At 44.2% G+C, this 288,358-nt stretch overlaps 2 protein-coding genes across 7 annotated transcripts in view; both read right to left on the bottom strand.

The window, feature by feature from the left end:
• SLC15A1 (solute carrier family 15 member 1) overlaps positions 1-37,060 on the bottom strand; it is a 49,549-nt gene extending 12,489 nt beyond the window's left edge. Inside the window, exons 1-18 of the mRNA XM_080798573.1 lie at positions 36,946-37,060; positions 21,384-21,400; positions 20,900-20,981; positions 20,660-20,801; positions 19,625-19,744; positions 15,388-15,487; positions 15,073-15,163; positions 13,146-13,229; positions 12,050-12,132; positions 8,812-8,898; positions 8,170-8,259; positions 6,006-6,050; positions 5,820-5,852; positions 5,645-5,733; positions 5,107-5,188; positions 2,538-2,657; positions 1,436-1,582; positions 348-397 (exon numbers count right to left, since the gene is read on the bottom strand). Coding sequence (XP_080654699.1) covers positions 348-397; positions 1,436-1,582; positions 2,538-2,657; positions 5,107-5,188; positions 5,645-5,733; positions 5,820-5,852; positions 6,006-6,050; positions 8,170-8,259; positions 8,812-8,898; positions 12,050-12,132; positions 13,146-13,229; positions 15,073-15,163; positions 15,388-15,487; positions 19,625-19,744; positions 20,660-20,801; positions 20,900-20,981; positions 21,384-21,400; positions 36,946-36,949 — 1,466 coding nt within the window. The 5' untranslated portion in view covers positions 36,950-37,060. The remainder of the gene's footprint in view (positions 1-347; positions 398-1,435; positions 1,583-2,537; positions 2,658-5,106; positions 5,189-5,644; positions 5,734-5,819; positions 5,853-6,005; positions 6,051-8,169; positions 8,260-8,811; positions 8,899-12,049; positions 12,133-13,145; positions 13,230-15,072; positions 15,164-15,387; positions 15,488-19,624; positions 19,745-20,659; positions 20,802-20,899; positions 20,982-21,383; positions 21,401-36,945) is intronic.
• A 54,187-nt stretch (positions 37,061-91,247) lies between these two features.
• Positions 91,248-265,208, bottom strand: DOCK9 (dedicator of cytokinesis 9). Of its 6 annotated transcripts, XM_080799506.1 has the most exons (55): positions 264,965-265,208; positions 242,940-243,056; positions 222,297-222,386; positions 218,569-218,651; positions 216,475-216,544; positions 214,539-214,634; positions 213,433-213,567; positions 207,803-207,977; positions 206,794-206,861; positions 195,985-196,059; positions 194,981-195,121; positions 194,466-194,669; positions 193,796-193,918; positions 189,953-190,035; positions 189,226-189,348; positions 181,782-181,861; positions 181,515-181,702; positions 181,313-181,378; positions 180,129-180,221; positions 179,000-179,123; positions 178,367-178,488; positions 177,179-177,265; positions 176,693-176,782; positions 174,845-174,960; positions 174,504-174,573; positions 173,541-173,666; positions 172,866-172,937; positions 165,196-165,342; positions 164,896-164,979; positions 164,101-164,212; positions 160,812-160,990; positions 160,241-160,354; positions 158,201-158,315; positions 153,432-153,565; positions 151,236-151,350; positions 147,791-147,857; positions 146,240-146,287; positions 143,556-143,692; positions 135,913-136,028; positions 129,149-129,286; positions 128,852-129,034; positions 126,762-126,875; positions 126,450-126,665; positions 124,880-124,937; positions 123,866-123,943; positions 122,216-122,322; positions 110,607-110,729; positions 109,775-109,888; positions 109,053-109,088; positions 108,036-108,182; positions 103,370-103,580; positions 98,096-98,286; positions 94,811-94,911; positions 94,541-94,679; positions 91,258-92,549 (listed from the first exon to the last, which is right to left on the bottom strand). In XM_080799506.1, the coding sequence occupies exons 1-55, from the start codon at positions 265,088-265,090 to the stop codon at positions 92,427-92,429; spliced, it is 6,390 nt and encodes a 2,129-aa protein (XP_080655632.1). In that variant the 5' UTR covers positions 265,091-265,208; the 3' UTR covers positions 91,258-92,426. The 6 variants fall into 6 exon arrangements, with proteins under 6 accessions (XP_080655635.1, XP_080655637.1, XP_080655633.1 ...); XM_080799507.1 differs by lacking the exon at positions 109,053-109,088 and having other exon boundaries at positions 91,257-92,549; XM_080799508.1 differs by lacking the exon at positions 123,866-123,943.
• Positions 265,209-288,358: the final 23,150 nt, after the last annotated feature.

The following is a 288,358-nucleotide window of genomic DNA, read 5'->3' as shown; positions in this document are numbered from 1 at the left end:
TCATTATAATGGCAGCTTGGGTTTTTTAGACATCCTTTTTCAGAGTCAGGAAGTTCCCTTCAATTACTAGTTTGCTGAGGGCTCTTTTAAAATCATGAATGGACACTGAATTTTATCAAATGCTTTTCCTGCATCCATGGATACGATGATATGGATTTGTCTCTTTAATTTATTAAGATGATAGATGATATTGATAGATATTTTTAAAAATATCGGACCGCCTTACACTGTTGGCGTAAATTCCTATAATCTCATTTTATAGCCTTGCTGCAGTGCGACTTTACTACGGGAAAGCATTACTTCCGTAAGAAGCTGATAAGACTTGAGTTTTCAAGAAATGTACATACCTGATGCCGTTTTCTCCTTTTTCTGGCTTCTGGTTAAGGCCATCCTTTACCTGAGAAAGAAAGCATTTTCAAATCTAATCCATTAGAATAAATTTAGATGACCATTTCAGCGCTTGAGAAGGAGAGTGATGTTGACATTTATCCTAGGAGCTAAGGGCGTATGATAACATTTGCAGAGCTCCATCCTTCAGTCCCGATTCTCCTGGAGGTTAAATGAGTCTCTACAATTTTTGATGTTTGCTTTCTAGTGCTTCCACAGAACACGACTATCCAAGAATTGAGAACAAATCACTCAAGAGCTCCCTAATAAAATACATGACCAAGAAGTCTTAATTCCATACCGCAGTTTTCTAGAAGGTCACAGAAGGTCACCTCACAGAACACCTCCCGCTCCTCCACTCAGTTCAACTCTACTTCCACGGTTTCCTAATATGCTCTGTGGCCCATCTAGATGCTGATATTTTGTCATGAAATATCTCATACGTATTTTTATTGCTTTTGCCTGATATTTTGACTATATCCTTTTCAGAGACTGTTTTAATTTTCCAATTATCCAGTGTGATTTTTTAACCACTACAATTTAAGATGTATGTAAAATTTTATCTCAAGAAGTTGCTAAGAATGCACCTATGTACTCTGTGTCACTTGCATGTGCTCACACACACCCACGACCGTGCCCCCAAATTCTTTTTTTTGGAGGAGGGTGTGGGGGCCAGGCATAGGAAGAATCTTAAGCAGGCTCCACACCCAGCACAGAGTCTGACACGGGGCTCGATCTCACAACCCTGAGATCACGACCTGAGTTGGAATCAAGAGTCGGACACTTTAATTGACTGAGCCACCCAGGCACCTCCCCCACAAAAGTTTTTTTTTAATTTTCAAATTAATTTAATTTTTAAATTAATATTAACCCTTCCCGTCCACCAATGTTTTCTTCAAAGTCAAATGACCTGTATCCTCAAAGAAGGAAAACTTGAGGATTAACTCTCACAATACTACCCGGGCTAAAGTGATGTTATACAACTGAAAGGCTCTGTTGGCGACATCACACCCAGTAAAGAATCAGCTGTAGGTGTCCAATGACTTACCACTTGGAAATGATTGGGCGCCCACACTAGAAGGGTGTGCCGATGGCCCTGCTCAAAGTTATAAGTCACTGCCTTGACTGGTGAACCAGGAGAAGAAATGTTTATACTTGTCAGTTTGTCTCCAGCAAAAGTCATAAAATCATTTGTCTGTATTGGGAGAGAAGGAGTCACAGTTAATACCAAAGAGTCTGGCTCTGCCTCGGTTCACGTTCACACACATCAAAAAATGCCTTGTGGGAGCTGGCATCGGTTTGTCTCAGCACCGCCCCTCCCCCACCATGGACTCCATCATGACGTTGTCTCGTGTTACGCAAGAATTAGACTTTTTGTACAGCACTTTACTTTTTGTTTCTTTTTCTGAAAATACATGTTCTGGAAATCATCTCTACCTTGAGGCAGAGAACAGCATCAGGGATAAAGGACTAACCGGGAGGAAATCAGTCCCGAGCTGCTCCAGGCACAGAAGCCAAATTTTCTTTTTTCTATAAGATCGTCAGTTTCATAAACTCCAAGGGAGCAGCTCTCTACTGTGGCTGAACAGGAAGGAGACCAGGTAAATCCAAACCTCTGGGCTCTCGGAATTCTCAGAGCTCTTCAGGTGATTCTAACGTGGAGTTCAGGTTAAAAACCTCTAATTCAGACCAGTGACCATGCAGATGAGGGCTTTCCAGCCTGGGCTGGGCTGACGTTCGGGACCAGATAAGTCTAGGTTATGGAACTGCGCGTCAGCCTCTCTGGCGCTCTGTTGTGACACTGAAAACTGTCTCCAGAAATTACCAGATGTCCCTGAGGTGGCCAAATGGTAGAGAACCACAGACAGAGCCTTGCTATTTAAAGTGTGGTTTCACGCACCAACCATGGCACCCCTCCCCTGAGAGCATGTTAAAAATGCAAAATTTTACAAATTCCCCAGGCGATTCACATGCCCATTAAAGTCTGAGGCACACCGGTCTAGTGCGAAGCCCAAAGAGACCGAGATACTAAGGCACTTCACTTCCATACTTGTAGGAATTACATAAAGATCGAGAAGATCAGTGTCTCCCAAGCCTATTATAACTCAGGTCAGAAGAGAAAAAAGAAAGTTGCATTTCTTTCTACTTACTTGACTCATCTGGGGAAGTGTCACTTCCATTCCAGGAAAAGATGCCGTCATGCTACTGTTCCCTATATTCAACACTTTCACTTGGACTTCATTTTGCTTGGGGAAGACTGGGAGAGTTCTCTGAGCAAAATAAGAGAAAGCTGGCAGTGATGTCTTCCATGCTTGAAGATCAGCCTGACCCCATCGCCAGCACCTCCACCCTCCAGCCGTGGAAAGTTGTCCTGGCCGAGAGACCGAACACCCCCTCGAGACCTCCCATCGCTTGCCTCACGGCACCCAGAGGAAGATGTTTGTACAGAACAGGGAAGTGATCACAGAGAGGCTGCCCTTGGTCCTAACACCTCCAGGCTGAAGGATGCCAGGAAATGAAGCCTCCTCTCTGAGGCGGTCAGAGCAAACACAACCCGAATGAGTGTGTATCTTGCTGTAGCACGGGAGATCTGCTCTCCTGGGAGGCCAGCGTCATCCCCTCTAATTCTGGGAGCCACGGCCATGGCCTGACAGTGCCCTAAACATCCTTTCACAAGTGATCTATGCGTCCTGCCTCCATACATTTGTTCAGGGCTCCTGCCTTTTCCCGACAGCACTCTTTCTCCAATCCCAGGGTCCCCAAAGCAACCTATTCTATTCTATTCTATTCTAGAAGTCTATCCTAGTTTCACAATGCATTTTTCACAAAGCTAGCCAAGTTCAGGAGCAAACGAGTACACCTGCATGAGCAGGAGCCCTACACATGGTAGCCAACATGTGAAAACAACTCCAATGTCCATCGACAGACAGACCAACTATGATTCCACTGTAAAAAAAAGAAGGAGATTTTGACACCTGCTACGACATGGATGAACCTCGAGGAAATTAGGCTCCGTGAAATCAGCCAATCACAAGGGACGGGTACTCTACAAATCCACTTACAGGAAGTACCAGCAGCAGACAAACTCATGCAGACAGAAGGTAGAATGGTGAGTGCCGGGGGCTGGCAGGGGCGGGGAGGGGAAGTGGGGAGTTGGTTTTTTGTTTTTGTTTTTTTTAATTTTTTATTTCTTTTCAGCGTAACAGTATTCATTGTTTTTTCACCACACCCAGTGCTCCATGCAATCTGTGCCCTCCCTAATACCCACCACCTGGTTCCCCCAACCTCCCACCCCCCGCCCCTTCAAAACCCTCAGGTTGTTTTTCAGAGTCCATAGTCTCTCATGGTTCACCTCCCCTTCCAATTTCCCTCAACTCCCTTCTCTTCTCCATCTACCCATGTCCTCCATGTTATTTGTTATGCTCCACAAATAAGGGAAACCATATGATACTTGACTCTCTCTGCTTGACTTATTTCACTCAGCATAATCTCTTCCAGTCCCGTCCATGTTGCTTCAAAAGTTGGGTATTCATCCTTTCTGATGGAGGCATAATACTCCATAGTGTATATGGACCACAAAATTAGCAAGACAGGAAACAACATGTGTTGGAGAGGATGTGGAGAAAGGGGAACCCTCTTACACTGTTGGTGGGAATGCAAGTTGGTGCAGCCACTTTGGAGAACAGTGTGGAGATTCCTCAAGAAATTAAAAATAGAGCTTCCCTATGACCCTGCAATTGCACTACTGGGTATTTACCCTAAAGATACAGATGTAGTGAAAAGGAGGGCCATCTGTACCCCAATGTTTATAGCAGCAATGGCCACGGTCACCAAACTGTGGAAGGAACCAAGACGCCCTTCAACGGATGAATGGGAGTTGTTTTTCAATGGGCACAGAGTTTTTGTTTTGCAATTTGAAAAGTGTTCTGGAGATGAGTTGCACAATAATGCATTTAACACTACTGAAGTGTACACTGAGACATGGGTAAGATGGTAAATTTTTGTTACCTATATGTTATCACACTTAAAAATTTAGAAGAAAAGTTAGAGAGAGAGAAGGAAGGAGGGAGAAAGACAGAAATAGAGAGAGACATACACAGAGACAGAGGGGAGGAGACAGGGCAGAGAAAGGAGGAGGGGAGAGGTGGGAGGAGAGCGTTTTACCTCCTGTCTCACACACTACACAACACCCGCTTCTATCCTGTTCTCACACTGAGGACACCAGGAATCTGGTTTAGTGCCACCGTGGACCTGGCAGACTGATGACCGGCGTGTGAACTAACATCACTAGGAACATGAGAATACAAAAGGCATCTTCCCGAAGACAGCTGAAACATTTAAAAAGGCTGCCTGTTTGACAGGGATGACCCTCCCCCCAGACTTCCTAGGCGTTCAGATTGTGAAAGAAGTTCTGCAAACTCCGACTCCCATTACAAAAACTGTGTCCACAGAAACTCCCTGTGTAACTGCCATCCCCCTGCCCCTGCCAAAGCACACCCATCCGACCCTCCTCCCGGCTGCCCTGTCGCAGTGCGGAGCACCCACGGTGCATGCTGCCTGGAGGGACCGTTTTGCCCCTGTGGCGTCTCCACGTGGTCCCTAGCTCCAGGACCTCCCTGCCTTAGCCCCTGGCCTCCCTGCGGTCCCAGAGAAAGACGCCTTCTGAACGCCCCACCCGACCCGCAGGAAAGGCCCCTGGGGAATCAGAGGGCAACTTACATCAATTTCCACCTGCACGATTGCCGCCACTACAAAAGCCATGGAAGCCAGGAACATTCCGACTGTCATCTTCTTCAAGGAGCTGGGAGACACGGGGAAGAATGACTCTCTGCCAGCCTCATACCAGCGAGCTAACGATCACACTCCTTTCCCACAACCCACCCGAACAAAACCAGCTTCCCTAAGGAAACACCAAATGAAATTGTCTCATGCTCTCTTATTTATGATCAAGACTAAGAGGGGTAAAGGTAATATAGCCTCTAATTTGCATTTTTACATTTAATTTCTAGAAACTATAGCTCAGGGGATACTTGGGATGATCGTTAACATGTCTATTGTCTACATATATGAAACGCTTTAATTAGAGGATTTTCGGGCTGCCATTAATAGAACTTTCAGTTTGAGGGCAAATTTCCAGAAACATCAGCACACCGGCCTCTAATTCAAATATAGTTCTTTAAAAACCCCATCATCTAGGTGGTGTGGTGGGAGGGGACACATTCTTTCCTCTACCACCCCCAACCTGCCAGTCACCTACGTGAAATTGAGGCCACATTTTGCAATCAGAGGATAGACCACAGCATCCACGATGGGGACCATGACGACGATCAAGATGGCGTTCACGGTCTGCGGCGGGAGCGGAAATGAACCGTTAGCCGTGGTCTCAAAGGTGACTTTGAACTCAGAAGGCAACTTAAGTATTTTCTTCCTACCTGCATCTGATCCGGCTGAATTTCAATAGCTCCCTAAAAAGAGGGGGGACAAGTCTTACTGAGAGGTTCCCACAGAGGATCAGCTGGGAGGGATGAAGAACGTCATGACGGGGAAAGGGGGTGAAAGGATTGGAGCAAAGGAGCAGTGACCAGGGGAGGTAGAGAAGCTTGATACCCCGAACTTACAATTTTCCCACTCATAGCTGTTGCTTGCAGTGTCCACCTGGAGCCCTGAAAAACGAATACGTTCAATGCATCACTTGGGGACGGGGGTTTTAAACATTTTACAAGCCAAGGTTGAGTCTTTTCCAGATCCAGAACGAAGTCTGGAGTGTTATGGGATTTAAATGTTTTTCTAACATCAAGTTTATCTTCCAGCTGCACTGGAACACTGGGTAAAACCAAACCCTTGTGTTTCTGCTGCAGAAAGTAACATGACATCTCGGGTGTCCCCCCCCCCCACACCCCCCAACGAAGAACCTACAAAGCGCTACTCTGAGATGCAGCTATCCTTAGGAAACCCAAAGATGTACATCTGAGACCTGTTGGAAAGCACGACGTCACCTGCAAGGTAGAGGAGGCCTCCGTTCACAGCTTCAAGAACATCATTATTGCCTAAGGGCCATTTCTGACAGTCTAGGCTGTCCTCAGAGGACAGAGGGCGATGGATTTCAACCTGGGCAGCCTAGTTACGTTCAACCTATTTTGTATAAAGGAGACTCAGGACTGTTCACATACACATGATTATTCCCACGGAGGACTGAACACATATGGGTTTCAACATAATCTGTCAACTCCATTTAGAAGGCATCGTGGAAAGTCAGGAAACAGGCCACTGCTTGAATTCTTCTTTATTTTTTTATTTTTTACGTAAGCTCTACACCCAACGTGGGGCTTGAATTCAGGACCCTGAGATCAAGAACTGTGTGCTCTACCCACTGAGCCACCCAGGCGCCCCATGCTTGAGTTCTTAACAGATGCCAGCCATGGATCGCTTTATCCACAGTCTCTCATTTGACCCCCACGGCCTTGTCACAGGTGATTAACCTTCCAGGAGGGTTATGGACTCCCCCTCGGCCCACCACTAAACGGCGATGAGTGTATTTCTAGTGCAGGTCTGATTCCAAGAGCTGGTTTCTACTCGACATGCAAATTTGCCTCCCTGTGCGTAAGATGCTGGTCTAAATCCTATACTTGCAAATAAGGAGATGGGTGTGTTTGCTCAAATTTTTTCCAAGAGATGTTTTGCCCTTATAATAATCCTTCCCGGGGGCACCTGGGTGGCTCAGTTGATTAAGTGACTGCCTTCGGCTCAGGGCCCGAGATGGAGCCCTGAGTCTGGCCCCCTGCTCAGTGGGAAACTTGCTTCCCCCTCTCTCTCTGCTCCTCCCCCCCTGCTCATGCACTTTCTCTCTCTCTCTCATAAATAAATAATCTTTAAAAAAATAATCCTTCCTGCACAATAAAACCTTATAAAATTTTTTAAAGCTCCAGTTTCTAGAAGAAACAGTATCTTATAACTTTAGTTACTGAGTACCATGCATTGAGTTGTTTAACCCAAATCTGAGAAATTCCTACGTCTGCTGGAGCGAGAGCAGGGCGACAAGGCGGTGAGCTGGGGTCCAGTTCCTTGCTCTGGTCAGAATGGCTTGGGCAGTCATTTCCAATCCTGGAAAGCACTGCTTGCTTACGTGTTCCGTTTTAGCGCTAGAGGTACCAAGCCCCTCTCAGCTTAAATACTCTATGGATCCCATAAAAGGCAATATTGTACATCCTCTGAGCACACTGTTTCAGAAAAACTAATTCTTTATTCTTAGTTTGATGGGTAAGAGTCGTACATACCTTGATCAAATCTTTCCCAGCTCTCCTTTACACACCTAATTTTCTTCATTGTTTTGCAACAGAAATGTGGATAGAACCATCTAGAATTTTTTGTTTTGTTTTGTTTTAAAGAAATTCAGTGTGGGGTGCCTGGGGAGCTCAGTTGGTTAAGCATCTGACTCATGATTTTGGCTCAGGGCACAATCTCATGGGTCGAGGGACTGAGCCCCAAGTCAGGCTCCATGCCCAGCAGGGAGTCTGCTTGGAGCTCTCTCTTGCCTTCTAATGCTGCCCTAACTTGCACGGGCACACGTGCACACACACACATACACACTCTGTCTCTCTCAAATAAATCTTAAAAAAAAAAAAAAGGAAACTCAGTGTGATCTAAAAATAAATGAAGTATAAAAAAGAAACCAGAAGAGAACATCTCTAGGAGCTAAATACTAGCTACCGCCCCGTCCGTGGTAGCACCCACAGAACCTCGGCTAAATACAGACATTTGTACAGAAACACCGCGTCACACTACCTGCTGGTCGAACAGGGCCCAGAACATTGGGAGTGGAATGTACAGGAACATCACCCTGGTGACCATCTTAATTTGAGAGATGAGCCGCTCCTGTTGAAGTGGGGAAAGGACAAATCAGCCACGACCTGTGTCATTCATGGCAATCAGCGACGTTGTCTTAGCGTGGACCTACTTGCAACCAGAGCCAAGCTGGGAGGTGACTAATTGTTCCAAGGAATCCTACCCCAGATTTTTTTTTTTTTTTTGAGAAAACCCCATACTCTTCAGCTATTTAACAATTCTTAGAAGGCACTTTACTAGAGGTTAAGTGTACTTCCAAGAAATGAAAACCCCACCCTCCACCGACTCTTCTGTTTTCAAACTAGTTGTGTGATCACAATCACATATAATTAATGACAGATCACACCAAATGAAAAACTATGAAAAGATAACATGGTTTCCAGAGACATTCTACCCATTGTTTATCAAGCTCTGCTCCAAATTAAAAAACACTCTTGCGTCGTCTTATTTAAAACCCTAACCGAGTTTACAAGGCTACAGCTGATAATTTTGTGCACGTGGCCTGAGTCACAGGAATCGCGCCCAGGCTGCTGGCCTCCTGGAGGGGGACCCGGGGCCACCACGGCGGGACGGACCACTTACATCGTATTTCTCTCGAGCCCAGTCCAGCCAGTGCTCCCTCTTGGGAAACTCCTTACTCCGGTGCCTAAACCTATTTTTGAGGGCAAACTGAAGGAAGGAAGAGAAATCAAATTTCAAAACAGAACCAACTTCTTTATCAGGAAGACACATTCCAATGAAATTGTCTTTCAGGGAAAACTGTGTTCCCGAGAAATGAGGGATATAAAATTGTATATGTTAGTGTAACAATGACACAAAAAGACATAACCTGCATTTATTTCTAATCTCTTCCTAACTATGAGACTCTGAGTGGGGTAAACAAAGTCACACCACTTTACTGTCCACGCCCTCTGGAGAGGAGCATTCAATGGAAATATCATGTGTGATTTGTGATTTTAGTTTTCTGGTAGCCATATTAGAAAGATACACAGATACACCTGAAACTGATATAATACAGTGCCTCAACCATACGAGAATTAGGGACACCTGGGTGGCTCAGTTGGTTAAGCATCTGCCTTTGGCTCAGGTCATGATCTCAGGGTCCTAAGATCTCTCTCAAATAAGTAAGTAAGTAAATAAATAAATAAAATCTCTCATTCTCACTGTCTCAAATAAATAAAATCTTTAAAAAAAACTGTACCAGGGGCACCTGGGTGGCTCAGTGGGTTAAAGCCTCTGCCTTCAGCTCAGGTCATGATCCCAGGAGGGTCCTGGGATCAAGCCCTGCATCGGACTCTCTGCTCCTCGGGGAGCCTGCTTCCTCCTCTCTGCCTGCCTCTCTGCCTACTTGTGATTTCTGTCTGTCAAATAAATAAATAAAATCTTAAAAAAAAAAACTGTACCAGAATTAAAATTAAAATAAAAAATATATATGTTAAAAAAGTAACAGGTGAAATTAATTTGAAATATGTTCGGTTATTTAACCCAATAAACCCCAAATATGATCTTAACAGGTAATAAATTAAAAGTAATGGTTAATCAATCATGAAATAATTATGGAAACAATTATTAATCCTACCAAATATTAAAATTAATGAGAATTTCTACATTTTTTTTTCATTTCAAGTCTTCAAAATCCAAGGTATATCTTACACTTTTGGAACATCTCAATGTGGATGCTCAATTTTTATCAGAAATGTTAGATTTGGGTTTACTTTTCATAAAATTTATGTCTTGAAATGTCAATATACCTAAGTTGTTCCAAAGATACTTAATTCCACTCACTGAGTGGAGCACCGGTTTTAAAATTTAAGACTGAGAACCCACTATCCAGAAATACATTTATATGAAGTTATGTAATTTAGATTAATTTGAATGAAATGCAACTTAAAACTCAGTTTCTGGTTGCACTTGCCACATTTCAAACGTGGGACAGCCACACGTGGCTGGTGGCTACCAGGCTGAGGATTTAGGTCCACCATACAGGCAGCAAGAGAAGGCAATGCCCCAGGTGGCTGGAGGGGACACGTGTGACCACCAGGCAGGGACTCAAAGCGACAGGCTGACTCGAGAACACCGGGAAGTACGATTCTTGTGACTCTAAACAGCTTCACGTTGTTCTTTCATTGTTTAAGTTGTCAAGTCTTTGTTAAGGAAGGACTTGGAGAGAGAACTGGTAAGATCTGCTTTTAGCTTAGGAAAAAACATCTGTAGTGGGAACTGATCTCATGTGAGGGGAAAGTGCAGGAGGAATAAACGACAAGAGGAGGGAGGTTTTCTGACCTTGATAGGACACATTTATTTCACAACGTAACGTACATGTGTAAAATTTAATGCAATAAAGCCAAGTAAAGGGCAAATAAAGGGCTAAAATTATTTTAAGGCTGTCTTTTCACCCAAGACTATCCACACATGTGTTTTGTTTTTTTTTTTTTAAATAGATAAGTGATACATTTCCTCTGATTCCACAATGGTCTGTATATTTTAAAAATGGAGACTATAGGGGCGCCTGGGTGGCTCAGTCGTTAAGTGTCTGCCTTCGGCTCAGGTTATGATTCCCAGGGTCCTGGGATCAAGCCCCGCATTGGGCTCTCTGCTCAGCGGGAAGCCTGCTTCCCCCTCTCCTACTCCCCCTGCTTGTGTTCCCTCTCTCACTGTGCCTCTCTCTGTCGAATAAATAACATCTTTTTTAAAAAATGGAGACTATATAGGGAGGAAAGTTATTTGATTCCTTTTTAGAAAGATTCCCTACACTCAACATTTATTTCCTGCCCATATGGACATATACCACATAGATGCAAACAAAAGAAACCATATCCTGCATGTTCCTGTCACCAAACGGTCTGAAAACAAGGCTTCCGACGGCTCCATAAGATGGACAGATGCACTATGAGTTCAGCACTGTTCTTCTGTTTCCAGCAATTTGGTGTTATGAATTTTTGCTGTTAGAAATATTAGAGTGATAATCTTTACATGTGAATCTCTGCTCATTTTGTGTTCTTTTTTTTAAGATGTTACTGATTTATTTGTCAGAGAGAGAGAGCACAAGCAGGGGAGAGGGAAAAGCAGACTCCCCACTGAGCAGGGAGCCTGATGTAGAACTCGATCCCAGGACCCTGGGTTCACGACCTGAGCCAAAGGCAGAGGCTTAAACGACTGAGCCCCCCAGGTGCCCCCATTTAGTGTGTTCATTTAAAAACTTATTTTCTTTGGGGTGCCTGGGTGGCTCAGTGGGTTAAACCTCTGCCTTCGGCTTGGGTCATGATCTCGGGGTCCTGGGATCGAGCCCCTCGTTGGGCTCTCTGCTCAGCGGGGAGCCTGCTTCCCCCTCTCTCTCTGCCTGCCTCTCTGCCTACTTGTGAGCTCTGCCAAATAAATGAATAAAATCTTTAAAAAAAAAAACAAACTTATTTTCTTTGCCTTAATTCCTGAGAGTAGCATGGCTGACACTTTACATACTTCAGATCCATGAAACGCAGCATGAAACCATGACTCCCACCTTCGGCTTCACGCCTTCCCGACCGACATCAGCCAGGGACTGCTGGTTGGATGGCTGAGAGTCGCTCTGCTTTGCCTTTCTTTGACCACCCATCTAACCGAACAGTTCAAAATCCCTTTCTATCCCTCCCTGTTTGAGTTCCATTTGTGTCCTTTTCCATTTGGTGAGTTTTATAAGAAACTTCAGTTTATCACAACAGCTAAGAACAATAATAAAACGTTTAAAGAACAGTCAACGCTCCATTGCATTTTACTTTAAAGGAAGTAGAAGGTTCTGGGGTGATTAAACGTCTTCAAGAGAGAGAGCTACTAAAATACTTACACCAATGCACTTGACAACCTTAGCCATGACATTACCCTGGGGTTGAAACTTCTTGTACATTCCACTGCCAATGACGAACACAACTGGGAAGGAAAAAGACATGTTAACAAGGCATTGGACAGAACTACCTGGGACCTAGAAGATGTGCTTTTATTTGAGTTATAACCTTGTTTTGGATATCCTGAGATTACTCACAGAACGGGCTTGCCTACCTATCTCCCCGATTAGAAAGTGCTTTGGGTTCTAACATTTGCTGGAGTTTCTGAGCGATGTTGTATTTGTGTTCTCATACACAGACACTGAAGCTTATTACTACTAAACCTACTCTTTGATATAAGAATGACTCAGACGGATTAAATGAAAATTTACCTAATGCCAACTGAATACAATGTTTGGCCTAGAACGGTAGTTTTTGAAATCCTCTCTATCTCCTTACGCAGCATCAGAGAGGAGAAGGTGTATATGAGCCTTTTAGGGGAGTGGGGCACTCTTTGGAATTATGGAAGAAAATAGGCACAGGAAAGGGGGAAATATTGAGCTCTGGCACAGGTGTACGGATAAAGTGAGATGGCTACAAGCTGGGCAAACAGGGTTAAAGTGGGCACACCAAGTGCTCTTAAAAACTAAAAAAAATCAGAGAAAAGTACAACCCAACTGACTGAGCCACCCAGGTGTCCCCTCTGGTGGAAACACTTTGAGATGATACTTTATGGAAATCTAGACACTCACTGGAAGTATTTAAGCAGGAATTGGACCAGGTTGCCTGGTCTCGGGCAAGCTGGAGATGAGACATGTGGATGAGAACAAATGTTTTCAGCCACGGGGTCGTCGAGTCTAACGGAGTCCATCACTTCCACCTTAGTCTGCCTAAATAGTATCAGACCTTTCAGTGCCCAGCTCAATCGATCCCTGTTCCTGTAGACCCTTTCCTCACCTTGTTCCCTCTGAAACGATATGCTAGCTCTACTTTGATTCTCAGAGCACGGGAATTCTTAGTACGATTTGTCCCATGACCTTCTACAAATTGGTTGCAATAATTAACGGGTGGGTCTGACCTGATCATAGGATTGTATTAATTCAACTAATTTCTACTTACTCAGAGACACGGCCATGAGAGCCGCAGGAACCCCAAAGGCCAGTGGGTAACATGCTTGTTTACTGTGAATTCCACACTGTTGAACTGAGGAGAAATTATAAGATTAAAATCCATCATGGCATTGGCAATGCTCATATGATTACCTTTTTAAAAATCCCTACCTAGTTATTACATATTGTTTTCACTTAATGTTCTAGACACATTCATCTGCCTCATTGATTTCATTGCCCGCTGAGCCAAACAGCTTTGGAGTAAAAAGAGTGGGAGCTGAACACAGCTTCTAATCTTAGACCCAAAATAGATGCTGGTATTGGCCAAGCCAAAATCAGTGAGAACCCTTAAGTGGATTTTCTTAGTGGGGGAGATAGAAGTGACCTGGATACAGTAACTTATGATAGGGGACTCAGTAAATAAAACCAAAGTATCCTGGGAAATCAAGATTGTGTGTTCCTGAATTCATGCTAATTAGAAAGCAATTAGATGGCCCAGGGTGGGGGTCAATAAACTTTTCTGTGACGAGACAGATAGTAAATATTTTAGACTTTGTGGATGATTTAGTCTTTGTTTCAACTACCCAACCCTGACTTTGTAGGATGAAAGCAGCCATAGACAATAGACAAATGGATGGTCTTGTCCAGATTTCCAGATCTGGGCCTTTGGCCATAGTTTGCTAACACCTGACTGTAGATTTATTTTAGCTCTGAGATGCTAGGGCTGGTAGGAGGAAAATACAGACTTTGGAAGGAGCAACTGAGATTATTGGGAATTCCTTCCACGGAACAGAGCCTCCAGGAATAATCTGATCCAAAAGGGGTTTGACTCTGTCTTTGACTAGCTGTTTCACAGTTCCAGAGAGAAAGAAGTTAACTCATAGAAAATCGAGAGTCATGCAAATGTTTCTCATTCATAGCTGTACAAATGATTCCAGCTCGTGGCAATGCAAAAGGGTTAAGAGTATCAGTCTCTGTCCGGCAAATGCTTATTTGGGCTGATTGTGGAAGTATTCCAGTTTCCTTCTTAATTAATAAGCCATATAAAATCTCAGCACCTGCTTTCATATTTGTATGAGAGCCACGACTTTACCTTTACAATGATCCTTCCACACATTCTGCAATTCAGACATGCATAGTACGTATTCAAGTGGAAAGAGGAGGCAGGGAGGGGTGAGGAGGGGAGGAAACATAATGCAAGAATACAAGCTAGTAAATGTTTATACACAACAAGTTGGAATGGGGTTTGAGTGTCATCTTCAAATTACTACTCCATGCAGAAATACACAAATCCCCATAAAATATTTTCTTTCATCATTTAATCTGTTTTGCATTGTGTCTACCAGGGGGTTGTTTTGGTCCAGTCTGTCCCTGAATATTCCCTTCCATGTGGGAAATTCACAAACTCTCGGTGGCGTGTCAGCCAGCACAAAAATGTGCGAGCTGTTGGTAGCTGCTGTCTCATTCTCTTTCCTGGGCAGTTCTTTTAAAAATAGCTGAGATGAGAGGAACGGAAAGAATAAAACTTTGCCCATTAAATTCTTCCTAGCTCACTGAACGTCACTGGGAGCAAAGCTTGAAAAGCAAAAATGTCAACTATGACCCATCCAGGTGAGGTTTCTAAACTGTACCTCTTGTCTCATCCTTGACTGTGAACAAAGACTTTGCATTAACAATCATTTAGAAAAATTGATTGCTATACTTGGGATGTTTTAGATTCTTCAGTGGTCCTTGGGATCAGGGGCTCAATAAAGATCAGAAAAGACAAGAAGTTCATCTTCTGAATTTCCAAAGTGAACAGCGTGTATCCCACAGCGGAAGTGTAACAGGAGAAGAGGGACACACGGAACAAGGACTTAAGCTTTCCACCTGACTTTCTCTCCATAATTAAAAAGAGAAAAACAGAAATCCTCTTCAGATATATATATATTTTTTACCTCTGAGGATGGGAGTGATGATAGTAGAAAGCAAGCTTCCAGCATTAATGGCCAAATAAAAGATGGAAAAGAATCTGTTTCTTTGTTTTTCCTGTAATAAGAAGGAAAAAAGTTACAATATGACTCTGGTTATGTATCAATGGAGAAAATGTAATTGGTGATCTGTCTTCACTTCTAACTTAGTTTTGGTCAGTATCCTACTTTTAAATGTCCTTGAAAAGAATCAAATGGAGAACAGACTTTGTGTCAGGGGAATGTGATCCCTGGACGTTTGTAACTCATTTATGTAGTTTCTGTGAAGGCGCCTGATCTTACCTGGCCCTCTTCAAACTGATCTCCACCAAATGCAGACACACAGGGCTTTATTCCTCCCGTTCCCAGAGCTATCAGGGCCAGGCCAATCATGGACAGTGCCCTAGGGGAAGGAGAGGGGTTATTGCAGAAATATAAGACTCTTTTTTTTTTTTTTTTTTTAGGTAGTCTCCATACCCAGTGTGGAGCCCAACGTGGGACTCGAACTCACAACCCTGAGAGCAAGACCCTGAGCTGAGATCCAGAGTCAGATGTTTAACTGACTGAGCCACCCAGGTGCCCCAGAAATATGAGATTCTTAAAAGCAAGAGCCTCTCTCTCCTGTAATGTCCCTCAGAAGACCAGGCACAGTGGTTTTTGGGTTCTTGGCCCCAATTTCCAATGTAGGGAGGGAGTTCCCCACACCACCAGCAAGCACTTCTCAGACACCAGCTGGGTGTCCTACAATTCAACTCTACTCCGACACTATCTACCCAGAGATGGCATCAGGCTCCGCAGGTGATGGGCTCAGTCCTGTAAGACTGCCCCCCCCACACCGCCAATAAGACCCATCAGGTACCAGGTGCAAACCTAGGTGGTCACCTGTGCTTCTGGCTGATGGATAAGGCTTGGAGGTTCCAAAGACCCTCTCCTTGAACTTCAGATGCCACTCACAAGTCCAGGTTGTTACTTGTACTTCTCACCTACTGGCTACAAATCGGTGATTCACACGATCTCCTCCTAGCGTCCAAGGAATTTGCTGGAGCTGCTCACAGAGCTCAGGAAATACTTCCTAGATCACTGGTTTATTATGAAAGGATAGAACTTGGGAACACCCAACTGGAAGAGATGCACAGGGCAGGGTAGGTGGGAAGGGGGGCAGGACTGCCATGTCCCCTCCAGGGCACTCCTGTCCTGTACCTGAACTTGCTCACCAATCTGAGAGCTCTCCCTACCTAGTCCTATGGTTTTTATGAAGGCTTCATTACATAGACATGATTGATTAAATCACTGGCCACTGGATAGTAATTCAATGTCCAGCCCCTCTCCTCCATGGAGGTTGGGGGGTGGTATGCGTGTGAATGAAAGCTCCAATCCTCTAATCATGTAATTGGTTCTTTATTTTTTCTAGAATGTAATGCTTTTATTTTATTATTTTTTTAAGTGTTCCAAAATTCATTGTTTATACACCACACCCAGTGATCCAGGCAATACGTGCCTTCCATAATACCCACTACCAGTTGGGTGAGCCTGGTGGTAGGTACAAAATTGGTTCTTTAAAAAGAAAAAACATTTACTTATTTATTTGAGAGAGAGAGCGAGGAGGGATAGAGAGATAGAGAGAGTATCTCAAGCAGACTCCACACTGAGCCCAGAGCCAACGAAAGGCTCAATCCCAGGACCCTGAGATCATGACCTGAATGGAAACCAAGAGCCAGCCTCTTGGGGTGCCTGGTGGCTCAGCTGGTTAAGCAGCTGCCTTTGGCTCAGGTCATGATCTCAGGGTCCTGGGATTGAGCCCTGCATCGGGCTCTCTGCTCAGCAGGGAGCCTGCTTCTCCCTCTCCCTCTGCCTGCCACTCTGCCTGCTTATGCTCTCTCTCTCTCTGTCAAATAAATAAATAAAATCTTTAAAAAAAAAAAAAAAGAGCCAGCCTCTTAACTGACTGAGCCACCCAGGCACCCCTCATGTGATTGGTTCTTTGGGCAGCCAGCCCCCATCCTTAGGTGGGGACCAAAAGCTACCTCATTAACATAACAAGAGACACTTTGTTCCTCTCCTCACTTAGTGAATTCCAAGGGATTTATTTATTTATTTATTTTTAAAGATCTTATTTATTTATTTGACACAAAGAGAGAGAGATCACAAGTAGGCAGAGAGGCAGGCAAAGGGAGAGGGAGAAGCAGGCTCTCCGCTGAGCAGAGAGCCCGATGCGGGGTTCGATCCCAGGACCCTGAGATCATGACCTGAGCCACCCAGGCGCCCCGCCAAGGGTCTTAGGAGGTCTGTGCCCCAAGCAGGGAAGACCCAATATATACTTTTTATGATAAAGCACAATCTCACAGTAGTTAAACAGAAAAGGGGCTCAACCTGTTTGAGAAGATGATTCACAGGATTGTAGTCTTGACAGGTGAATGAAAGTTGAATTCATGGGCCTTCATGTTAATACCATTACCTACTATTTAGGAAATGCAGAGCAATAGTTTGAATACTGAGCAAGTATCTATGTATGGGATTCTTCTGTGGCCTTATCATTCTCACTAAAAGAATGGGTAAGTGAAATATTTAAGCACTGTCTCCAGTACAATCATAATAGACTCATAATAGTCATTAGAAGACATTGGAAAACACGACTTAATTACAAAGCAGAATATCAGGTAATATAGATGAGCTTAATTTGTTTACAGAGTACAGAAGACAGTAAAGAAGTAGAGCATAAGATTTACGACTATAATTTTTACAATAATAAAAGGTATTATTTATAGTAACAGAAGAGATTAAGGGTTAGTTACTTTTTTTTAAAGATTTTATTTACTTATTTGAGAGACAGAGTCAAGCAGGGGGAGTAGCAGAAGGAGAGTGAGAATCAGACTCCCTGCTGAGCAGGGAGCCCGACATGGGGCTCTATCCCAGGACCCCAGGATCATGATCTGAGTCGAAGCCAGACACTTAACCAACTGAACCACTCAGGCACCCGAAGCATTAGTTATTTTAATTCGCATTTTCTAAGCTATCTGTAAGTACCTTACCTCCTGAATTGAAAAAGAAAAAAATCACTCATAGAATTTACCAACCCTCATTTTATCATTTTTGTTGGATTTATAGTACGTGCTACCAATTACAGCTTTTATCAGTATTTATTCCATACCTTCCTGTTTGCAAATATGGCTTTAAAATGCTAAAAAATATTTTATGGAACAGAGAAAGTCAAGAAAGATACTGCACATAGAAAGGACCCCTGAAAATACCATGCTTGTCTACTTGAATTAATTGAAGGATTTCTTTCCTTTGCTTCTTAATAGAATTTGTGCTCCGTGCTGTCACTCCAAGCATTCTTTTTTATTTTGTGTTTTTCTTCTTTTTTGTTTTCTTCACTTTAAGCATTTTAAATGACATCCAAAAACAACCAACTGGATAGGATACTCCCTGCGCTCTTGTGAGAGTTGTAAGCATGCCGTAATTCTAACTCCATGAAATACACCCAGTAGCTAAGCTTTCTTGAACACTTCTCACTTGCCAGGCCACGTGTAGGCGCTCACCTGGACTACAAGAGTCCCACACGAGGTAGGCAGCAGTAAAAACGAGAAGACCTGAGCACAGAGGTTAAGAAATTTGCTCAAGGTCACACAGCTAGTAAAAGGCACAGTCAGCGTTTGAACCCACTTAGCCTGGCTCCAAAGTCCCTATTCTTAATTGATATTATAGAAGAGAAAGCGGAGGCACGAGGAAGATGGGCTGCCCGGAACTTTCGGCTCCTCCTTGGGTAACTGGGCATCAGATGTTGGAAGTCTGAGCTGCCCACCTGGGCCTGGAGCCACTCCCTTCCACTAACACAGTGCCCTGTGGGCACCACGGGTGTCGCCACGAGGGACCTGGTCTAAACAGTAATCTGACTGACTAACAACAAACCAGAAGCGTAGGAATTGCAGAGACTAATTTGAATTTCGGTGACTACTTTCTCAACCCATAAGATGGTTTAGTCATAGATCAAGGAACTGAGGCACAAGAACCGGAAGCAAAATAAATCCTTATATGTTGTCTACTGGGCCAGACTGCAGTGATGGGAAATTAATCTCCCAGAGGAGCATTTGTCAATAGCCCTTTCTATCAAGAATTCAGAACAACAGGGCTGGACCAAATATTTACAAAAGCAAATTGCTGAAAAATAAGTAGAAGTTTGGTACGAGAAGACAACCAAAGGTACAGAGTCTTGAGGAAACCTGGCACAATTAGGGATCCAGGTTCGTGGGAGATATGTCCCTCTAGGGAAGATCAAGTATTCCGTACAGTGACCATGTCTCGCGTTGAGATGGACCCGAGACAGCAAGCCGTCAAGTGAGCCGTGACCCCGGACAACTTTGAGGATGGTGACATTCGAAGACCCAACTCTTAGTCAACTAAACAGCTTTCTCTCTGCTCATGAGGGAGGAAAGACCTCCTTACACTTATGGTGAAGTTCAAGGAAAAAGACCAAACATTCGAGCACCAAGGAAGCCACCAGTGCCCGGGTGGGGTAGGGCAGCAAGTAACGTCAACTCACACATGCACAGAAAGGTTGTCGGGGATTCCATCATGATTGAAGTCCGTGAGGTCATTAATTGAGCTCACTGCGGTGACCGCCTGTCCAATGGTGTAGACAATGGAGAGCGACACAATCGTCCTGTGTTGAAACGGGTTAAGAGAATCCAAGTTAGTTGCACAAGACCCATCCACTTCCTCGTCTCCCACAGAAAGTCCTCCTGCTTCAAAATGCAAGAGCCCAGTCATGTGTATGCTCGTTGCTCAAACCTGAGTCAGACTGGTAACTCTTGGAAAGGCAGGCTGCTGGACGATCCATCGCTCAGCCGGAGAGAGTCTAGCAACATTGGTTGGAGCCAGGGGAAGGGGGAAAGGTCTGTTTCATCTTTGAACTACTTGAAAAACACAATGTTTTCTTCTACCTGACTACTGAAGTGAGAACATCAACGATTAAACAGTAAGAGAGACTTACCTTGTGCCTGGTAACAATATTTGGCCTGGAGTGGGCCATTGGTTATTTTTGTATTGTATTGAATTCTTTTGAGATAGTCCGTGAATTTGGCCCAGAAGAGCCCCCACTGCCTTGCTCATTAAGTCCTAGGGACTTCTCGGTATCTATCTACTGGGTACACTCTTGGAGCTGTTCCTACAGATCTGGGTGAGCGCCCCATGTCCTCTCTGCCCAGTGAGCCATGTGAGACTTCCAGTAGCAGGCATATACATCGGGGAACTTCCGTGTTCTCTAGACCTTAATCCCATGCCTCACACATGATTAATGATGGATAGTATCCCTGCTACTATTTCAAGGGGAGACAAAGATGTTATCATTGTTCGGAGGAGGGAAAAAACTCACCGGCGTTACCTGCATTCTCACTGTTCAATGCCAGGCACTGTACTAGACTCTGGGGATAGGATCTGAGCCAAAACAGGGCCTAGAAGTCTCTCCTAAGAGTTTGATGTGCCTTGATTCTTTGTTCCCAGCATCCATCATTCCAAACCACAAAGCTTATCATTCCTTTTGGGCTTATTTCTTCATAAGGAAGCTATAAACACTCACTTGAACTTTCCCAGCCAGGAGTCAGCGATCAACGCACCCAGAATTGGCGTCAGGTAGCACAGAGCCACAAACGTGTGGTAGATGGCCGTGGACAGATTATCGTCCCATCCGATGAACCGTCTGAAGTACAGAATCAGGAGGGCTTTTGGCAGAGGGCAAGGGGAGTGGGAGGGGAGACAAAGTTAGGAGCTGTGGTAACTCAGGCTCTCCGCTCAAGGGGAGAAGGATGAAAATCATTACCTCGCATTCCATAGTAGGAAAATCTTTCACAGAACTCATTGACCACGATGAAGAAGATGCTCAAGGGATAACCAAAGCAACCCTGACAAAAGGAAACGGTGTAAGATTGAAACGTGCTCCTCACTGGGCCACGGTCACAGACAACGCTAACGGCATGAGTAGTTGATGCGTATTTAGTAACTTAGCACTGCCTGACTAACCAGAAGCGGATCTAGAATTCAGAAATTTCTATGCCCTCACACGCCACACAGAGACAACAGTGAAATAAAGCATCTAGTTTTCTCGTTCGTTCGAGAAGGACTAGACATTAGCATTTCCTCAAGAGAAGAAATTTCACACAGAAACTCAGGACTGTTCCCGCACTGATTCACGCGGATGACAGACATCTGGTAAGCGAAGGGAGCACAGCTGTGAACATCCAGGAGCAGAACGGACTGGAATTTGCCAAGTGAAGCTATGCAGAGAAGAAAAAAAGGATACTCACCCGAGACTTGGACATCCCTGAAAGAAAACCAAAACACCACTATTAGGTAATTAAAATATGTTTTGCTAAGCCCGCGCTCAGACTCTCTGACTTCTCAGGCAGACAGATGTGCTGTCCAGACCCTCCCAGCTCTCTCCGGCGAGTGGGGCCTGGCATCAGATTTTCTTTTCATTAGCTCTGCAGGCCATTCTCATTGTGGTCAGACTTGAAAGTCAGAGACTTCGAGAATGGTGCCAAAGCCATTTCCTCCTTGAAACACTTCAAAGGCTGCTCACTGGCCACAGGATGAAATCCAAACATTTTTGCACGCCTTTCACGATCTCACGAGGGCAGTGGGGTTTGGTGGGGATTCAGTGAGGGAAATATGAAATGCCACAGGGGGCCTAGCACAGCGAGGATTCGACCACCTTTCCTCTTACCTGTGACGGCCTTCCTTCCAGCCCCTTCCGCACGCGGACAGGCCTCCTGCCCTTCCCAGCTATCAGTTTGCTGAGCACGTGGGGCGCCCGCCCACAGTCCTTAATGCACAAGACCGTATGGAATTCCTGGGTCAGCCCCGGCCCCTTCCTACACCCGTCGTCCGCCTGGCCACGGCATGACCTTCACAGAGCCCTGTCTGCCTCCCTGGGCTCCCAGAGCTCAGTGGTTTGCATCTTTGCCTCCCCTCTAGGGGTACCCATCTCCCCACCCCCGGCATGTTTTCCAGTGCTGACCACAGAGCAGGGCCTTATTGTCTGAAGAGGGAATTAGAAGTACAGGAAGAAAAAAATGTGAGCTTCCAAGTGAGCCAATGCAAACCCAGGGTTGTTGACTCGACCTTCTAGATCCTAGGCGTACCCATCATGCCCACTGGCCCAGCCCCTGCTCTGGTCTCGCCTGAATTTTGACGACAGCTGACCCATACCCTGTCTCAAGGCAGTTCCCCGCCCCAACGCAAGGTCCCGTAGCTACCCGTGCCTGTCACAGAGCCCCTCCCCGGATCCTAGAATCCTTTGTTTCGGGGGACCCTTGAGCGCTCCCTGCCTCTATTACGCATCAGTGACCCCACGGAATGGTCCTCACACTTCAGTGTGCCCCAGAATCACCGGGGGGCCTGTGAGAGCAGGTCGCCGAGCCCCACACTCTCAGCGGCTGACTCTGAGGTGGGGGGACGGCCCCTGGAGTCTGCATGTGTCACAAGTCCCACAGGTGATGTCCCCGCTGGTTCAGAGACACCCCCCCCCCCCGCCCCGGAGAACCACCCACAGGCTGCGATGTTGCCTGACTGATCCGCAGAAGTCGGCTTTATTACTTCCCCCCGCCCCGAGCCCCGCAGAGACACCCCGTGCCTGCCGCCCAGAGCAGGAAGCCGATGCAGAAGCTGGCCTGTCGCCTCGCATTCTCGTTACGGGCCCGCCCTGAGCCCCAGCCCCCGTGAAACAAAACCGCAGCTCCGCCTGAGGAACCCTGCGCTTGGCCCAGACCCCGGCGGTGGTCCAGGCCCCCCCGCCACCCCCCTCGTGGGCTGGGGCCTGGTTTCCTGATTCTGGTCACGCCGCGCTGCGGGCACCGGCACTTCCCCAGCTCTGCATGGCCCCTGGCCTCACGCCACAAGGTCTTGCTTTTGCCCTCCCGAGAGCAGTGGTGCTCCTTCAGTCCTTGTCCTAAGGCGGGGAAGAGCTTGTCCTGGGCTCCTGGGGCGCCAGGCCCCACTCCTGCCATCTATAAAGTTCTGGAAGGAGATTCTTCGACACGGATAGCCTGGTTGTCTCCCCAGTCAGACTTCCTTGTGGGCAGGAGCTGCTGGGAGAGGGGGCAGGTGAAGTGTGTGGGCTTGGGGTCGGGGGGGGGGGGGGGGACGTGTGGCTGAATCACACTCGTGTGGCTTTCCAGCTGTGACCGGGGCTGAGCCCAGCTTCCCTCCGGGCAGCCCGCCTGTCAGAGCCAGACAACGCCATGGCGCTCACAGGACCGGTGTAACAGTTCCGAGTGTGAAGCCCCCAGCCCAGGCCTCACTCAGGAAGATGCTGCTACCTCAGAGTCCCCGGCGCCCCACAGCGTGGACATCGAGTGTTTGTTGAATGAGTAAGTATTCCAGAGGATCAGTCACATCCGTCATGGCGTCCCAGGTTCGGATCCCGGCCCCAGCCTCCTTCTGCCTGTGAGGCCGTCCCACGTGCATGTCGTCGCTGCGATCCCCACAGGGTTTGGCCAGTGGGGAGCCGTGGTAGGTGAGCAGAGGGGTCAGGTGTTCCTTTCCCTGTCTCCTCCTCAGAAATCACCTCAGACGGCTGCGCCCTCAAGCCACAGTCGCCGCTCCTCTGAAGAAGGCCTTCCTCACATAAGCCTCTTTCCCGGTTCTGGTCACAGACATGAACCACTTCCTGGGGGTGGTCACTGAGACCACTACTCCGGGCACCTGCACGGACATCGATGGCTCCCTGCACCCCTCCCCCAGCCTTTTCCAAAATGTGTGTGTGTGTGTGTGTGTGTGTGTGTGTGTGTGACTAATCACTCCTATTCTGAGTGTGCCTTCTGTGTCCGGATGGGACCCTGACGGCGGCAGGCCACAAGCCAGCTTTCATCGCCAGGCCAGGGACTGCCGCTCACCAGTGGAATAAAAGACCCGGTCAGGAGCACGCGCTTCTGAACTGCCCTCAGACAAGGCCGGCTTCACCGCGGCGGAGCCCCGTCTTCTAGAGGAAACAGCGGATGCGCCGCCTGCCTGTGCTCCCGATAACGGGCTCTCACTACCGTCTCCCCACAGACCGGACGGAGCGCGCTGAGCACCCCTGCCCCGGGTTCAGACAGGTCCTTGCCCTACGCCTTGACAGAAAAGCAGGAGGGAGGCCCAAAGACCCAAACCCAACAGAGACAGGCCGGAGCTTCCCTGCAACTGTTCCTTCCCTGTGGTTTCTCAGGACATGGCAGCACCTGTCATTTTTTTTTTTTCAAGATTTATCTGTTTATTTTAGAGAGAGTGAGAGATAGTGAGGGGAGGGGCAGAGGGAGAGAATCCTTACGCTGACTCCCCGCAGAGCGTGGAGCCTGATGCGGGGCTCGATCCCACGACCCAGAGATCAGGACGTGAGCCAAAACCAAGTCGGATGCTTAATCAACTGAACCACCCAGGTGCCCCACACCTATCATTTTTTGGGAAAAAATACTGTTTACCATTATTATTTGGCAAACAGTGGGCGCTAAAGGTTTTGTCTACTTCAAACATAACCGGTTACGGAAAAGAGAGCTTTGCTGTTGTTCCAGCAACCATCACGCTCAGAACTACGTAATGGCAGATGAAACCCCTAAGTTCACCCCGGTGAACACCTGAGATTTTAGTACCCAGCCATCACCCAGGAAGTTATTTTCTGAAAGGTGCGCATTCCAAAGAGCAACTCTGATTATTGGGGGTCAGAGGTTACTAACCTCTTCTGCTGCGGAATTCAGGGCGTTTGGTGGATGGACAGTGCAGTCAGCATTTCTTATCTCACATCCGTGTCAACAGGGTCGCTCTCTGAGAAAGCTCAAGGGTGTGGACCCGCAGCCTTATCCGCCGGTATCCTGACAGTACATCTAATCAGGGAGTTTGAGTGGCCCGCGGTTCTGGCATCATCCGTGGGTTACTTGGATGTGAATGCTGATCCGAGTCAATAAAGCAGCTTAGAATCAGGCATGCCAGGACTGGGCACAGAGTCCACTCTGGCTCCTATTGTTATTCAAGGCTTAGCAGTGCTTTTGTCTTTCTTTTGGCTAAAGAATTTAATAAGCTAAGTGTACATTAGACATTTCTGTGGTTACTGGCTTAGAGACAGAGGATGCAAAACCAATAAAGACACTCTACTAATAATTTCCCACTACCTAATGAAATCTCTTCATTTCATTTCTTACTATCTAACAAAGCACGTTCCATATTTTGGACCATTTAGGGATGGAAATTCTAACTGTCATGGCTCATGTTCAGAAATTAAGAATTCTCGGGACGCCTGGGTGGCTCAGTTGGTTAAGCAGCTGCCTTCGGCTCAGGTCATGATCCCAGCATCCTGGGATCGAGTCCCACATCGGGCTCCTTGCTCGGCAGGGAGCCTGCTTCTCCCTCTGCCTGCCACTCTGCTTGTGCTCACTCTCGCTCCTCTCTCTCTCTCTCTCTCTCTCTGACAAATAAATAAATAAATCTTTAAAAAAATATATTTATAAAAAAAAAAAGAAATTAAGAATTCTCTCAGCAACATCATGGGCGTGAAGAGTGCACTTCTAGGACTTGGACTTGGGAGGTTGGAAGGAAAGAAGAAGCTGCCCCTGTCTGAGCAGCTCTTACCTTTGGGCAGAGAGGAAACTCCTCTCCACCACCACCAAGAGTGGAATTGAGGGAGTAAGCTACGTATTGCATTTAGGAATGAAACTCCTGCATGGTGTGGCCGGCAGAAACAGTGGTCCACAAGATGTCCGTGTCCTGACCCTGGAGCTAGCGATGTGTTACCTTCCACGGCCAGGGGACTCTGCAGATGCGACTAAGTTAAAGACTGTGAGGTGGGGAGTTTATCCTGGATTATCTGGTGGCCCCAGTGTAATCCCATGGGTCCTTAAAAGAGTCAAAAGAGGAGATGTGAAGAAGGAAACAGAGGTCGGAGCGATGGTGATTTCTGGAAGGCCAACATGAGGCAAGGAATGTGGCAGCTTCTAGAAGCTGGAAAAGACAAGGAACCAGATTCTCCCCCATAGCCTCCAGAAGAAACACAGCCCTGCTGACACCTAGATTTTAGCTCAGTGAGACCCACGCAGACTTTTGACCTCCAGAACTGCGAGATAAGAAATCCGTGTCCTTTTTACGTCACTAAATTGGTGGTAGTGTGTGACAGCGGCTGATAGGAAATAAGTAAGGATTTGCTGCAAGCTCTGCCCATGGAGGTCTTTATCGCTCAGTCCCTCACTGTTCACATAGAACTAAGACTCAAACCTCCAGCAAGTCTCATTTGCCCGCAAAGTGCTCTTTCTTCAAATAATTCTTTCCCTTAGCCACATTTTCTGTCTGGAGGTTCAGGAGTCCCGTCCCATGCCTGTTCAATGGGATCTGGTAGCATCGTTCCTCGCTCTAACGTCTGCAGGTCTACTCTCCACGAGCCGGCCGTATAGACGATGCCGCCTTCCAGGGCCGCTGCAAAGAAGGAGGTGGTCTGAAAATGGTTTCATAAACCAGGAGGAAAATGAGTTAAGTTAATCAAGCCTGGATTCTTTTAGGTGGAAGGGCATGGGCCATGGGGAGCAGGAGGGAAGCCTCCGCTTGGGGACACCCTTCCTAATCGTGTGGCTTTAAGGATTCAAAGCGGTCAACCTCTGGCCCGCCATTCCTTCGCCGAGAGATGCTGACGCCGTCTTTGCAAGCTGGTTGGTGAGATCAGATCTGCCGCAATGAAATGAACTTTGCTCTTCGCAGCATCCCGGAAAGACAGCTGGGTAGTGCAGACGGGTATGTGGCAGAGGCTGATATAAGATGAAAATATGGGCAAGACCTTGCAATGGGGGACCCCTGGCAGGGCTGAGAAGGGCCCTCAAAGAAAGACGCAGTCCCCTCCAGGGTCACTCACACTAGCCAAAAGAAGAAGGTCCTTATGACACCGTCCTGGGAAACGAGGCCACAGGGATTAGCAGGTTGTGGACAGGGGAAAGCCAGTCTTCTTAAACACAAACCACAGGGACAACCACTGATTTTCAATTAAGCCGCTTTTTTGAACGAGCACCACTACGGTGTGCCATGTGCGTGTGGCTGTAGGGGTTTCGGGATGGTGTTTAATTCCCCGCTGCCGTGGTTCTAAAGTGTGATCTCTGGCCCGGCGGCAGCAGCTCCTGGGAACCCATCAGGAGTACACACTCTCAGGTCCATCCCAGACCTACCCAATGAGAAAATCCCCGGGGAAGCTCCCGGCATCTGCACGGGATCAGGCCCGCCGGAGTCTGGGAGCCCCTCCGGAGTCTGGGAGCCCCTCACTGCTCCAGGGCGATGCTGGGGAAGGGGTCCGGTGTGAAGGTATGTGGCGGCTCGGAGCCAGGCGATTGGCTCCTCTGATGTGATTCTGGCTGTGACGAGCAGATGCCTTGTCCCAACCTTCCCCGTCTCCCTTCCACCCCGGCGGACCTGAGCGTCCCCAGAGGGAGCGACTCAGGACGGCTCTCTGGTGCCTGTAAGGTCAGACCTGCCGCTCGGCACAGCACAACCAGCCCTCCAGCATCCGACTTCCCGCTTCCCCCACCCCGCCCGTCAGGCTGCACGACTTCCATTCTCTCTCCACACCAGGCTCCTTTCAGAGCCTCGGCTGCCATTAGGGCAGTTAGCCCCTCACCCCTCCCCGTGGCCTCCCAGATACTCTGTCTTCCTTTTAGATTTCTCTTTTCTTAAATAAAGATTTTATTTATTTATCTGAGAAAGAGAGAAAGAGTGCAAGCACAAGTAAGAGGGAGGGAAGAGGGAGAGGGAGAAGCCGAGCAGGGAGCCCAACTCGGGGCTCGATCCCAGGACCTGAGCCAAAGGCAGACGCTTAACCTACTGAGCCACCCAGGTACCCCCTTTTCGATTTATTTAGTCTTTTTACAACTGCCCTGACAGAGTGCCATTGTTCTGACTTCTGAACCAACGAAAGTCACAGAGCCTCACATACAAGAGGCTCTCTCCCCACCTTTCCGGTGTGGAAATCAAGTGTGCACCACTTCAAAAAGAGCCCAGCAGGGTGTACGCTCAGTGTCACTGCGGTGGACCTGAAGCAAGGTGACAGGAGGCATGGGGGCTGGGGGCGGGCAGGAAGGGGCCGAGTGCCTTGTGTGGCACACTTGGTTTGTTTTTTTCCAAAAATCGATCAACTTCGATTAAGAAGAAGCACTCTTCTTTTCTGAAATGGGCTAGTCCCGGACCGTGGTCAGGTTAGCTTTAGGACAAGTGTTGTGCCTGTCATCCAGGCCCTGGTTTCTGGAGTGATCCGTCTTGAGGTTGCTTCTTGCCCGACTTGATCAATATTTTTCTTACTTGGCTCTGTCCCCGCATTTCCCGCCCTGAGGGCCCCTGCTGCCCCCTCGGGCATTTGTGTGGCCGTGAGAGGACTGTGATTGTTGAAGCCAGAGGCTGCCCCGGGAGGCAGGGCTGGACTGGAGGACCGTGGCTTGGGTCCAGCAAGAAAAGGTGTCCCTGGGCGGAGCACGGGCCGCAGTCCAGCCCCCACGGGCCCTCACACAGGGTACCGCCTGCACGTCGATGGCCAGGTCCTGCCCATCTTTCTGTTCTGTTCTTCTTCTTCTTGTCGTTTTTAGTAGAAATACTCTTTTCCACCAATACGGTCTTCCCCACTAAAGGACAATCTATCTTTCCTTTGCTCCATCAGCAAACGACTATACCACCAGGACACAGGGATGTCTGGTTTCCGGAATGCCAGTTCCACCAAGTTACCCCCGCGAAAAGCAAATGAGTTATCGGTCCTTTGAGAACTAGGAACGTCAACTAAACCCGAATTATATGAAGCTAAACACAGGGAAACCAGGCTGATGGGAGCATATAGGTCTCATTAAGTGACACTGGCACGGTGCCGCTGCGGGGACCAGCTCGGTCTGGGGACGCTGGTGTCCCTGTTTCCATACAGGCCACATGGGCCAGAGGCATGATGAGCCCAGCGGCTGAGAAGACAGGAGCAGAGTCGAGAACTGCTTAGCTATATGTGGTTCACAACTGTGTCACCCCCTTGTTGCGGGAGCGGGACTGCTAGGACCGGGCTCCCCTGGCGGGTCGGCTTCGGAGGCCTCACCCTTGTGTCACACCACCTCGTCCCTCAGCCTGGGGGTCCTGCGGTTGGGTCAAAGGGAGGCAGCCCTGGGTGTGCGCGTTAGCTTGCCAGGGCTGCCATGACAATGAGCTTCAAACGGACGGGCTCCACGCGCTGCGGGCACCGGCCCCTCCCCAGCTTCTAAGGGTTACTGACCCTCTTAGACGTTCTCTGGCTGGTGATGGCTCTACCCAGACCTCTGTTTCTGTCCTCACACCGTCTTCTCCCTGCACTTGTGCCTGTGTCCAAATGTCCCCTTGGTAGAAGGACACCGGTGGTATTGGATTGGGGGCGCCTGGTACTCCAGGATGACCTCATCTGAACTAATTACCTCTGTGAAGACCCCATCTCCAAATAGGGTCACACCCATTGCTGTAGGTCACAGGCACCCTCTTAGCTTTTAAAGAAGATTTCCACATGGGACTGGCTAAAACCATAGGCTTCAGAGGCCACAGTGGCCGCCTCTGATGGTTTGATATAGAACCCGTGACTTTCAGCCTCTAGTTTCCAGAATTACAGATGTGCATCCCTGAGGGCCATTCCCATTCTCCTTCAGAAAGAAATGACCCCTCCGGGCCCCAGAAGCCTCCTGCCTTTTGACTGGTTAGAAGATTGTTTACTACCCAATTGAAGGAAAAGTTCCCCCAGGCAGGAGGCTGCCACGGGTTAATGTGTAGTAAACTGTTACGCGAAACAGAAAGCGCCCAGGGCCAGGCCCAAGTTCTGCCTCAGGCGTGGGCAGGGGAGGTCACTCAGGTGAGAGTTTTCTCAGTGTCAGGAAGGACACCCTTGCTCCCCTAGTGAAGTCCTTTGTCTACACCTGCTCCTTCTTTTCTTCTGGAAGCTTAGAGCGAGGCTCGCTTTAAGGGCTCTCCCGCTGAGAGTCAGTAAATGGATCTATTTGCAAGCGAGTCATAGGACGACCTACGCCCGCCCGGAGCCCCCCAGGCTCTAGGTGGAAGCAAGAGCGGGGAGCACAGGAAACGGCAGCAAACTGCCCAACAGGTAACAGAAACGAGTCCACAGCATCGGCCCTGAAATACCGTGTGTCGTCACAGGTGAGAACAATGCCAAAGGCATGCAAGTGTCACCAAATCAGAAGGGACCAACTTCCTGGTCTTTTGGGGCGTGTGTTTTGGAGGCCATTCAGTTAGAGACCCTAAATTCCATTACTTATTTATTTGAGGTCCTAAATCTTAGACACAAAGTTTTTGTTGTTGTTGTTTTTTGTTTTTGTTTTTTTCTCTTAGAGGTTAGGTCATGACTGGAAAAAATGCTTATGATCATAGGAAGTGTGAAGTTAGGCTACAAAGTGATCTACAGCACCTCCACTCCCCCCACCCTGCCGGTGATATTTAGGCTGTACATGGCTTCATCCCTATCATGAGAATATCTCTAAGAAATTTCTGGAATAGTAAAATATATGTATTTTAAAGATTTATTCATTTATGAGAAAGAGAGAGAGATGAATGAGGGGAGAGGGAGAGAGAGAGAAGCAAACTTCCCACTGGGTGTGGAGCCCAATGTAGGGCTTGATCTCACAACCCTGAGATCATGGCCCGAGCTGAAATCAAGAGTCAGAAGCTTAACTGACTGAGCCACCCACATGCCCCAATAGATGGCTGTTCAGAACTGACTAGCGCTATACCCCGAAATCCACCTGTCTTGCTAGGGAAGATACTAGTCATTACATGTAGCACCTCAACTGAAGATGGAGACCACAGTGGTGTCCTCTTTACACACGAAGCATACTTCCTGCCTAAAGTCATATATAAGTGACATACATCTTTCAGAAGAACATTTTTTTAAAAGATTTTATTTATTTATTTGACAGACAGAGATCACAAGTAGGCAGAGAAGCAGGCAGACGCGGGGGGGCGGGGGGAAGCAGGCTCCCTGCTCAGTAGAGAGCCCAATGCAGGGCTCAATCCCAGGAAACCTGGGATCATGACTTGAGCCAAAGGCAGAGGCTTTAACCCACTGAGCCACCCAGGCACCCCAGAAGAACATTTTTTATTACCACATATACTGGGTTGAATAGTGTCCCCCAAAACTCATATCCTTCCTCAAATCTCAGATTGTGACCTTCTTTGAAAACGGGAACTTTCCAGATGTAATGAGTTGGGATGAGGTCATGTTGGAAAAGGGTGGGTCCCTAACTCCACATGCCTGGTTTCTTATGAGAAGACAGGCGTGTGAAGACAGAGCTTCACAGAGGGGAGGTGGCGTGAAGACACGTGGGGGGGAAATGGCCACGTGATGACGAAGAGAGAGACTGGAGTGACCCATCTCTAAGCCAAAGAATGTCAAGGACTGCAGACAACACCAAAGCTAAGTGAAAGGCATGGAGTAGATTTTCTATAGCCTTCAGAGAGCACATGGCCTTGCAGACACTTTGAATTTGGATTTCCAGCCTCCAAAACTGTGAAACTACATTTCTGCTATTTTATTATTATTTTTAAAGATTTTATTTATTTATTTGACAGAGAGAGAGAGAGAGTACGCAACTTCCTTCGGCAGGCAGAAGGAAAGGGAGAAGCAGGCTGTCTGCTAAGCAGGGAGCCTGACGCAAGGCTCCATCCCAGGACCCTGGGATCACAACCTGAGCCAAAGGCAGCCGCTTAAGTGACTGAGCCACCCAGGCACCCCACTTCTGCTGTTTTAAACAATCCAGTTTGTGATACTTTTGTTACAGCAGCCACAGGAAACTCGTACACCTTGTGAGCTGACATGTTTTGATAAACTGAGGAAAAACGGTTGCTCTTCCAAGAACATCTCACATGTACTTTCTGATATGTTCTGCTAGAGCTTACAATAAAATCTTGCCCCTTGAAGCAGAATGTAGAGGTTTCAAGAGCTTGGTCTGCGAGCTTTCAATGGGTCTTCTTATGTGAGTACATTCTGTGAATTTTCTAGTTTTAAGTCTGATTCTCGAACCAAGCTTTCCTTGGGGTATGTGCCCAGTTTCACATGTCCCCACACAGCAGCTGGATGACTCTACACTCTCTCCAATGACAGGCTCCTTTCAGGATCCCTGTGGGAGGCCCTGGCTGGTGTCCAGGCTCAGAGGAACTAGGTCTTCCTCCTTCTCCAGAAAGTTTGTGGAAGATGCTATCCCTTCCTTTTGGGGCCACTTTCTAGCTGCTGAGACTGTCCTTTAACTCTGCACCACCTACAGATGGTAGCCGCACTAGCTTTGAGGCTTGGCAGCAAGTGGAGGCTCGGCGGCAAGCAGAGGCATGGGGGTGAGCAGAGGCACAAGGGTGAGCAGAGGCACAGCATGGCCCATCTGACCTGGCCCTCTTCCCGGCAACCCCATGAGATGACCCCACCATCCAGGTGATACATTCCTGAGCTCCGAAACCAAGAGATGAAGTTACAAAACAGAGGTTCCTGGGTTCTTGATGTTGCAACCCAGGATTCTGAGTCAGTGGTTCTCACTCGTTTGCAGATAATACTGCTCTTATTCTTTCACTATCATCACGGAAGAATGTGGAATGTTCCTCAGAGTCCACCCTTGTTTTTATATCCTTCATCAGCTCACCTGGGACACCCACCCACATTTTCTGCTGCCAGGGATAGGATCGAGATGTCGTTTGGTCAGAGAGCAGCCGCAGCACAGAGAGGTGTTAGCAGTGTGAGGGTGACCAGCTGAGTGACCTGTGCCCCACCCCCACCCTGGCCCCACCCTGGCTCCTGCCGTGCACATCTCTACCCTGGAGAACAGAAGATGGTCCCTCTTGCTAGTGAACTAGCCAGCTACGGAATCCCTCATGGGCTCCTTGTTCTTCAGTAACTCAAAGGGCAGCAGGAAAAGTATTAATCAAAAAATTCAAATAAATCAAACATGGAATAATTCTACCCTGGGCATTCCGTAGAGGTGTGAAGGACCGGGTAAAAATTCTGCATGAAGACGGTGCACCCTCCAGCTTTGATAAGACACCATTAGCTGCTGCTTTCACTGACTAGTAAAGCCCCACAGTATGGAAAAGTTTGTTTCTGGGCTCGTGTTCCTGCCCCCGAGGCTATGAGTTTCTTTAAGAAACTCATCAGGCATCAATCAGGGATGCAGGTTCACCATCCGCCTCCTCCCCCAGCAGCCATTGGATTCATCCCTCCTGCTCTTTCCTACCCTACAGTCTTAGCCTGCACAAGCTAATCTTCAAATTCTAGCTACTAATTTACTGCCAAGCCAGGGGCCAGGCTGCACTAGATCTTATTGCCACGATCTCACCTATGGGGCACGGCAACGATGTCTGGGCATGCGTGTGGGCTGAGAAAAACAGAGCCTGTCATATGAGAGTCGTTTAGAGCAGTGGTTCTCCACATGGGATCTTGGGACCAGCAGCAGCAGGACACGGGAACTTGTAGAGATGCCAGTCCTTGAGCGCTGCCCCAGAAGCAGAGACTTGAGGGCTGGGGCCCGGCATCGTGCTGGAATTAGCCCTCACTCTGGTGATCATGATGCACACTAAGGACTGAAGACCACTGACCTACAGACATGTCAGCCTGAAAGAACCCCGGGTCAGAAGTTCTCTCTTCCTGCTGTCTGAGGGGCCCATGATTCCCCCAAGGGTCCAATGCCCAGAGCCCCCTTTGGGAACAGCTCCAGCTTCTAGCTGGACACTTACAGCCCACAGCAGGTTGCCAGCCTCCCTGAGACTTCAGCACCACTCTTTGGTTTACCCAAGACCTTCTAGAAAGAAGCAAGAATGCGGAAGAACTTTTAAGTGACCAGGTTTGCAGCACCTTCAAAACCAGTCCACTGGGGCGCCTGGGTGGCTCAGTGGGTTAAGCCTCTGCCTTCAGCTCAGGTCATGATCTCAGGGTCCTGGGATCGAGCCCCGCATCGGGCTCTCTGCTCGGCAGGGAGCCTGCTTCTCCCTCTCTCTCTGCCTGCCTCTCTGCCTACTTGTGATCTCTGTCAAATAAATAAATAAAATCTTAAACAACAAAAAACCAACAAAAAACCAGCCCACCATTTGATGCCCAGGCAGGAAGCTGACTGGAAAAGCTCATCAGAATCCCACAAGGCCAGCGGGAGGCTGAGAGGTGGGGGGACAGGACTATAACCAACTATTCTTCATTACGTGAATGAATTCCTCAAAACGGCAGGAGCTTGCATCATAGAACCTGAAGCCTCTTCATACTTCATTTTCTCAAAGTCAAATACGGGAAGTAGTTTGTTAAGAGCGGCAACCTCAGTGCAGACTCCTACTCAGCTCTGGGGAAGGGAAGGATATGGGAAATCTTCCGCAGAAGCATCCCTGGCCCCACAAGGCCTCACCTGAGAGGTTCTCCGCCAGCCGGAAGCCTAGCCCCGCCCCACGAGACGGCTCTCGGAAGGCGGCCTCCTCTCCATCCCTGGCTCCGAGAAGCACACCCAGACTTTAAAGCATGAGGAGGCGAACAATGGTTCATGGGCCAAATCCAGCTCGCCACCCGCTTTTCTACGGCTCCCAAGCTCAGAATGGTTTCCGTGTTTTTAAATGACTGAAGAACAATTTTTAAAAACTGTCTCGTGACACACGAAGATTACAGAAAATTCCAATGTTCGTGCCCGTGAGTAAAGTTTTATTGGAACACGGCTCTGCCCGTGTGTTTATATATATATCTCGCACTTCAAGGGTGGAATTGAGTGTTGCCACAGAGACTGGCTACCTCCTAAAGCGGAAAACATTAATAGCTGTCCCTTCGCAGGAAAAGCTTGCCAACCCCTCTTTAAAGCAAACGGTCTGCAGTCCGTGATTCTACCTGGAGACTGAGGCCAGGCTTAGCTCTGCATCGAGAGGCCCAAAACGACTTTTCACCCACTTTATTCTTGTGGATTCTTGCCGCTGGGTTACTGAGTCTAACAAATGGTATAATTCTGACTCTCACTGCACCCCTCACTTTCCTACTTCATCCCAACTTCTGCTCCCCATTCCCGGGGTCAGCCAAAGAGCCTGGTGTGAAAACTAGTTCCAGTTTCACATGGGATAGAATCAGCTGGAAGCAAAAGTGTTTCTAAGCCCCGTTGCCTGGCTTCCCCCCCGCCGCCCCCATCCCCAGCCGCCCGACGGGTTCACCAAGCATCCCAGGTGTTCCCTCTTCAGTCAGGAGGGGCTCTGAAGCCACTTTGGCACGATCTAAGTGCCAAAGATCTATTCTCAAGAGGAGAGGTTACTGCTACTTTTATTTAAAAGTCCTTTGTTCTACTTATCACCTAAACTTAGATATTGAAACCGTAGGACTTGAGTAAACATAAAACTGGTGTGTGGGTATAATGCTACTCACAGGCTACGCCAATCTCAGTTGGAATAACAACAACAAAAAAAGCCACCACTGAAGGACCAATTTGCAAACTGGAAAGAATTCATTTAGGACGACACTTCAGAAGCTAACAGTGTTCTTTCACCAATAACCAGGCTGCCCACAGCTAGCCTGATCAGAAGTATTTTAGCAAAGATCAAACTTAGCACAGACGCTTCTCAGGTATTTGTATCTAAAAATCAAATAACTACTCAGAGCACCTCCCGGAGAAGTCACACGGAGTGACAAGCAAATGACGGGGGAGGTAAGGATCCAGAACTCCAGCCCAGGAGTTTATCAGCTGGCGAAGCACACACCACTGACAGCCTCTCCCTCTCTGAGGGCGGCTGTAGCATCTTTCTGGAAAAGGCACAGGTGGCCACCACTAGAAGCCCCGAGTGTGAACCAGGACACATCGCGGTACAGCGAGACATTTGAGCTTGTCACAGTGGTGCACCCCCTGGTTCCACACTCGTACACAGCCTGACACAACCAGGGAGGTTGCTACCGTTACTTCTAGTGGCTGAGGAAGTCGAAGCCCAAAGAGTTTAATTTACTGACACCAAATCATAGAGGTAGCATGTGGTAGACGGGAACAGAATTGCGAGCTGGTCAAAGCCAGACCTGGTTCTCTCAGCCATGCGGCCACATTGGACCTGCCGGGGCTCATTCAGGGCATGACTTTGGGGGAGCCTCTTGACCTGCTTTCTCCATCTTTAAGGGAGAAGAGGGCTGGGAGGATGGGCTCCGCTCTCTGCTTCTGCATCCTGCCCCGGGGTCTGCTCTGAGGCAGGCAGGATTAAGATCTTTCCTCCAGGTGCTGCGGACCCTCCACCCCTGTGGGGACTAGCTATTCTCCTTGAGGGCCTTCTGCTGAAGCCTCAGGACAGGGGCAAGATGGTTAAGAAGGGCCAGCCAGGGCCCCCAGTTCCCCTGGGGCCAGGCAGGGAGCTGCGGGGTCGCCTGGCCAGCCAAGGGCAAGGGAGGTGCCAAGGTAGCCACTAAGCGCCCGCCGGCTGGTTAGAGGTTCTGGGGTCCTGCCATCACGTGCGCGACCCCGTCGAGTTTCAAGCCCAATCCCAGCCACAGGCTGGGAACACGGGGACCCGGATTCCCAGCAGGAGGCCAGGTCAAGGTGACGGTATGGATTCCTGCCACCTCTGAGTCTGGGCGCCTCGGGCTCTCCCGGCTCCGCGCAGAGACCGAGATCGGGGCCGGCGACTTCCCTGCAGCCCGAGGGACCCGGTTCTCTCCATCTCTGGTCGCTTCCCACCCCCGCGGCGTGCGCCCGGCCACGGCCCCAGGCCTCCCGGCTCCGAGCGCACGTCTGCCAGCCGCCGGCGACAGCGGGGACCAGCGTTGCAGCGGAGCCGAGCCCCGCGGCGCCCCCCTGTGCAGCGGCCCCAGCGCGCAGACCCCGCGCCCCGCGCCCCGCGCCCCCCCCCCGCCCCGCCCCGCTCCCCGGAGACCCCCTGCCTGGCAGCTCGACCTACCCATGGTGGCGGCTCTGAGGGCTCCGGCGACGACTGGAGAGCGCGGAGTCCAGGAGAGAGGACTTTTTTTTTTTTTTTAAGGTGTTGCTCTTATAACTTTGTTTCCAGGCCCTGCCCAGCCACCTGTGCAGCTGGAGGTGTGCAGGCGGGGCGGCCGGGCTCCACCCTCGGAGGCGGGGGCCCATAGGGAGCAGAGGTGAGCGCCCCTTGAGTCCCAGCAGGGGCTTCCCCGTCCCGCCCCAGGCCCTTGGGGGCGGGCACAGCGCCAGTGACAGGAGCAGCGGCCAGGAACCCGGGCTAGAGACGCCCCTACGTGGGTGCCCAGCTGGCCCCCCGGGAGGGCTTGTGACAATGCAGGTTCCCCAGCCTCCCCGCCGATTGGCTGGCTCGGTAGGTCAGGATGCGGCCCGAGAATCTGCATTTCTAACCAGTTCTAAGGAGATGCCCCTGCTGCTCCAGGGACCCCACACTGGAAACCACGAGGCTGGGAAAACACCGCTTCTGTGTGAGGAAGCAAAACTGGGTGCAACCCTGCTCCGTGGTACGTGTGCACGCGCGCGCGTGTGGGGCTTTACCTGGGGTGTGAACCCGCCAAATAGTTTCTGGAAGACGCTACCTCACCTTCCTTTAAGAATAACGAGAACAAAAATGATAATAGGACCATGATCTCCTGATCATTTCTCTGTTTCCTGGTCTGACTCAAGAGAAAGGGGGGTTGTGCTTTGCAAATACCGAGAGGGAACATGACAAGGGGAAATGAAGGGAGTTTCTATTTTTTAAAATCACGGCAAAGTACACGGAAAACGTACATTGTCACTGCCAAGTGCACAGTGAATGGCACCGGGTGCCTTCCCGTCGCCGTGCAGCCGCCACCACCACTCGTCCCCGGGACTTTGTCCTCGCTCCAAACGCAAACTCTGCGCCCACGGAACTCTTCCTCTCTGTCCTCCCTCTCGGGCGCCGGCCACCACCATTCTGCTCTCCCTCCCCACGAATCTGAGCGCGAATCTGAGCGCGCTAGGTGCAATCACGCGGCGCTTTTCTCTTGTTCTAACGTCTGCGGGATCCCTCCCCGTCGGCGCCGATGTCGGACCGTCCTCCCCCCTCGCAGGCGGATCCCTACCGGGCCGTGTGCGCACCGCATCTTGTTCGCCCTTTCCTCTGTCTCTGGGGTCCTCGTCTCACCAGTGCCCCCTCCGCACGCCGGCTGGAAGCCGGGTGTGCGCGGAGAAGCCCCCTGGCCCCGCAGCGCTTCCCCAGCGGCGGCTGGACCCCACGCTTCTCGGGCTTTCTTCCGGGAGCTGGCAGAGGAGAAGTGTCTGCAGGTGATGGCTTAATGGCTACCCACGGGGCAGCCGGTGGTGTTACCTGGAGGCCTGGAGGCTGCAGGTAAAGGGACTGCATCTAGGAGAGCAAGGCCACCTGCACGGAGGGGAGGACGCAGGCTCGGGGGAGTCAGAAGCCTGTTCCTAGCCGTTAGCCTGTCACCAGAGAAGCCACCGGTAGACAGGTGAAGCTGTGACAGTTGGTTTTGATCACAGTTTTCTCTGTGGGGTGGTACTTCTGTTGAGCTGAAGCCTGAAATCCTGAGCCACTGGAAGTCACGGTTGGTCCAGGCTAGTGGTTCTCAAAGTGGGGTTCCTGGACCAGCAGCCTCGGCATCAGCTGGGACTTGTGACAAATGCAAATCCTTGGGCCCCAACCCTGACCTACTGAATCAGGAACTCTGGGCATGGGGTGCAGGTGACTTTGTAGAAGCTGTGAGGCAAATGCTATTCTTCCACCTATGAACTGAATCCTTCATTTGGCCGCTGTTCATCACCTCTAAGTACAATCTGCTAAGGTAGCCACCGGCACCGGGCAAATGGCCCCACGCCCACAGAGCCCGCGTGCTTTCCCTTCTCGAAGGGCGTGAAGGGGCAAGTTAATCAAGATGGAGGAGCATGAATGAAGGACAAACACTGAGGGGGTACCAGAGACAAGCTCTACCGATCCTGAGTAGATCAGCAAATCCCAGTATCCACTAGAATTTCTGGGATGGGCTGGACTTGGAGGCCACGCGTTTCTCACCTGACAGTGGTTGGCATTTGTGTATTTAAGGGAGTAACTGCCTCAGGAGCCTCGTGCACAAGCCTCTCTGTACCTCTCTCTTCCCCTCAGCACTCCGGGGGCTCCTCTCCTGAGGTTGCCATAACACATTAGCACACATCTGATAAATACAGAGTTATCCTCTCACAGTTCTGGAGGCAAAGGGGTCTGAAATCAAGGTGTGGACAGTGCGCTCACTCCGAAGGTTCTCGGGGAGGATCTGGCCTCGCGTCTTGCAGCTTCTGGTGGCTCCAGACGTTCCTTGGGTCATGGAGGTATAGCTCCTGTCTCTGCCTCTGGCTTCACATGGCCTGCTCCTCTGAGTCTCCTCTCCTCTTTTCTTATTAGGGCATCTGTCCCTGGGTTCAAGGCCCACCCGAAAGCAAGATGATCTCATCTCAAGAGACTTTATTCCATCTGCAAAGATCCTTTTTCCAAATAGGGTCCATTCATAGGTTCCAGGTGGACTTATGTTTGGGGGTAAGGGGGCACCATTGAACCCACGACATTCTCCAAAGGGCTCCACATCAAGACTTAGAATATGCAGAATTGGCAAGCTGGTCCCAGAAACAGAACTGTGGTTTGGCCTCAGAGGACAGGCCTTATGAAAAACTTCTGGGGAGAAGTGAATATTAGTGGTCATGATGAGATCAGCACAAGACGGCAGCAGGGACCGTCGTTCACACCTAGACCCTTCCTTATTTTCTACTTACCGAAGCACTTAAATGGTACGAAGTTCCGTAGTACTTTATTCTAGTAAGAACGCTGCCTTCAAAAGGCAGCTTGTGAACTTTACGGAGTAATAAAGTGTCATTTTCTCCAGCTCCACCCCTCAGATTTCTTGGCTGTAAAGACTTTTTAATTAATTCTGTCTCAGAGGAAAATTGAGTAGAAGTTTCCTTACCTATCAAGCATCTAGAGATGCTGATGGTTAAGGGGCAGGCTCTAAAACAAAACAAAGCAAAACAAAAAAACCAACAACAACAACAACGAAAACCCAAAACTGGGTCCCATGGCCATCTACCTGAGAAGAGAGAGTCTGAGAAATGGGAAGAGGCAGGGGAAGAAGGAATCTGAAACATGAACAAGTATGAAAAGCCATTCGGACCACAGGTGCCTGGAGAAGAGAACGAGCAACTGGGCCAAATTCATTCCAAGGTGCTTGTCGGGAGTCCCCGCCCGCGTCACGTCTGCTGGAAAGGAGCGCCCCACACCCGGCTCTGAGCACCTGTTCTGCTGCAATGCCCCTGCTGGGCAGCACGGGGATACATACAAATCTAAGACGATTTCCTCTCCTTTAACATGCCTCTCTTTCGAATGCTCCAAAACAGCTTTAGCTGGACGCATTTAGATCTGGTCAAACTCTTTCCTAAAGTGAGGGAATGATGGACCCCCGATTCGGGGTGTGGGCGCCTTGGATGTGAGGGCATAGCCTGGAGAGCCGGCGGAGAGGGCAATGCAACTCCAAGTTTTCAATGACATCCTAGTGTGAGGTTGGGAGGTGGACTCGTGTTGTAATTAGAAAGGCCTAGACAACAACATAGAATGTTCTCTGAGCATCTTCCGTGGGTCAGGGAGTGGTACACTCCCAGGGTTTCAAGAGCCTCACAACTGATTTGAGAAAGTTGTTGGTTCAGTGGTGTCACCCATATGACCTTGAGCGAGTTGCCTTCCCTTGCTGGGTTTTATTTCCCTCTCTTATCACCCAGAGAGACTTCTCTAAAACTGGGTTCATTTTCTTCACAAAGGTTCTTCCAAAGTAGAGGCTGATTGTGGTATTGGGTTTATTGTGGGAAAGAGAGATTATTGTCACTGTTGGAAGGTAATTATTTATGATCTGAATCATGGTCAGAAATACTCATGCTGCCTTCTTGTCATCTGTGTCCCCCACTACAGGCGCTTAGTAAATTCTCAACAAATATCTGCTATGTGACCGACAGACTCATTCTTACAATGTTGTGGATTCAACCTCTTTCCACATTAAAAAATATATATGTGGATATTAAATATATATGCGTGTAAAATAGAGCTACCCTATGACCCAACAATAGCACTACTGGGTATTTACACCAAAGATACAAATGTAGTGACCCAAAGAGGCACCTGCACCCCAATGTTTATAGCAGCAATGTTCACAATAGCCAAACTATGGAAAGAGCCCAGATGTCCATCAATAGATGGGTAAAGAAGATGTGGTACATATATATAATGGAATATTATGCAGCCATCAAAAATGAAATCTTGCCATTTGCAACAACATGGATGGAACAAGAGGGTAATATACCAGGAGAAATAAGTCAATCAGAGAGAATTATCATATGATCTCACTGACACACAGAATTTAAGAAACAAGGCAGAGGATCATAGGGAAAGAGAGGAAAAAATGAAACAAGACAAAACCAGAGAGGGAGACAAACCATAAAAGACTCTTAATCTTAGGAAACAAACTGAGGGTTGCTGGAGGGGAGTGGGGTGGGGGAATGGGGAGGCTGGGTGATGGACACTAGGGAGGGTATGTGTTGTGAGTGCTGTGTGTTGTTTAAGACTGATGAATCACAGACCTGTACCCCTGAAACAAATAATACATTATATGTTAATAAAAAAGGGCGATATATATGTATATTGAAAAATATGTGTGTATATATGTATATATATAGTTTATAAGATGTATCATCTGTAAATACAAACTTTTCTTTTTAATAAAAACCTTACAAGATGATCTTCAGCAACAGCCCTAACACCAGCGGTCCATGATGTTTGCATCTAAGGGTGGGGGTGGTCACAGGCCCCTGGGCTAGATGCCACCTGGGTTAATGGGATTCCCTAGAATCTTGGGGTACCATGAGGGAGAAGGCAAGAGTGAGGGCCCAGCATCTCTGGGTTGACTGAGTTCCTGAGGGAATTAAAATGGTTTGCAAATTCCCCAACATGGTACATGGAAAGATTCTAGCCTCTGTGGTCATGTTACTCTCTCTCTCTCTCTTTCTTTCTTTCTTTCCTTCTTTTTTTTTTTTTTTGTAACAGTATCATTGAGATTTAAATCACATACCATACAGTTCACATACTTCAAGTGTTTAATTCAACAGCTTTTAATATATTCACAAAGCTGGGCAGCCATCACCACACTACATTTTAGAATATTTTCATCATCCCTGAAAAGAATCCCAGTATGCCATGAACAGTCACCCTCCTCCCCAGGCCTAGACAACTGCTACTCTGCTTTCTCTTTCTACGGATTTGCCTGCTTTGGACATTTCGTATAAATGGAATTATACAACATGTGGTCCTTTGTGTTTTGCTTCTTTCACTCCGCATCTTGTCCTCAAGATTCGTCCACGTTGTAGAGTGTGCTGAATGTATGCCACAGTGTGGATAGACCACATTTTGTTTATCCACTCATCCCTTGATGGGCATTTGGGTTCTTTTTTCTCTTTTTCTTTCCTTTCTTCCTCCATGCTTCCTTGCTTGCTTGCTTCCTTCCTTCCTTTCTTATTTTACATTTGGGTTCTTCCCACTTTTTTGCAATTATGAATTTTTTGCTACTATGAAAATATGTGTATGAATTTTTGTGTGGACATATATTCTTCTTTCTTTTTGGTACATACTTCAGAGTGGGATTGCTGGGTCATATGGGACTCTATATTCAATCATGTAAGGAACTGCCAGACTGTTTTCCAAAACAGCTGCACCATTTTACAACCCACCACCAGTATATTAGGGTTCGAATCTCTCCACATCCTCACCAACACTGGTGATCATCTGTCTTTTGGATTATAGCCATCCTCATGGGTATTAAAAGGATGTTACTTATTTTTAATAGTTTAAAATATCTTTACACATATTTTCCTGTATTTAAACTTTTAAACATATTTAATGTATTTTAATGTTAATGAAAGCATTTGAAAGGTTTCTTCAACCTGTTTTCTTCAGAGCAAGGTGGGCTCCTCCATTTCCCCAAATTGTAGTGCGAGTGTGGACATCTGTGTTGGCGGTTACTGGGTTGTATCCTTTCCTTGGGGGTAGCACGGGGGTTGGGGAATGTGAAGAAGAGGGAGAAAGTGGTCATGGGGGTGGAGAAGGCATCGTTCATATTTACAGATGATGAAGGATAAAGAATGAGCAGATCATTCTACGTGAACAAAAGGTCCATTTTTGGATAATCTATGACATGTTGCTTCTCTAAGAACAGCCTGCTCTTTTTGTTTCCCTCCCACATATGCCTCCTGTTCCTTAGCTGTTGGAGTCTTCATCCTCTCCCTCTCCCTCAAAATCTATTCTCAGGATGGGACCTGGTAACCTATCCCCACGCACTATGAAATAAATGCCTGATAAGCCTTAGTGTTAATTTTCCTTGGAATATCTGCATTTGAACAGAGTGGGGGGAAAGCCACCTATTTAAACAAAAGAAGGAAACTCTTACTGCGAAATCCAGAGAAGGGAAGAAGTCTTTCGAAGCTAGAGTTCCTTCCCCGCATGTAGGAGATGACAGCACCACCGCCACCTCATATGCACAAGACTTGTGGGCCCCATGACATTGGGTGGAGTGGCCAAGGTGTGGCTCAAGGCCTAGTTTCTCCTTGACTTCCGCTTTCATCTTCACTACACAGCCTGCTCTAGAGGAAAGTTAGAGGAAAGTTAGAGCACCTGGGGACACGGGCATAGCCTGAGAAGAGAGGATGTACAATCCCAAACTGGTACACTCAGCCCAGCAAAGAGAGAAAACGTGGGTACTTACCTAGGAATGCTGAGCAGTCTTATCTCTGTCACAACCCAAGGAGTACACAACTGTCTTCCTTCAAATAAGAAGGAAATCAACAACAAAAAAAATCAAATTATTTTTGATATAAAAACGTATCACTTTTTGGGGAAGTGGAATAAAGGCCATCAAATGATTCTTCACCTCCATATGTGATGAGACCAAATGACATAATTAGATAACACATTTGTCATTCTCAAATAGTTTATCTTCCTGAGGCAGTTAGAAAAGAATGGAAAAGCATTCCATGTGCCCAGCAGTAGATGCTGGAAGCTTTTCATTATCTGGAATGTCGCTATTTCAGACAGTGTTCAAAAGATGCATTCTGGCAAATTTTCTTCCAATGAATATAAAATCCCTGGGACATATCAAAATAAAAAGGGAAGCAGAGACTTTCAATTCTTCTTGTACTCTCTTCATTATTTTTTTTAAAAAAGAAACTCATTAGTAGTTGCTTTCAGAAATTACCCCAAACTGCCAAGCGTAAAACTTGTAATGTCTCATGCATTATTGGTTTATGTGCCAATAATGTGACAACTTATTTATCGTCTGGTATCAGAAATATGGACACAACTACCCCATTTATCTACTTCAGGCTTAATTACACAAAACCAGAATTTGTCAAAGTGCCCCTCTTTAGTGATCTGCTTTAGTCAATTACTACACATTTGAAATACTATATATATAGATGGTGGAGTCTGGAAATTCCTTGGGAGTAAATACACACTCTTGACACGTGATTTACTCATACATAATTATTCAATCTTCTTTTCTAGAATTCATAAAAACATATCATCTCTCCAAATGCCACCATGGCACAGATTTTTAAAATTCAGGTATTTCTATAACACATCAGTTAATTTATCTTTCAAACCTTATATCACTCAAATCTATATCACTAGCCAAAAAAGAGAGGACAGATCATTTTTTCTGCTGCAGTGTATTTGTTTCTTATTGCTGCTGTGACAAATTACCACAACTTAATGACTTAAAACAACACAAATTTAGGAGCAACTGGGTGGCTCAGTCAGTTAAGTGACTGACTCTTGATTTCAGCTCAGGTCATGATCTCAGGGTTGTGAGATCCAGCCCCGTGTCAGGCTCTGCGCTCGGCAGGGAGTCTGCTTGAGATTCTCTCCCTCTCCTTCTGCACCCCCCTCTCTCAAATAAATAAATCTTTTAAAAAACCCCACAAATTTACTTTAGTTCCAGAGGTCAGAAATCCAAAAAGGGTCATCATATGGGGCTAAACACCAGGTGCTGGCACAACTGAGTTCTTTCTGAGGCTCTAGAGTAGAATGTTTTCTTGCCCTTTCCCAGCTTCTAGGGGTTAACTGAATTCCTTGTTTGGGGGCCCCTCCTCGATCCTCAAAGCCAGCAGCATGGTACCTTCAACTCTTTTTCTCTTTCACCTCTGCTTCTCTCATCATGTGTCCTTCTCCGATTCTGAACCTCCTGCCTTCATTTTATAAAGACCCTTGTGATTACATTGGACCAACCTGGATAATCCAGGATAATCTCCCCCATCTCAAGATCCTTAACTTAATCACACCTGCGAAGTCCTTTCTGACATTCCTTATAACATATTCCCTGAGATTCTGGGGATTTGGACATGGACATCTTTGTGCTGGTCCAGGGCATTTTGGGGTCCACCATGAGTAGTAAGAAGGCTAGAATATCACCTTATACCATGGTCATGGTGATTGAGAAGTCCAGATCATTTCTTAATATTAGTTAAAGATGGTAACACATTTAACTGAATCCTGCAAGGATGAGCTAATATTTTCTTAGAGGGAATCAGGATGGCAAACAAGATAATGAAACATATTAGGATAGCATCAAATCCACTCTTCACGTTCATAATCAATGCATGAAACAAACAAATGGAAAAAGCAAGGGAATATATAAAAAATCCTGAGCATTGACTGTCCTGGATGTATAAAAGTCCTAAGTGTATATAAGCCTCCAAATGGGGAGGATCATAGCACTTCATTAACTTTCTTTGTGTGGTTAGAAAGAGTATGAAATCTCACTAGGAAAGAAGGTGGAAACTGGAGAATATTTAAATACTATGATACAGATATTTATAAATTAGATCCTTTTTTATTTAGAGTCAATACCTAGCCACCCAACAAACTACTTGGGATGTTAAGAAATTAACAGCCCATAGGGATGAGCAATCAAAGGAAATTGCATCTAACCTTGAAACGTCTCCCCAAGATACTTATTACAAAGGGAAAAATAGTAGCTTCATAGTGGAGAAACCCAACAGATACCACCTTGATCAAGAGATCAAGGTCAAGATCACCAAGAATAAGACATATCAACATCATGTACCCTGGATACAATGCACTGAGAAGGACACAACATCACCTCTGTAGATTTCTTGCCGAACATACATAACTTTATCATGAGAAAACATCAGACAAACCCAAACCGAGCAAAATGCTACACAATAACTGACCTGAATGCTTGAAAAATGTGAAGTTTGTGAAAAAACAAGGAAAATGGAGAGACTGTCACACATTGGAGGAGACTGAAGACATACGACAACTGAAAGCAATGTGGAATTCTGAAAAAGAAAAAAAAGGATATTAGTGGAAAAAAAATCAGTGAAAATCAAATTAGATCAACCAAAGGTCTGTAAATAATTCTCTCTTATAGAAAGAATAATTTTATCATGGATATATAAGTATAAAAGCTTATATGGAATAATTTGTGTGCCATCAACATAAAATTTAACTTGGCATTTGTAAATGACTTCAACAGATGAAATGTATATCCAGATGGTTCATCTGTGTGACTGAAATTTATATTACAAATGTATAGAAAATATAACAGCAAATAATAGGTGAGACTATGATCTCACTGCTTGCTTTGCCATGTAGGATAGATAACCCCCAAGATATGTGGGCTTATTAGCAATGTACTTCAAGATATGAAACCAGCACCCATAGTTGCTACAGACTCAAGAACAATAATTAAAATATTGCAGGAGGTACTTGACAAAATCTATGTCCAACCTCTTTTGGTAATATTATTTGTTAGTTTTAATGAAAAATTAAGTTTCTAAAAAAGATTTTATTGGGGCGCCTGGGTGGCTCAGTGGGTTAAGCCTCTGCCTTCGGCTCAGGTCATGATCTCAGGGTCCTGGGATTGAGCCCCACATCAGGCTCTCTGCTCAGCAGGGAGCCTGCCCCCCCACCCCGCCTGCCTCTCTGCCTACTGGTGATCTCTCTGTCAAATAAATAAATAAAATCTTTTAAAAAAAAGATTTTATTTATTTATTTGACAGAGAGTGCCAGTGAGAGAGGGAACACAAGCAGGGGGAATGGGAGAGGGAGAAGCAGGCTCCCTGCAGAGCAGGGAACACCAATGAGGGTCTCGAACCCAGGACCCTGGGATCATGACCTGAGCCGAATGCAGACACTTAACGACTGAGCTGCCCAGGCACCCCAAAAAATTAAGTTTTAGAGATTAAAAAAAGCAAAACCCACCCAACAGTACAGAACAGGTTACTATGAGAAGACCAAGTCTGCTGCTCCTAATTCCAGTCTAGTTCCCAGACTTTACTCCATTGTGTTAAAAAAATACATAACAAAAAATTTACCATCGTAATAAACTTCAAGTGTACAGTACAATAGTGTTAACTACATGCCCCTTGCGTCACAGATCTTCAGAACTTTTTCATCTCGTAAAACTGAAATGCTACACTCATCGAACGGCTCTCCTTTCCCCCTCCCCAGCCCCTGGTAACCCTCATTCTATTCTGTTACTGTTTCTATGGGTCTGATTATGCTAAGCGCTTCAAATAAGTAGATTCATACGTTAGTTGTTTGTTTGTGACTTGCTTATTTCATTTAACATCATATCCTCAAGTTTCATCCATGTCTTAGCCTATGTCAGGACTCGATTCTTCTTAAGGCTGAATAATCCTCTGGTGCGTGGATACACCACATTTTCTTTCCCATTCGTCCGCCAGTGCACATTCAGATTGCTTCCACCTCTCAGCTATCGCGAATCATACTGGAATGAACATAGGTGTGCAAATACATGGTTTTCGATTCCTCTGGAACTATACCCAGAAGTGGGAATGCTGGATTATATGGCAATTCTATTTTTAACTTTTTGAAGACCCTCCATACTGTTTTCCATGTATCCCAGACTTTTGTTTAATGACAGTTTTACTGAGATGTAATTTACATATCGTATAATTCTAAAGTGCGCACTTTGTTGGTTTTTAGCATATTCAGAGTTGTGTGACTATTACCATAATCAGTCTTAGAACATTTTCATCAGCCCCAAAAGAAATCCTGCACATGCGAGCAGTCATTCTTCGAGTCTCCTATCCTCCCCTCAGTCCTGGGTGACTCCCAGACTGCTTTCTGTCGCTATGAATTTGCTTATTCTGGACATTCCATCTAAATAGAATCATACATGGTGTGGGCCTTTGTAACTGGCTTCTTTCACGGTCGTCATTTGTAGCCATTTATGTTTTCATTTTTTTGGAAATTAACCTCCGTAATTCTAAAGAAAATGATTATATGTCTGTTTCATGATGTATTAACTCTAAATTATAGACTCCCAACTTGAAAAATGAGAATTTGGCTCACTTAGAATACCCCTCTTATCATAGCTCCCTCCTCCACCTCTTCTCAACTTCAGATAGCTTTAAAAACTTTATTTTAGTTCTTTAACTGGTTACCTCAACATCTTTAAGTAAATCAGTAATTAGTTATTTGTCTTAGATAGTATTTCCCTACTTATAGGATAGGATATTAGACCTTTGCACTCCTTTCTCTCTTTTTTTAAAAACAAGACTTTATTTATTTATTTATTTGAGAGAGAGAGCTTGACCCGAGGGGCAGGGTGGGGGGGAGGACAAGAAGGGGAGGGAGAAGCAGACTCACCTCTAAGCATGGAGCCCCACACAGGGCCTCCATCCCAGGACCCTGAGATCATGACCCGAGCCCAAACCAAGAGTCAGGTGGATGCTTTACTGACTGAGCCACCTGGGAGCACCTCCTTTCTTTTTTTTTTTTTTAAATTAATTGATTAATTAATTTTATTATGTTCAGTTAGCCACTGTATAGTATATCATTCGTTTTTGATGTGGTGTTCAATGATTCATTCGTTATGTATAACACCCAGTGCTCATCACAGCACGTGTCCTCCTTAATACCCATCACCCTGTTAACCCTTCCCCAGCAACCCCCCTCCAAACCCTCAGTTTGTTTCCCGGGGTCCACAGTCTGTCATGGTTCATTTCCCTCTCTGACCTCTCCCCCTTCGGATTTCCCTCCCTTCCCCTGTAGTCTTCCGAGCTATTCCTTGTGTTCCACATATGAATGAAACCAAATGATAATTGTCTTTCTCTGCTTGACTTACTTTTTTTTAAACCTGATCTCTCCTCTTTCCTTTTCTAATATCTGACTGCTATAATTTTTCTTTTATGTAGTCCAGCCTGATAACATATATATTCTGTTCTGTAGTAGTCTTCTGTGAATGATCTACAGGTTGATTATATAAATCAAAATCCAATAAACAGCATTACCCTATTAGAATCATATGTTCACTGCAGAGACAAATAATAGAATCTGATTCCATCTTCCTGGTAGGTTTTCTGGTTCCATTTACTCAGCGGTTCCAGGTCAAGGGGAACGTTCCAAATGTCAGTGTCAAGTGGCTTCCTTTTCTGGACACCTGGGTGGCTCCGTCCGTGGTCTGCCTTCAGCTCAACTCATCTCCTTGAATGTCCCTGAGGGTACAAACTGAAATTGAAATCTCAAATAACATTTCCTTCTTATCTCTAAATCATCTCAGTTTCCTATCAGGGTCCCATTTGCTTCTCCAAGGTCTTCTCTTTTAAGTTGATGGATTCTTCCTAAATTGAGTGAGCTTTCTTGTCTGTTCCTTTAAAGAATTTATTTGTTTCTACGTGGCTGGCCGGGGTTTTCCCTACTTGGGGCAAGTAAATCAGTGTCCTCAGTGGACCTTTCCTAGTGGTACTGGGGGTGGGGAGGTATTGCTCATCCTGACTCAAGAGAGCCAAATGTACACATCTCTTCCCAATCCCACCTTCACACTTCAGGTGGGTAGCCTGATGTTGGCAAAGGTGGGAGTCTTTACACCAAGGAAATTGGCCGATGCCACTGATCAGGGCTGTCTCCCTCCAAGAGAGCTAATTGTTTAATATTTGCCAACACATCACTGGTAAAGAGGGTGGATAGATGTGTTTCACTTTAGGAGTTTGTGGGTGGGGTTTAATCTGCATCTTCTCAATGACCAATAATATTGTACATTTTTCTATGAGTCTAATAGCCATTTATATATCTTCTTTGGGGAAATGTCTATTCCAACCTCTGCCCATTTTTAAATTGGATGTTGGTCTTGTTGTTGAGTTGTAAAGATTCTTTATATATTCTGAATACAAGTCCTTTGTTAGAAACATGATTTGCAGGGAGTGGGGGGTTGGGTGAGCCTGGTAGTGGGTATTACGGAGGGCACGAATTGCGTGGAGCACTGGGTATGGTGCATAAACAATGAATGCTGGGACACTGAAAATAAATAAAATAAAATAAAATAAAATAAAATGGAAAAAGAAATATGATTTGCAAACATCGCTCCCCAGTATGTTATTTGTCTTTTATTTTATTTTATCTTTAAGATTTTATTTATTTATTTGACAGACAAAGATCACAAGTAGGCAGAGAGGCAGGCAAAGAGAGAGAGGAGGAAGCAGGCTCCCTGCTGAGCAGAGAGCCAGATGTGGGGCTCGATCCCAGGACCCTGGGATCATGACCTGAGCCGAAGGCAGAGACTTTAACCCACTGAGCCACCCAGGCATCCCTTTGTTGTTTGTCTTTTAATTCTCTTGACGGTGTCTTTTAATATGTGAAAGTTTTAAGTTTTGATAAAATTAATTTATCAATTTTTTATGGATCATACTTTTGTTGTCACAGCTATTCATAGTTATTCTTATACTTTCCTAAGATCACAAAATTTGTTATCGCGTTTTCTTCTATAAGTTTTATGTAGTTTTTATATTTAAGTCCATGATCCATATTTTGCTTAATTTTAGTGTATGGTGTGAGGTAAAGGTCAAAGTTTATTTTTTGCATGTGGCTATTCAGTTGTCCCATCAACATATGTTGAAAAGATTATTCTTTCCTCCACTGAACTGCCTTGGAGCCTTTGTCAAAAAGTGATTGTTCATAAGTATATGAAGTTATTTCTGAACTTTCTCTTCAGTCCCATTGACCTATATTTCTATTCTTTTTTAAAAAATATTTTATTTATTTATTTTTGAGAATGAGAGCACAAGTGGTGGGCGAGGGGCAGAGGGAGAAGCAAACTTCCCACTGAGCAGGGAGCCTGATGTGGGGCTCCATCCCAGGACTCTGGGATCATGACCTGAGCTGAAGGCAGCCACTTAAAGACTGAGCCACCCAGGCGCCCCTATATTTCTGTTCTTAATGCTAATGCCACACTCTCTTGGTTCCTGTAGCTTTACAATAAATTTTGAAATCTGGTAGTGTAAGTCTTCCAACTTTCTTCTTCATTTCTAAGATTATTTTGGCTATCCTAAGCCTCTTGTATTTACATATAAATTTCAGGGTCAGCCAAAACAGAGAGGGGAGGGGGTTAGGGAAGGGAACTAACTGGCAAGCATATCATTATAAATACTAGACACAAATTTTTTACATATCAGATTATCTTAAGACCGTATGGTTTTCTGTATTCTTTTCTGTTTTCTGTTTTAAGTGATATAACATTGATTATCCATATTAAGTTCTATAACTGGTTTCTGGTCCAAGATGGCAACATAGGAAACTCCTGAACTCACCCTTCCACTGACGCATCATCCCTGAAGAAGAACTGAGGGCCGACATATTCAATTCTACACGTATCCGTAAAAACCTACTATGCTCGGTATCGTGCTCTAATACCTGCTCAGACTATACTGTATACATTTACTTCTTGAAAAAGGAAAACACAGGGTGGATGCTATGCACCTAACAAGCCTACGAAGCTGTCACAATTGCAGGATGAACCAGCTTCCCTGAGGTGTCTCTGTACCAGGCAGGGAGAAATCAGCATATGCTTGGAAGAAAACAGGTTGAGCAGAAGTAAGGTTGTAAATGAGTAATGTGATAGGAAGAGTTATTTTGTTACAAGGTTCATGATACACGTTTCTTTCTACTGAGTATATAAGGCACAGAATTAAATGTGTGATTACATAATCACAAAATTATATATGAAACACATTTATGAAACTGTTTCAGTTCTCGTGTTCTGCTACGTGTGGTCCACGGGCTTTGTGGACAGGAAGGGAGGAGACAAGGCCATTGGGAACTGGATTTTTCAGTCTCCTGCAGGATTTTAAATTCCTTTAACTTTTCTGTATGTGAGAAACTGCTGGGAAAGTCTGAATTTTCTACCTTTAAGAGCAAGGTTTTGTTTTCTTTGTTTTTCTCGGTTTTTGTTTTGAAGGAGTAAGTTACTGATTGCAAACTTGGTGACTCAAAACAATAGAAATGTAATCTCTCGCAGATCTGGAGACCAGAAGTCTGAGGTCAAAGTGTCAGCAGATTCCTCCCTCCTAGAGGTTCAAGGGGAGGATCCTCCCTTTTCTCTTCTAGCCCTGGCGGCTGCCAGGGCTCCTTGGCTTGCGAGCACAGCCCTTCAACCCCTGTCTCTGTCTTCACAGAGCCTTCTCTTTTTCTACAGGTCCTAACTCTCCTTCTGCCTCCCTTTTACAAGGATACATGTGATTGCCCTGAGGACTTATCCTGGTAAACCAGGCCCATCTTAACTCAATCACGCCTCCCAAGACCTTGTTTCCATACAATCAGCATTTATAAACTTTAGGGATTAGGACCTACCTTTGGAGAAGCTATTACTCTACCTACCACATCTACATATCCTTTTTTTTTTTTTTTTTAACTCTTACTGGTCAACCCCTAATTCCCGCACTTTCTTGGGGGCAAAGTCATGGTGGAACAGACAGCAACCAGCTGGCACCTCAGTGAAGGTGACAGGGGTTGCCACATTTGGCATGGTAGAGATGGTCTCAGAGTCCAACAGTGGCAAGGAAACATCATGCTAGATGCATGACTGTGTGACCGTGGACTTGAACTGAGCTGATGAGGACTGGGGGGCTGGTGTTTCTCTGAAGCTGGAGAAGAGACTGAAACTTCCAGACCTCAAAATATTTACATGGCAAATGCATCAGAGAGCTGTTCCTCAGAAAACGTATTTACACATCTGTGCATGTGTATAGGTGTGTGTCTGTTATACTCAGGCTGACCACATAGTCTGCAGGGCTTGGTGCAAAATAAAAAGACACAGCCCCTTGTTCAAAAGCGCTGAAGCGCTATAGAAGGTCCTGAGCCATACTGTCTTTTCTTTCTTCCACAGGGTCTCTCCTGACTCCTCATACTGTTCATTTGCTATTTAATGTGATTTTGAGTAAAGAAGAAAAGTAATTATTAGCCTGAATTTTATTGTTCACCTTTATATTATGTGACGTCAGCAAACGCAAGCACATTTAACTCACAGGCCGAGTCATTGAAATCACATAATTTGTATTTCATAGCTGATCAATGTATATCTGTTTTACTCTCACCAGAGCAGTGGAAACACTGGGTGACATTAATGCGACTGTTCACTTCACTTCCTGACACGCTCATTCTGCCAACGCTCTCAGCTTTGGCTTCCGGGTGAAGAAGGAGGTCTGGAAGGATGAGGAACTGTGGGGAGCTCTATCTGCCGTGTAAGCCACTGGCTATCACAGGGAAGGAGCACATGTCTAAGGAAGGATGCGGTAGGTTCTTAGAACACCATTGGCTTCTTTCTGCATTGGAAGTACCTTCTACTTGGGTGGGAAGTGTGGCTTCTTGGGGCTCTCAGCAGCCCTGCTTACCTAGTTCATGGCCTTAACTCCTTACCTTGTGCTCACTGTGGGCCTCACTGGACTCCCACACATCGCGGGTCAGCTGCAATTCTGTGCTCTTGGGGCCTCGTGAACGCTCTGAGCCAAAAGGCAGCAAGGAATGGTGGCAGACGGTGGGCAGGGGTGTACCTCCGCGCTCATGCACGTGCTCCAGCGTCCCAGTGAACTTCACTTAGAAAACACAAGTGCAAAGATAAAATTATTCAGAATCTCAAGATGGTGACAGCAGAGCATTCAACGAAGCACAGGGCCCTTCTGAGCTCGGGGCCCTGGGTGACCGCACAGGTTGTGTGACCGTTAAGCCAGCTCTGGTTTTATTGGCTGTCATGAAGCCAATGTTCAGGGCCGATGGTTCAGTTTAAGTTCTTTCAAGTTCTTTCATGCTCTCCCCGTCCCAACTCCACTAACACCACTGTGAGTTACACACTGAAAACCCTTCAAGCTCTGGAGTCAGACACACCTGATTTGGCATCTCAGTTTTGTTGTTATTGTTGTTGTTTAAAGATTTATTTATTATTTGTGAGAAATGAGAGAGAGCATCGGGGGTTGGGGGGTGTGGAGGAGCTGGCAGAGGGAGAGAGAATCCTGAAGCAGATTCCCTCCCCACTGTGTGGAGCCCAACCTGAGGCTCGATCCCATGACCCTGAGATCATGACCTGAGCTGAAATCAAGAGTCGGACGCTTAACCCCCTGAGCCCCCCAAGTGCCCCAGCATCTGTTTTGGTGCTTAGTGTGTGTGTTGGTGGGCAGCCCCAAGTGAGAAGATGCAGATAATGACACGTAGGTTACAGTGATGTTGTGGGCATGAGAGCATAATATATAAAATGTCTAGTCCTCCAGGAGTCCCACGGAACTAGGAAGTGTTCAAAATATGGGAGTGATTTCTATTACGAAGAGAGAGAAGAGTTTGCATAAGAGTGTTGATGACCTGCTCCCACAGTGTTTAAGAGATGGGACAAGCAGCCCCAGTAACCGAGGTCTGGATCCAGCTTTCTCAAGCAACAGCTGCATGAAGTTGGTGAGTCAAGTATGATTCCTTATCTGTACAACTGCAATATTACCTAGCTCATCAAGTCACAGAGAAGTTTCATTGAGATATTATATATGGAAGCACTAAGGTCATGGAATGTCAGTTGCTACTCAGTAAACTGTTCCATTTGCCAAGTGGCCACAGGTGGGGATCATTAAAAAGAAGCTTCCTTACTCCCCACAACCCTGCCCTCGGTCCCTGATGAGTATTATCAGTTGTGTCCTTCTAGCTTCTCAAGGCTCAAAATGCATACATTCTGATCTGTCACTTTTCCCTCACGTGGGTGCTAGACTTGATTTTATTTTCCAATATATCCAGTGCTCATCACTGGTTCTTCTGCCATATCGGCCCAGATGTCTTTTGGTGAATATACGCCATTCATTTACAGTTCTCGAAAGGTTCATGGGAACAATGTTCCCCCCCACCCCCAAATATTCTTCTGGAAAGAGAATTGTGTCACTTCAGTGGGGACAATATAAAACCATACAACCTACTTTCCCTTCCATTCAAGAGTATGTGACTAGACAAGAAAACAGCTTCTGTTAACTGAATGTGTTCCTGATCTCTGAAAACAAGGTTTTCTAGAACAAACATTAGAGTAGTATATTTACGTTAGGGATTCTACTCTCTGAATATCCTACGCATCAGCCACCAGACCAACACAGTGGGCCAGAAACTCAAAGAATACATTTTACTCTTGGCTTTATTGAACTGGTATGTCCAAAGGAAAACAGCAGTTCTCTGTACGGAAGTTTTCTTATCTGTAAAACAGACCAAATAATTTCTCATCGTCTGGGAGACTGTGTCCTAAGATCGCAGTGTGTTCCTGTCAGTGAGAACGGAGTGGGTCAGCCGAGATTAGATATGCATTAACTCTCCCTGAATCAGCCTATTAGCGAGGCATGTTTGCTCTCCACATTTAAGTGCACTGGGGAATTCTCTTTTGAATCACAGCAACTGTTTCTCTAAACCTAGTAACGGAGAAGAGCTAACATCCTTCCTGAAGATAAGAAAGTGACTTCCACATTATCACCAAAATCAAGTGGGCAATTGTTTTTGATAGCTTTTTTTTTTTTTCTGAATGTAAAAGTAATAAATTTTCACCGTGAATTTTTTGGGGAAAATTCTCAAAAGTATATAGAAAAAAAAACCCTAGAGATAGCTAGTGTTAATATTTCGTGGCACTTCTTCTCAGACTTTTCCTTCACACGTAAGTTAATAAACTTATCGACACTGAACAATATCATACATATTTTATAACCTATTTTCACTCAGCCTGATGAAGATTTTTCCATGTCACTAAGTCATCTTAAAGTGATTTTAATGTCTGCAAGTATTTCGCTGTGAATAGCTACCATAGTGAAGTTATTCCCTTAGGGGGTACGGGCTTTAGGTTGGTTTCTTGTTTGGGGCTATTTTAACAACATGACAATAAACATTCTAGTACAGAAATATCTGTGTGTCTCTCCAGGGATTTCTCCAGTATAGAACTTGGACTTTTTTGGTCAAAGGGTATGAAGGCAATTTTAGGCTCTTCATACACATTGTCAAGTTGCCTTCTGGAAACACTTTTCTCTCCTCAGCAGTGTAAGAAAGTAATGAGCCACGTGTATTGAATATGAAAAAAGAAATCTCATAAACATAAGGAGAATACCTCAATGTCATTACTATCTTAGAGGATCTGTTCCCAAGATTGCTATGAGCCCCTCCTGACAAGAACGGCCCACGCAGCGTTTTACAGGTCGCTGGCCCGCCGTGCGCAGGCGCACATCCACTCCCCTGAGGAGGAACCGCTCTGGAGCCAGGTGGGGCTCATGCTGCCGTCTGCCTGCTTCTTTCTTATCCCGATCCCATCCTCTGATATCCGATCTTGCGCCAATCTACTGCTCTCCCCTTGCACTGAAGACGCAGCCCATATAGTATTTTATAATGATTTATGCAAAGCACGTGCCTTTAGATCCGGCTCTCGGGCTGGTAGCGGGATGGTTGGTGAACTCGTCATTGGACATTGTTTGCTGCAACGATCTGTGAGTCAGATTGAGGAAGGGAGGCCATGGAGGGGAGGGCCTCAGGAGGAATCCATGCGGACACTTCAGGCCCAGGAGCATGTCTTTACATAAGAGAAGGACGGATGGACCACACACTGGGCTGGAAGGGAAGCGAGGAAGCCAGGTCTGGTTACTTGGTATCTCTAACCCTCAGTGTTTCCTGTCCATACACAGAGAAAATTATCTTTCCGGGTTATTGTACAGAGGAGAGGTAGTCTCTGTTCAGTGTGTGGCATACAGGGAGGGCTGTGTAGCTACTTTTCTCTCTGATCTATATTCATAACTATATCTATATAGATTTCCAGGGTATAGTTTTATAACTGGACATCTGTATACACTACAAAGCAATCACCACCACAAGTCTAGTGACCACCTGTCACCATATCATTGACCCTCTTACTCCATTTTGCCCACCCTTCACCCCCTTCCCCTCTGGTAACCATCACTCTGTTCTCTGTATCTCTGAACTTGTTTTATTTGTTTGTTCACTTGTTCTGGATTTTTTTTAGATTCCACATAGGAGTGAGATAATATAATATTTGTCTTTGTCTGTCTGATGTATTTTTCTTCACATAATACCCTCAAGGTCAATCCATGTTGTCACAAATGGCCAAGAATTCATCCTTTTTTGATGGCTAAATAATATTCCATTGTATATATACAATATCTTCTTTATCTCTTCATCTTTCAATGGACTCTCAGGTTTCCATATCTTGGTTACGGGAGGTAATGTTGCAATGAACATCAGGGTGCATACATCTTTTGGAATGTGTTTTCATTTTCTTTGGGTGAATACCCAGAAGTGGAATAGTTGGGTCAGATGGCAGTTCTATTCTGAATTTTTTGAGGATTTTCCATACGGTTTTCCATGGTGGATACACCAATTTATATTCCCACCCACAATGCACAAGGGTTTCCTTTTCTTCACATCCTCTCCAAAATTTGTCATTTCTTGTCTTTTTGATACTAGCCAATTTGAGAGTTGTGAGGTAATATCTCATTGTGGTTCTGATTTGTATTTCTCTAATAATTAGTGATGCTGGCCTTTTCATGTGCCTATTGGCCATGCATATGGAATCTTTGGACCGTAGCTACTGTATTATTTATTTATTTATGTTTTATTTTAATCACCATGTGCTTATCACAAGTGCACCCCTTAACCCCATCACCTATTTCACCCATCCCCCACATCTCCTCTCTGGGTTTGTTCCCTGTGGTTAAGAGACTGTTTCTTGGTTTGTCTCTCTCCCTCTTTTCCCGTTGCTTGTTTGTTTTATGTCTTAAATTCCACATGTAAGTGAAATCATATGGTATTTGTCTTTGGCTGACTTATTTTGTTTAGCGTTATACCTTCTAGCTCCATCCAGGTTGTTGCAAATAGCAAGATTTCATTTGTTTTGATAGCTGGATAATATCCCATTGTATATACACCACATCTTCTTTATCCATTCATCTGTGGATGGACACTTGGGCTGCTTCCATATCTTGTCTATTGTAAATAATGCTGCAATGAACATAGGGGTGCATGTATCCCTTTGAATTCATGTTTTTGTATTCTTTGGGTAAATACCCAGTAATGTGATTGCGGGATCATAAGATAGTTCTATTTTTAACTTTTTGAGGAAACTCCATACTGTTTTCCATAGTGGCTGCACCATTTTGCATTCTCACAGCAGTGCAAGAAGGGCTCCTTCTTCTCTACATCCTTCCTACCACCTGTTGTTTCTTGGGTTATTTTAGCCATTCTGTCAGTTTTGATTTGCATTTCTCTGCTGATAAGTGATGATAAGCATCTTTTCATTTATCTGTTGGCGATCCAGATGTCTTCTTTGGAGAAATGTCTGTTCATGTCTTCCGTCCAGTTTTTAACTGGATTATGTGGGGAGTTTTTTGGTGTTGAGCTGTGTAAGTTGTTTATATATTTTGGATACTAACCCTCTATCAGATATGTCACTTGCAAATATTGTCTCCCATTCAGTAGGTTGCTTTTAGTTTTGTTGAATGTTTCCTTTGCCGTGCATAAGTGTTTTATCTTGATGTGGTCCCAACAGTTTATTTTCTGCTTTTGTTTCCCTTGCTTTGGGAGACATACCTAGAAAAAAGTTGGTACAACTGATATCAAAGAAATTAGTGCTTGTGTTCTCTTCTAGGATTTTTATGGTTTCGGGTCTCACGTTTAGATCTGTAATCCATCTTGAATTTATTTTTGGCTATGATGTAAGAAAGTGATCCAGTTTCATTCTTTTGTATGTTTGCTGTCCAGTTTTCCCAGCATCATTTGTTGAAGAGACTGTCTTTTTCCATTGGACATTCTTTCCTGCTTTGTCAAAGATTAATGACCATATAATTGTGGGTATATTTCTGGATTTTCTATTCTTTTCTATTGGACTATATGTCCATTTTTTTTTTTGTGACAGTACCATATTGCTTTGATTACTACAGCTTTGTAATATAACTTGAAGTCTGGCATTGTGAAGCCTCCTGCTTTGCTTTGCTTTTTCAAGATAGCTTTGACTATTAGGGGTCTTTTGTGGTTCCACACAAATTTTAGGGTTGTTTGTTCTAGTTCTATAAAAAATGCTTCTGGTATTTTGATAGAGACTGCATTAAATGTGTAGACTGCTTTGGGTAGTACTGACATTTTAACAATATTTGTTCTTCCAATCCATGAGCATGGAATTTCTTTCCATTTCTTTGTATCATCTTCTTTCTTTCACCAGTGATTTTCATACAGGTCTTAATCTTTTTGGTTAGGTTTATTCCTAGGTATCTTATTTTTGGTGCAATTGTAAATGAAATTATTTTCTTAATTTCTTTTCCTGCTGCTTCATTATTGGAGTATAGAAATGCAATAAATTTCTGCAGATTGCTATTGTATCCTGTGACTTTACCGAATTCTTCTATCAGTTCTAACAGTTGTCTGGTGGAATCTTTCAGGTTTTCTATCATGTTATTGCAAATAGTTAAAGTTTTACTTCTTACTTACTGATTTCGATGTCTCATGTCTTTCTGTTGTCTGATTGCTGTGGCTAGGACCTCCCATGCAATGTTGAATAAAAGTGGTGGGAGTGGACATCCTTGTTTTGTTCCTGACCCTATGGAAAGGGCTCTCAATTTTCACCCATTGAGGATGATGTTAGCTGTGGGTGTTTCATATATGACCTTTATTATGTTGAGGTGTGTTCCCTCTACACCTACTTTGTTGATGGTTTTTATTATGAATGGATGCTTTACTTCAGCAAATGTTCTTTCTGCATCTATTGAAATGATCATATGGTTCTTATCATTTATCTTATTGCTGTGATGTATCATATTGATTGATTTGCAAATATTGAACCTTTCTTCCATCCCAGGAATCAATCCCACTTGACCATGGTGAATGATTTTTTTAAATGTATTGCTGGATTCAGTTTGCTAGCATTTTGTTGAGGACTTTTGCATTTATGTTTATCAGAAAGATTGTCCTGCAGTTTTCTTTTTTCAAGGGGTCTTTATCTGGTTTTGGTATCAGGGTGATACTGGCCCCATAGAATGAATTTGGAAGTTATCCTTCCTTTTTTAATTTTTGGAATAGTTTGAGAATAGGTATTAACTCTTCTTCAAATGTTTGCTGGAATTCACCTGTGAAGCCATCTCATCCTGGACTTCTTTTGCTGGGAATTTTTTGATAACTGATTCAATTTCTTTGCTGCTAATCCATCTGTTCAAATTTTCTATTTTTTTATTGTTATTTTATTACTTGTTTTATGGTAGTTTCCAAAGATTTTCTCTGATCCTTTCTTATTTCTCTCTCTTTCATGGTTTGCTAACTTTCTTTAATGATATATTTGGATTTCTTTGTCTTTATTCTTTGAAAATCTATTAGTGGTTCTTGATATATGGTTACCATTAGTTTTGTATATAACCTCTCCTGCATATAGCAGTCTATATTAAGTTGATGGTCTTTTAAATTTGAACTTATTCTTTACTCCTCTATTCCCCACATTTTAGGTAAATGTCATATTTTAAATCCTTTTATCTTGTGAGTTCCTTGACTTATCTTTTACAGAAATATTATTTTTACTGCTCTTGTGCTTCCTACCTTTACACTGTCACTTTTGGTCTCTATTCCATTCAAAGAGTTCCCCATAATATTTCTTGCAGGGATGGTTTAGTGGTGAAGAACTCCTTTAGTTTTTGCTTTCTGGGAAACTCCTTATCTCCCTTTCTATTATGAATGATAGCCTTGCTGGAAAGAGTATTCTTGGCTGCAGATTTTTGCCATTCAGTGCTTTGAAAATATCATGCCACTCCCTCCTGGCTTGGAAAGTTTCTGCTGAAAAATACCCTGCTACACTTATGGGTTTTCCCTTATATGTTATTGTCTTCTTTTGTCTTGCTGCTTTTGATATTTTTTCTTTATCACTATATTCTGCACATTTATTTATTTATTTATTTAGAGAGTGCGAGCAGGGGGAGGGACAATGGGGGAGAGGGGGGGGGGGAGAGAATCCTAAGCAGGCTACATGTTCAGCATGGAGCTTGACACGGGGCTTGATCCCAGGACCCTGAGATTATGATCTGAGCCAAAATCAGTGGGGTTTCTCTGTGTCTCCTAGATCTGGATATTTCCTTCTCCAGATTCAGGAAGTTTTCAGCTATTATTTCTTCAAATAAATTTTTGCCCCCTTTTCTTTCTTCCTTTCCTCCCTCCTTTTCTCCCTCCCTCCCTCTCTCTTTCTTCTTCTTCTTCTTCTGGGACTCCTATAATGTGAATATTATTATGTTTAATGGAGTCACTGACTTCTTTAAGTTTATTGTTACTTTGCATAATTATTTTTTATTTTTTTGTTCAGCTTGATTACCTTCCATCACTCTGTCTTCTAGATCATTAATTCATTCCTCTGTTTTTTCCAGCCTGCTGTTCTTTCTGTCAAGTATGTTTCTCATTTCATTTACTGAGCCCTTTATCTCTTCTATGTTATTCCTTAGCTCTTTGTTAGTGGTCTCACTCATGTCCTCCACCCTTTTCTCGGGTCCAGTGAGTATCCTTATGATCACTGCTTTAAATTTTCTATCAGTCATGTTATTTAGATCTCTTTCACTTGGAGCTCTGGCTATAGTCTTGTCTTGTTCATTCATTTGGGACAAATTCCTCTATCTTCTTATTTTCCCTAAGTCTCTGTGCCGGTTTCTCCATCTTAGGAAAGTCAGCAACATCTTCTGGTCTTGAGGGCAATGGATTTATGAAAACAAGGTCCTGCAATGCCCTGCTGTGTAGTCTCCCATTCCCCAGGGCATGGTGCTCAGGAGTGTCTCCAGTGTGTGCTGTTCGTGCTCTGCTGTTGTGTCTTGGCCGCTTTATGCTTCATGCCAGTCATCTGCAGGAGCTTTCTTTGCCTGTTGTGGGCAGTTTGGGTCCTTGGCCTGAAGTTGTGTGTTTTAACTAAATGTGTTCCGGTCTGCTATGAAATGAGACCACTGCTGCCACCACCAGAACCAAGGCCTCTCAAAACTCCCAGGACAGGAAATGCAGTGGTGTCAGGGATTTGGGATGATCTTCTGGGGGAGGGGCTCAATCCTGGAACTGAAACTGGAACTGAAACAACTATAACTGGGAAGGGCAGTTCTTTTGGAGCTCAGTGGAGGATGGAGCTTGGTGTAAGCAAGTCAAGTAATGAGTGTTGATGATGTGCTGGTTCCCACAGGTGGCTCTGTGTTTATGCTGAGGGGCAGGGAAGGGAAATGGTACTGGCCATTTCCTTTGTTCCTGGAGGGGGTCTCTCCATGAACACTACATCTCCAAGGTATGTTCCAAGATGAGCAACTAACCTCCCAGCTGCGTGTCCTAGGCACTTTTCAGATCACTGTTTCTTTGCTGTGTGTCTACAGGCTGTTTACCTTGCATTTTCTCCAAGAGCAGCTGCAATGACCTCTGAGCTCTGCCAGAGCCAAGCACACTGACCTTTAAAACTCCAGGCTGTAAGCCCCACTGGTTGAAAGAACTCATGAAATTCAGACCCTCTCCCTTTCCAAACCAACTGCTCTGAGGATTCCTCTTTCCTGAAAATATCATGATATTGAAAATATCATGATATCCCCTGTGTGTTAGCTTCTTTTTGCCTGTGTCTGTGACCACTACTCCCTCCCCATGGCAGTGGTAATTATCCTTTTCTCTCTCAAGCTGTGCCTCTGTACCTCCAACCTTCTTCCACGTGGCCTCTTTTCTAACTTTAGTTATGGAGTTTGTTCTGCCAGTCTTCAGATCAATTTCTGGGGTATTTGGGATGAAAAGGTAGTTGTCTAGTTGTATTCATGGGATGAAGTGAGCCTAGGGTCCTCCTACTGCACTGCTATATTCCCCTCCTCAATTCTAGCTACTGGGTGGTGGTTGTTGTTATTGTTGTCATTGTACTCATTTAAGTAATCTCTACACCCCACATGGGGCTTGACCTCACAACCCCGAGATCAAGAGTTGCATGCTCTTCTGTCTGAACCAGCCAGGTGCCCTTATAGCTACTGTTTTTAATCATTATTATTAGTCAAGTGACTCTGGAATGTCCAGAAATCCAGTGTAGAATCTAGAATCTATATTGAATTCAGCAACAGCTCTCAGAGGAATTGAACTTCTGCCTGCCCTTTTGCCAACTGCATTTCATCAAATATTAGATACCAACTACTGCAGGAGACAGGCATGGATCAGACAAAGAAATACACTATAGTTAAACTAAGACCTAAGGCTTTCTAATCATTGGCTATATGAGGCAGATATGTGAGCAGATGGAAATCCAACCACATCAATAATCATATTAATGGGATTTGACTAATTAGACCAGAGATTATCAAGTTGAATAAAAAAGCAAGATCCTGCTATATGTTGTTTAGAAGAGACACATTTTGGGGGTGTGTGGGTGGTTTAGTTGGTTAACTGACTCTTGGTCTTAGCTCAGGTCTTAACCTCAGGGTCATGAGTTCAAGCCCCACATTGGCCTCCATGCTAGGCACGGAGCTCACTTAAAAAAAAAAAAAGGTGGGGTGTGGGGGGAGACACATTTCAGATTAAAATCACAAATAGGTTCAAAGGAAAAGAATGGGAAAATATATGACATGGAAAATGAAAAAATATGTAAGAAAGCTGGAGTGGCTATATAAATATCAGACAAAATAAAATATTACTAGAGATAAAAAGGGATATTTTGTTACATAGAAGGATCAATAAATTAGAAACATATAAGTATAAATGTATACACATGTAATAACAGAGTTCTAAATTGTATGAAGGAAAAATAATAAAATAGAATAAAATAGGTAATTCAACAAGTATTGCTGAAAACCTCAATGTCCCACGGTCAATCATTTATAGAAGAAAGTTAGTAAAGATATAGAAGATTGGAACAACACTATCAACCAGCTGGACCTAGTTGATATCTAAATAACACTCCACCCAACAAAATCAGAATACTCAAGAGCCCATGGAAACAATATACTAAATTCCATAGGATGCAGCTAAACCACTTCTTGGGGAGAAATGGATAGCTGTGAATTTCTGTATTAAAAAAGTGAAAATATCTCAAATCAGTAACTTAAACTTCTACCTTAAGAAACTAGAAATAGAAGAGCAAACTGAATCCAAAGCAAGGAATAGGAAGGAATTAATAAAGACTAGAGTTGGGGAGAGCACCTGGGTGGCTCAGTAGGTTAAGCAACTATCTTTGGCTCAGTCATGATCCTGGAGTCTCAGGATGGAGGCCTGCATTTGGCTCCCTGCTCAGCAGGGAGTCTGTTTCTCCCTCTGACTGCCCCTGCCCCCACTCAGGCTCTTTCTCTCTCATTCTCTCTCTCCCCCCCCCAAAAAAAAGAGAGAGAAAGAAAGAAAGAAAGAAAGAAAGAAAGAAAGAAAGAAAAAGAAAAGACAAGAGTGGGAGAAAAATGAAAGAGAATAGAAAAACAATAGTGAAAATCAGTGAAACCAAAAGTTGGTTCTTTGAGAAGAGCAATAAAATGAATGAATCTTTAGCTGATGGAGGGAGAGAGGGAAAGAAGGAGAAAGAGAAATTCAAAGCGCTAACATCAAGAATAAAGGAGAGAACACCACTACTGACCTTGTAGAAATTAACAGGATTACAAGGAAATCATATAAGAATCTAAATTAGTAATAGATAACCTAAATAAAAAGGACAAATTCCTGGAAAACACAAACTACTGAAACTGATTCAGGAAGAAATATAAAGTCTGAATAGACCTATAACAAATAAAGAGATTGAACTAGTAATCAAAAACTTCCTCTGAAGGAAAGCCTATGTCCAGGGGATCTCATGGGTGAATCTGCCAAACGTTTAAAAAAAGAGGGAAAAGATCCCAAACCTTTACAAACTCTTGGGGAAAAACAAACAAACAAACAAAACAGAAGAGGAGGAAGCACTTCCCAACTCATTCTATGAGGCCAGCATTTCCCAAACACCAAAACTAGATAGACACTACAGGAAAAGGCCAATATCCCTTATGGAAATGGAAATGGAAGCAATTTCTTCATAAAGTACTAACTAATGGAATCTTACAACATATGAAAAAGATTATACATCACAACTAAGTGGGATTTATCCCAAGAATGCAAGATTTAACATACCAAAAATCTATGAAATACCTCATATTCATAAAGGACAAAACCACAGTATCATTTCAAGAGACACAGAAAAAGCATTCAACAAAATCCAACACTTTCTCATGCTAAAAACACAAAACAAACCAGGAACAGAAGGGAACTTCTTCAACTTGATCAAGGCAGCTTGCCCCTAAGATCAGAAACAATGGCCACTCTTGCTACTTCTATTCAACATTGTATCCAGCAGTTCCACTACTAGATAAACCACAAGAGAACTGAAAACACAAAAATCTGTATACAAATATTTATAACAGCATTATTGATAATAGCCAACAAGTGAAACAACTCCAGTGTCCACCACCTGATAAATGGAGGAACAAAATGTGATCTATCCATGTGACAGAATATTATTCCAAATATTATTACTCAGAATATTAATATTCTGAATAATATTATCCATGCGATAGAATATTATTCTGAATATTACTTAGCCACAGAAAGGAACGAAGTACTGATCCATGCTACAACATGGATGAGACTTAAAAGCATTATGCTAAGTGAATGAAGTCAGACACAGAAGACCATGTATTGTATGAATCCATTCATAGAAATGTCCAGAAGAGTCAAATCCACAGAGATAGAAAACAGATGAATGGATGCCAGGAGCAGGGAATGGAGGAGTGGGGAGTTACCATTAAGCGCTACAGGTCACAGAAAGTCACAGAAACGTTCTGGAATTATGCAGTGGCAATATTGTACAATGAAGAATTCCCATGGGCACCATGTCTCTGTCCCGTTCTTGGCCTAGCAGATGGAGACCAGGACAGAAAATGTCATACCCCAAACAGACATGGTAAACGCAGAGCAAGGTTTCTAAACGTGCACTGGTCTAAACAGTCTTTGAAAATTTCTTAGGGAGGAAATGTGTCTTCCCCACGTCTTTGTGGGTGGTCGTCAGTTTCCGAGAGTCCACGTGGGCCGGGTGTTGCGGCAGGTGGTTTTATAGACATCCCCCCCCCAGCAACGAGCTGCCCGGGGTGGGGGGCAGGAGTCAGTATCTCTACCCCCCAGGGGCACACAGAGGACAAAAGCTGTTAGAACAGCCAGTCGAGACCCCTCAAAAGACCACACTGTCCTCTCCCACTCCACCTTTATTGAGGCAAAATTTATACCCACGTGTCTATGTGTGTACACACATCTGTGTATATACATATGTGACTATGATCACATACAATAGGCTAGCTTTTAGGGAACTCTGGCCTAGACTTCCAGAATAACCATGCCGAAGAAACATGCACTGCATGAACATCTGTTTTAGTCATTCCTTAGCACAGAGGAGTTGAGCACTTGACTTCTTGAACAAACAGCTGATCTTGGGAGCATAAATGCAATACTCGAAGCCTGAAGTTTTCTTGAGGTGCTCGTAATTCAGAGAGTTGAACGAGAGTCCTCTGGCTTTTCAGACAGACTCCCCTGGTCTAGGAGCCCAGTGAATACTCTGCAATTTGTAGCCTTCAATTCCGTTTTGCTGACTTCCGAAACTTCTGTCCTACTACTTACAGATTTGTTCCATTTGCTGTAGCATTTTTGCTGGCTCGGTTCAAGACCTTCTAATATTCGAGCAACATAAAATATTTCAAATGGAAAGAGGCTTGAGATTTCAATTTATTTTTCTTAAAAGACTTTAAGCAATCTCTACACCCAATGTGGGGCTAGAACCCTCAAGCCTGAGATCAAGAGTCACACATTCCACCAACTAAGCCAGCCAGGCTCCCCTAGATGTCAATTGCAAGCACAAAGCAGGAATATTTCTTCACTGGATATTGAGTTGACTGGGTGAGTGATTTCTAGAAACCTAAAAGGACCACAGAGGGATCGGTGAGTGTGAAAATAACACACACTCGGGAATAGAATGTGTTTTACTTTTTGAATGACCACAGTATCTTTTGGCTATTTATTAAAACAACTAAGCCATTCCTTGAAATGACTCAGGAAAGGTGATTTAAATATCACGATGAATCCAGCTTCTTCTCTAAGGTCCCACCTCTGCTCGATGGTTTGGAGCTGGTCACGTCTCCCTCTTCCCCATGCACCACCCCTAACAAAACCTTCTGGGGCTTCTCCGTGGCCACAGGATAAATTCCAAACTCCAGTGTGGCCCATAAGATCCTTCACTCTCCAGGGCTAGCTTTATGTCCTGCACTGGTCCTTGTCACCTCAGATTCCACACACAACCATGTTTTCTAGATCCTTATAAAGGCATGGGCTGCTCCCTCTGCCTGAAATACCCTCCCCTACTTGGAAATGTCTGTCTCTGTTAAGTTGGCCCGACCGTCCCTGGTGCTGCGGACACAGCTCTGGTTTAAACACTGACAACATGGTATTGCCACGAGAGGGTCCCCAAAACACAGCACAGGGTGCGGCACACGGCAGGTGGCCAGAATGCATTAGGCTAACAAGCAAGAGGACTCGGGTTAATTTCTGATGTAACTGTGTGGTCAGCCTGTGACTGCTCCCCTGTGGGTGCTTTCGTCTCAGGATGACCCTGGTTGTTTGCTTCTACTAGTTTCCTTGTTTCCTTTGTGAGAGGCTGATAAGAAGGAAGACATGCCAGAAGGGACTAGATTGGCTTCAGGAGTGCTTCCTCTGGCCTTGATCAGAGTATCATGCTTTCCCAAATTACCCAAAACGGCGCAAACTTGTCCCATTAGTTACCACGCACTATCCCTAGGGCGCGCAACTCATAGTGGCCCCAGCCACGGTGTCACCGGAATAGAATGACTAAAGGTAAAAAGAGCTCATATCCAGAGCCACAGATTCGATGTCTCTGATGCCCGTCTCCCGCTGAAGTTTGTACTGGGCTCCCAGTAAGGAGGGTGCGGGAGCCCCTGGGGAGATGCACAGTTAAGGAAGAGCTGTCCTCAGGAGTTGGGAGACTCAGACTCTTGGCCCTTAGGCCAGGAGCCAGGTGCTGGGAGGCAGGTGGCAGCCAGATCTGGGGGTGGATTCAGTGACTGAGGTGTACCCCCCCAGAGGAAGCAGCCCTGCAGGGACTGGGGCCCGACCGCGGGCCGATGCTTCGGACACCAGCTCTACCCATGCGCTTTCACCTGCTGCCCCTAGCCCTGATGCACATGGTCCCCAGGAAGCTTGTGGCTGAGACACCATGGTTCAGAGGCCCTAAGGAGACGCTCACGTCCTTCAATGGTTTCAGACCATTTGCGTTTTCCTTCAGCAGCTGTTTGACTCAACGATTGAAAATCGAGTTTCTTTTCCACGAGCAACTAACAAGCAAAGGTGGGCAAACATCTGGGTCTTTGATTACAGATGCTTTTGTCTTGGCCCCTCTCTTGCCCCTAGTTTATGTTCTCCCCCTCTTCCACTTTCGACCTTACGATCTCCTGAAATTATTTACGGGCCCATGAGAAACATAAAGCAGTTGGTTAAACACATTGGAGGCTTAATCTGAAGACGAGAAGTCCTGTCTCTTCCTGCCTTCTCTCTCGGGCCACCCACGAGCCAGTTTGCTGCCCGGCCCGGCTCGGGGAACACTGGAGGGGACTTGGAGTTTGGTCCTGATCTGCCAGCAAATCACCGTACCCTTTGAGCCTCCCTGCCTGTCCTGCCACTCACATCGCTCACATCGAGGTGGGGAAGGACAACAAGATAAGCACGAGGCCCCGGGGCCGGGCCTCACCAGCACCCGGGCTCGGCTTAGTCAGGCAAGCATTGGCTTGCCGAAAGGCCAGCCCTGCATGTTCTGCTCCCCCAAAAGGCCGGGTGCAGTGGCATTTGCACCCTGAAAGGGATGCTGGTGGGTGACATGACTGCAGTGGGGGTGACAGGGAGGGGACGCTGGTTCTCCACGACAAGGATGAGCGTGAGCCAGCCAGGTGGGACAAGCGCCAGAGCCTTCCCCAAGAGGCAAAAGGGTTAAAATTCATCTAAATCAGCAGAATGCATCCCTTTCTTTACAAGGGGACTTTGCTCCCGTTATCTGTGGGTCCTGGGAGTGTGTGAGGGCTTTAAACGGGATTGGATGAGCCGCCGATGAGTCAGTGCACATCGGGACAATGGCAGAAGTCCAATGCTAACCCAAGGGGCCGGCGTTTGAGCCCCTGCCCGGGACGAGGAACCAGTGAGATGGAAAGCCACCGACAGAACAAGCAAAGAGGGCCATCTGCGAAAGGCCACTGCACAATGGGATGCCCATGGATTTGAACATGCACTATTAGCTTTTACTGCTCTGGAAGAAAAACAAGAGGCCACGTCAGCAGTCGGACAAACGACTGTGCTTCACAAGCGACAGAAACAACGCTTGGGTTAGAAAGTCACATATATAACCACTATGGGGAAACCTCCAGAGAGAGGGCTGAGAGAGAGTAGCTCGATGCCATTACCTAAGGAAGTGGAGGAGAGGAAAGCGGGTTCGCGCACGCGCGCACGTGTGTGTGTGAGATACTGAGAAAAACAGAAGGATAGTCCAAAACACTTAAAATTGATTTTTTTTTTTTTTAAAGAAATAGGAAAGAGGGGTGCCTGGGTGGCTCAGTCAGGTAAGCGTCCGCCTTTGGCTCAGGTCATGACCCCAGGGTCTTGGGATCGAGCCCCTCATCAGGCTTCCTGCCAAACAGGGAGCCTGTTTTTCCCTCTGCCCCTCCGCCTGCTTGTGCTCTCTCTCGCTCTCTCTTTCTCAGATAAAGAAATAAAATCTTAAAAAACAAAAAAGAAACAGGAAAGAGTAGAAGGTCCAAGCATAGAAGTTAAACTTCTTTAAAAGGACCTTTTTTCTTAAATATTTGATTCTGGAAACATCTGAACTGAAGAACTAAAAATAGAGTAGTTTTAGGCTCACAGCAAAATGGAGGGGGAAGTACAGAGAGTTCGCACCGCACAGACTTCCTCCCCACCCCCACGCAGGGGCAGCCTCCCCGACTGTGGGTACCCTGTCCTGGAGCAGGACATTTGTCACACTCCATGAACCAACAATGACATGTCATTATCACCCAAAGTCCAGAGGTGACATTAGGGTTCGGTCTTGGTGATGTACATTCTTCGGGCTCTGATCAAGGTATAATGATGTGTACCCACCTTGACAGTATCATCCAGAATGTTTCACTGCCCCCCAAATCCTCTGTGCTCCCCCTCTTTATCCCTCCACCTCTCAGCCCCATGGCAACCACTGATCTCTTTATTATCTGCACAGATTTGCCTTTTCCAGAAGGTCATGGAGTTGGAAGGATACTGTACGCTGACTTTTCAGGCTGGCTTCTTTGCTTCTCACTACACATTTGAGTTCCTTCCATGCCTTTTTGTGCTACGTGAACCTTTTACCAAGTGGTAAACAAAATTAAATTTGAAACGAACAATCTCTACAAACTGAAAACAAAATGATACAAGAATTATTCAGTCCTTTTTTTTTGCAATAGTACTGGTATTGTTATTCAGAGGTTGTCAGATATATAATAATGTGGAATAAAGCAAATAGGTAATTAGTGATATTCTAATTCTACCATGTTTTTTTTTTTAAAGTAAACTGTACCCAATGTGGGGCTTGAACTCATGACCCCGAGATCAAGAGTCCCAGGCTCTACTGACTGAGCCAGCCAGGTGTCCCTGATTCGACCATTCTTGATGTTCCGAAAACCAGGACTGTCAGTGTGGAAGAAAGGGGATAGAAATGGAACAGAAGAGGGTATGTGAGTACCTACAGTTCCCAATATGAGTTGAAAGCAGCATTAGGAGTTCCTGGGGTAGGAAGTATTTCATAGATGTGTACGTCCTAGCTCTTCCACTGTAAAGGACTAAAACCAATGGCCAACCCAGAACAAGGATCATCTCTAGTGTCCAGACTGTGCTTTGCAAATTTCTTTTCTTTTATTGGTTGGTAAATTTCTAACCAAAACCAAAACCAAAACCAAAAACAAAAAAAACCCTGAGGGCTTCCTGGAGAATGGGCTGATCCTGGGATATCCCAGATGAGTCTGGGATATCTGTTGATGACAAACAGCAAGGAAGATATTGAAGACTTGGGAGTCACGATAACAGGGCCCGGGAGCAGCCTGGAGAACCCCCCACTGGCCAAGATGGGCCCGTCTAAAGAGCAAAGAGAATAATTATTGCAATGTGAAACGCCAAATATGTTTAACAGCGGGCATTCATAACAGCCCTGAAAAGAAAAATACACTAGCCATTGTAGGAGGATGCAAGTGAACAAAATCCTTATTTTGAAAGCAAGTAATCAAAGGAAGACAGTTCAGTATCCGCCCTCTTTCCCTACACAAACTGTACTGAGTGCCGCCCAAACGGCAGATGAGGGGAAGTTTTTCTGAGAAGAACCCCAGTTAGTCAATAAAGACAGAACATCACTGTTTTGCAACCTCAAACCAATGAATGGAATTGAGTATCATAACAGCCCCATGAGACGTTAATTACCTGCCTCTGGATAGAGCAATACACGACCTCCCATGAAAGAGACCAGCAAAAAAAAAAATTAAAAAATTCCAGGTGGCAATGTGATCCAAGCCTCTAGATGTCATGACCCATAGACAGGCAGTATGGAGGACAGAAGAACATGTTAACGGGAGGCTTTCAGGCTATATTCTGCAAAATCCAGCAGCAAACTCCATAGGACGAATGGCCCACTTTCACCAGCAACTAGACTTTACGGAACTAAAAGGTGGGGTGGAAACTTATCATTGAAAACGGCTCAAAAGAAGCATCTGCTTCTCAAAATGATGAAGGAAACCAGTTTCTGTAAGGATGACATGAAGGAGACAATTGGAAATAACACCGACGGATATGACTTAGTATCGTATTTGATGATATTAAGGGACACTTCTTAATGCTAAGGTATACTAAGGCATCTTTATCTTTCAGAGATACGTCCTGCCGTGTCCGGAGATGCAGTGAGTCAGTGTCTGGGATGTGCATCTAAATGACACGGAGGCGACGGGCCCCCGGCCGGCTCAGTCAGTAGAGCACAGGACTGTTGATCTCAGGGTCCTGAGTTCAAGCCCCACGCTGGGTGTAGGACCCACTTAATTAAAAAATAAATGACCCAGGTGGGGAAGTGGATGAGAAGGGAAGACCAGCCGTGAGCTGACCATTGCTGATGCTGGGGAGCCGGTTCGTGGCAGGGGCGGAGGGCATTGTACTATTTCGTCTCCTTTGTCTATGCTTGAAATTCTCCATAATAGAAAAGTAACAAATAAACAGACACAAGTCAAGTGTAGGAAAACCAGAGGCTCCAAAGGAGAAGGTGCCTTTGCCCTTCTGCTGAAGTTGTCTTAGGCTTCCTCCCTGTAGCAGCTGCCTGACCAGCAGCGTGGGCCTGGGGCTAGAGCACGGCTCAGGGAGGCTCTGCTTTGGCTGCACAGCAGGATGGAGACGAGCGTGGACTCCAGGGCCACGCGCAGAGCTTCAGACCGAGGCTCTGCCCTTGCCTAGCGATGTGCCCCTGCATCGCCCAGGCCTCCCCTCCTGTTCTCCGCACCTTGTCCATGAAGAGGGGCTGGCGAGAGCCCCAGAGTGGCGGCCACATAAGCACCAGAGACCCATTAGCTTCCCCCCTTTATGTGTCCTCTGACAGCTTCGTCAGTTCCAGCTCGGTGCTAGGTCAGTTGAATGGACGGCTGCCAACCAAGGAGCCCAGACCACCATGTGGTGCTGCCTCTGCTTTGCAGGGCATGGGCCCCGCCGGCTAACAGCACCCTCACTGCGGAAGGCTGGCCCACAGAGGGGGCTGTGGCAGAGCCAGGGCCATCCAAGGCCGATGTCACTTCAAAGGCAAAGGTGCAGAGCCCTGCGAGGTCACCTGAGAGCTCCCCGGGCACATTGGGGACAGAGAAGAACTCCATAGGTTTCCAGCGTGTGTCAGGGCAGTGCAGGGACAGGATGGAAAGGGACCTTTCCCCAGGGCCTACTGTGGGTTCAGGCATCACTGGATCCTTGCAACAGCTCCTGAGGTTGGCAGGGCAGAGAGCGGGGGTCGGTCGCCTGCCCAAAGTTACACCGTCAGGAGGGGAAGAGCTGGTATTTGAACCCACAGACCTGCATGGCTCCAAAGCCCTCTAGAGAGCTGATTAGCTTTTAAGAGACTCTCCCCAGCCCTGGGAAAGCGAAAACATAGGAATGTGTATAAAACCCCATTTTCAGACTCATACCTCGCCTTTCTATGGCGGTGACATCCACTGGGCCAAGGAAAACTTCTGGCCAGGAGCACTCTGACTTGGCACGCACTGAATTTCAGATTCGAATCCATTTCCGAGCGGAGCTGTCAAGCAGACGGGGTGAACAGAGAGCCTGGCGATGGGAGACATAAGCGCTCAAGTCATCATGTCAGCGACGGAAGTCATCACATAGCGAGCACCAAGGAGACCGGTCAAGATCGCCAAGGGGGCAAACGAAGGCAAACCGAAGAAGTGATGTGCTCTGAACAGAAGCTGGGGAGCGGCAAAGGCACCCGAGGAGGAGGGAGCATGAGGCCACAGAGGGATGTATCCTGGAAGCCCAGCGAAGGAGGTGAGTCAAGGAGTGGCCGTTGTATCCAAAGCCGCTGGTGGTCAGGCAAGGTGAGGACTGAGCTTGGCCATAGGATTAGGCAACATGAAAGGAACGGGAGGGCTCGACTAGAGCGGCTTTGGTGGGGCTCTAGTAACCTGTGCCTCGAGCCCAAAACACCCCTCAGTGGCAGCTTTGACCTTGGCGGACGGACAGAGTGGTTAGGAGCATCTCCGAGGAGCTTTGCAAAAGGGCTCATTTCTGCTCAAGGAGAGTAGACCCGAGGTCCCAGAAGCATGGTCAGAAGTGGGGTACCTCCCCGAGAGGGCCCTCAGGACAAGATAGGCCCAGATTCTTGGTGCTATCGCTAGGTCTAAGGGCCTGTTCCCACCACACCCATCACTTCTTTCCTAGATGGGTGCAGCCTCGGTGGTGCTGTGGAAAGTGGAGGGACTGGAGACCTGCACCACGGCCATCCCCACCCTCCACCAGCCAGAGGGGCCTCCTGTCGGTGCCATGGTCTTGAGAGGCCCAGGCAGTGACCCCAGGGGAGGGCATGGGGCCCGGGACAGGCAATTGCATGAGAACAACTCAGGAAGAACAAGTGCCCAGTCCCTCTCTTTCCAGTAGAATCTAAAGGAAGGTGGCACTCAACAGAGACTAGGGGAGGAGGGTGGACCCCTAGGCTCCATAACACCGAGCTGAGACAGGCAGGACCCCTGGCACCACCTCCCCACATCATGTCCCAGGGACTGAGCCCTTGCAGCAGGCTAGGCAGCCATACACAAGTGTCTCCTGGACTCAGTTCTGAAACGACTTCTCTTGCTCCCTGCCCTCTCAGTCCTCCTCCCTTTGCTGAGAATCACATGTGAGGAGCAAAATCACAGGTCAGCCTGTTTCTCACAGAGACTGGCTGATCAGATTGTCTTGGCGTGGGGTTTTCAAATGATGCATGTTAGTTCGTATGCGTTTGGAATTTCAACCAGTAACATAAGGGGCAAATGGGGACAGATGGTAACCTGCCTTCCTGTGGTGACCCTTTCACGATATATACAGATATCGAATCATTGTATTGTGCACCTGACACAGATACAATGTTCTATGCCAATTATACCTCAGTAACATAAACGGGAAGGGTCAAGAAAGTTCAGAATGTTGCAGTGGTGCAGTTTTTGTTTTTTGTTTGTTTGTTTGTTTGTTTGTTTGTTTTAAATGGAGCTGGATAGTGATGAGAAGCCCTTTCTCAAAGTCCACTCTGCCTTTGGGGAAATTTCACCAAGGAAAAAGGAATATTGGGCAAGTAAATGTGTAGTGGCTTAGAACCAGGTTTCCTATTAAGGCTGGGGTTGCTGACAATTTGCAGGACAGAACCACTCTGGAGTGGAAATTGGTCACACCGTGTGCTCATGAGACGTCCATACTTCAGCTCCGTGGGGGCAGCTACTGCCTTGAGGCTCCCCAGGTGGGAAGAAGCAAAGCCGGTACCAGGACCAGGCTGCTCACTTTTCCTTTAAAGGAAACAAGCTCCAAGACCGGGAGAGGTTGATAAGCGGCTAATTCCAGAGGCTCCTACATGGTATTTATCTGGTGCGAAAATTTCTATGGTAAAGGCAAGCCAAAGTTCGAGGGTCAAGAAATAATGAGAGAGTCAAAGACACAGAGAAAATACTGGAATGAAGTCCGTTGAAATGTTGGTGACAGTTATCTAGAAGGGACGGGACAGGAAGGACAATAGAGATTTTAATTCTCATTTATGTTTTTCACTATTGTATACATTTCTACTAGGAGCTATTGGATTCATCTAGAAGATGAGATTAGGAAGAGGCCACAGGGATAAAGGAATCTGCTCTAAGCTCAATGAATCTAAAGAATGTGTAGAATGGTTAGAAATGCAGGGAATTCTGAGTTTAGAACCTGGGTGGTTCCTGTTCATGTTTGGAACCTGCACACTGAAACCGAACAATCATTTTAAATATTGTATAATGTTTACTTTAAATGAGTATAGTAAGAGAAACAGGAGCATCTTACACAGTTTTCTTCTTCCTATTCTTGTAAGTGTTCCACTTTGTCTCTTGGCTGCCAGGATCCTCAGAGCCAAATTTTGGGCTTAGTCCAGATCCCATAGTAGAACAGATTACCATTTCCTCCCTCCATTTCTTAGCTTCGATTACTTTACACTTGCTTAGATGATTCTGTTTTATCTGTCTTTATATCAAGCCCACTCCAATCCTTTTGGGGAGTGGATGGGGGGGTATAATAATAATGAATGATCTTGGGGCACCTGGGGTGCTCAGTCATTAAGCATCTGCCTTTGGCTCAGGTCATGATCCCGGGGTCCTGGGCGGGGGTGGGGGGCGGGGGCTGTTCCTGCTCAGCGGGGAGCCTGCTTCTCCCTCTGCCCCTCCCCCACGCTTGTGAGTGCATGCTGTCTCTCTCGGTCTGAAATAAATAAAATCTTCAAAAAAAATAATGAATGTTCTTATTTGAGAGAAAGCCTCTGTGACATCACGAAGAACAGGAGTTTTTCTCATTTACAGACGATGGGGCTGATTCTCAGAGACAGTGGTGTAATTCCATGCTTGATCCCCTTGAACTAGAACCTTACTTCAGACTCCATATGCAGTGCTTCCTCTACTGCCAAGTTAAGTAGGAGGGCCTGAGGATGACTCTTCATGACCACGCATCAGGGAAGGTGACAGGAAAAGCCTATTGCCTCCCGCACCGGCTCCCTCCCCATCTGGAGGGGGTGGAAGGTGGGTGGCCAGGGCTCACGGCCACGTCAATGTTGATCCGCTCCTAGGAAGCCTGTTGTTAAGAACCAGTCCCACAAGACTGCCAAAGAAAATGGGGTCAATTAATATTTCTCAATCTTGGTTTCAAAGCAAGGGCTAGTTCCTCCAAAGATGGGCTGTCCTCATTTGCCCTGGTTTGGTGACATTTTTGTTCAGACGGTTGTTTTCTCATGTCTCTCCACATGGCTGGGGAGGGCCTCTGCTCTCTTCCCTCATTGCTGGGCTGCTCGCTGGGTTAGTCTCCTTGGACTTGCAGAGGCTGAAGCAACAGAAACTTATTTCCTGGAGGTGGGAAGCCCGAGATCAAGAGGTCTACGGGGGTAGATTCTTCTGAGGCCTCCCTCCTTGGCTCGTAGATGGTGGTCTTCTTCCCCTACCGTCTTCCCTCCATGCATGTCTGTGTCCTAACCTCTTCTTAGAAGGATGCCCCTAATATTGGATCAGGGCTCACCCTAATGACCTTGTTTTGACTTCATCACCTCTGTCTATCTCCAAATAAGGTCCTATGCTGAAGTACTGGAGGTGAGAACTTTAACATATGAATTTGGGGGGTGGGCACCACTTAGCCCCTATGCTTACCCTCCCATCTCCTGGTTTGGGCGATGGCCTCTGCGGAGGGTGGCCCTGGGCATCCCCACCCTTCCTGCGCCAGCAGCTGCCCCTGCCCCCCGGGTCAGACCCATCTCAGCTAGGATCCCAGTGCCACCACTTACCATGTGACCTTTGACAGTTTTCCTCCATCTCTCCAAGGTTGGGGTTTGTCCTATGAAACCACCTCCTACCTCACTGGGTTGTTATGAAGAATAACAATGTCTGGAGAGTGCTGCCCTGTGGGAGGGGCTGAATGAGAGGAGGCTGTGACTGACGACTGAGCAAATCACCAGCTTACGCAAAGAGACCCAGGCCTGTCCCACCCCAGAGCTGATGGGTCGGTCTCCCCAAGAACCAAGTCTGCCCGTGACCATCTCTGGGCCTCCTCACCCAGTGATAAATCCTCCCCCACTGGGCGTCTTTCAGAGCTCAGCTCCGTGTCTAAGGTCCAAAGAAACAAAGTTCTTTCTCAACCTCTCTGGTGCCTGGTGACTTTGACGTCCTAATGGTGGGTTTAGATCTTGATTTGGGGTGATATGGCTCTAATTTTTAAGGTTTAACAATTGAGTCTCTTTTTCTATTTTTTTGTCATGGTTCCCTTTACAAATCACAGGTGTGATGGATGATTTTATGTGTTGACTGGGCCATGGGATGCCCAGATATTTGGCTAGACATTATCCTAGATGTGTCTGTGAGGGTGTTTTTGAATAAGATTAACACTGAAATCAGGGCACCTAGGTGGCTCAGTTGGTTAAGCGTCTGACTCTTGGTTTCAACTCTGGTCATGATCTCAGGGTCGTAAGATCGAGCCCTGTGTCAGGCTCCCTGTTCAGTGGGGAGTCTGCTTGGGATTCTCTCTCCCTCTCCCTCTGCCCTTCCCCCCATTTAATGCTTTGTCTCTCTCTTAAATAACTAATAAAATCTTTTTAAAAAAAACATTTATTTTTTTGTTTCATCCATATTCTTTTTCAATTTGAATTAATATCCTCCCAAATTCACAAAAATGAGTGAGTTTTCAAAATATAAGAAAAAAGTATTCCCCATTCATTCATTTATGTAATGATATGTAACTTTTTTTCATGTATTCAGACCACATTAGTTTATTTAAACTCAATTAGCCAACATATAGTACATCATTAGTTTCAGATGTACTGTTCAATACTTCAACAGTAGCATATAACACCCAGTGCTCATCACATCATGTGCCCTCCTTGATGACCATAACCCAGTTACCCCATCCCCCAATACCTCCCCTTACTAAAGCATTTAAATCAATAGACTCAGTAAAGCAGGTTGTTTTCCCTAATGTGGGTGGGCCTCATCTAAGCAGTCAAAGGCCAACTAGTACAAAATGCTGACCCTCCCCTGAATAAGAGAGAATTCTTCCTGCCTGATAGCCTTTTGAACTGCGACATCAGCCTTTTTCCTGCCTTTGGACTCAAAATGAAACATTTGCCCTTCCTGGGTCTCAAGCCTACTGACCTTTAGAGCAGGACTACACCATCAGCTCTCCCAGATCTCTTGTTTGCCAGATCACTTTGCTGATCTTGGGACTTGCCAGCTTCCATAAGTTGTGCGAGCCAGTTCCTTAAAATAAATCTATATATATATTTATATGTCTAGACCTGTATCTGTATGTATGTATATCTTTATGTACATAACACACACACACACACACACTCTCTCTTATTTTTGTTTCTCCAGAGAACCCTAACACACTAGGTAAATTCCCAGTGATTACCACTAGCATTCCTGTAGGTGCCGCCACCCCATCCCAACCAGTGGGTCCACATTCCAGCAAATTCTAATTGACACTGACTTCAAGGAACTATTGTAACGATTGCTCTTACTGCCTCCAAACACGAGGGAGGTGCTTCTTTTCAGCACAGACGGTCCCCCACAATGTGCATATCACTTTCACCCAGGGCAGGGGTGAGGTGGCTTCACCTCTGGACTGTGCCCCTGCAGAGGGAGGTAGAGAGAGTGAAAAATGAATTTGCTCAAGTCACATGCAGACAAGGACGAGCCAGCTCCAGACTTTGGTGCCAAGCCTCTTGCTCAATGTCTGTGCCACATCACAAGCCTCAAACCCTTGCTGGACACCAGACCCATCTGTGGCAAGTTTCCTCATCCAGCAAGAGCATGGGCTTGGCTGATCTGGGAGGGGCTCCCCTCTCCAGTCACTCACTGTGTGTCCTGCCCTCCACATCCGGCCAAGGGCAGCAGCTGATGGCTGCCCGGGTGAAGGAGGTGACCCCAAGCCTATCAGAGCCGCTCCTCTACATGGACCAGAGAGAAGGCAGGACAAAGGACAGGTCTCGTGTGGTCTAAAGGATCAGTTCCTGGAGTGCGCTCTGTGGGACATTGGTCCTGGGAGTGCCTCAATTCATTTGGAGAAATCCTCCTCAGTCAAGACCTGTTTTGGAAGCAAAGTCCATAAAAGAGGCCCTGAGAAGCAGTGTAATAAGAGTCTGCTTAACTCTAAGAGGGACATTTGCTGAGAGCTTTGGAGGAGCCAGGGGTGGTGAGTGCCAAACTGATGGATCCTCAGGGCCACCCAGAGTGTTGGGAACTATTATGTCCCCATTTTAAGGATGAGGAAAATTGAGGCAAACAAAAGTTAAGTCACTTTTTCAAGGCCAAAGAGCTGAATTTAGACACAATTCACCTCTAGGGGCTTTATTTCCTTGCCTTTTCCTATTTGCTTGAGTACAAAAAAAAACCAAAACCAAAACCAAACCAAACCCATCAAGCTATACCAGGCTGTAAATCCAACGTGAATTGTAATTGGAGCATTTGTCAGAAAACTTTCAAATGCCACCACCCATTCAAGAAAGAGGCTAGGTTGTAAGGGACACAAAATGAGATGGCCCTTCCCTGGCACTGTTTTTTGCACAGCGATCTGATGGTGCCTGAATTTAAGGTGTGCGTTGCCTTTGCCCCAGCGACTTTCCTCAGATTTCATCCTGCAGAGGTAGATACACGTGTGCAAAAATGAAATCACGAACACGTCTTCTCTCTCTAAAACCCTGACGTTTTTCCCTCCTCTCGCTTAGGGGACGGCCCTGAGAAAGCAGAAGCAGCCACAAAAGGACACCGAGGCTCACCTCCACCCCACCAGCCCGGTCGTCCTACTGGTCCTGCCTCTGCCGCCAGCCCCGCCTCCATGCCTGGGCCCCCTCCCTCCTCTCTCCGAGGGCGTCCCTCTTTATCGACATCCCCCCTCTCTACTGGACTATTTTCATGGCACATAAACACGTTGTTCTTGTGCCATGTTCAAGCCCTCGTGGGCCCCACATCTGGTGTTTCTAGCTATTATCCAATTTCTCCGCCTCCTTTCATGCAAAACATGCAGTAAGTGCTCATATTTACTCTCATTTCTCTCCTCTACCCTTTCTCGAATCTACTCCAATCAGCTGGTCTGTACCCCTCCATCAATGCGCAATCACCTCCACTCTGCCAAATCCCACGGCCAGTTCTCGGGCCTCACTTGATGCTCCCGGGACCCCGCCTATCGCACCCTCCTTCTTGGAAGGGGTTGGGACCCCACTCTCTCAGTCCTCCTAGGACCCTGGCGGCCCCGTCACGGTCTGTGCCGTAAGCTCACCCTCAGTTCCGGGACTCTTCACACTGGAGGGTCCCAAGGCTCAGTCCTTGGGCTTCTCTCTCTACACCCACCTGATTGGATGGTCTTATCTGGCCTCCATGGTGTTAACTATTGTCTAGACAGTGATGTCTCCTCCGCCAGGACCCCCCCCCACCCCGAATTCAAATGCCATGGCCCACTGCGTCCTTGCGAACCTCACTTATAAAAACCTCTCACGCGTAGCATGTCCTCAGCAGAACCCCCCAGTCTTCCCACTCGGCCCCTCTGGTCACCCCACAGTTGAGGCCTAACACTCTGGAGTCCCCCATGGTCCCCCTCCTTCTCTCTTGACCCCCATTCAGTCTGTCAGCAAGCGCCGTCAGCTCCCCCGCCCACAAGACCCTCAGAATCCACTTGCCTCTCAACTCCTGTCCTGCTCCCACCCAGTCATGCCCCCGTGAGGCCTCCCTAGGCCGAGGCTCCAGCCTTCTAAGGGTCTGCCTGTTTTCAGCCACCTCTTCACAGAGCAGCCGTAGGGATCTGCAGAAAATGTCTAAGTCTGGTCATCATCGAGTCTCTGTCCAAAGTTTCCCAGCGGCTTCCTATTTTGGCGTGGAATGCAGTCTTCCTGAGGCCGACAGAGCCCCGTAGGACTCAGCTCTTGTCTCCTCCTCTCCTCCTTCCCCTTGGCTCACCCTGCCGCAGCCCCAGGGCCTCTATGCTGCTCCACGAATAGGCCGCACACACTCCTGTCCCTCCTGTCCCCAGCGCCCGGTGACCCTCTGTCCCATCAACGCTGGCCTCTCGCTCAGGTCTCTCAACCAGGCCTTGGTCAGGGAGGCCTCTGCTGGCCGCCACAGGCTGAAGAGTCACCCCCGGCCCCGCACTCCCGTCTCCCTGTCCCCTGCTTCACTGCACACTCACGACCCCAACAAGCCCGGTGAGTGTCTGGTCGTCGTTTGTCTCCCTTCTCTAGAACACAAGCTCTGAGGTGGAACTTCGTTTCCATCATGGCTGAATCCTCAGAGCCTAAAACAGCGCCTGGCGAAGCAGGAGCCCCCCTCCCTCGCCCCCACACACATACAAGCTGAGGAAATGAAGGATTTGTTCCTTCAATATTGCTTATAAACCCAGAAGTTTCAGAGGAGTGGACCGATCAAGAAAATAGTTGTAGGACCTGCTCATTGGAACATTGTTTAGGTGTTTTTGTTTTTGTTTTCCTTAAGATTTAGAATTAGTTTAATTGCTTTGGAGGCTTATTTAAGACGTGGGAGATGAAAACAGGTCAGCAAACGACATGAATGAGCAGGTCTCACTAACACAGCATTACATATGGCGATCCACACGGCCATGCGCAGAGAGAGACGCAGAGAGAAGGCTGCTTTCATCGGGTGAACGGCCGCAGGTTTGTCTTCGTACATTTCTGTGCCGTGTGAGTTTTCTACTGGGCGCAGATGTTCTCCTTGCACTTGGGGATAAAAAGTGTCCTGGGGTCCAGCTGGAGGTTAGAGGGGAGGGCTGCACGGGGGAAGGGCAAATGGCCCCCACCCCAATGAGGTGGTTATGTCCAAACCATGGGGGGCTGCATGGATTCTGCTGTTCAGGCCTGTGCTGCAGTTTCCTAGAACAGATGTCGTCTGTCTACTGGGGTGACATCCCTGGGCAGAGGAGATGGGGTCATTTCCAAGGACTGCAATGGCAGTCTATGCAGATACCAGCAAGGCCTCTCAGAGCAAACTGGGGACCCCAGGAAGAGAAAACGGCTTTCCAGAACATCACTGTCTCTGGAGGTGGGACTCATGTAATTCGCTGGTTAGCTCTGCGTGAGCACTAGTTAGAAAAATGCCAGGTGGACTCGTTTCCCATTGCTGCTGCAACAAGTCACGGCAAACTTAGAGACTTAGAACAACACAGATTTATTCTCATACTTCTGGAGGTCAGACGTCCGAATCTGTTTCACCGGGCTAATGTCAAGGCCTTAGCAGGGTTCCTTCCAGAGTCTCCTTGTCTTTTGCAGTTTCTAGAGGCTCCCGCATTCCTTGGCCCGGGGCCCTTCCTCCATCTCGAAAGGCCATTAACCCCACGTCGGCAGCTGTCACCGTAACACCTTCTCCCCTCTCACTCCCACTGTGCGCCTCTTGTAAGACCCGCTGACTACATCGGCCCACCAGACAAGCCAGGACAGTGTCTCCTCAGGGCTAATACTCCAGCCTCCCACACCAAGTAATGGAGAGGCTGTGGATTCCTATGAACAGTGAGCAGCACGCAGTATTAAAGTACTAACGATCTAGCCTCTGATCCCATCGGTTGCTAAGGTGGAATGGGAAGTGACGGGCACTGTGGCCGGGGGGATCATGTGGCAGACAACAGGGCGGGTTCTCAGGCTCTGTCCTCAGGCCGGCAATACCCAGGAACTTGCTAGGGCAGATGGCACCGACACGGCTGCAAACTGCACGAGTGCCAAGGGAATGACAAACGTGCCCTCCAAACTGTGCCTCCAGACTTGGCGCACGGGGTTACGACAGACACGTGAATCGGGACATGCATGTGGTCCCTGTGCACATAGGAAGACGACCAAAGACTGAGTCAGGAGAAGCTAACGTCATTGTTTTCCTACCACTATGAGGCCCATTTGCTTTGCGCAGGATCAAGCTTCACTGCAACATGTGATGGGCATTTGTGGCCACAACTCTAAGCAGAGCCGGGTCCTGGAGCTCGAGTGCCACATACACATCCTCTGCTGATATCCAGCTGTGCTCTTGGCTCAGACAATCCCGCTACAGGCAACACGGGCCATCCTGGCAGAGGGAGCGCTTGGCCGGCTGGAGACAGGACAGTGCTTTGGGGACTCCCCACACTGCCCTTTAATTCCTGGCAACCACGAACCTGCTTGTTCTCCATTTCTCTAATTTTGTCAATTCCAGAATATCACATAAATGAAATCCTATGGCATGTAACCTTCAGAATTGGCTCTTTGCACTTGGCGTAATTCCTGAGATTCACAGGTTGTCCGTCGTGGGTGTCCAGGTCTCGTTCTGTGTTCTTGCTGGGGAGCCCTCCCTGCCTGGATGCACCACCACCCAGTCCCCTGTCTGCCTGCTGAAGGGCACCCTGGTTGTTCCAAGTGTTGGGCTCTCATACAAAGAAGCTATAAACATTTGTACACGGGTTTTTGTGTAAGTGTAAGGTTTCATTTCTCGGGGGCAAGTGCCCAAGAGCACTTTAGAGCTGAAACTAAAGAGCAATTTATGAGGGAACCAGTTTCTCCATATGCACACCAGCACCTGGTGGTGTCACTGTGCCTGAGTTTAGTCATTCTGACAGGTGCGCTGTAATTTCTCATCGCGACTCTGATCAGAGTTACCCTAATAGCTAATTCTGCTGACCATCTTTTCATGGGCTTATTTGCCCCCTGCACGTCCTCCAGGGAAATATTCAAGTCTCTTCCCCATGTTTTCACTGGATTTTTTTTTTTTTTAAACTTTTGAGTTTTGAGCGTTCTTTGTATGTTCTAGGTGCTGTCCTTTGTCAGATACATTTTGGTTTGCAAGTATTTTCTCCCAGTCTGTATTTTCATCCTCTTAACAGAATTCTCTCAGAGCAAAAGTTTTTACTTTTGATGAGTTTCAATTTATCAGTTTGTCCTTTTATGGATCGTGGCTTTGCTATCAAGTCTAGGCTGCCCACTGGTGCCCCCCGGCACTCCAGGGGTGGGGCAGTCCCTAGGCCAGCCCAGAAGACAGTTCTGGCTCCTTTCAGGCCTTTGCTGACACCAACCCAGCGAGGGTGTTGAGCCTCACTCCCCGTTCAGCCATCGCCGGTGGGGTGTGGGTGGGGCTGCAGTCTTTTCTATGGCGTTGGCTGGTGTAGGGCCGCCATTGCTTGAAAAATGTGTCTTGGTAGGAGCTTGGGTGGCCCAGTCGGTTAAGTGTCCAACTCTTGATTTCGGCTCCAGTCATGATCTCAGGGTCCTCAGATCAAGCCCTGCGTCAGGCTCCACGCTCAGTGCAGAGTCAGCTTCGGATTCTCTCCCTCTTCCTCTGCCCCTCCCCCGACTCCTGTGCATACATACTCTAAATAAAATCTTCAAAACAACTTGTCTTGGTAGGCTGCCCTTTCCTTCTTCCTTTGGCTAGACAGAGCAGGCTTCTATTGTTCTTTTTTTCCTTTTTAAATTGTGGTTAATGATGCATAGTATGGAAGTTACCATTTTAACCGTTTTATATCCTACAGTTCTGTGGCCACCCTCCATCTCGGCAACATCTTCGTCTTACCCAATGGGAACTTGGTACCAGCAACACTACTCCCCCTCGTCCTCCCCCAGCCCGTGGCAACTCCCAGTCTACTTTCTGTCTCCACAGATTTGACCATTCTAGACACCTCATGTAAGTGGGATCCTACAGCATCTGTCCTTTTGTGTCTGGCTTATTTCACTCAACACAATGTCCTCAAGCCTTGTCCCTGATGCTGCATGTGTCATTATTTCCTTCCTTTTTAAGGCTGAATAATGTTGTTGCACATCACATATTGTTTATTCATCCATCCATCTGTGGATAGTTGAGTTGCTTCCACCTGTTGTGAACACTGCTGCTCTGGCCACGGATGGACAAACATCTGTTCAAGTGCCTACTTCCGATTCTTTTGGGCATATCTCAAAGAGTGGGATTGCAGGATATATGTGGTAATTCTATGTTTAATTTTTGAGGAACCACCATACTATTTTCCATAACAGCTGCACAATTTCACATTCCCACCAGCAATGCAAACGGGTTCCAATTTCTTCACATTTTCAACAAAAAAAAAAATTTTTTTTTTTGGTATAATAGCTATGATGATGGGTGCAAATGGTGTTGGTGTTTTTTTTTGTTTTTTGTTTTTTTTTTTTTGTCTCTGCCTGTAGGTGTTTCCACATTGCTGTTTTCTTTGGCTCCAAGTATGAGATGTAGGAGGCAAAACAAAACTGGGGAACTTAACACTGTATTATTCTTTGAGTCCCAAGGTCCGAGCTGGTCTGCTGCTTTCTTCACTGTAACTTTCAGAGTCTTATGGTCTTCCTTTCTTTTCCTTTTTTTTTTTTTAGGATTTTATTTATTTGACAGAGAGAGATCACAAGTAGTGAGAGAGGCAGGCAGAGAGAGTGGGGTAAGCAGGCTCCAGGTTGAGTAGAGAGCCCAATGCGGGGCTTGATCCCAGGACCCCAAGACCACAACCTGAGCCGAAGGCAGAGGCTTAACCCATTGAGCCACCCAGGTGCCTCTGTGGTCTTCTTTTTTTAAATGTATTTAACAACTAAGATTTTTAGTTGTATTTAGAGGAAGGAATAGGAAAAGTCTATGTACTTCAAATAGTAGATATACCATATCAAGAGAACCCTGAATCTTTAAATACACAGGTCTTCTCTCCATCTCTTTTTTTCTTAAAATTTACTGAAGAATAATCTTCGACAAAACAGGAAAAAATATCCAGTGGAAAAAAGACAGTCTCTTCAATAAATGGTGCTGGGAAAACTGGACAGCTATATGTAGAAGAATGAAACTCGACCATTCTCTTACACCGTACACAAAGATAAACTTGAAATGGATAAAAGACCTCAACGTGAGACAGGAATCCATCAGAATCCTTGAGGAGAACATAGGCAGTAACCTCTTTGATATCAGCCACAGCAACTTCTTTCAAGATATGTCTCCAAAGGTGAAGGAAACAAAAGCGAAAATGAAATTTTGGGACTTCATCAAGATCAAAAGCTTCTGCACAGCAAAAGAAACAGTCAACAAAACAGAGGCAACCCATGGAATGGGAGAAGATATTTGCAAATGACAGTACAGACAAAAGGTTGATATCCAGGATCTATAAAGAACTCCTCAAACTCAACACACACAAAACAGACAATCATATTAAAAAATGGGCAGAAGATATGAACAGACACTTCTCCAATGAAGACATACAAATGGCTATCAGACACATGAAAAAATGTTCATCATCACTAGCCATCAGGGAGATTCAAATCAAAACCACATTGAGATACCACCTCACACCAGTTAGAATGGCCAAAATTAGCAAGACAGGAAACAACGTGTGTTGGAGAGGATGTGGAGAAAGGGGAACCCTCTTACATTGTTGGTGGCAATGCAAGTTGGTGCAGCCACTTTGGAGAACAGTGTGGAGATTCCTCAAGAAGTTAAAAATAGAGCTTCCCTATGACCCTGCAATTGCACTACTGGGTATTTACCCCAAAGATGCAGATGTAGTGAAAAGAAGGGCCATCTGTACCCCAATGTTTATAGCAGCAATGGCCACAGTCACCAAACTGTGGAAAGAACCAAGATGCCCTTCAACAGACGAATGGATAAGGAAGATGTGGTCCATATACACTATGGAGTATTATGCCCCCATCAGAAAGGATGAATACCCAACTTTTGTAGCAACATGGACAGGACTGGAAGAGATTATGCTGAGTGAAATAAGTCAAGCAGAGAGAGTCAAGTATCATATGGTTTCACTTATTTGCGGAGCATAACAAATAACACAGAGGACATGGGGAGATGGAGAGGAGAAGGGAGTTGAGGGAAATTGGAAGGGGAGGTGAACCATGAGAGACTATGGACTCTGAAAAACAACCTGAGGGTTTCGAAGGGGCGGGGGGGTGGGAGGTTGGGGGAACCAGGTGGTGGGTATTAGGGAGGGCACGGATTGCATGGAGCACTGGGTATGGTGAAAAAACAATGAATACTGTTACGCTGAAAATAAAAAAAGTATATGTATATAAAAAAAAAAAGAAAAAAATTTACTGAAGAAACCAAGTTATTTGTCCTAAAAGCTTTCCACAGAATTGTATTTTACTGCATTTCCTTTGTTATCACTTAACAAGACTCCATCATGGGGGGTGTGCACGTCTATCACAAGGCACATGATACCTTTTTGTCTTTTTTCGGTGACATTACTCCTTTAGTAGTTACCAGTTTTCCTTTTTAACTTTTTCCTAGTATCGTGATAAGCTCATGAATTTATGTATTTCCAATCCACTGCTATTAGTATTCTTGTTGATGTCCACCACAGGTCTAGCTGCTAGCTTGAAGGAGCTTCTGTATATTCTTTTGATGGAGGCCCAGGTGTTTTTGTCAGTCCTTTGGATGTTTGGTATGAAAAGATGCTCCAGACTCATCTTGGGCTATTTTTGCCCTAAATCTGGAACCAGTCATCCTTTGGGGAGCTCTGGCTCCTTCTTGTAGGAAAGGTATTTAGAGGCCACAATTTGGGCTCTGAGGGGTGCTTACCAGCTACTGGCTTGTTCATTGTTTTTAGACCTTTTCTGTAAACCAAGCTAGGAAATAAGTGTATTATAAGTGTCCATTTAAGATATATATATATAATGAATTCAAGTTGGTATTTTCACATCAAATGCAGAATGAAAGAGTTTTAATTTAACCTCTTTGGTCTTAAAGATGCAACTTGTTTCCTCTTATGCCAAAAGCTTGGTTCCCCATGATATCAGCAAAATTACTCACTTACTTTCTCCAGTAATAAACATACAAGAGTCTCAGAATAACAGTACAATCTCACAAAAACAATATACCACTTCCACAAACACAATAATTACTGAAAATGATTTTTAGTCATTCATTTATTTGTTGCCACTGTTTTTTTTTACTGTTTTTTTTTTACTATTTTTTATTATTATGTTTCATTAGCCAACATTTAGTATTATCATTAGTTTTTGATGTAGTTGCTACTATTTTTAGCCGTTGGGTATTTGCCACCAGGAATGTGCAGTGAAATTCCTGTATCGTAAAGTCATTTGAAATAATTCCTTTGTGTTTATGCCACCAATTTGATATACAGTTATGTTCATTCATTTCATTTTGCTTTTAATTTTTAAAGAATTAAAAATTACTTTAATAATTATGTAAATATTCACACGGTTCTACAGTCAAATCCATAAAGCAAATTATACTTGGATAGGTCTATCTTCTAACCCTATCCCCTATATATCACTCTCTCTCTTCTCCTACAGGTAATAATTGCAAGTTTTTTTTTGTTTGTCTTTCCACCTAAAAAAAACAGAAACAAAATATACTTATGTATATATCCTTTACTTCTTAAATAATGGGGAGCATACAATTCACTTTTCTCTGTGTTGTGGTTTTTACTTATTTTGAAAATCATTCCATGGTAGTGTACGGAGATATTTTTAATTCCTTTTTATAGCTACATAGTACTCTATTGTGTGAATGTATCATAATTTATGCAAGTGATGTCCTGTTGATGGAAATTAAATGCTTTTATCAGTGGAGTTTCTATACTGAGTAACTCTGTCACATTGTTAAGCAAGTCCTTTGCTTACTTGCATAACTCGAAAGGAGGGACCTTTCAAGTTACGTCCCCGTTCTCAGCAGCCTTCTCCATGCAAGGGGCTGGCTCTATGGATGTATAGTTCCTAGAGCAGTTAGGTCCCAGGAAGCAAATACTCCTGATAAGATACTAACTAGAGGTTGTGTGTGTGTGTGTGTGTGTGTGTGTGTTTTCTTTTTTTTTTTTAAGATTTTACTTATTCATTTGGTGGGGGCGGGGACAGAGAGAGATAACGGTGTACACAAGACAGGGGTGGGGCAGAGGAGGAGGGAGAAGTAGACTCCCCGTTGAGCAGGGCCCGATGACAGCAGGGCTCCATCCTCAGACCCTGAGGTCGTGACCTTAACAGACTGAGCCCCCCAGAAGTCACCAAACTACAGTTTTAATTCCGAAGTTACTTCAAAAAATTTTCCTGAGGGAGAATAAGAAGTTACTGTTTACCAGGGACAGAGTTTCTGTTTGGGATGAGGAAGAAGTTCTATGGACGGATGGTGGTGATGGCAACACACATTGTCCGTAATGACACTGTACGTAATGACACTGAACTGTGCACTTAAAATAATTAAAATGTTAAATTTTATGTGTATATTTCACCTCAATGAAAAAAGATCTATGGGAAACAGTAAAAAAGTTCACTAAAAATAGCAATAAAGATTTTTAAATGTCAAAAAAATGTTCCCAGTACTTTACTGTGTAACTTTATACCAAAATAAAACTTTCATACATAAAGTAAATGAGATTTTTAATTGGTACAAATGTGCGTTTTTGCAGGGTCAGTTGTAGATGTCCGCAGTGGGGAGATGGCTCCTTTCCCCACTGCCATTAAGACATGAGGGCCAGTCACCTTCCAAGCTGAGTCGTATCTGACATGGCATCTGTACAAATTGCTCTCCGACTTCAATGAAGAGATAGCAAGTTAGCACTTTCCAGACTTATATTTATCTTGCCACACAGTGATCTGGGAATTTTATGGTTTCTAAATGAGGCATTTATGACCAGGAAATCCAGCTCAGTGACAAAGGAGACAAACTGTTATATCCAATTCCTGCTGATGTTCAAGTCGAGGTTTATTACAGTGTGCTGGGGAGGTCAGAGACTCAGGGCAAACCTACGTAGATAATTTTCTTAAGCCCTAAATTTGGATCCACTAATTGATGGGCTGTCGACTCCGGTGAGTTGCCATCACGCCTCACCCTGTCTTCTTCATGACCTTGTTTCCACCTTTAAAACACGGCCTTTCCACTGACCGAGAATGTTTCTAAGACACCAAAAGATCCTTGGCATCTGGGTGTTCAAGACAGGCATCACCTTTTTTCCCCTCAACTGGTTATGTAAAAAGCAGCCTTTAAAACCCTTCAAGTAGGAAAAGCAGCTATTTTATTTCTTGCGGAAAGACTCCTCCTCCTTTCACCGCCACAAGTATACGGGGCTGGTGACCATGAACTCACCTGCCAGTCGCTGGGTACCCCAGAGGCAGGCCCAGCCCCTGCAGTGAGAGCTGCCACTTGACTTGGTTTTCTTTGGGACAACGTGGGTCACAGAGAGTGTGTGGACACGCGGCTGCCAATGCGTTGCTGGGATGGAAGACCACCTTGTCTCCAAGTTATTCATCTCAAAATAAGCAAGGAAGCTGATGGAACTCTCCACAGAGCTGGAGAGGAAAAGCCAGAGGCAACGGGGTGTCTACGCATATTTAGCAATGACTAGAAGAATTCAGAGCCAGGCTGTGGCGCAACAGTGCATTTAGGCAAATCCCCTGGCAGATCTCATGCCTAGACCTGCCTCTTGAAATCTGCATCGTGGAAACACACACACCGGGGCAGACAAACTGGTGTAATGATTCCCCAGGTACCCAACGTCAGCTTCGACAATTACCAACACTTGTCAATCTTGTTTCATCCACCCTCCCTCCTTCTTTCTTCTCAAGTATTTTAAAGCAAATTTCATAAACCATGTTACTTCACCCCCAAGGACTCCAATATCCTGCCCCTCCTGGGACTGTCAAATAATAAATACCCAATATTCACTACCAGAAAATGAGCAATGTTATTTTTAATACAGATGTGGTACAGAATGTTTAATTACAGCAGGGCAGAGATTCTAGTTAAATAAAATTAAAAACCTTTATTTTTCCAAATATAAAATTACTAAATTAATGTCTCAAAAGAAAATATAACATGGTGAAAGCTTTAAAATTACACCACTATTCACCACAGGATTTATGATTTACCGATGACACACTCCACCACTTTGGCAAAAGGATGACATTTTTTTAAAACAGTTTATAAACCTAACATAGCAAAGACTGTGTACATCTCCATATTGCACTTCTTTATGTACAAGGATAAAACAGGAAGGTCAAGTGTGTTGCATATGCGAAGAGCGGGACAAGTTTGTCACAACTGAACTTAATGCAGAAGCTGATGTGAGGAGATTAAAAATGTAGAAATGTCATTATGTGTATGTACAGAATGTGGAGACTGTATGGACAGAGTATGTACATAACTATATACTGTACTACTTTTAAATTTTTAGCATAGTTTTGTTTATTAATAGAGGCCTTTGGTTCTAAACTGCTTGACTAGTTTTAAGCTCACACAGTTTCCTAAGCTTCCATATTCTTTTAAATGCAAGTAGGTGAGTATAAAAGCACTAACCCTCCTTGGCTCACTGGTACAAAAGTTACAATGGTCCATTCCCTTAGGTCATCAAAAACTAGTCACAAAAATAGTTCTCGTATTCAACCCGAATGTGCCACAGGAAAAAAAAAATATGTTCAAGATTTTCCAGCTTTGCCTAGAGGTGGATGTTACTCCAGCCTCAATTTCAGCGCTACTGTCCCTGCTAAGTACATTCCAGAACACCTGTTTACTCTAGGCCATTTATTTTAATACTACTCTGTAAGGAAGAATAAAATTTCACTCCAGCTTAAGAGAGTCCACCAACACCTCTGTTAAGACAGAATGAAAACTTTGAATATTGCCAGCAAGATTTAAAAAAATATGTGTACCCTCCTATGACTCCTCTAGAAAATCTGCTACGAAATAACACAGTTCTTCATTTCCTTTCTCTCCCATTCCCCTTCACGTCTCCTTGTGCTCGGTCATCCCCATGTCTTGCATGAGCCCAGTGATTAGCTTTGGAGATCATCCTGAGTTTGCAAATGACAAAGCAAGTCCCCACAGGTGACCCATGAGGCAAAGTCACACAACTGAGGACGAGCTGGTCATCCCGTGAACCATGGTGCTTGTTGGAGTCCCACTGATGGCATTGAAGATGTGAAGGGAATTCGGTAAGACGCTCGTCTTCTCCTCCAGCGGGCAAATCTTGAGGCACAGAAACACAACATTACCCAGGTGTCATGCCCCTAACTACATTTCTCAATGACAACGTTTATTCATCCCCTGATGGTCACTGCTCCCCTGAATGATGGCGCTTTGTGGAGGCACTGTGTCAGCTCAACTAGCAAATGGCCTTTGTCAGATCAGGATTACACAGAGAAAGTCAAGCACGACAGGTTTTGTTTCCTTTACAAATCAGTGAATGGAGCCTTCTAGACTCACCTTCTAGACTCACCAGATTATAAGGCGGTGAAGCCTGTCTTACACATACTTGGCAGGGACACGACCTAGTCCTGTCCCTTGGAAAAGTCCTTTTAAAAAATGAATCCTGAGCATCTGTATTTCTACTGGCTCCTTTTCTCAGGGCCTTATGGATTTCCATCCTGGGAAGGAGCGAGCAGCTGCCCGTCTGACCCGGAACAAGTCTCTCTTCATATTCGGTAACGCAGGGGAGAATTCTAAGGGCAAGACTTGACCTACCGCCAGATGGCAACTGAGAAGAACATATATATTCAGAGGTTCCCCTGGAAAATCCCAAATCAAGTCTATTCCAGGTTACAACCCTTTTTTGCTTGAGGGTTCAAAAGAGTTTACTCTTCCCAGTTGTTGAGATAATGCAAAGTTCAAGGTGCAGTTTCTTAGAGCATAGCCCTGTGTTAAATGTCCAAATAACATGGGAGTTTACGTCAACATTATCAGTCCATATGTTTTTCCTACTTTCATCTCTTCTGGTGCCAAATGCTGACACCAACTGATCAAACTGTTACACAGGAATCTGCAAGCTCTGTGGAAAAGACCTCAAGCTTTCTCCAAAAACTTGTTTCCACGAGACCATCCCTTTCTGCTTAATTATTCATACATTTCTTTCTTTCATCATTTCCATTTTTTTTCTACTTTCCTAAAGATCCAGAAGAGGGTGGCTCCTTTTGCACACACAATGTCTTTATGCCAACGCTTACAGTTGTTCAAACACAGTCCTAACTTTATGTGAGGCAGTCTATTGAGGTTCAGGAAAATAGAATTGAAAAATGACATTACCATCCCATCTGATTGTGTCAGCATGGAGGAGGGAAAAAAGCACACAAGTGAGAGCTTAGACATTTAAATTAGTTTCCCATGACAGAAATTTCCCAACTAGACCATCACATGATATGTTAACGGACACAAGTGGGCCTGGCTTCCATTTGCAAGACTGAAAGGCCATTATGGAGGGAACAGACAAAAGTTGTTACATACGATGGAGGTGCTAATGTTGCTTATTAAGATTGGCACCATGACTCGGAGGTCATCACTGTGGTTGATGGAGAATGGACCCCTGAGAAAGCAATGCTGTGGCAGCTGCTCTCTGACATTCAGTCGGCTGCCCAGCCAACTGTTCCCTCTGACTACTGGGCCCACATATGTAATCCTACTAGAAGGAACCCCTACAGGAAGGTGATAGTAACAACGTAACTGGGAAGGATGCCCATCAGGACAGGGAGCAGCCACGAAGAATCCACTGGGGCACCCAGGTCAGCTGTAAATAGCCAAAAACTGAACAACTCTATTTTTTTAAGTGGCAAAAGTCATCTAATGCAACAGAAAATTCCTTAAACTGGGCTGGTAAATCCTGGTCTTTCAAAGGATTGGGTGAATGAAAAAATTTCTAGGAACACTATGGGTATTTCTTACGAGAGTTTTGTTTTGTTTTGAACTAGGTTAGTGTGGGGAGGGACAGAGCTTTGAACCATGGTCAACTCTGAGCGAGACAAAAGGGAGGTGGGCGCTGCCCTCCTCTGGTAGTATTGGCTCGTATCAGGTGGGTGAGTTGTTAGCCGTTCCCCCAAGTAACCTGTGTTCAGAAAGTAGCAGCAGGTAGCATGCTACATTCTTCTCCAAATATCAAAATTCTAGAAGGTTTAGGCCATCACAGGGTATATCCAAGACCCCAACTAATGTGTGCTTGCTCAAAATGAGAACCCTAGCACGGCACCTACCTGCTCATGCATGATTTCAGAAAGCTCTTTTGCCATCTCCCTGTAGTTGGCCTTCATTTCTTCCTGGTACTCTAACTGGTCTTCTTTGATCAGACGCTCATTTACTGCTAAGGCTTGACCACAAGCTTCCACAAATTGCCTAAAACGGTGTGAGGGAAATAAAGATAAGTTGAGGACACAGAGTGAGTCCAACTGGTAGTATCTTTTTCCTGAATGAGCACAGAAATGACTGATATTTGATGAGAGAAAGACATTTCCAGTGTGCTTTACCTGAAAACTTCTTTAAGCAGCTTCACTTTGTTGTCTGGGTATCTTTTTGTGTTTGTGTCATCTAAGAAAGCTCGGGCATACGCTAGTGGGCCTGCATTGACCTAGATAAAGAACAAAGATTTAAAATTATGTTATAATAAAAATGACCATTATCACTGACTTGGTTTCAGTCAGCAGGTTCTAAAAATGCCATTTGAGTTAGTCATGACCTGTGTCCTCCAGGAACGGAGAGCCCAAAGAGGAAACCATGGACAAAGCTTATGTTGTTCTATGTCATTTGATTTTATCAACTCAGACATCATCAGGGCACTTGAGATGATTGCTCATTTTATGAAGGAAGAAGCCAAGTTTGGAAAACGGAACCATCTGTTCAAGGTTGAACATCCGATAAATAAAAGATCAGAGCCCAAGTCTTTCAACTGGTATTTGTGCTACTCTACACTGAACTAAGGTCCATCTGGTGAGTTAAGTGAAAAGTCAAAGAATATAGTATATTGACCAGTTTTTAAAAACCAACCGTTTGCCTCCTTGAACTGTGTAGATGGCCATGAGCAAACTGATTTACTACCTTCAAATGAAGTAACCATGTGAAATGGGCTGAATGCCAAAGATTAGGGGCCTTTAACAACAGGGAGAGTAAACCAGAACCCTGCATCTCTCAATCAGCCACGAAAAGTTCTCTGAAGTTGGGCACATTAGGATACATGAGAATGTAGAGAGCAGGAAGGTCAGACCCACTGGGTGGGAAGAAGAAAGTCCCAGGCCTCTGAGACAGCGTGAGAAACAACCTGACCACGTGATTATTGCATCATTTTTCCTGGGAGGTGTGGTGGGCTCAGAAGGTAAGTTAAGTAGGGCGGGCTGTCTGCTCTGTCACTGTTGGCGAAGGAGCTGGGCTGCGGTTCTGATCCATGGTGGACAGGACTTGTGCAGCAACGGCAGGAGAACCAGAGACAGGGAGACAGAGGGCCACAGTGGTGGGAAGTGGGCCCTCAGAGACAGGAGCAACTAGCTAACCCTTAAAGGCGACTGCAGGCGTCAACACACTGGTGTTGTGTGGGGAACTACATTAATGACCTGGGTATGACCCAAATGACCAATTACCCAAAATGACACAATCTACTCAATTTTAAGGATATGTAAAGAAGAGAGTTGATAAGACTTTCTAAGGTCTAACAAAGCAAGATCTTGGAGAATAGAGTCGCACAAGCCACTTGATAGCTCTGTTTTACAGAAGAGCAACCCCAGCAAGGTTCTTGGTGAAAGAATTACAGAAATACAAAAATAAAATGGTAAAGTTAATTTCCTCCAGCTGCAACTTTGTTGTTATCTTGGTGGGTACACATGTATAAAAATCTCCTCATCATGGAGTGATCATCTTTGCTTTTTAAGATGACTGGGTGTTTATATATATTTTTAAGAATTATTTGTTTGACAGAGAGTGTGCATATGCGCATGTGCGGGGGCGGGGGAGGACAGAGAAAGGAGAGAGAAATTCACACTCCTCATTGAGCACAGAGCCTGCAGTGGGGCTTGATCTCAAGATCCTGAGATCAGACCTGAGCCCAAGCCAAGAGTCAGACGCTCAGTCAGCTGCGCCACCCAGGCGCCCTGATGATTGGGTATTTATAAAGCTCTAAGGCTACTGTCAAATGGCAGGGCACATTTTGCCCTTTAGAAAGCTCAACCTGTCCAGCCACACCCTTTACTGGCGCCCACACCCCTCTGCTGGTGTTCTGATAGAGGCTGGATGTTCCCGGGCTCTGTTACTGAGTGAACGGTTTTGTTTTTGAACTGCAGAAAATTGTGACCTCTGACCCCATTATGTAATCACTCATATTGCTGGAATATTTATCAAATTCACTTGATAACTTGTTTTGGCACTTAAGTCTTTTAGGTCATAAGGGAAGAGATTCAAACATCTGTAATTACTTCTGTGGTGAAGGACATTCAGAAAACGTTAGGCAACAACCCAGTGTGGATTTGATAAAAAGGTGACAAGAACTCATTTCAAAAAATGAACCAAAAAACCCCTAAAACTTAGATATTACAATCCAAATGCAACTTTCATAAATGTACCTTTTCCCCAAAGATTTTATTTATTTACTTGAGAGAGAGCGAGAGAGAGAGCATGAGAGGGGAGAGGGTCAGAGGGAGAAGCAGACTCTCCACTGAGTAGGGAGCCCAATGTGGGACTCAATCCTGGGACTCCAGGATCATGACCTGAGCTGAAAGCAGTCGCTTAACCAACTGAGCCACCCAGGCGCCCAAATGCACCCTTTCTGAAAGATAAAAGAATTAGCTATGAGGATATGTGTATGTGTATATGTGTGTGTGGTGTGTGTGTGTAAAATGTATGCTAGAATTATTTATATATACTTCAAATCAATAAAGCAAGAAGCATACTAATCACTGTAAGGAGGTGATTTAACATTTACCAATTTCCAAGGAAAACACATAGGTAAGATACCCTTTAAAAACCAGTAATTTTAAAGTATGATATACAAACCAAAAGGTATATATGAGAGTATAGCTAGTTAAATTTTCACAGCTGAACATATATGTATAATCAGTACTTAGAACAAAAATGATCTTTTCCATAAATGGTGCACATTGCTGGATAGTTATATGGAAAAAAATGTTTCTTGCCCTTATCATACAAAAATCCATTCTGGATGGATTGCAAATCAATATAGGAATGCCAAACAAAAGAAGGAAATATAGAACATTTTTGAGACAGATTTAAGAACCAAGTTCTCACAGAGGACACAAAAATGCTACTACTTAGGGAAAAGGTAATTAAGTGAGTTATATTTTAAAATAAAGAATTTCTGTAAATCAGAAATTAAGAGAGTGAAACTTTAGGTACTTTTCCAGATTATAAATTTCATAGAAACCAAAAAACAACAGTTTTATAAGGAAACCTACAGCTTCTTTATATTTAGAAGAGTCTTAATGCTTCTGGTTAGGCCACTCGAATTCCCCAAACTGAAAAAACTGAAAAAACTGGAAAAAAAGAAAAAAAAGGTTCATATGGAGAGCTGTCTCAGGCCCCTAGCGGACAGCTCAGGGGGCACTCTCTCTACAAGTGGGGTTAGGTGGGGGTCCTAGTTTACCGCCCCCCTCTGGGTATCAGGAGAAACTACACAGATCCTGGAAGGTAAGTGGGATCACCAGGTAAGCTGAGGAGCTACACTCAACCTGGCTGGACTTGAAATTGACCAAGGTCCAGATGAGCCTTGGCACCTGCTGCCCTGGGTTTGCTCTGTCCAGCGCTCGGCTCACCTGAACGCTCACGCTGCCCTGCAGTTTGAGCTGCAGTTTGATCATGTCCACCTCAGCTGAGGAGCACAGCTGCCGGAGCTCGGCCACCTTCTTGCTCATCTCGTCAATGGCCACTTCGATGGGGTTCAGGTCGGTGTGGTGCTGGTACATGACGGGGATCCGCTTCTTCACGTAAGGGAAGCAGTGTATTGCTGTGGAGGAACAGGTCCCAGAATCATTCCGCAGCTTGCACCATCTTTACAGTTACTGAGGTAGAAATACTCAGTAGTCTCATGTTAGAGGTAAGGAACCCAAAGCTTGCCCGAGGCACAGGCCAGGATTTTGTGGGACCAGAGTACTATCTTCCTTTATCACCGCATATGTTTAATGACAGGCTGTATCTTGTGATGTCAAAAGAGCTGGGTCCTTGTTAAGCTTTAATGTGAGAAGTTTGTGTTTGAAGAAATCACTTTATCATTCCCTGCTCAATTTTCTTAACCATAAATGCTTTCCCTTCCTTGGAAGTTGTGAGATCTGAAAGAGCTAGTATATAAAAGATGGCTTGGAAGATATAAAGAACAGTACACTGTTCTGAGATGTCACAGAACAGATTTTAAGTCCAGAAAATCGCTCTATAAACATATCCTTGAGAACATTCATTTCTCTACAGAACTTTGAAACCCGTGCTTGAGTTTGCACAAATCAGAGAAATCCATGAAAAAGAACAAGTGAGACTGTATTTCCCAGCAAAGAATTTTAGGAACCAGAATCCCACAAACTGTTGAAGTCACACTAATGATAAAGATATTCTGAAACATAAATGAATAAAAAACAGAGATAAAAACATTTACTATTTCTTATAGTTTCAGTAAAAGCCGATCAGTATTGTTTTCATTTATCATAACAAGCTATCTGAACGTATCAACACCAAAGAGTTTAAAAATGAAGAGAAAAACAGCCAGTTTCTAATTTGGGTCTGTTTCAATTTCTAACTTGTTGCTTTACGTGATGTATAAATACCTATAGTATCTTTATTTAATATGTATTTATGAATAGACATGAATATATATGCTTAACAGCTTAGTTTAGTTTTTAATAAGCAAAGGTAAGTTCGTAGCGTTATGTTTGGACCACTGCTCTTTAGTAAGTGGCTGGGAGAGTTTACTTAGAAAGGACAAAATGAGAAAATAGGGCTGGCGCCATGGAGCACACAGTTCAGATGGACCATCTGGAGACTAGAAAAGCTGGAAGTGTTCAGCCTGCTGCAGCATCAATTGTCACACCCTTACAGGCCTGTTCCAGTCCCTAAATGTTTGTGTTTTTTTAAAACCAATTCAAGGCCAAAGGTCTTGTCTCCTATTTCTTTTGTATTCCTTGTAGATAGTTTTGAGTGGCAGCCACTGGGATTGATAAACCCCCCTTGAACCTAACACTTCTCTGGTAGTGTGACAAGAACCGGGTGTTGCCACTTTCCGCCAGGGAGCACGGGGATGTGGACAGAAAGCGCTTAACAGATGAGCGCAACTGGGGTGGGTTTGTACCAAGTCCCATGGAAGTGTTTCAGGAGGCTAACGGCCACGTCAAATCACAGAAATTCTGAGGGCTGTGTTTCGACATACAGCACTGTTTCCGAGAGAAAAACGAATTCCCAGGATATTTGTGAGGTGTCCGTGGACTATATGGATTTCACTCAGCGTGAAAGTCCTGAGTCTTGCGATGGTAACTGGAGATGTAGAGGAGCAAAGCAGAATATGATAACATAGAAAACGCAGCGCCTGTGCCTGAGCCGAGCAGGCCTGTGTAGCTAGGTCGCCCCCTGCCTTCCTTGCTGGCCCCATCTTTCCCACTCCCCCTCAGAGTCATTCAGTTGGTCGTCCCCTGAATGTGCTGCATACAAGCACCTGCACCACTGGCCTTGGCCCTGACAGCTCCTTCTCTCTCCAGGCGTTTGCATGGTCTACCCCCTCACCTCCTCCAAGTCTGGACTGAGTGTCACCTCCCCAGTTTATGCCATTTAAACTGCCACCCTCCCCAGTCAACCTCACATGTCTGATCTCCTTTTGCTTTTGTCTAGAACACACATTCACTTCCAGTACAGGAATGTTTACTGCTTATTGTCTGTCTCCTCCTCCTGGAAGGTAAACTGTGGAGATCTTTGTTTTGTCACTACGGCAGGCTAGAACACTGCCAGCGCCCCGTACATTTGTTGAATTAACGAATGTGTTACTGCCCAAGTGGCTAAATGAAAGAACCAAGTGGACTGGAAGGTGGCAAACTCAAGGACTGACTGGGTGGGAGGATGAGGAAGAGGTGGCTGAGAGGGGTGGGTGCCTGTACAGTCTGGTGAGACTGAGTAGAACATGAAGAGCCGGACAATACCTCTGCCCCTCCTGGGAGTCTTGGCAGGATTTGGAAGACTCTGGAATAGTGAGTGACTGGGAAGAATCTCCACAGCAGGAGTCTGTAGGAGGGGGTCAAGCTGGGAGGCAGGCTCAGCAAGGTACAGCAAAGGGGCCTGCAGGGCGATCTCTAGGTTTTGCAAATGATCCCGCAATTCTAGCAGACTGACCAATCCAGGAAGTGAGCCTTTGCCGGGTTCAGAGGGCAGGGAGGGCCAGGGCTCCCCTACAACTCGGACGGTCAAAGGTCTGGTTTGAAGCAAAGCAATGGAATTAAGAACCTGAAGAAATAATAACATAAGGGAAAACTCTCAAGTTCAAAGTCTTCAGAATATACTGGTGTATCTTTAACTGAAAGTTGATATAGAGCTTACGTGCTTTTAAAGATTTTATTTATATCTTTATTTAGAGAGAGCGAGCTCGAGCAAGCTGGGGGAAAGGCAGAAGGAGAAGGAGATTCCCAAGCGGACTCCCTGCTGGACGTGGAGCCCGATGTAGGGCTCGATCTCATGACCCTGAGATCACGACCTGAGCCACAACCAAGAGTTAGACACTCAACTGACTGAGCCACCCAGGAGCCCCTAGCCTATGTGTTTTTAGTGTTTAGTACCATTTAGTACCATTTTTTCCTAACCCATTCTTTAAATCTTTATGATGCCCGACCATGCTTGTGATATTTTGAGATCTTTCAGGATAAAAACTGTACTTTTTGGGGTGTTTTGTTGTACTGTCATCCCTTCTGGTGCTGCAGCATCCTCAAAAGGCAAGGGGCTCAAGGGTGGCTAAGATCCAGCACAATCCAGCAAAACAGAGTGCATCCTTTCCCCTCCTGGGTATAGTTTACAAAGTTCTTTAACACAAGATGGATAGCGTAACCCTCATTTTACAGATGAGGGAACTAAGGCACAGGGAGCAGGTAAATGACTTGCCCAAGATCCCATAGCTGAGCACTGACCCGGATCTGCAGGCCCCAGGCCCAGGCTCTATTCCGCCCACACGTTCTCATCCTCACAGCTGAGCCGACAACCCGGGGGGCTCCTTCACCTCTCTCTGCAGTGTTCAGACTCTGCGTCTCCTCCGCCCTGGCAGGCAGGGAGCTTGGCTCTTGTTCAGCGACTCAAAAATATTTCAGTGACCAGATGGTCAACTGTAACCCTGAAGGGAATCTGGCCAGGAAACACCCTATGGTAATAACTGTTTATAGATCAGTAACACTACCTAAGCAGACTCATCTGAATAAAAAATCCTCACCCTGACTCATCAGTGAACTTGGCATATCTGAAGCAGCAGCACTCAAACTACGGGACACCAGGATCCCCTAGCAGGGTGGGGGGAGCGGCTTGTTCAACACCGGCCCACACCCAGAGTTTCGGATTCAGTGGGGCTGGGCGGGGCCCGAGAATCTGCATTTCTCAGAAGTTCCTGGGTGATGCTGATGCTGCGGGTCCGGGACCAGTGTGATAAGCGCTGACTTAGTCATGACAGCTGGAGAGATAAACAGCCCAAGCTAGCAAAATGGCTCCCCCTAGAAAGGGAGCTGTCTTATCTAAGAAGAAGAAATCTGCAACTGTGTGCATTAGAAAACATTCACTTCCAGCTGGGGAGGGGTTACCCCTGTCGAGGACCATGCTGTTTGTGTTTTACAGGTTGTCTTTACTGTAAAAGCAGGACTAGGGGCTCTTTAAGAATGGAGGCTTTCTGTTTTTTAATCTCAGTTCCTTCCTAGGAAGGGTAGAAGATTCCCCGATAACGCTGTGCTATTTTACGATGAGTCATCGTCTTTCTATGGTAATAGCTTTACTGAGATACAAATTCACCCACTCCAAGTGTCCAAATCAGTGGACAGAGCAGAGGCCCATGTGAAATGCGGCATCTTAACGGTGCTCTTTGTACTCGGCATCACAGGGTTCTGTCTTAGTGACCCACCAGACCACCCAGCAACACTGACTTCAGGACAAGCGACGGGAACCTTCCTGGTTGAGCTTAATGAAACACTGGGTGTAGACACACCTGGCTTTCTGAGCACGCCTCCTCACTGATTTTTGTTTGTTTGTTTGTTTTAGAGTCAAGAAAGTGTTTTCTTTTAGGTTATCCCTGTCATGCTGCTGACCCTAACCCACAAGTGGGTGGGTCAGGCTCCCTCAAAGAAGGTAAAAATGACGCCCAAGATGATTCTACACCGCCAGGAACTGGGAAATGATGCAAAACACATTTCTGAGGTTGGGTTCTCGATGGCTACACAGTGTCCAGGAATCTATTAAAACTCAGTCACAGCCCAGTGGATAGCCTTGGAAGGCAGTGAGCTTCCTGGCAGTGGAGGTATTCAAGCTGAGGTTGGCCAGCCACTCTCGGAGATGAGGTGGAAGGGCTCCAGACTCATATCCCATTGATTCACTCAGCCTACAATCCCTGAGCAGGTTCGTGCTGGGACCTGTGTGATAAAGATACACAAGGGGTTCCTTCCTGTGAGGGAGACACGGAACTGTGTGCAGTGGCTCTTGGGGCCCTGGGCCTAGAGAGGTCTAGAGAGGGGTCCACATGGGTTTCAGAAGGAGTCTGTAAATCACCTCAAATCGTGCGCATATTCACTCGGAGGAGATAAGGGTCCATTGTTTTCACCAGATTCTAAAAAGGGTCAGTGACTTGACTCTGCATATGAACTTCTGCTCTAGTCAAAGAAGGAAGTGCTAACAGGTAAGTAGAAAAGTGTCAGGAGTCCTCCAAAGTAAGCACGAGATAAATATTAAACTGAAATGGACACGTGGGGAAAGTTAACGAAGCCTGAAGGGCCCTTCATTCTAGAAGCTTCTGGATCCCTTGTGAAGAGCTCTTCATCTTGGTGTCCAGGCTCATGTCTGGACATGACTCTTCAAGGAAGAAGCCAGGGAAACGGTACCTGTCAGGATGGTGCGCCGTTTGCACTGCTCCTCCACCCCGCCCTGCCTCTTCCCCGTCTGAGTGAAGGGCATCTCGAACATGAAGCGGCGAATGTTATGGGACCTCTCAAACTCCGTCTTCCTTTCCTGCAATTCTTTCTCATCGAAGAATGGAATCACATGAGTCACCTGGATGTATGCGTACTTGGAATCCAGATCCTTAGGGTTGACCTTTAAATGAATAAACAAAATGGGAGATTGGTACTATTTGGAAGACTCCTTCCAAGCAACTCAAAGCTTGTCTTTCCATTTTTTATTAATAAAAGATTTGGAGGGGCGCCTGGGTGGCTCAGTCGGTGAAATGTCTGACTTTTGATTTTGGCTCAGGTCATGATCTCAGGGTTGCAGGATTGAGCCCTCCCGCCCCACCCCCCTCACCCCATCCCTTGGCTGGGCTCCACCCCACACTACTCAGCAGGAAATCTGCTTGTCCTGGTCCCTCTGCCCCTTTCTGCACTCACACATGTGCAAGCGTGCTCTCTTTCAAATAAATACATAAATAAAATCTTTTAAAATAAAGAAATAAAAGATCTGGAAAAATTTAGAAAAGTTGGAATAGTACAACAAACAGCCACATACCCACCACTTAGAACAATTGCTAATGCTTTGTTTCAAATACACACATGCATACACACATGCGGACGGATAGTTACATATATACACACAGACATTTTTTTAGCTGAACCATTTCAAAGGAAGTGGTATCCATGATGCCACTTCAGCCAGCATCTCCTAAACATGAGGACATTCTCCCCCATGACCATAATATATTATACCTAGTAAAATTAACTTAACCCATAATATCACTCAGTACGCACTCCATTAAAGTTCCTCAAATGTGGCTCTTTGTGTTTGAACCAGAATCTAGTCAATGATGATATTTAATCTAGAATTCTCCACCTCTTTTTCATGACATTGAAATTTTTTAAGACATCATGCTAGTGAATGACTTCCCTGCATGGATTTTTCTGCTGGGTTCCTGAACTGTATTTTTACGTATGTTTATTTTAGTAATAATGTTTAATACCTAGAACCTCAAATTATAATTAATCTGTAGAGAGATTAGATGTAAACAGATGTGGATGAATTACTTTAATACAGATACAGACTAATCTGAGACTCATCTAACTCTAAGTTTAGCTCCTGATTGACTCTGGACATTAATGCTTTTAGAACTGCATCGCTAACATCTGGGACGCACCAGAACACGAAACACAGGCATTTCCCATACAAGCACAGCAGCTAATTTATTAGGGATACAAATCAATTTTGCACATATGAATCGTATTTAAGCTTGCAGAGCAATAAAAGGGCGTCTGACAGAAATGACTGCAGAGAATTTGGAGACAGCTCTGGAACTGAGGCCAACAAACGAACGAGGCCAAGAAGGTTTTGTGGGTCTCAAGTTAGCAGGCACCACTGTCCTCTCAATGGGGATGTGTGTGAAGAAAAACGAGAAATAGGTGCAAATGTGCCTAAAACTTTGGAATTTAAGAAAATCAAAAAGTCATGAGTTATTACTTCTATTTTAGAAACAGCCATTTGGCCAATCCCTGTAACTATACTCAAACCTAGAAATGTAACTCTTCTCAGCAGAACCAATTTAAAAGCAATGGAAACCTCCTGCTTTCCTATTTTTTCAGGGCTTTTTCCATAGACTTCATTTCCAAAGTTGTAGGTCCATGACAATAACGGCAGGAGCAGAGAATTGGTGTCTGGGGGCAGAAGAACACAGGAGAACCCTGAGATGAGGTTACAATGTTAAAGCCACAGCTTGACCTGGACAAAGGTTTCGGTTTCAGAGAAAAAAAAGGCAATCGGACGTGAGTAATTTGGTCTAAGAAAAAAGGAGGTCTTCATAAGATCGTGTTGAGGTTTCTGGTTAAAAACAGACCAACAGTGTGCGTTTATCCCGTTTTCTTTGTGCAGCTCCGTTCAAATGCAGTACAGAATTAACCGTGAGGAGCACAGAGGAGGAGAGAGGACAGCAGTGGATGAGAGTGTTTACTGAAGTTCTAGAAGGCGCTTGCACGGAGGTGTGCTACCCAACCTGGCAGAGTCCCTGTTTTCCCATGCAGGTGGGACAAAGAAGAATTCTGAGGAAAACAGCACCCAGGCACGACAGAAGTTCTCATCTAAGTTCCCACACAGAGGGGTAACCAGTGAGTCAGAGTCCCTCTCAGAAGCCTGCTGCTATGGACTTCTATCCTCCCACCAAATTCTCAGGGTGAAATCTTAACCTTCAATGTGATGGTACTGACAGGTGGGAGGTGATTAGGTCATGAGGGTGAAGCCCCCAGGAGTGGGATTCATGCCCTTATATTAGGGGCCCCAAAGCGCTTCCTCACCCCTTCTACCATGTGAGGACACAGTGAGAGGAGACGGTTGTCTGTGAACCAGGAAGAAGCAGCTCACCAGACACAGAATCTGCTGGTGCCTTATCTTGGACTTCCCAACCACCGCAACTATGAGCAATTTCTGTTGTTTAAAAGCTGCCCAGTCTCTGGTGTTTGTTACAGCTGCCTGAATGGACTGATGTCTAGAAATACCAGCAATAGGATTAGGGTGACTGGGGGAGGAGTGAGGTGGAAACCAAGACGAGTGGCCAAAGTCTATTTGGAGTGGCCAAACTCCAGGTTCCCTTCCCTTGTCCCCACTCCTCAAGACAGAAGAGGTTGCCCCTTGGAGAAACTGGTCTGGAAAAAGTCTAAGTAGGTTTACCAGTCTCAGCAGAAAGCAGGGGCAAAGGTACAGAGCAGAACACAGGGCGAGCAGGTCAAAGCTTGCAGACCGAACGTGGGACCTTCAACCCTTGCTCAGGTCCTGCATCCAGAATCCAGAATTACCTGTTTCCTTGTCCCCAATCTACCAGTTGGGCAGGAAACTGGAAGATGCTTCCCTGGAGGAGAAAAAGGGCCTCAAGGAAACAGATTTCAGAGACTAGGATTTCCAAAGCAGGGCTCAGGACGGAAAATGAACTAGGGATTCCCCAAAAGGGTGAATTTAGGAGGATGTAGAGCTTATCACTGCTGGAAACTGAGCAGGAAGACATTTTTGTTTGCTTAATATTTAGTATTTATTTATTTACATTATTTTTATTTTATTTCTTTTAAAGATTTATTTATTTTAGAGAGAGGGAATACATGTGTACATGCATGAGCTGGGGGTAAGGGGCAGAGGGAGAAAATCTTCAAGCCGACTCCCCACTGAGCACAAAGGCCCACACAGGGCTTGATCTCATGACCCATGAGATCATCATCGGAACAAAAACCAGGAGTCAGATGTCTAACCAACTGAGCTACCCAGGTGCCCCAATTTTTATCATTTAAAAAAATTTTTTTTTTAATTTTTATCATTTTTAAACTGAAGTGTAACTGACACACAATATTACATTAGTTTCAGGTGTACAACATGGTGATTCAACATTTCTATACGTTAAGCCGTGCTCCCCACAAATGCAGCCACCATCTGTCACGTGACACTATTACAGTAGCACTGACCACTTTCCTGGCGCTGCGCTTCTAACCGGAAGCCCACATCTCCTACTCCCCTTCAGCCATTTTGCCCATCGCTCTGCCCCCTTCCCTCCTGGCAACCACTGGTTTGTTCTCTGTATTTATAGTCGGATTCTGCTTTCTGTTTGTCTATTCATTTGTTTGCCTTTTTATTTAGCAGGAGGACATTTTTAAGGCAAAAACCAGGAGCTCTATCTTGGCCTGAATTTCAGGAAACAAAGGGATACCCAACTTACTGGAGATGTCCCAAAGACAGTGGAACACATAAATACACAGAGAAACGTATAGTTTCAGAAAAGGTCTTCCTAAGAGCAATACAGCAGAGGACACCCGCTTTAAACAGAAATCCTAGATCTCACTCCTACAAACATGCTGGCTAGTTAGTTCCTTCCTTGGTCTGTCCGTCAGTCTGTCCATCTGTCCATCATCATGCTGAACATGGTATATCCTTTCAGATGTTACTTTGTAAAAGGTATCTTTTGGTTTTGTTTTGTTTTGTTTTGTTTTTTAAAAGAGCACAGGCAGACAGAGGCAGAGGGAGAAGCAGGCTCCCTGCTGAGCAAGGAGCCCGACGTGGGACTTGATCCCAGGATGCTGGGATCATGACCTGAGTCGAAGGCAGCCGCTTAACCAACTGAGCCACCCAGGCATCCCGATATCTTTTGTTTTTAAACATTTAATTTATTTATTTGTCAGAGAGGGGGAGAGAGAGAGAGAGTGCGTGAGCACTAGCAGGGGGAGCAGTAGGCAGAGGGAGATGCAGACTCCTCACTGAGCAAGGAGCCTGATGTGGGACTCAATCCTAGCACCCTAGGATCATAATCAGAGCCGAAGGCAGATGCTTGACTGACTGAGACACCTAGGCGTCCTGTAAAAAAATAATCTTTTTAAAATAATGAAATCTTTACTCAATGAAGGACGTCGGAAATCACAGAAAGGTGTCAAGAAGAAAAAAATTACACTTGTTACTCAAGGCCAACCATTCTTAATTTTTCTGTTTCTCCCCCACTATACACATTTATGAATATGTATGATCAATCACACACCATCAATCAATCAATCAATAATACAGTATTATATTGCTATAAAATATTCCCAAACATGGTCATACCTTGCCAGAATCCTGTATCATTTTGACATTTTCAGAACCAAATTTATCTGAGTAAAGTTTAAGGAGTCTCTGGGAAATTTCTGACAGAGGCGTGAGTTTGGGTTCTTTGTAAATATACTCTTTTCCATCTTCATCTTCAAAGAATCCCTGTGACATAAAGCACAATTAGAGCTATTCCCAATTATAAGCCCTAGGTTTACCACCCAGGAAGGATGCTTGTGTTATATGGGTTAAAAAAAAAGAAAAAAAAAAAAAGCAGGGGTGGGGAGGATGAGTCTAAAATAAAATCCTACTTCAACAGGCTTTCTAAAGAGGAAAGGAAAATGATAATAATGTGAAGTCGGGCTGCAGAGATAAAGGAAAACACAGAACTGCAAACTCATTCACGAATGCTGTCATTAAGTGTTGAGTGAAATGGAGGATCAGGGATTCAAGACTGTTCTCTTGAGATCGAATGATGGGATTCAAGCCTGTTTCACATTCCCAAGAAGCAGAGCTCACTAACGAGTGGTTCGGCAGCCTGCTCTGGGTGGGCTTCGGAAACGCACATACTCTCCCCTCACTGGCCTCCCCCACTTACATAGGACTTTTCGGCATAAACAGAAACATTCCGGTCTGGAGCAGGTTCCGCTAAAGTTATCTGAAGGGTGTGTAAGTTCTGTTTTGCTTTATTTATGAGAAAAATATGAAAGGGCTGGAGCACAATAATCAGAAAAGTTTCACGCCCACCGGTTGGCATGTGGATCAGCATCAATCATGTCTGAATACAAAAAGGCTTAGAATTGCATGGGAAGTGAAAAAGGTTGAAAATTTTAAAGTCCAGATTGGGGTTAATACTTGAAAGAAATGAAAAAAAAAGTTTCTCATCTAAAATAAAAGAGAAAATGGTGCAAAATACACGGTATATGAAAAAAAAATGCAGGCTAACATGAGACAAATAACACCCACATCAAACCAGGAGTTTAGATGCAGTAATTTTACTACATTACTTGCTTTTTAAGCATTTACTATAATTACCTCCACATCTGTTTCACTGTCTGTGAACTGGTATTGCTATAAAGTTATAAAAGACAATAACAGGGTAAATCGAAGGTTATATAATGCTCACAGAAAACCACACACCCTAAATAAATGATTATAACTTAATGCCATTTAATCATGTTAGAGACTTGGAGGTTAAACTTGCAGTTAAATTTAAATGAACCCTTTTTCACAGGGTTTCTGAACTATGACAAGGGTAAATAAACTTGTGGAGATATTATACTACAAAGATAGAGATGCACAGGGAACACAGGAAACCGGAAAAGTCTTAATTTTCATTTTAAAACATGCAGTATAGATGTGTAAGGAAACAGGTGATTTATTTCTGTAAATGGAATAAAATGTTAATTTTTTTTTTTTTTGGAGTTTGTAATGACCGGACAGATATACATACAGACTGGAAAAGGCAACTTGCAAACCACACTGAGGTACCAAAGGTGTGCTAAAAATGTCTTATGGAGGGAGAACTTACCGCTGCCTTAAGAAAGTAATAAAGAAAAGACAGGAAGAGAAAAAAAAGCAGAGAGTTTACTGCCAAGGAAGGTAAGAATCATACTAAATATGACAAATTCATCAAATTAGCATTTATAGAAAATAGAAAATTTATAAAATACAACTTCTTAGAATTAAAAAAGCAAAAACAAAAACAAAACAAAAACAAGGACTTAGGAGGGCTGCAGAACAGAGAGGAGGCTTACCTGTCCAAAGAAGGCCACTCGGAAGTATGTCCCCAGGAGCCTGCGGCCCGAGTGCATGACTTCGGTCACTTTGCTGTAGGCCCGGTGTAGTGTGTCATACAGATGGGCCAGCCTCTGAAAAGCAGAACAAAACCCATTTCCTCCCACTTAGAACTAGTAGAATCAGATTTAAAACAATTAAACGAGATCACAAAGGTAAAAATTCCTTGGATTTGAGTAAAAGAAACAAAATGCAAAAAAAAAAAGAGTGTCTCAAGTGCATAATTGGTAATGACCACTTTTCAATTATAATATTTTCTACTCAAAGAGCTATTTTGCATATTGAGGATCCATTAAATCTCCACGTTGCAGGAAGCAACTTCTGTTTTCAAGTCAACATCAAATGTCAGAGATGGTAAATTAGTCCTACAAATGACGTTTTTAGTCTTTGCTTTTCCTACTTTCTTTGATAAGCTACGGAAGCTGGACCACCTCCCCAGCCCAGGAATGGTGGCAGGGACAATAGCTTCCCATGTGGAGGAAGCAAGGAAGAGCTCTGAGGAAGAAGGAACCTGGTGATTGTACAACTCGGTTCTTGGCAACCTTTCAAAACTGGGGTGCCACAATTGCCAATCCTTGTGTTTTGAGATTTGGGGTCTGTACGGAGGCAGGGCCCGTGTGGGCCATGTATAATGGCTCTGCAGGTGGTGACCCCCAGCATCACACGGAGGGTGATGAGACCACAGGTTACCTCTGACCATGGCCTGCTTGCTCTCTTTGCATGTAAGAAGGTCTGGGTGTGTGTGTCACCCCATTGTCCTCTCAAACAGGAAAAAACAAACCACTCTGATACCTCGAAATCTCTTCGTTTCTCGTAAATGGGGATGATGAGTTTATAGATGTCAGCGATGAGCTCATAGCGTTCAGCCTTCCAGAGTCCATCTGCACACTGCTCTAGAAGCTCCATGAGCACATCCTGATCAAGAAAGAAGGCCACGGGCCAGAGAAGAGTGTTACAGGAAACACGACATTGTATTCTTTGCAGAATGCTTAACCAGTTAAGATGATTAGGAGGAAAATTTCAAAATACATTACTTCTAAACACTAACTTCCACACTTGTAATAAATAGCTCATCACTACGTTCTTTTTTAATGAGCCACTTTCCAAGCATTTATAAGCGGAAATGAAGGGTCACATTATATACCTGTGTAATAGTTATATACCATGGGGAACAATGGATACTGATAGCTTCACACAGGCTCTCAATCCCTGTTTGGTTCTCTTCTTATAATTATAATTTAGAGAATTTTTTTTCCCCCTGGGGCACCTGGGTGATTCAGTCAGTTGGGGTATGACTCTTGATTTTGGCTCGGATCATGATCTGCGGGTTGTGGGATTGAGCCCTCCGTTGGGCTCCGTGCTCAGCAGGGAGCCTGCTTGAGAATCTCTCTCTCACTCTCCTCTCCTCTCTTTCTAAAGTAAATAAATAAATCTTTAAAAAAATTTTTTTAAATTTTTTCCTTTCTGAGAAACAATGACAATGCTGAGACATGAAATTACTAAGTGTGACTTCAAGCCAAGTCAAGCATCTCGGAACCATTTAGTGATGGCACATGGAAGGCATGATGCCAGCCTCACCAACAACCTTTCCTTGGAAGTTTCTATCTGCTGAAGTTTTGGTAGTCACCACCTCTTATAAAAGTCCTTGGACTTTGGGAGGAGCTAACACTTCCCATGACTCAGGGGTTAGGGCATGTGGCTCAGGTGTAAACTAATTAGCATGAATCTACTTCCTGGCCTCATCATTTGTGGAATGTGACCTGAACGGGCCCATCAGGGTGAATTTTAGGACCTTGTCCCGGAATGCTGGGAAGGAAGTGTTCTCACTGGCCCAGACTCGACAGGTACCAAGGAGCCTGACTGAGGCCAACAACCATCTCAGAGCCAGTCAGGGGCCCATGTGCCCTACTAAAAGAGTGGAGCTCCCCCTCCTTCCCAAAGCGGCTGCATCATGGATAACTCTGTTAAACATTCACACTGATTGCTGTCTGTCTTTCTGGGACTTCCTAATGGAAGCCAATTTACTCAACCTTTATTGTTGAAGCCCATTTGAGTGGGATTTCATCAATGTCATTGAGTGCATTTTAATGTGCTTCTTTGTCATCTCTATAGCTTTGGTGAAGTGTTTATTCAAATCTTTGGCTCACTTTTCTACTGGGTTGTTTATTGAGTTTTGAGAGTTCTTTACATATTTTGCATAAAAGTCCGTTTTCAGGCACACGGTTTGTAATTTTCTCCCAGTCTGCAGTTTGTGTCTGGATGTTCTTAACAGTGTCTTTTGAAGAGCAGAAGTTTTTGATTCTGATGAAGTTTATCAAGTTTTTATCTTCTGGGTTGTGCTTTACATACTAAGAAAAATATTTACTACAAGTCCATAAAAATTTTCTCCTTATGTTTTCTTCCAGGAGTTTTATAGTTTTACACTTAAGTCTATGATCCATGGAGTAATTTCTGAATATAGTGTAAAGTATGGGTCAATTTTTTTTAAATGAATGTCCAATTGTTCCAATACCATTTGATGAATGCTATCCTTTCTCCACTGAACTGCCTTTGAATCCTTGTCAAAAATCAGCTGAACCTACAATTAATCATAGGAGCGTTCCTGGGGGTTGGGGGGGAGATGGGGTAACTGGGTGATGGACATTAAGGAGGGCATGTGAAGTAATGAGAACTGGGTATTATATAAGACTGATGATCACCCAATCACTGAACTCTACCTCTGAAACTAATAATACACTATGTGTTAATTAATTGAATTTAAAAGAAAAAAAGGAAAAAAGACAAGAGAAGTGTTAAAAAATTATCTTCTCTAGGTCTCAAATATACTATGTATTCTGCTAAAGCAAAGAAAATAAATTGTATAATCTGAATGACTGGGGGAAAAAAATCGACCAAACCATATGTGTGTGGATCTATTTCTGGCTTCTCTATTTTGTTCCACTGATAGAGATGTCTAACCTATGCCAATACCACCCTGTCTGGATTACTACTCCAGCTTTGCAGAAGGGTGTCTCCACAGTGACACTAGTAATATCTAGAGCCACACAACTCTTTGTCCTGGGGTCTGTCCCATGTACTATAGAATACTTAGCAGCACCCTTATCTTCTACGACAAGACACCACCAGCAGGACCTTCTCCTTTCCCCCTTTCCCCAAACTGTGACATTAAAAACCATTTCCAGACATTACCAAAAGTTCCCCAAGGGATGGGGGCAAAATCATCCCAATTGAGAACCAACGCTTTATAATAACCTTAAAAGTCAGATAGTGTGACTCTTCGAACTTTTTCAAAACTGTTTTGGCTAGTCTAGTTCCTTTGCTTTTCCATATAAATTTTAGAATTCATTTTGTCAATTTCTACCAAAACCCCAGATGGGAGTGTGATCAGAAATGCTCTGAATCTGTAAATCAGTTTTAATAATAGAGTGAATTATATTAATTGGTTTTCTAATTTATTTATTTGTTAGAGAGAGAGAGCGAGCGAGCACAGGCAGACAGAGTGGTAGGCAGAGGCAGAGGGAGAAGCAGGCACCCCGCCGAGCAAGGAGCCCGAAGTGGGACTCGATCCCAGGACGCTGGGATCATGACCTGAGCCGAAGGCAGCCGCTTAACCAACTGAGCCACCCAGGCGTCCCTATTAATTGGTTTTCTAATGTTGAACCAACAGTGAGTGCATTCCCAGGGTAAACCTTACTTGGTCGTGGTTTATTTTTCTTGTTTATATTTTGCCTGATTAAATCCAATAATATATCTTTTAAGGCAGTTGCCTTTAAACATGTTTTGTATCCTCTATTATACTGTAAATAAAGGACAAGACCTTTGTTTTTCATTCCTAACCTAATTGTTTCATTCCAGGCCTAATGCTTACAGTTTATAGATCCAAAGAAAGTTTTTTATATATATATATACACACATATATATGTGTGTGTGTGTGTGTGTGTGTATATATATATATATATATATATATTTTTTTTTTTTAAGTAGGCTACACACCCAGCATGGAGCCCAATGTTGGGCTCCAGTTGAAGCGGGGCTTCAACTCATGACCCTGAGATCAAGACCTGAGGTGAGATCAAGAGTCAGATGCTTAACCGATTGAGCCACCCAGGCGCCCCAAAGGTAAACATTTCTAAAGCAGTTGGGAATCAATTTACCAGAAAATACTGTCTGACTTACAAAAAAAAAGGATCTTTAAAGCAAGGCATTTAACTCTTCTGTCATGTTTACAACATACAAATCATAAAATCATCATCAGTATGACTAAACTCTGAGCCAAAGCTTATAAAGAGGTATACCAGTTGTCTCATACTTTTATTGCAGGTCTTTTAAGTGTAAATATTAAACATTACATAGTAACTACCACAACAGCTATAGACAAAGAAGAAATCAGAAAAGGTTCTAATACCATCTCTTCTCCTCATGCATGTGTATTATTATAAAGATGTACATCTTTCTTAGTTGTCTCAAATCTTTTCCAGTGAGAGAATCTGCCCAGGCTAAGCATGACGAATGTTTATGATTATTCTCCCTATCCGCTAATTATAAAAAGTTAGATAAAACCTGTATAGTGTCAGTATCAATTTCCATATCAGTAAAACTGGGGATATAATAAAGGTCTAACCTAATTTGGTGGTCAGGAGGATGAAATAAAATTTTACCCACCAAAATGCTCTGAAAACTACAAATGCTGTGTGGTTAAATTTATAGGCCAGTTAAGCAAATCTCTCCTATTTCAATCTTTGCTTTCTACTTCGTACTGATTTTTTTAAAATGGTATCTTACTTCCACTGGACTATGTAATATTCCACAGTGCTACACACATATTTGGTAGTTGGGAATTTCTTGGAGGAATGAATTAGTCTGCCTATTTTGTAGTAATATAACAGTATTATTCATAGCTGCCCTTTGCTGTTGGGAAGTGAGCTAACAGCCTTGCACCGTTTGCACACCTTAGGTCAAAGACATTGTTACTGGGTAGTTTTTGAGCATCTTCTTTCTCAGTGTTGCTAAGGGACTATGAGTAGAGGTAAAAGACTTCTGGAAGGCTCAATTCCCCATCAGGGATGAGGATATTATACACCCAAGACATTCTTCTGATAATGGAAGTCAAATGGAACTTTACCCATTTTAAAACTATCCTTAGGTTTAATTTACAGACTATTCATTTGGCCCCTTTTCTTGATACTGGGCTTTGTTCAAAGAGAAATGTAAACTTTCTGTAAAAAATTATAACTGGTTCCACTAGTATAGGATAATCCACATTACAGGTGTGAATACATGATGGTGATGCCCTGTTTGTGGATGGGACCACAGAGACCTACAGATTCTTAATTCCATGTTCTAGTAGTTACAGCACAATAAACATCTGGAGTCGTTTTAACGTAATCTCACAGAAAACAGAAAATTCCTCTCAAAGAATTATGAAAGTTGTAGCTAGGAGTAGTCACTACCACATTGTTAACCTGATTCTTTCCTTCATTCACTCACACATTTTACCAAGCATTTACTATGTCCAAGGCACTGTGCTTGATACTGGGGTTATAAAACAAATTTATATAAATAAAATTAAAGTTTCTGTATTTTATAAAAATGGTTCTGTAGATTTTTCTATAAATGTGGAAGGCAGATTTTAGATGGTTTTTATGTGACATAGCCTAATATTAGGCTATGTCACATAAAGCAGATTTGTTTTGAGGAGGAGGCCTTCAAAGACACACCTTCAGACCATCTAGAACTGATGTCCTAGAGACTTATGGCCACCAACTGGAAAACGTAAGGTACATGTCAAGATACCAAGGTCAAGGAAAACAGTGATTTCAAATACATGCCCAAACTGCAAGTCACAAGGGTAGATGCTCTGAACTGAGAGCAGTAGGGGTTTATTTATTTAACAGTAGTCAGTGTGTCTCTGGGTGAATCCTGGGGGAGGCCAATGATCAGTGAATAAAGCACTTCCTGCTCTCAAAGAGTCCAGTATGAAGACTGATCCATAAAAAGATTACAAAAAATGTGGTAAGTGCTGATAAAGAAACATGCAGGCAATCAGGGATACAGACAGGAATGGTACCCATCTAGTGATGTGGGAAAGGAGAGATGCAGATTTTTCTAGAGAGTGGTGACTGAGTCTTACAAATGACCAGGAGTTAGTAAGGTGAAAGGTGGCAGTAGGAAGGAAGAGAGGGGAGACATTCCAGGGAGAGGGAACGACATGGGCAAAAGATACAGCATGGTGGGTGAGAAATTTACAAGTAGACTGAGGGGTTATTCAAGAGTATAAAATCTGAATTAGGGAGTGGCTAGGGATGAGGCTGCGGGGTGGTGGTGTGGAAAGGATTTAAACAGACTAACCGGCTATACTCCAAGTTTTTTATGTCAAAAAGAAATTAATTAAATGTAGATAATTTTGAAATATGAAAATACATATAGACATATGTCAACTACCACAATGATGAAGTATTCTATAAGGAAGATGTTACTTGATTTTGAAATGATCTTCTGTCTATTTATGTAAGGTATCTTTACAGCAGCCTTTCAGGTATATTTTAAGTGGCCCTAGATTTTGGCACTTAATAAATATATATTAAATAGACTTTATGGGCCAAATGCCCCAAACTGGGAGTCTAGGATTTGAATACTATTCTTACTCTTGTTCAGTCAAACCTGAAACGTGTGGAAAGTTTAATAACAATGAAACATGAATTCAAGTAACATATCAATACCATAGGCAACTGAGTTAATTATGGAAAAATCAGTCATATTTGGTTCAGAAAGATGGACTCTGACCAGGGAAACTCCTCCAGAATGGCTGGAAAATGAGAACATTTGATAAAGCCAATAGAGCTTAGTAAATAATTGAAATAAGTATTGCAATTTGATGGCAATCAGGAATTAGGAAATAACACATCATCAACTTTTTTATGCTACTCTACATTATTTTTACCTTTTTCTCTGATTCAGGAGGCAGACCTATAGCTTATCAGTCTGATCATCAGTTATTAATATAAAGAAATGATAATATATACTACAAAAAGCAATGTCTATATAGATTTACTAAAAATCATACTAAGGGGCGCCTGAGTGGCTTAGTCAGTTAAGTGTCCGACTCCTGGTTTTTGCTCAGGTCATGATCCCATCGATGGTGGGATGGAGCCCTGCACTGGGCTCTGTGCTCAGCAGGGAGTCTGCCTTAAGATCCTTTCCCTCTGCCCCCCCCCCACCTCTCAAATATACAAATCTCTGGGGGGAAAAAAATACCCAAACTAAAAATAGCTTCTATAAGAAACCATAAGGCCTTTTATAAAAGTAGAGTATGGATTCCTGAACAGCAAAGTTTAATTTACTAAGGTAAATTATTCAGGTTAATGTCAACTCTATATACACCTAGACATTTAGAGCTGGTGCATCAAGTAATAATTCTTTGAACAGAAATAACCAGTAAAAAAAAAAAAAGAAAGAAAGAAAGAACAAACCAATAATCAAAGAGAGTTCAGCTTGAGAGACCATGTGTGAACACAAAATCATAGAGTCATAGGAACTATGATGTCATAGTAACTAAACTCTGGGGCATATATGAATGATACTGTCAGCAGAAATCCCATGTATTAATTTACTTAGAATTTCCAGCAATCACTGCACCTGAAAACCAGAGCTAATCCAGACAACGGTCAGAGAGTGATGACCTTGAACGGTGGTTATATAGAAAGCTTGATGGTTTTATCACCTTGCTTAAAATTTAAATGCCAAGATACATTTTCTAAATTGCCAATACATGCCAAGAACTGTAAGTAATTACTGGTTGGGGAAGAAAAAAAAAAAAAAACCCTCAATGAACTAATCCACAAAGCTCACATTTTACGTTACTAGATTGATCCTAAAAAGATCTCAGGTGTACCAAGCTCATGAGCCACTGAGACCACTGCTTAAAATGTCAGCAGCCAGTTTAATTTTTAAGTGTGCCCCAGCCATGCGACTGAGGTCACTAAGCACCTGTCTGTGGAAACAGCACACTAATGTTGTATGTGGGGGTGTATGTTCACAAAAATGCCTATGTATGTGCAGGGGATTTAAACATTTTTATTTATATGCCAATTTTTCCATCTAGCATTGATTAATCTAACCTTACTTATGAAGCTAGATGTTGTCCCTATTATCTACCATTTAGAAATAACAGAAACACAGATGCCTGGGTGGCTTAGTTGGTTAAGTGTCTGCCTTCGGCTCAGGTCATAATCCCCGGGTCCTAGAATCGAGTCCCGCATCCGGCTCCTTGCTCAGCAGGGAGCCTGATTCTGCATCTGCTTGCCATTCCCCCTGCTTGTGCTCCCTTTAAATAAATAAATAAGATCTTAAAAAAAATGTAAATGCAAATGCTTGGGCAACGGTATACTTTATGGCTTAATTCACATGTCCACCACACTACTGTTTTTCAAGAGAGAGTCGAGAACCTTTTGCAGCAAAATAATCATTTGAGATGCTTGTTAAAATACAGATTCCCAGGCACCACACTCAACCAACTGAATCTGGGGACTGGCAGAGCGGGAGGACTGGAAATATCTATCTGTAACAGGAATCTAAGTAACTTCTAACTAAGCATATGAAAATTTGAGGATTACTGAACCAGGTGTCACTTTCTGAGGCAGGTCCATCACTTATATATCCCCAAGCTAACACACGGCACACAGCTAATTTAGGAGATGAATCAATATACGTAAATATAGAAATTTCCAGGTCACAAAGTCAGACAACTTCCAATTCAGACTATAAGGGACCATGGTTTTGGTGCTTCTCCTCAATGTGAAGAAAGTACTGGATGCGGTATAGTGTGCCAGGGCAGAGACCATATCACGCTCACATTTCTATCTCTAGCACCTAGTTCAGTGCCAAGAAAGCTCAGTAAATATTTGCAAAATGAAGAGGGCCAGTACGTCCTGGTATGAGCTAAGGGTAGACCATTTCGACTAGTTCCATGGGCAAAGTTCACTAGTCACTATTGCAATGACAACAAGTGTTGTCAACAAGTGTTTATGACACTTGTTCATGACAACAAGTGTTCATGGATGTCGATTTTGGGGTTACAAAGAAATTGTAGCAAGTGGGCAAATAGTGAGGATAAACTGTATTTTCTATTTCCCTTTCCAGAGTCCCTCTTGGCCCATCCTTCCTAGCTCTGTGTGCTGGGAGGTTGATGCATCAGGGCTGCTGGCCTGCAGGCTGGGCTCCCTGTCCTCTGACTCCTGGCTGAGTTCAGCCAGTGGAAGGCCCAGCAGGAACCTGAAGGGCAGGCGGAGAGTGAGGACGGGGTGGCTATGCACATGCCCCTTCCTGCCGGGATACGGGACTGAGCTCTCCCCTACACCGTCAGGTGGCCCCCCCGTGGAGGGGCTCTCTTTCCCCTCCCCTAGCCCACAGGGTGAGAGGTAGTACCCCACCTCCTGCTAACCTCGAGGGTACTGCAATATTACTTGTCAGTTTCCCTACACCCTGCCCAAGCTTTCAAAATAGTCCCTTTATTAGCCTTTCTTCAATGTCCCGAGTGTGCTGCCTGTACACGGGATCCTGAAGGAGGGATCTCAAAACTTCCATTCTGTGTTGAGTTTTGACACCACAAGGGACTCAGAATTCTTGAATTTGCACAGGCTCCAAATTGCGTAACAGAACTGTAAACAGGGATGGGATGTTTCTTTTTATCTAATCAAAAGCAGCCGGGAGGGAGTCTGCTTTTTAGATCAGAGTCAGGGAAGATGAATCGCGATCAATGAAAACCCATCTGAGGTATGCTGCTAGGAGAAGTGTGTGTTCTTATGCAGCTCCACGAAAATCATGTTAGGAGAGCACAAGGCATTTAAGTACATCTAATAATGCAGATTAAAAGGGCAATGATTTTTATCAGGCTATGTGTTATACACCTAGTCCCATCAGCTTTCCCCAGAACTCCTTCTGGGAGAGAGACGTTCAACTCCCTTTTCTCTTGAAACATCCTGACAGCCAAAGCAAAAACGTAGGTGGCAATTTCTGGCTCCTGGCTTCTGGAACACGCTCCTCTTTCAACTCCCTGCTAGCTTCAATCTCGCCAGGCAGGGGTTGCTTAGGACTTGATAACCCTACCATGTCACATCCTAATGGTTACAGGTCATCGCATACTATGGACCTTGTTAAACATTTACCAACTTTATGCTTCAAGGGCAGGGTGGAAAATCCATATTCTAGAAATCACTGATAAAGTTACCCTTCTCACATGTTGAGTTATCCCTCAGGCTGGGTGCCATTCACAAATTTCCTCAATAAAGCCTGACTTGATTTCCTAGGCTGATTCCCCAGGCTGCAGTGATTACTCCAGCCTATTACTTAATCAGATGAGCAAACCTGAGCTTCATCTTCTGAGGAAGGACAGGTTACTGAGAACTGTTTACTTCCAAATCTCCAGTTGTTCTTGGCATCACTGCTTTCCTTATCAAATTCTAAACAAAATGCCCCAGAGGTCCGTCTAGGCGCTGGGTTGGACATGAGTGGTTTCTGCAAGGAGACAATACATTCAAGCCCCTTCTCAGAGAAAAACCCAGTCACACTTGCCTTCAAGGAGGACTTCAAGGTCAAGAGTATGCAAGCCTTATGGTCTCAGTGACAGGTTTTATACTTCAGAGCAAAAATTAAAAATTACTATCTGCCCAGGTGTTTCAAGGTAGAGAGAGAGCTGAACTGTTAATGCCACTTAATAATTAACTGGTCTCCCCCCCCTCCATCTCTGGGACTCCTAGAAATCTTCATCTATCATGGTTAAAATTATTTTAATATTTAAATGTGAAGTGCACTCAATATATTATCCTTCTTTCTCATGTTCACTTTTTAATTTAGGAGGTCATTTGAGACTAGACAATTTATGACAGTGGTTTTTAAACTAGGGCGGCTTGAGAATATATATATGCATATATATATATTTTTTTTTTAATGACTGAAAATTCCCTAAAAACTACTGAGAACTTTTATGTATATGGGTATTATTTCTCAATATTTATAATATTAGGAATGGCAACTGGAAAATGCTACAAAGTTTACTAATTTAATTAAGATAATGATGAACCTATTACATGTTAATGAAAAAATAACATGTTTTAATGAAAAAACATTTTCAAAAAAAATTAGGGAAAAGAGTAGCATTGTTTTACATTTTTGCAACTTTCTTTAATGTCTGACATCATAGGAGAAAATGACATTCTCGTATCTGCTTCTGCACTCAATCTGTTCAACATGCTGTTTTGGATGATATAAACAAAGGAAGTCCAGCCCTCCACAGACATCCGATTGGAAAAGGAGGGACCTCAAAGACTTCCTGACAGGGTCTCGGGGATCCCCAGGCTTCCTGGACCACACTTTGAACTGATTCAGGGACTGGTTAATGTCATGGAGGGTGTGTGCTCTTGGCCCTACTCACTGGCAAGAACGTGATTAAAAGTCACAATATTAATTGTAGGACCTCCACATCATAAAAACAAGTACAACAGAGGCAGAGGTATTTGCTTCTTTCTCTGTTCTTTCTCTCCACACGAAGAAACAGACAATTTTATTTTTATTTAAAAGACAGGCAGGATCGACAAGCTGCCCCTTGACTGTTCCACTTTGCTCTGAGCTGAGGGGACGCAGGCACACATGGAAAGCCCTCCTGACAGTGACCAAAGAGGAAATTCAGGGAACAGAGCCAGCAAGTTGGCATTTGTTCCAACTCCTAGCTTTATTTTAAAACTTCCTCGTTCCAGATAAGTGGCAGCAAGGTGATCCTGTTTCCGCAAGAAAGTAGCAGGAATTGTCACAGTGATCTAACGAGGAACCTTCTGATCTCTGCTGGGGTGGGACCGGGTGTTCCCTTCACCGCCGGTGAGAAAAATCTGGGCTAAGGCACACCAGTGGAGGGAGCCAGGTGGGCCGCTCTGAGCCCCTGGGCCTGGTCTGACCGCTCATGGCTTTGCGTGTCTGCCGACACGGGAGGGAAGTCAGCGTGGGGGACGCCAACTTAAAAGTCTGAGGGGCTGGTTAGTTCAACTGGTTAGAGTGTGATGCTAAAAGATTAAAATAGCAATGAAACCCATGAGCTGGAGAAATTAATGGCTGGAAAGAATGAGAAACCTTATGGTCAAAATGCTGGACCTTTTCCCACACGTGTTTGAGCTCTTGGCCTCACTTCCCTCCTAACGAGCTCCTCAAACTCTCTTTCCAGAGCAAAGGAGGAATTCCTAGAAAGGGGGATGGCGGAGCTTTCGAGGCTGTTTCGGCCGCCTGGAGCATGAGCTTAGTCAGAGCGAAGTGGGCAGCAGCAGCTGCTGAGAGAAAACCATCGTGTGAGGGGCAGGCAGAGCACAGCCGCCTCCGAGACGCTGCGGACTGAAGACCCCCGCAGGCGAGGTGCTCACCTCGTTGAAATGGACATCCTGCATCCCGACGTCTTCCATCATGGAGGCCTCCTCGTCTATGTTTGGGGTGATCACCCTGAACGCTGTGCATCCTTGTCGAAACATGCCTAGAACGGACACAGCAGGGGAGAGAGCCAGTCAGTAACCCGTAAGTGGGATGACCTTGAGGGTTCTTCCAGCCCGCCATGCTTCTGTGTTTGAAGGAGACAAGGGACTCTGAAGTCTCTCATGTCTCAGGCCACCGTTCTCACAGGGACCCACTGTGTGCTTTTCTTCATTTGCCTCCTCGTACCTAGCCTTCTCCTCCCTCAGTTCTTTCCTCATCCTTTTAATTTGTCACCCACCTTTATTAAAATGTATGCAATCTTTAAATAACCTGTAAATAAATTAAAACAGGGACTGGGTCCAAATCAGTAGTTTAAAAATAGCAGCAATAATTTGAGTGCGTACGGTGGCCCGTGCTCAGATACCAAGAAAAATAAAGCCAAAGCCAATCAAAGAGAAACACATGCCTCCAACAGAACTGTTTCCTTCAAGGCGTCACCTCCCCCACTGTGGCTGAGGGTAACCCAGAGCTCAGATGAGAACTCGCTCTTCTCCTTCACGAAGCAGTCTGCCAGGAGGTCACTCAACAGCCGCAGCCACGAGCTGAGAGGCTGTTTTAGCTGGTTCCCTATCTGCTGCCTGAGGGGTAAGGATGGGCCTCCTGTCCTCCCCACCACCAAAAACCAGGAGCATGGGCAGCATGAATACTGCAGCGGTCCAAGCACTCTGCTTCTCTAGGGGAAATGCTGTAAGGCTGGAGCTGAGCTGAGTGGCTCAGTCGGTTAAATGTCTGCCTCTGGCTCAGGTCATGATCCTGGGGTCCTGGGATGGAGTCCCATCAGGCTCCCTGCTCCACAGGGAGTCTGCTTCTCCCTCTGCCTGGCATTCCCCCTCTCTCTATTGTGCTCTCTCTTTCTGTCAAATAAATACATAAAATCTTAAAAAAAAAAAAAAGGATAACCCCCTTAGGCAATAATGGCCCATTTGGGACCTTCACTCATCTTGCAGTCACTGGGGGAAAAGTCCTATGTCAGTCGGACACTGTCAGCTGGGCAAAAATGGTCAAGTACAGAAGGCCTTGAAACATCTTGCTACGGTATTCTGAGACCACTATTTACAATAAAACAAAACAGAACTCAAAACTTGAGACCTCCCATATTTTGGGAAAAAGAAGAACACAGAGTATTTTGAAAGCATGTCTTGAAAGAGTAGATTTGTGAAGGCAGAGATTTTTCTAGCTACCCGATGGTCAAGGTTTCCAGGCCTTGAGACAAAAGACTCCCCCATGACAAGTATTAATCTAGGAGCTTGAGGATACGTTAACATACAAAAAAGCAAAATTACGGAAGCCAACCACCCAGGTTTCTGGCTAGAGAGCACATTTAAAATATACACCTCAGCTCCAGTGGGGTAACTACAAGGGTGGCCCAAGTGCTTCCCCTCTGTGCACAGGGACAGACCGCCATGGAACTGGAGAGGAAAAGAAGGAAGGGAAGGAGAGCCAAGTCTATCCATGCAGAGTTGCAAGGGAAAATCCCCACACCGCTAAGTGTCAGGTCATGGGGCAGCTGGGGCCCTGGGGGCTGGGCCCACCCTCAGGCTCACCTCCCCGGCGCCTCCTCTGACAGGTGCTGTGGCTGGAGGGGAAGAGGGGCAGCTCCGGACGGAGGGCTATGTCTGCTTCTAAACACGAGGAAATGTATTACCTGACAAAAGGTCTCAACAGGAAATCATGCTAGTAGCAAGAGAATATGGAAACCCTCTTTAATTTTTTTTTCTCTGGGGCTCTGATGTAGGACAAGCCTTGGTTCCCTTCAATTTCATCCCAAATAGCCACCTGTACCGGAAATACAGAAATTCCCCGGCTGTGGCATCTGACTTTATACCATTTCTCACTCGGTAAATGTACTTCACAGAAGCCAGATCTGGTACTGCTGTGCTCCGGGACATGGGCACACATGAGCAGCTTTTCTAAAAACCTCGGTGTTCTTGATTTTGAAATGGAAATGAGCAAGTGGTATTTAACCAAAAGAACCCATGAAAGGATTCATGGTCTGCTCAACCAGGAACAAACATATAATCCACAAAACAACAGCACTCACACGCCCCTGCCCTCTCCTTCCCTGGGGAGGCAAGGTTTCTGGCCAGCGAGGCCGCCTACCCATATAATAAAGCCAAGTGGGCTGTGGTTCTGAAAAAAAAAAAAAAAAAAAGGTGTCTGATAATCTCCTGTTAAAACTGTCATTTGACTGATAAAACTGTTACAGGGGAACTAAGGGAAGATAAATCTTCTGTCTGCTCAACACTGGCCATTAAAGGACACCCGGATGCAAAGCTCATTAACTAGTCTTTGCAAGATAGATCCATTAGTTAAAGGTTATACAATAATATGCCATCTAGTTTTGTTTTTTATATTGGCACCTCTGCTATGCCCACCAAGCCAACCCAATGTCTTACCAGTGAATAAAACAACGAACACAGTACACACACACACACACACACACACAAATCCATCCCCCCTCCCCGCAACTTCCAGATCTTTCTGAATGGCTCTCACTCGCCTTTGCTGCTCTGTATAGTTTTATATTCATTTCACAAAACACAGGACTCCTTCCTCACCTTTTCGTGTGAGATACTCTGCCACCAGTGCTGTGACGTGGACATAACACATGGCTGCCTAAAATAAAAGACACACACTTCAGAATCACCATGTACAGAGCACGTCGGTGTGCTCCCAGACAGAGCTCCAGTGAGTGCGTGGACTTGTATTAGATCTCAAGGAAACCAGGGTTCCTGACAGCCGCCGTCTTACCTTTTAGAAAAACCAGAACAATTCACATAAACTGAAATTTTGAAGTAAACTGTAAATGGAGACTAATGGTAATAAGTTTGGTAAGTCTCAGTGCTGTTTAGAATTACAAAATTTTGATATAAGAGATAAAAAAGCATTTTTTTTCTTACTCTAGTGAAGATTTCCACATCACTTCTCTTAAGGTACAAAGAGGACCATTTGAAGAAAAGGCATATGTCTTCCTAGATTCTGAGAGATTTGTTCAAATGTTAGCAGCTAATAGCTTTCTTTCAACTTAAAAATAGATGTAGCAACTGCTTTCCAAACACAGAACTCTAAACCAAAATTATAACTTAATGTCAATTAAATAATATTCTAAACACTTTAAAATGAAAGACAAAATAAAAATAAATTCTTTTTTTTTTTTACAAAGTTGCCACAGTGTTGTGTAAAAAACAGTTGTTGGAAATGAACCTGATTCTGATGCCTGAGCCCCAGATTCTTTGTCACAATGATAGAAAAATTACTACTAGTAGTAAAAGGGAATTAGCTTTTATTATGCTAATACGTAGTTCAGATTAAATATACAGTCAAATAGATTGGACTTTTTAATAATCAATATGTAAAAACGGTCACCTAAAAATTTCAGATGTAGAATATAACTGTACTAACTTAGGCAATTACAGAAGCTTAAAAGTAAAAAATCACGCTTCTTTGGTAATACTGTTGACCATACCTAAATGCTTTAGGCCCAAACTGTAAACACAATTTTCAGAGGAACACAGAGCCTTCCACATAGCCTACTGCTTTCCTTAATAACCTCCCCTTTTACAGGTGATGTCACAAAGCACAGAGGGGTGAAAAATGGGCTCAATGTCACAGACTGATTAAGTGTTGGATTTGGTCTGTGTCCGGGGCCCATACACCCGACCCCCCGCCCACACCCTGCTTCCTTATGGAAACACGCTCTGTATACAGGCAGCACTCTGAGGCTTACCACATTCACAGATGACAACGGACTACCTCCAAAAGGAAAAAGCGATGTCCTATCATTACTTTAATAACAGGAACATTAAATTCCATCATCAAAGAGCTGAATTTTAGAACTAGAGAGGAGTTTTGATGCAGAAAGAAAGTGCACCTAAGTTAGCGCATGTTTATGTGACCGTGGACGGTTTCTAAGGGTTTTCAGGCAATCCTCTCCTGTGACAGAAACATTCCCTTACAGGTTGTAAACGGTTGAGATGCTTAGAGACGTAAAGTAACCCCAAGCCTAACACTGTTGAAGTATCCCCTTCTTTTGATTAGTGGGAAATTTTTCTTAAAATTGGCTTCTTTTACTGAATGAGACATAATCAGTTTTCCCCAAAACCCAGCTGGAGAGGCTTGCTGGGCTACCTCAGACAGATCCCCATTCTTGACATGGATCCTGGCCATGCTGTCCAGCCATGTCTTCCTGAGCTCGGGAGTGCTGGCGTAGGACTTGGCCAGACTGTACTGAAGGTCCACCAGCATCTCAGGGTCATTCTCGTGCTCCTTCATCTGGGCGGTGGCCATCAGAACTGTGCGTATCCTTTTGGTCAAGTCCTTCACGTCCGAGGAGAAGGTAGTGTGCTAAAACAAGAGCAGAAGAAGGACACATGGCTTTCAGCTGTGTTCCGCCTGTCTGCATGCGTCCTAGATGATGAGGCAGGATTGGGGGCCACCCACCTTGATGAGCCTGTCACTGTTGGCACAGTTGTTGATGATGGACAGGGACTGCTGGAATCTGGTTCCCCCGATCCCAACAACATCTGCTATCAGCTGGCTGACGGAAATAATGACCTTAGGGACACACAAATACGAGAAAATTATTTCATCTTCAAATGACTCCCCAGACTTGGCTCCTGCCTTCAGGACAGGGCAAAGTTTTAAGCACAGATCATTCCAGTGTGGGAAACATTGTCTGAGTCATCTTTTCCCCTTCCAAGAATCATTTCAGGTGATTTTGCTATCGTTGAGTATTTTGTCTGCATAGCAAAATGCTCATCGAGAGAGTGTAGAGGCATGAAAATTAGATAAAGCCTCTATCCCTTGGATAGTCACTTACTTTCTCTAATAAACAGGGAGACCTTATCACTTAACCTCCTTGGTTACTGGTCTGAATGTGTATGCACTAAATCTTCAATAAGTGGATGGTACTTTGCATTTTTTATTAAAACATATACACGTTAACTATGCAATGGCGGTGGGGGGGATCTGTCTTTACTGGGGTTTGGGTCGTGCTCTGCGTTTACCCAGTCACTCAAGCCCACACATGGATTCCATCTTTCTTCCCTCCTTTTCCTTCACCAACCCCAGGAGCCATCAATCACTAAGCACTGTCAACTCATTCTCTCCTTCTTCTAACCTCACCATACCTGGTCCAAGACACCATCCTCTCTGACCTGGATTTGACCATGGTTTCCTCAAAGTCTCTCCAGCTAAGGCCTTGATTCCCTTGATCCATTCTCAGCACTAGTTCAGGTGATCCCTCCAGATATGCATGACGTCTTCTCAGTTGTTCTTACCCACATTCTTTTACTTCACTGTAAGGACCTTCTCCAGTTCCCTGACAGGCCCTTCCCCTTGTGCATCCATCGCCTGGAACATGCTCAGCCTCTAGACCTGCTATCTCCTATTCATCTTTCACAGCTTCTAGAAGCCTCCCTGCCCCAGCCAGACCACCCTCCCCTCCTCGGTGCACTCGAGTTCCTCTATTATAGCACTGGGGACAGTGTATGGAGAAAAGCTTCGGGCTCTGTCTGTCTTCCAGCAGACTACATACTCCATTAGGCCAGGAGAGGGTTGTGCTTTGTTCATGGTTGTACCCGTGAATCCTAGCACATAGTTTGCAAACAGTAACTACATGTTTAAAAGAGGAATAGGGCGCCTGGGTGGCTCAGTGGGTTAAAGCCTCTGACTTCGGCTCAGGTCATGATCCCAGGGTTCTGGGATCGAGCCCCGCATCGGGCTCTCTGCTCAGCGGGGAGCCTGCTTCCTCCTCTCTCTCTGCCTGCCTCTCTGCCTACTTGTGATCTCTGTCTGTCAAATAAATAAATAAAATCTTTAAAAAAAATAAAATAAAAGAGGAATAAATACGGAGACGGAGAGGACACTCCTACGTGAATTCACAGAAGAAGAGAGCCTACAAAAATACTAAGACTTTTCCATATCTTGCATGGTTCCCAGCGTAAAGGATTTGGCACATTTTAACCCTGGAGAGATGGCAGGTGTGTCAGTAGATGGAAGACAGAAAAGAACCACTTTAGGGGCCTCTGGGTGGCTCGGGCAGTTAAATGTCTGCTTTCTGCTCAGGTCATGATCTCTAGGGCCTGGGATCGAGCCCCGCTTTGGGCTCCCTGCTCAGTGGGGAGTCTGCTTCTCCCTCTCCCTCTGTGCTCTCTCTCACACACACACTCTCTCTCAAATAAATAAAGAGAATCTTTAAAAAAATTTAAAAAAGAATTACTTTGGACTTTTTGTGTTTTACCTAAGATATTTGCTGTGAGACACGCTCACTCACACAGACTCTAACAGATGATTCAACGGAATTTCAGTCAGTCCAATATTGAGTCAAACAGAAATGCACTTTGGGCCCAAATCTTAGCATGTGGAGAATGAAATAAACCAGACCGGTAAATGTGACTTTCCAGTCCTCCATCTCAAGGCCAGACCTTGCCCGACTTATGCTGAGGTAAACTGGTAAATGTGGCAAAGCCTTGTTGCTAACACAGAATCCCACAGAACACACCAGCGCCGGCGAGTGAACCTGCGCGTACCTGCAAGTGTGTGCGGACGAAGGACTTCTTTCCAGTGTAGTCGAAGTTGTTCCTCATGAGGAAGTACAGCAGCTGGGAGGCCTCCGTTCTGATGGAGCTCAGCTTCGAGTTGCAGCACTTGAGGACCTCGTAGCACAGAGCGGCACACATGTCGGCCCTCCCTTCGTAGAATGTTGAGGGGAACTAGGCAAACACCAGAGAGCACGGGCAGGTGGACATCAGTGCTTCCCCCAACTCCAGGAGCAAAGCACACAAGGATGGTCATCAGCGAGGGCTTCCCCTGAGGAAGGCTCTTACCTTATAGATGAATGACCTTAAGGCAGTGAAGACATTTTTTAAAGCTGTTTCAGACTGATGTTTTTGAAGAAAACACAGGTAGACGTCGAAAACTTTTTTCATGAGAGGATTATGACCGTGATCAGCCAGGAGCTGGTTCTGAAAATACACAAGGACAGCTTGGTTAGTGAGACATGCCAGACATCCCTACTAGGCTGCATACAGTTTTCAGACTCAAAGGTTCAATGTCCCAGGTACTAAGACAACCTGTAATTTAAACAAACTCTACCATGAATCTCCAGGAAGGCAGAGAACCCTCGTGGAGTACAAATAAGCCTATAACTAAATTTCTGCTGTGGAGACTTTGCTTTTTCTTTTTCTTTTCTAAAGAGTTTATTTATTTTATTTATTTAAGAGAGAGAGGAAAGCAAGCATGAGGGAGGGGAGGGGCAGTGGGGGAGGGAGAGACAAGCTGAGCACGGAGCCCAACTCAAGGCTCGATCTCATGACCCAGAGATCATGACCTGAGCCAAAATCGAGAGTTGGATGCTTACCTGACTGAGTCACCCAGGAGAAGCTTGCTTCTTCCTATCAGGGGAGGGACTAATCATGAAACGGCCTAGCAAACCATAGCACGGCTTGAAGGACTAGGGGTCCGAAGTACTGATTTGGCTTCTATGTATTTACTTATTTTTGCTGTATACCGGCAACCAGTATAGAGGCAGTCTTTGTGATAGCTTAATTCCAACAAAGAAGTGCCCTTAGAGGCGTCAGCTGATTAACAAGCTGGAAAAAGTACTGAAGTGAGGTATAGGAAGTGAGATCCTCCAAAAGTAAGTTTGTGGGGCGCCTGGGTGGCTCAGTCGGTCAGTTAAATGTCTGCCTTCAGCTCAGGTCATGGTCCCAGGGTCCTGGGATCGAGCTGCGCATCAGGCTCCCGGCTCAGCAGGAAGTCTGCTTCTCCCTCTGCTCCTCCCCCTGCTCCTGCTCACTCTCTCTCTCAAATAAATGAAATGTTCTAAAAAATAAAAAAACAAAACTAAGTTTGTTTTTTTCAGGCTTCTCAGGCACTCTGTTAAGCAATGAGTAACCAGACAAGCTTGGTAAGGTGGGAAACCCAGAGGCTTTGATCAGGCCCCATTTATCATGTGCACAGATCTGCACAGGTAAACTGAGTCTTATTTTCTCATCTGTAAAATGGCGACCTTGGACCTGACCTTGCACAGCTACTGTGAACACGCGAGTCAAGTACAAAAACCATACGATGCATTCGTGGGTCTGGCTCAGTAAGTGGTGGCTAGCAGGACTTTCACGTCACGGGTTTTACTCGACAAAGCAAACAAGGCTACTTCTCACTGTTCTGCAAGACTTTCTCGCACACGCAGTAAATTCATACTAACTGAACGCCTGTGAACGTGGATGGTTAAAACTCTCACGGACTGCCTAACACACAAGTAGACGTGTTGCTGAGCCAGAGGCCAGCATGTAGCCATTGTGTTTAAACACGCATTGACACTAAAGGGCTACATCATCAAGGACGCACAGAGGTGTGTGTGCCTGGGCGAGGGCGCACGTCTGCGTTCTGCACGAGGCAAACATGATTATAATAAAAAAACATCAGGAGGCCAGTACCCCAAACCAATCTTACCATTGTGCCAAATGACCGGAGATAGCTTATGGCCAAGTAATTCTGTTAAACAGTAGAGTACAGCTAGGGTATTAGTTTTAAGATTTACCTCCTCTTACTTTTGGAGAAAAATTTTACTCAAGGAGTAAGTTTTGTTTTCTTAGGTCCAGTGACTCACAGCTGGTAGGACACCTGGAATTCACAGGGATCTTTATAACATGAAACACCGAGGCACAGTATTGAATTCCATCATGCGAAAGAGAGCCATTTAATGAGCAGAAAATGGGACTTAATTAACGGAATATGATATAATTCTCAACCATGAGCAGCTGTTCACCAACTGGTGGGGAGGTGGGGGAGGCTGTTTCCAGTGTTTTGGAACTGCTTGCATGTGAACATTACTTTTGTTGTCTGTGAACATTACTTCTCCCAGGGGGCACTGTTCTCCCTAATTATGGCCGGATTAAGGTTTGCGCAGATCTGGATGAGCTTTCCTTCTCTCAGCACTATCTGCTGGAGACATCCAGATGCGACGGTGTGTACAAAAATCGCCAGGAGCCTGGTCTTGCTGTTGGAACTGGCCTGTCTCCAAGTTCTTACCCCAGGAGTTAAATTTTCCTGCCTCACTCTCTCTGGTCAAGGCTTCGCTTCCCATTTTCAGGATTTAGTCTTCTTGGGTTCTGATCCCAAAACCCGCTTGCAAGAATGCAGTTAAAAGTCACTCACACTAAGATATAAGTAACCCCTCATTTCAAGGGTTAAAGGATCTCTTACCCCAGACATACCCCCATTGAACCAGCTGCCTTCTGTTATCTTCTAATCAATTTTCTTCTCTCCCCCTCTCTGCTCTCTCTCTTTCACTTATTAGAAAGTTATATACACTAAATATAAAAAATACATAAAAAATAAAATATATTAAAAAAATTCTGAACATTCAGAAAGGTTCATGGCGGGAGAAGGAAGAAGCAAAAACAAAACCACCCTTCACTTCACTCAGAAGTCACCAAGGTAACACCAGAGTGTGTCTCATTTCTACTTTTTTATCCCTGTAGACCTGTAGTGAGGATAGGAAAATTTTATTCGGGGAAGTAAATGAGACATTAAAACAATATGAAAGGCACAGCTTCTCTCTAGCAACAAGGTGGAGAATAGGTTATAAATCTATCTCAGAAGTGTCTGATGTGCAGTCAGGTTTGATTGTTGTAACACATTCTCCTGAGGGAAATGAGCCTTTCAGAGAATGAAGACACAACATCAGTAATTTTTAAAGATCTAGGAATAGGATAACAATGAACTTAAATCCTGGGCACCAAAATGAGATGTCTAGAACTGTGCTATTTAAGACAGATCTACCTCTCCTGGGCAGAAGGCATTTTAGTTTTACTTGGACATCGCTTTAAGAATCCACCTTCGCGAAGGGATGTTTCAGCTGCAAATGCTTACCAGTCACTAAGGTAACCTCATTTCATGTGTCTTTGCAGGCCAGGCTCATGGTCTGCATGAGCACAAACTCCCTAGAAGAACCCAATTATCCAAGTGCTTCTCACCGTCACGTACGGATTCTCACCAAGCAGCTCAATCAAGGAAAGGCACAAGGTGGGATTGCTAAAAATACATTCTCAGGTTAAACATGTAAACGCATTTAAAAAGATGATCGGGGCGCCTGGGTGGCTCAGTGGGTTAAAGCCTCTGCTTTCGGCTCAGGTCATGATCCCCGGGTCCTAGGATCGAGCCCCGAATCGGGCTCTCTGCTCAGCGGGGAGCCTGCTTCCTCCTCTCTCTCTGCCTGCCTCTCTGCCTACTTGTGATCTCTGTCTGTCAAATTAAAAAAAATAATAATAATCTTAAAAAATAAATAAATAAATAAAAAGATAATCAACTATGTAAAGGCCAGAGTTGACTTGGGATTGTGTTAATCACAGACAGTAAAACAGCCAGAGAGGAACCTTATTTTTCTGCATAACTACCTTGGTTTATAAAACACACCCTTTTATACATTAAATGTGAGAACATACGCAAAAGCATCCAGCATGGGACCAGCATCTGGGAAGTGCTTGGTAATATTCTCCTCTTTTTTCTGTATGGGATCATTCAACTACCTTGATGTCCCTTGGCTTATCTCTTCTCTCTGTCCGTCCCCCCCTCCTCTGTCCCACCTCCCCACCACACCTGGCTTAGTGGATGGAGAACAAGGGTTTTGGCAGGCCAGGTGTGCAGTGCTCCTGGGCAAATTTTCTGCCCTGTCTTGGCCTCAGTCTCCTCATCTGTAAAATGGGGTACAAGAACATCCACCAGCCCAGGCTGTTGTGAAGATTAATGCTTGAGGCATGGAAGGCACTCCATAACTAGCAGGGCTGAAATCTTTTCAAACATTTTCTCTCATTAAAAATGTGTTTTCTTGGCTACCTTTGGCAATTTACTAGATGTGGTCAACTCAGAGACTTGATCACGATGGGGCTTTTATCCATGGAAGATGATTTTTCTTGAATTACATCCACTAACTCAATGTAAAAATTTAATTTTTCTGATATGCTCCAAATGATGCCTCAGCTGAGTAAATGATTTGCAGAGGAAGATCCCAGTGGCTGCTGTGCCAGGGCGCCTCATGAACCTGTAATCTAGGCCAGGTAAGCCTGCCTCGGGGCGTGGCATCTGTTCCACTGTAACGCCCGCCCATCTTCCCACTTCTGCATGGGGGCCCAGGGCTTTACGTGCTTTTGCTCACAGGCATATGGACTTTAACAGAGGATCACCTCAGCGCTCAAGCTCTACCTTCCCCCTGGGTCTCAGGACTTAGACCCTTTCTTACAGGACCAGGAAGGCATGAACACAGGGTAGATGTCTTTGGGTACTTCCTATCTGTCCATCATACAGCAGGCATAATCGCCATGTTCTAGAGAAGGGAATCAGGGTTTCCAGATGTCAAGCAGACCCACCTGAGGCTTAGAATCCGGCTCCTGGTGGAGCTGGGAGGTAAAGTCTCACCTACATCCGGAAAGTGGCAGGTCCTTTCAAAGGTCATCTTTAAACTTCTAATAGCCCTGACCAGAGGAGGCAGATCCTATTTTTTCTAATCTTCAAATGAGAAATCTTAGGTCCAGAGACATGAAGCAATCTCCTCAAAGACCTTCAGACAATAAATGTCACAAATCAGGGACCATCAGGTGTTGTTTCTCAAGAGACAGAGCCTGTGGGGTGGCCAGACACTGGGGACCTGGGAACCTTGATGAACAGGTTGCTTCTTTAATACGAAGCAAGCGTTTTTCAGGGGGCTAAGTGAGAACCGTAGGCTGCACAGTAAAGAGACCGTCACTATTATCACAGACCCCACAGACTACATCTGTGGTGCACCTGTCCTCACGCCTGGCCAGTGTGCCAGGCTCCACCTGCGACGTAGCAGCAGGGTCTCAGGGGCACGGGCATGGTGGAGTGAAGCAGAGGGTAGAACCTACAGATTCTATAAGTTTCTGTTCTAAAGTTTCTGTTCTGTTTCTGATCTGAACTTACAGATTCTCAGCTGGCAGCGATAAAGGTACACACGGCAGTCACATATAAAAAGTCATTGCCGAGGGGCACCTGGGTGGCTCAGTGGGTTGAAGCCTCTTCCTTCGGCTCAGGTCATGATCCCAGGGTCCTGGGATGGAGCCCCACATCGGGCTCTCTGCTCAGCGGGGAGCTTGCTTCCTCCTCTCTCTGCCTGCCTCTCTACCTACTTGTGATCTCTGCCTGTCAAATAAGTAAATAAAATCTTTAAAAAAAAGTCATTGCCAAGGGGCGCCTGGGTGGCTGGGTTAAGCCTCTGCCTTCAGCTCAGGTCATGATCTCAGGGTCCTGGGATCGAGCCCCGCCTTGGGCTTTCTGCCCAGCAGGGAGCCTGCTTACCCCACTCCCCCGCCTGCCTCTCTGCCTACTTGTGGTTTCTGTCAAATAAATAAATAAAATCTTAATTAAAAGAAATGTCATTGCCGATTGCAACACATTTTTTAACTAAAAACGCGGAAAAGAAAATGGAAAGAGGTTCCAGACACGGTTCTGGTTCTCCAGCCATGGCGTTCAGGTCACCCCCAGACTTTCTGCGTTAGCCAGTCTGGGTCAGGGCCTAAGAATGTGTAGTTCGAACAAGCTCCCTGGGTCTGCACCCGCTGCCGGCCAGGGGACTGTGCTCTGAGAGCCATGAAAGTGGAGGCTCCGTGGACTAAGACACGGCTGCCCCCACACTCATTCGGTTAGGGTCTGTGTTTCATCTCTTCAATGGGTTCCCAGTAATGACATTTCGTGGGGACGTGAGTAGTCTGGCTGCTGAGAAGAAAGGTAGAGTATACAATCAAGTGACATGATATCAGGGTAACTTATTTTTATCCAAAATTTTAAAAAAAATGGGCCTTATGAGAATCAAAGATAAGTAAAGCAGAAAATGACTTTGGTTATCTTTTCCAAATATCCTTGGAAACAAACAACTGTTTCAATAATCATCATGTATCAACTCTAAATCAATTTCCTTCTTCCATGCTGGAAATGGAAGCAATCAATTAGCAAGCCTGGGAAGTGTTAGGTCCCTAGAATCAAGTGAATGCCTTATGACACCATTTCCACCTACTTGAATATTATCTGCTGAAACCTAAAAATAAGAACGAAACAATTTTTTCTTTTCTATCCTTGAAATACTTCTATCACTGAAGTTACTAACAGATTTTTTTAAAATTGTAAGAGGTGAATGTGTTTATAGTTACTGCTTTTCTACATATAAGTAGCTAATTTTAACTGCTGCTACATTTGGATATCCTCAGATGGTCCGGGCAGAAATGTCTGATGAGGTTCCCATTATTAATCAGCCTCGAGGGCACAGCAAACCATGTTCTCCAGGGGGATGCTTTCCTCTGTCCGAAAGGCAACCACCTCCTGGGACTGTTTCCATCATTTGCAGCACACCCTGACCAGCTGAGCTTTATTTTATTTCAAGGAATTCAAGTCATTAACCATGCAAAGGTTTCACTAAGGGATTTTGAGGATGTGTGGTTTCTTTGCAGGGGCAAAAACAGTTGCTGAAATAAAAAAAATACAACACAGGAAGTTCTTGCTGGTTCAACTAAACAAGCAGAATGAATTTAAATGAATTTAAAGGTAAAGCTCTGATCGGGCCCAGCTGTTCAGTACAAACCTTAAATGCCAGTGTAAACAGAGAGAGTGTGTCCAGAGCCGTGAGGCACACCTCGGTAGCGATGTTGGCTTCCAGCAGCGACTGGTGGAGAACGTCCGCGTCCGAGTGGCCGTAGCCTGCGTGGATTACAACACAAGGTTACTGCCCAGTGACTGTAGATGGAGAGGCCGGCAGCACAGTCAACTTTTGATTATTTATGGAAGGCTTCCTCTGGGGCCTTGTGTCCCTTTTTCAGTGGTTGGGGGATACATAATGAATAATGTGTCTGTTCAATTAGAACTCTTTTTCAATTCTGGAAGGGAAACAAGAGCAGCAAACATTTACTGTGTGCAGGCTATGTGCCAGCCGTAATTCTATGAACTTTCCGTGTTTTCGCTCATTTAATCCTGCAGCAGCCCTGTGAAGTATGTACATTCTTAAACCCTTTTTGCAGAGAAGGAAACTGAGGCACAGAAAGGTTGGACAGCTTGTCTTAGGTCCCACAGGTAGTAAACAGCAGAGCCAGGAAGGCACCTGGATGGGAGCCAATCCATTGAGCCACTGGGCTGAGCTCCTAGGATGGGAGGAGCTGGCGAAGGAAGTGGAGATTTCCCAAGCTTCTTGCAGAGACAGAGGCAGCGGCCCAGCACAGGTTTTTTAAGAAAATGAGTCAGAGTCAGGCTGCCGGGCCCTGAATCCAGCTCAGCTACTTGCTAGTTGTGTGACCTTGGGCAAGTCATTTGACTTCTTTATGCCTTAGTTCCCTGATCTGTAGAATGGGGATAGTAATAGTATCTGCCTCAAAGGGTTGTGGTGAGCATTCAATTGGTTAAGATCTGGGAAGTTCTTAGAATAGCGGCTGGCACGTGGTGGACGGCCGCGTAAGTGGTGAATCGATAACGTAAAGATCTTAACAATCAGCCAGAATAATGAACGATAACCAAGAGTTGACTGCACTGCTAACAGTATTCTACTTGCTTTATCAAAAAGCACGAAAGCCAGTACATGTCTGAAAGGAACGTTTAAGAAAAGGAAAGGACCTGAAGAATCGTAATTTAAATACAAGCTGATATCTTCTATATGTGGCTGTAAAAACCAATTTAGTACGGACATAAATGTAGCTTGACATACAATTTGAGATATTAAATTGTGAAATGATATGCATTAGCAGAAATACATGTAGGGATGCAGAGATGTTACAGTACTGATCTAGAGGACAAAGAAAGATGGCAATATAATGAAACATCATACAATGTCCTACTCCAAGGAGCAAACACAAATCAACACTTACTATGTAGGTAATTTTCTTTATACTCCAAAGAGCAGGACATTTTCTATACAGATCAGGAAAATGAAGTAGAGAAAACCTAGAGGATTTTCTTGAGGCCAGTAATGGGGGGGGGGGGAGACAAAGAAACCCAGAAACTACACTCCAAATTCCTTATCCAGGTCACTGTGTCACAGTACGTATTATTAGGACAAAATAACTAGCATGATGTTATTCTTACTTTGATAAACGTCAGAGTTACAAAGTGATTTTTAGAAGACTATGAAAGAGGTTTTCCAAGCTGCTGCATTGCTCTTAAAATAGGCTAAAAACACCATCACGTGCTTTCACCCAGCATTGCTCTACAAGGGCAGTTCTGAAGGTTTTTGTCTGTGGACTGCATGATTTTCACACTGCAACAGAGTCAGTGTGCCTTGAGAGGGACTCTGTAACACCCGGCGGCATGCTAGTTCTTTCTGTGTTTGCTTCTCTGGTAAGAGGTCTCCCCAAGACAGAGAGATGGATGCACTTTGGTACTAATTTCACTGCACTGCCGTTGTAAGCCAGGGAATCTCCTTGTTTGGCATGGTTTGTTTGGTAAGATCAGAGATGGTGACAGAGGAAAACAGATTGTTAATTATGGCTAAATGATCACAAACTGGGGTGGGGGGCGTGGGGGAATATAGCACCTTTTATTAGACCAACCAAAATTATCGCAGGTCAAAAAGACCCTTTGGGGGCTGCTGAACTTGTTTTGGTGATGATTTTAATGTTTTTCTTGGCAAAGAACTGACGTTTTCTTTTTCTGGAAAGGTAACATATGCAGGTGTGATCATTATAGACACAATTGCCTACACACTGAAGAATTTCCAGACCATTTAATTTCAGCTGAAAGGTCTGGACCCATTCAGGACTGGAACTTGGCAATGTGTTGTTTTAAAACACAGAATCAATGGCCACGCTAATGAAGTTTTTATGTAATTATGTATATATGTATGGAAACATGACAATGACAAAACTTCTCCAAGCTCTTAGACTCTGAGTGTCGACATTGTGTATCTCATTTCCTTAAGGATCACAGTCAGATTCATACAGAAATCTGTCTGCCTGTGTCTGAATCATCGAAGAATCAAAGAAATGATCCAGTTGAGCCACAACTGGTTATAATTTTGCTTCTCCTTAAACTCCTATCTCAAAAAAGCCAGCAATATTCCTGAGCCAGTGTTAGTAAAGTCCCTAAAAATAAAGAGCAGCGTGGAGAGGTTGTCTAAACAGTCCAGACTGCATGGACAGTTCACCGAGGGATACTTCCATGGAAACTGCTTGTCTCAATGCCTAGAACAAAGTTGTGCACGAGGCAAGGCTTTAGTCATTGGTCACCATGTTACAGGCCAACCCAGGAAAATGAAACTGACTTGGTACATCCGAAAAGGAGTCTTAAGAGAAAATGCAATCTCTTATTAAAGTATCCGTCCGCAACTCTTTGAAGCTGATTAAGCAGATTCTCACTGGGGCAAGTAAGGAATGCTGTGTTAACCCTACTGATTTCCCCTACAGAACCATGGTGCCTTGAGGCACAGGGCACTGACTGACTACCTTCAGCCAGGCTGATCAGAGAGAGGAGAAGGATGTCCTCGATGTGCCATCTTTGGCACACACATCATGGATTGCTTTAGAGTCCTTGGGATTCACTGCTCACATTGACACAATTTTCATTCTGTTATAAGTCTGATAAATGATTTATTCTAAAATCCCCAAGTCTTCTAAACACACAGAGGCAAAGGATGAGTTTTCCCCTCTAATGTCATCTGTTACGTCAGTCTTAATGAACCTTACTCCGTTTAATAAACTCCTATTACTAGAACAGCTTGACTGAATAATGCTGACCACATCTGTAAACAGTTTCTCCCGCCCCACTGCCACGCCATCAGAGGGGATATGGCGGGAGGGACAAAAACACTTGCCTTTTCCAAATGTCAGAGGACGTTTGGGCTCGAAGTCAGATACATATTCTAACAGGAGGCACTTTCTTTTCAACAGGTGCCTTTACCCTTATTTTTATTGTTAATTTTTTTCCTCTTGCCCACATAATCTGAATCCAGAAAAAATACATTTTGTGAGAAATGTGAGAAAAAAGTAAATGCTACTGAATGATATGGAATCTTCTTGCTAAAAGAAGGCCCCAAACTCGGAAGACCTAGTCCCCTAGATATATTAGTTCACGGTCTATAGCCTTTACTAACTGCATATACTTTAGCAAACTATCAGACCGATCAACCTCTATGTTATTATCTATTTGTTCATCTCCATCCCACTTTTATTGCTAAAAATATTTTCTTCACAAATGAGCAAAGAGTAGACAGTAGAATAAGGAGTAATATTCCAAGGCAAAAATGATGTGATTTGCTTTCTGTCCTCTGACTCATACAAAAACCCTAATATGCTCAAAAATGATTTGTGGAATGAGTCTGTAATCTCAGAGTTTATACCTGAGGAAATGGTGACGCCATCTGCTTTCTCTTCTCTGAAGAAAACCTCAATCTAATGTTCAGCTGTGTCTGAAAATAGTACCTGGTACGGGATATACAGCCTAGACTGTGGAAACACTTGATTTAAGCATACATTGTAATTTAAAGTCCTTTTTAAGGATATTAAGAATGTAAACATGCCCTGACTTTAAAGAGGCATCGTGCCAGACTTTCTCAGTCCTGTAACCCCATCAATTGCAGGAAGTACCAATGACTGACTGCCATATTGGATGGAATAGGCAAGGCAGACGTGTGAGGTAGGTCAGGTATAACTCCGAGTTATAGCCTAATATCAGAAATGCTAGAAAACATGCAAAAATATATTTCTAAATCAAGGAAACCTGCTTCAGAATAATAAAAAAAAGTGACTTCATAAACATGTCATTTACTATCTTGAGTATATACTTTTAAAGCATCTAAGTCGATTTTTTACCCATTTTAAGAGTTTTATTGTCAAGCTTAAAACCTTCTGCAAAATAGTAATCTTACTTCAAAGAATACAGGTGTTCTCTGCGTTTTTCCTGTTAATTCAGTATTATATACAGTAAGGGAATTTAATGATCACTGATACTCATTGTCTTGTTTGCACTTCATAGATGGCAAAGAATTTCAGAGTTAGATGTGGTCTTATAAACCATTTCATCTAACTCTTCACCTCCCCGTGTGACGTTTAAGAGACCTGGACAATATCCCCCGGGGGTCCTCACCCAGTCTGTTTCCACACCTCCAGCTCCAAGTGCCCACACTAGCTAATGGGCAATTCAGTTACAAAACCATAATAACCTGAAATCACATTCTCTGCAACTTAATCCAGTGAACTCTCTCTTATACCAAATTATACAAAATGCAGGTTTTCTTTAAGTTTTTCTACTTCTTGTCTGGCTTTTCGCCCTACCCTACCGTACCAGCAGGAAATAGGAATTATCATGCAAATGAATTTAATATATTCCTAGAGCAATATATAACAGCAAAGTAAATGCGAAGTGTTATTTTATGTGTTTTGCACATGTATCGCTTACTTACAAACATGTCTGACTTAGCTTCCCTCCCATGGCATGGTTTATGTAAAATATTCTACAGTAGCTCTCACTTTCAATTTTCCATTTGACACAAATAGCTTCTGTTGATACACAACACGATGCACTTTACAATAAAAAGGTCAATGTCTTAATGTTGTAAACATTTACTTTTCACGTACCTGGGTAATGACCCAAACATAATGAACCTCTATCTTCTGAGTGGTTTTGAAATAGCGAAGACTATTTGGACACAGTGGGACTTATCATTTTCATTATTTCCTATCAAAATCCAAGAGTAAAGATAAGACCCCGCCATGGTTATATGTAAGGTACACATGGCGTCTTTTCCCACATCCTACTAATGGGGGCTTGAAACTTGGATGCCACTGGATTAAATTTCTGGCAGTCCTCTGCTGCCCCCAGCTGGTCAAGCTGAGGCCTGACAAAACCTTTCCTCTGAAACTAAGACAAAACAAAAAATGCAGGTGGTATATATGGGGAGGGGGCCCTCTTCCTACTTTTATTCTTTTCTAAAATAAATTCAAAATAAATTCTCAAATAAATTTTAGACTCTGGCACCCTGAAAATCTCTCACGTACTGGATTTACATCATATTGGTTGGTCCAACAGAAGGTACTGTATTCATTGTTAAAGAGGACTTTTTAAAGAAAGACATATATGACTACAAATTTCCCATAAAATACCTCGGTACCAGTGTAAAGAAATCACGTATGTATACATACATATACATGCTCAACACATATACACATGTATACATGCAGTATGTCCTGCCTTCTGTGTGGCTTCTGGGCACACGGACAATCTGGAGCTCAAAAAGGCTGAAGCCACCCAGATACATCATCAGACTTAGAGACATAAATGGAGACCGAGTTCCAGGAGAAGATGCAAGGACTGTGAGACACCAGAACCAATTTGGGATGAGCAGACAGGAGGAGGCTAAAGAAATCAGCTACACACTGTTTCTCAGGAAGGCAGAAGGAGAAACGCTGATTGAGGATGGTGTCACTGAAAACTGACTAGAGCAAAAACTCCAGCATGAAAGAGGCAGGAAGGACGGGCTCTCTGTGGGTAGCCGGAAGAGAGAATGGGAGTCAACCATGTTCACAATATGCTGCTTGGCTGCAAAACACAGCCAGCTGTCTCTCTCCTCCAGTTCAAGCCACCATAGCAAAATCTGTTTGCAGCGGGAGGAGCGGCTGTCTATCTTGGTGGATTAAGGTCATACACTCATGTGTTGATCACTCATTTTACTTTTGTTTATTTTCTGTTTTCTAAATGATTATCTTTGGAGTGGGTGACTCGGTCTACTGATTTTTTTTTTTAAGTGCTTTAAAGTTTAGGTATTTATTCTAACTGACGGAGAGGTAATACCTGTGTTATAAACTGTCTGGGCAGGGGCAGTGTGGCCAGTCCTGCAGAACCATGAGAATTTAATTTCTGTTTGCTTAATAGGAAGTGAAAACTAAAAACAACAAAACTTCTTTTGTTTGTGTCAACCCCTCGCCTGCAGGGCTAGAAAAAGCCCTAACAGACAAGATGTGGAAAAATCTAGTACTGGAGCCCGAGATGTGTCATGAACGTACATTCGTGTGTGGCAGGCAAATGTAACAGTGATCTAAATTAAGCTTAGAATTTTATAAAGAGAGTCTATACCCATTAGGTTGAACTTTGGGGTGGAAGAGTAGGCAGCTACTGCTGTATTTTGATGCCTCAGCCTTCTTACTCTGAACTATTATCATTTTAAAGCATTTGGGAATATTGTCTTTACTCCTAGCCTATATAAAGAAAGAGGTAGGAAGATCACAGTGAGGGGAATTCTTGTGATTAGAAATGATGAGAAGATATTAATAGCTATACATTAAAGGCATTACTTGGCATGAGAACAAGTAATTGTATACATAAAACAGTAACTAGCTATGTTATGCTTGGAGAAAAGATGAAAAAATTCAGAGAACACAACACGAACAGAAATGGTACCTATTATAAATGACGGCATTCGTTTTTAAAATGTTGCATGGCTGGTATCTTTTAGGTTTTCTGCTTTGAGAAAACGTTTGAGATGTAGCACTTAAGTTTCTAGAAACAGTACATGATGTCATGTCTCCTCTGGTGACACGAAAAAAGTAAATTAAAAATATGCTCCCACTTTTTGGTAGAACCTCTACTGTGAAGTTAGAAAGCCCCAAAGTTAGGAAGGCAAGATGAACAAAAAGGTCTCGGTTTGCAAGTGAAGCGGCCTCATAAGCAGACTTCAACCTGATTAAATCTTACCATTGTCTACAGAAATTCCAAGCACACTTGATATCTTTCTCACACTGAAAACACAGAAAAAGTCACTTTGTTATTGGCTTTTCCACACCCTCACAAATTGATTCATGGGCTTTATGTTTTCACAGCAGTTTAAGGAGTAACATACATTCAAAGCTGGAATGTCAGAATGTGGACACTTGATCAATTACACGCATGGCCTCAGAAGAACAAAAGGAACCCGTCCCAGATGTCCCCAGGACTTGCGCACGGAAAACCCAAATATCCAATTACGGATATCAGAGAACGTTTGGCTGTCAAAATGTTTACGTTAAAAATACTGTAGGGAGGGGTTTGGGACAAAGGGTCCAGCATTTTAGGTCTGGTGCCGTAGCTGACCACGTTCCACATTGTGTCACTCTCCTCCAAAGAAGGGAATTTCGCCATGAGCTCTTCATCCCACTTGCTCTGAGCTGGAAGAAAAGTCAGGTTGGTGATGTGGTGTGGTGCGGCCTGGGGCTCTCCCCTCTGAGATGTCACATGAGATGGCTGGCTGTTACGATGGTATGTCATGGGACTTACTGTGGTTAAAAGTGAGAGAGTTATCCAGGCTGCCCAGCTGCTGCAATCTGGCATGCATCATTCCTGTTCTGTTACGGGAAACAGGCAATGTCTGAGATTTTCGATCATGAACTATGGGTCCCAACCCCTCCTGGTTCCTGCAACATGAGTGAAATGGGATAGAAGCAAAAGTTAGACTTGTTACACCGCAGCGAGACAAGGAGGGTTAGTGAGGCCAGGACACAGCACAAGGGGACCGGCCACACGCCGACCAGAGCAGCGTGGCCTGAGACGCACACACAGGCAGCAGCTCTTAACTGAATTCATAGCAAAGCACCTGATGATGAAGAAGCAAAAAGCAAGCTAAAGCAAGGAACTTTTCAGTTTCGGAATGTACTTTAGAGATGCTGCTTTTTAAAAGTCAGAGCATCTGTCCGACGTGGTGCTAAAGGTTAGCGTTCGGACAACTGCCAAACACCATGAATATTTTCAGGTTATACACGTTATTAAAGAACAAAAAAAATTTTTTTAAAGAAAACAATGCATTGGAAGAAACAGAACAAACATGCAATGAGAGGGATTATATGAGGCGGTTTTAACACCTTTATTCTTACCCAGGCGGGAAGGAGAGCCACACACTTTGTTAAACTTGTCAGCAGTCAAGTAAAGAAAATAGAAAAGTGATCTGGGTTAGCAATCAAACAGCTAACTTCCTACTGTGTACCATCACCAGAGCAGATGAAAAATGAGACCCGTGCTGGAATGACACCTGTCCCCCGGCCCGTAGCCAACCGTCTCCCTCATTGTGTTATTGTGTGGAGGAGAACAGGAGTTCTAGAACATGCATGGACTGTCATCGGGCAACATGCTGCTGGGTGATTTCAGAGGGACACAATGAGAAGACGCAGTATTCCTCAGCCGGGACTGCCACGGAGGGCACACACCGACAGCGTTCAGACTCCACTTGGGATCTTTGTCACATGGAGCAGAAACCACACGAATTTTCTATGAAGCAGGGCACATCTTTCCACAACGCACCTAACAAGCAACACCACCTTCCACTCCCGCCTTCCTATGCCCATCCGTTTTTAGGATAGCCCAAGAAAGCACACTTTTACATGCAAATATATACAGGGTGCTTATAAAGTCAGAAGATTTTTTTTAAAAATTAAATTTATAGCCATTAAAAAAAAGTAAGTTCACAGTTAGACAAGACCCAATTCTAAAATATTTTGTTGGGCAGAAACCTTCAACTTCCCACATGCACCATGTTCAGCTCTGCGGCACGTCACCCTAATTTGCACAACGCTCTCCAAATGCCATCTTGTGCTGTGGGTGACAGTTACCGCGAGAAGGCTGGGAAGCTTGCCGGGCACAGTGCCTTCTGGTTACAAATATACTGCATCCCCATGTCCATGGGGTAGAGTCAAAGGGAGTAAAGTCCAGCTGCGAGGTGTTACCGTATAAGGTCACCTTGTATATACTTGCATTTGGTACTCGAAAGTGCAAATGTATAATTGACTGTTAGGATAAAAAATAACAGTTAAAATGAAAGAACTTCAAGTGCCACCACGTTTCAGTTAAAAATAAATACGAATAGGATGAAAGTGTAAAATATACTCTCTAAATTTACTCTTAAAAAAAACCCCACAAACTCTTATTGAACATGAAACATAATTCTGCAAATGTCTCAAATATCCCAAGAAAAGAACAATGTTAACATAAAAAGTAAAAATCTCCACATTCAAATAATCTTAAAAATCTCTCTCCTGTTTCCTTGCTGTAAAACAGAATTACAGAGAAAAAACTCAATCACTACTAAATTTTAAAGTTGTCCTAAAATATAAATATGTTTACTTAAAAATAAACAATAACGGAAAAACAGGATACTTAGACCAACCCTGTAAATACATTATCACGGGACACACAACACGGACAAAACAGATACAGACACGCTGAGCAGCCGCAGAGCAGGAGTGGGAGCGTGGTAAGGACAAGACGTGCTCTGAAGAAATGCCTCCAGGGAGAGGCTTGGGTGCCCCTCGCAATGAGGTTCCGGCTCCGCCTCGAACTCAGCATGGATCTGAGAGTATGGTGTGGGGCAGGGCCGTGAGGATGCATGAAACTCAAGAGTTCCGGTCAGCTAAGAGCAGGGCATAGACAGCTTATCTGGACTGGGGAGAAAAGGCTCCATTGCAGAGACGGTTTTCAAGGAAATTCGAACAAATCTGAGAGGGACTGAAAGCATTCTTTCATGAAGAAGAAAGGAAAAATGGTTATGTGAGAAATTATTATCTTTGTAGCTGGGAGAAGGAATGGTAAAAAGTGATCTTTGAAAGTCAAACAGGGGAAGGAAAACCACTGGAGGAGGAGAGAAAGTGAGAAGACACACCTGGGGGAGCCGGGAGAAGAGAAAGGGGACGGGAAGGAACAGAACACAGGGGCGTATTTGGAAGGAAGCACACCACTGAAGCAGCAGGCCACGGAGGGAAATCCTTCCAAGAGATATGCAAGAGGCAAAATGAGACAGAAGGAGTGTGGGAATGCAGGCGAAAGATGCCACCAGATTTGACAGTAGCAGTCCAAAGACATCGCGGCTGTTTATGAGAACTCCAACTGCCAATCATCACGGATGACAATTTCCACACATTCAGAGCCAAGTAATACAGAGAATGATACACATTCGAGCCAAACCCCCACAGTACCTGGCTATATATCGCTTCCCCATGTACTGGAACTGGTGTAAGCAGACTCTGCAGACAGGATGAAAGGTTATTAGGGAAACAGGAAAATAAAACGGTTTCCAATACATTGCTTTATTTCAACCCATCAGCAACAACACATTCAATAAACTCTTACATCTACCAGTAGCCTCCCACCTCTGGTATTCAGAAATTCTTGGGAGGGTCTTTCTCACCCGGAGAAAATCACTAACCTAGAGGGGAGGCACCATGCTGGGCTGTCAGTACTGTGCTGGGCGGTGAAGCCACTTCGAAGCCTGGAGCAAACAGGACTGCCCCTCGACTCAGTCTGCCTCAGCACAGGCACTGGGGAAAGCAATGGGCTGGGGCACTCTCCCAGCTGCTTATTTGTCCTCATTCAATCTGGGCGAGGAGTTCCCTCTTTTGGCTTTTCTAAATGGACTGGTCCCTTACAGACATCAAGTATCTGATTTTTGGGTTGGTTTTAATATATCCACAATGTTGATTTTTTTAAAAAATCATGTATTTAATAAGAAGTTGTTATAATAATGTCCAGTAAGTTCTTCTGGTGCAGAATCTCATCAATCTCTCCCACTTGTAACTTAGCAGAGAGAACGATCATGACTAGGAACCAAGACCGTAATTCAAAATGCAAAAATCTCTGATCACAGGTTTTCACCTGAGTTTAGGAAAATATATTTGGCAGCAAAATCCTGACCCCAATTACCAGATATAAAGCTATTTACAGTTATAATTTATCCAATTGTTATGAACAATCACAGTACTGTAGAAACAATAATGTGTTTGATTGTGGAGTGTCCAAGACCTTGCTGGGATGTTACAGAATATATTTTCTATGTAAATTTTCTAAAAATCTAAAAAATTTTGGATTTGGAAAATCATTTGGCCCCAGCGATTTTTTTTTAAAGTAGGGTCCGTGCCCAGGGTGGAGCCCAATGCAGGGCTTGAACTCATAACCCTGAGATCAAGACCTGATCTGAGATCAAGAGTTGGATGCTTAACTGACTGAGCCACCCAGGTGCCCCTGGCCCTAGCAAATTTTATGGGGGATTGTGGATTTGTGGTGGGTTTTTTTTTTTTTTTTAAAGCAAAGAGCTTAAAGGAAATCAGAAACTTAGATTGAAGAGATAAAAGGAGGTAATATAGATAAAATGTAAGATTTCACTTACATTTAAAAATTATAGCTATTTTTGTCTCAGTATTTACAACTGCTTAAGCTACATTAGACTCACCTTCGAAACGTAGCATTCACCTAATTCAGCTAATAAATTGTGTCATTTTATTCGGATAGTTTATACACATAAGCAGTTAGCTCTCATCTATAACAACCACATATCTAATAATTTAGGGTTGGTCACTGGCCACTGAGTCATGTGCTCCTGAGAGCAGGTGTTGGGGTCAGGTCCAGGAGAAAGAGCTTAAAAATGGTGGATGTGAATATACTACATTCCTAGTTCAACCCGACAGCATTGTTCACACCTCTTAATTAGCCAAGAAAAATCAAGAGGCAGAGAGCAAAGCAAAACTACTCACTCAGATATTGTAAAAAAATCCATAAGTTCAGACGTTGAAGCCTTGTTCCAATATGTAAACAAAGCATCTAGAAAGTAAACATTAATTTGGTCAGAATCATGATGTGCATTATATACATCAGGGGATGGGGAAAAGATTTTGGAGAATAAACCCTCAAACCCTTTTATAGCTGATCAAAGAACAAATCACAGTGACCAGTCTTTATTGGTAATGGGCACAATGTGCATACTCAATTTCAAGAAGCTGCATTTGAACACCTGAACTTTAATTTCATCATGCATCACCTAACACTAGATAGTACAATTTTAACTTACATATAATGTGCTCTTAAGTGGATCAGAGATTTCAAAGAATACAAGTAGGCAAATAATCTCAAGTTAAGCTCTCTCTCTGCCTCATACAGAATTGTTCTCCAGGAAGGAATCTGTTGAAAATTCTTGCATGTACCTAAGTCCTCTCTCCTTAACACACACATGCAGAAATGGATGCGTATATACTGCACACACTGTTTTTCCTTTGAGTTTTATTTCAGTAATATAGCTTGGATCTCTTCCAGTCTTCTCCAAGATGCCTGATACTCCTCTCCATGAATGCAGTATAACTGAGTTAGCCAGTCCCTTACTGATAGACATTTATCTGTTTTCCCCCCTAGAGCTCTGCTCCATTAAATTGTGCTTTGAAGACTATCCTTTTATATGGATGTTCGCACACTTGTCCAACTACATCTATAGGACAAATATTCTCAGAAGTGAAATAGCCATGTTGAATGTTATGGACAGATGTTGCCAAATAGGCTTCCAAACAGGTAATGTATGCAACTTTCTGTTTCCCAGCGTGATGATGCGGTGCCGTCTCCATGAGGAAGTCACACGTACACCTGCTCTGCGTCAAGATGACTGGCCATATTTTCAGTAAAGGCAAATCCTCCAAGTCCATTTACAGGAATCATTCTGTGTGTGTGACCCTTAACCTTTTAGACTTGCCCAAGAGTGCTACCACCAGATAGTTAAACATTTTTGCGTTCTTGTATTTTATACTGAGGTTGAGAAACCAGTGAGGAGATTTCTCTCAGGGAGAAAATCCACTGAATTCAGGGGCCTAAGGAGAGTGAGAGCGTGTCTGCAGCGATGCCGATGGCTCATGAAGGCACTCGGCCACGGACTTTTCACTCCACGCTTGTCCAGAATGGTGAGGGACAGGGGAAGCCATGAGTTTTATGGAGAATCTGTTTTGAGTGAGCACTGTGCTAGGTGGTCTCATGATTGCACACTTGTCATATCTGAATCGCCACCATAATCAGAGGCAGTGTTCTAATTTCTAGATAAGCTAATAAAGGCTCAGAGAAGTCAAGCAGTTCTCCCCATCATCAGGCTAAATAATCATGGTGGAATGGCGACTTCAATCAAGTACACCTGATTTTAAAAGCCACGTTTAGTTTATTAGACCAGTAACATGGGTGGGTCAGTGGGCTTCCATCTTTCAGGAATTCTGAGTTTAGATTCCAGAGGAACAGACCCGGGTTACTTGAGACTGGCCATCCTCATGGGGTGAGCACCCAAGGAGCCGAGTGAGTATGAGAGGACCTCTCCGGGCCAACTTGCAGACATCTGTGGTCACCCTAGCATGAATCAGACAGAGCCGTCTGGCCAGCCAAGGAGCACCAAGCTGCCTTTCCCTGCTCTTGGCTATTGGCTGAGGCTGAGGCTACTGACCTGCGGGGGAGGAGTAGGGGGAAGACAACTAACCTCTATGAGGGAGGGAGGGGCCCAAGTGTAGAAGGTGCTCCTTGAATGTGGGAAAAGGGAAAGAATAGCTACACAGTTACACAGTTGACTTTGGTTGTCTGTCCGCTAAACTACTCTGAAGGCATTTTCTCTCCCACCCCATACCATACACAAGAATCGAGTCCAGGTAGATACTAAGATTTAAATGTGAAAATTTGAATAATACTATTTTAAAGAGGATAAAGAAGAGTATCTTCATGACTCTGGGGATAGGTGAAGACTTTTTAAACGTGACACACACAAAAATTCAAATTATAAAAGGAAGGAAATTGATACCTTGAAGGTAATTTTTTTTTTTTAAAGAGAAGCTCTAAAACTGTTTTGAAGAGGTCACTGCATTTTTAAATCATGTGCATGGCCTTCCAAAGGGCTGCCTTTAAAGGATAACTTTAACCAGGATGCATAATTTCTGGAATATTGGTCTTTAAAAAAGTAGTTATGTTCTAGTTATAGATCTTATTTATTATTTGAAACTTAAAATATTTTAAGGAAAACTTTCAGCAAAGGAAATACAGAATTACAAAGCTGGCTAAAACTCACCACCATGATATAAAGTTCAGAACTTTTGACATAAAGGGCAGAATTTCAACTTTATAACCCTAATACCTGAATAAGTGCTCAGTGCTTTGCTATTTGGTCATCATTCAAGGAAATTATTTTGTTTGTTATGTTTTTAAAAGGTACTTTAAACTAACAAATCGACAGAATAAAAAAATAACCCAGTCCTGAAGCATTTTAAGGACAGGTACATGGTTCCTACCATCTGGGTACTAAGGTCTGGCTATTAATGCTGCAGAAATGGAAGCTTAATACATTATTCTCAGGCAGAAATGCCTTCCACTAGATGTTTAAGGCCCACACTGACTGCCACTACACATAGGAAGCACGAGAGGCCTTCAGCATTTTGTTTTCAAAAGACTTTGCCTTCACTCGATACACTTCACAGGACACTTTCTGATACGTTGCAGCACAAGTTAGACAAGATTTCTGATCAAGAAAGAAACATGACATTGTACCATGGCATGATTTCAAATGATTGCTTATATCACAAAACTGGAGTTGAAATGTCTTATCATGGATTTTTACAAGCTTTATTCTATTAAAAAATGTGGTTGTCAAACCCTTCATGAGAAACTTAATCTGCTATGATACCACTAACTCCATCAGAAAACTAAAAAATCACATCTCACTTCCAGTTAAAGCCAGGAATGTCACACATACTCTAAATGGAAGAGATGCTCAGATCCCCCACCACTACATATTCCAATTCAAAAGCCTGACTAATAAAATTATGCAAGTTGCCAATAAGTTTGTTTGGACAAGTGAAATTGTTGTTTTTTGTTTTTTTTTTTTTAAATCAAAGGCTACCTCATTTATCTGCTTCTGTCTTCTTGGATTATGATGGTAGGTCTGAGTTTAATAAAAAAAAATTTTTTTTAAATGGCCCATGCACGTTTTAGAACTCGCTTTCTAGAACAATTAGTAAAAACCCTTTTCCTAAATTAAGACTTTTATTTCTGCTACATTTAGTAAATTAACATGTATTTCAAATGAAGAAGAAAAGCTTTTTAAGTCCTTCAATCCTTTCAAGCAATTACAAGTTTTAAAAAAGACACCAAATACTGAAACAAAGTAAAACCAACATCTTCACTCTCACCTACCATCAGACATGCTTTTTAAGATGTAGAGGAAACACATCAGCAGGCTCTTAATCTCGGACTGGTCAAGTTTGTCACAACGAACCACAGAATTTCCCAAAGTGCCACTTTGTTGATGCTAAAAAAAAAGAAATACAGGTGATTTTTTTTTTTTAAATCCATCATTCCAGGTAAAACAAAATTAGGTTCATTTTTCTTCCTTGGAAGAGAAAGATTCTTAGAATTGAGTCAAATCACACGAACTGGAAGGTATAACTCATTGGTCGACAAACCACAGGCACACCTTCACCAAATACACACACAAGCGCCTAGTCCACAGAAGTTCTGACAGCTTCCTTCGCTTGCTATCCTAAGAGACAAGCCAGCAGGTACAGACTTTTCAAACTGGGTAACCACAGCCGGAGCTACCAGCTCAGTTCTAAAATGCCAAGTACGATTACAGTATCATGCAAAAAAGGGATGTGTGCTAGGATCAAACACAGAAATGATGAGTCGGAAGACACTGCAGAACCGACCATATCCTCAGGAGAAAGCCGGTGTCTGAAAGAGGAAATAAAATCCACGCTCCTGTTGGGTACCAGCCACAAAAGCCTGCAGCTGAGTCCCTGTCATTCAGCTGACATCGTGCGGCACCGCTGGGGGGAAAACGACAGGCGGGTACCCAACAGGAACAGAAAAGGACACCTCAGCAGAGCTTGTTCAAAGACCCTAAACCGATGAGACAGACCACTCCCTCAGCAGCTTAGCTCAACACTGCAAACTTCAGAAAGTGCAGGGCACAGGGTGAGAGCAGTTTTGCCACTAGACAGCACGTTTACATGTTCAAGGGGTTCACATTAAAAAAAAAAAAAAAAAAAGAACAAGAATCTCATCTCCTGATTAAAAAAGCCGCAGGAGATTTTGAAATCGTCAAAGTTGTATCGCCAATTGAAAAGCAGGATTTTTAATGTTTTTGGCAAATACCAAAGCAGAAAGATCAATTAAAAAAAAATCTTTCATTCAAGGTATTGGGGGCAGCAACTGAAAAAAACATATGATAAACAGGTTTAATTAATAACATACATGAGTTTTTTATTACAGAAGAAATATAGGTGCAGTTAGTGGCAAAACCACAGGGTGGAATGCATCATTTCGCCCACCCACTTCGCCAGGGCCGCTGGGAGAACCCAGTGCTTCTTGCACTGGGAGGGAAGGTGCAGCATGCAAAGTTTCCTCTGGCAAAGGTGGGATCGTTAGAAGGGAAAAATCCACAGTGACCCGGTTTTTCCTGGCTGACTGGCAGCTCTCTTCCTCCTCTCCAGCACTGCGTATGACGCAAGCAGAATGCCTCCTGAACAGCTTCTCGCTCTACATATGAAGGCAAGTCACGGTCAAGGGGAAGGTCAACACATCATGACACACACCCACACTGAGATGCTCCCACCTCTATCAGAACTGCAAGGAAGGATAATCGTTGTCACTGTCAGCCACAGAAAGGCAGGTACGATGACAAACCTGCCGCTGAAGGACATTCTGCACGTTTCAGAGAACTAGAAATAAATCCCTAACTGGTTCACCTGTTGATTGGTATGTGTGCTTGCCTTGAACTTGAAGTAACTCAGGAAAATAGTGGCCAAGGCAACACTAATCTATCATTGTTCCAGATTTAAATTCAAGCTTTAGCCATTCCCACAAAGCTCCAAATAGTCTGACCTTGATTATTTCAAGAAAAAAATGTTAAACATAAGGAAGATGTGTTGTGTTGGGAGTACCAGTGTGAGCTGGTTTCAAATAAAGTCTCATCCCTGAATCACCTAGATGATCAATTAATTTTTCCGGAGCAAGCTCTGGACCCAACACCCATTTGCATGGATAACTGTATACATGGTATTCTCTGGCATATAGACAATGGGGATTCTAAATGAGAGGCATTTTGATGTCCCTACCTGTCCCACCTGCCAAAACTATTTGCTCAAGGTCCTCCACTGTAAACACTGCCCTGATGTAAAATCTTGAAAACAAGAATGGGGGAGATTTCAGGAAATGGGCCCCATCCTTAGACAATACTCTGATTATAACTCTGATAATAACTCCGGGTTAACTGAGTTATTAAAAAAAAAAAAAGTTACCCTTAAAGAACACCAGAACACAAAGCACGGTTTACTTTAGGCTAAATCCATTAGTTGTAAGAAACGCTTAAGTTGTATGAAAAGAAATTACCTTATCCAGGGAATTGCTTTTCTCACTATTCCTTTCTGGAAGGCTATTCCCCGAATCTGTGCTTATGAGTGATCCTCTTGAATCAGCATTTCTCACACTATTGATGTTTGGAGTTGACGTTGTATATGGAGAAGCTAAACAAATCAAACAAAGACCAAAGACTTGGTGAGATACGACAAAATGAAGATAAGTACTGAACTTTAAGGGAAATCGCTTCTATGGCACTTGTTTTTGTTGTTGTTAAGAAATGGGCTCAAGAGTTTCACTCAACCACCTCGCCTTTAAAGAAGGGCCATACTCTAAAACATTCAGACATAACCATGAATTCACTTATGTGAGGCCACCTTGGATTTCTCAGACTAAAGGAACATACACCGTTTCAGAATGTGATAAAGATGTTAAAAAATTAAAAAGATAAATCTACCTACAACTATCAAATCAAAAAATGAAACCATGCAACGAGCCACAGTATTCAAACTGTATGCTGAGGTGCCCTAGGAAACTCACGGGGCGTCTCAGGACATTTTACATTTTCAGGAAAAACACGATGGTGCTTGACATTTGCCAAAACTGCAGTTTCCATGTGAGATCACGCTACGTTCCTCTCGATGACACTGTATCTTTGTGAGGCTAGGTCTTTGGTGGCTGCTATGATAAAAAGCAGGTACTGGGTGAAAATCACTGTGGAACAGGAAATGAAGGTGGTGGTGAGAAACTGGATTCCAAATGTGAGCTGCTGAGCAGCATCCAACAGGCACACATCCCACTGGTAATGGGTGTGGTTATTAAAAATAATTTTTCTTTAAATTTATGTGTATTTTTCTCGAATGCCTATGAAGTTGTTCGGATAGATGAACCTCCTAGGTTATGTGGTTCCAGGTACCTAAGTTGTTTACTCTAGCCTGGGGACTCAGTGAACAAATTACTGTGACCATAAGCGTGCTGTGAACGGAGAATGCTTGGGAATCTCTGCAACAAACAGTTACGAGCAGAAACGAAACTTAAAAATAAAATGTGTGGCATCTGTGAAAAAGCAGCACTGTAAGTCAGGAATCAGCCCCCACCACAGAACTATGGAATTTTTTTTTTTTTTAAATAAGGTTTATTTACTTATTTATTTATTTGACAGACAGAAATCAAACATAGGAGAGAGGCAGGCGGGGAGAGAGCGGGGGAAGCAGGCTCCCCACCGAGAAGAGAGCCCGATGCGGGGCTCGATCCCAGGACCCTAAGATCATGACCTGAGCTGAAGGCAGAGGCTCAACCCACTGAGCCACCCAGGCGCCCCAGAACTATGGAATTTTTTAAAGTAAAAGTATTAGACTGACTTCCTGCTTCAGTAAGATTTCAGGATATTGCATGATTTAAAACGACCGTCAAACTTGTACCTTCCATGCAGAACCACAAGGCTTGCCTCCAGCTGAAAGGCCGGGCTGGCTGTGCACACTCGCTGTCTGAGGAGCCTTTGGTGCTGGGCTCCAGCAAGCTGGAAGCACGGTCTCCCACACCCACACGGAAGACACCATTCCCCAACACCTCAGAATAGGCCGCCATTTTCATATATTAGGATGCAAATCAGCTGCCATGGACTGAGACATTTCTTTTCTTTTTTTAAGATTATTTATTTATTTACTTACTTATTCATTAGTGTGTTGGGGGGAGGGGCAGAGGGAGACAAAGAATCCCAAGCAGAAGCCCCCCTTGCTGAGCACAGACCCCAGTGATCTTGATCTCAACACCCCGAGATCACGTCCTGACCCAAAATCAAGAGCTGGATGATCAACCCACTGAGCCACCCAGGCGCCCCTGAAACACTTCTAAGTTAATCCCTCCCTCTACCTAACACTCAGGTTTATCCACCACCAACGTCCCTGAAACTGAATCAGCATATTAAAATTAAGAAAAGAAGCGTGAGGAGAATTTGAAAATGGAAGTGATGGATGGAACACGCAAACCACTGGCCCCAGGATGCCTCATTCCAGAAGAGAAACTGTGTGATGGATTGTCACGGGGAACAGGTAAAAACCTATGAAAAAACTATGAGCCTCTTTCTATACTTAGAGATAAAACACACTTTATGACCAAAGTATAATTATAGTTCTCCTAATATAACCAGACTTCATATTTAATGTAAAACATAATGATCATGAGAAAGAGGTCCTCAGTGAAGTAAAATTAGACCTTAAATTGACAGGGTTTTAGGCTCAGTTCCAGAAATAGAATCCTAATCTAAGGCAAACAGATGGAAATGCAGTATATCAAAATCAACATGTTTAGCAGAACTGGGTTCCCATTGTGTGTGTGTGTGTGTGTGTGTGTGTGTGTGTGTGTGTGTGTTTGTACTTAATATCTCAGGCCAGTGCATTTTAAAAATCTTAAACAACATGTAAGTAAAATGAAAAGAGGCTCCGTAGCTCAGGGGTTAGAGCACTGGTCTCGTAAAATGAAAAGACGTTCAGTTCACCTCTGTCTTCTTTGTACAGACAGCCCAATGCAAAACACTGAGCAGGTGAAAAGAAAATCCTGGGCTTAAGAATGTGTGCTTTTTAAAAACAAACATAATCTTGGAGTAGATTTATCCAGGCAGCGAATCAGTTCTAGAAATCTTCACGCACCATGTTCCAAAGGCATTTAAAAACGATGCCGAAAACAAAACAAAACAAAACAAACAAACAAACAAAAGAAAACGATGCCAAAGGTACGTTCTGAGGAAATGAGATTTCTACTAAATAGAGATGAAAGGAGAAAGTCCGCTCTTGAAGGATAAGCACCAGGACTCAAGTTAACTGGAAACTCCTCAGTGAATCAAAGAAGAGTTGTTCAAGCTACCAGAAAACTAGCAAACCCAGCTCAAAGGTGGGGGCTTTTCTGGAAGGTGTTCCTAAAAGGGAACAAGGATTTAAGTCTTTCAATGGGGGTAGGAGAGACAAAGCCGGAGGACAGACAAGGTCTGTTAGGGTGAATTCCTATGGAAAGTGGATTCAGATCTTGAAATTTAAGAGAGTGAAAAGGGATTAAATCAGTCTCAGATACTTTTCATAACTTCATCACGAACACAGAGCAACTAAAGGTCATTAATGCTGTTCGAGTCTTGGTAATGATACCCAACGGCTCATCTTTACATTCTCAAGGCAACCCACACCCTGACAAGGTGATGTAGAATTGGAAAATAAAGTCAGAGTCAAAGTACCCGCCTCATTCCAGTTTGAACATTTCCAGAGTCTTGAATCCTACAGAGTACTGGTGAAGGAGTTAAGATTTCAACACATTCCTGGGCCCCAAGAGTCATGAAACTGGCTACTGAGAGTACATCACGGGGCATACACAACACTGAAGAATCGTGCTTGTTATAATGGCAGCCAGATACTGTCACCACGCTGAGCACTATGCACATTGTATGAGCTTTCCACTCCTTGCCCTGATTCTGTTTTGGAGATGTGGATGCTGAGGGTGATGAGGAGAGACATGTTGCTCAGGGAAGTCAGTAACTGATGGAGTCTGGATCCCAAACCACCTCTGTCTGACCTTAAAGCCACGGCTGTGAGCTCTGCAGACAAAATCTTCCCATAAGAGTCCCTTTCCCACCCCTGGAGCAGTGGCTGGGTGTGTGGGCAGAGCAGGGCAAAGAGGACAGGACGAGGGCCCCAGGAGAAAGGCAAGTACAAACACCACGAGCCAGTCTCTGCTCTGAGCATTTTGCACACATTAACTCACTTAACCTTTACGATATCTAATGAGACCACTACGGCTATGAAAAATATACATAAGCACAAGTAAGATTAAAGACTGGTACTGTAGGATAAATCTGGACACTGGTGTGGGGTTTCTGATTTTACATTCTGCTCACTTTCATCACCTTCGTGAAACAGCACCTTGACATCAAGAACAACAAGAAGGTAAGGACACAAATTCAGAATAAACAATATTCCTGCAAATTAAAGGACTAAGAGGACTGCCCTTTATTCTGCCCTGTGAACTAAGTCCACCCACTGGGTGTCCCAAGCACTTGGCATAGCCAGATGCTTCATTTATCCGAAATGTAGTAAAAGACAGAAATAAAGACAGAATAAATCTGTGAGTGTTTGTGACAATTCTGTGAAGACACATCTACTTTCTTTCTGTACCACTATCTTTTTGAAGCAGTTGGCACAGGTGCTCAATTAGTCAGAATATTAATAAGTACATTTCTCAGGCATTTTCTTCCGAGCATTACTCAATCTGAATCTTGATTTTTGCCATCTGTTTTCTTCCCCACGGGGGTTGCTCTTACATTATGTCAGAGAGAAAAATATTCTAGGGAAGAAGATTTTAGAAAACCGATTTTAGAACTGCACTCCTGCCACAGACCACCATCTCCTCAGCAATTACTCGATCACATTTCATCAAAATCACTATCACTACAAGTAAATCCTACCCACATCCCCCCACACACTCCTGCAAAGACATTCCTTTTCTAAAAACTCCTTTCCTGAAAATCCAATTTGGACGTTTAAAATGAAAAATTAATGTGAGCATAACAAAGAGCAAACAGCACAAATGCGTGATTAGGCATATGGAATCTTCAATGCATGAGAATTTGGGGGGGGGTCTGTATTTCAGGGTCGAGTCGAGGGTTTCCATCATTAAATATGAAAACCAGGAAAAGACCACGCAAGGCAGAAGCTCAGGCTCCGAGGGCCTCCTGTGAGAGTCGGCACGGCTCCCACGCTGCGAGAGGCAGGCAGCGCAGAATCGGAGCAGAGGGAGGCGAGCGGAGTGCGGAGCCTTACCGATGCCGGAGATGGCTCCGAAGAGGTCTTTGTGCAGGCTGTTGTCTAGCACGAGGCCAGGCTTCTGCGGCGTCACCAGCGGGTTCGCAGCTGTCAGCGAGTCCTCCTTCATGGTCTGTCCAAGGGGAGAGAGAGACGAGATAACCGAAGATGACTTTCAAAGAGTCATCAGCTGTCCTTGGAAGGGTCGGGGACGTGCGGGCACAGGACCCAAGAGCCAGTCAGATGTGCTGCGTGGGGGATGCAGGCGCTCAGCGAGCAGGACAGAGGGCCTGGGTGGGGGAGCGGACAGGGTGCAAGTGTGTGGGCAGAGCACCCTGGGTCCATAAAGTCACTGTCTGTTGCTCCAGAAGGTCTAGCATGTTCCCCTTCCAGAGTGCAGATGTCCAACATTTCCTCAGACTGTTTTTTCCCTCAGACAAAGCCTTCCATGCTCTTTCTAACTGGAACACTGCTTTTTCTCTCACATCAGAAATCCTCCCAAATGAGCAGGAGTGACTTACAACAGCAGCATGGAAAAGCTGTCCAAGCTCGCAGCTTCGTGTGCACTCTCAGGCAGTGGAGAAATTGTTAATTTTGAAGTTCTGTCATAAAAGGGGTTTTTTCTTTGGTGATTTTCTCAGGATTGAAGATGTACAAAGAGGTAGCATTATACCCTGAATTCTTTAGTCAGATCAGAAAAGCAGACAGGTTCAGAGAGTACACTTGTGAAATACAGTGTTGTATGGGGTGAGATGAGTGCCCTTCAGAACTACAAAACACATTCTACACATATGGCGCTTCTCGGTGCGACATTATTTAGGACATGTATTCAGAGGTGGAGAGATAGCATTAAAAAATGGGACAATGCATCCCTGTGGGGCCAAAGGGACAGAAACACAACATGAAAATTCCCCAGGTGTATGCAACAATCACAGTGTGGAAACACTAACAGCCAAGCTTGTGCATGGGTCCAGAACAAAAGGGAAAAGAAAACTACTGCACTGGTAGCACATGTGCAAATGAATGGCAGATGGTCTCCACCCCAAACATAGTGAGATCATTTCTGGGATCATCCCTTAGCAACTTAATTTCCAATACCTCTTCCAGTGACTACCTGAAGATGATATAAATTATAGTGGTCAGTTTCTGAAGGTGGGGCCGTATGTCACTCCTGTTGGCCTCCCCGACATCAAGTCTGACTTTCTAATTTTACAGACACAGAGAAACTTTAGCCCAAAGATGTGGATCTTCCAAGGCTGCGTAGCACGTTACCATGAGAACGAGCTAGCACTGAGCTCTCAGAGTCCACAGGTTAGAACTGCGTTTTCCTTTTTAACCTCCTCTCCCTGTAAATCTTTGCTGAATTCAGAGATGTTCTTTATGTCTTACAAGGTATGGTCCATCCGAAAAGCATGGTTTTAATGATTTTTATCCTAAGAGTTGAAGGTTTACTGATTGGCCCCATCTTAGCCAGAAATGTGATTAATCAAGAGTACTACGGATTATTATGGTTTTAGTGGCAAAACAAACAAACAAAAAAGGATGGGTGTGTCCTGGGTTAAATAGTATTTCCCCCCCCCCCCAAATTCATGTCCACTGAGAACCTCAAAATGTGACCTTATTTGGAAGTGGGATCTTTGGAGATGTGAGTAAGACAGAAGGCAAAATGAAGTCCTCCTGGATTAGGAGCCCTACATCTAATCACTGGTGTTCTTCTAAGAAAAGGAGACGACTTCAGAGATGATACAGACACACACGAGGAAGAAGGCCGAGTAAAGACAGAGGCCAAGACTGTAATGATGCAGCCACAAGCCAAAGAATGCAAGGATCTGGGAAAAGCACTGGAAGCCAGGAGAGAGGCACAAACTGAGGAACAAACTGTGCACACAGAGCCTCCAGAAGGAACCAACCCTGTGGATACCTTGACTGTGGACTTCTGTCCTCCCGACTACGAGAGAATGAACATCTGTTGGTTTTGGCCACCCCGTTTGTGTTGCTCGGTGCCAGCAGCCGCAGGAAACACATGCAGGCTGCGGCCAGGTGTGTATGCTTACGTACACTGCCGGGGTTCACGGGGAAGGGCGACACATCCCTCACGTTGATCCGCTGGACATTCTCAATTAGCAGACCGAACAGAGGCAGGTAGAGGGTGGCTATCCTTGCTTGATGGCTCTGAAACAAACGCACATGGCCAAGTTTATCCCATGGCTCTGAGCCTTTAATGATGGACTGAGTGGGCACTGGGCCAACTCCTGTATTTGGATCCTTCCTATAAAGATGGCTATTAGCGGGCACCTGGGTGGCTCTCAGTTGAGGGTCTGCTTTCAGCTCAGGTCATGATCCCAGGGTCCTGGGATCGAGCCCCACGTCGGGCTTAGTGGGGCGCCTGCTTCTCCCTCTCCCTCTACTGCTCCCCTGCTTGTCTCTCTCTCTTTCTGACAGAAAAATAAATAAAATCTTTAAAAATAAATAAATAAATAAATAAATACCGCTACTAGATTTTAGTGTGTAAACAGAGAAGATTCTCAGTGCTGCTACCACTAAATTTCCTGATGGGTTACTTTCTTTATATTACTTAAAATAAAGGACATTTATCAATCCATATTTCCTTCCATTGGAGTCCACTCACCCTTGAAGCGTATCTGTCATCAAAAGAATGCTTTATCAGCAGGTTCTTGAGCACGCTGATGGCAATCAGCCGGACCTCCCTAAACTCCTGGAGGGCGGTCCCCACCTCCCTCAGTAACAGTCCCACCAAGAAGTGGTTTCTGCAGAACTCGTCTGTTAATGAATAGTCAAGCTGGAGATCTGAAATGAGGATAGAAACTGCTTTAGTTACAGAGGCCATCACGCACTTTGAATAAAACAAAAGCCAAAACCACCCTCTGCATTCAGCCCACCCTGTGTGTCAAGAGATGATTAGATTTAGTTTCAAGTGTAATTCAAAGGTCAATTATCTAAAATATTGCTCCACATCTTATCACATCAGACTCTTAAATTTAAATACAGATAACTGCACCAGATTTTGATTTTAGAAGACACGACATCTTGCATAAATATTAAGTTAGTGAATAGTTTTAGTACCAATTTTTAGAATATACAACATGCTACATTACAAATGAAATTATGTTATTGACAAGAAGGTAAAAAATAAAGTTACTAAAAAAATAAAGTTACTGTCTGACACTCTAGAGAAGTAATCTGTACATAGCAAGCATGTAATTAACAAAGAATAAATATACATGGTCTATTGAAATTTTCTTTACTGCTTGAGTTCATTAATCCCCTTCCTGGTCATGAAAGCCTATACATTCCCATTAAAACCCAACGTGCCTAAAATGAACAAGTTAGCATATAACCTCTATTCTGCTGTCCCTGAATGAAGAACTTACTTAACACAATTAAAAAAATACACTCAATACTTCTGCACCTCTAAAAGCAAGTTAAAAAAATGAACATAAACTAATACTGAAATACTGAAAGCACCACACTAAACCACTAAACCATCAGCAAGCTAAACGATCAAATGGAAAGCTCTTCCAGAGAACAGCTTGAAGGAAACACAAAATCTACTGAAGGAGGGAAAGTAAAAGTGGCTAAGCATCCCTCCAAAGCTGAAATACGCCTGTCAGTAAGCTGTAGCTGGGATCTGAGGTCATACTGAATCTATTACTAGAGGAAAATCTACAGACGCCTTCTTTGACTTTGATTTCCTATTAGTTACTTCCCAACCTACCCAAAATACTGCCCCAAGTCCTATGCAGAAGCAAGGGAAAATATCCATCCTTCCAGAATAATCATGTCCACTGAATGGTTTTTAAACTTTGTTTATCCTAAGGACAGCGCACATCTTGAATTCACATAAAACCCTTAGGAAGATACCGTAGGTTTAACCGTGCACGTGCGTGCATGCAGAGAAGGGCGAACAGGGGAGAAGGGAGAGGAGGGGAATGCTACAAACACTGACTCCTATCGGTGCCGTAAGGACATTATCTGTAGGTCACCCACAGCCACCTTCCAAGGGCAGCCCCCCTTGGCACCAAATACCCCGACGGTCTACTGAGAGCGTGTATGAGTCTCCCGGGCACCTGAGTGATTTCACGTCTCTCCGTTCTGCAGGACACTAACAGGGCCCTACAGAGTGTAGGGGAAGGCAGGCATCAGCTCACATTCGCTGCCCAGCCATGGGGTATAAAGGACGACCCCCGGTACCCTGACAAGAGGAAGAAGAGGGTCACGGTCTCCAAGCACGGGTGAGTAACTGCTTGCAAGGGGAGTGAGACAAGTTTGGAGCGCCGCTGGGGTCCTGGGAGGAGGCAAGAGGAGACGCGGCAGGCTCCACGGAAGAGGTGCTGACTCTGGGGAGGAAGGGGACGATTCCCCTAGAGGGGTGGCTGTGTGAGGCGGAGGAGAGTCAGGGGTGGGCACGCCATGACAGAGATGCTGGGAGCTGGCAGGGATGTCTGAAGTGTGGGCAACAGTGGGAAGTAAGACGAGACAGGTGGGCAGGTGGGATTCGGTATGCCAAATACCCAGTCATTCCCTCGACCCAGGACGCTCAATCCCTGGCTTTCTTCTCATTATCACCCCCAAGTCACCTTGGCAGTGAAGCTTTTCCTGGCTACCCTCTCCCACGTGCCCCACTACTCCTATCATCCCCCCTACCCCCCACCAGCCCTCATCGCTAACACTGCACAGACTTCACTCAGGGAAAACAGCCTGGGATTTTCATTCCTGTCGTCCACAACTGCCTCCCAAAGTCCCGTGCAGCCCAGACTCTGTTGGTGCCAGGTAAATAGGTGTTGAACACACGAATGCCAACTCCAGGGCCCCAATCCCTCTTCTGACTCCTTAAAAGGCAGTCCGAGTCGCTCCTGGAGAAAGACATTTGTGTCTCTGAACCATGTCTCTGTACACACAAGCTTCTGTGTGTTTCTCTCTGAGTTTCAGAGGCCGTTGATTTAGGGTGTCATTAATAGTTTGGTGGTATCCTTCTGATTTTTCTATCAGTATAAATAATCAATCTCTAGGTACACACACGGCACTAAACTTGGGTATTACTTGACAGACCCGACAGACTAATTTGATTCGTATGACTTAGTGAAGACAAGGAAATCTCTACGCGTTTACTCTCTTCAAACTTTAAGAAGATACAGAACAGTTAAAGACTCAACATGCAAACATAAAACGCACGTGAAAAGCCGTGTTGCTTGTGATTAGGTTACTGCCACCACTATAGACAAGGACCATGAAAATGGTGGAATAATACATTTTTGGAGTAAAGGAGGGCATTCTGTTTGTCATGCCTCTTAAAGGGATAACCTAGAGGACCTAGAGACCCCAGGAGCAAAACCCAGCTCCCTCCCAGGGGTGTTAACAGCAGTATCTTAGCTACAGTAAGAATAAATTCACTGGTTTATCGTGAATTTAAAAACGGATCTGAGTATATGGGAAATGCCTAAATGAAGAGCATATGTAAGCATTTCAGCAATGACTTGCATTCTTTTTCTTTTAAAGGAGGAAAATGCAAGAAAGCAAGCATCACACCCCACACCTACCTACAGGAGTGTCATTTGACTCCACAGTTGGTGAAAGAAAAGCTAATTCATAAGAAAAAAGGAAAAGTGAAACAAATAAAAATAAACTACAGTAAGTAAAATGGATTTCTATTTAAGCAAAGGAATTTTTCAATGAAAAAGAGTCACACTGACATGACTTGTAGTCTAATAAGTTTGCTGAGAAGTTAAGTTCCTATACCACATTTCAGCAGTAGTTTTTTACATGGAAATTTAACAAGAAAAAATTCATCAACAAAAAAAATCAGAAACTTCTAATGTCATATCTCAATCAATTCTTTTATTAAAAACGAATGGCATTTTGTGAAAAGACCCAAATTGACGTATGTGAAGATAGATTACCTTGGTATCTCTGAATTCTGCCTTTTCCAAATGGCATCGGTAAATTCAAAGGTATATAATGTTCGTGATTGCACACCACACGGAGAAATTCAAACTTGTATTCAAAGAGGGTCTGCAGGAAACGACAGTTAGTGAAAGTTAAATGCCTCACTGACTATTTTATACAGCATCCTAAAAACCTATTAGAAATCACACAACCAGTTGTTAGCGTCTTGACCCTCTTATAACTGCATGTTCTGTACTACGCCAGATTTTCAGAATGGCTATAGGCACTTGTTTGAAAACTGTAAACACGTTTCATCAAACAAGGTCCTCTACTGACTCTTAGAACATTTATTATTTATGCTCCTACTACTCCAAAAAGAATTTCAGGCAGCTTGTAATTATAGACACAGGCTTAATACAATAAAAAAAAAAAAAAAACACGAGTAAGGCAGAGCTTTAAAACAGACACGCTAGGGAGGAGATAGATAATTCTATCAGAGAAAGCCTACATGGTTACTTCTATCTCCATGTTAAATAAACCATGATTCGCAACACATATACTTTTAATTTTGTAGTTGAGAAGTCTTCTCAGTTATTTATGAGAAAATCAGTAAGTATGCTTATTTTACATTCAGAACTACTGCATCCCTAATGTCTTACACATTAATGCAAGTACTAGTGAGTATCTCCAAAAGAGGGGACAAGAATGCCTCTGGGATAGAAAGAGACCGTGATGTGAGCGCGGAGAACCAGCCGGGTTTCTGGATGTCAATCAGGAAGACAAAAACCAGTGTGCAACACACACGCTACCTTCGGGTCTCCAGGAGCAAAGCAGCTGATGTAGTTGTTGATCTGCTTAAAGACAAATCCCCTGTCCATGAAGGTGAAACATCTCTGCAGAGAAACAAGCCACAAAGGGGAATATTTAGGCCCCAGTCTTTTTTTTTTTTTTTTTAGGTTGGGTTGAAATCAGCACTTACTGTTCATAAGTTTATCCTATAGCGTAAAGATGCACTATTGGCATTGACTGGGCACCAACTGTATACTAGTCGCTGCTACAATGAACATTTCGCCACTTGACTTACACCCTCCGTGCCCTGAGGTCCCTACCTTGATGAACACAGCAAGGCTGTGATTTGCATTTTTAGACGCCTCCGGATTATCTCGAAATTTCTGAGTTATGTGCGGCATCAGCATATTCACAACGGTTTCCACAGCATGATGATAGGACGCGGGAAATCTCTGGTTTCGTAATAACTAAAAAGAATTTAGAACAAACCTGTGTTATTTTTAAAGTGGTGACCCTCTGGGGAGTGGGGAGGGAAATTTCATCCCTGAAGTCCATTTTTGAAAAACCCAGAGCTCCAATCTTATTTATCTAAAATGAGACAAGAGAAATGATTTTTTCTTCTCTCAAAATACTGTACAAGTATTCTGATACCTGATGTAAGTGGTGTGCATTAGACCTGAGACTCCAAACTTGAGCCCGAGAAAGATGTTCTCAGAGGTACTTGTAAGAATGTGGAGATGTCCCTCTTCCCCCAGAGATTCTCATCAGAGCTGCATTTTTACTGGATACTTCTGGTGGCCTCAATGCCTGTACCTCTCAGAGAACTCTTTAGAAAACAGTGGCTCAGGTTTAAGCTTCAAGAATTCAAACAGAAAGTAAAAAGATCTGAGACTGTATGTCACTAGCTCAAAGTGCTTAGAAACAGTCCTCTTCAGGGGCGCCCAGGTGGCTCAATCGGTTAAGCTCAGGTCATGATCCTGGGGTCCTGGGATCGAGCCCTGCACTGGGCTCCCTGCTCTGCAGAGAGTCTGCTTGTCCCTCTCCCTCTGTTCCTCCCTCTGCTCTCTCTCAAATAAATAAGTAAATAAAATATTTAAAAAGGAAACAGTCAAATTAACTTTATATAATAATTTCTCCCCATCAGGAATGCTTACCTACTAAATTATATAGATCTCAAAGTTAGCTATCGTGGACGGTGTATCTTCCACACATCAGGCACTGCACTGGTACATGTTTTTATGTGCTTTTCCATTAAATTCTTATAAGGTTTGATCCTCATTTCACAAGGGGTTGGAGAGCTCAGGTAAACGTGTCTTCAATCAAGAACTAACAAGTAACAAAGATTCAAAGCCAGATCCACCCCGAGTCTAAGGCCTGTGTTCTTTCTACTCTTGGACACTTCGCTTCCCCACCCATGTACCCAATAAATGAGAAGAATGACTGACTCCTGAAACGTGAAGCGGTCTGAATTATATGCTCCATGACATTTATCCACTCATGCATGTGATTCTAACAGCCACAACAGGGAGCTATCTTCACCCCCATTTTACAAATGAGAATACTGAAGCTTAGAGAGATTCACTAAGTACCGACTGATTTTCCTTCCCCAGGTTTCACAGGTGCACACTGTTGCCCAGCTAGAGACTACATTTCCCAGCCTAACCTGAGGCCAGAGAAAGGGCATGTGACTGAGTTCTGGCCAATGGGCTATAAGAGGAAGACCGTGCTTTTCCCAGCCCTGTCCATGGGATGATTGCCTTCCTAGTCTTCTTCACCACCGCCTGGAATGTGGGACGGGGGTGCTGAACCAGCTTTTCAACCATGTGGATGAGGGTGACACCCGGGCTGGATAACTGGAGAGGAGCTTGAGTCCTCGAATGACCCTGGGGAACAAGCCCCCCACTCTCAGAGCTACCTACTGGCTTATAATTTTCCAAAAGAGAGAAATGAACCTTTTGTCTTATTTAAACCATTATTTTGGTCTGTTTTGCAATAGCCAAACCCATATCCCAATATCAAAGAAACAGTATTTTCTAAAACTAGAACTGAAATCTAGTGATTTCTACATGCATTATTTCATGCATCAAATACCAGAACCTATTGTGAATTCTGAAATGTCAGCTTTACAATAATCTCAATTCTCAAACCAATAATAAAACAATCTTTGCAAACTTACAAAATCAAGAACCCAGTGAAGGAAGGATCAAGTAATAATAATGTACCTGAAGTTTGCCCACTTTCAAAAACAGAACTGTGAAATTAGAAATGCCAAAGGGATTTTGTCCTATATATGCAACCCATAACTCTATATCCTGAGGGGTCAGCCTCAACAGATGATCAACTTCCTGGACCCCAGGTAAGGCCACCCCTCAGACCACCAGGCATACCTGCCTGCTACCCAAGCTAGGTACCCCTGAAAAAAGGTCTCTTCAGAAATACCTGGCGCTTTCAGAATTAGTTGATGGCTGCTTAAACCATAAAAAGTGGATGGTTGGGGTTGGTACCACTTAACCTATTAGTCACTATTATCAAAACTAAAAGTGGGACAACCAGACACTTTAAGACTCCCGATGTGATGCAATAGTACCAGTTATGAAGTATTCTTGCCCAAAAGCAAACCAAACCTAAATCAAACTGAGCTTCGACATCATACAAGTTTATGGGAACCATGGGGGACAGAGGACCATGCCACGTAACACTGTGAGGTTACGATGTGGGAAATTCCGCAGGACAAATGGTCCCCCATTTCAACAAATACACTGCATTAAAAAACAAACAAATGGAGAAGGAACGGTTTGAAAATCCAGGAAACTTCAGAGTCATAAACCACATGCAATGTGCAGACTGTGTTTAGGTCCTGATTCGGACCAGGCGATGGTAAAAGAGCATTTCTGAAACAGCTGGGGAAAACCGAATACAGACAGGGTGTCCGATGATAATGAAGAAATGCCGCTGACTTTGTTGAGGGTTATAATGGTACGGTACTTCCATCTCTTTCAAAGGCTTTATCTGTTAGAGAGGACAGGCTCAAGTTTTTACAGATGAAATGATAAAATCTTTGGTGATTGCTTTTAAAATGCTCTAAAAAAAGTGTGATGGTGGACATAAGAAGTCGCAAGGGCAGCATGTCAGTAACTGCGGAAGGTGAGTGACAGAGCTTCAAACATGGGGTTCATTAAACTTTTCTCCTTCCTTTTATGTTTATTTAAAAAATTCTATAGTAAAAAGTTTTTATTAGAAAGAAAGAAAACGTCATGAAGAACAGTGGATAATTAACACACCAACTGAGCAACGAAGCTGCTCTGTGATCAGACGTCAGCTCAGTGCCTTGAAGACTGAAATGAAGCTCTCTGTGCAGTGACAAACATGTTGTCCGGAGCCCTAATCTGGCAACAAAACAGTGAGGTAAGATGCCTCTAAAGGTGATAATGACCACAATAATTAGATGTTGTTATGGAGACTACTATCCACTGAATCGGAAGAAAATGATCCAGGATAATGGGCAGCTGTCCAGGGTGGTGAGTACAGACGCGCCAGCTCGAAGGAAAGGACACTGAGACTATGTTACAGCTCCCTAAGATACAATAAATAAGCCTATTAGCTAATAAACTTTATTTTCCTGGCCTTACCTAGGTTATGAGCCCTTTCTCCTGTTTCATGCTCATTGTCTTCTCCCCAAATGTGGAAGCTCCCTCCCAACCTCCCCCTCGACCCCCCAAGCTCACACAGACCCCTTCTGCTCTGTTCTCTAACTGTGCCCAGCTGAATGTCTTCTTCCCACCCAGGATGGCGTCAGCTTCGGGGCTGGCGATGCACCATCTATGCCATTTGCATCGCTTCTCCGTGCTCTGTGCACTGCCTGTGACTGTTCCAAACAGGTGCTCGGGGATAGAAGTATGGATGCTCCCATTCTGCCATCACACATTTATAGTAGGGGGGGAAGCACGGGCAGTCCGTTTAAAACATGAACCATACCATCCTTTCCCTACTTTTCATTTGAACACTCTTTCCTTGCTCAATTAAGTCAGGAAATGGTTGACAGCTAAACACCTAACTAAGGTTATATATTCATCCCATCCTAGGCCACATTTTCTAGCTTGCGAGATGTACACCTGTGCAATGCTAGCAATTTGGCTTGACTCAAGGTGGGAGGAGAGGAAATTCCAGAAGAGTCTGCTGAAATTATAGCTGCTAAATATAAGTGATAGAAAAGGAACACCGAAAATGTGTTGAGCATAGAGGCTGAGTGGGGTTCAGAGTTGGGAACTCCTTAGTAGGCCTTGATGAGGTCGGTTTTATATTTTCCTCGAAAACTGCTTATTGTAAATTCCAAGCACATGTCACCTATGGAACACTTGGGTCTGGCACGGTCACATGTAATCAATCCAAACTTCCAGGTCCACCTGCAGTAGTAAGGAAATTGCTTATTTTAGATGCTAGTTCAAAGGGATGCTGTGATTTACAGTCTTCCTCGGCAAATGGTACAAAGTGTAGTTTGACTGGTTGTGATGGGGAGGTGGACACATGTGGCCATGTTCAAGAGTATAGCATTAGAAACGGACCTACCAGCATGCACCTGCTTCAGGGGCATCTCCTTCTACATAAATATGCAGTAGATGGAATGACCCCATTACCAGCAAGAGTGTTCACCCAAGGCCTCAGCTCTACATAAACTGGCCTCCAAATGCTGGTCTATGCTAAAAATTCTTGGAAAGGGCACTTTCAGCTGCACTAAAAGCATTATCTGGCTCTTACATGAGTCTGTGGCCCAGGTGCCCCTACTAGACAGACATGTGCCTGGCCATGGCATTTTAAGAAAGACTCACCAATGAGGAAAAAAATCAAGGTCAGGATTATAAACACATTGCATGTACTAATAATCCTCAGTCTCAAAGTATAAAAACTCTCAGGGAATTTGATCATGATTTTGGAAATCACAAATGGCACAGGAATGGTTGATATGAACTTGTTCTCTCAATTCGGAACCCTGGGATCAGGGACGAGGACATATACTTCCTAAGATGTAAATAAAGACAGACCTAAAAATAACTAACTCCAACATGTAAAACTCATTACTCCTAAGATATGAGGTAAAATGAGTAAAACCTTCAAAATATGTGAGAAGATAAGTAATGTGTGATTCAGGGAAGGCACGGCATGGTGTCGGGTGACACGGAAGAAGTCAGAGGGGAGCCCTCTAGAACTGAAATGTTAAACTCTCCAAAGTGGTAAGTAGGTATTTTGAATCTCTTTTTATAGTAAATTATCTTATGGCTAAGTTTTCTCCATTTGGATGCTAGAGTGTTTCTTTTTATGCTGGATAACAATTTTTAAATAAACCACTTCCAAAAACTCTCTGAATATTCTTTCAGGACCAAGATGTAATTAACGTACAGAAAAGGTTGTGCAGGGTAGCATTTGAGCAGTCTGTTCTAAAAAGTTCAAAAAACAAAGTGTTAGAAGGCCCAGAAGTGCTGGAGAGTTAAGTTATAAGGCTGAAAAGGGCGGATCACCTGGGAGCAGCCGATTGTGACTCTAGCATGACTTCGAGGTTCTGCTCTGCTATGTGACCCCAGGCAGGGCACCTCACGGGTCTGTACCCATCTCGACCTCGGTGGCATAGGGGCGGAGCTGGACCAGAAGGGAGCTTTCAGGTCCCTACCATCCCTAAATTTCTATGGTTTAATTTAGCATCTTGAGAAAAAAACACAAGCAGTTAAATTACTCTATTTAAATTTTCTATCATGATTCCCGGAAAGAGATGCTATTGATACTTATACTTTCTTTCTTTTTTTTTTTTTTTTTAAGATTTTATTTATTTTGGCAGACTGAGAGAGAGAGCAAGTGCACAAGTAAGGGGAGTGGCAGGCAGAGGGAGAAGCAGACTCCCAGCTGAGCAGAGAGCCTAATGGGGGACTTGATCCCAGGACCCTGTGATCATGACCGGAGCTGAAAGTAGACACTTAACTGACTGAGCCACCAAGGAGCCCGACACTTAGACTTCTGTGGGTGTTTCGAAAGTGTTCATTACCTCTGACCATTGCTCCTGTGGTCTAATCATGCACTTTCCCACCTAAACTCTGTGAGGGCCAAACCACGCCTCACTTAATTTTGTAACCCTTGAGCCTGCATATAAATAAAAGGCTCTCCATGAATACTTTCTGAACAAACAGTTACATTTTTAAATATATTCAATTCACCAATCTTTCTGGAGTGATTACATTTATTTAGAGCCAAAAACAATGAAAAACCCATTGGGGCCTTGTTACGGACTGAATTGTGTCTCCTTAAATTTGTATGTTGAAGTCCTAACCCACAGTCTCGGAATATGAATGTATTTGGAGAAAAATCTTTAAAGAGTTAATTAAGTTAAAACGAGACCATGAAGGTAAGCCTCAATCCAACAAGACTGGTGTCCTTACAAGAGGAGAAGATTTGGACACAGACAGGCACGGAGGGAAGATAATGCACAGAACTGGGGAGAAGACAGCCATCTACAAGCCAAGAAGAGAGGCCTCGAAACCAACCCTAAAGACACCTTGATCTCAGACTTCTAGCCTCCAGAATTATGTGGAAATAAATCACAATCGTTAAGGCCAAACAGGCGGTGGTACTTGCTGTGGTAGCCTAAGCGAACCAAGGCAAGCCCACAGCCTATCTTGTGTATGACATTTGTAACATGAAAGTACTACATTCAAGTGACCTGCATGTGTGCACGTGTGTGTGTGTGTGTGTGTGTGTGTGTGTGTGTGCGTGCGCCCGCACACTTAGCTGCATACTGCCAAGCAGATAATCTGCTAGGTTTCTCACTTGGCAGGCTATTCGGGCATGATTTAGATGGCGTGTTACTCTGTGGAAAGCAGGGCCCACCTCCATCTGGCATCTGCCTATGCACTAAAACAAGAACTAAAAGCAGAAAAAAAAGAAAAGAAAAAGGAAACCACCTGGTCAGGCACCCGCTCGACTAGAGGAAGTGTGGCTTTCAGTTCTGAGCTGCCAACCTTCTAACCTTCTGCCCGACAAAACCCAGCAGACCCTCCCAAGGCTTTCTCCCAGAGTCTGATCCCCGGTGCAGGGAGCCTGGACCTTCACCCTCTCTCCCCGTGGCTCCCCTGTCCTCCCTTGATTCACTGTGGAGGACTGCTGGGTACGTGACCTGCTCCCTGCACTCGGGCCTCCTGCTCTCCACGAGACTCAAGACCCTGCACAATGCAATGCAGAGAGATTCAGGGTCATGATGGCAACTCCAAGAGTATGCATATCTCAAAAGGGACTTTGTCACTTGAACGCTGTGTTTGCCTCATTAGAATCTTACAAAAATGTATCTACACTGAGCCTCAGACGGCCAGCAGTAGCCAGTTACACCCAGATAGGCATGGGTCTAGAGAGGACTGAAGGGACAGGCTACAGGTATCCCTAGGATGCCTTCAGCATGGGGATCCACAGTGTCACACACACCCAGGCCCCTCAGCAAGGAGCTATCTCAGAGTCCCTTCACTGCTTCCAGAGGACGTGAAGTAACATCAGACACTCTTGTCTAAGGCCCTGAGAAAGGTCTACAATGTTCAAGACTCAGTAATTACATTTAAATTAAATGCTTAAACTGTTACTCTCATTTCAACAGACTTGAAGACTTCCAAGCTATACAAAGGAGAAAACAGAGTTTTCTTTGGACTTAGTAACACATGCTTCGGGACAGTGGGCTTTGGAGCCAGACTGTTCTCAACACCCGGCCCCCTCCATTCACAAGCAGCGTGGCCTCGGCAAGGAACTCGCTCTGGGCTCAGTTTCTTCCTCTATAAAATGCGGGGTAGTACTTTATGACAGTCCTGTGGCTTTAGTACTTGGAAAAAAATGCTTTCGTACTTGGAAAGCACCTAGAACTGTGCTGGAACTGTCAACAGAAAGCATTCATGAATGTGAGCGACAAAGTACCGAAAAGACTTTCCCCTAAGAGCCACCACCCCAGCCCTGATAGGAAGCAACATACCTTAACTTTGGAGTTCTCTATCAAATGCTGAGCCATGGATTTTATCAAAACGTCAAAGAAAAACCATGAATACTGAAAGGAATAAAAAAAAGGATCCAGGTGAGAAACACAATAATCAAGAGGTGAGATGTTTACTCTCTTAGGCTGACAATGTTACAGGCATGAAATAGGGGTGACCCCAAAGCAGAGCTCGACCACTGGGCAAAATATCATCAGACCAGAGGTGCATGCAAGGCAGCTGTTCTCCTGCTTTCGCACGCCCCACAACAAGTGAATGTCTCCCACTTAGAAGCTGGGCGCACACGCCCGGCAGGGCACAAGCCAACAAGTGGCACCGCTGGATTACATCTGGGATTTTCCTCTTGACTGAGCCTCCCCTGCCGATGCTGCTTTTACAATCGCCACCTTGGTGTCCTCCACTCATTTACATGTGATGACTTCTTAAAACTTAAGAGCCTGTGATATTTTAAATACAGTAATATTCTGCAGGTCTGATGGAAGCACAAGTATAAGCAGCAAAGTTGGTCCCAAAGAACTAACTCTTTACCCCTTTTCTGGAGGTGGTGGCTGTCTGTATACGCACACAGAAGGGTGAGCGGATCGGGCTACGGCATTCAGATTTTCTCCCACCGATTTCCATGCCGGAAAGCTGCACAGCTCAGCCCCACGACATACCTTGAGTAGTTTGTTGCTGGTGAGGAAGTCAGCAGAAGGCTTGAGAATCGTAGTCATGGCTTTTGTCAGCTCTTCGTGCACTGTCTTGTATTCGGAGGCAATGTACGGCTCAGCCTTGTAAGCATACTTTGAAGAAAAGGGAAAGATATTTTAATGTCCCATTTACCTAGGATGGGCTGAAAGCAGGAGAGGCTCCAAGGGATGGCGGTGAGGGACTGAGGTACAAGTGCAAGGTGGGAGAGGAAAGTGTAGAAACAGAAGGGGAGAAGGGGGACACAAAGAGGAGCCCAGGATACTTTCAGGGAGCCCATCACAATACGGGAACCACCTGGCTCAGGTCAGTGGTCCTCCAGCCTACAACTCCACCTCCCAAGGACTTCAAGGAATGTGTCACCTGACACTGGGTGACTTGATTCATAGCTATAATTTACAGAGGTGTCTAAGACTAAACACCACGTGTATAATTTTCACAATGGTAACCGCCACTCTGTCTATGGAATAGTGTTACATAAATGAAGAACCCGTTGATATTCCTCCTAGTGACATCTTTTGCTGTCCCACATAGTTCTCTAATTTATCGTGGCCAGTGCTAACCTTCTTGTCTCAGGAGAAACAGTTCTACTGCAAATTTTAGTTGTGAAAAAGAAAAATGAAAATAACAGGGCTGTACCAAAGGCCTACCAAGAGCGACTTAAAAGTCTTCTTTAAAATTTCATGTCATTATTATTTGCAAAACCCATTATAAGAAATACGTTGAAAAACAAAATTAAGTAAAAAATGAATGGCTGCCTCTCTTTGGATTTCCTCTCGTTCAGGTATAAGGCACTGGCTACAGGTATAGAAGAGAAAGCAGAGGTATTAAGTTTCATCCCAAAATAACTAGATTTTTTAAAAAAGTGAGTCCTTAGAAGGAAAATTGGAGAGCCACAGATTTACATGACTGGGACCGTTTATTTTACATACCTTAACATATGACCTCAAGTGGCTCTCCAATCCTTCCTCATGGCACTGGGCAACCACATGAATAATGACCCTACACACCACAGAAATGAACAAAGCAATGAATAGTAATGTGGGAATGAGAACATTTCATTATTACACAGTAGCTGCAGAACAATGATGATGCTACTGGCACCACAGGCAACAAGGATACAAGGAATTAGATGGGGGTCCCTACACATGGGATCAAAAGAAATTTCTTAAATATAATGGTCAACACATACTAGCATCCCAGATATGTATGACCGTGCTCCAGATGTGGACAGACTGAAAGGGAAGGAGGCATCTGCCTACCCGCCTCTTACCGTGTCACGTTGACGGCGACTTCCTCCTGGGTGGCTCTGGTGAGGACGCGGAACAGCTGGTTTAGGATGGTGGGCAAGAAGGCGATCATCACGTGACCTTCCATCGCATGCAGGCTCTGCGGACATGCAATGGCCCTTGTGTGACCTTAAGAGACCAACCCTGCACACGCTCACTCGCTCTTTCTCTCAAATAAAGGAAAAAACTTTTTTTTTTTTAAAAGAGCCTAACCCCAAGCAATTTGCAATCAGTTCCAAACAAGGACTGAAGAAGTCTATCTAAACAGTGGAAGGCAGTGGCGGGCAGAACAGGGGAAAAAGATGTCCACATCCTAATCCTAGAACCTGTGAATATGTTACATGGCAAAAGGGAATGAAGGCTGGCCTTAAGGTAGGGGGACTGTCCTGGATTATTCAGGTGGACCCAATGTTATCACAAGGGTCCTTAAAGTCAGAAGAGGGAGGCAGAAGGGGAGAGCCTGGGGAGACGTGCCAAAGGAAAGAATGGTCAGAGATGGAATGCTGTTGGCTTTGAGATGGAGGAAGAGGTCACTAGCTATGAAATGAGGGCAACCTTCAGAAGCTGGGAAAGGACAAGGAAACAGATTCACTCCCAGAGTTTCCAGAAAGGAACTCAGCCATGTTAAAAACACCTTGATTTGAGCCCAGTGAGGCCTGTGTCAGACTTCGGACCTATGGAAGTGTAAGAAAATAAATTCATGTTGTTTGGAGCCCCCGAGTTTGTGGTAATTTGTTATAGCAGCAACAGAAAACTAATTCAAAGATTCTTCTTAAACTCCTAAGGCTCTCTGTGAGATACTTGAAAAGAAACTTGGCCAAGCCGTGATTTCAGAACTCTTCATTCCACGTTCCTTGCTGAAGTCAAACAAACTCCTATTCCATTTCTCACATTTTTTTTTTTAAAGATTTATTTATTTGAGAGAGAGCGCAAGCGTGCGGGGGGAGGGGCAGAGGGAGAGGGAGCATCTCAAGCCCACTCCCCGCTGAGCATGGGGGCTGATGTAGGGCCCAATCCCAGGGCCCCGAGATTGTGACCTGACCTGAAATCAAGAGCTGGCCGCTTAACCAACTGAGCCACCCAGGCACCCCCATTTCTCACATTTCTTAGGTTTCGTCCTCATGCCTAGGACACTCTTTTAGCTACTCTCCTTTTAAAAAAATATTCCCATGGAACCACATTCTGGATAAAGCTCCCCTAGATAAGCTGTACCTCGCTCTAGCTGTTCCATGATGCTGGGAGCCCCCGACCCCTGCACAACACTGGGGCCGGGTATGTGCATTCTTTCAGTTCTTCTGGTTGGGTATTTTTTTGGGGGGGGCTTCCCCACCTACCACACATTCTCCAAGGTTACCTTATCTCCTACAGTGAACTAGAAATTACTTAACAGTGGGACTGAAGCCACTGCTTCTTATGTGCCTGTTACTGTGCTCTGCACCGGGGAGCACTGAACTGATAGCCTGTGCTAGTGAGTGATTTTCTATGCAGAGAACAACGTGTTTTGGGTTGGGCCTAAAAACAGTATATGTGGGATGAGGATGAAGGCAGGAGTTGTCCTATTTCTTTGCTTTCTCTTCTTCTTTTTTTTTTTTAAATTAAGTTTTTTATTTTAATTCCAGTAGAGTTAACATACAGTGTTCTGGAGTTGTCCTATTTCTGAGTCCACTTCTTGCCGCCATGTAAAACCACACAGACTATCAATGTGAGAATATCTAGCTGAGAGCATCCTTCCAAGGTTCTCAAGTGGTTAAGAACAATATTCGCCACCAAAAAGAAAACCCAACCTACCCCAAACTCATTAAGAAGGGATTACTAAGAAAGCGACCTGATACCTTAAGGTATTTTACAAGTTCACTCCCTAAGGCTTGGGCTCCAGATTCAGTTTTCTGGCAGTACTGGAAAAAATTATGTAAATGCTGATCCTGGGGGGGAAAAAAAAGAAGAGAAAGAAAGCAAGCCTGTTAGCATAATGCTGTGGAAACAGGAGTATCTGCTTCTTGCAGCATGCATGTTTTATTTAAACTATGAAACTGATCATATAAAAATGAAAATATCAAAGAAATAAAAATAAAAATAAATTTTAAAAAAGATTTCAAAGATCCTCCAACAAAAAAAGAAAACTGTTGAGAAATGTTACTTATATTATTCATTTATATCAGTACATAAGAGCACCTTATAATGCACTTTCCTCGATGAAGGACCTCTAGAGTAAAAATATATCCATTATGACATTATCAATTAGGATTTGGTTTTACCAAAAAATAGTGCAAACTCATTCATTCAGCCATCACTGCCAATGCTACTGGCATAACCCGTACCTGAGTATACACTGTGGAAACCAGATGAGTTGAAACTTTCAGCAGTGGCTTGCTTCCATCTACCCATTTAATTTCTGGACCATAATGCTGAAAAGATAGGGAAGGGGAAAAAAAAAACCATCCCAACAGATCAGCGACCTTGGCTTCAAACACCATGTTCACGGACAGGGCTGAAGAGGAGTCACAGGCCCAAACAGCATCAGTGACTCAAGAGTTACGGCTGGCTAACTGCAGGGATGCAAGTGGTACTCATTTCCGCCCACTTTCTTCCCCCAAGGACAGGGCTCTCCTTCCTGGATTTTCCAAGTTATCGTCTGCTTAGTTGTGGCTGTGGAATTACTGTCCATTTGAGAGGGAAAGAATCCTATTTCACCAATCACTCAGCCAACCCAGAGCTCAGGACCGTGAAAAGGATGGCAGAAGATGCTGCATCCAGCAAATAGGACAGCAGAAGTCCTAACATGGGTAAAGGGCCAATCATCTATGTGTGCTTATTTCGATTTCTGAAACTTCCATTTTTTTCTTGTTCAGACTAGCAATTTTAACCAAATGTTTATATGATTTCCCCTGATTTGGGAATACTTTGATGATTTGTCCATAACATGGACCCAAATTTGGCACTACTTAAATGCAGAGAAACATTAAAAGCCATTTAAAATGAAATGAAAACTTACCAAAGCTTTTTATAAAACTGAAGTCTATAAAACTTCAGGTGGCTTAAAAAAATGCAAAATCAACTAACCAATTAGAGAAATCTAAGAAAATCAAGGCTTTCTGAATCAGAAAATGTATCAGAACGGGCTACCCTGACTTCCTCTAAGCTGGAAGACAATCCTCTAAGCTAGAAGACAATTCCTAATACTCTGCGTGACTCTAAGAACACATCCCTGTTTGAGCATGGCTAGTTTGCAGTGAAAAACTCCTACGTCATCCAGCGTCTCCACATCTCCATTGCCCCGCTGAGATGCTGCTAGTTCAGGGCTTCTACAGTGCCCAAAACCGTAATTCTAAATTGTGCTGTCAGGAGCACTGCCTTCCACTGGCCTATGTTTACTTGAAAAAGAATAACTAAAACCAAAATGTTGGGACCAGCAAAAATATTGTGTGCTTTTTCGTGTTACTCTTGCTTTAGTTGATTTTTCATGTTTTCTGAAAGTAGTGGGATAAATGAATCTTAAAGTCCTATACCCGGCCCATCCCAAGCTCCTGGTAGCCAAGGTAGCCAGACGGGAGATTGGCTGAGACGGGAACCTGCTGTTCACTTGTTACCACCCTTCCATCCTTCAGGAGGGGAAGCCAGGAATATCCAACTGTTGAAACAAAGCACAAAAAACTTTACTGTAGGTATTTGAAAACGTACGAAGGAAAGTCAGTGCTACTCATCTGCCGGATCTTTAAGGCCCTGAACTAGTCTCTGTAGAACGCTGTCTACAATGTACTTTGGCCTCTTTAGGATTACAATTCTAAAATGATCTTTTAAAAAAATATTTACATACGCTACCTTCACAAACTTCATCAAAAACTCCACAAAGGGGCGCCTCTGGGTGACTCAGTAAGCGTCTGACATCTGCTCAGGTCAAGATCTACGTGTCTTGGGGTGGAGTCCTGCACTGGGCTCTGTGCTCAGTGGGGAGCCTGCTTGTCCCTCCTCCTGCCCCTCCCCTGACTCACGCTCTCCCCTCTGTCTCTCAAATTAATACAATCTTTAAAAAAATAAATAAATAAAAATTCCTCAAGAGGATGAGGGCTCAGAATCAAAATAAAACTTGAGAACCTAATACATAAGTTATGAACGATCAAGGTAATGATGAAATCCCAAACCTTGTGTTTCGACAACATCCCTCTTCTTTGTGCTCCCTTTACTTGAATTATCACAGCTGACATGGAAGAATGTGAACAGCAAGTGGTGCTTTTCGTGCAGCTGGGTGGGCAGTTCTATTTTAATCTGCAAGGAAGACAAAATAACCACCTTTTTAATATCTTAAAACAAAAATTCTCGATGAAAGCAGCCACACATGGCACCCAAAGCACAAGCGTCCGTTTGATCTCTGAACTGATACTAACATTTGCAGTTAAAGTGAGAGAACAGAAAAAGTGCTAAAGAAATGGATCCATAATACACTGTTATGGGCTGAATGTGTGGGTCCCCATCCCCGAATTCATATGTTGAAATCCTAACCCCCCACCAAGGTGATGGTATTTGGAGGTGGGGTCTTTGGGGTGATTAGGCCATGAATGAGATGAATGCTCTTACATGAGATCCAACAGAGGATCCACCCCCCGACTGCCCACCAGTTGAGAAGTCTGTGACCGGGAGGGAGATGGCCCTCGCCCGGCCATGCTCGCACCCTGACCTACAACTTCAGCCTCCAGGACCATGAGCGCAAACGTCCGCTGTTTACCATGCACCCAGTCTGTTGTATTTCGTTACAGTAGCCCGAGTAGACCAAGACATTCACCAACCAGAAACAGGAAAGAACTGGAAACCACGACATCAACCACTACATTAGCTTAACACAGCAACAGCACAATGAAAAACCAGGATAGAACATTTCAAAGAAAGATTCATAGGGTAGTTTTAATGAGCTACCCTATCATTCTACATAAAGAAACCCAATAATGAGAAAGAAAGAGTCTCAGGTCCGACAAACATAACCACACTTAAGTATGAATCTGTAAGAAAATACGTCAGAATATTAATTGTGGTAGTAACAAAGCAGAGATTATGACTTTTTCTTTTCTATTATCTGCATTTTCCAAGTTTCTGGAATAATGTTACATTTGCAATTGGAAAAAATGATGTAAAATAAATGCTCCAATCTTTAGTTCTAGCACTGTAATTCCAGTATAGTATGCACTTTCTCTTATTTCTTACTTTACTAAGCAAAGAATTTAGAGTTTTTCTTAAGACTGATTAACTGGGTTTTCCCTTGAAAACCTCCTGGCTTACCTCATCATAAAATTCGGGGTTTTGGTGATGGTGTAAAACCGCAGCAAAAGCACTTCTTGTGAACACAGGCCCACCAGGTCTGCCATAAATGCACTAAAGTAAGAGTTAGTGAAGAAAGACACCAGTATTTAATCAACAGAGTCAGAAATTAAACTCTGGCGTGTCGTGGATTTCTTCCACCTAGGAGACTCCAGAGCCTTCAGCCCCCTTTCTCCTGGGTCCAACCCACCCTCCATCCAGTCCATCCGCCAGTACCACCTCCCCCCCAGCACACACACCTGTCCTTGCAGTGCCTTGCCCACAGGTCCCTTTCACACCTCCACACCCGAACTCCTACAATCCCTCTGTCTGAATGACCATCCCCTCCGCGGGCAACGAACTCCCATGTGTCCATCAAGAAACGATTAACTCCTTCCTCTGTGTCCCCTCAGCACTTTCTGTACTAATTATTCAATTTGGACAACAAACCATTTCTATGTGCCAGGAGCTTTTTCTCCATGACTACCTTTCCCACTAAGCCGTGAATTTCTTGAGGGCAAAAACTATTATTATATTCTTCTTTGCATCTTTGTCTCTTTCCCTTCTTGGAAAGTCATTTCCACATAGTTATAGTAAAGAATGTGGAGCCAGACTACCTGGGTTTGCACAGTGGTTCCACTAATGGATCGCCAAAAGCAACTTATTTAAATTCTGTGCATTAGTCTCATCTAAAAAATACTGTTAGGAGAATTAAAAGAGTTTAATACCTATAAGGCTCTAAGCTCAGAGACTGCACTGTAATAAGCATTCAGTAAACATCACCAATGATTTATTACTATTATTATCACTATACTATAATAATAAATATCGATCTATTTTTATTATTATTTCTGTTACCAATCTTATTCATACAATTCTTAGCACCCACACAAAGCCTGGCTCATAGTAAGACATGATATGTTTACTGAACTGAACATACATAAGAAACCTTCATCCCTAAAGAGTATATAAACAGAAACAGTCAATGAGGAGCAAGAACGCAATTACTCCACAGTCTGTAAAGTTCAGCCAGTGTGGTTAAATATTGTGAAGTCACAATATTTTTGTGTCTGTTGGTTGTAATGTGCTAAATTCCTTTAGTTGTGCAATACCACACAGGTCCATTTTTAAAATGGAAAAATGCAAACATACATAAAAAAACAAACCTTCAGAGGCTGAGAGTCTTCATCATCTGAATCTTTGAATTCAATGCAAATAGCAATATTTCTGGCCTGCAGCAATATTTGAAGAAAAAAGGAAAAAGAAAATGAAACAAAAAGCCAGAATATGTATTTATAAGAGAACACAAGAAGCCAAAACCCGGGAGAGTCTGATACCAAAAACGGAAACCTCGACCTTTGCACTCACCTTGGCGAAAGACTTTTGACTGTCATATTTCAAGTACTTCGGATAAACATAAAGGTGATTGTTGTAGATGGTGTAAGGCTGAGTGTGTTTGGGTATGCAGGGCACAAACTCCTCTACTTCAAATGTCACTGGAGTTTTACCACAGGTTTCAAATTGCTTCATGGGGATATACGATGAATTGACATAATCTGGAAAATTAAAAACAAACAAATTGAAGTAAAAGTCAAGCAACATTTTCTCTGGTTGTTACAGAGAACTTACACTTACTAGGAAAGTCTGAGGAAACATTATCAATCGTAATGTCTAGATTGCCCAAAATCACTGGGAGCTTCGCCATCTTCTCAGGTCTAGGAGCAAAAGAAGAGAAAAACCACATGTTTATATGTTAGGTTAGCTCTAAAACCTAAATCCCAGGGCAGCACTTCCCAGAGAAATATAACGTGAGCCACAAAAGTACTTTTAAACCTTCTAGAAGCCACATCTTAAAAGGTAAAAAGAAACAGGTAAAATTAGTATTAAGAAAAACAATGAATTCTGGTACACTGAAAAGAAATTTTAAAAATTTAAAAATAAATAAATAAAATTTTTAAAAAAGAATATATTTTATGTGACCCAATTTATTCCAAGTGTTACTATTTCAATAGATAATCAGTATAAGACATTATTCTAATTCTCTGAATCCAGATGTTTTATACTCATAGCTCATCTCGGTTTGGAGCTGCTGTATTTCTCGTGTTCAGTAGTCCCCTGTGGCCAGTGGCTCCCATGTTAGGCTGCACATATCTAGGTAAGAATATGGGCAAGATAAGATAGCTGCCGTCTTTGGGAACCACCCCATCCTCACCCCCATTCTTGGCTCAAGTTGCGAAAATACAGAGCTAGAAGCCGTCTTAGGCTCCTGTGTCTAGTGAAACGCTGGACACAAAGTAGGCGCACAGGGAAATGGCTGGTGTTTGTATCTGGTCTAACAGTCTAGTCCCAGAAAGCTCTCTGTGACGCTCCTGACAAGAACTGCTACCGCATCAACCCTTCCTAGCCGAAGAAGACTTTAACACAGCCATTTTGACACCCAGGCTGCTCTTCCTCACTTTGCCTCTCTGACACTTCCCCTCTCCAAGGGACCTGGTTACACTTCACTGTGTTAACACCATTTAACCATCCACGAACAGCAACCACACCTTGCTGACGTCCAGCTCTTTTGGGCCTTCCTCCAATGCCATTTCCCCCTAGAAGAATGTTCCATTTATATCAAGGTGCCCAAACTGCATACAGCAGGCCTAGGAAGGTCTGACCAGGTGGGGACTGAGCAGCTCTCTGGTTTTGAACAATACATGCTTCTACTCATGTAGCCAAATACTATTATTTTGTGGTAGTCACACCACCCTGGTGATGTACATTACATTTAAATTACCTAAAATCCCTAAATCTTTTTCCATATGCTTTACTATCATGCTATCTTTCTCCATCCTGTATTCATACAATTATGTTTTTGGAACTCAGAACAGGATTTGATTTTTTGCCTTGAGGAAATCGTACTTTTTTCCATTTGAGCCATTTCTAGTTGATCAAACCCTCCTAAGTCCAGATTCTAACATTTCATGTATTAGGTATTCCTAATAGCTCGATGTCGCGAAGGCATTTCATCAGCATGTTATATTCTCAAAAAATTCACTGAGGATGACACTGCACAGAATACGGCCAAGAACAGGTTCCTTCTCAAGCCTCTAGAAGCTCACCCCTAGCCCACTCATCACTCGTCCTGGCATCCGACTACTCTAGCAGTTGAACTGTCCACTCATGCATGCTATGCTTCTCTGACTCGTTCCCAGGACGTTAGCATAATACGTACTTGTCAGAGGCTTTGCATTCCTCTGTGGTACCAGTTCAGCAAACCAATTAGAAAGAGAAAAGCAGAAATGTGGTTAGGATGACTAGTTCGACATGACATGGCTTATTCCTAGAAAACAGAATGCTGCCTCGTGGTTCTTTGTAAGCCACCTGTTTAATAATGTCTTTTAAAATGCTGCCAGAAAACATCAAAGCCCACTGGCCTACAGATTCTGCATTTCGTTTTCCTATTTTTGAAAAGTTCCTATCCTAGCTCCTGTTACCGGTAAGCAGCCTCACAGGTAATGTGTCTTATCTATCCTGGGATATTGTTCACCTGCACCAGGACTTCCTAACAGTCCTAAATTCTTTTCTTTCTTTTTTTTTATGATTTATTTATCTTAGAGAGCAGAGAGCATGCACATGAGAAGAGGGGCAGAGAGAGAGGGAGAGAGAATCTCAAGCAGACTCTTTGCTGAGTACAGAGCCTGATGCAGGGCTCGATCTCACAGCCCTGAGGTCATGACCGGAGCCCAAACCAAGAGCTGAATGCTTAACTGACTGCACCATCCAGGCGCCCCCCACAGTTGTAAATTCTTGTCCTTATGGCCACAGACCATGCTGAGCCCATTCATCTTTGCCCACTGCCAGCTCCAACTTCCAAAATCACTTTCTCCTAGCGTTTCTCTCCTTTCCACTTGTCTTTTGTTTATATCTGAGTTTAAATGAGCAATTCCTTGAAATCCTGAGAGTGATGACGATCAGGAAGGCAAGTCAACAATCTTCCACACATTCCGCCTTCAGCTAAAACAATTTCTGACCAAAAGATGTCCAGGGATAGCCCAGCATCACCCCTACAGCTTGTCCCTGTGCCCACTGTGTGATTTTTTCAAAAACACAATATTCTTTGCTACTCGCAGGAAGACTGTGCCTTTGACCATCCACTTCCTGGGAGCTGTCGCTGGCCTCCCACCCACTGCCATGCTCCCCAGATGATACACTGCCAGAGCGCCTCTCAGCTTCACACAAAGCTCCTCAAGGGACACCAACCCCGAGACCCACGGGTTTCTGTGCAGCATTACATTTTCCTGACACGTACCGCCTTGCTCCACCTCTTCCTCCGAACAACTCAACGCTGCCCGCGTACCACAAAACACGGCGTCCCACAAATCTCAGAGATACCAATGAAGTTGTACCTGTGTCCTCGAGTCACAAGTACTCTGTTAATATTACAAAGAATATTCCAAATATGAGATTTCAGGGACATCGTCTTTCTCACCCCTTCCCAGTTACTTCCGCCCATAAATGGGTCGGTCCCTTCTTCACCACTCTTTCTATCCCTCTGACATCATCCTCATATGAACTTCTGATAACTGGACTGCTAAGCAACAAATTTCAATTCAACAATCTTTGCTGGAACTCTCTGTATAATGTGTTATTTCCTTCTCTGTCTGACTATACTTATTCCCCATTTGGTTTCTCCCCTCTGCCGAGAGCTTCTGCTTCTGGCTGCTAGTTCCACAGAGGCATTATGTCCATGCATTTCCAAGAAAGCACAGATCTGAGCTTAGTTCTACACCACACGGCACATGGGCTTTGTGGAAGCTTAGTTTTTTAAATATAATGTTCAACTTACTTCAGAAGTTTAAGGGTTTTACTGAACTTGGCTTATCAGACATCAAAACCTACAAACAACAGAAATTCTACTGCCTTTTTTATATGCATTTGCAAAGTGGTGGTGGTGGGTGTGTGGGTGTGTGTGTGTTAACAAAGCGGATTCTCTTATGACTGGGATTAGGTTTTGTTTAAATCTGTAAAGTATATATATTCCACACAAAATTTAAAATACTTGAGCATGAAAACCCATCCTAAAACTTCATTTAAAAAATGTATACAGTAGACACATGTAGGGTATCTGGAATTTGGGAACTACTTTTGCATACATATGAACTTCGGAATGAGGCTCACTTTTGCTCTTAGGAAAAGGTTTTTTCTCTTCCCATTGCCCATACAACTGCTTGACAATCCCCAGAGGCAGGGAGGGTATTACAAACCAGCAGTCATCCCATGCCAACAGGCTGGGAGTCCTCACCTCTGTGTTTCCGCTGCCCAGTTCCCCCTTCTCTACTGTCTGTCCTGACCCATTAAAGTGACGGACCGGCAATACAGGCGTGCTTGGGTCTCCTGTAGTCCCTAAAAGCTCTGGAGTCACTTAAAAAAATGTATATGCAATTGAAAGAAATTTGAGATGTTTTTGTTGAAACAAAATCACTGAACTGATGTCTATGAGATAGTTCAATAACCATTTACCAAGTGCTTACGGTGGTACAACACATGCTCAACTGAGCACCACAGACAGAACACAAACACGGTATGATGATTCCCATCTTCAACAAGACATGCTAAGAAGCACTTCCATCCAGTGTGGGCAGACCTCCACGGGAAGGCCAGTGTCTACTGTATTGAGAAGGAAAGGGTCGAGATGAGTCTTCTCGGTGAGGGAAATCACCCTGCCATCCGTTTTCCTTTATTCCCCCCATAGCTGTAGGATTATAAGGGCTATGAGGGTTCCCCCTTAAAAAGAAGAGAAGATTCAAGCTGAGAAGGCATATGACCTGCCCCAGGTCCCCCAACATGGACCTGAGTTACAGACTGGACCCCGAAAGAGGAGTAGGGGTCCCTCGGAGAGCCCAGGTGGAAGAGAACATGATGCAGGGAGAGGCAGAGAGTGGTGGGGTGAAAGTACCCAGTCGCTTAAGAGAAAGACAAGTAGCACCACCTGGCTTGAGCACAGTGTAACCAGAGGGAAATGGAGGTAAGAATGTTAAATTTGGACACGAAGCACACAAAGGTACAGATGAGTACATATACGAAGTCTCATGCACAAACCCTAATAACATTATTAACTAAACTACCCAATATGGTAGCATTAACAAAGGTTTATACTTAGGCAGCTCTTCTTGCCCACAGCCCTGTCTCTGTGCTTTAATAAAAACACCTTTTCGCACCAGAAAAAAAAAAAAAAAAAAAGGTTTACATTTAAAAGGGAACGTTCTATTTTTATACTTTACCTTCATGTCTTCAGATTTCCTGCAGAAGTTAGAAAAGGCACCACCATGAGCAAGTCAATTATAAAATACCAAGTGTTTCTTCTTAGACAAATATTTCTGGAAGCATATATGTCAGCAATACCATTTATCTGACAGAATTGTTTTCTTACTAGATCTTGGAACACAGCCCTTGGTAATTACTGGGTGGGGAAGGGAGAAGTGGCTTACGAGATTTGGCAGCTGTTTTCAAAGACTGGGGCAGCTTGAGAAAATTTTTCCCATCCATTATTAAATGACACTTTGAGACAATCATGGGAACAGAAACAATAGCTTTGCACCCAAGCTAGTGCCCAGGCCAGTGACACAGGATTATTCTTTGTAAAAATAAATAAATAAATAGGAAAGGAAAAATGCTAAGGTTAAAAAAAAAAAAAAAGGAGGAAAAAGAAAAAGGAAACCTCCGGTTCCCTAATTCCACTGTGGAAAGCAGAGGGAGTGGACATAGGCATTTCTCCGGATTCTTGCTGTGAAGGAAAGACAAAGCCACCCCTCCCCTATGATAGCTGCACCTTCTGATGCTGATAGCATCACACCCCTATTTGCCAGTTTCTGAGTCTCTCCCTGGCCATGCTCCTCCCACAAGATCCTTCCTCATGAGCATGCCCGTGAAGGCCCGGAGTGCCAGGGAGAACACTGCTGGGCTCTGAACCAGGGAAGGCCTGTGCTGTTTGCTGCCTGGCCATGGCCTCTTGGCTCAGATTATTCTTTCATTAAAGACCCCATAGGGTCCTACCCCTCGGCCTCCACTGAGGACCAGAACTGTGAGCTGGGACTACCACCAAAGCACCACCACCGGCCAGGGCTGTCTCAAGCTAGTCAGTGTAGGACGTAACTTCTGATAGGGCTTCTAACCTCCATCACAGATAAAGAACTTCATTGTTTGTTTGTCAGAATATGAAAATAAAAGTTAAAAAAAAAAAAGTCCACATAAAATCACGGAAAGCCATAAGGTAGAAGAGAAAAGCCACCTACACAGCCATCCCTCAAAGACAACCATGACCACCATTTTGGTGTATATCCCTCTCTTTCCATCTGGCTAGCTATTTGCCTACCCATTTCTTCATTTAGACACAAAAAGAAATATATAAAATATTTTCTTCTCAAAAATGAGGTCACATAGATACACTTTCACTTCCTTAACAATATAGTGTGTACACCTTCCTAAGTGATTACATTTGGACCAATGTCGTGATTATTAAGAACTGCATGATAGTCCAGTGCAAGAAAACTGTAACCTATTTAACTAAAGGTGACTGGAGTTTTCAAAAAATGAAACAAAGTAAAATGACTTTTTATTCTACAAGCAAGGGAGAAACGTGACAATAATTACCGTGTGATGACATGTTGCATATAACACTCACTATTAGTAAGTAATCATTTTTAAGAGATGCTAATTATGACTCTATTTAGAGTTTTGAAAAATCAGAAGGAAGAGAAGTAAGAATAGGCAAAAATGAACTTCTAACAGCCAGTCCTGAGTTCTAAACAGAGTGACATTTTTACTTTGACATGTGGGGTTTTTCCCCCCAAATTAAAAACTAAGACCGTAAAGGTCCTATGGTACAGAATAACTAGAGGCTGGCTCTTGGCCATTCTTTTCATTTCATTATTTTTTAATACCCTCAGTTCTTTCTCATTCGTAGAATTTTCCCAGAAAACGTCTGAAGTTTTTATGTCCCTAGCAAAGGAAATCAGTTTTGTAAGTTTCAAAGTGAACCCATTATGACGGAACACCAAACAGCGCAGTGATAGAAGATTCTCAGCCGGGCTGCCCCAGCCACTGCTTGGCCTCTCTTCTCTACCTTGCTGTGGGCTGAACGGCATCCCCAAACACATCTGCCAAAGCCCTAACCCCTGGTACCTATGGATGCAGGGTCTTTCCAGATGTAATCAAGAGAAGATGAAGTCGCTGGGGTTGGCCCTAATCCAGCATGACACGTTCCTTTAGAAGAAGGACACCGCACCAGAAACACACAGGAAGGCGGCCACGGGAAGCCTGAGGCAGTCACTAGACGGATGCCGTCACAAGCCGAGGAATGCCTGGGGTCATCGCAGCTGAAGGAACCAAGGAAGGATCCTCCCCCCACAGATTTTGGAGCAAGTGCGGCCCTGCCAATGTCTTGGTTTTGGAGTTCTAGCCTCCAGAACTGCGAGGGAAGACATTTCGTGGGTTTAAGCCACCCAATCTGTGGCAGTTTGTTTTGGCAGCTCTAGGAAACTCATTCGCTCATGGGTGTAGGTAAAGCATTGAAACGATGCTTGTAATCAGGAAGCACTATCCTTCCCTTCCATCGCCCACTCAGGTAATGGTACCTGAGTCGCTCTGTTGTGCAAATCGGAAACCTGGGGGTTATTTATCTGAGACCGCTACCTATCCACTGCTCTCTCCTTCCACCCTTCACCCAATCAGGAACCCCAGACAGAGGAACGGTGGGTCCCCTGATGTGACCCCAATTAGTCCCCTTCTCCCACTGCCACTTGTCCTAGCTTTGCCGAGTCCTTTCCCATCTCTTGCCAGAGGTCCCTCCACTGTCTCCTTCCTCCGAAGGCTCACGACACCCTCCACAGCACCACCAAAAACATCATTTGAAGAATTCAAATTAACCAGGATACCCTTCAATTTTAAATCTCTTCTTCCTTCCCAAGGACACGAGGTAAAGTTCCACGCTACCCCAACAGGCCCTATGACGTTCAAGCGGAGCCCATGCCCCCTCCCCACCAAACACCTTCTGTCTCTCAGGTGTGCAAATAACAAGAAAGGCTTTGAGACTCACTTCCGGAAGTCTGCCAGTAACTTGAGCATGTCATCATTGGAGAGCTTATTGCTATCTTGCCTGTAAAGAGCAGAGAATCTGGCATTTTTGTCAAGGTTTCCAGATGCATCCTTAAACAACGTCCTGAAATAGCCAAACAACATTTCTAAAGTGAGTTTCCAAAAGACCAAAAGAGATCCACAACGTATCTTTGGTTTCCCCGTGAAGACCAATTATTATTCCATTGGCTGTATGTAGCTAACAGAAATTTCATTATCTAAAAACATGGAAGACATTAATGAGGATGAACACAACTAACTCAATTTACATAGAAAACATTTCCAGCATATGGCTCATGCTTAGGAAACAACATACACAGTGAAATGCTTCAGAAGCAGAGCTCACTATTAAGGATGATCTGCAGGGACCCCCTCCCCCACCGCCCCCCCCCCACACACAACAGCCCACTCCCTCCCCCCTGCCCGGGCTGCTGCCCAAGCTGAGCTCAAGACATGTGGAGGGAGCCCAGGATGCCGGTCCCCACACAGCTCTCCTCCAGCCAGCACCTTCCCTCTCTGCGACTCCACTAAGGGATTATTCAGGTAGGGAGGGGGTTTTCTTATTTTTCAATTTTACACATTTAAGTCCTCTTCGTCTCTGGGCAATAAACAAAATAGACCTATCTACCTATATACCTCTCTTCATATATCCGTATCTATATCAAACGTATAGAAGATGTCGTCCTTACCTTGCTGCCCACGCAAATGGCATTCTGTACTGTCCTAGTCTTTGGCATGCCTGCTTGGCATTCTTCAGCACTTTCTGAGCAACCTTGAAGACATCAGAATCAAGCCATGAGATGCTGCATCCCACTGCCAGGACTGTGGTCTAAAGAGCCATCACCCCATGTTCATTAAACAAGCTCTTATCAGAGTACCAGATGCTTGGAAAAGCACAGCTACGGCTAATGAATATGGCTCGATTTATACGAGGTACAGAGCATTCTGTTTAAAGCAGTCGTTAGCAGTGATTTTCAAAGAATGAGGACTGTTTCTAAAATGTTATGTCTTTTCTAAAATGTTTTTATGGGCCACAAGCATACCATTTCATAGGCTTTCACAGTTCTTTATGAAGAACTTATGACTACTTATAAGTCCACTGGGTTATTAACAATTGCTAATACTTGGTATTCACACAAAAATATACCACGTTAACTAAAGTTGAAATGAGAGCTCCAATGATAAAACTAAGTGTGCATAGCTCCTAATGTGCACCGGCCTGCGCAAATTCCCACAATTTGGGGGGACAGATACTCATTATATAAGACATTACAGGTGCTGACTTAAGTAAGGCCAGAGTTTTTCGTTGCTAGAGTCTCAGTTTCTAAGTATAAATTACTGCTATTTTCACTTCGTAAGGATCAATTTCCATTTGTTGTGGGCTGACTTATTAACTCTACGGTGCACGGTGAAGCAGATTCGCTCTGGCCTAAGACGTATGCGTGGCAGGCCAACGAATCAACGCCACCCCTGCTGCTCAAGCACATGACCTTCCCCTAAGTCTGCTCGTCTTGGACACTGCACGGCCACCGACGCCAAGTCTGACTCGGTCACAGTGGCACGTTCGAGGGCCTTTGATGCACACCACAGTCAAAGTAGTCGTGGGAGTCGAGATCTAGAGCCTGTGAACCAAGGTGTGCACTGCGGAGCTGCAGCCTCGGCATCACCGGGGAGCTTGCCAGGAACGCAGAGTCTCGGGCCCCACCGCAGACCTGCCAGGTCAGAACCTGCATTCTGAGCAGACCCCCGGGATCTGTGTGCACCAGCTCTGAGGAGTGCTCATCTTCTAGATGAGAAGGAGAAAAGAGCGGTTTGTCTTGAAGTCAAACTGAAACCCGCTGTGGGACTCCAGGCCATTAAACCTCTGGGCTCCACTTTCCCCACCGCAAGACAGAAGGGCCTGAGCCATAATACTTTTCATTACCCCTTCCAATTACCAGACATCATGATTCCACCACAACTGTGTGGTGGGAATCACCGCCCTCACGAGTGAATTAGAAACGTGTCTTGATTGAAACATGCCCGTAGCTCACCCAGCTCCTCCCCTTCTTCCAGCTGGGCATGTTCTTGTGGGCATCTGGGGTACACAGCCATAGGTAAAACGGCCTACCTTCCCAGGGGGGTAATTTTACTCAAACATTTTCGGATAGGAACTATCATTTTTAGGTCCTAATAATACGGACTACGTTGTGAAGTAAAATGTAATATTTGCATAAAATTCAAAGCTAAAACATAGGCTTCAAACAAGTTTCACTGTTCCCTGCAGAGAACAGGGTCTGAGTTCACAGACTTACTGGGGGTGCAAATGGAACATAAGGTATGCAAAAGACTGAAAAACTCATTTCTGCCCTCTAGGGTTTTCTTCCTCCCTCCCTCCTTTCCTTTCCTTCCCTCCCTCCCTCTCCTCCTTTCTTTCTTTCTTTTTCTTCCTTCTTCTTTTTTAATCTATTCATGGCGGACACCTACGGAGACTTTCCATAAAAGTTTCCTCCTCCAAGACAAAATTTAATCTAAATGATGTTCCAGACCATCTTGGAAAACAGGAAGAAGTAATTTTGATACACATTAGAAAGTCATCCCTCAGTAATATCTCTGCCAAAACTTTTACTCTGATAGAAAATGGCTGATATAAAATAGATATAAAATGGATATAAAATCTATTCTGATATAAAATGTTAATCTCTGCCTTAATACTTCGGAGGTGTGAATGCGTAGAATAATGCACACATGGCTGAGCTTTCCGTTTCATAAGTAAAGAAGGAAGAGCAGACTTGCACAGATGCTCAATGGACACTGGGAAGCGTGGAGTAGAGCATAAAGTTTAGCCCAAAGGGAAATGTGATTCTGCAGCAGCATGAGCTGCCAAATTTCAAACTGTGCACGTGGCAGGCAGAAGAGCAAAGATGGCGCATGTAGGCCCTGGAAATGAGTTACATACACGGGGCGTAGACCTTACTTGGGCCTTCACTGGTTATTAACCAAAACACAGCATGGAGGACATTAGGGGAAGGAAGGGAAAAATGAAATGGGGGATGTCAGAGGGGGAGACGAACCACGAGAGACCGTGGACTCCGGGAAACAAACTGAGGGTTTCAGAAGGTATGGGGGTGAGGGGATGGGTGAGCCCGGTGGTGGGTATCAAGGAGGGCACGTATTGCATGGAGCGCTGGGTGTTCTACGCAAACACTGAATCATGGAACAAGACATCAAAAATTAATGATGTACTGTATGGTGACTAACATAACATAATAAAAAAAAAATACAGGAGCTAAAAGAGCTTCTCATGCAAGGTTTTACAAACTTGATTTAAAAAATAAAATAGCTTCTTTCCAGGGACTAAACTTTACTCAGCGTTCATCAGCCAGAAAGGCATACTGTTGGAAGCAGTGCACCTGGGAAGCTGGGCTTTCCCTGAGGGTGACAAGTGATAATGGTGTCCAGCACGTGTCATTGATCTGCAGCCTCGCCAGCGATGTCTCATATGTTATCTGCGCAGTCCCAGAACCGTTCCTGAGAGGGACCTGGGCGGGGAGCAGTATCATCCTTCAAGTACAGATGGGTCACCAGAGCCCAGAGAGGTGACACAACTTCTCCAAAGCAGCCAGGCTTTGAGTTAGCACTCAGCACCCAGGTCTCTGACTCCTAGAACCTGCTCTTCAACAACCGCCCTCCATCCTAGGGACATCCCTGTGCTGTGTGGGGGGCCACAGACAGGAAGAGGGGAAGCTCTGAAGCTTTGTCCTGCAGAGCCAGGGGAGTGTCCCCTCCTGCTGTGGACCAGTCCTTGTCAACAGAGCAGGGTCATCTCTCAGACGGACCACTTGTAAAAATTACTGTCAGACCAGCACAGACGGCACTCAAACGCTCACTCTACCAGGTAGCTCAATGTGCTAGAAGGTGACAGGCAAGGGCCTTTGGTCACAAGAGCTGTGGGACACTGAGCATGTAACTAAACCTTGGTAAACCCCAGTTTTCTGATGCCTGAAAGGAGATCTGGGACTAGATAACCTCTGAGATTCAAGTCTGCGTATGTCCACAGCGAGGCACTCCCCAACTAAGAAGCATACACCAAAGAAAGGAAAAACACATCTCGCATGTTTCCCTTCCCTCTTCTATGGGAGTCACACCACCTCTGCCACCATAACCTGTCCCATGGGACCATACAGGGGACTGAAGCACTGACCTTACTGGCCAGACCACCTGCGCCAGACCCTTCCCATCTGCAGCCTCAGTGTACATTTCAGCATAAACGGACCCAAAGGGAATTCCAGAATCCAAGAGACACATCAACAGCTTTGGCAATTATTTTAGGATGTCTGGGCAACTGAAGCATTTTATATACATACGGGACTACTTTTCACTGAAAACTGGACATACCAGGTTAAGTGGAACAGTAAATCTATGTAAGTAGTGTACATCTTCCACAATATAAGTATGGCCTAACTCTGATTTCTTTAAGCATTTCCGTTTTGACAGACAGACCTTTTTTCTAATTGCTCTTCATGGTCACAAAGCGTGAAAGTCAGTCGTACCTTGGAAGAGTCTGAACTTTTCATGTACGGCTCGGCACCGTGTGTGATGCTGCCCTGGAGCACTTTCTCAATTCTAGCCACGAGGAATATGTCAGGGTGAGGACAGGTGACTGAGAATATCCCCTAGGGAACAAACGATTTTCTTTAGTGGGTCAAAGTCACAGCCACGTTAAACAAAGCCCCTGAACGGTAAACCTGCTAAAGCAGCAAAGAGTGCGGACACAGTACAGCCTCTCAGGGGCACCCGGTGCTTGTCACTAGGTCATTGTCCGACCAAAGAGGAGATTTGGCAGGACGCCTAAGGGGCTTGGTTGGTGAAGTGTCTGTCTTGGGCTCAGGTCATGATCCCGGGGTCCTGGGACGGAGCCCTGCATTAGGCCCCCTGCTGCGAGAGGAGGCCTGCTGCTCCCCTTCTTGTGCTCCCTCCCATAAAAAAAAATTAAAAAAAAAAAAGGCAATATGGCGGTGGGGAGCAACTAGCAGAAAGTTTAGAAAAAAAGAAATGACAAGTCAAATGCCATTTCTTGTCCTCTCAGCTAATCACGTATGCAGTCAATAAACTCCACAGTCTTGTTCGACCCAGCTGTGCACTGCAGAGTCTCGTCACGCATTCACACAGCACGTGCGAGGTAAGTTGTGGCAGGACCACTACTGGGCGCGTGTCCCCCACCTGCTTCGGATACTGCATGGAGGCTTCATGAAGGATGTCCTGAAGGGTAGGCGAGCTCTGCCTGCCACCGTTCATCACAGCCGGGCACGTCGGGGCCAGCATCTGCCTCACGGAGAAATGGTTCAGGTCCACGTGGAAATCGGCAGAAATCTTTCGGTTGTATTTTATATCGAACAGGGACAGAGTAACAAAGAAGGGCTCTACCTGAATGAAACAAAACCATCCAGACCATCACTATGGCTCCAACTGTCGGGGGAAAAGAGCATTGCTATCAAAGAAGAAATTATTCAACCTATTTGTAAGGGTTGCTATAAATCACTGTCAAAGAGAAAGTCTCCGTCTCTATCTTTTGTCACAAACATCCCGTCCCTGAGGCTGAACAACCCCCGTCATCCTGACCTAAACACTGCCTTTCTCCATCAGGAACTAGGATTTTCAGTCCAGACCGCACTGCAATCGGCACATTGGTGACCTCTCAACAGTTTTGTAAATTATTTTTTAAAAGGGAAAATTACATTTGTGGTGGGTCCTTCTTCATTTTCTGCAACACAGCATTGTAAATTGAAAGATAAATCATTGCACTTGACAAGAATTCTCTTCCCAAACTTCTCTTCAAATGGCTTCACTTCGGGTTCAGATGATGTGAAGTCAAGCTTCTTTAAAAGAAAATGTACAAAAATACATCATGCTCACGTTAAAAAAAAACTCCTAATAAACACATCCTAAGGAAATGCTGTAAAATATAGAAAAGATATATATATATACTCATTTAATCACAACAGTGTCACTGTTTTGTTAAGTTTATACAGCTTATAATAATGATCAGATAAATGATGGTATGCCTACTCAACGGGTTATTATACAGAGCTTAGAAATTATGGTTATGAACAACTTAGGTGTCCATCAACAAATAAATAAACAAAATCTGGTATATTGCCCATACTGTGGAGTATTAGTCAGCCCTAAAAAGGAAGGAAATTCTGACACACGCTACAATACGGATGGACCTTGAAAAACATCATGCTCAATAATCCAGACACGAAGATTGCAAACGAAAGGGGGAAAATACAGCAGAACTGTCACGCCCTGGGGCAGCTCTGGAGGTCCTTACCACGCCGGGTTCGGACTTTTGGGGGCACAGATGTGACTCGTATGTGCCTTGGATGAGTCAGGAAACACCACTGCCTGCAGGGAATCTGCAATGATGCTTATTATTTTCTGACGGTCATTTTATGGGGTAAATTATATGTTCTTTGTGGACTCGAGGACATCCTGGATAGATCGCTCAGTTTTCAACAATCTACTAAATATGAAACACTCACAGCTGTCATGGTATGGTCGTGAGATTATGGTTCTTTTTTATTTTTCCTTTTCCCCTGAATTTTCTATACTGTTGTTACGTTGCTTATAAATCCAAAGTAAACAAACAAGCAAACACACAAATAAATGAAACATATCATCTGTCAAACATTTTCTTTCCCTTAGTTTTCAAATGTAAACATTAAAAAATAGTTCGTACCTGGGCATCTGGGTCCAAGTAAAAAAGTTTAACTCTGCTTTCACTTTTCAGTTTGATTTCTGCTTCTCTGGTACTCTGACAACAAGAGAAACAAAAAATAAAAATCACATTTTAAAAAACCCTCTTCTTACAGAGGTGTTCAAACATATCTGTCCCATCGGGAAGAGCGAGGCCACCAGACAACTCCACTCTATTCTGGAGAGTCAACGGCACATCAGGGAATAGGGACAGACTATCAAGTGGGCAGCACATGAGAAGACCTGATCCTAGAGGGTCAAAAACAATCAAAGAAAGCAGAAGAGAATAATTAAGCATTACTAACAAGAAAGGCTTCATAAAGCAACGGAAGAGGGGATAGTCCCTGAATAAAGGGGTGGCTTTGAAGCCCAAAAAGTAGGAAAACATGAGCATTTGGGGCTGAATGAAAAGGCTGCACAGCACAAATAGACAAAGAATGGATATGAGCCCAGACAGCAGAAAGAATTTGGGGTCCACTGAAGACTAAGGTATAAGCCCAGAAGGGAAGGGAGTATGTTTTGAATGGTGGGATAGAGAAACTGGCAGATCTTGAATGACTGCCATCGGTGTCTCCGGCAGGCAGGAGGGGGCACTGCTGATCCATTCAATAAAGACTTACTGAGACCCTCTTATGTGTCAGGCACTAGGGACACAAACATGAATGCAACACAGCACCTATCCCCAAGGAATACTAGCGAAGAAGACAGATTATAAACAGGCGATAAGAATGGCAGAGATAGCGTAAGGCACAGTGAGTGCTAACCTGGCCCAGGGGATGGCAGTGAGGGAAGAGTTTCCAGAAGGCCCACCTTGAAATCCAAGAACATCTGGCAGGAAAGAAGGGAGTTGTGGGAGGAGGTCCTACAGGACAAAGCTACAGTCCCCCCTGAGCAATGGTTAAGTCGTTTATTATGACTGAATGCTGGGGCATGATGGGAAAAGTAAAGAGAAATGAATCTGGGATTTGTAGGTTAGGGACTGTAGATCTTCTTCAGAAACCAGAAAATCCAAATGCACTATTTTTAAGCAAAGGAATAAAATAACCAAATTCTGCATTTTAAAAGAACCCCTTGGGCAGGACTGAGGCAATGGGGTATAAGGGTTAAGGCCAAGAGGCCCACACGGGCTCTTTATCACAGCTGCCTCCCCACATCCCACAGCAGAGCCCACCTATAACAAAGCCTAGTCCTCACGTGGGTAGCCATTAACTGAGATCGGTAAGTCAGAGGAAGGAGTTTGTGGAGGTGACAGAGCACGGAAATGCCTGTGGACAGAGAAATGGCACATAAGCACGAGGCAGGGAGGAAGGCTAAAATTACAGACTCAGAGAACATCAGTCTAGAAGTGGGGACAGAGAAGCCTCGAGAGTGGCTGAGATTCCCTGGGGGAGAATATGAAGGGGTTTGCAGACAGAAGCCCCAGGGCCCCGACACTGAAGGGATGGCGAGAAGAGAAGGCACAGAGGAAGTGGCACAAAGGAACGCAGAGATGGGAGCTGGAGAAGTGGAATTTGGGAACAGAAAGTCGTTTCGAAGACATTCACAAGATGGAAGTCATTGCCAACCACATTATTTTTCACGCTCGGTGCCTCTAAATCTGTATCCTGTTCCTATTACCCTCAATTTCCATGGTTAAGTGCACAGATTTGGAATAGGATGCCCTCACCTACCTGTCCTATCCCCACAGATCAACCCACATCTCAGCATGTGATGGGGCAGTGACAGCCACAGTGGGGAGGGTGTCCTGAACTCTCTGCCGGTGGCTGAACTTCATCTATTAATTATGTTGCTGGATCTCAGCTCATGAGAAACTGAGCAGCTTCCTAAAATTCTCAGTCATGAAGCTATCACAAGAGGTTGGTTCTCAGCAATGACCCAAACTCTACCACGACCAGATCTGAAAACCAGCTGTCTCTGTCTGGCAAAATGAAAGGACCACCAGAATACCAACTAAGAAACTGTGTCCTAGTTCTAGCTCACTTGTCACCTAGCTACGTGAACGTGAGCAAGCCGCTTAGCCTCTCTGAACTCCACTTCCATTTCTAAGTAAAAATGTTGAATAAGATGACGGATAGAGTCTCTTCGCACAGCAAAGTTTATCTTGATCTTCTCAGCGGGAGCTTTAAGGCTTCTAGAGGTGAGCATTCCTACATTCCCACAGATCGTTCAATATGAGCTGATGCAGGCTCTCTCCACACACAGGACAGGACAACTTTTTGACTCCATCTTGCCAATCACTGCTCCTAACTTTTCACATCAAAAGAGCCGAACATGTGCATGCAGAATATACTTAGCTGAACCCAAAGAATTTGCTCTACTTTGTATACAACCCATGATGTTTCCTACCAAAAACGTCAGTACTAGGTGCTGCAAGCCACCACCACCAGTCACGCATTCTACTTCTGAATTCCTGCCGAGTCTTCAACAAAGGCAGATCCTGTGATCTCAGACACTGCAACAGAGCGATGGATTCTTAACGCAGATACAGTTCCTAGAGGGCTTCTCAAAGACACTTGTTGTCGCAAGCTGACTGTATCCAAGATCAGAAATGAACACAACACAGATGACTGCTATGAGGTCCGTACAATAGAGGACAACCAGGGATGCAGACATATTAAAAGGAAAAAAAAAAAAAACCTAGCCAAAATAGACTCAAAGCATCCCGATGTTGCCAATAATATCCAAGGGACAGATTCTTCACTAGAGAAGCCATTTAATGGAAAAGAAGGGACAACGTCAGAAGTAGAAATGACCTAAAAGCCTATCATCTACCTTAGATACATTGACAGCTCCACTACGTCACTGATTAAAAGCAAACTCAAAGCTCCTTAAAAGTTCCTCCCATTCCTCCCAAGGCTTACAACAAATGCATTAAACAGAGGGGATGCCTGATAAATAAGTGTTTGAAGGAATTACCAAGTAAAACATAGGCAGAAAGAAAATGTGGCTCAGGAAAGGCAGGGCTTTGCCCCAGAGCCAGGGAATAACAATTATCTGGAAGGGTCACAATGATAAAAAGCAAATATGTATTGACAAGAGCCAGTATCTCCATGCTAACATTATCCCAAATGCACATGTAGAACTTGTACAACCTTGGGGGGTGGGTCCTAGCATGATCCTTGTTTAGAAAAGGAGACACTGATGGGGTGCCTGGGTGGCTCAGTGGGTTGAGCCTCTGCCTTTGGCTCCGGTCGTGGTCTCAGGGTCCTGGGATCGAGCCCCGCATCAGGCTCTCTGCTCAGGGGAGCCTGCTTCCCCCTCTTTCTCTGCCTGCCTCTCTGCCTACTTGTGATCTCTGTCAAATAAATAAATAAAATCTTTAAAAAAAAAGAAAAAAGAAAAGGAGAAACTGAGCCACAAGGGATAAATACTTTGCTCAAGAATTCAACACAATACGGGCACCTGGGTGGCTCAGTGGGTTAAGGCCTCTGCCTCCAGCTCAGGTCATGATCCCAGGGTCCTGGGATCGAGCCCCGCATTGGGCTCTCTGCTCGGCAGGGAGCTTGCTTCCACTCCTCTCTCTCTGCCTGCCTTTCTGCCTACTTGTGATCTCTGTCTGTCAAATAAAGAAATAAAATCTTAAATTAAAAAAAAAAGAATTCAACACAATTTAAAACAATTTTTAAAAAAAGGTGGAGGAAGAGATCTACAAGCCAATAAAACACCCAATACTGCCTGCAAATCACAAGAAGATCTTTTATCTTTGACAGATTTGACAGGGACAAATCTGAGAGGGACAAACAGCCACAACTTGATCCTGTACTTCTAGCTTCCAGAACTGTGGGACAATAAATTTTTGTTGTATGAGCAAAAAAAAAAAAAATAAATAAATTCAACACAACAAATGGAAGCCTGACTTCTGAGTCTGTGTGGCGTCAACGCAGATTCTTCAACTATTAGACAAGGAAAAAGAATAGATAAAGTATATGAACAGGCAAGTCAGAGAGGAAGAAACACAAACATCTGAAAATTTAAAAATCTCACTATTAAGCAGCAAAACACAAATGAAAGCAGTGAAATACCATTTTCACTCTCCTGGGGAGGACCTAGAAAAATGGGAATGTGAACTGTTATAACATTCTGGGAAGCAACCTGACAATATTTAAAGCATTAAAAACACAATGACCTCTGACCTAGAGATCCCATTTCATGGACCATCCCTATTGAAATAAGAAAACAAATATTTAAGCTTATGAAATGCCATGTTGTGGGGAGCCTGGCCGGCTCAGTCGCTTAAGTGTCTGACTTCAGCTTAGGTCATGATCTCAGGGTCCTGGGATGGAGTCCCTTGTCAGGCTCACTGCTCAGTGGGGAATCTGCTGGTCTCCCTCCCCTAACCCTGCCCCCTGCTCATGCTCTCTCTCTCAAATAAACACGTAAATTCTTTTAAAAAAATGTGTCATGTTGTTTATTATGTACTGTTTATAGAGGCTTAAAAAGGAAAATAACCCAAAATGTTCATGAATATGAAGGAGGTAAATAAAGTTCAAAATATCCACATTTAGAATATTATACAGCTATGAACAGTGAGTAAACTGGACCTTTATGGCCCCCAAGGGGCATCTTTACAAGATTTTTAAGTGACAGAACAAGTTTCAGAGTAACGTATATACCATGAGCATATTTAAAAAAAAAAAAACTAAAACCACCATATATGTGTGTGTATTTCCATGAGCAATCAGTTTGATGCAACAGGAATTACTACAGATTAGTAACACTCGTGTTCTCCAGGATGTGGCGATGGACCATGAAGGGAAAGAGTAACTCTATACAACTCTGGATATTTTTACTTATCATAGCAAACATCTTTATTTTTACTTAAATTTTAGTAAAGATAATAAAATAAACTCCTGTAATGAGTACTTTCACAATCTAAGGGCCCACAAAATGGAGCCATAAAAAAACATTATCCCACAGTCTACTTGTTCAGCGCTTCTTGAAGTGACAGAAACCAGCTCTGCTCTTAAAATAATCCGTGGTCAGTCCATGCTGTGGAGGTAGGAAGAATGGGGCTGGCTTTTCCCCAGACCCTATTGCTGCTGTCCTGCTCAAAACCCATCTAATTACTATGGGTTCAGAAGAAAGGAAAACATGAAGAAAATGGACAACGACAGAGCCGTTTTCTGTGAAAACTGGTACTTGCTCAGAAGTCAAAGAGAATGACTCATCTAAAACAAAGGCTATTCCCCTCACTCCTGTGAACCCTAAGTTTAACCACTAACAGCCCACCCTGACAATGTTTTCTTCCTTGTCTAAGAAGCAGTTATGGGGGCACCTGGGTGGCTTAGTTGGTTAAGCGTCCAACTCTTGATCTCAGCTCAGGTCATGATCTCAGGATCATGAGATCGAGCCCCTTGTCAGACTCCATACTCAGCATGGAGTCTGCTTATCCCTCTCCCTCTGCTCCCTGCCCTCACTCACACCTCTCTCTTCTTTTCTCTCAAATAAATAAATACATAAATAAAATCTTTTTTAAAAAGCAGCAGCAGCAGCAATTATGGACCATGCATTCAAGGGGTTTCCAGAAGGACTGCTGTAGGCTTGCATACTCTGTCTTAAATTTATCTCTGAGCAAACAAAACAATTAAAACCCAATGACCATGGCCAGTAGCATCTTATTTTGAAGAGGAGTTATCAGAAAAACACTGTGTTAACTGTTGGTTCAGTTAAACAGAATGGGTTGGAACAAGAAGACTTAGCAAATTCCTGGGAGGCCAGAATCTATATTTAAAGAGCTGTCAGGATTTGTTTCTACTACTTCCCAAGATATCTAACTCCCCACGGCCATTACCTCTTCCTCTGCCTCACAAAGCAATAATAAAGCATCTAGAATAAGGAGGCCCTGGGTGCCTGGGTGGCTCAGTCAGTTAAGCATCTGACCCTTGGTTTCAGCTCAGGTCATGGTCTCAGGGTTGTGAGATGGAGCCCCATGTCGGGCTGCACGCTCAGTACAGAACCGGCTTGGAGATTCTCTCCCTCCGGCCCTCCCCTCCAACTGCACTTGCTCTTTCTCTCTCTCTCTCTCTCTAAATAAACTTTTTAAAAAATTAGAAAGAAAAAAAAAAGGAATAAGGAGGCCCAAGAGATGGAATGCCTACTGACCTCACAAGCACAACCCCAGCCAACAGCTTTGTGTCATAATACAATGACATCGTTGCCTGGATTAGGATACAGGGAAGGAAGCGCCTATTCCAGACGTGGCTTGAAAAAGTCAGAGAAGATATCTGCGAAACTGGCTGGCTGCCTCACCCTCACGCAACCTCAGCGAGACTATGAAGGTGGAGAACGAGGACTCCATCCTGTGTTCAGCTGTGGACGACTGACCTCGAAAAAGAAGTTCACTCACTAAAAAGAAGTTATCAGCTAACTGAACACGAGCAATTTTGCATTAACAGTAAACAGCGCTTTTCTTTCAGAGCCACATGGGGAGGCCAAGGTAAGGTGAGTTGCTGTTCTCTGAGCAGCAAACAGCACAAAAAGAGAAAAGCTGTGAAGGAAAATAGACAGTGGGAGCACGAGGGTTTTCTTCCTACTTTCCTTAGGAGGTGATATATACGTGCCGAAGACAGGTATAAAGATATAAAGATAAAGATAACCACAGAAAGAAATTACTAGGTAAGTAGCCACTGGGTTTACAACATGATTATATTACCCTTGACTTTATAGGGAAGAAACCAATTAGCTAACTTTACAGTTTGTGTATTTAATAAAAATGTTGATAAGACTATGTGCTCTGAGGTGTGCCTGGGTGGCTCAGTTGGTTAAGCAGCTGCCTTCGGCCCAGGTCACAATCCCAGGGTTCCGAGCTCCTTGCTCAGCAGGAGCCTGCTTCTCCTTCTCCCTCTGCCTGCCAGTACCCCTGCTTGTTCTCTGTCAGATGAATAAATAAAACCTTTAAAAAAAAAAAAAAAGACTACATGCTCTGATACTACAAATGCTGCTACATTTACAACAAACATGTATTTGGTTCCATATCAGACAATAGGAGGAAAAGAACAGGTTTCAGGGCAGATACACTGTGTCTTCAATAAGAAAACAATAAAGATGTTCAGTACCAAATGTACAAGCCACATAAGGGCCAAGAATACACAACATATTCTCAAAACCTAAGCCCATATCGTCCTTGCCATATGTCAAGGGCCCCTCCATTATATTCCAAAATGAGACCTCAGTTATTTTTGTACTAAAACAACTTCCTGTCACTCATATCCTGTTTGTTCTGTCTGGGTCACCGTGGAAGACAAAAGCTGGGGCAACAGGATGAATGAAGCAGAAAGAAGAGCTGGGCAGAGAGGCCGCCGCCATTCACTCCCACCGCCAACACGCCCTGCCTGCCTCCACGGCTCGAGTCCTTTCTCCGCAGCTTATTTCTCATCTCCCGCTGGACCCTTCCCCACCCCTCCATTCCCAGTGCTGACCTCTTTGCCTCTTCATCCCCTGATTAAACTGCCCTCTCTTGCACAGGTGTGCACACAGGCTCTCCTTCCCCTCCCTTCCCCCTCTATGTAACTTCAGATTCTGCAACTATGGAACGGTTCTTCCTAAGATCAAGAGGACCCGTTATTAGCCAACTCCCTGCTTCCTTAACAGGCACAAACGGCCCCCACCCTGAAACACTGGAGAGGGTTATAAACTAGGCTACAATCATCCCTATGCTGGGGGCCCTGGGATGTGAAGGGCTGAGAGCCCAGCACAGTCAGGCCGGGGCTCCCCCAGTTGCCCCCCAACACCACTACCACACGCACACGAGCATCACGAGTGGGACAGCAGCATGTGGACTGCGTGATGGCATGTCCTCAGTGTCTTTATTCTTTTAATTTCTCCCTTTGAAAAGTTAGTTGCTGCCCTTTATCTACCTTCTTAAATAAAAGTATTTTTTTAAAACACTTAAGAGCTAAGGGGAAAATAACAACAGTGAAGCCCCTTATAATACTTCTTTTTTCGGGATTTGACCATGACCACAGTGAGAAATACGTTTATATCACAACCCAATACATATACACATACCACATATGTACACTTAAAAAAATCTTATCTATCTTTGGGCTCCCTGGCTGCTTAGCTGGTAGAGCATTTGACCCTTGATCTTGGGGTTATGCATCTGAGGCCCCACTGGGCACAGAGATTACTTGATAAAAAAAAATATTTTTAATAGTACCTGTCATTATTGAGGGCAGCGTAGTTAATGTTTTAAATTCAGTTCTATTCCATTCGTATTTTTAAAATATCCGGCGCACATAATGTTGAGCTAAAGAAGCCTGACGCGTACTGTACAATCCACTAATAAGAACTAGAACAGTCACAACTAATCCACAGTGACAGAGGTGAAAGCAATGGGGTAGCAGCTGGGACAGGTGGGCAAGACCGTCGGCTGAGGTGCCAGAAATGTGCTATGTGTGGGTCTGGGTGGTGGTTATGCAGGTGCAAAAATGTGAAATCCACTGAGCGATACTACTAGTACTCCTTGTAAGTTCTACTTCAATAAAAAAGAAGAAGAAAACGAAATAAAGAGACAGGAGCTGAAACCAATTAAACTGATTTAACCAACTGATTCTGTTTTATGGTTATGCACAGTCTGAAAATAGCCCCAAATACATATGTAGGTATGTTATCTCTATATTCTCTCATATATACTTTAAAAACTTTCCTAGGTCCTAGGACTGAGAAATACTGAATTATTATGCTGACCAGGCCCAGGGAGGCAGTGAGAGAAGAAAGGAGGGCACAACTCCTGTATGTCTTCACGGGGAAAAGAAAAGTATAGATTTTTAATCAACATTAGTCTTCTCCTAGCTGTCCGCTGTGTTCAACCAGTAAGTGCAGGAAGTTACTTCTCGAATTCTGGATTGCAGTGCATATGTGGGCTGCTTCATAAAACAAGTTCAAACACTTTGAGAAATTATGAGCCCCCAAATATCCAGAAACAAAAAAGCAAATCTCCATGCAAAATATGACACACTTAAGCTCACAGCACAAAAACACACACACACAGGCCAAAACCCTTCCCAGCTGAGTAGGAGGTTACAATGGTGGCGCTAAAATTAGCTTTAATAGGCAGGTGCTAAAAAGATACTGCGGTAACAGTCAAGTCTCAAAGAAAAACAATACTCTCAAGTCCTAGCCAGGGAGGGAGATTTTATATTTTAGAATAGCCATGTTGTCTTAAAGTAAAGGTCAATGCTGAATGCGAGTCTATTTATAATCGTATATAGATAAACCATGTTTTCTATTACAGTGTTTAAGATGTGGGTGTGTAGGGTCTCTGTTACACTGTAGTCGCAAAGAAAAAGAATAGAATGGCAGTAACAGAGCAAGAATATAAATGGCCAGAGAAAACAAAGATATTTCTCTCACTTAAAAGAGAATCATTCATAGATGCGTATCAGGAGACAAATACAAGGATATTCATTGTAGCATTGTTCGTAATAGAAAAAACTGGAAGAGAACAGCTAAAATGAAATGCTTACATGGCACAAGAAAAGGGATGAACTAGTCTATAACCAGTTTCGATGGATCTCAAACACAAGGCTGAATTAGAAAGCATGTGCAGAATCATATGTTAGCATTCATATGACATTTTTAAACACATGAAAAACAACCATATATATCATTATGATAGGTAACATTAGTAAAGATAAAGCAATAAAACAGAAGTAATCCCAGAAAACTCATAATAGTGGCTGTCAACAGTTGAAGTCGCGGGGGAGAAAGAATGGTGTTTAAAAACAACTTCAACCACAACTGGTGTTTTATTTCTTTAAAAAATATGAAAGCTAAAAGGACAATAGAGTAACAGCGTTGAATCTGGGTCGTGGGAATACAGACGGTTGTTTTGATCTTCTTTGTGCTTTTCGGTCACTTTTACATTTCTCAAAATTATTAAAAACAGATATAACTTTTTTTTTTTTCATTCAGAGTGACCCAGGAGCAATTTATAAAACTCAAACTCAGGCAACTCCTCTTTGGTTTAGTGGCAAGACTGCCACAGACCATCCTCTTTGGAAGTGTGTCTACTGACTTGAAAAAGGGGAGCACATGTGTGAACCCAGTTGAGTACCATGTTAACACGGGAACCTTTGGGGTGGCTCAGTCGGTTAAGCGTCCGACTCTTAGTTTCAGCTCAGACCATGATCTCAGAGTCGTGGGATCAAGCCCGGCGTCAGGCTCCTTGCTCAGTGCGGAGTCTACTTGAGAAAAACAGACTCCCCCTCACCCTCTGCCTCCCCACCCCTCCCTACTTTCTCTCTATATATATAATAAATAAATAGGGGAACCTGGGTGGCTTAGTTGGTTAAGTGTCTGACTCTTGATTTGGCTCAGGTCATCATCTCAGCATCATGAGACTGAGCCCGACATCAGGTTCCTTGCTCAGCACAGAGTCTGCTTGAGATCCTCTCCCCCTGCCCCTCCCCACGCCCTCCCCACACTCTCTAAAATAAATAAATGAATAAAATCTTTAAAAAACAAAACACAGGAACCTTTATCCATGCATTTTTGTTATTTCTTCAATACTTGTGATTTGGTATTAAATATTATGGAGGGACAGGGACAAGGAATAATAAAAAGAATAATTTATAAGGCACATTACGGAAAACAGACTAAAATTTGACTCAGGTCAGTATTTAACCTTACTTCATATTCAGCTCAGAAAACAGAAAGCACAACACCTTTTTAATGATTTACTACAATGTAACTGTTGATCATTTCAACAGATTCTGTCCTGGGCAGACTCAGGAAATGAGAAATATTTCAATACCAATCTACAAAGAGCAGAAGAAGCAGATGATATTACCTTGGCAAGTTCAGGCAGGTAGCTATCTAAACCAGAACCAGAACCTTCCAATTTGCTTTGTTCATCATCTGAAATTGCAAAACAAATTATTTGAGTCACTTGTAATTGAATGTATTTTATTTAAAGCAGGAAGTCAAAGGCCACTTCTTTGTACCCTTGAACACAGCAGTTTTCAACTCTGGATGCCCATTAAAAACACCTCAGAGCTTTTTAAAAAAATACTGATGCCCAGGGTTGAGAGTCAAACATTTAATAACTGATACAGTATGGACACTGTCTAAAAAGAACCAATATTAGCTATGAGCACCAGCCCACATGGCCACATCCATCACAGCCACTAAAAGTCAGCCCTGCCAAGCAAGGTCCCACCCCAGGCCAACTGAATCAGAGACTCTGGTGGGACAAAGGAAACAATTTTTTTGAAGTTCCCAGGAACTTCTAAGGTACAGCCAGGGTTGAGAATCACGTGTCTAAGGGCTTGAAAAAAAACACAAATTGTCAAGAACATAGCCAGGTTTTTCCCACCAAATTGTCCATCTTAACTCTGTCTTTAAAATTCTAAAGGATTAAGATTAACGGTAATAGAAATAACTATACTTAGTATTTTAAGTGCTGACTCTATGCCAGGCACTCAAGATACATAATCTTATTAAATCCTTCCATCAACCAGCAAGTTCCATTTTATTCCCATTTCACAGATGGGTAAACCAAGGCTCAGAATATGGAAGTAGCTTGCCCAAGGTCTCAGAGCCGAAAAATGGTATTGCTGAGATTTGAACTCCCGTCTTCCTTTCTGCCCCCAAAGGTGTGGTTCTTCCTATTACATGATTTCCTGATAAAAATGTTGTCAGGGTTGTAAATTCCAATGTGATAAAACCCTCGCTGACAAGCTCTCTGCAGAGCTCCCATCTGTCCCACTGCTCACGTACCTGTGCAATATGTCTACTTCTGTGCCCTCTGACAAAATTAAAGACACCAACTTTGCTGGTGAGAAAGCGGATCTACGTACCTTCATGAAAGTCTCCATTTCGCTTTTCTTGCATTGCAGCTTCAAAGTTGAGCTGGAGAATCTTGTTTAGAATTGTGATCCATTCCTCCATTTCTGCTTCACTGTCTGCTGCCAAAAGGTAACTGCTTTTGTCCTGCATCTTGAGCTCAAAAGCAAACCGCCTGACTTTGTTGTTCTGAAATTGAAAAGGAGTAAAAGAGACACATTTTAAGAGAATGGGAATGGCCTTAAATTTTTTTCTCTTTCTTATTCGCTGGTGGGTGCTGCCTCATTGGCATGTGGGGCAAGCCCTTTCCCTGCAGACCCCATCACCATCTATACCTTCCCTACTTTTACTGTCTCCATAATTTTATTTTCCCATTTGACACATTATGCATTTTACATATTTATCTTATTTGTTGTTTGTCTCCTCAAATGGAACGAGAGCTCCGTAGGATGGAGATTTCTTTTGTTCAAGGCTACAGCTGTATTTCTGGAACACTGTCTGGCACACAACAGGCTCTTGAAAAAATATTTATTGAATGAGTGAAATTTCACTGAAAATTTTCAACTCCTCCAGCTTCCTTTTTAAAAAAAATTTGATGAAATAGTGTGTGGTATCATATTTTTAAAAGCGAACCACAATTTAAAAAAAAAAACAAACCATCATCTATCGATATACTTGACTTCCTTTTCTGGAACTTTCCCATCATTTTGGAGTCACCAAAGGTATCTGGATACCATATTTACAGCCTTCCCTCTTGCCTCCAGTTTTTATATGTATGAAAGAATGCCCAGTTCCAAGTACAAAAACAGAAGTCACATGCTTTAAATGATGAGAATGCATGTGCCTAACGTCAGGGTTTTTCAACCTTGGCACTACTGACATTCGGGGCCGATAATTCTTTGCTGTGGGAGCTGTCCTATGCACTGCAGGATGTTTAGCAGCACCCCTGGCCTTACCCACTACATGCCAGGAGCATAATCCCAGTTGTGAAGATCAAAACATGTCTCCAGATAGTAACAAACCTCCCATGGTGAGCAAAATCACACACACAAACACACCACCAAGGGACAGTACTAGAAAGCAGCTCAGCCCAGGACTGTGATTAGGTCCTTGCATGCACAAACTGAGGACAACCTGTAGGGGGCAGAGCAGCCCAGGCCCACTAGAAGCTCGCAGGTTAGGAACAGTCCCCCTAGGGCTGCTCAGCATAGGTGGCAGGGATGGGCTGACCTTCCCCAAGGCAGCTGTGTTCTTTGGAAGCGTGCTTCTCAGACACACAGCTACCACGCCAGGCAAGGTCAAACTCCCTCGCACAGCCTACCCACTGCGGGCACCTCCCTTCATGTCAGGGCCAGAATCAGACAGGCGTCAAACGCCTGGCTGTGAAATGGGTTTTCTGTTCCACTCCGGCCATGAAAATAAGTTAAAAGCGGGGGAGACGTCAGGCCTTGGTCTGCGTTGTTTCTCTTTATCAGCCTCAGCATCCTGATCTGAAAATAAGTCTAATCAACTTCAAGGTTTGAAAATGCTTTTGAGGCCTTAAGATTCTACACTGGGATTTCGTTCAGGAAAATTCCAGTTTATGCATTTCTTTGAAACCACAGCTTTCATCAGCTACTTTTTTAAAATTACAGTGTCCAAAAACAATTTAAACACGCACACACGAACTGTTGGCACTTAGTTTACAAACAAATCTGGATTAAAAACAAATTACTTAACATTTCTGAAGCCTTGGTTACAATTCATGAAACGCTGAACACCACTGGCCACGTGGACAAAGAGCATATGAAGAAAGCTACGTCCCCTGAAGTCAGAAGCTAAGGTTACGAAGGCCATGGCAGGACAGAGTGACAGCCCAGGGAAGCGGGACGTGTCGCCTAAACACTGTGACACAGGTGACCAAACTCTTCATAGATGTAGTTTTGTTCTGAACTTCTTTTAAAAGTCAATGCCAGAAGATTTAACTGAAAAGTAACTTAAAAGGTCTCTCAACTCAAGAATACAAATGAAACTCCTACTTGAAAATCCCACGCAAGTTAATTCATCATCATTGACAATTCACTCTGGTACCACCTACTTTACACTGTGAATAAACTATTTTGATACAATCTGGTTCCTACCAAAGCTGCTTTCAGCTGGGGGTGGGGGGGTAGTTCCTGGCCGAGACTCATCCACGTGCCAGTGAGCGGTTGACGCAAAGATAATTTTCAGTGAACGTTGTTATCTGGTGCGATGTCCTTGATCTAAGGCCCCCAATACACCTTCGTGGATTCCATCATTTTGAGGGGGGTAGCTCCTGAGTAGTGTTTTGGGTTTTTTGTTTTTAAATTGGTTTCCAATAATTAAAAATACCAAGATTTAAGTAAAATTTTATATTTCTGGATTTCTTGGGGCAAAAAACCCCAGAGCATTTGGCAACCTTGAGCTGGTAGTTCTGTCTAGCAGCATCAGCAACAGCTGAGAGGCACTGGCCCCACAAGACAGGGCCATTTGGGGTCCTGTTTGTCATGGTTCTCAGCATTCCCTCTTACTCTACACTCAGGCCTCTCCTTTCACTTAATTTTCCTGCTTGGCTCCTACAGACATCTGAGTCTGGACCCCTAACTTCTGTTGCTGGCCTGATGACATAACAGGGTCTGGATTTATTCTCCCATCATTAACTACTAGAAAACAGAGCAAAATCGATGAAAACAACTGTCTTTAGATATCTGACAACAGGTAGGGCAGGCGGGGGATCCCTGATGGACGGGAAGTAAATAAGGTAAGCCTGGGCTGCACCTCAGTGTTCCACAGGAGGCGGTATCCGCATTGCGGCCCAGGAAGGGGAACCCGGAAGAGGCCTGCAATCTCCCCGAGTTAATGAGACTGACCAGAGTTCAAGGAGACCAAGATACAGGACACAGTTCTAGAAGACCAAAATATAGGACACAGTTTCCAGAATGAGAGCTCTCCCACAGTTCGCAATACATAAGACAAAAAGAAATCCCAATTTAGTAGTAAACAGAGGCACACATATATCACGTGTACATTTTCTATTTGTATGTTATGCCTTAACAAAAAAAATTTACCAAAAAAATAAAAAAGAAACAAACTAACCTCAATTTCAGGTCCCTAGAGGTAAAGAGAAGATGGAGAAGAACGGGGATTAAGAATAGCATCGGACCCTCAAAGGAACATGAGCACCCAAAAGATAATGGAGTGTCTTCAAATTCTAAGGTGAATTTCACCTTGGATTTCCACCTTTCAATCAAATATGAACGCAAAACCAAAAATATTTGCAGGTAAGTTAACGCTCAAGATATCAGCAACTCAGACGTGATTTCTCCGGAGCTACTTGGAGGATGTGTGCCTCCAAAACAAGAAAGTCAAAAAAGACTGAAGAGGACACGAGATCTCGAAAACAGGGAATCCAATGCAGGGACGAAGGCAGAGAGTGTTCAGAATGACGGCTCTCCAGAGGCTGAGAAAGCAATCAGTCTAGATTAGAGCAGGAGGGAGGGCTACAGGAGCTAAAATGCCACTTTCCATCACAAAATGTCCACAACTGTAGAATAAAAACCAGCAGACGTGCCTTATCCCGCATTAAGGAGGCACAGCCCCAGGAAGAAGAGCAAAAAAGGTGAAAGTGATCATTTCAGGGGAGTGAGGAGTGGGTGGGGTGGAGGTGTGGTAGGCAGGAACGTGCCTATCCATATTGCCTTTGCGCACTGTTTGACTGACCCAGAGGAATGTATTACTGCTCTAAAAATGCAATTTAATCTTACACATGAGTACATACACAAGCACACACACCAGAGAGTCAAACGAGACAGCTGTGTCTCCAACCTCAATCACACTGGCCCCACAAAACCACCTTTCTTATAGAAGCAAGCTCTGGGCCAATGTCATCTGCCAACATTGAGTCATTTTTAGGAAGAATTCTCTGATAATGGTGACTGCTTCTATTGTGAGGAGTTGTCAAGGAGATTGTTCATTAATCGCACAGTGCCCTCTGTCTGAGGGTCCCCATGAGAAATGCCTGAATGATCTTCATTCTGGGATGGCTCGGACAGCTTCTGACTAATTGGACTGTTTGCAACCGTGTGCACTGGGCTGAGTGGGTCTCCCAGCGAGAAAACACAGAGGCCAGTTTGCCACCCACCCACAGCAGGTGTCAGGTCCCTTTAACACCTTTGCTTTTTTTTCTTAGCTAATTCCTCTCATCTCCTCCCTACCCGGACTCCTTGTTCACCTTCCTGCTTTCAAACCCACTTCAAATTCACAGGATCCTGTGTTTCATGGATCCTTGTACGTTACTGCCTTAGATCTTCCTGGAAAGTGGCCGGGGAGCAGGTGGAGGGGTGGGCAGATTGGGAAACTGGCAGCTTGCTTTCAAAGACAATTCAGTTAGGTGTGGAAGGACCTACACCAAACCGGTAACAGCAGCTCTGCAAGAAACGGAGAGACTGGGATGGAGAGGGACCTTCAGTTTATCTGCACAGTCTGATATTTTTTATGAGTACATTATAATAGGAGTGCATTATGCATGATCACAAATAATTTTAAGAATGACTCTACAATTGGGGCACCTGAGTGGCTCCATTGGTTAAGTGTCTGCCTTTGGCTCAGGTAGTGATCTCAGGGTCCTGGGATCCAGCCCTGCGTCGGGCTCCCTGCTCATGCTCATTCTCTCTCTCTCATAAATAAATAAATAAATAAATAAAAAAGAATAAGCCTGCAACTGTGATAGCACTGTAATAACAAAAATATCTAATACTGGCTGAATTCTTACCATGTGCCAGCACTGTTCTAAGCTTTTATATATATACATATATATATATTTTTTTTTTTTTAAAGATTTTTATTTATTTGTCAGAGAGAGAGAGAGCGAGCGAGCACAAGTGCACAAGCAGGCAGAGGCAGAGACAGAAGCAGGCTCCCCGCCAAGCAAGGAGCCCAATGCAGGACTCGACCCCAGAACCCTGGGATCATGACCCAAGCCAAAGGCAGTGGCTTAACCGACTGAGCCACCCAGACGCCCTTTTTTTTTTAAGCTCTTTATGTACATTAATTAATCCTCTCAGTAACCGTATTTGACAATTATCCGTGTTTAACAAATGAGGAAACTGAGGCATAGAGAGGATCAATGATGTCTCTGAGATTACACAGCCGGTAAGTGGTAGAGCAGGGATCTGACCGCAGTCTCATCTGAAAGCCAGTCTTTTGTGACCACCCGCTATCGGTACTATGACCGTAGTGGTAAAAGTCACCACTGAGAAGCTAAGAACTGATCTGGCTATTTCCGAATTAATTCATCCCGACCTCTCAACGTACCCTATTAAGGAAACACAATCATTATGCACATTTTACATATGAAGAAACTTTTGGTAACAGCCTGTCCCGGGTCACATAGCTGCAAAGCGGCTGAGCCATGTCTGAAACACAGGAACTCGCACGCCAGGGCGCTAGGCCCACTACAACAGAACTCGGCCGGCCTTCTGTGCCAGCTTCCAGCATGATGAAAAACAAGTCTCTACTCACCTGACAGTGCGCTATTTTATTCCCACCCCAAACACTGCCACTCTTGGAAGCGTGCTCTGCGCATTCACAGATGGCACTCTTAACAGATAAGAAAACTCCAGGACGGAACCCTAATCACAGTTACCTGAATCACGCCCATACAGGAATCCAGAAATATCGATCCTTTGGGTTCTTTGGAGATCTTTTCATCTTTATAAAAATTCAAATTGTAGGATCCGTCACCAAGTTGAAGCAGGTGGAAAAACCGTCTTTTAAATGACTGAGAGAAGAACACACACACACGGCTATTGTTCCAAAATGAAAAGAATCCCAATGTCTATCGATAACTCACAGCTGTATACATACGTAAAAAAGCACTTCTGTTCTCTCCAAAACAAACCCAATTCTGGCCAGCGCCCCAGGTAACGGTGAGTTAAGACTCTCCATCACATTTAATAATTTCAGTACATCGAAATTCTGAGGCGGTGGTTCACTTAACATGCATGGGTCATTTTTCTCACCCACAGAATTTGATATTTTTACATAACCACCCAAAAGCAGTGCAGTGAGTTCCAATTTGGGATGCAGCACAGAAGGATGGAAACTTTCTCAACTCCCCAGGGTCTCTTGCTCACACAGAACAGGAACTTTTCTCTGCCTCGTGACACTGAATGCTTTTCCAGCCTCAGGATCACCACGGTCAGCAGTTCCCGTGAACTCTTTTTCATCTCCCTGTCCATCCTCCCTTCCATTATTTCTCTCCTCTTTATTATTTATCCTGGTTTTTTCTGGTCCTACTTCTCTCCTGAGTGGCTTTTTATACCACTTTTGTGCTTCTCTTTGCAAACCCCTTCAAATCTAACGGTTTTCCCTTCCTCAAGTTTTGCCTTTCTGACTTTGTCACAGTAGACCTCTCCAAAGGGCTTAGGTTTAGCCCCTGGGTGACGGGCTTGGAGGAGCCGTGCAACACCCTTGTTATGCACCCGTGGAAGAAAGCCCATGTTGGTGACTGCACCCTCCCACCAGCCCAATCATGGTCTTATCACGCGGGTGGGCGGAGGGGGCAGCAGAGAGGTGGGGGGGATGGGACGGTACCAATGGGGGTTGAGCACCAGGGAGGCACCTCACTAACCAGCCAGTGTCACTATTGTCAGGAAGCACAGCATACCCATTCATGTTGAGCTTTACGCCCAAGACCTATAGCAGAAAGGGCTTAATGAGCGGGGAGTGCAGGGTGACGGGCCTCCTTACCCTCATGGTCACGCTTATCGCACTGTTCATGTTGCCTTTGTACAACCAGCCGTGCTTAGTGATCCCACCCTTCTGAGAGCCAAGAGAGGCAGCATCCTAGGAGAGAAGGCAAACCACGGTCAAGCTCCTACTACTACTAATCCTACTTGCTGTGAGTTTGGTCAACAGGAAAATCATTCCATCCGTGCCAGGCTGCCCCACCCTGCCCCTTCCCTGGAGTCACCACCTGCCACAAGTCACCTTAGAGTCCACTTGGCAGTCAGAGAGAGGGAAAAGCCTAAATTCCTGAAAAAGCTGTAGCCCATTAAAAGGCAAAGCTAGCTCCAATCCAAATTTTTAAGTATTTAATGAGCCACGGAAAGTACATACCATACTTGACCGCTCAGGTTGTAAGGTCTCGCCTGGTTTCAGGAAAAATGTTTTCAAATTATACTCCCCTATAATTGGAGGACGAAAGCAAATTCCTGGAAAACTTCCCAGAGGCTCAGTTCAGGGGAAGGTGAATGAAGAAAGAAAGGAAACAGGAGGCAACAGAGAGAAAGAAGGGATGAAAGAAAGGGATGGGACAACAGCACGGAAGGAAAGACAGACAAGAGGACACAGAGACAACGGGGAGGAGGGGTCAGAAAAGGGACACAGCTAGAAAAACAAAGAGACTCTCTGCTACAGGTTGACTTGAGCTGTGCGCTCTGGTGTAGGGAGGTGAGCGTGGGGCCTCCAGGTGCTGCTGAAAATACGTAAGGCATTCACGCGTACATCAGTACATCAGACAGACAGACAGATGACATGTGTACACACACACACAGTGTGACCAATCTGCTGCACGCTGACTCAGGGCCCTCCACACTCTCCCTCATGTGGCTCCCTTGCGGTCCCCTCGCCCCTCAAAGGCAGAGGCCGCTGGACACTTCTGTGCAGTCAGTGGGAAGAGAGGGCCACACAGAGTCACGTTACCTGGCTCACACCTCCGAAGACTAGTCTCTAAGAATCATCTTTATTGCTGTAATCAAGTAGACAATTGCAGAAAGACCCATTTTAGGTTTTGTTTTAGACCATCTCAAATTAATATTGGTGGTTTAATGCTCTTATTATTAGCAATAAGAGAAATAACTTACCTGTCCAGGATTTTACTGTTTGTTGTGTGCCCTTACATGCATTATTTCAATTATTTCAAGTTTTTTTTTAACTACTAATCAGCATCAAGCTGGTTTTTTTTTTTAATATCTTTTCATTTTGGATGACTACTTAGTCTTCCCAGAATTATTTTATGAGTGGTTTCTAAAATAATTTGCTACCATGGATGTTTTAATGGCTGGTGTTATGGTTTAGCTGATAATCAATGAATCAATCAATCAATAAGGACACCCCCCTACCCAACTCACAATGAGGCATCTAATGGGGAGAATGAGAAATGGAGAAACAGGTTGAACTGACTTTTTAGTAGGTCCCTTGTTCAGTCATCTTAATGCCCCGTTCTCTTTATGCACTTTTCCAAGAGCAGGGGTAGTGGGCTTGTTTAAAGAAAAGACAGAAAAAAAAAAGCTTCTTGGTACCATACACTTCACTCAAAGCCATTACTGAAGAAAGAGCCATTTAAAGTCTACTGGTTTGTTTCAAGATATCCTGTTGAAAAACAAGCTAAACTTAAGGTCTAAGTAATCTTGATATTTTTTAACAATGTAGCCAAATCTTATCCAGGCCTTTGAAAATGATCTCAGAACAAATAAACAAGACAGGAAGAACTTGTACCACTAAGCAGTCAGGTTGAAAGGGAGACTTTATTTCAATCAATCCAACAATACATTTAAAAAAAAAATTCTTCCCCTGTTTCAAGAAACATTCCAACTCCTCTTTTGGCTAAATGCTGGTAATTTTCCAACCAATCTTGCAAACCTATAAACGAAATCAAGTTTTAAATCTGCAAGCGATCACCTACCTCGTCTTTGTCAACCTCCTCATCAACTTCATAGACATGAACTGGAAGTTTATCCAACTTGGCCACTTTGCTTTAAAGAGAAGAAATAAATTTGTTTTATAATCCATGCACTTCTTCCCCCATCAGAGGAACCATCATTTAACAAATCCAAAGCTGGCCCACTCAGTTGAAGAACAGAAAGAATCAGCACTACTGCTTTGCAAAGTGGGTGATCCCAGAGTTAAAAAGCCCCCAAAAGCCATGGAGAAAAGCTGGCACAAATATACTGACAATGGGAAAGTGTAGGGGCATCTGGGTGTTTCCATTGGTTGAGTGTGTAACTCTTGATTTCAGCTCAGGTCTTAATCTTGGGGTCATGATCAAGCCCCACGTTGGGCTCCATGGAGCCTACTTTAAAAAAAAAAAAAAGTTAAAGTCTATTAATAAATAAGACTTGGTAGAATAACTTTTTTTAAAAAAGATTCATTTTAGTTATTTGAGAGAGAGAGAGAGAGACACCACGAGCGGGGGAAGGGGGAGAGGGAGAATCTCAAGCAGATTCCATGCTGACCTCAGGGCCCAACTTGGGGCTTGATCTCACAACCCTGAGATCATGGCCTGAGCCAAAAATCAAGAGTCAGACACTTAAATTATTGAGCCAGCCAGGCAGCCCCATAGAATTACTTTCAAAATGAAGTTTACAAGAGAAAATGGAAAATGGGGCCATGGCCTTCAGAGTGGGAGGCCCTGTCTTGATGATGACAGTGTTAACAAAAGCACAGTAACGGCGGCCAGCATTTATTCAACCGTATGATTTAAGCACTGGGCTTCACATGTACTATCTCCTTCAGTCCTTTACATGATGGGGGCTGGTGTCGTGACAATTTAATAGACAAAAAGACTGAGATTCACAGAGGGCGGAGTGAGCAGAAAATGCAGACAGAGTACAGAATCTATGTTCTTAATCACTGTTAGAATCCTCCCTCTCTTTCTTACCACACAACTGGAAAATTATTAATGCCAAAGATGAAATCGACCAGTGGTGAAAGGGTCCCTTCCAGGAAGTTCACTACATCTCATAGTCTGTTCTACGATAGCCAGAATAGTGTGAACCAGACTAGCAGTGAAGACAGGTTATCCAATCAAATGGAAAGAACTTAAAAAGCCCCAAGTAAGTACTGGTTAAGTATAGAACTAAGGAGCATACCCATCTGGAGAAGATAATGCGGGAAGGGAGGATTTGAGCTGAGGTTCAAAAAGAGTCAGTCGGGAAGTTGGCTGAGCACTCTTAAGGAGTGGCTGAACCACACAAATAGGAAAAACAAACAGCGGGGTCCACTGGGAATAGTTTCAATGGTTCAAACTCATAGATGCCACAAAACACAGAGGAGAACTATATTAATAGGGTCTCCATTATAAGTAAAATTTTCATTGGCGATGGTTACTTTTGAAATACAAGCCATCGCTATTTGATTTTGATTTCGGGTTTCATAATCAGCTCTACCTAAATTTAACGAATGCATCATTTCACGATTTCCCATTCGGTAACATAACCTCTCAAGGCAAGACCAACCTACCCATGGTTCACCTTAATGACCCCTAATCAATACAGACACCCTTGTTTTTGGTGTATTCCAGAATGCATTAACACTTTAAAGAATGTGAAAAAAATAGTCTGGGGAAATGTTCGCTCTTTGATTTACTTTTTTTTTTTTAACATAAAACTTATTCACTATAAAGTGCTTATGTCTCTTCAAAATATTCTTTCAAAGATAAAACACACTGTAGCATTTATGTTTTCTTGGTCTTCTATTTCTCACTGACAGCACATTACCTGCTGTGCTTTGTCAGCCACATCCTAAAAAGAACCACTGGACACAAGTAAACCATGTGTTTTTTTACCATTTACCAATCCCAGAGTGTGAGGTTTGAGTCCTACTATTGAAGACCCTGAAAATCACAGCTATTCTTTATACATATAAACCATCTAGAAATATTTTCTCCAATTACTCTGACTGCAGATGAAGTTGCATATTATATACCTCTCTAAGCATTTCAAGTGCAAAAAATTGTTGCCCACGTGTATAACCCCACCTTGTGCGACCATTTACTCACTTTGGAAGCTGTCGAAACTCTCCCGAGTAATCTTCAAACTTATAGTTCACAAGATGCCAGTCAGAGTTATAGGTTTTGATGCACTACGAGGGGGCGGATTAAAAAAAAAAAAAAAAGAGCATAAGAGGAAATGAAAAAAGATATGCGATGGCTTTTGGAGGACATTTGGGAAGGTTTATGAATGCACACCCACACAAACATCAAAAAGAATCCTTTCACCTCCACCCTCCTGTGCCTGAAATTCCACAGTCAGAGGATCCTGTAAAGCTTAAAAATCACTAAAACACTACCCTTGGAACAGGGTCACTTTAAGTGACCATCATTCATGATCAGAGAGCGGATTTTACAAGGGGACAAACCTCACCTCAGTTGCTGCATTTACATAACAAACTATGTGCGGCTTCTGACTTCAAAGCCCTGGGTTCTTCAGAAGTCATGTGCCCTCTACGAGAACGTGAAAGTGGATGGAAAGTGTGACCCTAAAGACCCTTTCGGGGTGTTTGCTAACGTCACAGCTAGCTCTGTGATTAAGTATAATATAAATCTGCCCTCAGTTCTTCCTTCTATTTATAAGGGCCAGAGTGAGGTTATTAGGAGAAAAGATTCAGGTTCCAGTTCACAATGGCGCCACGACATCAATGGTGATGGCGCACATGCACGAACCAAGATGGGGAGCTTTACCTCTACCTTGACATTAGCCTACACACTGGTGTGGCGCCCAGGGTGGGCTGTCCCCAAACGTACAATAGCATATGGCTTATTAGGAACTGAAGCTACTTGGGAGTCAACCTGCTCAAAGGATACTGAGACCCTCCACTGTCCCTGTGAAAACTGGAAAAAATTTCCCCTATGAAAATGACTCTCCTGTACTAAGAAGTAAAAAAAAAAAAAAAAAAAAAATCCTTATTATCAGAGGTAGGGACCTGGAAGTTGAAAAAGCTACAGAAATAAGCCTCCTCATTTTTTTTTCTCACCTACTACTTCAGCCTAAATTCTGCTTAGAATTCCTTACTAATTAAAACTCCCAAATACCTCTCTTCTTTATCCTGTCAATGCCTCCCAAATGTACTCTTTTTGTCTAAAGTGTGTAAAAACTGCCTGCCTTGGTCATCTCTTGGGGTTTTAGTTTCATCACTGGACCTCCATGTCCACATAATAAAATTTTGGGTTTTTTTCTCCCTGTTTATGTTTCTTATATCAATTTAATTCCTATACCAACTAGAAGAAACCCCGGAGTGGGGGGAGAAAAGTAAGTTTCTACATCCCCTACATTGCATTAAACTACCTCACTACCCAACAGACTCAACGGACCAGCATGGTGTCTTTCACTCATCTATCCAGGATGACCCACTGAGTGGTACGTAGACTCAAGATTGTCAAGTCCTGCCAGACTCTATGCGAAGCCCTCTACAGGCAAGGTCGTGAAGGGCAGGCAGTGTAAGATTTTTATGTTACATTCTGAAAGCAGAGAAGGGTTAGGAACAGAGGCAGATGGGGTTGCTGAACAACGTTTCAATCTCTTTGCCAGGTAGTGACGAATGATACTCTTTTATTCTTGTAAATGCTTCTCAGAAATACTTCCAAAGCATTTTCACATTGAGAACATCTGAGATCCACACTCTAAGTTACATTCCAAAGCAAGTGTGATTTCAGAATTACCTATAGGTTTGGGTTCTCCCACTATTCTCTCTAGGTCCATTAGCACAGCCAAGTCAGTTCTGACCAGGTGTGACACAGGCTTGTGCATGGGCTCCTATTCTCTGTTCTGCTTTTTGAACAAGCACAGCAACTAAAAGCCTATCACCAAAGTCTCCGGCAAGACATTAAACCTACTCAAGTATGACATGTATCTGCCCAGCTAAAAAATAAATAAATAAGCACACACTTGTACATAAGCAGTGAATTTATGAATGTAACACCTGAGTGCCCAGATTTTTAGTATCTTAGGTAAAACAGGTAAGAAAGATAATTATTGTGTTTAAATATTTTGCATTATAAGAAACTATAAAAAAGAACAGCTAAGCAGTTAAATAGCCAGAAAGTCATTCATTTAATAAGCCCTCATTGACAGTGCACACAGCAGACACCAGCTAAATTCAAAGGCTGAGAGCACAGAACCCCTGAGAGCAAGCAACCCCACCCCTCTGGAGATGTAGAAAGCCTAGGAGATGAGGGTTACATCAGAAATCAACATCCAGAGAACTGTAACTCCAGAAAGACAGGGATCTGACTGGCTGATTCCGTGACTGCCCTTTCAAACTCATGAAATTCAATAATATTTTGGAGTTAATACTGGAAGGTTTTTGAAGTTGTTTTAAAAAGAAAGTCATGAGGTCATTCTCGGTTGGAGCAGAGGATGGAGAGGAAGTGCTGTTTCACTCCACCCTAGTGCCAGGGTCCCCAGAGGCCTTTGTTCTGTTGGCTCCGGCAGGAGAGCTCGGAGCTGTTACTGCTCAACCTGCAGTGACTGCAGAACTGGAGAGTCGTCCCTCCAACAACGTATTTTTTAAGTAACTGGGAGAACTGAATTAGTAATCAGCAAGTTGCTCCATGTCTTAAAATAGGGGGTCAACAAAACTCTTTCTGCGAAAGGCCAGATAGTATTTTCAGCTTTGAGGGTCACATGGTCGCTGCTGCAAACGCTCAGCTCTGAGTTCTAATGTGAGAGTGGTCATGTTAACGGAGGGGTGTGGCTGTGTTACAATAAAACTTTATTTACAAAAACAGGCTGCAGGCCAGATGTTGCCTACGGGTCCGTCCCAGTTTGTTTACATCCTGCTTTAAAATAAACATTTAAGACTATATAAACATATCTGGCTCTATTTGTCTGGAATTAATCTTCCTAATATAGTAGCAAAGGAAGTAAGATAGGACGTTCTTTTCAGAAGGATGAGAGATCATTACTTTTACAATTTTAAATACACATTTAATTTTTTGAAAATCTCAATGGAAACTAAATATTGTGACTATGATCTTGTTATTTTAATTGGTCTTCACTTTTAAAAGCCTAACTTCCTTGTGGTGGGCAAAACTATTGATGGGCCTACGTATCATCGAAATTCAATCAGAAAAATAGGGATAAAAATTCATTATTTTTAAATGAATGAGCACTTTGAAAAACAAAATTAAAAGACTTAATGAGTTCATATTACCTAAAAGTACCTGGGGAAAAAAAAACAAACACCCCAAGGGGGGGAAGAAAAAGCAATTCTAAATGCAGTACTTTCTTTTCCCTCTTTAACAAGATAATCATGATGTGCATGTTCAAACAAGAGTGACAATAATCGTACGCTGACCAGAGGTAGTCAGGGTCTGCTCATGACCGTCTGGCACTTCATGAACACTGAACTAGTCTGGAAAATAAGTTACAAGTGTAAATATGTAAATGAAGTAAACGAATACATAAACGTGTGTGCTGAGTCTCCCTGAAAATAATCTCAGCAACAAAGCCTCTGCCAAAGATTTCCAGTGAGTTCCTAAGAGTGACCCCTTTTTCTACACCAGTAAGTTCTGTAGAATTCATGTTTTAAACAGCCATCAGAAATGACCCGTGCTGACATTTCTGTCCAAGCTTCGGGCTCCAAAAACCCCATATTAGTCTCCTATTTTAACTTCCACTAAACAGATGGAGTTACGTCTCTGACACTTTCTTGAAAATATCATTGAAATTTAAAGAACAGGGAGTGTTAGCAAAAAGTGGCTTTACGGTGACGTGTGCAGCGCATTACCTCGGTAACAAACAGGCTCTGAGCTTCCTCTTGTGCATCTGCGGGAACCGTGGAGCACATATACCGCCCCTGTCTTCTCAGAGTGGCCGTCTGCAGGGGAAAGCGCAGGCAGAGGGTTTGGTTACTCTAAGATGGAAAGGCACCAGCCAGCCTCGGGGTGCAGAGGGGCCCCACAGGGACACAGTCACTCCGGTCTCTGCCAGCCCTGTGATTCCTCTTCCTTGGGTCACACACAACAGATCCCTTTGGGCACCAGAAAGTTCAGAGTCGCATGCAGAGCAATGGCCCCCACTTCTTTCTCAGTCGGGGACCCTGTGACCCCTCCAGGGAGCCCTTCTGTTCCTCCCCACCAGGAAGGGTAAGGGTCCCTTTCAGAATCCTTAACACTCCGCAACCCCAAGTGCTTGATCTAGTCCCACTACATTGCCTTTTAGTTGTCTTAACTGTCTTTTTCTAGTGTAAAACAGACATACCATAAAATTTACAATTTTAACCTTTTTCTTAAGATTTTTTTTTTAAGTAAACTCTACACCCAATATGGGCTCGAACTCATGACCCTGAGATCAAGAGTCTCGAGCTCCATGGACTACGCCAGCCAAGCACCCTGTTTTAACCATGTTCAGTGTAGAGTTCAGTGGCATTAAGTACATTCACACTGCTGTGCAACTCTCATCACATCTACATCTTCTTTTCCAGTTTTATTGAGAACAATTGACAGACATCACTGTGTAAGTTTAAGGCATACAGCACGATGGTTTGCTTTACATCTCTTGTGAAGTGAGGACCATGACAGGTTCAGCTAACATCCACTTTTCTCACATAAATACAATAAAAGGAAAAGGGAAAGGGATAAAGAACTTTCTCCTTGTGATCCTTGAAATCTCCTAGGATCTACTCTCGCAAGAACTTTCCCATCTATCATTCAGCCATATTCACAGTGGTCATGTGTCGTACACCACACCCCTAGTTGTTATCTTATAACTGAAAGTTTGGACCTTCTGACCCCCTTTCTCCAATTCCTCCTCCCCCTACCCTCCACCTCTGGTAACACAAGTCTGATCTCTTTTTCTATGACTTACGTCTTGTTTTACTTTATTCCACATATAAGTGAAATCACACAGTATTTGTTTTTCTCTGTCCAACTCATTTACTTAGCAAAATGCCGGCAAGGTCCATCATGTTGCTGCAAGTGGTAGGATTTCCTAATTTCTTATGGCTTAATATTATTCCGTTGTAAATATATGCCACAACTTCTTTATCCATTCATCTATCAATGGATACTCAAGTTGTTTCCATGTCTTGGTTACTGTAAATAATGCTGCTATAAACATTTTTGAATTAATGTTTTAATTTCCTTTGGATATATTCCCAGAAGGGGGATTATTGGGGGCCATATGGTAGTTCTACTTTTAATTTTTTGAGGCTCTTCCGTACGGTTTTCCATACTGACTGCACTAAATTACAATTCTACCAACAATGCACAAGGGTTCCCTTTTCTCCACATCCATACCAGCATCTATTATCTCTTTTTTCTTTCTTAACATGTTACACAAATAGCTTTATTCATTTCTGTTATTGCTTATCTTTTGGATGACAGCCATTCTAGGAGACACGAGAGATATCTTTTTTTTTTAAGGTTTTATTTATTTATTTGACACAGACAGAGAAAGATCACAAGTAGGCAGAGATACAGGCAGAGAGAGAGGGGGAAGCAGGCTCCCTGCTGAGCAGAGAGCCCGATGCAGGGCTCCATCCCAGGACCCTGAGATCATGACCTGAGCTAAAGATAGAGGCTTTAACCTACTGAGCCACCCAGGTGCCCCAAGAGATATCTTATTGTGATCCTAATTTGCATTTCCCTAATGATTAGTGCTATTGAACATATTTTCAAGTACTTGTTGGCTTTTTGTATACCTTCTTTGGAAAAATGTCTACTTGGGTCCTTTGTCCTTCTCAATGTGGGTTATTTGTTTTTTTGTTACTGAGTACCATGAGTTCTTCATATATTTTGGGTATGAACCCCTGGATATATGATTTGCAAATTTTTTTTCCCACTCAATAGGCTGTCTCGTCACTGTACTGATGTTTTGTTTTATTGTGCAGAAGCTTTGGAGTTTGGTGTGGTCACCTGTTTACTTTTTATTTTGTTGCTTTTTAAGATATCAGAACCCCCCCCAAAAAGTCATTACCAAGACCCATGTTAAGGAGCTTTATTCCAGTGTTTTTGTCTAGGAATTCCATGATTTCAGGTCTTACGTTTAAGTCTTTCATCCTTTTTGAGTTCATCTTCATGAGTAGTGTAAGACATGGGGCCAGTTTCATTCTTTCCCATGGGAACAGCCCATTATCCCAGCACCATATACTATCTCTTCTACATTCAGTGTTCTTGGCTCCCTTGTCAAGTATTAGTTGACTGCATATGCTTGGGTTTATTTTGGGCTCTAGGTTCTGTTCCATTGGCCTACGTGTCTGTTTTTACCTGGTACCACACCATTTTGATGACTACAGTTTTGTAAGTAGAGCTTGAAACAGGGTGTGTGATGCCTTCTGCTTTGTTCTTTCTCAGGATCTCTTTGGCTACTTGGGGTCTTTTGTGATTCCACTGAAGGCCTTCATGGGTGAATTACTAATCCATTCAGTCTCCAAAAGGGCTTTGCAGGCCCTTGCTCTTGGTTTCTTTACAAATATCACAAATGGTAACCCTTATTTTCCACCTGTTTCCATGAAATTCCACAGAGATATGTGACAATAAGCACTGAAGAGGCAAATATATTCAAAAAGTTTCTAAGTATCAAGTGATTCTAAGAGGTTGTCAAAACTATTAAAAATCAAGAATAATATAAGAAAAGGGGACTTGTTCAAGAAACTGTGTATGTTTCAAGGAAGGATTCACTCTACAGCCCTACTTATCTTGATGTATTTGGGTTTATCAAGATTTTTGAAACTAATTATTATAATTTCAAAATGTTCAGGAAATGCTCAGGTCTAGAAATGGGACTATTAGAGGCATTTCCAGCCCATTTCCTATCACAGCACAGTCAAAAGAGAAAATTTATTACATTTTCCCAGTAGAATTACTAATCAAGAAACTTTAATTATGTGACACTTTTCCAAACTCCTCTAAGGTGAGAGAAACAGGATACGGATCTTTTTGATTCTTGTAGATCAGAGTGAGTGCTGTTATGCTCTCACTTTAAGAAAGCAACTTTAATCATTAAAGAGAGACATGACCCTTAACAGATAAGACAGCACTGGCATAATTAAACCAACCATCTGTGTGGTTATTTACTACCCACAAGGACCAGAGTACTAGGTTTGAGTCCATTAACTGATCAAGTCCTAGCTCCAATGTTGACAAAGCATAGTTTTCCAACAAGAGCCCTTCGCTCCCCTGGAGATGTCATCCAAAGAAACTTAATGCATTTCTTAAAAACCATTCACTTAAATGAGACATACTTCTGTAGTACATATCTAGCTGCAATGCTGTTTTTAGGTCTATTTCTTATTGTATATAAAACTGGATGTTTTAGATATCTCTTTAAGCTAGATGGCTGCTATCCTTCCCTATGTATGCACATTGTTCCTCATACCAAGAGATGGAGACAATTTCCCTGTCCTTGAATCCAAGCTGGCTTTGACCAATCCAAAGAGGTGGAAGTGGCATTCTGCCACTTTCGAACTTAGCAAACTAGCAGCTCTGTTCTTCCTTCTTGGAAGACAATGACACATAAAAAGTTCTACTACCGGAGACCCCTATGCTGTAAGTCCAAACTAGCCATCTGGAAAGGCCAGATACAGAAAGTGCCCCCACCAGCCCACAGCTGGTTCTCGCCAACCTGGTAAAGGCGCCCCAGTGTAAATGGGGAAGCATTCCAGCCCCTGCACATAGCAAGTCAGGCAGAACTACCTAGCCGAGCCTTCATCAGATTTCAGATCTGGGAGAATGATATATTATTGCCCTAAATTACTAGGCTTTGGAGTGGTTTGTTACTCAGCAATAAATAACTGTAACAAGACTATAAGAGATTAGGAGCATGTCCTAATTAACGTGTATTGAGGAATACTGCTGTTTTCATGAGCATGTTTTCAAATACTAATCACAATATAGAGTTAGGACAGAAGCATCAAAGAGACACACTAAGCTGCAATCTGATTTCCATATTCACCTTTCCTAGGACATCTGTCAGTGTCCTACAAGTGGACAAGTAAGATAGAGAAAAATGTCTGTTGGACCTTAAGAATAGATATCAATAGCTTCTCTTCCCCCAGATCACTGTACTGATCATTTTAGGGCTCAGCATAAATATCATTTCACATGTCTATCCAGCCATCCGTTCACTGAGTCACTACTTTCTACCACCAGACACAGAACTAGCAGCTGGAGACACCAAGTTTAATAACGTGTACCTGCTGTTCCTGTAAAGCTTATAGTCTGATGACAGAAGAAGAGGAGGAAATAAATTATCAGAGTGCTACAGGTACTACAGAAGAGTATGAGAGAAAGGGGCACAGAAGCACAGGCTGACATGAGAGGAAAGAAGAGAGGAATCTAAATCCAACTGGGAGGGAAAAAGGACATCAAGAAGATGTGCACCAAGGCAAAGACACTTAAGCTAAATTGTACAGGTTGGGCACGAGTTGTATTCAGTACAAAGGAAGCAGAAACTCGAGTTAAAAAGAGCAAAATCAAAACGTAATGAATTAGATTAGCTCTTTGCACACACAAAAGAGACCAATTAAATCCTAGAACTACAAATATAATCTACGCCAAAGGAAAAACTGCCCAGAACTCTAATTACACTTGAATTAAAAAACACTGAGGAATGAAAAACCCCACCAACCTACAGCCTTATCAACGGTTTTTCATCTGGGAAAGAATGAGCCAACAGAAAAAACACGTCTTGCATAAGCAGAGCAATTTTGTCAGTGCCTTTATCCTCATTTAAAAGGAAAGGCTGGGGGGTGCCTGGGTGGCTCAGTGGGTTAAGCCTCTGTCTTCGGCTCAGGTCATGATCTCAGGGTCCTGGGATGGAGCCCCGGCATTGGGCTCTCTGCTCAGCAGGGAGCCTGCTTCCCTCTCTCTCTGTCTGCCTCTCTGCCTACTTGTGATCTCTGTCTGTCAAATAAATAAATAAAATCTTTAAAAAAAAAAAAAAAAAAAGGAAAAGCTGGGGCACCTGGGTGGCTCAGTGGGTTAAGCCCCTGCCTTTGGCTCAGGTCATGGTCTTAGGGTCCTGGGATCGAGCCCCGGCATTGGGCTCTCTGCTCAGCAGGGAGCCTGCTTCCCTCTCTCTCTGTCTGCCTGCCTCTCTGTCTACTTGTGATCTCTTTCTCTGTCAAATAAATAAACAAAATCTTTAAAAAAAAATAAAAGAAAAGGCTGGAATCTACTGGCTGGGCCACTGGGGCACCATTAACGTTGGTCTTGGCACCAGTGAGGAGTCCTCACTTGATGTCCTCAGTTCCCAAGGTCTTCCCACCCACTGCTGAGTCCAGCCTCACCAATTCACTCATTTAAAATGTGATTCCCACTTAGACTTTCCTAATGAGAGAGAGCTGACACAGCCAATGAACGTATTCTGATCTGCTTATCAATTCTAGCTCTCAATGCCCATTATTAAATGGCATTTGGTTTGTTCTCTCGTGGGATTGCCTACTGCAAGTCAGTTCTCTGAGCCCAAATAACTCTGGTCACACCGAACAAACTCAGTTTCTGGACTTGCAAAGCTAAGATCTGATCCCAGACCTTGGTGACTTATAAATCACAGCCCATGAGGCCCCATCTGATAGCAGCTTGTCACTCTGTGACTCCATTATCCAAAACACATCCCACTTTCTCCTATCGGACTGTGGATTCCTCTGAGAGCAGGAGACATATCTCCCTATCTGTATCTCTGTGCTAAGTACCCAATAAATGTTTCAAAAATGAATGAATGAAATAGCCAATGGACACAGAAACAGGACTCCACCAATAATCATCCATTACTTGTATATAATTTCTTTTCGGTTATTACAAAGAGTTCCCTGGTCCATTATAAAAACTGAAGTCTTCCCTTGAAGACTACAGCATGAGTGAATGCTCTACTTTAATTTCTCCATAGATTTTGTTTATTAAAAGTCATATTTGGGTGATAGTCTACTGTGTATGCCAAATCGATTCGCATTAAATTTCTGCAGTTTTATTTATCTGGCTTGTAACAGAGCCCCAATCAATACCTGGAGATTTATACTCAATGAACACGAAAGCGCTCCTCAAAAGCGAGCTTAATTTTCTTTTTCACGGTTGTGGTATTCTTTTCTACTTTTCTATCAGTTAAAATCATATTCCTGCTAAAAAATGGGTCTGTATCCACTTTATATAAATCAACATCAAGATGGACATTCAAAGAATGTCTGTCCCATTCCTGTGTTTGGAAATAAATTATTTCCATTCTACTAAGAAAGCTTAGCAGCAGAGTCTCTAAGTAGCTTTCCGCACTTGCAAGGGGGAGGGAAGAAACATTTCACACTGTGAAGTGTGATAAGATCTGCAAATTAAATATAAATGCAGCTAGCATGACAACCACTGCGGATAGAAATCTCATAGCACAAAGCACAGCTTAAAAATAAAAGCCTTAGGGGCACCTGGGTGGCTCAGTCGGCTGAGTCTTGATTTTGGCTCAGGTCATGATCTCGGGGTTGTGAGGTTGAGCCCCACATTGGGCTCTGCACTCAGCGCAGAGTCTGCTTGTCCCTCTCCCTCCGTTCCTCTCCTTACCCCCTCGTTCTCTTTGTCTCTCTTGCTCTCGAATAAATAAATAAAAATCTTTTAAAAAAATATTAAAAGCCCTCTTCTAGCTACTACAACAGTCTAAATTATTTTCAGTCAGTTACTGTTATTTAGGTTAAACGCTGGTAGTCTTTGACACAAAGAGATCCTTAATTACCAACTATGGACAGGAGTCTTACAAGGAATTCCAAAAAATGTCAGGAGTTCCTGAAAAGAAAAATTTAGAACTGCTACAGGAAGAGAAAGGGGTGAAGTCCTCGCCCAAAGGACTCAGAAGATGATCCAAGGACACATGAGAGCCCACGTCAATCTTCAGACTTTTTTTTTTTTTTTTAGTGGAATGAGTTGAAGGAGTTCAGATCACCTCAGACCTGAACAGAAACAGCAGAACTTAGAACTATCTCCAAGTCTAATCTGGAAGGACACATTTCAAATCGATGCTCTCTTATTTTAAAAACTTTTTTCTCTCTTGGCTGAAATGATTCCCCCCAAAGACAGGGGTCACTTCAGCACCTTGAGCCATAGCCCAGGGCGGTTGGCCCAGGGAGGCAGGGCTGTGGGTCACCCGAAGGGACAGACAGACATACCATAGAGCAGGTCCCCCCATACGGGCCAGCCCCGGGGCTTCTTGGCATTTCCTGGCCCTCCTCTTCATCACTCACAGCTGTTCCTCTGATGGTCTTCACCTTCAGCTTGGAATCTCTCTCTACGACTGGAATTCCTGACCCCAATCTGGCTCTGACTTCTCTCCATCAGCGCCGGCCAACCCGCCACCCTGACCCCACTGAAGCTGGGAAACCAAGAAGCTCGTGTTTCAAACCGCAAGAAATGTGAGGTGAATAATTTAATTCAACTTCCTATGGAAGAATCTGAGGACTGATATTGGAAAGGGGTTTGAACGCAGAGCCAGGAAACCTGAGTTCTCATGTGAGCGTGGCCTCTAATGAGCTGTGTGATCTTGAAGGAAAGCTTTAACTTTCCACATCTATAAAACAGAGAGTTTTCTAAGGATCTTCAGGCTTCCTGTGTAATTTAAAAATTCCACAGTTCTGTGAACATGGAATTCTAAGTCTATCTCTCTCAAATGGCTTATTATCTGAGTACTATGAGGTGCTTTGAGAGAGACTAAAGGACATCGAAAAAAAAGAAGACGAATACTAGGTCTGCTTTGATTGATTACCCCATTTGTTTTTTTAGGAAAGGAATCTTTGGATTTGAGGGAGGGAAGAGTCGCTTTGTAGACTTCAATAAATGTAGAGTGAGTGGTAACAGACGTGCTTTCGTGTCATTGTTTCTTTACTGTTCTAACCCTCTCAACCCATACGGTATGGGACTTTTTATTAATCACTTTACAGTGGGCATGAAAACTGTAACAAAACAACCCTCTTAATTCCTGGAGGGAAGCATGCATAGCCACTGCTGTTTAAAATACCCTATTTTATAAGATTTTAATTAAAAGACTGAGACAAAAGGCCCACCCTTCCCCCGGGGGCCGTATGAACAATGAGGGAGAGACAGGATCCCAGAGAGGTGGGTGGGCTGCCTGGGAGCCAGCTGAACGCAGCCGCCACAGAAGGTCTCCCCATCTCTCCTGTTCAAAGGAGCACAGGGCTGGGAGTGTCCTCCCTAAGACGGAAAAACAAACATCACAGGCAGCCCAGAAGGGAGTGCAGGCCTTGAAAGAGGAAGAGACGGCTCGGCTGGCGTTCTACACGGAGCAGCTCTGAAGACAGGGGAGGCCACCGTGCAGCGGCTGCGACACTGAGTTACAACAGGTGAAGAAGGTCTTCTGCAGGCGGTAACCGCTCAGTTAGGCACGTGGCTGCAGAATGTGGAAGAGTGAGGGAAATGTCCCCGGTGCCACCAGACCTCTAAGATGGGCTCTGAGGGCTGCGGACGGCCTGAGGTCGGAGAAGAGGGCCCAAGATGCCCACAGCCGGCTGGACAGGGATGCCCACCAGGTCTCAGGGCAGGGATCAGCTCCCATCTACCCTGAGGCAAAAGTGTGGACACCCTCTGCTTAGCAGTCAACCCCCACCCCTGTCTGTAATTCCATATGGAGCATCCTGCACTTGGGTTCATTTTTGTGTTTGTTTTAATTCACGTAGTAGAACTGCCTTCAGACTTTTGAGGGCTCGGCGCACTTGCAGAGAAAGAGTACTTTGATCTTCCAGGAGAAGGACAACCTTGGGGTGTGGTAGAAGGGGGGCCGCATTCAGTGAGCGGGGGGAAGTAGATGCTGCCAGAAATCAAAGCCCAGGCGGTTGAGGGAAGACAGCTCTTGGGGCTGGCGTCCCTCGGCCTGGCCCACCTCCATTACTAAGCAAGCAAACCCTGGGCTGAATTTATATTGTGCTCCGCTGGGCCAGATGGACGGAGTCCACTCCAGTGTTCTAAAGTTATCTTGGATTTTCAACTACTCCCTGTTGGGCAGCTCTCAACACCTCCTTCCTTTTGTCTCTAGGCCTGAGCCAAGCTGCAGGGAACCTCACGTGTCTGTAGAGTTAGGTCCCCTTATAGCATGTGCCGGACCCTGGCCTTGGTTGCCTTTGTCTGTGCCCGAAACATTACTACAAGAAACTCTGGGGACTCGACTGTGACTTCTCGAGTACAGCGTAGTGGAACCTTTCCAAACGTCTGGCAGTGGCATTCATTCCAGAACAGCTGACTTGCTTTGGGAGGATTCAGTCCCAAGCCAGGCTGGAAACTGGCTGTTTCCCACATCTCCTTGCGGAGATCATGTCTTGGCGACATGACCCACAGGGTTCTATTAACGTCAGAAGGTCCCATTCTCAGTGTCCTGAGAGCTCTCCATGTCAAATTCACTAATAATTACAAAAATGGACAAGGCATGGGACAGGATATGGGTCTAGAGAAGGAATCCCGTTTAGGTTTCTGGAGGGGTCTTACAAAAAATAACTCTCAAGGAACCTGTTGAAGCCATGCTGGCAGCCACCTGTCCCGCACAGCTCCTCTTCCTCAGCCCCTAGGAGCCCCCCCAGGCTTCCATTCCCAGGCTCCCCTCCCGCACCATCCTCTTCTGTTTGCTCAGAGTGCCGCCCTGTGTGACATCACTGACTTTCCTTGCTGGGCGTCCCCACGTTCCTGCGTGCGGCCCAGAGTGGCACCCACGCCGGTATGCCCAGCTCCCCTCTTTCGTCCCTCTTACCTCTTCTCTGCCAGTCATCTCTAAAAGTTTCATCTGCTAGCATCAGGCCTCAGCTGAAATCCTTTCCATGACTCCTCATTTCCACCAGAACACAGTCCAAGCTCCTCAGCACAACCAAAGACCTTGGCTAAGCAGCGCTAATGACTTTCCTGGACTCCCTTGGCCGTCTTCAGCCCCCCAGCACACGGGGACTTGTGACTCCCTCATGCACCAGGCCATCCACCTGACTGCCGGGCCGCTCCCACCACCCACGTCCCCAACCAGCCTCGAGACCCGCCGACTCTCCTGCTCGTCTTTGCTTTTCCTACACCCAGCAGAACATGCGGCACAACATAAATGTTTGTTGAATGAATGGGCGGTTGAGATTTTAAAATGTGGATTCTTTCACTCGACTGTAATATGACTCAGGGTTCCAGATGAGACAGTGTCTCAGAACTGGTGAGCCTTCAGGTAGCCTCTGTCACCACATCATGTCCTGCTTCCTAAAATGTCACATGCATTTATAGGTGTCAATAGACCTTTGAGAGTCATAACGATTTCATTCTGCTGACACCCCAAATCATACATTACATAGCTTTCCAAATGCAGTAAACTATAAATAAGTTCATGTTCACAACCGTTCATAACCAGACTCATCGATTAAGTTCAGTTTTTAGAGATTTTGTTTGGTTTATGTTGGGTTTGGTGTTACAACGAAGCTTGGTTTTAGTCACTCTTAAATACCACTTCACAAGAGAAAACAGCATGGGGGGGGGATCCAGAAAACGAGGAGTAGCCTTTGGTCATTTGGGGGACAAGTGGCAGGTCCAGCTTCCCCACAAGTTGCTCCACATCACACGACTTTGCAAATCTTCAGAAATGAACAGATGTTCCCTCAAGAGGAAAGAGGCTGCTTCCTAGGCCCTCAGCTCCCTCCCTGCCAACTGAGGGACATCAGCTAGGGCTACAAAGAGCTTTCCTGCATGGAGTGTGGCTTTGGTTCCTTACACATCTAGGAGAACCCAAATTTTAGGGCAAATGTTCTCTCTGAACTATATATTAAGAAAAGTGAGTTTTAAGAAGGCTTCTCACTTACCCCAACACCCAGATTAGTAACAGAGAGACCGGGGCCTAAACTTCCCGCCACGTGACTAAATCTTGGGTCTAGAGCGCCTATCTTCCCTCTGATTGATTTATGTTCCATCTGGTAACAAAACCTTGAGGAAGATAAAAGCAAGTACAGTTTCTTTTGTTTTCTACTCATCTGCATGTGGCTCCACATGTCTTTCTCTAGAATGTAATTTCAGTTGCCGAAAAGACCATACCTTTGCGTGAACACCTAGCATGGTGAATACGCTCCGTGTTAGACCAGGGCCATTATTTACATATTCCAACATCCTGCTGAGCTTTCCTCCCAGGAAGGCTCACTCCCCCAGGTTCTCCTCATCACTCAGGAGCAGTTTCAGTCACACACCAAGGGCGGCTGCCCTCAAATCCCTCCATGCGTTTGCCGGCATCACCACCACCACACTGGTCTTCCCAGACCATCGGCCTCAGCATATCAGTTCCTGGGAGGCCATCCAAAGTCTTATTTTAAACACGGCAGAGCTGAGACTCTGCTCCGCTGACAAAACACTAAGCAGATGGGGAAGTCCTGACTTGAGGACCTCTGGTGTCAGGGAACTTCACTGAATCTCCTTCCTCTGTCCTCTCTGGATCTCACACACACACAGCACACACACTTGGGTCGCAGTGAGACACTCCGAGCAGGACACACTCTGCCAGGTGACCCTGGCAGGAAGAGGCAGAGCAGTGGATACAGCAGGACCCTTTCAGGTTGCCGCAACCACAGAGACTTTGAACTTACTAATACGTTCAATGACATCTGGTGATTCTGAGGCCAAAACCTAGATTTTCTCTTTAAGGACTCTGTGTTCTTGTTTTTGCATGCAATCCTACGGTGTCTCCTTTCTTCTACTCCCCTGGTCTGCCACCTTGAGACAGTTTTATAGTTATGAACAATTATAAAGACTGATTGGATAGTCAATGAATATAGAGATACAGTATAAATAAGTCTCCATGTGCTTACATGGTCTTAAGATATTACCTTTGCTTAGAACTTCGTCTATGCATGTCTGTTATTCACACTTAATAACCTAAGACAAATACATTAATCGCATACAAAAAACTGTCCTCCTACCCCTCAGTGCTTACAAGGATGGTCTGTGCTTATACCTTTTTACCAACTGTGGGACATTTACCATTCTCTCTGACCTATTTAAAATGTGAACTAAACACTATTTTTTCTTAAAAAGGAAAGAAAAAGACCTGAGGAAGGGAGGGAGGAAGGGAGGGAGTGTGGCCTGAGGCGGGGAGCACATGCATACAGTGCTGGACTATGAGATTTATCCAGTATCTTTTACTTGACATAAGAGAATCAAATCTTAGATCCATCGGTGCAGGTGATAGTGTGTGTGTGTGTGTGTGTGTACTATTTCATCTAGTTATTTATGTAGTTAATCTCAACTCCCTACTTGATCATAAGTTTTCCTCAGCAGCGTGCAGTATTTCTTTCTTTTTTAAGATTTTATTTATCTATTTGAGAGACAGAGCAAGTCCAAGGTGCGGGGGGGCAGGGGCAGAGGGAGAGGGAGAAGCAGACTCCCCACTGAGCAGGAAGCCCAACATGGGGCGTGATCCCAGGACCCCATGATCATGACCTGAACGAAAAGCAGACACTTAACCGACTGAGTGACCCAGATGTCCCACTGTGCAGTATTCCTTATAAAAATCGTGTAATAATACAGATCTGCCTCAGTGAAAAAAGGCTACTTCCCTTCCCTACCCTTCCCCGTGATCCATGCTGCCTAGCAAATGTCCCCCTGTGTGATGCAAACATGAAAACGCCCCTTCTCCAAGGGCTACTTTATATCCCTCCAACTTTATGTTCACACCAAGCATTTCCGCTCTTTCACCCACCAGGTCCTCAGCCCAACATCCACCTCCAGGGCCTCCACAGTCTGTGGCAGGCCATTTCAGGACCTCAAGCGCCTCAGTCTGGGGCCCTGCCGCTACTCCCCACCCCCACACACCATCTTGCCACTACAACCCCCATCCCCTGTTTTCTCTTCTCAGTTCTCCAATACCGACATTCCCAAAAAGGCTGTTTTCACCAAAATGTTAGGTGGAAGGGCCCACTCTTGGTTGGTGATTCATACTTTCTCATTCTCTCTCTCCCTCTCACTCATTCATCCCACTCAGCAAGCATTACTGAATTCCTGCCCTGCGCCATGTGTTTCCAGGTGCTTGGAAACATCAGTGCCCAAGACCAAGACCACTGCCCCCACAGAGCTCAGGATTAAACCGGTAAGTATGCTGGAAGTGGATAAGCAATGTGGTGAGAGAAAAATGAAACGTAAACGGGACCAGGAAGGCCAGAGGAGGTCGGGCAGCACGGCAGTGGGCAAGGACCTCACTAAGAAGGTAAGATTTGGCAAAAGGCTTGCAGGAGGTGGGAGACAGCTGGGTAAAGAATTCACCGGCACAGGGGAAAGCCTGAGAAAGGGCCCTAAGGCAGGAGATGGCCCAGAGGGAAGGAGGAGCCCTGCGGAGGCCGGTGTGGCTGCCGCTGAGAGTAGGAAGACAGGGAGGTCACGATAAGGTCTTCACCGAAGGGCTCTGAACACAGGGGTGATACCATCTGACCTACCTTTTAAACTTATTTTTAAACATACCCTGGCTACTCTGTTAGAATAAACTGAAAGGCGTCCAGAATAGTATCCAGAAGACTTGCTAGGAGGCTCCTGCATTAACCACAGCAGGACACGAAAGGGTGAGGGCTGGGGCCACGGTTACAGCAGTGGAGGAATTAATCAATCAATGACTCTTACTGTCACCCCCTCTTCATCCTATTCTCTAGGTTTCCAAACCCTTCTCACACACCCCCCCCCCCCGCCAATGAGCTGCACTCCCCTGAGGCAGCCAGTCACTAGTCCCTCAGCCCAATCCACTCTAAATTTCTCAATAGCCAATCCTCTCACTGTTCAGAGATGGAACTCTCTCTCCTCCTTCTTTCCCCAAAGACTGTCAGTTCCATCCCCAAGATCCCCAAAGAGCCCTTTTACTTTTTTCATTTCTTTTTTTAAATCTTATTTATGGGGCACCTGCGTGGCTCAGTGGGTTAAGCGTCTGCCTTCAGCTCAGGCCATGATCCAGGGTCGTGGGATCAAGCCCTCCATCAGGCTCCTGCTCAACAGGGAGCCTGTTTCTCCCTCTCCCTCTGCTGCTCCCCCTGCTTGTGCTCTCTTGTTCTATCCAATAAATGAATAAAATCTACTTTTAAAAAATTAGTTATTAATTTATGAGAGGGAGCCTGGGGAGGGGGATGCAGAGGAGGAGGGAGAGGAAAAGACTCTCCAGCAGACCTCCCACTGAGCATGGAGCCTGATGCAGGGCTCCATCTCACGACCCTGGGATCCTGACGTGAGCTGAAACCAAGAATCAGATGCTTAACTGAGCCACCCAGGTGCCCCCGAGAAGAGCCCTGTTTCAAACCACATCCCTATTATAACACTGGTATCTTTCATGTCTTCCCCATTCCTGGATTTCCCTTCTTAGCTCATTCTCTCGTTTTCCCAATCCTGTTAAAGCCTCTTATTCTTACTCTGAGCCACGATGATGCCTTCTCTCTGCTACCGCGTAACACTAACCGCTGTACCCACCTGCTCACTGCAGCCCTGGCCAGAAACTATCTTCACTGGTCAAGACATCCTCAGTATCAACTCCCCCACCCCATCAGGAGGAGTTCGAGACTGTCTGCCCTTTCTGCCTATCGTCTTCAAAGTCCTCTCACTGTCTTCCAGGACCCTGCAGTTTCCTGGTTCTTTCCCAGCTTTCTGTCTTTGTTTCCTACCTCCCTCCTTCCTCAGTGAAGGCACACCCAAGATCCAGTCCCCATGGAGGTACCCCCATGCTCTTGGCCTCCGGGCCACGGGCTCACATTGCTATGGGTGAGCCCAGTTCAATAACCTCTGCCCCTCTCTCAGACTGAACTTCTGCATTTCCAACCATTTCAAAAATTCTCAGCACCTGGATGTCCCACTATCTCCAACTTAATAGTATAAACTCCCATAGGACTCAATCTCTCTCATGCTAATAGTCACATTCTCCTTCTTATTAGAAACCTTAGGTCATTATCTCTTCTAAATTTTGAGCAACTTGAAAGCAAGAACCGGGTCTCCTGTTCTAAGCATCACACAAGGCTGCACCCCATTGCACAAGGATTAAAACTATCAATTACAAGCTAAACAAATACACTTTTCAATTCAACTGATCAGTTACATCCAAAATATAAGCTTTTAAGACATATTCAATCATAAAAATATGATCTATCCCTGTTTTCTGTAAAAGTCATTACTTAGTTTAAACTAGAATTAAAATTCTCATGTCCTGAAGGTCTGGCCAATTTCAATTTTGAAATATTATTTATCCAGATTTTATTCAGGTAGGTTCAATCCTAGACATGAACTAATATCCCAGAAACCACAATGTTCACAGAAAGTTATACTGTTGGCCACTGAATTCCCTCTGATAAAAATTTCGAGGAATTTATCAAAAGAACATTTTTCAATAAAAAGCTCAAAACAAAGTACTGAGGTTATTTTTTTGGCAGCATATAATAAAAAGTGAGGACAAAACAGTGTGGAAAGAATTTTTTCTTTTCAAAAGGACAGATGGGAAATGAGATCAGGGACTTCCAGGCCCTTTGTAAGCAGCAGGGCCTGGCTTCCTTTTCAGGTCACTGGTTTGTAGATCACTATCAGTCTCATGTTAAGTAGAAGAGGAAAAGAAACAGGGGAAAAATAAAAATCAGGATGTTATTTAAAGGGAAATGGATTAACCACATTTTTCTATACAATGCTGAGAACACTCTAGGATTCTCCTGTATCTAAACACTGCCAAAAATGAAAATTTCTAGGACTGCCCATTCCTAATCATCTTTCCTTGGTACTCCTGTCTTTCCTTTTAAATTCACTTACTAGGGAACATGATGTTGATACTAAACCATGAAATGTGCAGGAAGAACACTGGAGAAATTACTCCTCACCCTGACTTGGAACAACTTTAAGGATACAGCAATTTCACATCCATGGAGCACAGAAATCCCGCAACCATGTGTTTTTTTTGTTTGTTTGTTTGTTTCCCAACTGTGGTAAAATCTCCGTAACATACCATTTAAACCATTTTTAAGTGTACAGATTGGGAGCCTTAAGAACACTCTCACTGTGCTGCAGCCATCACGACCATCTACCCACAGAACTCTTATCATCCTGCAAAACCGAAACTCTGTACCTATCAAACAGTAACGCCCCATCCTGTCTCTATGAATGTGACTATTCTAAGTACCTCTTGTAAGTGGAATCATACAAAATTTGTCCTTTCTGATTGTCGCATTTCACTTAGCATAATATGCTCAAGGCTCACCCACGTTGTGGTCCGTGGCAGAATTTCCTTCCCTTTGAAGGCTGAAAAACATCCCATTATATTTGGAGACTACACCTGGTTTACCCATTCATCCACTGGTGCATACTGGGGTTGCTTCCATCTTTTGGCTGTTGTGACTAACACTGCCATGAATATGGGGGCACACGTGTCTCTAAGTCTCTGCTTTCGATTCCTTTAGGGACATCTCTGGGAGTGAATCATGATACGCTCTTTTCTGTTCTTCCATATAAATTCTATCCTTGTTAGTTTATATCACACACCAAACATTAGTTTTTGTGATATATACATGGTATCCATAAACTGCCACCAGCATCGTTTCTTTTTTTTTTTTTTTAAAGATTTTATTTATTTGACAGGCAGAGATTCCAAGTAGGCAGAGAGGCAGGCAGAGAGAGAGAGAGGAGGAAGCAGGCTCCCTGCTGAGCAGAGAGCCCGATGCGGGGCTCGATCCCAGGACCCCGGGATCATGACCTGAGCCGAAGGCAGAGGCTTTAACCCACTGAGCCACCCAGGCGCCCTCTAACAGTAAAGACATTAGGTGGGTGTGAGGACAGAGATTCACACACACACAAGGCCTGGGCCTTCATCCTGGCCACAGCGCAGGTGGTGACCCGGGACCACAAAAGGTGTAAGAAGCCGTTAGGGAAAATCCCAAGACAATGTACTAAGATGTAAATACATACAGTATGAACAGTAAGTATTAAAGGGATGAAGAGAATGGGGAAAAAAAATCACTGTGGACTTGAACATCTTTAGAGGGCATGGGATGTGAAGTGGCCTCAGAAGGGTGAGAAGATTCTAGAAGGATGGAAGAGAAAAGAAGGTATCGCCAACAAGAAGAACCATGAAGCCAACACAGAGACAGAAGAGAACAGACCCCAAAGCATGAGGCTGATTCTGAAAAAGGAGTGCAGTCAGCCAGTGAGGGATGCATGAGCCTCACAACCCTGGCTCTCGACCCGGGGCAGATAAAATTCAACTTCATAAATATTCTGAGGGCTGAGAACTGTCCTTTTGCCTTCTTAAAATCCACAGTGACTCCATGTCTCTCAGGTTATTTTGTCTGTTTATTTTTTTTTCTATTTTATTTATTTATGTGACACGGGAGCGTGCACTCAAGCAGGGGGAGCAGCAGACAGAGGGAGAAGCAGGCTCCCAGCTGATGCAAAACCCCATCCCAGGACCCCAGGACCGTGATCTGAGCCAAAAGCAGACGCTTAACCGACTGAGCCACCCAGGTGCCCATCTATTTCTTTTAAACACTCTTCTCCCACCCCTCAGCGAACACATTTGACCAAAAAAAAAAAAAAAAAAATTGTACATAAGACTCATGTCCAGAGAACACAGGTGTGTCCTTGAAAGCTATCAGGGCGCCACGATGGCGTAGTCGGTTAAGCATCCAGCTCTTGGTTTGGGCTGGTTGTGATCTCAGGGTTGTGAGATCGAACCAGGCATCAGGCACCACACTTGCAGGAGTCTGCTTCAGACTCTCATCCCCCTAAAATAAATGAATAAATCTTAAGGAAAAGAAAAAATAAAACCCTGACCAAGATTAACGTATGTCCTGCTCTAAAACTGTACAATTGTTTCATCACTATCCATACTTATATTTTAGTCAATTATCACTGCAAATACATTTGACAGAGCTTTGCACAAAGTTCTATTATTTTAACAGTTAACTAATACCGTTTAACTAGTAAGCATGATCTTGCAAATTAACCCCCAGCATGCATTTTGCTCACAATTTGACCCACTTCCTAACCATCTTGCTGGTTTTTTTCCACATGAAATACTTTTCCCTGATCTAATTCTTCCCTCTGCCTCTAATAATAGAAGGAATTCTATTCTGCCTAAAAATAGAGGGACAGAGGGAATCTGTGACACTTCTAAGACATTTTGCTCATTCAGCTAAGTAGACAGTTATTAAAATCACCAAGACAATCTAACAAGAAAGCACAGCGTAAATGGCCTTACCTAGAATATAGGAATCTCCAGGAAAATACTAACAGCCTCCAAATTTAAATGGAGCCCATCATAATTGCTGTGATGGGGATCAAAGCTGAAATTCAAGCTCCTTTTAATCTTTCAGAAAAACTTCCCGAAAACAGAAAATAACTTCCTTATTCAATCTTGGCCAGCAAAATGTCAGTGAGTTCTTTGCCTTTCCTAGAAAATTTATGCCTGGTATCTCCACAGAAATCATTACAAGCAAAAGGGACAAAGGAGTTTTTCTCAGAGTTTCAATCATCTGGTTCTACAACTGCTTAAACACTCAGGTTCCTTGTCCCTGGGGTAAAAGATGATACTAAATTAACTGTATCTTGTTTCTTTGGTTTGTTTGCATCTTGAGTAAATTTATCTCGGGCTGCAAACACAACTTTGCATTCTAGGTTGCAAACACTGGGATAACTTTATTACTCATACCAAGAAGAATACATACACTTCATGCTCAGAGAAACTTGAGATAACCTTTAGTTTCCTCGGAGCACACTACAGGAAACGTGTGTCAACGTGAAGCCTAATTTGTAATCATCTGATTTAACTTCTCATGCTGATAAACTTATTGCTAAAATCACAGGCAAAAGAAATCATTCTGAGGCTTCCACTTATGTTTTAGGTGAGTAGTCTATTATGCAATGATTTTTCAAAGCATCGTATTTTGAGGCATGATCTGAAAGCACTTATCAGTGGAAGGTACTTGGGCAGCAGAATCACACTCGGGGCCAATGCCACTTCCATAGCATTCCTTATTTTTCAGGAAGGAATTAAAGAATAATCATTTTCTTCACATGTACCTCTAACAAGTTTTTAAAAAGTGAACATTTGTAAGAATTCCCAGCTTTGTTGTAAACTGGTAGAAATTTGGGAGGGAAAAAAAAACTTCAAAGAATATAGTTTAACAGTGGTTATAACATGGAAGTTTCTAAAGACAATGCAGTAGGCACAGAACTGTATGTGGTACGTTATGTTTAAGGCAGTGGGATTAAAAGAAAGTGGTGGGGGGAGGCTGTTCACATCAAGTATTTAAACAGCGTATATTCTGTTTTGTTTTACAAGTAGGTAGTCCTTTTTATTTTACTTTTTATTCACTTTCATTTTTATTTTTAAGTAGGTTCCACACCCAGTGTGGAGCCCAAACCAGGGCTTGAACTCATGACCCTGAGATCAGGACCTGAGCTAGATCAACAGTTGGGAGGCTCAACCAACTGCACCACCCTGGTGCTCCCATAGCACTTTTCAAATTAACCCACAAAGAATGAAGCTTTAAAAAAAAAAAAAAGGCAGCTCAATTCACAGAAAACAGGGCATTGGATGATAATAGCACCAGGTAAAGAAGCTTCGAGGCAGAAAAGGAGCACACGATGAGGCAGGTCCCAGAGAGCAAGGGCAGTAACCCGAACCTGCACAGCCCGCAGTGACCGCAGGCGGACAGGCCTCTAACAACACTGGGGTCCTCCTCTCACTCCTCACTGGCCTCACAGCTCTTGTGGGTGGCTCGGCCACAGGGCTCTCGCAACCTGAGACCTGAAGCAACAATCTAGGGAGCAGCTCCCAGCAGGAGGCAGGCCGGGCCGTCTGCTGGCAGCCCCCGAGAGCCAAGGAACAGCACGTGTCGCTCACCAGAGAGGCAGACGTCAGAACATTCCTGGTTACCCCAAGCCCTTCCCTGGGAGCCCGCACACAGTTCAGGGGTTCTCTCATGGAGGCTTCCCAAGATGCGACCCTGAAAGGACACACAGTGCTCCCCAGAAAATGCTCTCCTTAGCACCAAGGCACGGGCAGAAACCATAAATCTCTCTTCAAACAAAGCTCATAAGACATAGGAGGTGCCTGTGTCCATTAAATCTGCCCAGAGTATAGCACTTTTATTAAAAGTATACCACACACAAAACATACCTATGTCCTATGTGTAATACATGTATGTGTGTATGCATGCATAGGCATGCGTTTGCCTATATGCATATATAAACATATATAACACGTATTCATATCTGTATGTATTTATATGCAAAAATAATACCATTTTTAAAAATCAACCCATAAAAAAAAAATCAACCCATAAAGGAATGCATGGAAAACATAACGATATAACTTCTCTCTCTTAAATAACATCTTCATCTTTTAAAAATCCTAAAATTAAATAATCAAACAATAAATCATTAGACTAAAAACAATTATATGTAAAAGACCAACCACATGGCTCTATTTAAAAGTTAACTACCTGAAAGTCATCATAAGGGAAGAGCAGCATCTCCCTTAAACAATCATTCAGGATCTGTGTCTTCTTCTGGACGATGACATTTTCATAGTCCAGTGGTTCAATCAGCTTTGGCTTCGCCTAAAAGGTAAAAAAAAAAAAAGTAACTGAAACATTCTTAAAGATAAATGATTAAAGAACTTTGTACTATTTCTGCATTTTCCAACTTTTCTTCAGTGACATTATGTCAATTTTGCTACAAGGAGAATCAGAAACAAGACAGAAAAGTTATTTTCAAAGGAACAGAAGATGCTTCCTGTACTCTGTCTACAATTCTTTTTTAGTTACATAAGCACAAAGAAAGCTATGAAGTATGGTAGAACGTCCATTCATGTCCTGGGTCACCCCTGGCTAGGTCAGTCCCCATCCAAGCCTCGGGTTCTTCCAGAACTGCCCTGTGTAGAGGTCCAACTGTGGGCTAGTAGTGAGGGCTGGATGCCAAGAGAGGCAGCCTTCTTGGCCCAGGATTAAAGCATCTACAGGGCTCACTATTTCATATAAGACTCCCCAGAACTCTTCTCAGAGTATCAAAATATCTCCCTGTCTCCTGAAATGTCTACATACTTATTATATAATACTGAAACACACAAAAATGTGAGCTATGAGGGGTGAGAGGATGGTATCACCTAAACCAGGGCTTGTGTGTGAACCTCAGCAGGTAGGAATGACCATTCCTACCATGCACTGAGCAGAAGTAAGAGGCAACAAGCAAGCAGGGAAAGAAATGAGAGAATATGCTTTGTTTGACTATTTCCAAAGTTAGTCTTCTCAGTAAAAATCTCTTCTATCTTTTGCCAGGCATTGCCATGGTGTTTACTGATCACTACCCACACGGGAGGCACTACGTGGGCTAGGTCAAGGAGAAAGATACCTATTCAGCTATATCGCAGTATGCCAAGTAATAAAACGGACACACATGCATGTGAGTGTGCACATGCATGCACACACACACACACACACACACACACGTTCTCAGAGGTAGCTAAGTCCATAATATCAATAGTTCCTACAAGATTATTTTTGAAACTATTAATAAAAATCATCTGTTACACAATCTAAACATTTTATGTCTATTCAAATGACAATACAAATGAAACATTAAAGACATCCGGTACGTGGCATCACATTGGGAATTGTGGCTGAGGCTGCTACGTGTTCCCCAAACCTCACTTCTCCTTCTAGGTACAGCGGGACCACCTCTCCCAGCCTCCCCGGGGTTAGGCGTGGCCCTGTGTCTTGAGGCCAATGGCAGGTGAGGGGAAGGAGTATGGCCACTGCCAAGCCTGGAATGTAAAACTCTCTGCCAGAGACTGAATGATGTATTCCTTCCAAAATTCACATGTTGAAACCTAATCCCTAGTGTGATGGTTTTAGTAAGTGGGGGCTTTGGGAGGCAATTAAGTCATGAAGGTAGAGGCTTTATGAATTGATAGTAATCTTATAAAACAGACCCCTGGGAACTCCCTTCTGCTGTGTGAGGACACAGTGAGGAGAAAGCCATCTATGAACCAGGAAGTGGGCTCTCTCCAGACCCCAAGTGGGCTGGTGCCTTGATCTTGACCTCCCAGCCTCTAGAACTGTGAGAAATAAATATGTTGTTTAAGCAACCCCCCCCCCCATATTCTGTGCCAGCTGCCCTAAGTGACTGAGATAGCCTCCCTCCCTTCTCCCCTCTGCCAGCATCATGTACAGGACTCAGGAGGCCTGAGGAGAGGATAAAGCCCCAAGAGAGAAGGAATCTGGACCCTGAACCACCGAACAGAAGGCTGCCTCCTGAAAACAGGTGCCGAAATATCCGTGAGCAGGAGCAAAAGCACCTACTGTGTTAACCACAGAGATTCTGGAGTTGTTTAAAGCGGTTGTCGGCTTACTTCCCCTAACATACATACAAATGCCTATTTTAACTTCAATTACCTGATTTAAAAGTAGACTCTACAAACATCTACAAAGATGTCTGGACATGCTAAGAAAAGAAATGCAATGACCAAACAAGGGCACTGTTATAATTTAGCAAAATATACATTTACAGACAGAAATAAAAATACACACAAAAAATTAAAGCTATCCTTATAGGAGTGTAATTTCTTCCTACAACATATTCATAATGTTGAACTGTTTCTACATTCAAAAGATGTTCAAAAGAGAGAGAGACTGACACAAAGTGTTTTTAAAGAAAGAATTGCCACAGAAACCAATAAAAATACTCTCCAAAATATTTTAATTTGACTTAAATAATGTGCTCCTTTATTTTAGTTTGTTACACTGTATGCAGTAATCAGTCCTTAAGTGTTTGTTGGCAGAATGGATCGATGTCATGATTAGCAACACTGTCTCTGGGAACCAGGACTATATGCCTAAGAAAACCCAAAGATGCTCATAGCTTTACACAATGACAGAGTTCTGGGTAGCGACAGATACACTTATATTAGAGAGAAGTCAGAGAGAGAGATCCAGCAGGATGAGATAGACATTGCATTCTCCTCCGTTCCATAAGCTGTCCAGCACATGACGGTGACTAGGTAAGCTCCAAGGGGGTGACCTGGTCGTCTACACCAGCCCTGGGCGCCTCCAAAGCTACCCCTGGGTGTGTTCCCTTCCTATACCTTCCAACAAGAGCCACCAGTGCAGCCCTTCAGGCCACAAGGCAAGGTCAGTCTACTTGTCAGAAAACAGTACTACAATGTCAGCCTTTGTCAGAGAGGGTGCTGAAGACACCTCCTGAGAAAGGGTCTTTTCCAGCCAATGATGTTTGGGAGTTTTTGCCTTGCTCCTACAGCACAGCTCTCTAGGTAGACTATTCTTGTATTCTTAGAGCAGGGCTTGGCAAACTTTTTCCTGCAAAGAGCTGAGAGTAAATATCTCAGGCTCCACCAGCTTACTGTTTACTAAACTCTGAGCACAAAGGCAGCCACGGACAATAAATAAACAAATGGGCAGAGTGGTGTTAAACCTTTACAGAAACAGGCAACAGCCAGATTCCGCCCAAGAAACACCTTTTGCTGATTTATGCTGTCGTTTCCTTCACCCCTTAGTAATTAATCGCCTTTTACCAATTTAATAATTCTTTATATTAATTTTCTATTTCCAATTAACTGATACGTTTCCTGTCTCTGGGCTGATACACACAGTATGTGTACACGGGTTTTTTTGGGTTTTTTTTGTTTTTTTTTTAAGATTTTTGTTTGTTTATTTGACAGACAAAGATCACGAGTAGGCAGAGGCAGAGGCAGGCAGAGAGGGGGAAGCAGGCTCCCGGCAGAGCAGAGAGCCCGATGAGAGGCTCGATCCCAGGACCCTGAGATCATGACCTGAGCTGAAGGCAGAGGCTTTAACCCACTGAGCTACCTGGGCACCCCAACGTGTACACGTTCTTAAATGTATTTAATGATTCTCTCTCACCATTTGACTAAACCTAGATTGTTTAAAAGATTTAGTAAGTGAAAACTAAAAATATTCACAGGTCAGTTTTGCCTGTTTATGATATGCTTTCCTTAACTGCATGGATTACTGTTTTCCCCTGACTGTATCTTGGAAGTAGCTAATGACTCAATGTAAGGTTGTGGCTGTCAGGATTACCTTGCTTTGGGCGCCTCTGTGTAACCTGGAAGGCTTCACACAGATGATCACACTTCATCCACTGGAAAATTAATTAAACAAGGAGGCCACGTCGCTGAGGAGGCTTGACTGCCCTGGTGGCCTCTGTAAGCCAACCAAAATCCAACTGGGGAATGCCTCAAGGTTACAAAATTATTCCTCCCTCTGCTTCTGCTCTTTCTCTCTGTAAGTCTCTCCAAGCTCCTAACTGTTCCTAACAACTTCCGGTTTGGTGTCACCTGACTCGAAATGATTTTTGTTCAAACTCTACCAATGCTTAATACGCCTCAGTTTATCTTTTAGCATCACTTAGAGCCAGTATAAGGTAGAGGCATGGAAACGTCATTCCATGTTACTGAGGGAGATGACAAGTTGAGCGAGTAGCCGGAAGTGTCCCAGGTAACCTAGAGACTGGGTCAGAACATGGCCTCTATCACACAGAACTCCTTCTCCAGGCCATCCTTTAACCGGTCTGTGTGCACCAGCGCTCAAGCAGAATAAACGTGGGGAGGGTTTCTAAGCCAACGTTCTGTTAAGGAATGATGATGCCTGTAAACAGGAAAGCCCACAAGGTTGATTTCAGTATCAGGGAAATCTTCAAGGAAGAATGTCATGTCTTGCTTGGTCTCAAGGACTGTGAAGATCTGACACATGGACAGACCCTTAGATCACTCACTGAGCCCTGAAGGGGCAGCCGTCTTCAGCAGCTGCAAGGAGCACTTTCCAGGACAGAACCACTGACCCCAAGGCAAAGGGGTCAACTGGGAGTGACTCACTTGTTACCTAAGAACAAGACAAAAGCTCTTGTTTCAAATACAAATAACAAGTCATCCACACCATGCCTCACGTGGCCTCAGGAGGAGAAAGGGTAAGAATGGAGACCGGTGAGGGAACAGGAAAAGAGACAAGGTGGAGGTGGGGGAGGAAGAGACCAAAGGGGCCAACACCCAGGGCTAAGACAGGCAGGAGCCGCAGAAGTGGAGGTAACACAAGGGGGAAGATAAAGACTGAAGCAGCAGCTACAAACAAAGGACAGCAGGCCTGTGGGAAGTCATACCTCTGCGTCTACTCAACTGGGGGTTAAGGGCCTAACTGCCCATTTTCTACTCTTCTTTGAAAGGATGATTCACTGGTTACAGCTGTTCACTGTTCTTCAGCATCACTGAGCTTTTCCAAGTGGTCACATGAGTGGAGAACAGCCCACTAGGGTAGGGAACTGACTGGCTTATAGCATCACTGGTGACAGGAATGACTAACAGCAAAATGAAATTAGCTAATTACCAGACCGCCAGTACCCCATTTCCTGTTTAGTAGAAAGAGGCTTAGGGTAGATCTGGCTTACGGCCTCGGTTTTTAAAGCCATCAACACAATGAAGTTTAATCCTTCCCAGGGTGACACAGGTACAAGAGCCAAGTTCTTGATTTTCTATGGTCAAAAGCAAGATCCTGAGCCCAGAATTACCCAAATCAACCCATGGTCATAGATGGAGCTAATCCAGGGCCATCAGAATCACCATGTTTTGAAAACCTGAGAATACACCGGTTTGGACTTTAGCTAAAGATGCTGTGTTTTGCTAAGCACGACGGGGGTTTTGGTCAGCTCCTGAGCCTGTGACATTCTGAACTTGTACAGGGCAAGGGAAAAACGTAAATCAATCTATGTATACAACCTCTTTAGCTTTCGTCCCCAATTTGGAAGTTAAATGTCCTCATTTATGAACATTTGCTTCTTAGGTTATTGTGAAATCAGACACGGAGAGGACCATGGTACTTTCAGTTTACAAAAGTCTACAAGTCTGGTTCTCAAAGTGGGGTCCCGGTAACAAGCAGTGGCACCCGAAAAGCAGATACAAAACTAAACTGAATCAGAAACTCCACGGGTAGGACTTGGGTATCTGCGTTGGCACAAGCTCCCCCGGGGATTTTGATGTCCCAGGAACTGGGCTGAAATTTAAAAATTCAGAGAGGGACAAGGAACAGGCCCAGGCCTGAGCTTTTTAACCTCTTTAGGGTTACAGACCCCTCTGAGAACCTGGGCCCACTCTCCCCAAAATGTGTATACATATTATTTTCCAAAATTTTATACACAGTTCTTGGGGAGGGCTGTCATTCCTTGCAGAGTAGCCATGGAACGGAGCTGAGGACATTCTGGACAGTGGGAGAGGGTGGCTTGTAAACATTAATTCAATATAGCAGGAGGTGCTGGCAGAAGTTAAATGCGGAGCTAAGGGAGGAGGCTGCGCCAACAGCCACCCATGGGCAGGAACATTTCCTTACTTCAGCACCGAAGTGATGCTTCAAGGTGCTGAAGGAAGAGCGAGAATTCTTCAGGTGGGCAAAGTTCTGAACTCCTTAACCCACGTGCAGCTACCCTGTGGAGGCAGCTGTGCGGGTTCTGGCTGTGTCTCTAACCCCCAGGCCCAGCACAGAAACAATGGGGCTCCACTTGTGGCACGAGCCTGCTCCTGTCACTCGCTCACACCTCTGCACCTGTCACGGGCCTACAGCCCTGTGGGCTGCCATAGACAAATGTCCTATTTTAGCAGAATCCTTCCTCTAAATACCAATCTCCCACAGGCAAATACGCCAACAGAGTGAATGCAGAGTTGCTCTAGCCCCAGGGCACACAAAAGTACTTGGCCCTGTACCTGGGGCACACCTCCTGACAGGGACACCCCCGTTAGTAGCAGTCCTAGAGTGCAGTTCATTCTGCCTTGGGTTGAAACAACAAGAGAACGGCTTACCTTCTTGACTCTCAGTGGCCTGAGGCAGGGCTAAGTCTCCTTCTCTCTGCCCGCCACACCCCTGCATCTAGCCCAGGACCCAGGGACATAGTGACTGCGCACAAAGCTGGGTGTCCCTCACTTGCCTCTACCCCTGTCCAGGGCCTGAGTCTGTGTGGAGTTCAGTTGCTGCTCGGCATCTTGGCTTCCATGGCCAGGGTGTCAGTCCACCCAAGGTCATGACTCAACGTCACATGAGGGGCGGCATGAGGGGCTATGTTGCAATACAAGCATATCTCCAAGGGTTTGGCCCCAGGACTGCTCGGGGGTTATTTGAGGTAAGTCATTGCACAGTCTAAGAATACCCCCAAATTATTCAGTTCATATATGAAGGAAACCTACTAGATGTTTTTTTCAATCTTAAAAATTTATGTGATGTTTTCATATGTTATTACACTAGAGGGAACTTTGCTAAACAGTGATTAATAAAATACAGATGTTGACTAATGCTACAGGTAAGTTTAAATGATCTATCCTTGCAATAAGAGTGATCAAACCACGATCATATGAAGAGGTGATAACAGCATGAAACCAAACAAAATGTAGGGAAGAAAGTATTACTGAGGTGTACCATGAGATCTATTCATAAAAATGTGTTGTTCTGGGTGCCTGGGTGGCTCAGTGGTTTAAGCCTCTGCCTTTGGCTGCAGTCATGATCTCAGGGTCCTGGGCTTGAGTCCCGCATCAGGCTCTCTGCTCAGCAGGGAGCCTGCTTCCTCCTCTCTCTCTGCCTGCCTCTCTGCCTATTTGTGATCTCTGTCAAATAAATAAATAAAATCTTTTAAAAAAAATGTGTTGTTCATGGCATTTCTGTCATTTATGTTCTGAGGTAGCTTTTTAAAACTTGTCATTTGCAGTGATTTCCTTTCAACTTCTAAATATATATATTAACTTCGAGGGCTCGTTTTGTATTTGTAATTTTGAATTACATTTTTAGACAAGGCCCCCACGTTCTAAGCTGCATCACTCACAAAACCTGGATCTGCTCAGAGGGGCGGCATGTGGATCAAATCAAAGGCAGTGCAGTTGAGGGAGAAGAAAGGTGGGCTGCACAGGTGTGCTGGGCCAATCAGGCCCTGCTGGGTGTGTGCTGGTGAAATGCTTGACAGAGCCCGCAAGCTGGGAGCACGTGATAAATGGTGTCGTTTTCACTACTGAAATGATAAAATGATATTGAAATGATAAAAGTGTCGTTTTCACTATTATAAGCATTATTATTATTAAATGTGTTGTCTGCATGACAGTGATTGGTTTTTTGGTGGGGGAGGTGGGTAGTGAAGGCTGCACATACATTCAGTTTTACCAATCTGTTCACAAAAACTTTCCTGCACACTCCAAGGACATGTAAAATTCAACAGACAAGAATGGTAGGGGCATGCACAAAGAAGGAAACACAAAAGGCCAAACAGAGGAAACTGTATACTAACAGAGATGACACTGGGATTCAGGGACTGAGCCCAAAATAAATATCAATAGACGCTTCCATTAAAAACTGAATGGAGTATTGATGAAGCCTGTGTCAGGCAAGACCGAGAAGAACGACAGTTGGGGCGTTCGGGTGTAGACAGAAGCACTTCAGACCCACTCCCCTAGGGCAGGGCCATGAGAGCAGCAGGACTGAAGATTCTAGAGGTGGTGAGAGGGGCAGGCGGTGAGCCCCATGTTGCGATGCTCATAGACAGTTAGGTGGCCCTTCAGGGGACAGGGAGTGGAAGCAGACTCTACTGGAGAGTTTGGGAGGCCCGGCGCCCACAGACATGCTCATAATAATGAACAGAAATCTTGGCTTCCTTGATGAAGATCTACGGGCAAGGTCTGAAGTCAGGGCCATGTGATCAGGACAGTGGGAAGAAGGAGCTGCATCTCAAGGAACAACATGGGTACAGGTTAGCCCCTGATACCACGGCCCCACCAGTCCCCATCCACTGGTGGAAGCAGGGGCAGCATGGTGAGCCCCTGTGATCCTGTGGCTGTCACAGGTGCCAAAAGGCATGCTCCGCAGTGTCCTCCCCATTAACTTCCCTTTGAAGCTCTCCGACCTCACTCCTTCCTCCAGCATTTGTTGCTGTGGGTCTGGCTGCCGAACATCCATGCAAATTGAAATTCCAGATCCACAGGCAAACAGAAGCTAGGGACTCCTCTGGGTGCCAGGAAAATGAGATTCCTCTGGAATCCAGGATAGCTGGAGAGTACAGGCGCACAGATGAGCTCAATTTTGGCCAATCATGTATGAAGCCTCGAAAACCACAGGAGGAGCTCAGCAGACAGGCTTACTGATTTCACTGCTTCTCCCTCTGACAGGATAGCTTCCTGGGAACTTTCTAGTCATTTCTGGACTTTGTGTCTCTGGTAATTAAATGTTAACACAAGCTCAATCCTGAATACCGCTTCTTGAAATAGCAAACTGAGGAAACAGCAACTCTTGGAGCTTTCTATTTTAAGAAAAGAGAAATTTATTGTTTCTGCTTATAAAGAATTTAAAACTTCCTTGATTTATCTGCATGACTGTAAAAGCTACTTGATTGGCTGAGATAAAAATTCCTCATGGAACTTAGTCCATTTTCAAAATGGTGTACTTCTCGACGCTACCAACAGGACCCCAGCACTGTCACTGGGGAGGGGAGCACGCAGCCTGCCTTCCGAAGCAGGAAGTCAATCAGGGCTGCCCAGCGAGCCTTCCCGTTGCCCCCGTTGCTCCTTTCTTACACACGACTCTCACTGCATCCGCCCACCAGGAACTTCATGAAGTGGTTAAATCTGAAGAGAGGGGCGCCTGACTGGTTCAATAGATTAAGCCTCTGCCTTTGGCTCAGGTCATGATCTCAGGGTCCTGGGATCGAGCCCCGCATCGGGCTCTCTGCTCAGAACGGAGCCCGCCTCCCCCTCTCCCCCACCTGCTGCTCTACCTACTTGTGATCTCTCTCTCTGTCAAATGAATAAATAAAATCTTAAAAAAAAAATCTGAAGGGAAAATCCTCATTCTCCTATAATTAGCAATTGCATCCCTTCCTCACATGCAAATGTCATTAGCAGCTATGTGCTCCCTCTCTCCACAGACTTTTACTGAGCCTGTCCCTATCCATACGCATTGTGCCAGGTCTTTGGGAAGCCAAGATCATAAGGACATAGACCCCACTCTAGGGAGCTCACAGTCCAGAGGGGAAACAGATGTGGCATTTGACCCCATTTAGTATGAACTGGCTTCCCCCCACACCAGCCCCCCCAGTTAGGTTACAAGCTCCACAGAGGCAAAGATTTCCATTTTATTTACTGTTCCCTCAACACCTACAACAAGGCTTGGCCGAGTGTGGGCACCCGATGAATATGTGTCAGATGAGGGACGGAACCTGACAATGTGGGGTGCTTCAGAGCCGAGTCTAAAAGAGGAGTGGACCAGCCAGGATTCGGAGTGGACTGGGGAGTCCTCGCAAAGAAAATGGAGACACCAAGGAGCAAGTTCCTGGATGGAGCCAGATTTTGTGCGGCCTGAAATTTGCATATTTGAAAGGGGAATGGGTTAAAAAAAAAAATACAAAATTTTGAATGTAAAGTTGCTGGAGGCCCTCCCAGGGCCCTGGCAAGAATCTGGAAACTGAAGAATCCTTAGCTTCCAGATAAATCCTCCTCTCAGCACTGTGAGTTCCAGAAACAGCGATCTGTTCAGGACGGCTCGGGCAGAGGTGCATAAAGGGGACGAGGTGCCAAGAGACCAAGGGCTTGGGAAGCCAGTCTCCGGGGGTGCTGCAGCATCTCTGGAAACCCAACGTGAGAGAGGAAATGACATTTATGAGAACTCCCTTCTGAAAGGGCACTCTTATGTGGCTGCCAAGAACACGGAGTAAGCGACCCGAGGTGAGCAAGGGGCTCTGCAATGGACGTGCCGGGGAAACAGAATGCTTAACTGTAGGACCCTGCTTTCCCTGGACAGGCGGGCAGCGCTGGAGTCGGAGAGAACTGGCTGTGCCCCCAAGCAACCCTCTAAACAAGCTCAATTAACTTGTCCATCATCTAAAATAGTGAACAACTGGGGCGCCTGGGTGGCTCAGTCGGTTGGGTGTCTGACTCGTGAACTCAGCTCAGGGCTTGATCTTGGGGTTGTTAGTTCAAGCCCCGAGCTGGGCTTTGTGCTCGGCACAGAGCCTACAGACAAACAAACAAACAAGACATAAATAAACAGTAATCAATTTGAATGGCATCTGTTTGAGGAGGTACCAATGGCTGGCTGGCCTGGGGTGCCCCTACGTCTCTGAGCCACCCCTGGACTACTGCCTACGATGGAAGAGGAGGCCAGAGTGGCAAGTGCACCAGACTGTGATGGGCCCCGAGGAAGGAAAGTGGTGCAGGAGGAAGGGGGCTAAGCGGCACAGAACCAGGTCCCGTCCCATGCTCACCCAGGAAAGCGCCCTCCCACTGCCTTGTCACACACACGCTCTTCCCTCCCTCGATCTGGGATGCGAAAACTTAAAGAGATCATGATAATCAAAATATGATCACGTCCCCTCCAATAACACATGTTCTTCTCCAGACTGTTCCTCAGTGTGTGCGGGAACAATGGCCTCGGCGGCTTTGAGAAGCATGCTTGTTTAAGAGGAACAGGAGGTCTGGTAACACAAGAACTGCGATGTGCAGACATCGGAACCTGAGATTCCTTCTTGTTTTACAGATAGGAAAACCCAGGAGCGTGGGAGTTTCGTGACTGTCCCCGGGCCCACGGGGAGCTGCCAGCAAGCATGGGCCTGGATCCCACGTCTCCTGACCCCTGCTCCATGCTCTTCCCTTCGGCCTCTACACTTTGACTTTCGCACTTTCAATAACCGTGTGCACAAGCACGCGATACAAAGAACTGGAGGAAAAAGAGACCTTATCAAAGCTTGGACTGCAAAGCAAGCTCAAACCTGAGCATTCCCACATGGTTAATTAACTGGTGAATGTTTAGAAGACTGCATAGCGGACACCAAAGCCTCAGACATTAAATGGATTTCTCACATGGAAGTGTGGTGCTGTCCTCAGAGCAGGCTAAAAGAATGATGCGCTTGTGAATACCGTTCTTTATATTATAAACACTGATAAGATGCTGAATTCCCTTTTTATCCAGCACTTTTAAAAAAGCCCTCAAATGAGAGGACTTGTCACTAAATGAAGATTTTATTTAATGAGGCATGTCAGCATTAGCAAAACTTGGGACACGGAACATCAGTTTGATGGAAGGAAGGAAAAGAGTCTGGGTTTTGTATTTGTCAGTTTTATAAATTACTGTGGTTTTCCAAAAATTATTATCCTATTACCAAAATAAACAGAATTAAAGACTCTGTGAAAACCGCCAAATCAATAACATCTAGAAAATGGTCTAAGAGACACGTAAGGATGCAAAGTGAGGTAGTAAAGATAACACCAATTAATGAAAACCCACAGAGCTCCTTGCATTTAGTCAGCTGTGCTCAACAGGGATGTGCGGAGAATGGTAATCAGAGAAGCCCAGACAGGGATGGAGGGGCACTCCTCCACACCCGTGCCCAGGAGGCACACGAGAAGGGAGCTGAGTGGCATGGGGAGGTCGTCCTTGCAAAGACCATGTCTGAAGGTCTTCTCCCTTGACGCAGGGCATGCGCTAAGAGAGGCAAAGGAGGGTGTACAGAGGAGAGAGAGAGAGAACAGACCAAGAGCCTGGGGGGCGGGCTCAGCGTGTGCCTCTCACGCATCCATCCCAGCTTCCAATTCTGCCTGCCATTTTTGCACAAGCATAAAGGAATAATGAAAGCAAAAAATAAAAAGATGCACCAAGATAACTGTATAAATAATTCTGTCTTAAATCTGTACGACAGATCCTTTTCCAGCCAACAATTTTTCTTTCTAGCATTTTGCTTAAATTCTTAATTCCTCCTATGTCAATAAAAACTATTTTTGGAACTCCGAACTGAAGAGGTCAAGTAATTAAGCTAAAAGGCTTTAAAAGGTCCAATATAGTCAGATTTCAAAACAGGGCAGATGGGAGTTCATTACCCTGGTCCAAGAGTTCTCAAGGTGCAACCCCAGACCCGCAGCTCCAGCATCATCTGGAACTTGTGAGAAACGCAAACTCATCCCAGGCCTACTGAATCGGATACTCTGGGGGTGGAGCCTAGCAGTCTGGGTTTTTAACAAAGCCTGGTGATTCTGAGGCTCAACCAAGTTTGAGAAGCCCTCTACTAGTTTACTTTTGTGCATGTTTGAGAATTTCATATTTAAAAAGTATTTTTAGGAAATCCTAGTTCCAACTGCTTATTGGCTATGTGGCCTTGGGGCAAGTTACTAAATCTCCATAACTACATCAGAAAATGGGAAAAGTAACAAGTTCTCTGTCATCATCCCATGGTTATTGAAAAGTTTCAATACATAGCGGCTGTTCGGGGCAGGAATGAAATGGTGGTCATGAGGATCATACAAAGTTGTGTCACCTGGACACAAGAAAACTTTGGTGCCTATAAAACACATATGCCTTTGCTGGATCACATACACATTATCTCACGAAACCTCCTCCCAAATCAGTATGTATCATCAGCATTTCACAGATGAGGAAACTGAAGTTCAGAGGGGTTACATAAATGAGTGAAGGTCACACAGATGGTGACCACTGGATCTCCTGGCTGCAAGCCCAGGACCCGTCCCATAACCCACCTGCGATAAGCACGATGGAACGTCAGTGTTCTAGAATAGGAAATGCTTCCCCAATGTCTCCACTTCCCTTTGTTTGACAACTGCACAGCACCACTGCACACTGTGATGCCTCAGCTACCACATCTCCAGGGAGGACAGAAGTCTGAGGCTTTCCACCCAATCCTGGGCACTGAATGCCCCCCACACTCCCTCCCTGCTCCATGATTTCACCAAGGGAAAGAGAAAAGGCAGAGTCCTTTCATGAAAAAAAAAAAAAAAACAACCTCATTTTCAGTCTCAAGAATATTAAAAATCAAACCCCAAGATATTAAGTCTTCCTGAAGAACCAGGTTTGAATGCTGGGACATATATTAATGTCATCGGGTAGTATTTAATCTACTTAACCAATAAACAGTTCAAGGGTCATCTTTATGAGGCAAGCCCAACTACACACTAAAATCTTGCCTTTTCCCTCCACGGGGTCACAAGTACAGTACCCCATCCAATGACTCACTCCCCCCCCAAACAACAACTTTCTGGTTGGAGGTACATAAGCTACAGAATACATAAGTCTACAGACCTACACTGTTCAATACAGTAGCCCCCAGTCATATGCGGCTATTCTGAATTCAGAAAAACTAGAGGCATAAAATTTCAAAGATTTAGCAGGAATTAAAGAACATAAAATGCCTTGATATTTCTGTAAGGATTAAATGCTGAAATAGTATTTTGGCAATAATGGGTTAAAATTACATTATTAAAATTAATTACACCTATTTTTTAATTTTAATTTGGCTACCAATAATTTTTATATTACATATGTAGCCCTTGCTGTATTTCTATTAAACAGTACTATTCTAGACTGCATGAAACTTTAACATACAGGTAATTTTTTAAAATTCGAGGCAAAACAAAGGACAAACCACTTCTTGAAACTGTTACTTGTGGGGACAAGATAGATTTTGGAAAAATACCCACATCAGAGGCAAGACAGGTCTCATCTTTGTCCAGTAAAGGAGGCAACCTGCACTGCTCATGGTAAAACGCTCCGCCTTTTCTGTCTTCCCTGTTTTTCTCCCCAGGAAGAGGTATCCTCCTTGCCCCACACCTTACGGGTCTCCATTATCTTTTCCACATATAGTCATGGAATGCTGGTATTGAGGTCACACAATGATCTTTTGCAAATGTACTACAACCATAGAAGGTGAACGGGTGACAGGAAGTGGTACACATAACAAAAGGGTACCGGCTAAGACAAAGACAGAAAAGGGTTGAGACTTTGTTCACATAAATGTGCACTTCTGTACTCAAGTAAGCACTCATGTAAAATGCTGGTTGGCGTTTTAGATCAAAAATAACAGAAGCACAGGGGAGTTTCAGGGCATAATACCCACAGCCTTCTTAGTCAAGTAGCTTCCTCTAGATGCAGCCCTTTTTACTTCTAGCAGTTCAGCCCCTGTGGATCTTGGAGGCTAAACCTTTGAAGGGGGAGAGGGAAGGCTGAAGAAGATCCAGGCTCTCCTGGAGGGTCCTTTCTGCAACCCATTCTTTGCCAATACATTCCTCAAAGAGTGACCAGGACCACGCCAAAAAGAACAGAAGTGGCGGGGGGGCGGAGCATTGATATTATGTCAGAGATGGAATACAAAGAAAACAAAACACTCATGGTTCCTACTGGGGCCTAAGCTCCTCTCCGCGCCCCCCACCCCCGCCCTTAGTGGGAAAGCTGGAGTATAAGCCTCAGCTACAATGTGGCAGAGCTGTATAGAAACTGAACGTCCTAGAAGAGCGATGCTACCACGGAGAACACGGAGCACATGGCCTGTGGAAAAATGTGGGGCGAGGGTTAGGGAAGGCTTCCTGGAGGAACGGGCATGTGAGCTGCGACTTAAAGACCAGACAGGGACAGTCTGGTAGTGAGGTGTGCCAGGCACAGGAGGAGCTATGGGGCCTGGTCGGGATGCATTCTGGAAGGTATGAGAGAGGAGGCCAGCAAGCCAGTTCAGGGCTGGCCTCCAAGGATCAAGTAAGTCATGCTTTGCCTTCCCTGCAAAGGAGAGTTAGAAAAGGAGTTTATCTGGGTTTCAGAAAGAGCAGTCTGGCAGCATGTCCGAGCACAGCTCAGAGCAAAGAAAGATTCACTGTGGTAAGTTGACCGGGGCAGTCTAGATAACCTCTGGAGACAAGCTCACTGGAGGGCAGTCACTACTACTATCGCCATCTGATAGAAGCCCAGACTTAGCTCAGAAATGTCAAGTAGGTTTAAAAGACACAGGACCCAGGTCTTATGCCTGAGCACTGGGCTCCTTGCATCAGTCACTTCTGCTTCACCCCTGCTCCACAGCAAGGAGATTCCCAAAACAGAGCTTCTGCCTGGTCCTCCCCGAGAACCTGGCTAAACCCTCAGAGATCCACTGGTAGGTGGTACATACTCTTGTCTGCAAAGTGAGCACTAGAAACTTCTAAAGCCTCAAAATGTCACTCTAAGAGAAACTTAGGACTAGGTATATCACATTACAGGGATATTTCAAACTTCTGGAAGGTGGAGGATAAACTATAATTTCCAAGCCTTCTTGCTTCTAAAATTATACTCACAGTGATACGTCATCTGCAGGCTTGTCAGGCCTTTGTGACTGTCCTGCATGGTTCTCCCTGCAAACCCCAAATTCTGCTGCCACTTCTATTTATTTCTCAGGCTGGCCGACCCATTCCACTCGTCTTACCCACTACATTGGGGGGCAATCCAATATCCCCTATTTTGTAGCTCCTAAACTCAAAACCCAGAAAATTTTGAGTAAACTGAACACAGAACCTGAAACTAAAACTGCAGGCTCTTGGCCTGACTCCATCCCAGGTTATTCTGGGAGCAAAGCTAATAACCCCAAACCATGGAGCTTTAGCCCCAGAAGAGAACTCAGATTATTTACTACGTGCTTCTCATTTCACAGATGAGAAGATTGCTGAAGCCGGGGCTGGGGAAGGGGAGGGGAAGGAAGGGTTTGATCAACAGGGGCTTCAAGGCTGATCTGGGACCAAAATTAAGTCTCTGGTCTCCAAAGGGCTTTCCGTGAGGCCACCCACACCACCCGCCCCTGTGACATAGCTCAGCTGCCCTGTACCCAACCACGACCCATCAAAAAGCACTTGGAGCAAACAGCAGCCTTCTCCAAACCCAACAGGGACCAAGGTGCCCACGTTACTGGTTAGGGAATAAGCATTTCAGGGTTATCCTGGGTCTGAAAATTCATTAAAAAAATACATCTAGGGAAGAGAGTAAGATGTCTCTTTCATCTTTGTAATACCAACGCTAACCCTAAGCAAATATGTTCATATTTGTGCATGAATTGTATGTGAAGTGTCCAGGTACAGATTTTGGAAAATCGTCTTGATGGAAGACAAAAATCCCCAGCTCTGGCACTTACTAAAGATGTAACTTCTACCAAGTTACCTAACCTCTCTGTGCTGCGTTCTCATTTGTAAAAAAGAGAAACAATAATAGCACTTGTCTCCTAGAACTGTGAGAATTGAAATGATCTGTTTAACAGGCTTAAAACAGTGTCTGGCACAGAGCAAGGCACTATATATTTTTGTCAGTACTCCAAAAAAAAAAAACAAAAACAAAAACAAAACCAAAAGAAAGCAACTGGCATTACCTCACGATAAAAAAAACAGCGATCAGCCCTCCTATCTCCCCACTGATGAACGACAGGAGAAAGCAGCACGCAGGAGCTGGGTGCATTTTCCTGTTCTATGTGAGCAAGAATCCCAGAAAGTAGAGAGTGGCTCTGGGTTCTAACGGGTAGTGACACAGTTGTGGAAGTCCCTTCTCTGGGACAGTTTCCCATGCCTGCAGGCTTAGTCAATTCACCCCGACCCATCTAAACATGCACTCCCCAAAGATTCCTTCCAGTGACGGCATCACAAAATACGTGTGCTCCTTCGGGGGCCTCATTCATGCAAACTGTTTATATGAACCGTCGGGGGTCCTTGTGCCTTCTGTAACGCAGGGCTGGGCCTCCTCCGGACGCTAAAAATTCAAGAAAACATGTCCTTGTGGAACTATGATTTAAGTGTTGTCTGCCTAAGTGGAAAAGGATGGGTGAGATTAGCACTCCTTGTTCCTAATAAATACCACATGAGAGCCCTTCATTAGCCAGACCTGGCTGCTTGTGGAGAGGAAGGGTATTAGTAAGTGTAAGTCTGGCAAGTCTCAATGCTTATAAATGTGGGTTGAATAAGAAAACAAATAAACAAATCAAGGGGAAAACCAACAAGCACAGTGAAGATTTATGGCCCTGAATAAATGAATTTTCCTGGTTATATCACCTGGGAATATGTCTCTTCAGAAAGCTTACAGGAAATTTCCTGCACCACTCAGTATTTTGAAAACACAAAGGAACTACTTATTAAATATCACCAATGTCATTAATATCATTAATTACGTCTAAAGATGCCTATAGGGATGCCGGAAAATCTGCAAGGCCAAAGGGCTTTATAAACATAATTTAATTAAATCAATCACAGTCATCTAAAGTTTTATAGGATTTACACAACAACATGATCATTGCCCATAACCTTATGCTCGGGGTTTGTGTCTTAATTCACTTCTTTGTCTATTTCTAGAGTAAATAGAACTTCAGAGAGAGAAAAGGTTTTCCCAGGCAGCGCACCTCCTTGTCTGGCCAGAAGCTGGGTTTCCTACCTGTTACTACGTCGCCACAGGTACTGCCTTCCATGTAGGCATTTAGCTAATCATGTGTTCATTGAAAATATCAAACTAAGAATTCAGACTCAATTTTTACCACTTAAAGATCCCAGAAAAATAGCAAAGAGAAAAGGTGTCTCGAAAAATAAACTTTTCGGGGCCCCTGGGTGGCTCAGGGGGGCTAAGTGTCCAACTCTTGATTTCAGCTCAGGCCGTGATCTCAGGGTCGTGAGATTGAGCCCTGCCTCTAGGTCCGAGCTCAGCAGGGAGTGTGCTTGAGGTTCTCTCTCCCTCTCCCCTGCCCCTGCTCACACTCACTCACGCGTGTACTTGCTCTCTCTCTCAAATAAATCTTTAAATAAAGAAACTCTTCAAAAAACATCAATGAGTATATCTAACACATGAAAATTCACCTCTTCTTTATCTTCACATCTTTCAACCTTCCAAATTCCCAAAATAAGACCTCTACTACAGTTCTCCGATGCCTGTTGAAAATAACCCAACAAAAGGGCGACACGAATGACATATACCCCAGCCACTCCTGACTCTTTGAGGCCACACCCTGTTCCTCTAAATTGCTGAGAAATAACAATTAGAATAAATTATTTCCAGGAATTTAGAGTTGGGGGGGCAAAAATAGGTATTCAAATGTAAACAGGGTAACTAACCTGCAGACGTCAAGAATATCCTGATTGTTCCCCTGTTAGTCATTCACAGCCCAGAAAGTCATTTTTCAAAGGGGCTGGCAGTGAGCCTGGATGGGCATGGAGAAGTTTCGCCATGCAGAGCGTCCCCTGCTTACCGTCAAAATGAGGGGACAAGACCCATCTATGAAGGTAAGTGTAAGTGGAACCCAGCAGCCCCTGAAACTTCAGAACGTCCACCCACCTACTTCTCTAAGAGACACTGGCTTTACCTAGCACAGAACAAGCAGCCGCTGCTCAGGAGACCTCAACCGTTGTCCTGGCAGAGGAGAAAGAAACATAAACGCCCAAGAAAAGCAGCAAGAGGAGACTTCTGATCGACGTTTTACAGAACAAATATTGGCTTACATTAAGTGCTTTAAGCTATATTTATAGTTGCTAGTAAGTGCACTGTTAGTCATCCACAGCCCACAAAGGCATTTCTCAATGACCGTCCATTGTACTAATTGCAAAGAATTGGAAACAAATTAAATAACCATCAAATTATGATACTGCCATAAAACTGAGAATCACACAGCCATTAAGAATAATGACATAAGTCTATGGTGATAAAGAAAGATGTTTTTGATATATTCTGGGAGTAATTTAATGCAGAAATCTATAGTACAGTACATTTTCCACACACATACGCCACAAGAAGTTATATTTTTATATGCACAGGAGAAAGTCTGAAAGTGTATACTATACACCAGGGGTGCCTGGATGGCTCAGTCAGAAGAGCATGCAATGCCTGATCTCAGGGTTTTGAGTTCAAGCCCCATGTTGGGTGTAGAGATTACTTTAAAAAAATAAAAATGAAACAAAAAAGAAAGTGTATCCATCAAATAACTAATTGTGGGCACTTGGAGTAAAAGTAAGGACACTTTATTTTTCCCTATTTCTTTTTTTTTTTTTTAAAGATTTTATTTATTTATTTGACAGACAGAGATCACAAGTAGGCAGAGAGGCAGGCAGAGAAAGAGGAGAAAGCAGGCTCTCCACGGAGCAGAGAGCCCGATGCGGGGCTCGATCCCAGGACCCTGGGATCATGACCTGAGCCGAAGGCAGAGGCTTTAACCCACTGAGCCACCCAGGCGCCCCTGTTTCCCTATTTCTACACTATATTTACACGCACTCATTACTTTTATACTTTTATTCCCCTCTTGGGGGAATTGTGACATTTTCCCCAAGGACTGATTGTGCACGTAACTAAAACCAGCAAAACTTGACTTTAAAATGTTACCTGTTGAATAAAGTAAGTTCCTTATCTTTAAATGTTACACACGTACTCTCACCAAGTACCTGGGCTACTGGAGATAATAAAGAACGGCACTAACAAACAGATCTCATGACTGTGCTGGCATACTTTTTAAAAATCATCTTGGAAAAAAAGGCTGTCTTCCCCACAGTTTATTGGATTCTCATTTGCTGTAAGGAGCAATAATCACAAGTAAGAAGATCTGCCCTGGACAGAGGCCCGGCTGCAATATCCTTGCTTCTCTTACCCGTTACTAGCTCTGTATTATCTTGCTTCCGCCTGGGGAAGAAGAGAAAGAGTATCAGATAAGAAAAAGCTTCTCAGGGGGCGCCTGGGTGGCTCTGTGGGTTAGGGTCTCTGCCTTCGGCTAGGGTCTTGGTCCCAGGACCCTGGGATCGAGCCCCGAGTCGAGCTCTCTGCTCGGCGGGGAGCCTGCTTCCCTTCCTCTCTCTCTGCCTGCCTCTCTGCCTACTTGTGATCTCTGTCAAATAAATAAATAAAAAATCTTTAAAAAAAAAAAAGAAAAGAAAAAGAAAAAGCTTCTCAGGTGTGTCCCTGCTGCCTTCACCCTTCTCTCACACCTGTCCCTGCTCAGGGCCTGAGCTCCCCATGCAGCTTCTAGACCCGGCGGGTACAGCGGCCGCCGGCACAGCCTCAACCAGGACAGCGGAAAAAGGAACTCCCTGTGGACCCGCCCGGGATGAGACTGACAGAAACAAGTAACTGGGATGCGAGCAGCTGATGTTTTGAGCAGTAGAAAGAGAAGGAAGTTTTGTTTTGTTTTGTTTTGTTTTGTTTTTTTAACTAATCTCTACGCCCAATGTGGGGCTCGAATTCATGACCCCGAGAACAAGAGTCACATGCACTATGCTACCAACTGAGCAACCAGGTGCCCTGAGAAGGAAATATTTTAAAAGTCACTTGTGTGATTTAAAAAAAAAAAAAAAGAAATCACGCAGCATCTTTCTATAGTGTATTTAAGCCTCTGGATAAATATTTCTACACATCTGGAGAAACACTGACAAAAGACTTTTAAGAATATTCACAAGGGAACGCAAACCACACAACTTCCTCCAAGAAATCCTAAGTTACATCAGCGAGGAACTTAAACCAGTTAAATCTACACGGCATGCAAGGGGCTCTAGCTACTCAATGGATAAATGCACTATTGTGCTAGCAGAAAGGAATCCAAGATAATGAATAACATCTCTACACAATATACCAGGGGGAAGAAAACTAAATCACTCGGATGAAAATCTGCAGTGAAAAAGCCCATCATATTTAAAGACTTTCTCAGTCCACAGTTAGCAATATCATTTTGAAGGCAAAACAATGTGAGGCAGCCTCACGTGTCACTGAGCAAAACAATTTAGTTCAAATCCAATCCATTATAGGGAAGTTTCAGTTCAGATTATTAAAGACACTAATTAAAAATTAAGTTAGTTAACCACTTTATAATAGCAACTGAACCTCTATGTTTTAAAAAATCACTATATAAAAAAATCACTAACTACTAGTTTACCAGTCCCTCTAACAGATCATTTGAAAGGCTCAATTGTCCCCTCTGTAGTGCATGTTGGTGGTTTTGGGGGGGTTTTTTTGCAGTTTGCTTAAAAAATTATGTGCCTTTATTGTACTAAAGAAATTCCAAAAGAGAAGCACAACCTACTCATCGATGATAACAACACAACCATTTTTCACATTCCTCCCTTTCAAAGTCTATCAGAGCTCTTTGAATTCATCCCAACTGCTATGAGCTCAGCTCAAGACAAGAAGGAAAACATTTCCATCAGTTGGTTCAAAGTTTAAGTTTCTTCTTACTTTGCTCAAGGCTAACCTATTAAAATGAGTGAGTGAGAACACACGGAACTTCAACAGTCATGTTCCTTAACACCCCCCAATGTCATCCTACTTTTCACAATAACAGAAATACATCATGTAGAAATGTTTTCATCTTGCAAAGGACTTCTTTGCCAGCTCCAGAAAAGGCGACTGCAACGTGCCTCCCTGGGTTCATGTCCAGCCAACACCACAGCTAGGTGGGACAGAATTTTGAACAATACAAAGTTATTGCTAGACAAAGCAGCCTCCTGGAAACCACGGTCATCCACAGAATGTCAACATATCTTTCCTCCCAAAGAAAAATCAAAGTGGAACCAAAGTGAATCTACAGGAGAAGAAAGGAGAGTTCACGAGAGACAGGCGGAGCAAGTTTTAAAGCCAGAGTGCCAGAAGGCGCTCAGCACACACACACACACACACACACACACACACACACAATAAAAGCACTTGGTGGAGAAGACCACAGAAACGCTGTGGGCGACCGCTCTCACCAGCACTGGCCCCGCGCCCTCTGCTTCCTCTTCACCCTGGGCTGCATCCTTGCGTTGCAGGGGGGGTTCAATCACCAGCTCCTTCTTGACGCTTCTACTACTTGTCCTGCATTTATCAGCCTGCATTCTCAGCAGAAAACCAAGTCAGAAAGTCTGCAACTCAGACAGCTGCGAGTCCCCGGCCGTGCAAGGCACAAGCATGCCCCTGGCCCGAGCACAGAGAGGAAGCCGGCTTCCCGAGCACAAGTGGTCAGCCCGACGGCTGGGTCGGCGGAGCCGGTGGGGTGGGAGGGCATGCAGGCCAGGGCCAGCCCCCAGGGGTGTTACTACTGCTCCGAGAATGGGAGGCTCCCACACGCCGGCCAAAGGCAAACAAACCCGAACTGTACAATACACAGTGTGCTGTCTCTCTGATAGAGACCGGCCTCATTGTGTCTGTTCCACATGGTGTGGGCCAAATGGAGCTGAATCCAAATAGTGCAGTGTTTAAAAGAAAATCAGTCACAGTTAGACTCTTTCATGATTATTTCAAGCCTGAATCTCCTGGAGTTGAAGGGACAGCGAGGTTGTCCGGGTGTTCTAAAATTCCTGTAGTTTCTGGGTGCTTCCCTTCATGTGACCGCCGAACACCAAATGCTTGGCCGATGGGCCAACAGGGAAGGGCAAAGAGGGAGGGGTCCCACAGCCTGCACCTCATGATGGGCGCGGGTGTAAGGAAAGTGTCCCTCCCTGGATGGCAGACCTCAGCACAACGAACTTGACTTAGCAACTATTTTATGCCAGGAAGACAAGGTCATCGAACAGTCTCATGGGATGCCACCTATCATAGTAAATGCTTTTATTCAACAGAATATTACTTTAAATGCATCAATAGGTATGTCAGTAATGAGCCCAGGACGAGATACTGAGAGGGTCACAGTAAACATATAAGGCAGTGTCTCTCCCTTCTGTCACTCAAGCACCAGGAATCCGGGGTATGAATATTAACTGTATAATAAGTCACAAGGGTTCAACTAGGCCATTAAAAAAATTAATAGTTTCTACAATAATTTTTTTTTAACTAGCCCATTTCTGAACCTTACATAATCTTTCAGGGTAAATATAAACTCACTTGCCAAATCTAGGTTCTAAAACAGAATGATATATCGATTGTAAAAACCTATCTTCATAAAATTACAAGCAGACCAAAAAAAAAAACCCAAAAGAGCCTCAATTACATAAATACAGAATTGAAGTAGCAGTTACATCAAAACTTAAGAATTATCCTATAAATCAGAGGAGACAAGAAAATCTGAAGCCACACACTAAACAGACAGACTGAGCCTCAGTAAAGCACAGCCTAACCAACAATTTGAACAACTTCTTGAAATAGCTTGAGAAGTTCTAAATATCCCAATTCTTCCTCAATTCCTCATTTTCATTAAGTCGCCAGCAGGTCAGGACTTTGAGAGAAACGCTATCCTGTTTATTTGGTCAAAATTACTTACATTCTGTAAGTAAGTAATTTAAAAGGTTATTTGTTGTATGAAGACTGCAAGTGCCCGGCATGGACAATTTACGTAATCTTTGTAGCATCCAAGGAGGTAACATGGTTCTCCCCATTTTACAGATGCAGAAACTGATGCACAGAAGGGTTACACATGTGCAAAAGGTAACACAGAGGGCAGCGGCAATATGGATCCAGTGTATACACTCTTTACCATGATTTGATGAACCAGTCATCTGTTCCAATTATGCCAACTGCTAAAAAAAGCAAAATATGTAAAAGCTACTGATCGGCAGCTAAAGGTGAAGGCAGTGTCTGGGTTTAATCAAGGTACTTTGATGAAGAGGTAAAAAGGTAAAAATGGACCAGCACAGTGCTAGGTCCATAGTAGGTATTCATTTAAAAGGTGACTACTGTTACTGTTGTTGTTACTCCCAGCTGAAGAAATTGGCCCTTATCTTAAATTCCAGACTTTGCATGTGTGAGCTACAATGACAATTCCACCAACCAGGGGACAGGACACCACAAAATGCTTCGGCAATTTCAAAACAACTGGTCTTTCCCGATCGCGGCTTGATTATGATAGCTGCCTTTGAACAGTGACCTTGAACCCCTGCATTCATGCCACAAACCAGGCATCTTCTTAAGGTTTTCCTATATTTTTCAAAATCTTACCAATGAATTGATATTTCTTCTGTGATCAAGGAAAAAACTTTAAAGTGGCTCTGAGCTTCCAGCTAGCCAGGACAGAGGTTAGGTTCCCTAATTCATATCACCAAAAGGAGAAAACACTCCAAGGTAAAAAGAAAGAAAAACAATTTTTTTTAAATTTCTCACACAGAGATTTGCATAAAAGGGGGATGATTCATGTACTAGTTCTCAACGTGTTTACAGGAAATGCAACAGCCAAGTTCACACTGCTTTCTCACCAGCATCTGAGAGCATTATACTTAAATCCTGGATAAAGGAAAGCAATTCTGAGAGCAAGATGATCATGTAATCTACCACCTTCAAATGGTCCAACTTATGAGAGAAGGAAACTCTCAGGACGGAGAAGAATGAAGATACTATTGCCAGCTTTCCTGCTACATAACTTCTCAGGCAATGTCAAGTGCTCGCTAGTTCTCAGCTTATTTAGGACAACCAACACTTCAGAAGTCTGCCGGTCTAGGGGGGTCACATGTATAGTATTTAATTAACTCTCTAAAGGGTTTGTGAGACCGATGTCTGAGAACATGAGAGGGACATCTGGCCAGAGCAATCACAAGAGGAAATGCCATCTTAGAAGGATGGGAAGTAGGTGGCCAAGGGTTCCTTTGCAGCATTTCAAAGAACAGGGTATTTCCTGGACCTCTGGGTTCAAGTCCACCAACATTTACTGAGCTCCTACTATCTAGCAACCTCAAGTTCTTTCACACACTAACTTGTACAACTCTTAACAATAACAAAAACACCTATTAACATGTATTAAAGGTATGCAGAATTTTACTGTTTAAACAGAATAGAGTAAACCCTTTGGGGGGAGAAGGATGAAATGAATGCTTCTGTATATGAGTTTCAATTTTCAAGTTTTAATATTCACACAAATTATTTATACAGGTTGGGTACCCAAAACCATGAAATCGGTATAGAAAAATATGGAATTTTCCATGAGCAATTTTTTACTGTAACGAAGGCTAACTGTAGACTCTACGGCCCCCATCATGAAGTTCCATCACATTCTGAAAAACAGGGAGCTTAAGACCCTCTGACCCAGGACTCCTACACATGGCTTAAGACCCAGTTTAAATGCTATCTTGATCCTCCTAGCCAGGATTGACTAGCTCCTCTTCTGCTAACCATCTGGGCATTCATTTTATTCACCTCTATTCTGGAGCTTTTCACGATCCTCCTTTTATTAAGTCTGTACATGTCACATTCTTCGATGAGACCATAAATTCATGAGGGCAGGAACTATATCTTAACCACCTTTGTACCTCCAGTATCTTAAGTCCTGCAAGCACTCAAAACACATTTGCTGAATTTAATGCTTATGTCAGTTTTGTGTCTCTGGTTATCTTTATCTCTAAAATAAAATTTGGTAGTTGCAGAAATATGCCAACATTTTCATTTGCTAATAGCCCAAATTAAGGCAGAAGCATTCAACTGTTCATCAACTGAAACACAATGGACCATTTACTAATAATTAAAATGTTCCTTTCTCCCAGCTAAAGAAAATGTTATCCTGCAAAACTTGCTAGACATTTTTCAGACAAAGGTATACTTGAAAACAGTACAAGTGAACCTTGAAGAAGTAGAAATAAAATTGTTTTAGGCAAGGAATTACATAAAATTTAAAACTGCATTTGGCTGCAGTTAAAACCCATACAAGGAATAAATATCAACTACCTCAACAAAATTTTCACTCTCCTAATTAGGGACTCCCACCATATCAGAAGGATACTTAAAACTTAACAATTAACTTTATAGATAGATAGATAGATAGATAGATATGATCAGAGACTTTAAATTTTATACACACACACATATGCCTTTATAATATATGTAAAGTATATTGAAATAAAGCTCTACGTATAAAGACATACACCCATCTGAGGTAGAGACTTAAATATATATTAAATATATGTATCTAAATATTAAATAACTGTATACACACACACACACACACATACGTATCTACTCCAAAGTGATCATCTCTTTTCTCTTGGTCTGGGAAAATGTGAAACAGTAAGTACAAATTATTAAGAAAAATCACAAAAAGGGGAACCTGGGTGGCTCAGTGGGTTAAAGCCTCTGCTTTCGGCTCAGGTCATGATCCCAGGGTCCTGGGATCGAGTCCCACATCGGGCTCTCTGCTAAGCAGGGAGCCTGCTTCCTCCTATCTCTCTGCCTGCCTCTCTGCCTACTTGTGATCTCTGTCTGTCAAATAAAGAAATAAAATCTTTAAAAAAAAAAATCACAAAAAGGAGCAAATGACTAACGATTTTCCACAGAGTATTGTTACTAGTCAGCTTGCTAGCCAAAGAAAAGAAAAGGTGTCAGGAAAATGATCTGGCCTTCTGAAAAAAACATACATAGAGAAACAGAAGGCACAAGCAGCAGCAAAACAGAACAGAACAGGATTAGAGGCCACAGATGCAGAGGGTGAAGTGACAAACAGTTATAGCAGAGGAGAGAGATTGTGACAAAAAAAAGAAATACGTGTGGGGGCACGCAGAGATGAGAGACGAGGGGGTTTTCTGCATTAGACCCTTGAGGCCTCATTGAATAGTTAATATTAAAAAAAAAACTGACATAAGTCTGATGTTCACCCCTATTTCTCTTGTCATCAGAGATTTAATCAAATGATCACAGAAATGAAATATGCATTATCATCTAGCCCAGTGGTTCAGAGCCTAGAATCCAAGGCTGAACTTGGGAGGAAAGTGGTCTGTGAACTCTCTGAAATTACTTTCAAAATGTTGTGTGTGTTTGTGATTTTTTGGGGGGAAGAGGCCGGTGGAGTTTAGCACTCCGAGACGGAGCCAAGGGAAGATCACCCACTCACAGAATAAGGAAACGGGTCCAGAGAAATGAGCTAGAGAGCCAAGCAAAGCTTGGGGATACGAAGCTCTTCACTTCAGCAGGTTCAAATTCTATTTGAGTAGAGGCAACAACAGCAATTTAAACACCAGGCACAAGTTAAGTCAACAAGCCGACCGAAGGCAACCATCCATGTCAACACCTGCAGCTACTCCTTTGTTCAGTGATGGCCAGGTCAGCGACAGGCCATCGTAGGAAACGTAATGCCAGATGGACAACCCAAGGCCAAGAAAGTCTACCTCCAAAACAGGGGAAATACGGTAACCAATACAAATTACGTTTTTTGAGAACTTTTAATGACATTAAGAAAATACCAACAATAACATGCACATACAAGACTGAAAAAAAAATGTGACTGCTGATTAACTCTGGTATGTGAGACTACTAGGAATTACTTTTCTCTAAAATCTTACATTCTAAATTTTCTTCAAAAGCACTTATTCTATATTCAGAAAAAAAACCACCCAAATATGCTGTATTGCAAAATAATAGTATAGAAAAAGCTCACATCAAGGTTTTCACCCCCACTATAACTCAACAGCTGTGTGCTAACACTTGACCTCTCCGGGTCCCACAAACTTCACGTATAAAGCGAAGGACGTACACTAAAAATCTTTCCAGCTCTACATGTCTACATGAACTATTAAAACTGTCCTTACTGATGAGATGTAGGGGGAAAAAAACCACCCCAACAGAATGATAAACATTTTAAAATCACATTTCCCCACTATACACAAAAAAATACAAAGACCAAACAGTGGCTCTAGTTCTAAACGTGTCCGATGCTCAATGGAAGATGTCCAAAATGTGGAGGATCCTCCTCCGGGGGAGCAGGGGACGAGCTGAGAAGCTGACAGATGACAAGGACTATGGGATGTTCTATGGGTGAGAAGGGGGAGCAAGGGGAGGCCGGCTGCCCTCTCTACACAGCTCTGGGGTAAGCAAGCTCACAGTGCTGGGACAGCAGGGCACAGGCCCTAAAGAAGGCTCTGTTTCCAGACGAAGCAATTAAAACAGGATAGTGCTTCCATTTCTAGAGACTGCTCCCTGGTACTGGCTTTGTGAATTCAGCACAACGACTTCACCACCCTGGGGGCCCCAGGTCCCTCCTCTGGAAAACAGGGACTAGATGTCCACCATTACCATTCTAACTAGATTCTGTGCATTCCGAAGACCCAAGTGGATCATGGATATGTCCCACGGCATGCAGGAACACAGACTGCATGCAGCCACAATGTTCCAGAAGCTTCTCCATTGAAGACAGCCCCACCCCAACCAGAGACATTCCCTCTCCCTGCTTCCCTTTCTCCACAGCCTCCATCACCATCTGGCATTCTGCTTTCTACTTTCCTTATTTGTCTAATCCCAATTAAAAAAGAGAGAGAGAGAGAGAGAAAGAAAGAGAAGATGCTCTGTGAGGGCAGAGATTTTTGTCTATTTTGTTCACTGCTCTATTCCTAGGTCCTAAAACAGGGTAGTTGCTTAAAAAATATTTCTTGGATGAATTTACTGAAGAGTTAGGATCCTGGCAGTCTGGATAAAGAGCTTTTATGCTCTGCACACCAATATTTTTTCTGTAAACTATCAATTTATTTTAAACACAATAATGATAATTCAGCCAGCAGTGTCAATGATTTGTGTTAGAGATGGAAACTTACAAAGGCAAAGGAAAACATCATGTGCCCGATTTTTCTCAGGAAACGAAACTCCCAGCCTGAGTTACCAACACCCTGCCCGCCACACAGCGTCAACCCTGAGCAAGGCGTCACCCTGACGGGGCCATGCCAGCACATTTGATCTCCCCCTGTCAGCTTTAAGCACTGCAGCAAGGGCAGGGGTATGTGGTGTGTACAGAGAAAGCAGTCCATAAATGCTTGCTTAGAAAATAAATGATAAATTGCCTCACTCTGGTTTGATGTGTCACAGACCCACGCCTCACAAGAAGTTGAAATGAAGGATTTTCTAACTTTCCTCACTATGTGAAACGGTTGAGGTTAAGGGCTAGGAAACGTATGCATAGTGAGAAAAACAACCAAAAGATTTTTTTTAAGCACTGAAGTTTTTCTTTCTAAATTAAATGCCTCATTCCATTATAAACAGAAGACAAATATCCACTCCTTCACTTCTTCGCATATGTGTACCTCCCAAAGCAACCTAATGAAAACCACAAATAACCACCCTCCAAGTTTATGGGTTCCGTAAAACCTCTGTATATGTTAACATTATTTAACACATGTTCCGTCAGTGCTGGTATGGTACAAAACTGGTGGACCCCCGTGACTGACAGATGATGGAGATGGGGCAAGCTGGCAGGGGGCACAGGGTTGTCACTCCCAGGTGTCACAGTTCATGGCCATCAGCTACCTACCCCGGGGGCAGGAGAGACGACAGGCCTCCAGGCAAAAGCTGGACACTTACTTTGGCAAAATCGAAAACACTCCGAGGCTTCAAGGGGAAAGTCCACCAGGAGGAAACTTGGCAAAGTGAGCTGCGGACTACCCCCTAGGGCTTCTGGCTTAATTAAACTGGTATTTAAAAGACAATGACCATTTACAATCATCCCGGTTCCCCAACAATGATTGGAAAGTCCCCGCTTTTAAAAAGCAGTAGATTATGTCCCTTCCATAAGATAAACTCATCAGCAGCGAAGATGATGTGTCCCTTCTCGTCCTGCCGCCCAAAGCTGGTCTTCCACTTCCCCCAAGCTCACTGTGACGGATTTCCTATGTAAAAGTAAGAGATTGCCAAGGAATAGGAAACAAAGCCAGTTGTAGGGGGCTCAAACGTTATTCCTGGACAATACATCCTGACAAGCCAAACTCTCCCCCATGAGAGCTTGTAAAAATATGGAACTCATCTTAATGAATTTCTTCATAGATACGCTACAAATAAAGAGACCAGAGCGGGAGATACAAACACAGTGTGTGGGGAGGGCCAATGACAAAAGGCCCACCTCTGCACTGCCAAACACACAACCACCTTAGAGACCAATGGTGGCGGCGGTGGTGGCAGTGACGGTCATGGAGCTGTGGCCACCTTTGGTCCTTTACTGAGGTTGCTGAATAGTCCTGTTACTTCTGTTACATTCCTGAAGTTTTAGATATGCAGCACAATGGGCTTCAGCTGTTCCCTCTCAAACAAGGGGAAAAAAACGCTTCTGGGAAAAGTTATGGTTAAAAGGGAGAAGGTGATAGTTCATCAAGCTCTGAAAACTTGAACACCAGTGGTTGTGAATATTCCACTGCCCCTCCACAATGAGGGGCCAGATCTTAGAGTCCCTCTGTTCACTCAAAACTAGAAAGTAAAATAAACACAAAGCAAACAAGGTTTCCAATAAGCACTTAGGAGCCCTCCAGGCACACACTTCCATTTATGCTTTGCCAAGACCTAAATCTATAAGTCAATACTTACTTATTATTATTAGTTTGTAACTGTCACACAAGAATTTCAACACAGAAGAGAGGAGGAAAGGGAAGAGCATGAGTGGCTTGGGGGGATGGCAGAGGTGGGCAAGGAAAACATTGCCAGAGTCCCTACTATGTGCTCGGACGTATATCTGTAAGGACCTATTTAGCCAGAGGCTTCCATCCAGGTTAAACAATAACCTTGTTGTTTAACCCTTAAACTGTCCCTGTCCCCCTTCCCCCAAGGGACTTACTCAAAAACAAGTCCCGGAAACCAGCCCCAGGTAACAGCCCAAATACAAGGGTGGGTCAGGCCAGGCGGAGACATCCGATCAGTGGGGGGATGCATACTGTCTCCCTAGTTACCAAGGAGTATGGACCCCGCCCTTTGGGCACCTTTTGGGCGCCAATTCTGACCAAGGTGATAAGTTGGTTCAAATGTCTACTATAGGGTAAATTGTAATTCAATTGGTCACTTATGTGTGACCTAGCATGACTGTGCAGCTTTCTCTGTGTGTTACAATTTCATTGGCCACCTGTGTGTGGCCAGGCCCAACCACATGGCCTTTGCCCTTAAAAACTAGTCCATGAAACAGGGAGAGGTCTCCTCTCTTGTAAGAGATGCGGCCCCGAACGTTCGGTTTGATTCTTGATGCTTGGAGCGAAATAAAGCTTTGCTTGACCTTCACTTTGTATCAGTCTCGCTCCTTTAATCACGGACCCATTATTGGGAGACGTAACAATATCCTCATTTAATTCAGTTCAATTTAACCTTTACAACAGTAACACTATATTAGGCGTTTGTCTTTGTAGAAACTGGTGTTCTTTTAAGGTAAATGACTTACCTTAAGTTTGCATTGTTACTATGCTCCAAAATTAGTCTTAAACCTGATAACTAAATAGATAACTTCATCCCTCTTTTAAACACACATCTCCTTAGGGGAGCCACCGAAATTTAATGTCAATAGCGGTTATGTCTGAAATACAGAACAAAGGCTTTTATTTACCCTTCTTTCTACTTACCTGTATTTTTAAAACTTTCCTCATAATAAGCATGAGTTACTTTAAACTAAATACATCTTCAAACTTTTTTAAATTTTAAATTTATATTTTAAAACTTTTTTATTAGTATTTGGGAAATCTTTAAAAATCATGTAATGCATACAACTGCTCCTCCAGGGGCAGGACTGGGGGGAGGTTAGTGAGGCATACAATTCCAGAGCAGAATCTAAGAAAGCACTAAAAACTCAGCAATCAAGATTGATGATATTCAATGAAATTCTCAGGTAAAAATCAAAATTAATGCCCAAAAAAGCCACGACAAACAAAACTTATAATGCACATGGGATTGCATCAGGCTCCAACATGGCCCCACTTAGCAAGGGCTTACTCTGTGCCAGGCACGGGGATACACAGTATATTTATTCCTTGGTCAACCCTGAAGACAGTTACTCTTATTTTACATCTGAGGAAACTAAGCCACAAAAGTTAAGGAATTAATCCAAGGTTACAGAACTGGCCCAAGGTCACAGAGCTGGTACACACCGAACAACTTTAAACAGGCTAATAAAAAGTAATTTTTACTTTTCTTCACTGTAAAAATCAGTCAACGTCTATGTTTAAATTAACAGGGGTGTCTGGGTGGCTCAGCTGGTTAAGCATCTGACTTCCACTCACGTCATGATCCCACAGTTCTGGGATCGAGCCCCTCTCCCACTGCCTCTCCTCCTGTTTGTGCTCTCTCGTTCCCTCTCTGTCAAATTTAATTAAAAAAAAAATCTTTAAAACAGGTCTACAAGTGACCAGCTTGTCAGATAAAGATTTAAACTCAAGCTCAACATACGTTCTTCCTCCTAAAATGATTAAGGAATACTGAGGCTATTTGGGCAAAGGACCAAAACCCTACTCTACTGAAACCTCTTTTATTTTACTTAATTGTTCATACAAGAAGTGAAACCTCCTAATGGTTCAAAGTATGGAACAGAGTGAGGGCAAAGGCTTTCCTCTCATTTTAATTCCCCACAGGAAGGAATTTAGAAACAAACAGTATGACCTGGGGATCGGCTCCCAGAGAAAAGCAGTTTCTCCGGGGCTAACTGGGATGACTCCCCAGTGACACCCCTTCCCCATGTGGCCTCCGTGGTCTCCCCTGCCCTCTTCACCACTGCCTGCCCCGAACCTTAGGCACAAAGACGACTGAGTGTCTGTACTGCCTCCTCACACCTCCAGAAATGCTGCCTGTTAATCTGGAATGTTCCCTTAACACCTCCTAATCTTAACCTGTCAAATGTCTGCTGGCTTCTGTATTATACAGATTCCAGAAACCACCTAAAACTTCTGCATTTGGAATCTTGTGCTGTATTTTTCACAGCACCCAGATGATACCTACACTAGAGGCTTTCATCCCTCTATGTCTGAGAATCACTGATCCTAATTTATTAACTTTAAAGAGACAAGAACACCCATCATGTTTAAACCCAGATGCAATGGAAGGAGACCTGACTTTTGTCAAGCTAATGTTGTTTTTGCCTCTAGCAAAGCACTAACATTAAGACAGTTGGGAGTTTTCCTGGAGGAATGTTATACTCTGCCTGCCTCGAGTTTTTGTCAATGGGCTGCAGGTTATAAGGAAATTTAATTTTACCAACATTTCTTTCTGCTTCTGTTCCCAACATCACCTACGCCAAAGGCTTTCTCATCCATCTATGTCTGAGAATCACTGATCCTAATTTATTAACTTAAAAGAGACAAGAACACCCACAATGTTTAAATGCAGATCCAATACAAGAAAACATGGATGGCTCCCCAGACAGGTCTCGGCACAGGTACGACGCGGACAACCACAATTGGCTGCAAGTAAGGAGAGGTGTGAGGATAAGGCCAAAAAGCCTGCATATTCTCTGCAGGACAGAACACACACTCTAGGCTCATCAAAACACTGTGGCAGGTTTTGACTCATTAATGACTGCTGGACTTTGGGGGAAAATACAACTTTGTGGGTAGATTCTTCCGCCAGTATTAACCATCACCCACCTTCCTCTCTCCTTTTCCCCCCATCCCTGCCAAAATGACATGCCTTTCAATTCCGAGCCAGTGAGAAAGGCCCTACAGAACAGTACAAGTTTCATACATCTCTCAAATACTTTCAGGGGTGTGATCATATACTGAAACACTTGCTTAGCACAATACCTCCCTGAAGAGAATACAGAACAAAACCCACCCTAGGGCTTTGTGGCCTCGAACCCTTTCACAAACACCTTGTTTGCCAGCTCAGTTACAAGCTCTCATTCGAGTTCAAATGTGTGACCTTTATGGTTGAGAACTAAAAGCAATAAAGCAATCTATTTAGAGAAAGGCAACGTGCATTTCTAAGGATTTCCTCCTCCCTACCCCATAAGAGGAATAAGATGCCAAAGTTACATCCTCCATATGTATCCTCCACAACTCACTGCAATTAGGCCAGTAATGCAAAAAAAAAAAAAAAAAAAAAAAAAAAACAACTCCTCACCCAGTTACAGGCTTAATGTACTATTATTTTCCTTTTAAAGAGAATCTCTCACTCAAATATGTACATTAGATTGATGACAACTTTCATGAGCCTTCTTAGTCCCTGATTTAAGACTTGAAGGCAGTAAAATAAACAAAAAAATCTTAAAGAAGTTTTGTTTCACTGGTTTTTTTTTAAAGATTTTATTTATTTATTTGACAGAGATCAAAAGTAGGCAGAGAAGCAGGCAGAGAGAGAGGAGGAAGCAGGCTCCCTGATGAGCAGAGAGCCTGATGCGGGGCTCAATCCCAGGACCCTGGGATCACGACCTGAGCCGAAGGCAGAGGCTTCAACCCACTGAGCTACCCAGGTGCCCCCACAGCAGTTTTAAATTGAGACCGTGTTTACACTTTCCCCAACATCTCGTTTTGAAATAACAACAGCATATTAATTTGGGGGAAATACAGGGCTTCTAGATTTACTGCAATATATTTAAGCCGACCAAAAGTGTTGGCAGATGCAGCTCCCCAGACCTGATAAGCCACCTCTAAGTCACCAGTTGTTTCTGTTGGGTCCCCCAATAATGGGTTCCCCAGTAATGGATCCGTGATTAAAGGAGCGAGACTGATACAAAGCGAAGGTCAAGCAAAGCTTTATTTCGCGCCAAGCATCGAGAAGCAAACCAACCGTTCGGGTCCACGCCTCTTACGGAGAGGGTGACCCCTCCCTGCCTCACAGACTAACTTTTATAGAGCAAAGGCCATGTGGTTGAGCCTGGCCACACACAGGTGGCCAATGAGATTGCAACACACAGAGAAAGCTGCACAGTCATGCTAGGTCACACACGGGTGGCCAATTGAATTACAATTCACGCCATAGAAGCTATTTGAACTAGCCTATCACCTTGGTCAGAATTGGCGCCCAAAAGGCGGGGCCCACACTCCTTGGTAGCTAGGGAGACAGTATGTGAGCTTTACTGATTGGATGTCTCCACCTGACCAGACTCAACCCTGCATTCGGGCTGTTATCTCCACCTGACCTGACCCACTCTTGTATTTGGGCTTTGTTACCTGGGACTGGTTTCCCCGACTTGCTTTTAAGTAAGTTCCCCTTGGAGAGGGGGGGCAGGTGAGTTTAAGTTTTACTGCATAAACAACAAAACGGCTGTTCAACCGAGGTGGGGCCGCTCTGGCTAAATAGGCCCTTACATTTCGGGGACAGGTGCTCATCAAATGAGGACTATCGAGAGTCAAGTTCTTTTCAGCTCCAACTTTCTGTAACTCAGTGATGCATGTTACCACTGCGGCTAAGTGGGCTTACTTTGTCCTTCTGTGTGACAGCACGTTTGTCATATTCTGTATGACCCAGCAGTCACCACATAAGAGAGCTTCCAAGGAACATTCACTAAAGTAGTTAATGGAACGCTCTCCGTATTTACTCATTAATCCATTTGTGAGCCAGCTGATTCGGGCGTTAACTCTCCTGCCTGCTCCATCAATGCTCCGCAGGCATTTTTCAAAAACAGGGGGCTCAGGGCAGGACCGAGAGGTGAGGAACAGACAATCCAGTGAGGGACCAAGATGAAGGGTTGTAAACAAGTAACTTCAATACCATGAGTGGCAGAAGAAACAGGCTACCCTCGTGTTGTCCAACATGCTTGCCCCTAGTCCCATGCGGCCACTGAGTATCTAATGTGTGACCGGTCAAACTGATAAGCTATACGTATAAAATAAACACTGCATTTCAGAGGCTTTGTATGAAAAGAAAGAATGTAAAATATCCTATGTTTTCACTGATTACATGTTGGAAAATACCTTGAATATACTGGGTTAAATAAAACATTATTAAAATTCATTTCACCTGTTTCTTTTTACTTTTTTTTTAATGTAAAGCTGCACATGTGACACTGCTGGGCTAGATGTGCCCCAGTCGGGGTTGTCTTGCTGGGCAGACACAAAGACCACAGTTCCCCATCTCAGCAGTTAGGGGGAAACTCTGTGACTGGGTTCTGGCCAAAAGAATGTAAGAAATATGAGGGAGCAGAGTCTAGGTGCCACCATGAAACAAGGTGCACAGCGGTTCCAGCTCATTCTCCTCGTGGGCCCACTGCAAGCAGACTCCGCAGGAGGCCCCGCGCCACAGGAAGCCACGGATGCGGAGCCACAGATTCCTGAATCGTCACTGAGACGACCACCCAACGTACACCCAACGGGATCTTGTCACAAGTGACAAGTAAATACAAATACTTAGAGCATCATGCTACTGCTATTCGGTTACAGGAAAAGTTGAGGGATGACTACGTGCTCCAGAATTCTCAGGATAGGGGTGCGTGGGTGGCTCAGTCAGTTAAGCGTCTGTCTTCAGCACAGGTCATGATCCCAGGGTCCTGGGACTGAGGCCCACATCAGTCTCCCTGGTTGGCCCTGCTTCTCCCTCTCCCACTCCCCCTGCTTGTGTTCCCTCTTTCACTGTGTATCTGTCAAGTAAATTTTTAAAAATCTTTAAAAAAAATTCTCAGGATAACCTTTGGAGGTTAGGTGCATGCGAACGGCGCAGAAACCTGTGGTTGTCCAACTCCTTGGGGTCAGAACCACTCAGAGAGCTGGTTCCAGTCTAGGCTGCTGGGCCTCTTTAATCCTCTCTAGGAGGATGGAGTTAAGAAAGCAGAGCAGGGTCAGTGTCAGCCCCTCCCTGCCCCGCAGCTCCCCCTGCAGCAGGTAGGGAGGGCATCACACCGCAGCTCTGACTGCTCCAGGCTCTGCTGATGCTGCTTGTCTGGGGACACACCTTGAAACCCAGGGTCCTAAAGGAAGCACCTGGGGAACAAGTGAGGGGTTGGGGGCTAGAAAAGTAGAGACTTACATCCAGCAGTCAGGAGTTTGAATATTCCCTCCTCAATAACTTTAAAGCAGAACTTTCCTTCCCACAGCATATGCACTAATAAAAAATAATTGAAGTAAATACGAGTATCCGCTAATACTTCAATTTCCTACAAAATTCCCGAGGAAATGACAGGGGCACAGTGGAGTAAGTTGACCACTGCGGGCCAAGTGTGAGACTCCAAAACCCTAATTCTTGGGTCAACCACCTAGTTATTATAAACTTGCTATGCAACCTGAGAAATGAGATAACCACGGGATAGCTGCCGTGGTTGTGCTATTAGCAGAGGAACATTTGCCTTCGACCTACTTCACAGAAACCTTTGCGAGATTAGATGTGGGAATTGGGAAAAAAAAAAAAAAAAAAAACACGTGTTCTAGGAAAAGGTATATAATTTACCTGCAAAGATGTCTATTATTTTAACCAGGCACTACTCAACTTGGTAAGATGCAAATAACTGTCTTGGAGAGAAGCAACCGGAGGTGACCAACAGCACAGAGGAAGAAAGGGACCATGAAGAACAACATAACTTCACTGAGAATCCTTCCCAGTAGCACGATTCTTTTTTTTTTTTTTTTAAGATTTTTTTTTTAAATTTATTCGAGAGAGAGAGAGAGAGAGCACAAGCAGGGAGAGCGGCAGAGGGAGAGGGAGAAGCAGGCTCCCTAGTGAGTAGGGATCCTGATGCGGGGTTTGATCCCAGGACCCTGAAATCATGATCTGAGCCGAAGGCAGACGCTTAACCATCTGAGCCCCCCAGATGCCCTCCAGCAGTACAATTCTGAGTGCCCTCCTTTCCATATTCAAGACAGACAACAACAAAACAAAACAAAACAGTTCCTAACTCACTCAACTGGATTAAAAGCCAGATGTTGGCACCCTCTGAGTAGCTATAAAATATGGCGGTGGAAGAGAAAACCTCTTAAATCACTGTTTGTACTGCATCCAAATGAATTCTGGGGAATAGATTTTAGTAAGTGTTTTTCTTTCTAACAGTGCAAGGAGGAAGAGTTCCGTCTGAACTAAATATATTCTTTACTCAACATAGAAATCTAATGGTCCCTTTGCGATCATTCAGAGGGGGAAAGTGATTAAAATAGTTTGTTAAAAAAAACAGTTTATTAAATGTCTTCTCTCACTGTAGTTAGAATTAGATGAATAATACATGGAATTTGCTTATGTCAAAACCGCAGGGGAGTCAACTGCTTTTACCTCAAAGAGAAAAAAAGTGTGGTATTACTTTCAGCAATATTCCTTAATATCATCAAGCTGCAAAATGAGAAGATACCTTTTTTGCCACCCTTAATTCACAACTATGTCAAAGAAGTTTCACATATATTGTCAATTTTATTTTTATCAGGGCACCATCACTGGTTTCCAATATCTGTTGTGCCAGGTAACAAATACTGAAACACAAAACCCAAATAACATTGATCACCACCAATGCTTCCTAAAGAAGAGTTTTTTAAAACACATACCCAAACATACTTGAAACTAGAAATGGAAATCTTAGAATCTTTTTTTAAGATTTTATTTACTTATTTGACAAAGAGAGAGACAGAGACAGTGACAGCGAGAGAGAGCACAAGCCGGGAGGAGAGACAGAAGCAGGCTTCCCACTCAGCAGGGAGCTCACTGCAGGGCCTAATCCCAGGACCCTGAGACCATGACCTGAGCCAAAGGCAGCCGCTTAACCGACTGAGCCACCTAGGCGCCCCACAATCTTAGAATTTTTTTTTTTAAGTTTTAAATCTTAGGGTACCTGGGTGACTCAGTTGGTTGAGTGTCTGCCTCTTGGTTTCAGCTGAGGTCATGATCTCAGGGTCCTGAGATAGAGCCTTGCATGGAGCTCCACACTCAGTGGGAAATCTGCTTGAGATATTCTTTCTCCCTCTCTCTGCCTTTCCCTTTGTCCCTCCCCACACTCGTGCATGTTCTCTCTGTCTCTCTCCTTCTCTCTCTCTAAAATAAAAAAATACATATTTTAAAAAATTTTTTAAATCTTTAGGAGCTCACTGCGTTTTCCTTATTTTCCTCATTTCTGTACAGATCTGAAACAGCTTTGTCATGATCTGAGTACCAGGCACTTGGGAACCTAGGAGGGGAGCAAACAAATGCTCATAGGACTGCACGGGTGATCGCCTAGCTCCTTGCAAAGGCGGGTTTGTGTTGGCTCTGAAAGTAAAATTAAGGAAGCTTTCGGGCTGGTGAACATGTGGAGAAGTGTAGAGAACGGCAGGCTGGAAAACAGCATGGAAGCTCCCTGCCCCTTTCCCCGTAGCTTGCCCTTCCCCATAATCTCACCCTGTACATCTTTTCCATCTGGCCGTTCTTGAGTTCAGATGCTGGAAAGGGGGAAGCCATATATTGCTGACACCACTCCTGCTTTTGGAATGTAACAAGAATAGAGGCCTGCAAACCTGAGTGGCCTCATCCTGGGAGACATTTCATATGATATGCTGATGGACTAGATAGTTATTGATGACTGAACGAGATTTTAGTAATGTGCCAGGATCCTCTGACCTTTACGAATGTCTTCTTACAAGGGTTCCTTGTTTGAAGCCCAGGGAGTCAACTGTGATACTATTATTTATAATAAGAAATATGTATTTGGTCTTTGTCCCCTTTCTGACACAGAGCTCCTATAAACATAAAACTAAAAAAAAATTAAAAATTGGCTCAGTCAATTAAGCATCTGACTCTTGATTCTGTCTCAGGTTATGATTTCAGAGTTGTGGGACTGAGCCCCACGATGGGCTCCATGCTCAGCGTGGAGCCTGATTAAGATTCTTTCTCCCCATCTCCCTCAGCCCCTCCCCACCCACTCTCACCCTCTCTCTCGCCTCTCTCAAAAAATAAAAATTCAGGGCCACCTGGGTGGCTCAGTGGGTTAAAGCCTCTGCCTTCGGCTCAGGTCATGACCCCAGAGTCCTGGGATCGAGCCCCGCATCAGAGAGCCTGCCTCCTGCCCTCTCTCTCTGCCTGCCTCTCTGCCTACTTGTGATCTGTCAAATAAATTTAAAAATCTTTAAAAAAAAATAATTATTTTAAAATTTAAATTTAAATTTAAAAAACTGGATTGGTGCTTCAAACTTAAGTTAAAAAGAAAAATCAATGAGCCAGACTTCATTTACTTCAGAGACATCCAAAATGAGATGCCCAAGGCAGGTGAAGGGCTGTTGGCATGAGTCTCAAGAGAAGCTGGGGTGCTCACACCATCTCCTAGATGGAAACTCTGATATAGACAGGCACCTGCTTCTGCCAATCCTGGGCATGTTTGGAGCGCTTACCTTCAAACTACAGACCCAAAGCATCAGGTTATTCTAATCTAGTGGTTCTCAAATGCCCGCAATTTCACCCTCCTGTGGAGGCCACTCAACAGAATCCAGAGGCATTTTTGGTTCTCATGCCTTGTGGAAGAGGGGTTTGATAGTGGAATCCAGTTGGTACAGGCCAGGGATTCTCCTAATACCCTACAATGCCCAAGTCAGCCCTTACAGCAATGAATTATCCAGCCCCAAATGTTGGAAGTGCTGAGACTAAGAAACCTGTACCAATTCTCTCAGAAGAATTACTTCTCAAATGGAGAGACCTCCTTCTGCAACAAGAAAACCTGTTTCCCATGAGTTCAGTATATTCATACAATCATAATTAGGTTACTTATAATCATATATGCATGTGTATATTTTATACACACATACACACACACACACACACACACACACCCATAAATACTGACAACTCTCTCCCTTATCAAGGTCAATTAATGATCTTTGTTCCTTCCTCCCAACTGTGTGCCTAATTTTCTATAGATCAAGTGGTAGTTCCTGTTCCCTGTTCTCTTCATACCTTCTTTTGCATGACCTCTGGGAAAAAACTAGGAATATGCTTAGCAAAAATCCAGACCTTATACATGGTAACTGAGTCTTCTTAAGTGTCAAAAATATATCATTATTATGTTTTAGAATAGTATACTCTAGAAGCCCAACAATATTAAACACTGTTTCATGTTTCTGTTCACTTTAAATCATAAGCGAGTATAAAATGGTAAGAAGTTAGTGAGGTATGGTTGCTACCACTATACCAAGAGGAAACTGTGTAACTGACCTGGGGTGTTCTAAAGAAATGTATGCATAGAAAAAAAAAAAAAGTCACTGGAATCTGAATCATGCTGTTAGAAGTCTATCTGCTAGATGGGCAATGGTCATCTACCATGGGGGGACAATGTGCAGGTCACCAACAAGGACACCAAGTCCAACCATGACAAAACATCTTTTCCCAGGGGGACCTTTATCTGTGGACATTATACTAACATCATTCATTCATATAAAGCTAATGCCAGGGTACTGTTTCAAGTGAGAACATTACAGGGGTTCATCATATATGCCATCACATAGGCTAAGAGAAAGGAGATCAGGGGAACCTGTTGACTGCCCAGCATACACAAAGCTCACAACGGAATCAATCCAGAAAGCAACTGGCAACAGAATTACACTAGAAGGAAAGGAGAAGATGGTTAACCAATCTGGGATCAATAAAGCCTTCTCTAAGGAAGATACTCTTAAGCTATGGCTAGAAGGAAGAATGAATTCGAACAAAGAACAACTGAATTAGTATGAATTGGGGGTGAGAGTATATGCAAAGGCTCTGGGGCACTAAAGCGCTTGCCCCTTTTGGGGAGCTGAAAACCACTCAGTTTTAGTGCAGACGTGCAGGGGAGAACAGCACGTGCTGAACCTGGTAGGGTAAGCAGAGTGAGTGCACATACACTGATAGATGTATCAAGGATTTTGTGTTTTAGCCTGAGCTAAATGGGAAACCACTAAAGGGTTTTAAGCAGAAAATGTCACATGGCCATAGGAGCATGGAGATAAGAACTGAGTTTCAGATGCAGGTATGATAGGAGACCATGAATCGGCAGATGGTAGTTAAAACAATCAAAGTGAACGACACCACCTAAGAAGATGCGCGCCCAGGACCAAGCCTCGAGCAACACAGGAGATAGTAACAATCACCACACCCCCTTTTCACTCAAACTGTGTCCATGGTGCAAACCAACACTACACAGTAGTCTCACATCTTCTTCCAGATCGTGAGTACTGAAAGCAATTTGCCGACAGCTGACTTCTACCTTCTAAAGTCATCCTGAGCTAAGACCAAGACTAATATTACCTAGTTATTTAACTTTACATCTAGTTCTACCCCATACTCCAACTGGACTGTGCTTTACAGCTCCTTAGTGATCTATGTATATTCCAACAATCTATTTCAAAACCAAAGAATTTCTAACTTGGAAGAGATCATCTAATGCAAATCTTCCTTTCCACAAGAGGAAAAGGGAGCTCATTTATCTGGTCAAGGTCTGTCCATGCTGGTCACAGGCTGTTTTGTTACAGACAGATGACTATGACCATACTGCCTACTTTCCAATGTAAATGTTTTTTTTTTTTATGTTTTATCATAATAATAACTTGGAAATGAACTGCGCTGCCAATGGTAAAGCTAACAGCACAAACGTTCCACAAAAAAACGTTTGAGTGTTCTGAAACCCAGCGAAACTCCATCTGTGCTAAGCCCAATCTGTACCCATTTCTCAGATGGCTTAACAGAAAGAAAATAAGGAAAGACATGTGCTCCCGCATGGGGCACTTGCTCTAGAATACACCTGCTTCAGGCGGGAAAGAGGGGGTTCTGCGCATGCTGTCTGAGATGCCGCATCTCTGGGTAACTTAGGGAACAGACAGCAACACTTGGCTGACGCCCCCCAGAGATAATCCCACACTCCTGACTTGTTACACAGGCAGCTTCCACTCCTCTGACACCCTCCGTCACCCTCTCAGGCCTCAGACTGTTTTCCACCGTTGGCCATGCTCAGCCTCCAGGGAATGCGCTCTCCCTGTCCCTGGGCTTTGCGGACCTACAGCTCAGCGGGACACAGTGTCGAGTCCTGAGCTGTCTGGAATACTTTCCGTGCATCTTCATTACATCACAGAAAAGATGTCCATGTGAGAAGCACACTACTTTCCAACCTCACAGTTAGACGGGGCTTCGCTCCGCCTGGGTGTGGTGGCCGCCCAGCCCACCCTCTGCTAACACGACAAAGCCCTGCTAAATCCCCACAATCCTCTGCAAAAAGCCCAGAGGAGTTTCTCAGGCTGGGAAGCAGATGCAAGTCTGCTTTTCCAAGGTGTGCTGCACACCAGAAACACCCGGGATGTGCCCACCCTGACAAACTCTGCTTGTCCTTCGCACTCGGTTGGCCTCCTGGGAGTGAGTCACAGATGAAAACAGCTAACACGGGACTTGGGTGGACGGTGGAGCCACGGGGCAGGGGTGAGGGGACGGGTCACACAGGATGAAGAGAAAAACCACCCAGGGTGTGGCGAGGCCGGGGCACGCACACACCTTGGCATACAAGTCTCATCTCACTAAATGAAGCAGAAGCCCGTGAAGGCAGGAACCGCCCCACCTTCATGGTTCCAGTGTGCTCCCCCTCAGGGTATCAACTAAGAGCTGATCATTTGTCCTGGCAGACAGACAAATGGAAAAAGCCTGTCACCAATTATGTGATGAGAGCTTGAAGGCCCTTTTTAACCTCGAATGCACTTACAGCACTCCTGGCCTCGGTTTCCATCTGAATCACGCAGGCAGAGTCCCAAGCCCAGCTGCCAAAATATTTCAGAGTTTCCAACCCAAGAGACTTGGTAAAATCCATAAAGGAGGGAGATGTGTGATTCAGAGAACACCGTCTTGGTCAGCACTGCCTCCTTCTAGACTGACCTCCCTAACCCCCTTCCAAATGGGCTCTTCCCAGTCTCTCTCTTTCCCAATACAGTAACACCACCCTCAAAAGGGAAGTTCCAGGGCTGCTAATAATCCAGGTGAAACTCGGGGCACACAACTCCTTTAGATCATTCAGACTACTCTCTGTTACTTACAAAAGAGTAAATGGGGAGAGGTGATGGGGCCGCCTGTCCATCATGTTGGACAATCCAAAACCATCTGTATTTGCTCATGGACCTAAGCAACCAGATTAATGTTCAGGGCTCTTATTAAAATTAGTTTATAATCTCAAACACGCAGTGAGTGGGTGGTGGAGAAAGACGGCCACCATGTCCCTGGAGGGTGAAGAGGGAGAGAGAGGGAAGCAGGAAGAGAGAGGGAAAGGGGAAGCAGTCTTGGAATCACGGTTTTCTGATATAAATCACCTAACCACAGATAACAAACAGGGTAGATAGGAACTCAAAGAAAGACATGCATCAACTCCCCCTTTTACTTTTGTGATAAGAAGACCTACCTCAAACTCAGAGTTTGGCATTAGAAGCTCTTATATTGTGTATTTTGGAAATAAATGGCCTAAGTACTCTCTGAAAACCTAATGTGGCAATTCCCTGAGTTCCTTCAATAATCTTTCCAACTCATTACTCTTGTTGTTCACAGACTCAGAGGGTGGGTACGCGGCCTGGAACAAGGTTTGTAGGAGCAGCTTATGAATACACGCACATAAACACACACACATGCTAGAAGGTGGCCAAAGAGAGGATGACAAAACAACATTTTTTAAGAAGAAAAGCAAAAATAGCTTTAAGGGTTTTTAAAAATTCATTTCCCAATAGAAGGAATTCTTACATGATGAACTCTCTTGCTTGTTTCAAGACTGTGTGGCTTTCCTAATTGCCTGCGCTCAGCCAAGTACATGTCTGGGGCTGCACTTCAGACAACATAAGCAGTCTTTTTTTTTTCCCCCCCTCAAAGATTTTATTTATTTATTTGACAGACAGAGATCACAAGTAGGCAGAGAGGCAGGCGGGGTGGGGGGTTGGGGGGGGGGGATGTGGGAAGCAGGCTCCCCGCCGAGCAGAGAGCAGGATGCAGGACTCAATCCCATGACCCTGGGATCATGACCTGAGCTGAAGGCAGAGGCCTTAACCCACTGAGCCACCCAGGTGCCCCCAACATAAGCAGTCTTAAAACTTATCTCAATGTGTTTCTTTACATTTCTTTCTTTCTTTCTTTCTTTCTTAACAGAGGTTGATTAGAAATTATAAAAAATGAAAAAGGTTTGAATGTTCTGATGCAGCTAGAGGTTGTTTTCAAAATTAAGAGCACCACTGCCTGCATGTCTGATAAACATGCATCTGCAGAAACCACCAAGAGTTTCTGCTTATTCTACAACACCGGTCACAAGCAGCCTGCATCCTTCTGTTCCACAACAGCCATTCTAAAAGGTGGCTGAATTCTAAGGGTGAAAAGTGAAAATGCGTTTATCAATTTGGCAGAGAAGCGCTGATGAAATCCTGCTCTGGTTGGTGGAGAAGAGAAGCCAAAAATCAGACAATGATGACCGCTCTCCAGGTCTGGCTAAAACGTTCAGGGCTCTGCCCGTCTTTGATCCCCATTCCCCCCAACTCCCCCACCCCAATATCAGATTTATAAAAGCAGGATGACCCGGTCTGCCTTAAGGCTCTGGGAGGGAACACACATAGAAGAGGCTACCTACCAACTTTGTTATAAATATGTACTGGTCCTTTTAATAATCCCTCTCTGGATTTTCT

Source organism: Martes martes, assembly GCF_963455335.1.
Source record: "Martes martes genome assembly, chromosome: 3".
NCBI classification, from domain to species: domain Eukaryota; kingdom Metazoa; phylum Chordata; class Mammalia; order Carnivora; family Mustelidae; genus Martes; species Martes martes.
This window is presented reverse-complemented; position numbering and strand designations above follow the sequence as displayed.

Excerpts from the sequence above, each read along its gene's own strand:
- DOCK9 (XM_080799506.1), bottom strand. The coding sequence starts at position 265,090 with ATGCAGGCTGATAAATGCAGGACAAGTAGTAGAAGCGTCAAGAAGGAG. Across the intron at positions 178,489-178,999 it reads GGATGTTGTCGAAACACAAG|TTGGATATTCCTGGCTTCCC; the intron begins GTTTGGGATTTC and ends TTGTTTCAACAG. Across the intron at positions 108,183-109,052 it reads ACAGTGAAACAGATGTGGAG|GGATTCTTTGAAGATGAAGA; the intron begins GTAATTATAGTA and ends TTTATGTCACAG.